The 288,358-nt window shown below is 42.7% G+C and overlaps 3 protein-coding genes and 2 long non-coding RNA genes across 10 annotated transcripts; 2 read left to right on the plus strand and 3 right to left on the minus strand.

The window, feature by feature from the left end:
- Positions 1-42,074: 42,074 nt before the first annotated feature.
- LOC135448310 (uncharacterized) lies at positions 42,075-45,182 on the minus strand. The gene is made up of 3 exons (XR_010440421.1): positions 45,018-45,182; positions 44,623-44,785; positions 42,075-44,477 (listed from the first exon to the last, which is right to left on the minus strand). It is a non-coding gene; the product is annotated as an uncharacterized LOC135448310 (long non-coding RNA).
- A 129-nt stretch (positions 45,183-45,311) lies between these two features.
- Positions 45,312-50,944, plus strand: IRF2BPL (interferon regulatory factor 2 binding protein like). The gene has a single exon (XM_064714427.1). The coding sequence runs from the start codon at positions 46,006-46,008 to the stop codon at positions 48,217-48,219; it is 2,214 nt and encodes a 737-aa protein (XP_064570497.1). The 5' UTR covers positions 45,312-46,005; the 3' UTR covers positions 48,220-50,944.
- Positions 50,945-70,410: 19,466 nt separating this feature from the next.
- On the plus strand, positions 70,411-180,178 carry ANGEL1 (angel homolog 1). 6 transcript variants are annotated; one of them, XM_064714457.1, is made up of 13 exons: positions 70,411-70,445; positions 163,618-163,812; positions 164,756-164,862; positions 166,019-166,152; positions 168,499-169,098; positions 169,612-169,838; positions 170,407-170,476; positions 170,870-171,303; positions 171,976-172,102; positions 172,958-173,068; positions 174,242-174,311; positions 174,728-174,885; positions 175,723-180,178. In XM_064714457.1, exons 5-13 carry the CDS (start codon positions 168,732-168,734, stop codon positions 175,890-175,892), a joined length of 1,734 nt encoding a protein of 577 aa, XP_064570527.1. In that variant the 5' UTR covers positions 70,411-70,445; positions 163,618-163,812; positions 164,756-164,862; positions 166,019-166,152; positions 168,499-168,731; the 3' UTR covers positions 175,893-180,178. The 6 variants fall into 6 exon arrangements, with proteins under 6 accessions (XP_064570527.1, XP_064570528.1, XP_064570526.1 ...); XM_064714458.1 differs by lacking the exon at positions 70,411-70,445 and adding an exon at positions 124,883-124,921; XM_064714456.1 differs by lacking the exon at positions 70,411-70,445 and adding an exon at positions 148,477-148,602.
- On the minus strand, positions 106,052-110,025 carry LOC135448424 (uncharacterized). The gene is made up of 3 exons (XR_010440441.1): positions 109,164-110,025; positions 108,115-108,178; positions 106,052-106,784 (listed from the first exon to the last, which is right to left on the minus strand). It is a non-coding gene; the product is annotated as an uncharacterized LOC135448424 (long non-coding RNA).
- Positions 180,179-180,691: 513 nt separating the features above from the next.
- VASH1 (vasohibin 1) lies at positions 180,692-197,239 on the minus strand. Its single transcript, XM_064714460.1, has 7 exons — positions 196,806-197,239; positions 191,855-191,943; positions 190,719-190,775; positions 189,631-189,705; positions 188,263-188,644; positions 187,738-187,850; positions 180,692-187,146 (listed from the first exon to the last, which is right to left on the minus strand). Exons 1-7 carry the CDS (start codon positions 197,064-197,066, stop codon positions 187,074-187,076), a joined length of 1,050 nt encoding a protein of 349 aa, XP_064570530.1. The 5' UTR covers positions 197,067-197,239; the 3' UTR covers positions 180,692-187,073.
- Positions 197,240-288,358: the final 91,119 nt, after the last annotated feature.

The following is a 288,358-nucleotide window of genomic DNA, read 5'->3' on the forward strand; positions in this document are numbered from 1 at the left end:
AATACCAACTTTTTTTCTTTTTGTGATTATACAGATAATGCATCTCTGGTAACATTGTGCATTTTCTGAAAGAAGAAAAGATGGTGATTACATTTTCTGTTTGTTCCGTTTTGCATTTGTTTTTCCTCTTCAGACACAGCTCAGTAGTGAATGACCCTGTGTGATAAGTAAGAGAAATTCAGTATGCAGTTTTGGTGCTACAAAAGGGCCCACTGGCAATTTCAATGCATATTTCCCAAGTCCTCAGAAAGGTCATTGAGGGTCTCCATTACATGCAGTCTAGAGCCTGCTACAATTTTCTCATACAATTTAATCTGCTGCCTGGATGGCCTCCAGTGTACAAGCAACTGACAATCTACAGTCTTTGGAATTGATTTCCTGGAATTGTGGAATGCCTACTTGGCCTCCAGATGACAGATGTGTGCTGAAGCTCTCAATGCTGCTGCTCTACAGAGATGAGAGAAAATTTGCCTCATTTCAACATTTTCTGTAAGCTTTTAAATCTTCTTTTAGTGATTTTAGGGATGAAGGTGTCACTAAGATACAAGTGTCATTCTGAGTGGGCATCATTAATAAAAATCCTTTGCTTTCTGTAGCATTTATCATATAGGGACCTTTTTGGGCTTATAAATAGACTCTAAGACAAACACTGTATGAATTTGCTAATTTTTGACATAGTCATTTTGCACTTGGGGAACCAAAAATTAAAGGCCAGATAAATGAGTTGCCAAAGTTCACATACCAGGGCGCTGTCACCATCAGAAAAAGTTTTTAATCTTAGAGTTTACTTCAATTAATGTGGATTCATGCTATAACCCTCTTGTCTTCTCTAGGATAGTACCTGTACTTTATTTAAAGTACATGTTCTTCTTAATAAACACAATGTCTGCATAAGTAGGAGACTGAGAAAATAACTTGAGATTTCTAATCTCTTTTCCAGTTTTAAGACCAAATATTCTTCCTATTTTTCTTCTGTATATAAATGCTCCTAAATCTGGAGTATAGGTGCCATTCTCTTTCTTTTATAGTATATGGAAGCAAACTCCACAAGTCAGACTCAGAGTCAGCAGAAAAAATCCCAAATGGTGAATGAGCATTGGGAAAATTTGGGGTTTTCATTGAATAAAACTAATATAAACAGTTCCATGAGAATGGGTGTTTTTCCTTTGATGACTGGCTACGCAGTCAGTCTGAAACCTGAGTGATCTGTTCACCTTTCAAATCTGGAAATGGTTCTTCACACATAGAATTTGGGAACAGAAAATAGAAAAGCTGGGATTCTTAATGTGAAACTCCTACTCAACTAACACAGTAATGGATTGTTAAAATGGCTCATTTGATGGAAATATGAGGGCACACATGGTGGCTTGTCCAGAAAGAGGAAACATACACCTGAGGAAAAAGCAGGGAGATTTCCATTGCCATCCCAAGCTAGAAATACCTGTTGTATAAGGCTTGAATTCAGTTTTTGATTTTGTGGCATAGCACTTTTTTGGGGTGTTTTTTGCTTTCTTTGAGAAACTAGCCAAATGCTGTAGGGCATGAAACTTCATAAAAACAGGGCAAAAAAGTGTATGTAGACTTCAACTGGAAAGGAATATAACAGCTTACAGTAAGAGAGCAAGTAAATTAATAAATAAATAAATACATGTTTATATATTGTGTCAGCCCTGATACAGAAAGCAGAAAAGTAGAGGAAGCAACTAGAGATGTTAGAATAGCAGCTTTGTGCTAAATAGGATGTGGATGAGAACATGAGAGTGAAAGAGAACTTGTGTGAGCATGAAATTAAAGTATCCATGATCCTTTTGAAGGAAAGGAGGGAGAACAGCAAAGTAGAAGAAAAAGGATTTCAAGAAAGCAGACTTAGCAAACTCAGGATACTGGGAGATCACATGTCAGGGAAGAGAAATGTAAAGGAATATAGGAATTAAGCACTTCCTGACAGAAAGCATACTCTTTGGAATTTAATGATCCTGATGCAAGGAAAGAATAGCAAGTATATAGCAAGAAGTCATCTGGTTAAATCATATACATTGACCTCAAACATGTGAGTCATACAGGAAATGAAAATTATGTGAGATTACTAGGATTAATATAAAGGAATGCATAAGTATGTGGGGACATAAATAAAAAGAAAAAGGCCCTGAAGAAATTATAATTAGGAGGAGCAAGAAACCTTTTACAGATGCTCCACTGAAAAACATCTGTTTTTATTAGGGACATCACACTTTATTACTGTGGAGTTTCTATTTGAATTCTGTGAGGAATAAGAGAAAGATGGAGAAACCATTCCATACTAAACTGAGAGAGAAAACTAGTAATATCTCAGATCAATTAAATGCCTTTTTTGTTTCCATATTCACTACAGAAGTCTGCTGTAATCGTGTGGCTAATATAATTATTATGAAAAACTAAGGACCATGATCTTACAGACTAATAAAATTGACTCTCTGTTATTTAGAGCACTGGCCAGAACTATTTAAAGCTGTCAGCAGGCATCTCTGATAACATAGGAGATGCTTGCTAAAGCTCAAAGAGATTGACAAAGGAAAAATGTAGTTCTTAAAGGATAAAAAAGAAGCCATGGAATTTTTCATCAGCCACTTTGACTGCAATTCCTAAAAAATGCTAGAACAAATAAAATGGACAAATAATAAAATGAATTATATGTAAACATCTGGAAGATAGCAAAGAAATGGCTGACATACAGAATGGATCTGTTGAGAGCAGCCCTCATCAAACCAATCTGTTTTCCTTGTGCTTTGGGCCAATAGATCTGTGAACAGAAGGGCAATAATAAATGTTTTGTATCTTGACCCCAGCAGGTTTTCTGACCATCTTTACATAGCATATATATGCCACATTTTCCTGAGCAAAGCAGGAAAACTTGATTTATGAGGAAATTTGAAGAACTGATGGTGTTTATTCTGTGAGAAAAGTCTGAGGTGAAACATGTCTTTAGATAGGACTTCTAAGCTACCCCAGAAAGGAGAATAATTTTTCTCCATGTTCAGCATAGACAGGACAAGAAATAAGAGTTTTAAAATGCAGCCAGAGAAATTCAGGTTAGATATTGGGAGGAATAAGTAGAAATAATGAAGCACAGGCATATTTTGTGAAGAGATGATGTCAAATTTCCGTTGCTGGGGTTTGTTATAGTCACATTACCTGTGCTCAGAAATGTTACTGATACTTTTGCCCTGCATCAGGACAGTAAATAGATGAGATGAGCTTTCAAGGTATTTTCCAGTAGCATCTTATGTCAAAATTTGCCATTCTCCAACTTTTGCTGTCTGAATCTTGTGCCTGTGTCAAACACTTTTTAGACAACAGTGATGGCAACCAAGCACTTTTCAGCATTCACTTCAATAACATTTTGTGAAAGGGAAAGAGGTATTCTGATTTTTGTAATACAACTGTCAGAAAGAGCTTCTCTGTATCCCTGTAAAGTTGGGGGCAGAAACTATTAGGCTTATGTGCAGTTGATATTAAACCAAAAATAGCTTACACATTTTCAGTGAAAAGTCACCCACCAACTATAAGCCATCTTCATTTTTCCTTTTCCAATATTTTTTCTGCACAAGCATTTCAAAAAACTGTATTACAAGCTTCAAATTGGCTTGTAATTTAGTTAGAAATTTTTGGCTTCACCTAACAAAATTCTGAAAGTCATACCTGTAGTTCAGGTAAAAATTGTGATAAAATATTATCTCACCAAAGGTCATCACAAGGCCTTAGCACTGCTCTATTTACAAAAGAGGAACTTAGAGCCTTATTGTTATTGCCCAGTAACATGGTAAGTCACAGAACATTGTATGAACTGTTTAATAAAAAACAACTTTCAGATCTACAGTGACTTGAAAAACATCAGCATTCTTAAAAAAGAAAGAACCAAATAATATACTTTTTCAGAAGTTAGGCCTTGTTTTACTTTTATTATTGTCTCCATTTTTGCTCATTAAATATTTGTGAAATAAATATTATAAAGCAAAACAAATTATTTGTACTGAAGATAGTTATGGAGCTGGAAGCCTTATGAGTGGAATTTATTATATTCTTAGCCACAGGAGAACAGAGATAGAGCTAAATGTTAGGTATAGTGAAGGAGAAAATTGGCAAGAGGATCATGTAATCAAGGATGGGTTGGATCTGCTAGAAATGAATGGAAGATTATTGGAATATGTATCCCAATATAACCAGTTAGATGGTGCCCAGGCCAGTTCTGACCTTCGCTGCTGGGCCACAGGCAGCACTGTGGTGTTTTACCCCAGAGATACCTTGGCTGGCGGCAGAGTGCAGCGGGGCACAAGACAGGACTCCGTTCTCCTCAGGAGAGAGCTTCTGGCGATGGTAGAGAGAAAGGGAATGGATTCTGCTAGAAGGTAGCCAGATGTTTATTCCAAGAGTACAGAGGTCTCTGCACTGGGCCACTGCTGGTAACAGAATAGAGGCCGCATGGTCTCATTAACATTTTAAGCTCAGGACAGGGGAAGGGGAGGGGACAGGTGAGTCACCAACCAGGTGAAGGGGCAGGGTCTCAAGAGACTAGGGACACCTATCACACGACGCCTTGCTGGTATGTTAGCCTGATTGACAGGGCACACTCAGCGAGGGGCGAGGGGGAAGGGAGAAGGTAAAACAGGATATTGCAACACACCACAACAGAAGATAAATCAATGAAGATCATGATTAGCAGATCTTGTTTCCATTCTTTAGAGTGTTATTTTTTTTTTTTTTTTAGTAAATGGGATCTTTTTTTATTAATACAACAAATAGTTATTAGAAGTAATTATAACTAAAATTCCATTTCTTTTAACCTGGTTTGAGAAAGGGAATACTAAAAGATTTGGTGGGAAAAACTGATTGGAAAGACTGAAGTTATGAAAACAGCTCATTTTTCTGAAGTAAAATGTAAGCATTGTCAAGAGTTGTTAAATCTCAAGATAAAAAGAATTCACACTTATTTCAAAAATGAAAATTAGTTTCTTCAGAGTTTCTACATCAAATGAATGAAGCGTTGTCTGTTGAAGTGGAAGAGAAAACATGGGTTTGATGATCTTCCAAGTGAGACATCTTCGGTGTCATTGAAAGTTAGCCACAATGAAAATGTAATTCCCTACCCTAGGTCTTCCTGCAGCTCTTCAGCTGCAAATTCCTTTCAGAGCATTCTCAGTTCATCTTTGAAAACCACAGTATGACAGATCAATTGGTGACTGCACCTTAAAAAAAAAAAAGAAGAAAAGAAAGAATTAAGTCAAAGTCTTGAACTTGTTAGAAAGTTGCAATCTTCTTTTCTTCTAAAAACATCATCTTCAGCGTAGCACAAAATGAGCAATTTGAAAGTGATTGAAGCACTTTGCCCTGAATGCTCTCATTCAGACAGATTTAAATTTATGGTTTCATATTAGATACTACAAGTGAAGAGACAGAGGAGAAAAATTAAAGGAACAACTAAAAGAATCAACTTTGACATTAAGGCAGATGGTTCATTGCACATGAGAAATGATCCAATAATGGATACAAGTATCCATAGAGAAAAAGGGGTTCCTACTTAATGCTATTGATTTTGTGTCTGAAAAGAAAAGCAAAGAATACTGTGTCCAATACAGGTTGGTACAGATGTTGCCTACTAGTTCAAAGGAAAACCAGAGGAGGGATTTTTTCATTTGTTCTAATGATGGAAATCAGGAGAATAAAGCTATTTACATTAAAAATCACTTTAAACATTTCTATGATAGGTGTTCAGTATACATTGACAGTACAGTTCTGAAATAATGGAACATTTCACACCATCATATGACATATTTTGGGAGTTCAAAGATTTTCCTGCAACCATCTATCTCATATTTGTTTGATTAAAAGAAGAGGATTGATGCTGCACCTTCTCAACAACATTCAGAGGAACTCTGTGCAAAATTTTAGACCTGATTTTAATTTACAGAAAGATGACTTGCATAGCAAAGAGTGACCTAAAAACACCTCTGAGTCCATTTTGCAGCATCCAAGCATTACTATGTAATTTTTTGGTCAAAGGAGATCAGATCTAAAAGCTCTCTCTACTTTGATAAGAAATAACACAGGCTTTCAAATTTGTGTTGAGCCCAAAGTGAGGTCAAAACACAACAGACTTTACTGTTAGTTGTTGTTTTTTTTTTTTAATAGACATGTTACATTTACAAAAGCTATTACAATGTGGGTGTGGCAGATAGAAAATGGACATGCAAGTCTACAACCATGGTCACAGGGAAGAAAAATGGCACATCTAATTAACAGCTAGAACCACACAGGGAGAAAAAAATATTCTTTGATTATTTCTAGATTTTTTGTTATTAGAAATGTTATTTAGTCAGCATCATTGATTATTCATACAGTTGCCTGTTTTTTTGTCTAAATTAGGAAAAAGTTGCAGAAATGTGGAATGTAGACTCTAAGCCTACTTTTCTTCCTTCTTTTAAGACTAACAGGCTTTGTACATGACATGTATGGGAAGAAGTGATGCCACAATTTATGTCAAAAGACTGAAATTTGGGAGATGAATCACAGTGAATAGATACTCATAATCTGACAGATGTCAGTTTTGCAAAATACATACAGTTCTGTTCAGCAAGCTCAGTATGTGTCTGGTGATTCAGATTTATTTGGTTGAACAGTTAATCTCTGAAAAACAGTTTTTCAGGATTCTGGAATGGCTTGTCAAAATCCAGCTGCCAAATACCCTGAGCATGCTCTGCCTCTACTCATCTTCCTTCCTCCTGCTGAATCTCCTTTGTAAAGGGAGAAGAAATGGTCCATTTCCAAAAACTCTCTGAACAGATTAACATGGACCATGACTTTTCCAGACACTGTTATTCTGGGGTACCAGATGGAAAACTGGTAAAACCTTTTTCCTTGCATTTTAAAGCTGCTTCCACCTGCTAAGAGTGGGAATAGAGTAGATAAGACCAGCTGCCTGACTTAAAACAGAATGAGCTAGAAAGCATAGTCATGGGTCAGGTAGAGGTACAGTATTTGTCAGGACATAAGAAGCACAGCACCAGCTGGGCTTGGTAAACAGAAGAGGAGGGAAGGAAGTTCTTTAATGAGCAGAACATGTAATTAAACCTGAGTTTTGGTGTTATTTTGCTATCATAAAATATATCAGATATCTACTGGCAAAGTGCGTCTTACTCGCTTCTAAAGCTCTGACCTATATTGCAATTATACTGGGGGTTTTATTAGTGCAGTCTGACTCTGACAGCAACATGTACTAAGAATTTAAAGATTAGAACCCTATTATTACAGGATAGCAACATAGGTCCACATGATGGAATTTGCATTCACCCCTAATTAATTATTTATTCCATGACACTGGGAGAGCAATAAGGTTATGCTTGCATTCTAGGAGGTAAGCAGGCTGTCCCAAGTAATTATAGATCTGTTACCCTGGCATCAATCAATGCCAATACAATAGAAAGTTATTACAATTTTTTAAAAAAAGAATTAAATAATAGAAATATGATGAATGCCAGTCAAAGTTGATGTACAGAATATCAGTCTAGTCAGCCTGTTTGACATTTATATGTTTACTAATTTAAAAAGAAAATATATATAGATTCTTAAAAGGCAGCTGAACTGTGACTAACAAAAAACCTAATTGAAGAATGAACCTTATACAGTGTTAACAAAGCACATGCAGCTCTGGTTGAAGGACTTGGAAGACAAAAAAGCAGTTGTTAATTGAGAGTTGTTAATGTTAATCATGGACAGAGTTTACCTTGCACAAGATTGACATGTGTTATTAGTAGGCTGGTGCATGGCTAATGATAATCCTTATTTTCCCCATTGTTTTAACAAATAAATGGTACTAAGGGCATTTGGTAACATTTGCAGATAATATAAAAATAGGAGAAATAGTAAATAGTGAATGATGCCAGGGAAATCTTGGACTGGTTGAGTAAGTTATGGCCATTCAAAGGAAGTTGTATTGTAACCCTGACAAAAGCAAGATCATGTCTTTATGAGCAGAAAACATGCTGTCTGTTCATCTATAGGAAGAGGAGTTGTTTCCTAGAAAAGAGATTCTGAAAAAGATTTCAAGGTCACAGTGGACAAATGAGTCAACATGGGTTCCTACTGTAACGATTTGGCAAAAATAGGTGAATTGAATTGGAAATGAACCACTTGAGAAGTCATTTAAATTTTGCATATGAAATTGGTGCTGGAATCCTGACTAAATATGAGACTTGCATTTTAAAGAGAATGGTGAGCATTTTGAGCAGATAGACAGCCACAGAAGTAATTGTGGAGAATTACTTTGTAGTTTGAAAACTGAAGAGCCCAGTCTGCCTATTTCATTTTTTTAAGAGAAGGGAGAGAGAAATTGTTCAGAAGTGATTTGATTAAAATGTATAAATACTTGCCTGTAGAGAAAATCTCACATTCTAAAGAGCTATTCATTTCAGGGAAGAAAGGCATAGTACAGTAGCACTCTTTGCTTTTGGACCTGGATCCAAATAAATCCACATTTGGAAGAAAACTCAAAGTTTTTTTAACAGAGATGGACTGAACTACAGAGGAAGATGGAGATTCTTCAACCTCTAAGATGAAGACGTGAAAGTTTCTCTTAAAAAATATGAATAACCTTCAGACCAGAACAGGACTGAGGGTTATTTTCTTGCTTTTGTGATAAATAAGTAAGTAGCCTTAGTATGAGATAAAATTTAATTGACTGTGATACGCTAGAGATCTCACTAAAGGATTTTAAAAGCCTTTTCTGACCTATGACTTTAGAGAAAAAAAAGCATTTTACTAACAAAAATATGTCAAAAGAATTTTAAAGTTCTTAGTCATGCATTCAGAAGAGGCAAAACAGAATGTAGGCTTCCTGAACAAATTTTCTCCAAACTGTTATGAAATAGTTCAATTACATGTTCTTAGATGTTCAAAGTCATGTGGAAAACTGATAATGTGTAAAAAGGCACTGCCTGGATAGAGCAGTGGAATAGAACCGTGGAAATACTATGTGGTCATGCAATTATAAACTTATTCTAAGGAATGTACACGAACAAAACTACTGCTGTTATTTACAAGCTCGTATCTGTAACACCTGTGACCCTTTAATGGAACAGTGAGGTTGAAGGCAATGAGAAAGAGGCCAGGGCAGTTAAACAGGAAGAAAGTATCCTGAAGGCAGGTCTCTCTGAGATGGCTAGAGAGTGCTTTAAAAGTATTGTGGAAGAAAAATCCCTCTTTTAGGGTCTGTTTCTGCATTCAAAAGAATTATTTAGACCCAGTTCCTCTTTTCCTGTGTTCTGTTTTAGATTAATTTGGGAGAAATCTTAAAGTGTATTTTGTTTAACCAATTGTCAGATTGATCGTTTCCTTGTTTGTCTAAGCATACTAAGTGGGCTGAGCAGAGCTTGATGGGAGTCTGGAGATGCTGGAATGAAAGAAAAGAGATGCCATTTCTCTGAATTTTGTACATGGCTCTCCAGTCTCAAGGATGATGGAAAACTGTGACTGAAGAGCTGTGAGAGTTCTACATTTCTACATTTTATTTTTGAACGCTGAAAATGCAGATAGAAGAAATGTCATAACTCTCTGAATAAAAAGAGAATAAGAACTTAATTTTAGTGATTTTTTTCCCTGTTCTTAGATGCATATAATGGCATAGGGATGGCTTTATTCTGATATATGCTGCCTCAGGAAGAATTTAAATGGTTTTTTTCTCATGGAATAGTAATAGTAAAAGGAAAGTGATACAAAATAAGAAGCAAATGTAACAAACCAGTGAATTCATGAGGTCTTCTGTTTACAGTCTATAAACTTGCATTTTATATGTGGTATACATGTTTTGATAAGATTTCATGGCATAAAACTTTGATGTTCATTTCCCTTTGCAACATCTTTCTCCTCATCCTCCTTTCATGAAATAAGAAATGAAACCAATGTAATAACTTTTTATTCACACTACATGAAAAAATTGCAAAATCTTGGTGCCTCTAGTAGGAAACAGTGGTGGGAATTATATCTTCTTGTGAATGTTTCCCTGATTTCAGTGGAACTCTTGTAATATCACTGAGCCAAATTAGGTTCACGGAGTTTCCTTTATATTCTTTTATACTATGTTGAACCATTTCTTATATCACATTAACCATAGTGCTAATATAAGACATGTACTTCTGTTGTTTTGGTGACCTACTATATTTAAATATAAAAAGAGGTTTTATAAGGTGCAATTGTGGTCTTCATGATTTGAGAATTAAATGGAGAACAAAGGTAATTACATTCAGAGGATAAGGATGTATATTCAATGGGAATAACCATAGGGTAATAGAAATTACTATTGCCAGTGTGTAAGAATATAGAAAATTTAGACTTCTTACCTGAGAAAACAGGAAACCTGTATTATGTGCCAGAAAGAACTGGCACTTGAAATTGCAACTCCACTGGCACGGATTTTGAATTAATCTTTCAATTCTAGGGTGGTACAATGGGATTGGCATATATCAAAATCTGTTTGTTTTTAAAAAGAGAGGAAAAAGCTACAGATTGTTGTTTTAACCTTCATGGTGTGCAAGGTCTTAGAAAATGTTTGAAAGGAAGGAACAATCAAGATCATGGAAGTAGAGGTAAATAGAGAATGGGATAAAATATGAGGTGGTTTTAGCAAAAGTAGATCATGTCAGACAAACCTCATCTTTCTCTGACAGGATAAGAGTTTTCTTCAAAAACTGTGGTGTAGTGGACCCAATATATTTGGCTTTAAGCAAAACACTTGAAACTGTGTTAATGGAAATCTTTATTTAAGCAGAAGAGGACACAATTTGGAATAAAAAAACTATCTGAAGATTTACAGTGAGGTTTTTTGAAAGAGAGGTTGCAAAAATACAGAGGATTGATTTATGGTATTTTTCAAAATTCATCTTGTGGCTGATTCTCTTTACTCATTTCACATTAATGATCCTAATTTAAAACCCAGTTTATGCTCATGAAATTTGCCGATAATGGCAAGTTAGAAGGTGTTAATAATATTGAGGAGAATCTGCCTATGAGATAGGAAAAATGACATGACAGTCAGCAGGAATCATCACAAAGAGAAAAAAAGTTAATACTGCAAAGTCATGCATTTTGGACTTCTGCTGTGAGCTGGAGGCTCATTGGTCAGCAGGCATGCAAGAAGTTAAACCTCTGTGTTTAATAAGGTAAATGCTGGTAGTGTTCTTCAGCCATGAAGAAGGCCTTGTACATGTCAAGCCTAGATTTCTCCTTGGATATTGGAAAATAGTGATACAATTAAGAAAAAATACTGTTACATCTCATCTGGATTACTGGTATCAGACTGATTTTCTGTACTGGAAAAAAAAGTGAATTTTAACTGGAACGAACCCAGGAAAGGTCTTTAAGGACCTTTAATGGAATGGTAAAAAAGTCTGTTGAGAGGAGATTACAAGAACATGGCTTGGTTTGGCTGACCAAGAGGAAGATTCAAAGAGGATATGATTACTTTCTAGAAATACATTTGGGGGCAAATAGCAAGTAGGGAGAAGAACAATTAAAGTTAAAATATAAGATCAGATGGATATGAATTAATCAATAATGCATTTAGATAGGAAGTTGAAAGAAGTTCTCAAGCCATCAGAAAAATGAACTTCTGGAACTGTCTCCTGGACACAGTAATGGGTGCAAGGAGTTTTAATGGCTTACAAGGTGAAGCTTTGTAAATTTAGAGCAGGCTAGAGATGGTCATGAAGTTCAAAAGCAAAGCTTATGAAATGAGGCTTTGTGCATTTGGTTTTCTGTCATTCTTTTGAGAGCACTAAAGGAAGGTTTGCTCTCCATGTACAGCTGTGTCAGGAAGTGTTTAGTGCCACAAGCTTTGCTGTAAAATTATTAAGTAAAAGAGAATAAAGCCAGAAAAGCTGGCAATGAGATACAAAGGCAGAGGCAAAAGGAAAAGCTAAGTACTGGCATGGTTTCTGTCCTGTGGATATCAGGCATATCCAGGAAAGCACAGCAACTGCCTGTTCAAGCCCAGGTTTCAGTATGGGCTCCAAGGGCTTCTGTGGCTCATATTTGCAAGGACAGAGGATTGAGCCCACCCATATCCACTTATAGATAAGGTTCTTTATCTCTTGCTGGATCATGAGCTTTCAGTAGTAATTGTATTTAATTGTTGTATTTAATTAATATGTCACATGCTTCTGAGTTTCCACTCATTGCCTGAGGAAGAGGAGAAAAATATGACGTTTTCTTCACTTCTTTCTGTGGAAGGGGCTAGCAGTGGGCCTGTTAGCTAAAGAAGTAAGAAGAAGCTGATAAGGAGCTCTCTCCAAGGCTGTAACCAAAGAGACCGAGAGAAGAAAGATAAGAACACCTTGCAGTTGGATGAAGTATTTTTAGAAAGTTAGCTGAAGTCACTATAACTTTTTACCAATAGCATTATGTTAACTTATTGTAGCCAATAGCTAAAGTAGAAGAAGCATAAACAATTAGAACATGTATAAAAGTCAGCCAGGTTCAAGAATAAAGAGTTGCCAACTGAGACTGCTTGTAGTCTCTGCTTTGTGTCGTGACCGCCTCGACAGTGACATCTTTCTGGTAGTGGAATTTCATTTTTGAAATATTTTTCACTCTCCCAACTTTCTCTGATGAGATTGGCCATGAAATGAGCTTTGATTGGATTCTAGTTTTGCTGCACTGATTTCAAGTCAGAATCAAATTTGTTTTAGTGGTCAAGCTGGCAAGGATCTTCTTGAGGGAGCAGAATGGAGTGGAGGGTGCCTTTCCTTGTATGAAGAGTGTTTCACTTTAGTGTCATTTGAGTTCAACCTAACAAAACTCCTGTCATTATAGGGGCCTCAGAAGTGACTTCTGGAAGATGGAAACTGTGCCCGTTCTTGTGCCTGTAGTGTACTTCTCCATTCGGTGTTCCAGGATTGAACTGACACATGATATTGATATGATTCAAAATACTGTTTTATTGATGAAGTATAAAACCAAGTTCTTGTTTGATTTTATTACAGTTTGGTTGCATCTTTCTCAAGAATTGAATTTCTAACTACAGCTTTTTGATGAGTTACCAGCTGACTGACTGCATTCCCTCTAAAGTTTGAACTAGGCATGATAAACTTCATCACTCCCTGAACTGCTGTTTGGTACTGCTGGGTGCTTTTCTGCATTTGAGAGTTTGGATGCATTTAAATTATGGGACAGATAAATTTATAATCCTTATCATGCGGTCTTGCAGAGAGCAGTTTCTAAGACACATTGTGATGAGACATTAACATTTATCATCTTAGATTTTTATTAAATTATTATGACTTTACTATAAAATATGTTATCACGTATAAAAACATGTCCTGACTTAGAAGGGGTTGTAATGATTAAAATCCAAACCAGACAAATAGTAAAGGAAAACATTAAGTGAAGTAGTTCACATGGTAATTTAAGACAGAAGAGTATTTTTATCTCCAGAAAAGAAAAATGCAGCCCAAGTACCAGGTGCAAGGAAAAATTTAAAGGATAGATGAGCAATTCTAATGGGACAAAAATATTACCTTCTACCACTTTCTAGCTTTTACAGAGTTCTTGAAGTAACTGAACTACTAATATGATATTCAGTCTATTTTAAAAAATCTGAAATAAGTTACCACAATATTCCAAACATTTGCATAGAGGTAAATATTGTACCTCTTTATAAATGCTGCTGTGAAGGATACAGAATTTGCAATCTAGATGCAATTAAACCAATTTATTTATCAGAGATTTTATTTTCAGATAGCCACACTAGACATTGGTATTCAGAAGAAACCTTTCTTATGGAAGAAAGAAATTTGTGAAATTAAAAGTTATTTTTAAAAAAATTCTTGAGGGTAGGTTCTTGACATTTTGACCTTTCTCAGGTGGCAGATGCATTCCTGGTGTTTGTTGTTCCAGGACACAGATATTGCCTTCATGCCATTAAAAACTGTTAATGGGATATGGTGTTGAACACCTTTCCCTAAGGGATCCAGAATATGTTGTATTCAGGGATACAGTTCTTAGCTTAAGAACTTTATCTTTCAAGCCTCTCCATTTAAACCAAAAAAGATAGGATTCTAAAAAAGATAGGATGCATGTGTGTCCAATACAGTGTTTTTCATGGAATCTTTCAAAGGACAAATTCTCTTATAAAGTAAGACTATAACAAGCCATAGGGAGGCCATAGCCACCTCCTTGGCTTATAGGTTTAATTTTTAGTTTCTTGCTCCCTTCCCTGAGAGGAATGTACTACTTCTGCCCTCTACCCCTGATTTGCTATTTTATAGACTCCCCTACTAAGAAGAGAAAGAGCTCTTCTTTCTGGTAGTCTAACAAGTCACGGCTGTTGGTTCAAGCAGCATGAAGGAGCTACTTTCCTGTTCTCACACAGTGGGAGAATTTAAATGCAAAGTGAACCAGGAAGGGGTTTATGTGTGTTACCCCTGACACTGAACTGTTAAGGGGTTTCCAGTGGCAGAAGTTTTGATTTTGTCAGAAGAAATGAAGGAAAGTAACTCCTGTAATAGGAGCAAAGAAAGGAAGAGAAGGTGCTCCAGCAGTCTGTTGGATCTGTTGATCTGTTTAGTCAACAATCTCAGGGACAAAAGCTTCTTGCATCTAGACTGACTGCATCATTCATCTATAGCAATGTGCCACTTAACCTGGCCTGGCCAAGATACCATCAACTGGTGTCTTTTGAGGTACTGATGAAGGAAGTGCCAAATAATCAGTTACTGCTACCTTATCATCTCTAGGAAGCATTTTCTTTGGACTAAATAAGAGTCCAGGAAAATTACTGCTTTGTGTAAGGGAAGTCAAAGTTCAAAGACAACTTTAGGTCACCAAGTTTCTGAAATGGATAGATCCCATCTTGCTGTTGTAAACCCCTCAGAGTTGAGGGCCTAGCTTTTGAAACTCCACTTAATAAAAATCATGTTTAAGCAAGAGAAAACCTTTGAAGCCATTGTGGATCATTCAGGAAGCTCTGGAGTTCACTTTCTGACTTCAATTTTCTTCCAGGCATTCTGCAGCATGGGCTATTGGTGCTAAGATTCTACTCATCTATCACCCATTCCTCTGGCAGGAAACCTTGTCAGTGCATACCTGTCAGTGCATAGAAATCCTTGCAAGTATATTTATAGTCAGGTATACTTCACAGCAAGTGATCTATTAAAACCTTTTCATTTTTCCTTAGATGCAGAAAATGGGGGAAAGAGTTTTGCCATGGGGAAAAAAAGAACCAAAGCAAGGTCTTTATTTTGTCCACCAGGTGTGTACTGTTAAGTTTAATCATTCTGTTTAAAGCTTTAAAAGGTGGTATTAAGTTTGCACTCTAGAAAACAAAAAAGTGGACAAGTAGAAAGAATTATATAGGTGGAATTGACATGCTGGCATCAGATGCCTTGTTTTGGTTTGTTCATTGGTTTACTTTATCAATTTAAAAAATGTGGATCCGTGGGAAAAAAAATAGCAGAGCGGGTGAGTGTGACTTTCATTTGTGTCACAGCACACAGAGTAATTTTTGGAAAATGTCAGGTTCAGCATTCTTCTTAGACAGACTTTTCCTAGTTTTGATTTGTTTAAGGCACCACGTTCTGGTCACGGGTTCACAGAGCATTGTGCAAATTGAGGATTGTTGTGGCTGCCTGCATCAAACCTTCTTTAGACAAAGCAAAATATAAGGAAGATAGGAAAGACCAGAAAAAAATTTATGAGAGAACAAGGCACACTACTTTGGGGAAGAAAATGTTAACAGGAATCTTAGTTCATATTCTAAACAAAGAATCATTGAAAATCTTGTTCATAAAAGATTCATCTAATTGTGGTGGCACAGATATCCAGTACTGTCTCTTCACTCAACCATTTGTGTAGCTTTTTCAAAGACAAATTTTAAAAAGCCTTAAAGGAGAGATAATAGATATTAAACTGGGTGGGAGAAGATGGGCAGGAATGCATAGCAATTCCAATGATGAAATTTGTTCCTTTCCCTGTCTCCTGAGTTGTTCAGTCTAACAACCTTCCGGTCTACAAACCTAAAAATGTTGCCAAATAGCTGCAGAAAAATAATTTCCAGAGAAGGGTGGCATCTGATTTATTTCCTGTATCCTATCCTGTCTTGTTGTGGTTTTGGCTGCAAGATTGCAAGTCTAAAACTGAGTGAAGTGTCATCAGCCCCTAGAGACAGTGTCCAAACAATTGAACATGTTTGGAGGAAAGGTTTATTCTTTGGCTCTCTCATACTTGTAGCTGCCAATTATTGAGTAGTTATGGCCAGACAGACTCACTGTGGTTAATGGCTGGCTCTCTGGTTCAGAAGTATCTGGAATTTTTCAATGAAATCCAGGGAAGTGTCCAAACATTTCCTCAATGTTCTTTTGATATTTTGTGCTGCTGATGGCCTTTAGACATGATGGTTTCTTTCAGAAGATGTTTCTGATTCATATCTCAGAGACTGGGCTAGGATAAGAACTTAAATAGAGAAATGAGAATTCCTTTTCTGTTCGTGTGAGAAACTGGGTTCACTGAGATCTCTTCAGCCCAAGGCAGGCAACTTTTAGGAAGAGTTGAAAGACATTGAGTTCACAGCCTGTTTTCAGGGCTTGAATGAGACTTGGCTGTTGCAGGAAATCTTTCCAGTTCTGGGATTAACAGCAGTTAGCAGTCCTCTTTTAAAAACTGGCTACTTTCAAAGACAGCAAGAATCTGTCAGACCAAATCAAGAGAGAATGCAAAATACAAACCCCTTCTGCCATTCTCTCTCTTCTTGCCCCTTCTAAAATAAATCAAAATTGCTCCTGATATCCAAAGTTAAAGACAAAGTTGAATTTAGATATATTTGTGTTTATGATTATGAGTGAGAGATCTAAAGCCAGAGAGGAGATGGTTTTATTTCTCTCCGAATGATTCTTTTTCTTGGCTTTTCTTTAAGTCATTTGTTTTGAAAGGTTCAAAAGAGTAAGGGTTCTGACTAGAAACAGAACCAAAGTCTTGTCCCCTTCTGCTTCTGGTATCTTTTTCATGAAACCCTTGAGATTAGCTCAGTTGATTAGAACATGGTACTAATAATGCCAGGGTTGTGGGTTTGATCCCTGTATGGGCCTTTCCTGTAAAAGTTGCATTCAATTATCCTCATCTTTTCCAATTCAGAATATTCTGTGATGATGCCTTTATCTGTGAAGAAACCCCATGAAGAGTTAGACATGACCATTGTGAAAATGTCAATCATAGAAGACATTGCCAGGAGAAAGAGTTTCAATAATTCCTGTATTCTTTTCCTAAACGTGCACACATACTATAAATATATATATGTATATATACACACTGGATTTAAATTTCTGCAATTAGGACAAATACCTCAGTAGAGGGAAATTCTGCATGCTTTACTAGAGAACAGTAATGCACCTTTTCAATATTGAGCATGAATTTGGGTCTCTAGGCTTCTGAATCATCTCCACCTATTTCTCAGTAAGATGAGAAAGTACATCATGTTCTCAGTGGGCTGTGACCATTGCCTTTTGAGCTGCAATCCTTCAGATCTTCATTACTCCTTAGACTATCATTAAATGTTTGGCAATGGTTTTATCTTATCTTTGTTGTTAATGTCTGTAGGTAGAAATCTAGAGGACTTGCTTATTAGAAATCATTTTTACAGTAGGGCAGTTCATGCCTTCTGGGAAACATTACTTTCAGAATCTCCGTCAAAAAAGGGGGCTTTCTTTTGCCCCCTTTCAGATTCTCTCTTTGACAGAGGCCACTTGGAGTCTCAAAAGTTTACATGTGCTTAGACAGCTTCTAAAATTTAGTATAGACAGAAGATCAAGCTATGTCCACAACAGAATATACAGGTTACATTATTTTGTTAATTTTATACTGAAGAATCATATGCCCTTTGGATATGATCTATATGAGAGAAAGAGAGTTTGAAGTACAAAATAAGCATTTGAAGTTTAGACTTGATGCATTTTCCATCAATACATCAAAGACTGGATCCAGTACTGACCAAATATACTTTGATGAATGTGTTCTTCTTTTAGCCTGTTCCAAAAGTCATGATTGGTTTCCAATCAAAAAAACCCAAGCAACTCTTAAATAATAGAATCATAGAACACCAAGTTGGAAGGGCACCTTGAGGATCATCTGGCCCAACCTTTTTTGGCAAAAGGGCGGTCTAGACAAAATGGCCCAGGACTCTGTTTAGCTAAATCTTAAACTGTCCAACACTGGCAAATCCACAACTTCCCTGGGGAGACTATTCCAATGGGTGATTGTTCAATTGTGAAAACTTTCCTCTTGTATCGTAGAGAAATCTCCCCAGGATTAACTTGTACCCATTAACCCTCATCTTTTCCATGGAACCCCTTGAAAAAAAGGAGTCTCCGTCTTCTTTGCCCTGTAAATACTGGCACATGATGATAAAGTCTCCTCTCAGCCTTCTTTTCTCGTGCTGAACAAACCCAGCTCTCTTAGAGTTTCCTCACACAGAAGGCTTCCCAGCCCTTTGTTCATCTTTGTAGCCCTTCTCTGGACCCTCTCCAGCCTGTCCACATCTTTATTTTGAATAGCAGGAACCAAAATTAAACCAGTGTTCCAGGTGTGTCCTGACAAACACTGAGTGGAGTGGGATAAGGAATGACTTCTTTATCTCTGCTGCTGATGCCCTTTTTGATGCAACCCAGCATCCTGTTGGCTTTCTTTGCTGTAGCAGCACACTCTTCTTTCAGATTGAGCTTCTCGTCCACCAGGACTCTGAGACCCCTTTGACAGAGCTGTTCCCCAGCCCAGTAGATACCAGCCTGTGCTGCACTCCTGGATTATGTTTCCCAAGTGCAAGACCTTGCACTTGTCCTTGCTGAACTTTCTAAGGTTCTTGTTAACCCACTTTTCCAGCCCATCCAGATCTTCCTGCAGGGTTGGCTCTCCACTTCCCCAATCAGTTTGGTATCATTGGCAAACTTTGGCAGAGTACTCTTGATCCCAGCTTTCAGATGCCTTATGGAGATATTAAACAGTGTTTGGTCTAATATCAATCCCAGGGGAACCCACGTGTGACAGGTTGCTGGTTTGAAAAGGAGCTAATCACCACCAGCCTCTGGGTGTTGCCTGTTGGCCAGTTCCCCACCCACCAACAGGATCACACCAGTTTCTCTGTGAGGAGGCTGTGGGAAACCATTTCAAAAGCCTTGAAAAATCCAGATAGACAATGTCCATTGCTCACCCCACAACAGCCAAACAGGTTACCTTGTCATTGAAGGTGATCAGGGTTGTCAAGTATGACTTGCCCTTGGTGAACCCGTGCTGGCTTTTCCCAATCACATGTTTCATCTGACTTGTGATATCCCCCATGATAATTTCTTTCATAACTTTCCCAGGGACTGAAGTGAGACTGATGGGGGTATAACTTCCTGAATCCTCCTTTAAGCCCTTCCTGTAGATGAGGGTGACATTAGCCTTCTTCCAATCTTCTGGCATGTCCCGTGGTCTTCATGACTTCTCAAAGATTTGGAGAACAGCCTTGCAATGATACCAGCCAGCTCTCTTACCCTGGGGTGATTATTGGCAGGGCCTATTAATTTGTGGGGATCAAGAACGTGTAATAGCTGACATACCAACTCTTTCTTTACTCATGGTAAGTTTGTGTTTGCATCAACCTGAATTTTTGTTCCTAAGACATGCACCCCAATGGTGCTGGTAAAGACAGATGTGAATAAAGCATTGAGGAACCTCTTCCTTTTTAGTGTTGTTGCTGACAGATTTACCTCTCCTGTTTAACAATGGGCCAATATCTTCCATCTGTTTCTGATTGTTGTTTACATACCTGAAGACCACTGTCTTGTGTTTTTTGACATTTCTGGGCAATTTCAATTTGAGCTAAGGTTTTGCTTTTCTAACAGCATCTCTGCACACGCTGGAAATGATTTTGTAGTTCTCAATGGCTGTTTTCTTTTCCGTCTCTTGATATGCTTATCTTTTGGTTTTGAGCAGACCAAGAAGCTCTCAGATAAGCCAAGGAAGGTATTGCTCTCCCTACTTCCCCTACTTTAAAGGGTAATGAACTGTTTTTAAACTTCCATGTTTCTCAGGAGAAAAATGCCAACATAGAGAAAACTTTGCAATCAGTACTCTATGGCCTACCATTTACATTAAGCAGCTCCCATTTCTGTCAGCCAGGCTACAGTGCTCCTTTGTGCACCAGAAAGATCTTACAGCACCAGTTTCATGGTAAAATGTGTTCATTCTCACAGAGTTTTTCTCTTTAAGGAAAAAAAATTGAGGTCATCCAATCCTGAGCTTTAGGAATCAAACATCATCAGAATAGGCTTATCCAGATGGTATCTCTCATTCCAGGGCAGTTCACTTACCAGATTGGTGCCCAGAAGAGCCCCTAGAAATTGTGACATCCACAGCATCTTTCCACTGCAAAGGTGGGAGGACGTTTCTACCATAGCTCTGGTTTGCCAACAGCTCATCAAATGAGATTTGTGTCATCTGGATGTGTGGTAAACATGCACATTAACAGAGCTCTTCCACATTTATTGCTGGAAGGAAAAAAATGTCATCTTCTTTTACTTCAATAGAATACTTGAACCCCAAGCTGCTTCTGCTTGCAAAATAGAGCTTATTTTCCAGGTTCAAGAGACAGACACAACTGAAACAAAATGTAAATAACCAAAATCTCTCACTCCTTCTAAGATTCAGAGCAAGGAAGCAAACTCAGTCTTCCATAACCAAGCTATGAGAAGAACCAGGATTTGACAACAGTGCCTTACCTCCCTGGTTGTGTTCTCCACTCAGCTCAACAATCAGCTTTAACTTTGCTTAGTCTGAGCTTCTTTGCACAGAAATTGCACAGGAAACTCCTGGCTGCCTGATGTTTTCAGTCTTTTCATTGGATGTCTGCTGGTTTAGAGTAGGAAGGGATACTATAGAGCACAGGAGTTATACCTTCACTAATCATGAAACTCACAGGCAAAGCTTCAGACTAAGTTATTAAGGCTATTAAAATCACAGATATGAGGTAATACTTTTATGAATTAGATGCAGATTAAAATGCAGAACTGTTGGATTTTCCACATGACAAAAGGTTAATAGTGGGGAGCCACAAGGTACGATACTAACTACTGCTATTGCATGTAATATATTGAACAGTTACTTATAAAGGGGGAGTGAACAATGAGATGGCAGATACTGCAGATTAAATGAAAGCATATCAGTATCTGGAATTCATACCCAGCTCTCCTAAGAAATCTCCCTGATCCATTGCATTTTTTATCACAGCAGATTCTTTTAGTCCTTTTCACTGTATTCATGAATGTAACTTGCACAATACAACATCCCAGCAACCTTATGCTTCCCATTCTGCTGAGTGAGGTTTATAGCTTTTCATTTTCATTTTCAGCCTTGGGCTGACTTGTGAGACTGAATCCATGTCCCAGGCTGCAGACTGGAAGCACTTCATTAGTATGCAGGGCAGGTACTGAGGGAGGCTGTCTCTATGCGACAGCTCTCAATCCACTCCTCTGATTACTATGGCTCATAGAAAACAGAATGCAAGTGAAATGGGAAAAAAAAGTGAAAGAAAAAAATCACTGCATTTTCAGATATTAAAAAATGGTATAAAATATCTGGTAATATCGAGTAAGAGAATGTATCTGGTTCTATATTAGCTGCCAGTCATTCCTCTGTTTAATTTAAAATCAAGTGTCTGTTAAAGATGGTCACAAGGGAAGAAGCCAAACCTCAGACATAAATTACCTGTTGAGTTTATTATGGACCCTTCTAAGGGAGAGCTTATGGCTCTAATATGAAAAGCATTGTAGCACCAAGTAAAAAACCACTCTTGATAATTTTTGTGTTTTCTTGTTGGGGAGATGGCTTCCTGTCAAGATAGCAAAGCTAAGCCCATTGTAAATGTCTGCATTTGCTCACAGGGGAAAGAACAAAGAAGTTGGGGGAAGGTATTATTATGATTTACCTGGGTTTTTTTAGGCTGCATAGGAAACTATGGGAAAAAATACTACCTTTGGCTGTTGTCATTCATCCTGGTGATACAAAAATATTTCATAAATAATCAGATCCTCTCCCCTTTTTCCAGTTACATATATCCCAGGTGGCTGCTTATTCATGGCTAAAATACTGCCACTTCTGGGTAGGAGTATTGCAGCTGTCTAACAATGATTTTTTATACTCTACAATAGTTTCAGGACTGAAAACTACAAAAAGCATCATAACTAATTTTTCTTCAAGTGAGATTGTATGGTGTAACCACCTTTTTTATGGTAGTTACCTTACCTTGTGCTAGAGCTCTTGTCTTACCCTCTAAGCCAGTGGTTTGCTTTAGAAAGTCCAATGCCATCTTCTTCCTCCCTGAGAACCTACCCTAACAGTTAACTAACTGGTTGAGGTAGGGACAGTGCTTTTCTTCCTGTTGGCCCTAAGCCTTTGTGCTGAAAGGAGCACAAGATTTATGGTTCCAGGGAAATGGCAGACAAGAAGGGGCAGGACTCACTAACCTGGTACTCTGAGTTCTCACCTTTAAGATGCAACCCTGGGTTCAAGAGCATTTCACATTTCACTCTCATTATGCATTGTTGTGCTGCTCACCACTAATCCTTTTTGAGATTCTGATTGGGGCATTTAATTTTCTGCTGGCACAGTACAGAAAGCTAAGGTACCTAATCCTTGAGGGTCAGGCAAATAAAATTAGTTGTTTCAATATGTACCTTATTTTGTTGTTGGAAGACAGTGGGTTATTTCAAAGAGTGCCTATTTTATCAGAAGAAGAACCCAGGTTTTGATTTTGGAAAATTTACTATGATAATCTGAACAGCTAGTCAGTTCAATAGCAAGATGAAAACAACATCAAAGAAATTATGGAGTCAAACTTCAGTGTGCAGTTCTGAAGGGTCAGGGTACTGAACCCTCTGCAAATAAGTGTAAGATTTATTTTAGCATTGACAAAACAATATCATTGTCTGTAAGTTATTAATCAGAAAAGACAGAGATATCTATGATGACATTGTAAAATGTATCAGCCTGAGGTGCAATGGCACAGAAAATTTAAGTTCAAATGACTAGTTTGGCAGTTACAAGCAGCTAAACCAAGGCCTCATAGCATCAAGTGTTAGGTAACTAACACTCTGTTTAACCAGATCCTGACAAAAGCAAAACTTTCCTAGTAAGATGTGAGACTGTAATGGGAGGATGCATATACATCAATACATGGGACTCAGAAAGCACAACTGATTAAAAACAACCCTGACAGAGATCAGCTTTGTTTCATTGCCAGTATTTAGGGAAATCAATAAACAAACTAAGCAGACTAGTTGTTGCAAAATAATATTTTAATAGGGGTTTGGATTCAGTATAATAGGATTTGTTAGCAAGGGAGTTCAAAATAGAAAAATTTATCTTGATCATCTCCTTTCAGCATTTTTAGTCACTACAAACTGTGACATTTCTGAAGACCTTTGTATGAAGCATAGTCTCATAACAAAACAATTTACTTATTTTGGTAGTTGGCTGGAAACAAACCCACATATGGCAAGTGTAAAATGGAATCATTTTATCTTGCTATTTCTATCAGTTTCTGTCTTCTGTAGTTCACTAGCATTTATGTAGAGCTGTTGATCATTAAGTGTTTTATTGTCAATTTATTCAGAGACATTAAAACAACTGAATTTTAAAAATAGATATAGTGGCAGCTCCTTTTTATATAAAAAGCTAATTGGAATCTCTGTTGCAGTATACAGTATTATTATCCATATTAGGTGAGATTTTCAAAAGTTCTAAATTTTGAACAAAATACAAAATAATTTGTGTTCTGTCCTAGATCAGAAGTTGTAATTTAATACAGTTACCATATATCCCCCACTAATTAGAAATATAATTACTTTTCTTGCTGTATTAACACTGGACTACTACATCACAAATGGATGATCTGCCAGTTAATGTGATAGTTGTTTGAAAAGGAAGATCTGGACATTTAATGGTATTTTTGAGTAGTACTAGGCTTAACCTGGGGCATTATAGTTTACCTGACCCAGGCAAGAGCACAGTTTATGAGACTGTGCTGAAGTTTGAGGTGCCCTATTCTATTTTGTGTGTATCTGGATACCATCAACCCCTGTTTCATGCTGATCTCCTCATCCCTCACCCATCTTTACAAATTACAAGCTTAATTTATGCCAAGGTTTTCTACTAAATGGGAAGCCAATAGATCTTGGGGCAGGAAAAACTCGCTTTGATTTATAGGCAAACAGTAAAGTTTCAACCTGTGCTAGACATTATCAAGGTTCAGGTCTCCAGAGATATCCTGACAAGCATCCTGGCCTTGCAAGTCCAGATGATTCCTTGCAAAACTTGGTGTTTTGCTGGTGGGCAATGAGAAGCAGGAATTGATGGGAGGAGAGGTAGCAAAATGTAAAGGTATTTCTGTCCCTTTTTGTCATGTTAATAAGTCTCTACATAACTTCCTCCCAAACCTTCTGCTATATTCTTATTAGTGCCCAAATCCTCAATTATTTGTTTGCTGAGGATAAATAGTTTATTGCTCTCTTTGGGCTTTTTGCAGAGTAATACGATAATTGTAAATGAATACTGCCCTACAGTAATGTGACCTCTTATGTTTTTCAGAATTTTGAGGTGCTGTCACTTTCTTTATGGTATGTTCTCCTCATCTTCCTGGGCTTTGTGTTTGTGCCAAAATAGGCATCTTGTGTAGAGGGAGAAACTCTCTACAGTGCCCAGAGGGACACTGCATTGACTGGAGAAAAGATTTTCTAGCATAGTAGGAAGGAGCTCCCACCAAATGGCCATAAACACAGTGACCGGAAAATCACACTAATTAGCTTTTGGCTTCCTTCTAGGGGCTGGCCCATGGACATTCCTGGGGAATAAGACATCACTCAGGAGAGGCTGAAGGGCTGGGTCATGAGGGAAATCACGGAGTGAAAATAGTGGCTACAAGAAATGGGGAAGAGAAATGACCACTGGTGGTGGCCATTTACTCACATATTAGAACTTTCTGAGCATGCTATGAGTTCTGTTGCAAAATTAATTCTGACTTGTCTCCCCATTAGGAAGCTAGACACACTGCCTGCTCTGGTGCTTTTAAGATGTTGCTAGGTAGGACTCTATTTGCAGCATCCATTCTGAATGGAAAGGCTCTCATGAGCCCCAGTGTAGAAGTTTTGGAGGACATGATAACCTTGATGAGTTGATCGAAAGCTCATTTATTCTCCACCCATCAGGAGTTTAGTGCTTGATGAAATACTCATGTTTGCCTCCCTGTCTGGTAGGACAGCATGACCAGGAGAGCAGAAGATAGATAGCACTGATCAAACTGTAATCAATATCCTAATGCAGAAAATACAGGAATCTCATCTTCAGTGCTTACATTGTGTCATGATGTCCTTGTATTCTTCCTTGTACTCAGCAAGGTTCTCTGGGTCAGGAAGTGTTTTCTGAACAACTTTGTTGAAGGCCCTCTGCACCAGGTACGCGTAGCTAATCCCTTGGCCCCTTTCCCTCTGAGCATACACTCTGGGTAACTGTCTTATGGTCTTCTATGGTTTTGCACCGCCTGGTTTTGGTAGCAGAGGGTGGGCCACAGAGGTGGCTTCTGTGAGAAGCTGCTAGAAGCTTCCACCTTGTGTGGTAGAGCCAATCCCTGATTGGGACATACCACTGGCCAAGGCTGAGTCACTTAGAGATGATGGTAATGCCTTTGTGATTATATATTTAAGAAGAAATCAAAACAAAAGTAGTGGCACAGTTTTGATTCCATCCAGACGTGGAGGTGGGAATATGTGAGGGAAACAGCATGGAAACACCAAGGTCAGTAAAGGAGGGGGAGGAGGTGCTCCAGGCTCAGGAGCAAAGATTCCCCTGCAGGCCGTGGTGCAGGCCATGGTGAAGCAGCTGTGCCCCTGCGCCCGTGGATCCACAGGGGATGCAGAGATCCACCCACAGCCCATGGGGGAGGTGCCCAGGTTGGAGCAGGTGGATGCCTAGGGACTGAGATCCAGTGGGAGACCCAGGGGAGAGAGAGGGTCCTTGTTTCCAGGCTGGAGCAGCCTGTCCTTAGAAGACTGCACCCCATGGAAGAGTAACCCATGCCACAGCAGTTTTGGGAGAACAGCTGCTCATGAGATTGGGCCCATGTCTGAAAAGTTCACAGAGAACTGTGTCCCATGGGAGGGACCCCACAGTCTCACAGGAGAATGACTTCACTCCTGAGTGGTGGAATCAAACCTTGAGTGACAAAGTAACCAAGACCCCCACCCCCTGTGTCCCTGCACTGTCGGTGGGAAGCAGGGAGGAGTTGCAGGAAGAAAAGGTGTTTTTAAGGGCTTGTTTTACTTCTCATTATCCTCCTCTGGTTTTGTTAGTAATAAACTCACTTTGTATCTCTAGGTTTAGCCTGTTTTGCCCTTGGAGTGTTTTGTCCTGGTCCTTATCTCCACTCATGAACTCTTTGTTAAATTCTTCTCTGTCCAGCTGTAACAGGGCAGGGTGAGTGAGCAGCTTTCATGGGTGCCTGGTGTTTGGCCAGTGTCAAACCATGACAGATCTCAGGACAACACCATTTGGGTATGGTGGACCTGAGCACATTTGAGCTGACCAGCTGACAGTTTTTCTGCCGCTGCAAAGCTGGTTGCAGGAGTCAGGGATGTCCAGGCTTTATGAACAGATCTCTGTGCTTATGGAGATGAAGATGAAGCATCATTGTGCTGGGCAGGCTCCAATTGTTTGCACAGAGTGACTCCTTATCTAAAGTGGTGGAGTCACTGTCCATCCTCTCTCTGTAGAATGTGAAGCAGTCCTCCACTGCATGCTTACCTTCTCCCATCCTCCATGTGCTGGAGACATGTGTATTTGATAGGCTCTGCTATAGGAGTAAGCTAGATGATAAGTAGCAGAGGTGTTCTGTTCTGAACAGAGCAGTTTCTCTTTGTCTAGGGTGAGGGAGAGTCCTGCAGCCCCAGACTCTAGTCATTGAGAGCCCTTGTGTCCCATCCTACTGCGTCCAAGTTAGTTCCTCAAAGTCTGATCCCATCCAAACCGATGGCAGCAGGAGCAGAAGATGCAGCAAGAGGCACCATGTGCATGTATCAAAGCTGCAAAGCAGAAGATGATGGACAGTGCTGGCTGAAGTCCTGTTTGCATACACACAGGCTGTGTGACACAGATGAGTGAGAGTGGAGCACATGCTGCAGGGACTGGTGCTACTGGGAGGCAGAGCCAGAGCACAGCTCTTGTGCTGTTACTTTATCTGCTTATTCAGTGTATGCTCAGAAAGTGTGGGCATGTCTTGCCTTCTCAAAAGGGCCTCAGATTGGAATTGTGTGTGCAGTCCCTATCACATGCCTGGGTATATAAAGTGACATGTCTAACAAAGGTGCAATGAGAATATGTGTTCCCCAGTGTAGCCATTGTTATGATAAAGGCTCATAATTGCAAGTGGTGAGAATGTATTACTGCATATATGTGTTTGCTTGTGAGAGACAAACTGTGTGGTATTCAGGGTCTACATTATTCAAAATATTTAAAGCCATAATAAGATATAGCAGTAGGAATTTGTGTGAATTGGGAAAAAAGAACACATGCAAAGGTTTTAGGATGTTATCTTGGCTGAATATACAGAATAGGTGACATTCATTTTTCTCCCCTGTCGTGTGCTAGAGATTTTCTGTCTGTAAAGGGAGGTCTTTTAAAGGAAGTCCTCCTTTATCATAGCCAAACTGATCATCCTGAATGCATAACATTGAAAACCACATATGTTTGTATGGCAAAAAAATACAAAAGCAAAAATTACAGCAAACTCTAAAGTAAAAGCACATATTTCACAAGTCTTAAATACTCTGCATTTTAATAGGAAAAAGAAGGAATTGGTGTAGAATGTTGTTGAAGCTATTAGAAAAATGTCACTAGTTCTTATTTTTTGAAGATATGCACATAGTTTCCTATTCCATAGTTTTATGAATCTTTTCATCTTTGAATACTTCTTACTTAGGCCCATATTCAGCAAAACATTTAAATACAGACATGAAGTTATTTACAGGCAGTCCAACTGCCCATGATTCGATTGAGTCATAGAGGAGCAAAATGATCACCAAAGACACTATTTATGGAAAAGACTTGGGAAACCATAACTTCCTGCATTACATAAACTTCCTGAGTCAAAAAACTAGAAACTGAGATAGGTTTGGCTCATGTTCTTCAGTATACGAGGTCTGCTAATGCACAGCAATTGGCACAGAAAGGCTGACTCAAATGAAGGCACCACAAGGGGCCATCATAGCTGCATCTCATGTAAGTGCAGGAGCTGGAGTGATGATGGAGTAGCCCTGGAAATAGGACCTGCACTGCTAAGGCTCCTGGCTGGTTGCAGCACAGACACAGCTTGGGACTGACTGGCTGTCATTATCTGAACAGCAAGTGTTGCTTTGGCTGGAAAAAGAGCTATCCATTTTCTGGAAAGTTCCCTTCCTACTGCTCTATGAGCTCTGTGGAGTTTTGCCAGCAGGAACTGTGCTGTGCAGACTGAGAAGTTCCTCCTCTTTTTCTTTTGTTTAAATGGAGTAGGAATTAAAGTAGATTCAAAATGGGTCAAACTGCAAAACTGTCAAATCCATATGAAACCTGCAACCTGGCAGTCAACTGGCCATAGCTGTAGCTACAGTAGATCCCATGGTGTGCTAATGGAAGTCAGGTTATTAATTCTTACTGTCTGGGACAAAATCCAACATTCTTAATTTTCTGCTTCCTTTAAGCTCTTTCCTGAACTTCCAGTAACAAGTTGAAGTAGCTTTCTTTATATCTTGAGCACTGTTGCTTGCATTATGCCCCAGGAAATGACCAACTTGTAGGAAGCCATGTGATTCAAATGTACATACCTGTGGGTAAGACCCCTCTGAGATCTTTCACAGTGCTAAAATACAACTGCTGTAGTTTTGCTCAAGAAAAGCAGAAGGAGCTGAAGAAGGTAAAAGCTGAAATTATATTAGCAAGTCTTCACAGAGTGGATAGAAAAGGTTACTGTGCAAGCAGAATTTTTTTCTGACTCAGCCTACAGAGTTGATCTAGCTCACAAAAAAACATGCATTACAACATTTTAAGAAGTACAGCAAAGCCCGTTTCTGCATTCTTGGGTGCTTCTGCTAAGTCCAAAGGGCAAACTTGCTTCAGCATCGTCCATTGTTTGTTTTGGAATCGCAAAGATTAAAGATGTCTATAAGTGTTGTTAATTCTCATGGTTATTGTTAAATATTTCCTTTTATTATCTGTATCATAGCAGCTTCAACTTACAAAAAAAAAAAAAAAAGGTGAGTTCTCAAGTGCACCCTCACTGTTTCCTGTCTCTGAGCACAGGAATGTGCTGTGCGTGAGGAGACTCCAGCTCACATGTCCCAGGAGAGCAGCCTGACCACCAGATTGCAGGCTGTTTTGGAGGCAGGCAGTCTCCACCCTTCCTATTGAAACTGTGCCATGCTGCAGAAAATAATTTCAGTTCATTGGTCCAGAGAAAGAGAAGGGGGGTCACAGGGAGTAGAGAAAGCGTAAGAGAAAGCATGACTGTTCTGGTTAAGGCACCCGTCTGACAGATAAAGCCTTAGATTCTCTTCCTGGCCTGCTTCTTAAATATTTCATATAAATAGTCACTGGCTAAAATGCAGAAACAGATGTTTTGAATACTGTTCTCAGAGGTGCCTAATTTTTCCCATGCTCTATATAGGAAATCTAGACACGGAACAAGAGGTTCTGAACTCCCCTCTGGGAACCCAGTACCTTTCTCTTTGGCACTGTGGAGTTGAAGTTCTGTGTAACTAATTCCCATACTGGACCTGATCCTCAGGGTATCACCTCAGAAGTCTGCTTCAGAGATTCACAGTCTCCATGATATTTCCCTTCCCCAGTGTATTTGGCACTGATGGTTCTTTTGTATCCCTTCTTACAAGTGCTCCATTATTCCTTTGGCTCTTCTGGATAGCTTTAAAATGAAAAGCGTCAAAAATCAGGTCAGACTTTATCTTTGACTAGGGTACATTTTTGTTTTGACCTGTTACAGAATGCAGCCTTTTTCCCATTACAGAAGCTTGACTATGCCTGTTTTCAGATAACAACCAAGATTTTAGTTTTTTTTCTAATAAAAAACATTTGTGATACAGTTTGGTATTTTGCATTTCCCCCAAACACTGCCTGGATTGGAATAAATACACACCTTTACAGCTGAAGTTTTGGATTATATTTGGAGAAAAACTGACTTTCCAAAATGTCTGAGGAAAATCACAGGAATCTTTCCCTGCTCCATCCATTCTCCACCCCCCTTTTTTAAACTAGAACATTCATGTAAGCAATGTGAGCAATATGATTGGCTTTTTGGGGATTCAGTTTCGACCTAAACTTCTACAATTTTGCAGTGATTTCCTTAAACGTGACTGATTTGGCATTCTGAAAGGGAGCACTAGGAAGGGATATATGTGCAGTTCTTCATGACCAGAAGTGTCTCATGGCATGAAGAACATTTGGAAATGGGCTATGGTGGTGACACATGACTTGCAGGACAGCAGTGAGGACAAGAAATGGCAGACTGATTTACAAATACCTAAGAAATAAGGTTTTATTTCTGATGAATCAAGGAATGGGTGATTTTTTTTAAAAGTATTTATAATTTGTATTGTGAGTCAATAGCATTGAATTGTATGTGTAGAGGTCAACCTCTTTCGGGTCTCTAAGTACCTTAACAGTCCTGTTTTTAACAGTGGAAAACCAGTGTGGGCTAGTTTTGTGAGTTATCCAATTTGTTGGTTTCATCTGCTTTCTGGTGGACAGATGTGTGTGTCTGGCATGTTTGTAGGCAAGAAGGGTTCTAGGTGAGATTAGTAAATGGGAACAGACAACAAGACCAAACTTCTCAACTTACAGAGATGTTTAATCGGAATTTCAATATAACACCAAAACTTTTGGACCTGGTTTTCTCAGGAAGCTTTGGCAAAGAGCATTCAATGCCCTTCAGAATCCCATGCCTTGATAAAGCAGCCTGAATGTGTGCTGCCAGGGTTATTCTTTGCTGGCCAGTGCTGTGAGGTGCCTCATCACACTTTGTTTGAATGTTTCTAATGGTGGTGACAGATGTTTCATTGAGTTGCAGAAAGTGAGCTTGGGCTGGTGCTTCAGGAAGCATTTTTGAGGTGGTGAGAAGAGCTACTAGCACAGGAAAAATTGGCTGTAGAAGAGTTTTCTGCAGTGCCAGAGCATTCTCTCTTTTGGCCAGGCCACAGCATCTCATCTGATCACTGGGCTTGCCAAGACACAGAGGAAAGAATTTGACTTCGGTGGTTCACAAATTACACAGGTGCCAGTATGTCCTTTCCAGTCCCTGTTCTGGAAGCAGCTCCTCCATCTCCAGTTACATATGAGCACTCTAACATGCTTTATTGCTTTCTCAGGCTGCAGCATATTTCCCAGGTTCGTTTGGATCATTTTCCTGGGTTGAACCCGGTTCCAAACATAATAGAATGCTGGCTTTATCCCCATTCAGCAATCAGCTTGAGAAGAAATTATAGGAATGGGCAGTGGAGGAAGACAGGCTGGGGCCTTGTTTTGGTTACAAGATCTAGGCAAACAACTGAGTATTTTTTTGAACATTTGTACAATAAAAAATATGACTAGGGAAAGGTAACTCACAACAGATGTGATTCCAGAGGTCTGAAATCCTGTCAGAGGGAAGGATGGAAGGAAGAAAAAAGAGAGATATGTTTCCAGGTGCATTTCAAAGCCTCCATTGTCACACATGGATGGTGAAACTCTAATTGGAGATTTAAAGATACCTGAGGTCAGGAAGAAATGACACCCAGAATATTTTTATGTTCCACTATATACAGGGAGGCAAGAGAAGCACTATTTGCAGCTGTACTAGGTAGACACAGTTCTGTGTTGTTTCATCCCAAAATATAAAAACAAATAATGATCTGAAGAAACACAGCCACTCTGGAGGAGGAGACAATAGCTGTTTCACTGCACAAGACATTAGCTCTATAAAACAGGACAGACACCAAAAACCTCCCTTTATCCTGCTTAAACACAAACACTCTAAGAATATAATATAGTCAACTAGCTTTGAATTTTAGAGATATACTAAATTCAATACTTCCAGATTTGTGGGAAATGTCCTGGGAATATTAAAAAGATCACATGTCCAACTGGTAATTTTATTTCTCATTTGAAGGGTTCCATGTCCAACAGCATGGGCACAACTTCACAATGAAGTGATGGATTTTAACCAGCCTTTCTGGATTCCACGTTTGCCTTGGTCTTTTATCAAAGGGCTCAGCAGAGTTTATGCTGCTTAGCTGGGAACCATAATAGTAGCAAATGAGGAAGATAGTGAAGGTTTATGCAGCTTTATATTTAATATGGGGAGTTTCTAGAAGGAGTCTGTAAGCAGGGACTGTTGCCCAGGCTCCAAGCTTTGGCCAAGCAGTTCTTGGCAGGCTTCAGAGAGGGTGGTGAAAATGCAGCTTTAAGCCATCCTTACATCATCCCAGGGCTGTCTCCCTGCCAGTGTGGTCCCTTGTGTAAACTGTAACACCAGCAGAGCTACTGAATTTTGCAGGAGCTACCACTGTACCAGATAAACTACTCTGGTAACTGGGAATCCATGAGAAATAGGCTTGGCCCAGCCATTTCTAAACTGTACACGTTTCAAGGGACTCGGGGAAGGGAGAGCCATTGCAGTCTCTGCAGTGGCTGCAAACCAGCTGAGGCTTTGTCATGTCTGCACTGGCTGATGTGCAAGCAGCTGGCTGAGCTGCCTCACAGACTCCATTGCAGTGATAATGTGGCAAAAACCAGCCTTCAGTGTCTGGAGGAGCTGGCCCTGCCTAAGCCTGTGTGTGCATATGCAGATGCATGCGATGTCACTGGATGTCCCCTGCTCCCTGCAAAGGTCACTTTGTCTGAGACTTTTCATTTGCTTCAGAATAAAGCAGCCTCGGGAATGTAATGAAGGAAATTAGGTCTGAAATTTGTTTCCTAACATCCATGAATTGCAGCACCAAGCTAGGGGAAAGCATTCAAATCCCTCTCTGCCCTCTTGGATAGAATTCTGTTTGTAGCTCTGTAATAATCAGCAGACATCAGTGTCTGCTACAACTGAGTATTTTTGGTACCTAATTGGCACTTAGATACTAATGTGATAGGAGCTTTAGAAATAGCTAAAGCAGATAAATATTGCTTCTTTCCCTGTGTGTATGTCTGTATCGCCTGTGTGAAGCTGTGTATTAATGTGAAAAATTCCCTGTTGATTTTAATGGAATGCATTTCTCTGTAGAGAATTTGCTTCTTTCAAAGCTGCAGTAATGTATAGAAGGGATGATTTTTTTGTGTGTGCTGTGAACATCTAGAACAAATTCCTGAACTATTATTTGTGCAGAAACTGTGAATGCTCCCAGCTTGCAAATGAAGTCAAACCCTTGTTAATGTTTACAGTAAAACAGCTGTTCTCAGCATTTCTCCCTGAGCCTCAGCTACTTTAGCTTTACCATACTCAGCCTTACATCATAGCAGCTGCAATAATAAGAGGCTGAAAGAGGTCAGAAGCAGCCAGTCCTGCTAAACCACACCTTTGTTTAAAAGAGATTTTGGATTGTAAAATATCTCAATTGCTAAATTTTTCAGCCTGACTGGACTCCATGCATGGGCTGGGTTTTCAAAGACCTAGCTCACCAAAAGCACATAGGCACTGCAGAGTAAAGCAGAACACAGGCTCTTTATACATTTTCCTGGGAAACTTTCTGTAGATCCAGACTGGGAAATGTTCCAAGGCTTCACAGAACTAAAGATAACAGTAATAAAAAATTGGACTGGAGCACACTGACTTTTAAATGAAATAGCTTAGCCTAGTACACTTGCATTGCAAAGCCTTCATAATTTGTGCAGCAAGACTACAAAAATAGTTGTCTTTATTTACCCAAATAAAAGTAAGATAACTACAGATTACTGAATTTTAACAATTAGCAGGTATGAAAACAAACAACATTCTAGGAAAAGAAAAAAGGCATCATCATGTAGGTTGCTTTCAAGACTATATTTTCTTTGTAAATATTTGTGATTGCTCAAATAATAAATGCTACTGGATATGTTTCATAAAAATAATTAGGTGTTAGCAGAATGTAAAATAGACCATTGACCTGTTCAGTCTTCTTTTCAGAAATGAAGAGCCACTATTTTTGTGGTAAGTGTGAAGTGTATGGTCTATTGAGTTTCTGCAGTGTCTACATTGTGGAAATACATGAATAAATAGGAATTTAAAGTGAATTTAAGAACATTTTAATATTAGATGCCCTCCATGTGATTTACTGAAACCTTTTCTGCTCAGTAGCAGAGATAGGCAGTTTTTAGCATGTAAAAGAAAGTGTGTTCATTGCTGCTTTATTGCATTATGTAGGAATTGGATAAAAAAGGTAATTTTATTTTACTGGCAATAAAAATTTGAAAATCAAAGTAAGAAGAAGGTAGGATTTTTACAGTTGAAAAATTCCAAATAAATTTATAGGTACAAGGGGTTATTTTAACAGCATTTTCACAGTTAAAATCAAGTGTGAACATTGCACTCACATGACAAATACCAGCTGTGACACCAACAGCAACCTTTACTAGTCTTGAGATTCACAGACTGATGTCACAGACTGTGAGATGATGTCACTGATGTCATAGATTATGGCAATAGGTTGGGATAAAGGGGCTGTCCCAGCTGGACTGCTGAGTTTAGCAGATTCTGCAGCATGTTGCCATCAAAAGGACTTAAATGCCAAATGTGCTTTACAGTACAAGAAAGAGAAGAAGTAAGCAAAGGTGGACACACAGAAGAATTTGTAACTTTCATTGATACAGGTACTTTTAGTTGATACTAGATACTTTTAATTCAGAGGGACTGCAAATTCCATTGATACATTGTAAAGACAGTGTAAGGTGGAAATGACTGTGTCAAAATTGTAATAAATTGGGCCATAGATTCAATAGTGACTAATAATGATGGTGAATTACTTGCCTTGAAATAATTCTTTGAAATTCTTAGGATTTCAGGTTGTAGTTGTATATGGTACTGACCAGCAAAATAGAATACGTACTTTCTTGAAGAGGCTAAATGTACAAGGGCTATGAAAGGTAATAACATGAGATGTAAGGTTCAAGCAAATTATTCAAAGTAACCATAGGTACAAATGGTAGTCTATGCTATTATCACAAAATCCTTTACTGCCTGGGGAAGAACACCAGCCCCCAAAAAAACAATTTTATGTACCTTCATACATATATATTATGTATAGATCTATAATATGTACATATATATATTTTGTATGCATAATTTAATGCCAAGTGCTTTTAAAATATGCACATATCAATGACATAAACCTTTTGTAAGTACACACCTGAGCTAAATATTACTTAGCAGTGTGCATTTTTCTTTGAGTTTCACTGGTGCATTCAGAACATGATCAGTTTGTTTCTTTTGGCATAAATTGTCACCTGAACCCCTGAATAAAAATATTGCTTCTACTCTGTCATATAGGGAGAATATATTCTGACTCTCACTCTAGGTACAAATGTGGTTGTCACATTTGAAAAGGCAACAGTTAAATACTTGTTTCTGCTGTCAGAAATGCAGCAGTTAAACCCTAAATAATCTATAGGATTAAGATCCAAGTACTCTACAAGAAATCTATATGCAGTGATCTTTCCACATTTCCTCTCTATCCTCTGTCATAGACTATGGAAGATAATTTAAAAAGAGCTCTAGTATGTACGCTCATTATTTCCATTTTCGGGTAAGTGCAGCAAACAACTTCACCCTAGCAGATTAGTAGCAAAATAGTACACATTCCTGTATGCTAAATGAATGAAAAAAAGCAGGATTGAGTCAGAATGGGGGCAGAGGGAGAGAGACAGGAGGATTTTTTAAAAGAGTTTTCTGAATAATCAGGAAATCCAGTGAGACAAACAGAATGTGTAGAGAACAAGCCAGAATTATCAAATTACCATGACAACCATAGGCAAGAACCCAGAGAGAATCAGGTAAAGATATTACAGTAGAATTACAATTAACTTCACATTTATTAATTTTTTAAAAAATAATAATCCCAAGCAATCAGGAAGAAATATTTCTTTTGGCCTAGCTCATTGTGGTGCAAAGGCTTGTGAAATACAGCCTTTTTTGTAATTTTGAAATTGTTTTGTAAATGTATACAAGTAACTTTTATCTTGATTTGAATATGCTGATTGTTTTAACCATCAGAATCTAATGTCAGATATAAAACTCAAAATTGCATATGCTTTTATTTGCCTGAAAATAAAAGCTAAAAGAGAATTCAGAAAAGGTAGAGGGGGTGTGTGGGTATGTGTGTGTACACACACTTATAGTGTGTATTTCTCTGTTACTCCTTAAAAATTCTCTCGTGTATGTTTTTCAATGACTACTCTCTTCATTCAAATCTTTGATAACACACAACCAAAAAGCTTTAAAACTGAATGCAGTAAAAAAAGAAATAAAACCAAAGTGGAGTGAAAGTCAAATAAGTAAGAGTGGTGATGTTTATTTAAAAATGCTACAGGTTAACCAGCAGGGAGTTAACCAGGTTATCTGTTACATATGGCTTGGCATTCTGTTTTAATATTTCATTTCATGTATCACTGTTCACATATATTGGAAAGATAGAAGTATGCAGTTCTGAAAGGCAGAGATCCATGTTTAGAGACAGAAGGGAGGATTTGTTCACATGGGGGGTAGTTGACTTTTTTCCCCAGGTTTGAACAAAGCTCTCAGACTGTCAACACTTGAGTATGCAAACAAAATTCCCCCAGTGCTTTTTCTTTCCTAGTGTTTTGTGCCACTGTCTGAACGCACATTGCATTTTACATGTGCCTGTGAACATAGATGTGTGCCCATCTTGATCTTTTGAAATGCTGCCCTGAAGTTTGCTGCGTGGTCAGGGGAGCAGTGATGCACTCCATTGTTCCCTGCTATGATGTCATGCTCAGACTTCGCCTTGCTTCAACAGAATTCAGTTTACTGCTCTGCAGCAAAATGTCTTTAGGGAAGACAGATCTATTGCTGTAGCAGAGATGGAAAGAAACAATGTGAAAAACAACAAAAAAAAAAGGCAATACAGGGGAATGAGTATAAATTCTGACTAAAATATTTGCTGCCTATATTTTTCTCTACATCTTTATAGAAGTAGATATGCACACTCATCTATATACACATTCAAACTGTGCATGGCTCAAAGGTGTGCTTATTTTAATCTTGGGAACTAGGACAAGCTGAGATTCACTCTCAGGACTTGCATCATCACTAAGATTGCTCTTAAACATGCAGTCTTATATCACACTGTTCATTCTTTTTATTCAAACTAACCACACGTGGAGTGCACATAATGGGTCTAATCCTGCTAGCTGTCCACTGATGTTAATGAGAGCTAAAGACATCGGGCATGCTACAACATCCAGTGGCAAATTAATTCTTTTCCACAGCATCTGAAAACTCTGTGTGGGGATAGTAAGGGGAAGAAAGAGGATGGTTTTTTAATTATGTTGGGAGATCCTGAGCTAGAAGAGAAATCTAAAGGGACTGAGTGGGGAGAAGGAGGTCTTTCCTTCTCAATTCCTCCCTCCCTCCCGGCCTTCAAAAAAAAAAAAAAAACGCAAAAAAAAAAAAAAAAATCAAAAAACCCTGGGGCCAGTCCTTCCTGAATAGGGACAGTTGGCAGGTATGTGTTAATCTTGTTCCCAGCAGTTCGGAGGAGCCACGCACAGAGGCTCACCCTGTCCTTTCAAATCAGTGCTTCCTCTCCTTCAAGAGTTAAACTTCTCTAGAACATTTATTTCGCGATCTCAGAGAGAAGAAAAAAAAAAAAAAAACAAAAAAACAAAAACCCACACACACGAAAAAAACCCAACCCAACAGAAAAAACCCCAAAACCCAAAAAACCCCCAAACCCAAACCTGCAGAGCTGAGAGGCTGCAGATCACAAGGCCATTCTGATAGCCTCCTGTCCCCATGGCAACAGCAACGGCATTTATCAGTTCCTTATGAGAGCAGGCACAGCAAATCTGCATTGCACATGGCAGCCTTCCAGCCTTTCAAATGAAAGAGCACTTTGAACTGCTGCCAAGTGTGGAAGGAGCAGAGCTGTCAGGACTGCTTAATGCTGGCAGTTTGTACTTGGGAGCCTTTCAGTTCCCAGAATCCTTCAGCATGGCAGCCTGCCAGGTACTTAGCGGAAGCTAAAAACTAACCCCCAGACCATTCACTGCAGTGCACTCAAAATTTTCCACATGTACCATGTCACAAGTGCAGACTGTACAATGAAAGCAAACGCCTTCTGCTTGGGATTCTAATTTTATTAATAATCTAGGAAAAAGCAATCCGAGATTAACTGGCTGACAGCACTATGGTATAGCCACTGTTTATAATTCGGGGGGTGTATGTCAAATGTGTATTTCATCCCTTAGAAATAGAATGAGCTCAGACAACAGGGGCTGCACAGCCCTAAATCTACATGCACTACCTGAATATGGGAAGATTGGTGTTAGCAGAAGGGAGAGGATGGTTATTTACAGTGAAGTGATTTTTAGCAGTCATTATCAAATGCATAGCAGTGAGATGTGAAACAGTAAAACAAGACACTATTGCTGGCTGGTAACTATTTTTTGCCCTTACCCTCTGCATTTTGATGACATTGTGAGCATCTCGGAAATTGGCTGATGAGTGTAGCAGAGATACATGGCTCTTGGTGCGTTTCCTTTCAGTGGAGAGTTTTCATGTGAACTTTTTATTGTTTTGCATTACCCAAAGCACAAGGGCTTCTACTGGCAGAGGAAACAAATTGGCACAGTTCTGCTTTTTTTTTTTTTTTTTTTTTTTAATCTGCACTGAGATCAAGGGCAAGGGCTTCATTTTCCAGCACTAGTCATAAGCCTTTAGCACAAATAGAATGAAAATTGTCTGTCGCTCAGGCAGTTGGACAGGGTTCAGGAAAACTATGTCTGGCACTAATTCCAAAGGGAGGAAGGTTTGGTTCAATCCAGCATCATTAATTTCAGTAAACTGTTTTCACTAGTCTATATCCCACTGTTCAAGAGCTGTTTATTATCTTCTACTAAATAATGTTTTTTGGAGAACAGAGTAATGAAAAATATCTGATATTACTTACATACATATTACTTATATACACATGTACACTCTCACATGTATGTATACACATAAATATAGATATGGTATATGAGGCTGTATTCTCTCTCTTTTTTTTTTTTTACTTTTCTATTTTTCTAAACAATTGCTTGTTTCTTACCTTGCCTTCTCATTACAAAACACATTTATAATGCCAAATATAAAATAGTAAAAATAGCCCAGAAGGCAAAAGAGAGAGAGAGAGAGAGGGAGAGAGATTAAAAACCCTGGAGCAAAGACAATCTGCACAAATTTGTGAGTTTCACCAAAAAAACCAAGGAAATGTAGAGCCTCTTTTTCACCTTGCAGCTATCTTTGGCTGCTGCTTGAAGATTTGACTTAATTCACCCAGGCAGTAGTGTCTAAAAGTAATACACCAAGACAGTTAATTTTGGCACTTAGTCTCCCTTAGGAATTTTACCAACAGTCTTTGAAAAGAAAGTAAATGATCTTTTTTTTCCTCTTGGTTTCTCCCCATGGCTCATCTTGATATGTGCTAATAAAAGAAACTGCCCTCACCCCCCCTTCTGTTCTCACCATTATCCTCTGTCCATATCATCCTTCTTTCAATAACAATATTAATCAGCATTTGTAACATGGTCTTGGAGAAAAAGTGGGTTTGGTCTTTTCAGATGGCCTAGTTAGAGAGGAAAAGGAGGTTATGCCAAGTGAAATAACTTAAAATAGTGTCAGAGTCTTTCTTTCTTTCTTTCTTTCTTTCTTTCTTTCTTTCTTTCTTTCTTTCTTTCTTTCTTTCTTTCTTTCTTTCTTTCTTTCTTTTTTCTTTTTCTTTCTTTCTTTCCACTTCTTTTTCTTTTCTTTTCTTTTCTTTTCTTTTCTTTTCTTTTCTTTTCTTTTCTTTTCTTTTCTTTTCTTTTCTTTTCTTTTCTTTTCTTTTCTTTTCTTTTCCTTTCTTTTCCTTTCTTTTCCTTTCTTCCCCCCTTTCCCACCTCCCTCATTTTTTGGAAAACACAGTAAAGTTCTGTTCAGTTCTCAAGTGTTATTAATCACTGGTGGAGGCCAAAAGCAGGGATATTTTTCTTGGCAGCACGTTTTGATAAACAATCTGTGTATGGGGTGAAGGGAGGGAGGAGCCTGTCTTGCTGGTAACTAAGTTAATGTTTGGCAGATTCTTAACTGTCACGAAAGTGCAAGTGGCTCTCAGTGGGAATAGCCTTAAAAATGTACCGATCCAGTTGATTCATTGTTGTTGATTGTTTACTACGTCCACAGGATGTAAGATGAAAACAGTCCAGGAAAAAGTAAAAATAACAACAGCGGAGGCCCCAGCTCTGCATATCCCAGCCTAAAACGCACTGCCCAATCGCCGGTCCCTTGCAGAGTGAGCAGAATTAATTATAGGTGTCTTATTTTGCACTGTAAGATTTGGCAAAGGTTAATGTGTGGAAATCTAGGCTCCCAGGCAGGTTTTCAAACCCTAAAGACAGCTGTAGGAAAATCGGTGTGGGGTGGGTGTCAGCGAGGGGACCCCCTTGCCCCCCCAGTGCTTCCCAGGCAGAGGCGAGAGGCCGTGTCGGGGACCGGGGCTGCCCGGGGGCGCGGCCCGGCTGCGGGCAGGGCAGCCCCCGCCCCGCTGTGCCCCCGGCTCCCTGCTCCAGCACCGAAGGGGAAATGGCACCGGGAAAAGCACAGGAAACGAGAGGCAACCTCCGTTAAGAAATATGTCTTAAGAGTTCCTAGGTGGGAACGCAATAAACTCTGTATGTCAGCAAGGCTCACTACCTGAAAAATGGTAGGAAAAAACCAGAATTATAATGAGATGAGAACTGAAATGATAAACAGAAACATGTAACTACTCCTATTCTTTGTAACTGAGTGTTTTGACACTTCCTGGCAGCTTCTAGTAGAAGACAATGTTGTTTAACTTTTAATTTGACAAAATTATGCAACTTCTTCCTGAAGTGTTTGTGTTTTGATTTGCTGAACACACTCTCTTTACCACCAAGTGCTCTGTTCACTGCTAATCTCTGCATTGTTTTGAAGCCAGTCATTTGATTGTGACGGATTTTATTTGCTATTCTGAGGTAAATCCATGTAAATTACACTTTCTGGAGTGCACTACCCTTCTCGTTCTTGTATTTTTTTCCAGCTGTAGCTGCTGTTTGGATCAGTAAAGAAAGAGCCATTTCTGTGAGTGCCTGCAGAAGAGCCAGCTGCTCTCACGGCTGCAGTGATCAGTGCCAAAACTTTGTAAAGCGAACAGGAAAGAGTTAACCATATTCCCAGGCTGTAAGCATTTAGAGCCAGACCAGACTATTCATTCCCAAGCTGCTGAGATCATGGGCTCCTAATTATTATCTCTTGCAAACTTTGGGGCTGTCCTATATTCTGCATAATTAACAGTGCACAGCTGATCGATAATCCACAGCACTCCTCTCTCATCCAGATCCACAGTAACCGCCGTGTTTTGGGAGCTCATGTCTGGGAGTGGCACGGAGTAGTGCCTAGGGTGCAGCCAGGCCACCTGGGTTTTGTCCCTTTGTCCTTTATGGTGTGTTGTACCCTCTGCTTTCCATACCTGCTGGTGGATCTAGCAAAGCTCCTGCCCGCTGTATTTTGTATGATCATTTTGATTCCTTCATTTAAATCAATGCTTCACGTGCTGTTTTATTGTTACATGACCCATATGTGCATGTGTGTACTTTCAAATAAAGATGGTAATAGGAATAAAGGAAAAGGGATTATCTGATGGCAGTATTTATCCTAGGACTGAAAGGAAGGAATTAGTAGATTTCACTTCTGATTGTGAAAATTATAGTCCTTGTCCCTTGGGACTACTGGCAGGTCATAAACTTTGGGCAATCTCTGCAGAATCCCTAATGCCACATCACAGTGCTGACTTGTATTCCTGCACAGAAAACAGTAGCTGGGTAGCAATTGTTCTCAGCCACAGGTCCATTCCTCCTTGCACTCCCCTTCATCTCCCTAAACAATCTACTGTTTGGGGTTCTTACGCTATTTTTTGTTTGCTCACTTCTTTCTTTCAGTTAGCCAGATTAGACACCTGAATGGATTAATTGTTTGGGGCTTCTTATTTGCTTCCTCCAAAAGTAATATTAATTCCTGGATTATTTCAGAGCTAAATAAACACCAGGCATGTTTAGTATAAATCCAGCAAGACCAATCTGGATTGCTCCTGTCTCATCACTCGCATGGCAAAGAGAAAAGGCAGGAGGTGAGGGAGAAAGCTTGCTGCTACCCTCGCAAGGACAGTGCTGCCATAGATGGGAAGATTGTTACATTGCTACTGTTCAATCTATTTTTCCGTACCCAGATTAGATTGATACTGACAAGTCGTTCCCTGTGAAGGTGCCACAGCGTGGCATTTATTTGCATTTACATTGCAGCTCTCTTCATCAATCAGCTTTGCAGAGATCACTGCTGCTGCTGGCCATATTGTTGCTGTGCTGACACTTCATCCTTAAGTGCTGCTTGCGTAACGGTACAGTGCGTGCCCATGACCAAAGTTTAAATCAAAGTTTAATCATTATGGAAAGACAAACATATTTCTGCAACTGTGTATCCTGCAAGTAAGAGGAAAGGCAGTTTGGTCGGGTCACAGATGCTAATCTCTCTCTTTTTCTATTCACAAACTATAAAGGGAGTTGACAGCACCTGTAAATGGTTTTCTAAGGCTAGATCATATCTAAGGTGATTATTATTTACACCCACTATAAAGACTGCTCTTATGAGCCAAGAAGTCTGTTCCTGTGAGGTGAGTTTACCAAAAAAGGGGTTTCTTGCAGGAGGATTCAGTGGGTCGAGGATCCAGGGTGAGGGGTAGTGCAAGCACATGGAGTGCCTTGTCATGGTTGGATTTGTGTAACCCAGGGACTGAAATACAGTCAGGATATGTTGCAGTTCTGCATTCTTAGACATGCGGGATGAAGGGAAAGCTTCAGGTCTCTCAACCAGAGATTTTAAAGCAGAGGCTGACCTTTTATCACAGCCCAGTTCTGCTCCTCATATGAAGATCAACGCGAGGCAGTAAAAGGATAGGAAAGGAACTGACATTCCAGTATGAATCAGAGGGAACACATGCTTATTTGGTGAAGGAAAGACATATTAATGTAGAAATCCTGCAGCCATCACTAAATCACTGTGGCTGGAAGCAAAGACTTTTACTTTGACCAGCTTTCATCTGCCATACTTCTGTGAAGCTTTTGTAATGTCCACAGCTTAGGTGTGAAATTTTTAAGTGTGAAATCTACTCCCCTTTAGCGCATCTTCTTCAGCCAATTTATGTACAGGAGACTCACATAATTCAAAGACATTTCTATCTCTACTTACTACTTCTACAAGCTTCCCCTGAAAAAGAGTCACTTTGTCACAATTGATTTTCTAACTGTATTTTATCTGGTCCTACCATTTCTGTAACTTCAATCAATGTGTGCATTTCATTAAGCCTTCCCTATAAAATAATTCCACACACATATAATCAAATTCATTTGCCAGCTTTAAAGACTAGACCCGGACACATAAAAAATGCTTTAGACAACTAAAAATGAAAATGACACATATTGGTGATATGAAATGAAATATTTAAAGGGACGGGTTTTTGTCATGTGAGTTCCAAAACGTTATTAATCGAATAGAAGGTGTCTATCTCCGTCGGGGCTGCATGTTTGCTGAGCGTGCCGGTGTAAGGGAGCCGTGGCACCCCGCCATAGAAACACTAAGTTCTTTTAAAACACAGAGAGAAACCTGCAATGGACGGGGATTTCGGCGTTTGTAGCAACAAAGGAATCAGGAAGAGGTACTGAAAGAAAGAAATCCACCCAACACAGCCCAGCTGGGAGAGGTTCCGCGTTCGCCGAGCGTGCGGCCGCTTCCCCCCCGCCCTCCGCCCTCCCCCGCTGCGCGCTGTCTCCGCGGGCACCGTGCGCCCGGCTGCGCCCAGTGACGCGATGCCGGCGGCCGCCCGCGCCGGGTCCCGGCCGAAGCGCGTCCCCGCAGTGACACTTTATTATTCTTTGGACGCAGGCAGCGATGTCGATGTTTGCAAAAACAGCCGCCGACTGCAACGAGAGCAAAAGCGGGTTCTGCAGAGCCCCTCCTGGCCAGCACGGGCACCGGCGTGGCCGCGGGGCCGGGCGGGGAGCGGGCAACTTCGGGGATCGCGGGCGGGAGAAGGAAAGCTTCGGGGGGGTTTATTTTGTTTTCCTCCCAGCGAAATGAATTCTTGGCTTATTTGCATGAACCGAGGTTGTATTAAGTAATTTGCCTGTTAACAGTGTTATGCAAATGTTAGCTAGCTATTTAAAGGGGGAAATAGAAGAAAAAAAAAAAAAAAGCCGTGTGTTCTCACAACACCGGGGAAATCCTATGTCCCTTTGCATTAGCGAGATGAGATCATAGCGATTACTCACCTGCCTGGCCTCTCCTACACCCTTGAGCAATGCACAGCACTATCTTTCCCAGCCCAGCCTTAAACACTTGGCAAACATGGCTGTTTTAAACAAATCAAAAGTGGAAGAGCTTCTGATGCAGTCACAGGCTTACAAAAACTGTGTCATTCTGTCACTGGGATCACTGAAAGAGAAACACGAAATCGGATATTAAGGCGGGATCCCCCATTTGCCTCAGCAGCCGGAGCGCACGGGAATCCCACCGACAGTCGCGGTGGCAGAAAGCCGCGCAGCCGTCACGAAAGCAAAGCGGGGCGAACCGCGGGTTTACAAAATCCCGAAAGCGAGACATCTGAACTTAGAAAGCGCAGTCAGGGAAAAAAACCAACCAAGCAAACAAAAAAAAAAAAACCCACCACCCACCACCACGACGACTGTGCATGCGCGCCCTGGCCGCGGAGCCGCGGCGGGGGGCCGGCAGCGCGGCCGGGAGGAGGGTGAGGGCGCGATCTGGCGTTCAAGTTTCCAAACATAGCCGGCAGCGCAGGCTGCCCGCGCCCCGCCGCGCTCCAGCTGCGGCCGCGCCGGGGAGGGCGCGGGCAGCGCGCCGGGCATGCGCGCCCCGCGCAACAAGTGGGCTCCGTGCCGGCGGCCGGGGGGAGGGGAGCGGGGCGCTCGGCGGTGACGCGGGGCCCCGCCCGGGTGCAGCCGAGCCGGGAGCACGGCGCGGAGAAGGGGAGGGGCGTCGCGGCGCGGGGGGAGCGCGGCGCGGCGGAGGGGGCGCGCAGCCACACGCGGCGGCGCGCAGCACCCCGCGCTCGGACTGCGAGTAGCGGCGAGGATGTGAGTGAGGAGCAGGCGGCGCCGCTCGCCACGCTGCTGCCGCCGCCGCTGCTGCCCCCGGACTGCCGCAGCTCCGCCAGCGCTCAGGGAAGCCGCCGCTGCCGGGACCGAACAGCTCCGTGCGGGTGCCCCTGTCTTGCTCACGGCGGTGGATTAGCACGTACCGAACTGCAAGCTCACGAGGCAGCCGTGGCGGGTGGAAGGTGACCCCCCCCATCTTCCTCCGTGCACCTCCGCCTCCTCCCGGAGGAGGAGCAGCAGCAAGCGGAGAGCTAGAGAGCGCAGGGAAACAGAAGCGGCTAGAAAGCGACCCCCACCCAGCCAGCCCCCCGGAGGAGCAGTGGAATCGTTTCCCACCCCACCGGGGCAGCAGCGGCAGGACCAGGTAGAAGAAGCCATCTCTGGCAGCAGGAGCGAACTAAAAGCAGACGATCCCCCTTGCTGAAACGGGCAACAGGATCAGGTACGGAGAGCCACCCCCCGCCCCTGCAGCCCGGGGGGGAAGACTGAGCCAGCCCCTACCCCGGTGGCAGCGGCAGCAGCTCCCCAGCCAGCAGCACCATGTCCGCCGCGCAGGTGTCCTCGTCGCGGAGGCAGTCATGCTATCTATGCGATCTGCCCCGCATGCCCTGGGCCATGATCTGGGACTTCACGGAGCCCGTCTGCCGGGGCTGCGTTAATTATGAGGGCGCCGACCGCATCGAGTTCGTGATCGAGACGGCCCGGCAGTTGAAGCGGGCGCACGGCTGCTTCCAGGACGGTCGCTCCCCGGGCCCCCCGCCGCCGGTCGGCGTAAAGGCAGTGACGCTCTCCGCCAAAGAAGCGGCGGCGGCGGCGGCCCAGCAGCAGCTCAACCATGTGGATGCCACTTCCAAGGCGGCCTCAGCGGGGCTGACCCAGTCCAGCCTGGACCGCTACGGGCTCAGCGCCGCCGCGGCGGAGCAGCGCAGCCGCTTCGAGTACCCGCCGCCGCCGGGCAGCCTGGGCAGCAGCCATGGCGCCCGCCTGCCCAACGGACTGGGGGGGCCCAATGGCTTCCCCAAGCAGCCTGAGGACGGGCCACCGGAGCTGAACCGGCAAAGCCCCAACTCCTCCTCCTCCTCTTCCTCCTCCCGTCGCGGGGCGCACGGGGGACTCGTGTCTGGCCTGCCCCCGGGGGCCGCCGGCGCTCAGATGAATGTGCCCCCCAACCTGCTGCCGCAGACGCTGCTGAACGGCCCCGCTGCCTCCGGCGTGGCGCTGCCTCCGCCGCACGGGGGCCTGAGCGGCCGCGGCGGCGGGGGTCCCCCCGCTCCCTCCGCCTCTTCCCAAGGGGGCACCTGCGGCGGTGGTGCCGGGGGAGGCGGTGGCTCGTCCTCCGAGGCCTGCGGCAAGCGGCCGGGCTCGGTTTCCAGCAGTGACCAAGAGCGGGAGCTGAAGGAGAAGCAGCGCAACGCGGAGGCGCTGGCCGAGCTCAGCGAGAGTTTGCGGAATCGGGCCGAGGAGTGGGCCAGCAAGCCCAAGATCGTGAGGGACACGCTGCTCACTTTGGCCGGCTGCACCCCCTACGAGGTGCGCTTCAAGAAGGATCACGCCCTGCTGGGCCGCGTCTTTGCCTTCGACGCTGTCTCCAAGCCGGGCATGGACTATGAGCTGAAGCTCTTCATCGAGTACCCTAGCGGCTCCGGCACCGTCTTCTCCAGCGCCTCCGGCGTGGCCAAGCAGATGTACCAGGACTGTATGAAGGACTTCGGTCGCGGCCTCTCCTCGGGCTTCAAATACCTGGAATACGAGAAGAAGCACGGCTCTGGCGACTGGCGGCTCCTGGGAGACCTGCTGCCCGAGTCTGTGCGCTTCTTCAAGGAGCTGGTGGGCGCCGACATGCTGCCGCAGCCCTACCTGGACGCCAGCTGCCCCATGCTGCCCACGGCGCTGGTGAGTCTCCCGCGGCCGGGGGCCGGGGCCGGCGGGGCGCAGGGCACGGCCGCAGCCTCTAGGGGACCTGGCGGTGGCGGCGGCGGTGGCGGCGGCGGGGCGATGCGCAAGAGGAAAGCTTCTCCTGAACCCTCGGATTCGGCCGAGGGGGCTCTGAAGCTCAGCGACGAGCAGCAGCGTCAGCAGTGGATGGCCAGCCAGAGCGAAGCGCTCAAGCTCACCATGTCGGCCGGGGGCTTCGGGGCGGTGCACGGCGGTGGCCCCCCGCCACCGCCGCCCCTCGGGCCTCACTCCAACCGGACCACGCCACCCGAGTCCGCCCCCCAGAACGGACAGTCCCCCATGGCCGCGCTCATGTCGGTGGCCGACACGCTGGGCAATGCCCACTCGCCCAAGGACGGCAGCTCGGTGCACTCCACTACGTCCACCCGCAGGAACAGCAGCAGCCCCGTGTCGCCGGCCTCGGTGCCGGGCCAGCGCCGTCTGGCCTCCCGCAACGGGGACATGAACCTGCAAGTGGCCCCTCCTCCCCCCAGCACCCACCCCGCCATGGACCAAGTGCACCCCCAAAACATTCCGGACTCCCCCATGGCCAACAGCGGGCCCCTGTGCTGCACCATTTGCCACGAACGCTTGGAGGACACCCACTTTGTTCAGTGCCCCTCTGTGCCCAGCCACAAGTTCTGCTTCCCTTGTTCCAGAGAGAGCATCAAGGCCCAAGGGGCGACTGGTGAAGTCTACTGCCCCAGTGGAGAGAAATGCCCCCTAGTCGGTTCCAATGTGCCTTGGGCATTTATGCAGGGCGAGATCGCGACCATTTTAGCTGGGGACGTTAAAGTGAAAAAGGAGAGAGACCCTTGAGTAAGAAATCCAATCCCTTCAGACTCCTGAAGATGTAGAATTGTGAATATAACAAACTGCAAAAGTTAGTCTTATGTATAGACATTATTTTCGTCGTATGTTTCTATATTTTGAAACAAAGGTATGTACTCTTCTTCATTTGAAGGATAGAGCTGGTTTTTGTTAAACAGAATATAATATTGTTTGGTTACTACATAATACCTGTTCTCATTTCTTTGGCAGTGTGTTGGCTAGGTACAAAGTTAATAGCCCTTAGCGATTACCTGCTGCTGGTGTGTATTTTTGTAAATGTATGCACTTCTCTGAAAGAAGAAGAAAAACACAAAAGACAAAAAAAATTTTTTTTTGCCAAGGCCAGTGTTGATGCCTAAAAAATTGCTACAAAAATGGTGACAGCTTATGTTTTACAAGCCCTGAGTGTTAGTCTTTCACCTTTTTTTTTTCGTTTTTGGTTTTTTGTTGCAAAACGGTGGGGTGGCTGTGGGGGGAGGGTGTTTTTTTGTTGCAAGTTTGTAAGGAAAATGTTTCCGTTTGTTTCTATTGATCTGAACGTTTTTTAATCTTCATGTGTTTTTTGTTTTTGCTTTTATTGATGCACGGATGCTTTTGAACAGTAGAGCAAAATGCTGTACATGAGAAACATGCTCTGTTTGTCCTTTATACATTTCTGTAGTTAACAGAACACTGTAATGTGCCTTGGAGCTTAGTAAATTGTAATAAATTCAATTGATATTAATACTTCTTGAGTAGCAAGTTTTATTTTTCTCTAAGCTTAGGCAGTATGTGCAAGCCGTGTTGGCTTTTTAAAGGTCTCCATTATACCAAGAGTCTGCAGTTCGTTGTGATAATCGTGGCACTTGTATGCACATTTTCACTTATATGTAGTAAGATGATGATGATGTTGATGGTGTTATCAAACTTACTTAAATCTTGGCACTGTGCCTATTTACATTTCACCTTTAATGTTGCAGTAACGGTTGCTGACTAAGCATTTTCTATTTACTGTTCCTGCATCTCATTTCCTCCTCCCTTCTCCTCCCCCCCACTGGCTCTCCAGCTGCAAGCTCTTTGCGATACAGGATGCATGCATTGCCTGTGCAATTTAGTAAGGCTTGAGATTTAAAATGAAGCCTTATTTTCACTAAAAAAAAAAACAAAAACAAAACCAAAAAACAAACAAAAACCCAGCATCCCATAGTTAATAATTTAGTTGATTTTAAGAGTGGTTGTCAAAGTTTGACATTAGCCCCAAACTCATGGTAAGGCAGGACTGTAGTGGAACAGAATACAGAAAGGGTAGCATGAAATAACAGCTTCTACAGTTGGTGTTGCAGCTGGCGAGTTGCTACCCCATTTAGGCATTGGCTTTTCGTAACTTGAATTGATGAGCAGTTCAGGGGCTTTGTTGTGTTTTCAGGCAAGGAAGCTTCCTTTAAGCACTGAAGTGAATGCTTTCTTTTTGGCAATGATTATATGTGATTCTTTGTATAATTAACAATTCTGTGTGACATTGGCATTTTCTGGAGATAGGGGAGCAGTGTAATACCTGTTAAGTGATCAACAGGCAAAGTAAATACACAGGCCTCATGCTAGCTAGAAAATGCAAACAAACCTACTTGAACTTTGTCCTTTCCAGTGAGGCAAATGGAGGAAAGAGGGGGAAACCTGAAAAAACCCAGCAGCACTGCAGAAATCCTTTGCAGTTTGACCAGCAGAATATAGGGCTGTTCCAAATGCAACAGTATCATAGGTTATGCGCTCTTAGTTTATTGAATAGTAAGGATCCCCACCTGCCAAAGCCCCATAGTTGTATAAAGGAAAGTCTGGATGGCATTTGGCATCTGCTTGGTCTAAATATATACTTGACTTGTATTCCTGGTGGGAAGGATGGTAGAAACCTTGAGACTATATTCTTAGTGTGCCTACAGATCTTTGCAGTCTTGTATAGATACACTCTGGCTGTTTCATGTGTGTGGGGAGGGGGTGGGGTTTGTTGTGCTCTGAGATTTAGTATTTGGCATCACTATATCTGTGATTTCATACAATGACTTTGTGTGTGTATATATATTTTAATTTTTTTTCTGCCAAGTGATATATCAGTGCTTAAAAATCTCCAAACATATTGTTCTCATGTAATGGATCAAAGAAGTAATGCAGAAAAAGAATGTTTTGAGTTAATTGCTGGATACAACTTACATGTTTTTTAGAGTATAGATTTGTACTGGTCCTATTTTCAGTTATTTCTAAGCATGCAATTCTCACACAGCAGTTTATTTTTAAATCATGAAATAGGGAGACTAACATTGTAAGCTCATGACTGGCAGAGAAAAAAATTGTACACATGGTTGAAATTCAAGTTTAAACTTAAGGAGAAGTAATCATATGAGAATTGTAACTGCTATTAAAAGAGAACTACTACTGGCTATTCAACATTTAATTGTATCACAGAAGTATGAATACCCTGATTTATATAAACAGAGCTACTCCTGTAATCTTGAAATCATTCATCAGTAGTTATAGCTAGAAAGAGACCCATTTGGTGGATTTTTAAAATTTCAGATCATTTTTGAAAAGCTCTTATTTTTTGAAACATAAGCCCACTTATGAGACTAATCGGTTTGATTTTAGCAGGCAAAGGAAAGGTAAGGTGCAGTAAACATTGGTGGAAAATAAGCTTGAAGTGAATTGTAATACTGCAGTTAATTAAAGTTAACCATAGCTACAGGGTGTTTGTTGTATGGAGGTTTTTTGTAACCATGTGACCTTTTCTTTTACTCTGGCTCATTAAGCAGCCAGTCTGGGCATATTAGCCAGCATTTCTTTGAACCCACTCCATAGGTTTTTATCTTTCTGAAGATGTCCACAGCTGACAAACAAGTTGTAACCTTTTTTTGAGGAGGAAAGGGGAGCTGTCGAGTGAGTCTCATGTACAGAGATTCAGCTTATTTCTGTATTTTACAGTAATGCTCCCATCCCCCATACCTGCCAGTTATTTAAGGTACAGCCCAATGTTTGCTTGAATAAATGGTGTAAGTTAATTTATTTGTCCAGATGGTCATTTATTGTGCTTTCATTCCTTCTTGTAATGGGGAAGTATTTAAATGGTTTATTTTCCCAGGGAGGGTTGTTGTGTTTTGCTTTTTGGGTTGTTTTTTTTGTTTTTTTTTTTTTCCCCAGTTAGATGCTTCTTGACATTTCTTTTAATAGCCTTGTAGCCTATTTTCTTAGAAATGGGTTAGAACATGTGTGTCACTGGATGTTTGTTTTTTAAGCATTGGCAGCTGTGTGTGAGTTGGAGATAGATGTGTTTATGCAGTGAAGAGCTGCTATGTCCATTTGGGGGGAATACTACACAGTTCCAACAGGAACTAGAGTTTACCAATGGTAACTGGTGTAATTTAATACAAACTTTGTTATCTTTTTTATTTGCTTAGCAATGTTGTGCATATGAGCATGCTCACCTCCCTGAACTAGTCAGGACTAACATTGTTTTGAAACTGCAATCTCTTCAAATAGGCTGGCTGCCAGCACAGCTTTGCAGGGTTGCAGCAGTCACTGGAAAAAGGGTTGTCTGCTTCTTTATGTGTCTTGTGAGCTGAGATTTTCTTCCCCTCAAGGGAAAGGGCTTTGTCTTCAGAGCTCTCAAGTTCCCAGCTTACTATGCAGTAGTTGCCTTGCAGCTTCCCTTTTTCCTAAGTCTTGCCATTTTCTTTTTTTTTTCTTTTTTCTTTCTTTCTTTTTTTTTTTGTATGCAGTCATTCTCCATTCATTGTAGGATGGATTGTGTTGTGCATTAGCAACTTCTTTCTCTGCCAAAGTGACACATCCTGTAGATGTGCAGCAGAGTACTGAACTGTCACTGTAGTGCTGACTCTTGTAAGGCTATTCTTGAAGCAGAACAGCTTCCCCCTTGGCGTTCAGCCATCAGAATCCATTACAGCACGCATTTTCTACCCAAAACATATCTGTACCTCCAGAGCTGTCTTTACAACCATCCCCCAGAAGATGCAGAGGGCATGGTTATACCTTCCTGTATAGAAACATGCACTGCTGAGTTTATCTTCAAGGTGTCTGAAAGCCATGTAACCAAGCTTCTGTTGTTTCAGCCCCTGCCTTAAAACCTTTTCTGCAGTTTGGTAAGGGAAATGTCTCTGCTGATGGGTGATGTGAAAAGAATGGCATACAAGGTCTTTTCCCAGATGGGTGTCTCAGAAGAATTAGGCATGTGTGCACTGACTGAGGCTACCACAGGGCTCCTCTGATGAGCCAGACAAACAACTCTGTCTCCACGTGTTTGCCACAGGGCAGCCCAGCCCCACGCTGCCACCCCTGACTGGGAGGCTCTGCAGGAATCCAGTTCTTCTCCCTGGGAATTGACTTGCTTAACTCCATGAGAAGAAGCATGGGAGAGTACATGTCATTTCAAGTTTTTGACAGCAAACCCACTCTCCTTCAGCCATTCAGGGAACTGTAGGGTGAGCAGCAGAAGGGAGCAGGTAGACATGTGAATGGGAGGGGGAGGATGCTCACCAAAAGTCTGTCTGGCCAGAACAGTCTGTGACTGGTTGGACTGGCTGAGCTACTTGGGCTAGGTAGGTTCAAGATTCCAAGGTCTGACTGCTTGGTTGAATGCAATGAACCATGCTGGTACAAGTCTGCATTGCTGAGAGGGGACACAGCTACCCTGAAGTGTCCTCTCTCCCCCTTCACTGACACAGCCGCGCAGCCCTGCCCGTTGCCGGGTTGAGCCTGCATTCTCCTCGCTGCTGTGCGCTTTGCCTTCCCGAAGCGCCCTTGCAAGGTTTTTTGGAGGCGGTGGGAGCAGGGGTGGAGGTGAGGAAGGTCAAGCTTCTTAGGTTTCAGCTGATTTGGCATCCGCTCGCAGCCCTCCCCGCCCCACCCCCCTCCCCCGTAGCCCTGCTCGGCCATATGCACTCGGTGCTGCTTTTATGACCCTTTACAAAGAAACCTTTAAGATGTGAACTGCAAATTGCAAATTATTTTCAGGGAATTTCCCTTTCCTCTTTCCTACACGATCATCGTTAACAGTGAGAAGACTCTGGTTCTCTGTCGTCCCCAAAGACCCTACAGTGGAGAGCTGTGCCTTTCTCTCTGGCTGGCACTGCTCTCTCGGCAGTACTGGGTGTGCCAGGCCACCCGTTCGCCCAAGTCTGCTTCACTGGGGTATCTTTCTATTTCTTTTTCGGCCAGCGCAAAGGCCCTTTACTTTGTTTAGGGAGTGGAGGCTGAGCCTGGCAACTCCACCGCGGCGCGGAGCGGCTTGGCACTGCTGCTGCACGGCAGCTTAGGCAGGGACTGAACCGAACTGAATCAAACCGGGCTGGGCTGGGGAGGGTCGCCAGGGCATGCAGTTGCCGCTGGGTTGGGCCGACCTAGACAGCCATGTGATTGCCTGCCTGCCCGCCTCTGCGCAGGGGATGGGAACGGGGACATGAAACATGTCTGTGCAGCTTCAAGGAGCCGAGCAGAATTCCCCACTGTCATCATCCTCCTCCCCTCCCTCCCTGCAGGCTGCCAGAGAGGAGGGCTGATTACAGCTCCGCTATTGTTCAAGTAACCTACAAATGGATTTGCATGGAGGCAGGTTGGGAGGGGCAGAGGGTGGGATTTATTAGCAGCAGCTAAATTCGTCGGGATTACTATTAGACTGAGAGCTTCTCAATGGGAATGATCCCTGGGTGAGCGATGGGGTGGAGGGGAGGGACTGGAAAGCTCCTTTTCTGCAAATAGGTGAAGGGGTGGCTGGCTCCAGCCGAGTAGGAGAGGCAGGCAGGGCGCAGCTGGCTGGGGACGGCGCTTCACCTCGGTTTAAACTGTAACCCTCTATTCCAAGCACGCAGCTCCTGGCAGCGCCGCTCATACCAAAGCCTTGACTCAGGGTTATCTGCATGCTGGGTAATAAGCAGCGTCACCAGAGGAATGTGCAGAGAAAGCAGCCATGCTGCTGCAAGCCTCCACTCGCTCCTCAGGCAAACCACTGATTTAGCAGCCTGCTTCTGCTTCTGGGCTGCCGAACTGGCGAGGCGTAGGGGGCTTCTCCAGGGGGGACAGCCCCGAGTAGGGTTGAAGCCAAAACAGTGTTTTACCTTTCCTTAGGCAAGTGTTTTTTATGCAAAGCTGCCTGGGACTTTGCTAACCATATTTGAGAACTGTGCCTAGGAAAGGGCGAAGCTACTCCCCAAGTTACCACATTTATCCATTTTGCAGATGGGTAATCTCAAGTGTTTGAGCCAGGGTCACACAGCAAACTCCTATGAGAACGAGGGAGACCACAGCCATTGGTTACTGCCCCAAATGCCAATCTCCCTTCCTCTGGAATAAAAGCATGTTGTTACAACAACTGCACAGCTGAACTGAAAAGCGCTTGTGTGACACAGGTGTTTGGGAACAACAACGCTCAGTGCCAGGCCAGTTGCCTGTAGCGTGCATGCGCCCTTCACTCTGATAGCTCCAAGGCTGGAGGCTGTTGCTGCTCTTGCTGATGCAACATCCAGAGGGCTGGGGTGAAGAAGAGTGCATACCTGTGTGTCAGAGGTAGGAGCTCCCCTTTGGCTATGATGGAAAGCACACCACATCCAAATCAAAGACAGGACGGGGTTGCTTTGAATTGCTATATTCCGGATTATCTGAGGCAATCTTCCTCTTCACTGCACACATCATGGCAACAAGAGACAAGATCATAGTGGAGCTCAGGTTTTCATTCGAACGTGTCCAGACTGGCACACTGTTGGAGTAAGGACAATACACTTTTGTAGGCTTAATGTATGTAAGAGCTAGGGGCAAAATTAGGGAGGGAGTGGGAATCCTGAATATCTGGTCTGCTACTGGAAAATATAGGCCACTGACTTGTAGATGTTGAAAGTTTATTTGATCTAGCTTGATATGCTAGACATTTTCTCTTAGAACTCACTCAATGTCTATAACTGATTTCTGTAAAATAAAAAGACAAGGTATAAAACATCTGAGATTAAAACAACTGAAAGGGCTCTTGTGTTCCTGCAGCAGTAAATTTTGAAGTATTTTTTATTACTTGCTCAAGTATTGTTGATGCTCTTGACTCCCTGTGACATGTAAAGATAATTCCTCCGTGAAGAATTCAGACTGCATTGATAAGAAAGGCCAGTTGGCACATTTATTTTATCCCATCTCCTGCAATTAAAGATTATACTGTGTATCTTATCAAAAAGATGCAGCCTTTCAAAAGCTGTACCTTGCTAAGTGTATATACTCATTTTTGGCAAACATTTGCTGTGGTTTTGAGTGATTCTCTGACTCCAACACCCAGCTCATCACCCTCCCATCCAGGAGTCAACTTTTCTGTTAATCCAACTGAACTCATTCAGCTGTGCTCACTGCACCATTTCTGCTGGACGGGAGGCAGTAAGAGGTGTGGGCATCAAGGACAGTATCAGTTGAGTGATCTGTGGATATCTAGTCACATTCTGCTAACAATTAGTCAGCAGCCTTGATAGAATGTCTAGTGGCTTGTGTGACAGTTAAATACGAGGAAGCAATGCAGAAATTCTCATTCTCTTTTGTACCTGTCTTTCCTCATGCTAGAACTGATGACAGCATTTCTTGAGAACTGCACTGCACATGCTTAATACAAAGAGCAGCTCCTTTCAGGTTTTTGCATGATTAGTTGCAGGTCTCTGCATAGATCTTCCGTGTTCTGATAGCTGGATTTTTACAGTACATATTTTGCAAGTTACAGCTTGAAGCTTCCTCCTTGCAGAAGGTTCTGTCATTTGAAGGAACCCCACCCTGCTCTCCCTTGAAGATGTGCAATCCTAGGCTGTGTTTGAGCATGCCTGGGAAGGCAGGTGCAGCCTGGCTGGATCCTCAACATTGCCTGGAAATAAACACTGCTTAAGCAAATTGTACTAAAAAGAACATTCAAGATTCAGGTAATAATCGGGACAGGTTTTGCTCTGTAGTCTCTATTCTGTGCTTTTCCCATCCCCTCTCCCTCTGAGTTATAGCCCAGAATATATGACACGATCGGGTTGCTATGGAAATAATTTACAACATGAACTATATAACAATGAAAGTTCTTAATAGCTCCTCTATTGAAAACAACAACATCAGGTTAAAGTCACTTTAAAACCTCCCAGAATTCCCTTCTGTTGTTGTAAATGAGGACTGAGGTAAAAGAAAAGATTTATTTTCTAATATTTGAAGGAAAATAATCCTTCCAGCACAGAACATGTAAATACAGTTGTATTCTTCCACACTTGACCAGCACATACGTAGCTGTCAGATGTGTCCTCCAGCTCAGAAAAGATGGAAGATGCTTAAAGCCAGTAAAATTCTTCAAACCTTAGAAGCAAGGGATCAGATTAGAGCACGGTTGTTTCCCTGCTTGAAGCAGGCCCTTTGTGCTCTTATCTTGGTCTGAGTCTGTGGGAACTGTAGGCTGTCACCTGCTCCAAACCATTTCCTCCTCAGATGAGCTTTGTAGAGTTGCCTGATTCCTTCCCAGCACTCTGAGAGTCACCATATTTATATTACTTACTGCAGGCATTTAAGGCACCAGTCCCTGGCAGCACACACATCCTTACTCAGGGTCTTGTCCAAACTCAGTTGTACAGTTTGACGGGGACCCACCCCATTACCACACAGATTTCTCAATGATGTTCTGTTTCAGGGCTGTAATGTCTGTGTACTGATACGCCAACTTTCTTTAATGCCTAAAGATGTCTGGGTCCGCATAGCTCTTTTACCAATCTGCTTAAGGCTTTTTGGCTGTTGTTCCCTAAGGAATCCTGGCCATGTAGTTACCAGACTTCTCTTGGTTTTTCATTTAGTTCACAGTGGAGTTCCCACACAATTTAAGACCATTTATTCTCAATTCAACATTATAGCACTCACCACTCCGGTGTTTCTCTAACTGCCCTGTTGAACAGCTCCATGTCTCAAATGGCACACTTATCTGTATATGGTGGGCACATGCCTGTATATGCTCCAGTGAACAATCCCTTCCCTTGTGCAAGTTTGCATGTCAGCTGTGTATCATTGGAGTATCCCTGCTCTCAGAAGAACCTTCTGTAAGCTGGTGTAGGACTAATAATCCTCTTGTAGCAAAATGCTACAGTCTAACATGAATTCATTTCTTCCACACCACTTCCTCCGTCATGTTACTGACAGAGAAATTCTCAGGGTGGCAATCCATTTACTCTAGCAGCACACCCTGTGGAAGTAATTCCAAGGCCATTTTCATCTCTGGACAGGCAGGTAGTGATGTTCTCTGGGTATAAATGAGCACATTCCTCATTAATAGAATGCACGCCAGATGCCATGAGAGTATGCTTCTGGAGCCAGTCTCAGGCTGGCCAGAACTAGAGCCAAACAGCTCAACACTTCCTATGCTGTGTGGCCTTTCTTTGTTGAGGGAAGGTTTTCTGTAGCTCACTTTTAACCCTCTGCAGCAGCAGCAGCATTAGGCATCCAGAGATACAGGTGTGCATGTGTATTTGAGCTCCATCAGCCCTGAGCTAAGTTGGCCCAAACCACCTTCTGCCAGTCCTGCAGTACTGCCCAGGCCCCGTGCCAGCGTACATTGCAACAGCCTCTCCTGCTGAAGTGCAAGCTGCAGTTCCTGTTGCTTTTGTTGACTCTGCAGGAGGAGTGCCTGGTCTGCTATTGGCTTTTCACCAGCAGATAAATGACATTGCTGTCTTTCCCCCTCACAGCACAAGAGTCTATTGAGATATATCTACCTGTTGGTTTTGCCAATATCTTTTATGTACTTGCTCTGTTTTTCTGTTAGTGATACAGTCCATTTGTCTGTCAATGTGCTCCATGGTGCACAAACTTCTGGTTTACTTTCCCCAAGTATTTCTCTGTCTCAGGGTCCCAAGTCCATTCAGTCAGCAGTTTCTCCCCCTTTGTGCATATCTGCTTGCTGCAGCAAGGCAAACCACACAAATTCATCCATTTAATTTGCTCCCACTACTAAGTCCTTTCTGTAATTCCTCTGGCTTCTTCTCTGCTGGGTTTGATGATTTTACGTAATTGGTTTGCTTCAGGATCACGGGTCCTTAGGAGAGGCAGGTTACATTTAGCAATTTGTTTGTAGCAATGTTATTTGTGGTATAAGCATAGCAACTCCTACAAAACATTTTTTTTCTCTTTGGGAATTTATGAGGTTAAATTAGATTTGTGTGACAAACACAAATGATGAAAGGCCATGAGTCATTGTTCACTTGAAAGTGTGATAGATGTCAGGATTAGAATGAAGTGCACCTTATTTGGAGCAGAAGAACTACTGTTGTTTTTTACCTTCAGAGCTTGAAAAGTGTATCACAGAGTTCAGAAAATATTCTGAGTTGGAAAGGACTCACAAGGATCATCCAGTCCAGCTCTTAAGTGAATGGCTCATACAGGGATCAATTCCACAACCTCAGTGCTATTAGCACTGTAATCTAACCAACTGAGCTATCACTTACAGATACACTTCCATTCTTGGCCTGCAGGACTTCCCAGTGACTCTTACAAATTAGTGAGCTTACAGAGGTGGTGCTGAATTGCCTTTGTATATATTTCCTTCTAGAAATGGAATTGCTGAGTGTTGAAAGGGAAGGTTGTTGTCAGGAAAGAGCAAGAAATAGAAAGGTACCACTTTTGGAGCATGTGTCAAGATGATCTGGAGGCCCTCAACCTGAAATAGAGGAAAAAGGAAGAATAAGTGTCAGTGGCAAAGGCAAGAAAGGAAAATTATACAAACTCTGTCCTTCTGCAGGTAGGGATGAGAAGGAAAGGGAGATATGCAGAGTTTTCTGGATTTAAATGCTTGAGAGATGCTCTGAAGCTGTTGTGATAGACAGACAAATAAAAGCCAAATGATTGCATAGTTATGAGCAGCAAAACTTTGCAGAGCAGCCAAGGCACTGGAAATTAAATTAATTATAGTTGACCAATAGGTTGTGAGGTGAAGAGTCCCTCATTACCAATTTGTCAATGAATAAGAAACAAAGAAGTTTCTGAAATGAGAAGCAATAGATTATGAGAAACAAGGTTGTCGCAAGATGATGGTTCTTAAATGTGGATCTTGTCAAATACTTTGGTGGTTGTTATTGTTATATTCTTGTGTTAGCCAAAGATGTGCAACAGTTTTTAGAAGAGAAAGACATGGTTGTCTTAGAAATACTTGTGATTTAAATACTAAAGGAGAAGAACCAAGAGGGGATGTTGAAATGTTTGAAAATGCTATTTGAGCATAAAAGAATCAAACCAGTAGGACTTGGCACACTGCTGATAGGTGAATGATCCAGGCAGTAGCAGGTTATGTTTATGGCATATGCAGCCATGCATGCTGTGAGGAAATAATTTTCCTAAGTGTATTGCCTGGTTTTATTAAAGGTACCCCAGTGTTTGTGGGGAAGGTCTGATTGCCACTTATTGGAAGCTGTCTGTAAAATGGGCATCTGATCAGAAAGCAAATGCCAGGATGCATGAGGAATGAAATGCTGGATGCTCTGTGGAGCTTCATACAGCCATGATAGGAACCAAGATCTGCCCTTACCTGAAAGAGTATTGGTGACCCCCATCTTAAAAATGATAATGAACCGCTTGAGGGGCTTTGGAGATAAGCCCATGAGAACAGTTAGAGACATGCAAAAATGTCTCTGCACTACAGCAGAAGTGCAGTTATTGTTTGTTTATTCTACAGCTAAAGCCCCTTAGTATGCATAAGACTTTGCAGACAAATAGGACAGGTCTGTGCCTGAGGAGTTTGCCTTCTGAGCAAGACAGAGCACAGCAAAAGGAAGCAAACCAAAAGAAGTGTGTTGGTACATGTGCAGAGCAGGGAGGCAGTAGGAGGCAGAAAGAGCCACCAGAGAGGAGAGGTCAGGGTCAAAGGTATCACCAGAGCCCTCCCAAGGTAGGCACTTACCTTCCAGTAAGGCAGGCCCCTCTAGTGTTGCTGTGGTGAGGAAAAGTTTCTTGTTTCATCCATGAGGTGTGACCTGTCTGCTTACAACTGCAGTACTGTAGGAAATACCCTCCAGACTCCACGAATGATTTTCACTGACTTATTTTTCTACATATTCAGATGCTTTCACAGCAGCTCCATATTTGTGCGCGTGGAAAAGCAGCTGCATTGCACAAACGGCAAAAATTTCAATTTGAATTCAAAAGCAAATTTTAGTGGACTTGTGTTGCTATGCTTTAATATTCATGCACTCAAGATTTATTCATACAAATGAATTTTAAGTTGAATTCTAAACATGAAAAAGGTAGTATTGCACATTTTGTTATAAACTTTTTGCTAGGTTACCAAACATGATACAAAATCGGTATAATTTGAGATGTGTAATTAGCCAGCATATCAGTAGACCTAAAAATGTTCATCAAATAATCATTTTGAGTGATGAAAATCTTGACTATTTTCTAATCCAGTTGCAGCTAATTTCAGAAGAGAAGAAAATAATATTAATAGAATATGCTTTTTGTTGCATATTATTTGCTCAGTTCTAGCATTATGTATGCAAATCAGGTAATTTTGTACCTAATTGCCTGATTTGCATGCATAAATGTAGGTTGCACATGTGCAAATGATTTAATTCAAATTTAGTATATGCCTAATATGTAAAGTGGCTGAAAACTTGAATCTATGTATCTGAATAACTCAGAATTTTCACTTAAATAAAAACCAAAGTTTGCCACCACCTTTGGAGGTCAGACAAAATAGATGGCCTTCTTTGGATGATTCTGCAGGTGCAGCAACCCTGGAGTTGTAAATTTTTCTAGAGAAACGAGGAATTATGTGAATGCCGAGTGAGAGAAGTAAATAAAAATATTCCTGTTGCTTTAAATGCTATAAGAAAATCACAGAAAAATGTGACACTTGCCAAGTAGAAGAAGACAGGATCACTCAAAAGAAAATGTGGCTTTCGAAGTCTTGGATGATTTATCAGACAATTAAACCTAAGATGAAAAGTGTGAAAATACAATACTAAAACCTAAGTGCATTAAAATCTCTTTCAGGTAGTGTCATGGCTATGAAAGGAATTAAGCTGACAGTTCTTGTAAGAATGAAATTCTGTGACTTTAGGAGAAGGAGGTCCATGGGCAAAGGATAGAAAAGCCTCATTTGTTCTGCCATACCATGCATTTCACCTCTGATCTGGAAGATAAAGAAGATCCAAACTTGGAAGATTTGCAGAAAAAAAAACCTCCAGGCTCAAGAGCGTGTTTTGTTACGAGTCCTTCTGAGGAGCTCCCAGTACTGGGATCGGATGCGTTGTCACCAGCAGTTTTCATAATGATGTGGAAGAGCAGGAAGTGTCCCTGAGGAGGGGAACTAAAATTACCAACAGCATTTTTTACTGTGGCATCAGCTGTAGTCTAATACAGTGGTAGGCTGTTTTCTCCCTATTACTCAGAGCTCCTCTGCAAGCTCAATTTGCATACACATGGGTGACAGCTATTGCTAAAATAAGCATGTAGAAAAATTGGAAGCAATTTAAAGGCACATATGGACTCACAGTTCCAAATTCTCATTCACACTAGTAAGAAGTGCAAGCAGGGTCAAAACAGGTATGATATATGCTTCTTCCAATGCTCCTTCATGCTGGCAAGAACTCTAAAAAATTATGGGTGTAGATTAGAATTTGGCACAAAATTCTTTTCTGTCTTCCAAGGGCTGGTCTATCCTAGCCCTGCTGACATGAGTATGGTTCAGATTATTTCTGACCAGTGTAGTTTTGCTAATAAATTTCTAGTGTCAATGTGTTTAGAATGGCAAAGACATACCTTTCTTGGAAGAGGTTATTTCACTTGAGAGAAGGAGACAAGATGGAGCACATCAGGCTTTCTGTAGGAATACACAGCAGCAAGCATGGAGGGGAAGGTAAGGAAGGTTGCCAAGCACTTTAGCACGGTGTGTCTGGAAGCTTGTGCTCTGGGTGTGAAGCCATGTGAGAGCTGGGGCCGCAGCTCTTTTAGTCTCCTCACCTAGTGAGCCTGCTCCATGCACAAAAGCATGGCTCACCTGTAGAAGCATATTTGTGGTGCCTTCACAGATCACCTACCCCAGAAAAGTGTTCCTTAATGCAGACTTGACTTTGAGCTCATTTTGGTTTTGCTCCTGGGCATACAAAATGGTTTTGATTTAAATGAGAATCAAACTCACCTTTTCCTCCTGTTCTATCAGTGGGAGAGAAAACACTGCTTGACTAGTTGTCTTACCTCTTTGTTTGTGTGATAACCTCATCAGTTATCATACAAACATTCAGAGATCTGTACAAAAAAAATAAACCCAAACCCTGGGCTGTATTCCCAGTTCACTCTCTGAGTGTTTAGCTAAAGCAGAACTTCTGTTGGAGATGTGCTCTGTTGTTTAACTAAAGACTGTTATTTCTACTTATTATCATTTCATCATAGAGTAAAAAGACACTATCTATTTTCCAATTTTTCAGTATGAGTGAAAAACACTGCCTGATAGCCTTGGAGATTGAAGGTTTCTTGTTTTTTCACAGAATGGATATACCTTGGGTCGTATTAACTTCCTTCTCTCAACAGCTTCTTGTTCCTCCTCAGTTTAGTGTTCAGGACTGATTCCATTCTTGATCTCTATTCTGAGTCTCACTTTGTGTGTTTTCTGCAGTTGAGGCAATTGCTGCCTGTTGCAATGCAGGATTTTGGGGTGGGCATCAGTCCTGTGAAACTGAGCTGAAACTGCAACTCTGTCTCAGCAGCACAGAGCGTACAGAACAGGCACCACATTGCCATGGCCACAGGGAAGGGAAGGGAAGGGAAGGGAAGGGAAGGGAAGGGAAGGGAAGGGAAGGGAAGGGAAGGGAAGGGAAGGGAAGGGAAGGGAAGGGAAGGGAAGGGAAGGGAAGGGAAGGGAAGGGAAGGGAAGGGAAGGGAAGGAAGGGAAGGGAAGGGAAGGGAAGGGAAGGGAAGGGAAGGGAAGGGAAGGGAAGGGAAGGGAAGGGAAGGGAGTCAGCACATAACATACCTGGTTGCCTGAACCATCTTTTTTCACAAAACAGGGCACCCATGAAGGGCATGACACTGTAAATACACTAGGACAGGACAAACTCATACCAGAATCCCAGAAGGAGAAGAGCATTTGCACTTGCACTGTTCACCTTGTTGTTGCCTGGGAGATTACTGTAGTGTCTTGACTCAGATCTTATGTTGCTTCATAACAATTTTTTTCAAAGAGTTATAGCTTTTTCCTGGTTGCCTTTTCGCCCTCTTTTTTTGTAATCCCTGCTTGGCAGCTGAAGTGGTCTAACATTTTATGTAACTGGTAGCAGAAATTATTGCCAAGGAGTGAATTGTTTTTAGAGAACATCCCTCCCCTTGGGTTAAATATAGGTTGCAGCATTCCAGTATAATGAAAAGATTGGAAAACATTTACACACTGGAGTACTTTCTGCTTTGTAGTAACAGAGTAAGACATTCACAGTTGTGAATATCATACCTGAAAAGACAAGTTTAGTCAGCCTCTACCTTTACTGTATTTCATCCATACCCTCAAATGTTTCCCATTTAAACCAAATTCTCTTGCCCTTGTGTTTTATTACCTTGCAGCATGCTGTTGGCTACAGCATACTGGTTTATTATCTTACCATGTGCATTGTGGCACTTGCATTAGTTTTGTACTGCAAAATTGCATAGGATGCTGGACCAAGAATGTCCAATCCTTTTGATTACAAAATATGAAAGCAAATCTGGAGAGGTCTTACTGCTACAAAAATTAGATCTGTATTGTGTTGTTGTCGTCAAAGATATTTGGTTTCAAACACATTTATAGTTGCCATAAACTCTGCTTTGTAAGCTGAAATCATCTGTACCACTATTATTAAAATCTTCAAATTCAGCAAATGGTTAAAATTCAGACTGGAAAATAAAGCCTGAGAAACATTTAGCCTTGCTAATTCGAATACCATCTCCATATCTTTTCTACATATACACATGTATGCACATGCATTCCCAATCTTGCATATACATTTACAAGCTCTCACATTCCCTAGCTCAGACACACATTTACAGGCACTCTCACACAGAGAATGTATTCTGCAGTATAGCTGGTACACAGGGTATTTTTGAAGACAGAACAAGATGACTGTAAATTGACACTTCCACCCACTAATGAAAAAAGCCAAGAAAACCTCAGCAGAGAATGAGTTTTATAATTAATGCTGAACAATTTTCATTGACAAAGCAAAAAGAAGCAAGTGGATGGCTGATTTAAATGTTGAATGATTAATGCACAGAGAGGCGGCTGAGGAAAAAGACAAATTCAGGAGCAACTATGGAAATTTATGTATGAGAGAGTCAGCACCATATTCTGATCTCAGTTACACAGTCGTAAATCTGTTATCTTAATGGAAGTATTCAGCTTTTATATTTGCATAGCATAAGTGAAAATAGAATTTAACCCAGAATGTGTTTTCGATGGTGTATTTGCATGACTGAAAGGGGAGAGATGCGTATGTTTGCATGCGATAAACTGCAAATACACGAGACTTTTTGTATCTCTTGGTAAGAAATGTAGAGAATGAATATGTGTGTGATTGTGTACGTGTGTGCCAGTTGTGGGGCTGTCTGACAGTGCGTGGGAGGGTGAGAACAGTGTTTGTTCCTAGACTCCGTGGTTGAGTGAAAATGGCTCCTGGAAATGCCGTTTCAGATTAGAGAGCTACGGCTGGAGAGGTGGATATTTCATTATCTTCTTTGTGAGGTGTTTTGGAGTTGGTAATGTGAAAGCAGAGCTATATATAATCCAGTCACACATGTGGTGTCCTCGAGATTTATAGTGCCTGCTAATGCCAGAATCTTTGGGGTGTTTCACTGTGCTAAGCAAAATGCCTCAAAGACCAAGGCAATGCAGACCCTACCTGATTTTTCTCATGTACCAAGAAAAAAGAAATTCTTCTTCCTTCAAGATGCCCAATTTTATTCCTATATTTGTGCGTAATGCCCATCACAATTCAGAGTGAGTGCTGTCTCTTGTCCTTGCCTTGTGGACTGGGGCCAATCCCCACCTGCCTTGGGTGTGTGTGTGCTGGAAGAGGAGGGTGTGGAGGTCACAGGCAGTAGTTTGCTGTGTGCAAGCATCTGAGATGCAGAGGCTGTATTTTTAGCTGCTCCAGATTCTCTCCTGGCTGGGATATGATGCTGAGGAGTTTATTGCTGTAAGGATGTGCCTAGAATACCAGGCAGCCTCAGAAATTTACTGTGCCGCAGAGCCCTGACTCAGTGCTCCTCTGTGACTTTCCTGTGTTGCTTCTGCACTGGAAAGAGAAGAAATGGTTCCTTGTGTTCCTGGCTACTGCTGGCACTAGAGGGACAGCTGCTGTGATTTTCTGAGAAGCCCTGTCACAGGGAATGACAGCAGCTCTGGGTCTGGCTAAACTGTGGTTTGCTTGGTGAAGCTGCTTTCAGATTTCTTCACAAATATTACTCTACATTTTTGTCTGAACAGTAAGAATAATCACATTCTGCCTTTGATTTGTGATTTTCCCAAACATGACTATAATGCCTCTGCAAGTAGTTTTTTTGCAGCTGTGCACACTAAATGCTTCCAAAATATTAGGGACATTTCACAGGTAGTTTCTGTACAGGGCATTTCAGGGGAGAATGTGGAGACATGGCCATGGGTGGATTTCTGCACACCTGGCTATGAGGGAGGTGGACAGCCAGCCAGAGGGGTGAGAATCTGCTAGGGATACTCCCCGTGGTGTATCCTGTAGGAAATGAAATTACACTCATGGTGCTTCTGTCCCACTGGTGAAGATGCACCTGCAGGTTTGAAATGGTGGTTTCAACTCAAAACCCTCTTTAATTGTGAGATCCAGTACATTTACCAAGTTAAATTATATATATGAAACATCAGCAACTGACTTCTTGAAAATCTAAATTTTGAGAAGCCCAGCTTGTGACTTACAAGTCCAGTGAAACAGCATAAACGCTTGATGAAGAAAATTTATTTGTACCATCAGATTTTTAGAAACAAGTAGGAGATACCCCAAAGAGCCTGGGCAGGATACCCCAGAGTCTGTCTCTTTGAGAAACACGGTAAGACCCCGTGTATTCGCCTGGGGTTTGGCTGTATTATATTCTGCAAGAAGTGGGCTTTCCTCCATTTTCCAACCTAAACGATTCTATGAATCTATGATCGCTGCCCGAAGGAGACTGGAAATAAGGAGCTGACACCCGTCTGCTCTTGCTGGATCCCGAGCTCTGCTGGAGGCTCCCTGCTGCCCTCTTGTTGCTGGAAATGACACTGGAAATACGCGCCCTGTTTTCGCGTTGTGATGGGAGCTTGACTAATATCCTCACATTTGGGGGAAAATCGCAGACCTCGCATAGGAATGTCTGTCTCATTGCTGTGGCATCCGGAATAACAAATACGGCAATCGCAGCTACAGCGCCCAGCGCTTCTCTGAACTGCCGCGCACTCGGAAGCACAAACACGACTGAGGGGCAAGCTCAAGAGAGGATTGTAGGCAGCGGCAATATATCCTTTCAATTTCTTAGTCTTGCAAAATACAGATGAGCTTTCAGCCATACAAACTTTCCCATCATGCTTGCTTTTCCCACATGCTTGCTTTTCTGATGTGCTTAGGGCATCGTGACTACTGCTTTAGTAAATAATAGAGACTGAGACTAAAGTCACTGAGAGGTTTTGAAGCAGCCCCCCTGAATGCCACACACTCAAGGCTTGAAGCAGCTCTCTATGGCCGTGGGAGATTCTGTATTTTAATTTTGTATTATTAATTCTTTACCTTCCTTAGATCACTAGCACTCTGACATTGTTGTCATTCACATCGCATTAATGAAATTTGTTTGAAATAATTTTTGTGGCTCGCAGCTCAGTTCCTGCTTGGTTTGCTGGTTGATTTCTCTTTTGAAAAAAAAAAAAATCAAATTTGATTCTAAATTGCTCCTTGTTTGCAAAGACCAGTGGCTATGAATGGAATACAGAGAATGAACTCTACTCTGTCCAGGCATGAATGGTAGCCAGGTCAGGGCTGAGCCACATTGGTGGGAGGCAGTGATGTGGGAAGGTTGCCCTGCCATTATCTATTCTGTAGTCAAGCAGTGGATTTAATTCTTAGAGGATCTCAAGCCTATAATAAAATCGCAATGGGAACAAAAAACCCTGACCCAGAAGACAGTGGCATGTTCTACTTGTCTTCCATAGTTGTGGGTGTAAGTGTGGCTGTGGATCAAGGGAGCTGTGTGACAATTTTGTGGAGCCTGTGTATCAGAAGAAACCCATCCCCCTGTGTTCTGCTGGAATCACTGTGAGGTATATATTTATACTGCTAGTGAAAAACAGAAGGAAAAATGAGAGTGTCTCTAACACATGTAATCTGCAGAAAAATACACATTTGCATGTTGATTTTAAGCAAGTAATCTTTGCTGTTAAGAGAATAGCAGAGTGCATGCTTTTTTCCCCTTGCATGCTGTTTTCTATGTTCCATGAACATGTACTGAAAACCTGGCATTTTTCTTGAGTTGGCACTGCTGGATGACCTCATACACCTATTTGTCATCTCAGCAGTTTCAGCTTCACTGTTCTTCCTTAGATTCATTAAGAAAATATTTAGCATCAGAAGAAAGGAAGCACCCTGTGGCCTGCTGTGCTCCCTACAGCCAGGCGAATAAAAACAGAGCCCCAGAGCACTTTCTGAGGGTGCAAGGGCGACTCCAGAGCACTTCTGTTCCCTTGGAAACAGGAGAAATGGGTCACATGTACAAAAAGTGACCCAGCCCTAGTCATGATGACCTTCTGCATTTGAGGATGTTTGATAGGGTCTTTGCGAGGTGATTGACTTTAGAAAAATCTTGTTTTGTAAAAAATCATCGGTTTTAGATTGGGAGGCTGAGATGAAAATCTGCTTTCCCTTTAATTTGGGGTTCATTGGGGTTTCCCCCTACAAGTCTCTTTTTAGTCACATGTGCACTGTGTTGTCAGAAAAGCTGCTGGGGATGGCTGAACCTTTTTGTTCTAATGTAGTATGTGCCTGATTTTTCACTGAAGAAAACAAAATGGAAGCTATTATCTGAAGGCAGCTTTCATCGTAGCAGCGAGGCAGGGAGCAGCTCAAGTATAATAAGACAAAATGTGAGACAAATGTTGCCTCCTCCGAGCCAGCATCTGACCTCGACAGTGAGCGCCTTCCGCTAAGCTGGCTGTTTACAGCCCCCGCTCCGGCATCCATCTTGAGGTTTGTGGGATGTTGTTTTTGTTCCCATCCCTCCATCTGATCGGGCACAAGCAACATATATTCCTCTGCCTTCACCCCGACCCTGAGGTATGCTGACATCTTGATTTCATCCCCTCCTCCACCTCTTGCAGCCCAGCAAGTAAGCTGGGAGAACAATTTACTGAGAACCAGCAGGCCTGGAGCCAGGGAGTCACCCTGCTGCTGTGGGGGGAAGGCTACATTTGGGAAGTGAGATTTTTCCTGTATTGCCGAGGCCTGGGTGTGCAGCACCATCTCCACTTGGCCCTGCAAAGCAGAATAACTCAGCAGCATGAGCTCGCCTTCTTTTTCTCTCCTCTGCTTCCCCTCCCAGGGAAAAAGCCACCAAGTGCGACAGCACGAGCTGATTCAGGCAACGGGTGTTCTGTCCCTTCAGCAAATGGGGCTGGGAGGAGTGATGGAGGAGGGGTTGCAGACCGTGCTGCTGACCTGCTGAATTATGACTTTAATGCAGTCACTTTAATAACTTGCTGTAGCTCCAACCACCAGATGCAATTTATGGCAAAGCAGGCGCCCAGGCATTTTTCTTTCTATGAAGACTAAGCAGATCTCTGATTACCACCCCCTCCCCCCAAACCATTACCTTCCCCCGCTTGCTCTGCTAATGGAAAAATGTTATGTATCTATGTGCTTTTTTCCCCCAAGCCCTGTTTGCAGGAAATGGTGGAGAATGAGAAACTAACACAAGCGTGCACACATGCTTTTGCAGGAAAGATTGCTTTAACTCCATTCTTTAACCACGCAAAATTCCTCCTGCTAGCAGAATTGCCAGTTCTTTTTCTAAAACCTTACAACCTCAGCCAGATGCAAAGCAAATTCCAGGGTTGATTTGTAGGGAAAAAGAAAGACCCCTCCCTCCATCTGACCAAAATAATCTGAAGTCTGAGTGATTTCACTGCACAATACAAAGCCTGCAGCCCTTTAGATCTCCCTTCTGTAAAGAAAGCTTAAATACAAGCCACAAACAAACAAAAAAGATGAACCTGGGTATGATGAATGGGCGAACTGAACGCAAGATTTAATTGTGTATTTAATGTTTGTATACAATAGATGGGTACATTGAGAAAGCAACGTACAGCTAGGCAGCAGATTCCCTGCCAGTTCTCCTGTTTTAAAGACCCATTCATTTTCCATCTAAGGGATGAATTCTTCCTCCCACTCTCTTCTACTCTCTCTTTTTCTGTGATTTGCAAGATCATTTGCTACATATATTATGAATTACTGTTTATCTTAGTCCAGTCTGCAAAGCAATTTCCCAAATAAATTTCAATGGATCAATAAATTCAGATTCTGTTTTCTCTTCCAAATTGAAGGAAAGAAAAATAGAAAGACTAAGTAAATGTTTTCTTTTTAGCTAAATGGAAAAAAAAATCTGAATTAAACACATAATGCCTATTTCTAATTCTTAGGAGTCACTCAGAAGCCCTATGATTCAACTGGTTTGTATCTTACTTTTGATTTTCCTTTCCATTCCTGAAAAAAGAGTGTACTTGGAACTGCAACCCTGAAAAATTGTGTGTACTGCTTTGAACCCACTGAAAGAGTGTCCATACAAGGACTAGCAGATAAGTCCTTTGTGACTGTTAAATATTTATCAGCAGGGCAAATTCCTCCTAGGTTACAGCAAGTACAGTTTGGAATGACCTGTCTCTACGCTTTCAGAAATGAGCAGCAGATTCCTGCAAAACATCCATCTCCTCATTCAGCTAGGATAATGTTTTCTTCTCAAGCTTTGAGATAGCTTGATTAATATGTAGCATATACGGCAAATTTCTTAGGAAAAAAGTGGTAACATATGGGAGCATTCAAGTTCCAGAAAGAAGAGTATAAATTGGATGTTTCCATATGAGTTCTGTCTGATGTGTCTGTCTATCTGTGTTTACAGTGACCTGCCCTGATTGTACCAAGATTGCATTACTGTCTCCAGTACTGCAAGATGTACCTGCAAGCACACACTCAGCCACACAGGTATTTCTTCTAGGTGTGATGAGTTGTCTTTGAGCAACTGAATCTATCTCTGCTTACTACAGACGCAGCCAAAACCAGATTCCAGACTTTCTGAAGGTTAGAGTTAGGTGGAATGAATCTTTGCTCAAGCATTCAACCACAGTGCCTTGGCTTGTGCCGTTAGCTTCCTGAATTCCCAGATGACTTCCCACCACAGCTTAGCCAGGCCTGGAACTGCTTATTTTCTCAGAAGGGATGAGGTGAAATGCAGTTAGTTCAGCAAAGCCAGTGGCATTTCCAAATTATATGTAAAAGTATGTATTTGTAGTCTTGTTTTTCAAATGTTGTCTTAAATATGCTTAATTCTTAACAGGCTCAAAATACTCTCTTCAGTTGTGATGATTTTTTAAAATCCTGTTCAAATGTTTATCGCGCCATAAGGAAAACCGCCCATGCAGCGGTCAGTAAGTCAGTAGTACGTGCACAGAATGAAAGCAGACGCCTTCGTGCGGTCTTGCTGCTGCCGGGGCAGTGCCCAGCCCAGGTACTGCTCCAGCGGGAGCTCGGCGCCTCTGAGGCCCCGGAGAGCCCGTTCTGACTCCGGCCGAGGGGGCCGTGCCCGGGCCGTGCTGCCGATCGGCCCAGGGCGGCTCTGCAAGGGCTGAGGCAGAGGCGAGAAATTCGGAGAGCAGCCGTGAAGTTGTGAGGAGGTTGTTAATGGCGGCGCGTGTGGCTGCAGGTACGCGGTGACACTGGAGCTCATTCTGGAGACTCCTCTGATTCGGCTATGTTTTTCTTTTTTGAACCTGGCCTTTGATTAAAAATGCCTCGCTTCCAGCTCACATTGCCTTTTAAATGGCTCTGTAAAGCCCTCTCGCGGTTCCCAGCTCACATCAGAAGCAGGGCTGGAAGTGTTTCTCTGCAGAATAAACATACGGGCTGTAAATCCTGTGATTCAGAAGATCGCCTGCAGTATTCCTCTCCGCTGTTGCCATAGGTAACCGGGCTCTGCAAAACACCATTTACCCTGGAATGCAAGGAGACTCGGAGCTCAGCAAGGGCACTGCGGTTAACCCTTTCCTAGCAGAAAAAAAAAATCCCGCTGGTGATCCCAGCCGAAACTCCTTTCTCATGTGTGTAAATTCCCACACAATAAACCCGCACCACGTACATTGAGGCAAATGACCTGCCCAGCGCGGCCCCAAGCATGTGCACACGCACTGTGCGGGAATGGCGGGTCCCTTCTCCGCCAGGCAGGCCTGGCAGGGCGCTCCGGGACTGCTGACTCACCGGGGCTGTGCGGGCACAGCCTCGGCCGGGAGCCCGCGGGACGGCTTAAACTGGCACCGCATGACGGAACTGAAAGGCAACTGGATAAGGCTGGCAGTCCAAATCCAAGGTTTGTGGAGTGGTACTTGTCAACGTATTTAAGACAGGAGCTTATGAAGGAAGACCTAGAGTTCATACCACAGAATTTTGTGGGGTTTTTTGGTAGCTAGCAGGGGATCCCTAATGTTTACAAGGTTTTGCCATTGTCATCTAATGGAGACTTATCAAGTCAGACGATGACTGCAAGTTTAACACTTCCTTTGTGCCTCACACTTCTTTGCAGTCCAGGCACTTTAAACATCTCCTCATGGTCTTCTACTCCATTGCCTCAGGCAGTGAATGTGGACAATCAATAGTTATCTGCAGCTTAGGAAGACAGGGACAGAAAGTGGCCCTCACTTTTTTCCTCCTCTAATTCTGACCTACCTGGGGGCTAATGTGGATTCCAGCAGAAGAGGAGCTAAGTGAGGTACTATGTCTGAACGGTGTTTTTTTGCCACAGCCACAGCAGCAATGCTGCCTAGAGAGCAGGTAGCAGCATATGCTCTGCCTTTGCCTTTTTTTCCCACATGAAGCTGAGGATTATGTGTGTGTGAAAAGTAAATTCCTAGCCCTGTGTTCAAGCAGGGGTTAATTTATACTGCAGAGAAGCTGCAGGTGAGACTGAAGACTTGTCTCATTTTTCAGTTTCACAAACCCTGATACAAGAGCCTAAATATGTTTTGTTACAAACCACTGCTGTCTTCTTTTTCATACTCCCCTCTGCAGTTCAATGCATGCACAGATACACATCACCAAATTGTTTTTTTTTTTTATGACACGGTATTGCTGCAGGGTCATTTACATACAGGTAAAAATGCAAAATTCGTGCTCTGAAGTGTTAACAATGTTGGTTACTTTTACATCAAAAGTCTGATAGGAATGCAAAGAAATCAGGAAATGTGGATAAGGCTGAAATTACATTCATAAAAGATCATGAAGTGGTTGGAAATCACAGCCCATGCACGGACAAGCCTGTATTGAGACTGCTGTAATCCCTGGGCAGAGCAGGGGGGAGTGAAGGAGAGGTCAGTGTGCTTTGTGGGATTCTGTGGCATTACTGGGGCAAGGGGAGTTAGTCCTTCTCTGTTATTTGAACTGTGAGTGAGTATTTTTTTAAGAATTTTTATTTTATGTTGCTAGAATAAAAAGGAATAGGCAAGAGGAAATGACCCCAAATCATAAGGGGATTGCTGTCTGTGGAAAAGTGCAAACACAGAATGAAATTGTTTTCCTGCAAAATTCTTTTTTTCATGGCTTGTTTCCATGCCACCACGGAGAAGAATGGTGAAGAAAATTATATACAAGGAAAGGTACTTTTAAAGATTCCCAAGAGCTACTGATTGGGTGTTGCTGTTTCACATTCTCCAAATTGCTGCTACATCAGTCTGGATGGTGGAGATAAAACTGTAAGAGAGCTGAAAAGCTATGGAGCAATGTGTGGAAGCACAGTGATAGATATGTGTGCGCTCTTTTTTGATTTATAGGATTTATTTGCATACTCCTTTGGCATTGCCAGAGCCTCTCTGCAGACCTAACACTTGATCCCCTGTTATGCTGAGTCCCCTGGGAGCTGTTGACATTGTGGGGTACCTGCTGAGGCGTCAGGGACAGGTTGTGTGGGTGGAGAAATGGGAGCATGAGATCAGAAACAGGAGTGTCTGTGGGGCACAGCCAAGTGATAACTGGACTAGTTGAGCCTCTCCTAAAGGTCTGAAAACCACTGGAAGCACTGAAGAAGCAGAGGTTGGAGCTTGTTCCTTTTCCTGATTTTATATGATTGCCTGAAGTCAAGGGTATTTAAATGCCAAGTTTTTATGTAGTTCCTAAATTTACTTAGGTTCGGGTGTTTACAGCAGGAGGTTTGTGTCCTTGTGCATCCTATCTGTGTACTTGAATGATGATAAATGCCAAGGCTTTCTTCGGGGGCTTGTGTTTTTCCACAGCCGAGGTGACACATTCCCATTAAGTTTAACCTTCTCCCCCAAGAGTTGATACAATTTATTTCTTTTGGAAGGGAAATATCAGAGCTGTAGCAGGCCCAAAGCAATTTTCTTTGAAGTGTGCCTTGGCTGCGACTGCGGATACAGTGACAAAGAGGAGATTGTGGCAGAACTGCCAGCTGGGCGCTCGGGCAGGAAAGGGTTACTGTCGGCACAGCTCTGTGTCTGGAGCTGCAGGCAAAACCCAGAGAGAGACAATGATGTCAGCACTACCTCCAGGCCCAGGGCCCCTTGCCTGACAATGTGGGCAATCCAACACATTCCCATCTGCCACAACAAGAGCATTCATGCTCCTATTTCCTGACCTCTTTGGATTAAAGCATGTGGAGTTAAATATACATCCAGCCCCGTGCTCCTGCACTTGCGTTGCACCAGAAATAGACTTATGGGAAAATGGCTGCAGCTTTTGCCACCCGACACACACCCACAACGTTGGGACCTGTCTCAACGTTGCCATCGAGAAAAGCACATGCTGGTCCGGTCGGGAGATTGTACAGTCATGTACACATAGCTAAAACACTGTTCGCTTTTGTGCCTGGAAGTGCTGCATGTAATCAGCACGCAGGCAGAAAGAGGTGGGGCGGGGGAAGGGCAGCTGAGATAGAAAATGAAGATTAGTCAGAGGCAGTGATTTCAGCGTTTTAGCCATCTGAAACTTGCTGAGGTTTTTAGCACCACATAAAAAGTTCTGACAGCAGAGAGAGACCTTGGCTGAGCGGGGTGTCTGCACTCCAGGCTGGTGCAAGAGGGAGAGCATGCGGCAGGATTTGTCTGCTGCCATGCCGGGCTGGCAGACACACGGAGTGCAGCTCTGACAAGGACAGCTTTTTGTTTGCTTAATACTGAAGCCATTCTGGTAGTGCAAAATTCTAGTAATTACAAGCATTTTATTGCTTTTATTCAGGATGTGTGTGCATGTGGGGTCTGTTGCATGCACATGGTATCATGTTGTTTCTTTCTCATGTCTGTGGGTGCTGTGTATCTGTGGCTTTATGCCCATATGTATCTGTGCATCTCCATATTTATCTGTCATTCTGTGTCTGCATTGCTCAGTCTTTTTCCTTTTAAGTGTTGGAGTTGCATTTATTTTCTGTGCACACATGAGTTTTCCTGTACTATACACTAAGGGGAAAAGAAATGTAGGGAGAGCTTGCATTTTGTTTATGTCTTTGTCAAGAAAATGCTTCACAATTGAAAAATATGAATGAAAAAGAAAATGAGACTATTTCTTTTCCTTTCTTTCTCTTTTGTCTACAGTCTTCTGTCTTATCTTCCCAGTCATGTATTTTCTTTTCCCTCCCTCTTCCCCCATCACACTGCAAACTCCTGTTCCCATAACAAATGTTTTAAATGTTATCTATCCTGCCTCTACAGTCAGCCCCTTTTTCATAGCATGTTTCTTGTACAGTAATCTTTTTTTTTTTTTTTTAAACAGCTCATAGCAGTCCTTAACACAGCAAATTCCTGTACGCAGTTTGGTTTGGTATCTCTCCGCTTCATATGGCCTCTGCTTATGGCACACAGGATCTCAGAGAGCACAACACAGGGAAGCAGAACAAAAATAAACTCTCCAAAATCTGTAGTTCCCCAATGGCTCAAAGAGATCTTGGAAGAAGGTTTAGCTGATAAAATCCTTAGAGGGTGGTTGGAGGGGTGAGGCCAAATGGTTAATGTAGGATGAAAACTGCAAACCCCTTAATTCTCTTAGTGTTTGGCTTAACTTTGCCTTGACACTGAAGAGATGGTGGTAAGTAAGGATGAGCTTGTATTAGAAATAGGATTCTCTCTTTCTGCCCAGCCTTGCCTGTGCCAGTTCCAGTATCACAGGGCATCAGTGCTACAAAATTCTCTATCAGTTTCTGCTGGTAGAAGTTTGGAACTGCCTCACTTCTCAATTAGTGTAATCAAAGCCAAGACCCTGGCATCTTTCCCAAGAGCTTTCTTCTCCCTGTGAAACAGAGAATACTGAAAACCAGTCAGAAAAAGTGGAGCCAGACTGCAGCAAGCATTGGATTTCACCGGTGGTATAATAAGGAAGCTGCCTGTAGTGTCAGCCACTCTAAAGGAGACATACAGACAAGTTAAAGTGGTAATATGCATAATGTCTGTCATCCAGATATTTCAGAGCATATAATAAGCTGTGATTAAATCATTAAACTAAAAACTTCAAAAGGGTCTGGCTGTGTAGACTGAGGATCTGAATGCAAGAAATCTCCAGTCTTCTTTCTGCCTTGGTACCTGGTTTGCCACTGCTCTAAGCTAGTCATTTCACACGGATCTTTAATTTTCCCATCAGTACCACCAGGAGTTAATAATACTTAAGCAGAGCAGTGCCTCTTAGAGAGTTGTTTTGAAGGAAATGGAGACTTACTGAAGGAGTCTTTGTGTGAATTTGCGTGCCAGTCTGAAGTTCTTCAGAAGCAAAGTGGAGGAAGCATGTTCAGCATGAGATCATCATAGAAATCATGAAGGTCTACAAGTACCAGGGGAAAGACCATGTTAAAAACAGGAGCTCTGCAGTTTTCAGGGACCCTAAATTAGGCTGTGGAACCTAGGAAGAGTTAGGTTTGCAGTTTGAACTGAGACACATGCATTGCTTATAATCCAGCCATGGTGCCTGATGGACCTCTGCTTTTGTTACTTAACTTCACAAAACTAAGTAAATAGATGAGAATAGAATGTCTATGTCCTGACACCCCATCTCTTGCCATGCGTATTTAGACCAGCCACCAAAAGTGTGAAGAATATCTCCTGAAGTTTCCCTGCTTTGATTAAGACCATTATTTTGTTCATGAGCTTTAATTTTTCCCTAGAAATCAAACAGTTTCTCTCTTTATGGCTACACATACATTTTATGTGTAGAATAAGCCAGATAAAAGCTACCTTGTGAGAAGTGCTCAGGAGCTGGTTTGGAGCAGAGTAGAGGAAAAGAGGAAGCCTGCAAGTCACATCCTCCTGACTGCCTTCCTCTTCATTGATGTGTGCAGTCACACTGCCCAAAGAACCTTTTGAGGAGTTTGAGAATGTATGGAGCAAGTGCTCCAATTTACTTATGATCAAGATAAACAAGGGCATCAGCTGAAGCAGAGCTCCTGAGGTGCTCTGTGTAATTCAGTGGCTGGCAGTAGTGACTGCTGCTTAGGAGATGGATTTATTAAGATTATTAGTAAGTGTTATTTGGAGGTGACTGAAATCGCTGGGTGGACTCCAGAGGATTAGCTTTCCAAAGATAGCAAATGCGAAACAAAAAAAAAAAGCAACCCCAAACAAACAAGTCACCAGTACCAGTTGTGTTTATTTAATAAAGTCTCTGCACAGGATTAGCTCACAAGCATTTGCTTGTTTTTGTGACTGGAGATATGGGGGATGGGAAGGAGGAACCATCTTAGCATGTAATTCCCCAAGTAAAAGCAAAGCTGCAGCAGAGCATCTGGCCTGGTTCACAGAGTAGGTGACAACACACTGTGAGCAGGGCAGGCAGAGGAGGAATCACCTCTTCCTGGATTGCACCGGATTTAGGCAGCCTAGTGTGCAGCAACTCTGATACAGAAATAACCTGTGTGAAGGAGGCTCTGCTCAGGAACTGCCATGTCCCTGTAGAAAGGGCACGAGAGCTTTAGGCAGGGCATCATGCTGATCTGAGCCCAAGAAGTGGCCTGTGGGAGACAGCAGCAATCAAAAATAGTCATTTTTTATAGTGAGACTGGAAGAGGCCTCAAAGTGCTTGTAGACATGAATTCACCAAACATCACCCCCACAAGCCTATCTCTCTGGAATAAAGGCTGGTGTTGCTCATCCCAGATGTCAAACTGGAGGCAGAGAGAGCTGTCCAAGCTCCCACAGAGATCAGGCCAGATGGGAACACAGGGAGGGCAGCAAGAGAGGAAGATGAAATTATGATAAAAATTCCATCCCTCAGAAAATACGGATGGGGGAAGGGGCTTAGGGACCAATTTAGCCCATGGTTTTATGTTGCTAATGTTGCTAGACAAGTCCCTCCAAAATGCTGATAGTTGGTGGTGTGGAACAAATGAGTCAGTTCTGCAGTGAAGCCTGGCTGTCCTGCTTCAGTACTGTCACCCAGAAGTGACACATGGGAGCTCCCTGCTGTCCCTTCAGCCTTCCCCAGCACTGCACTACCCGAGCATGATCGCCCAAAGGAGAAATATGCTGTTGCTTTTTTGTAATTCATCTAGGCCCCATTGGGATGTGGCAGGAGAGACTGAGGGATCTCTATTCAAGCCAAGGGAAAGGTGACCAGTGCCCTTGCAATTCCCAGGGAAATGGCTTGTTTCCTTTCATGAGAAGCTGCTTACTTGTTTCCTAAATCCACAGGGGTTGCACTAGCTCCTCTTCCCTCCTTCAGAGAAGTCCCTTATACAAAGATAGGCCTGGTTTGCTATTGCCTGTGCTTCTCAAGACTTTCCTAGATACCACGGCAACAGCAGCAGAACTGGATTTTGTAAATCTTTAATTTATACAGTCAGAGTAGAATGGGACCTATGAATACAATTCAGCAATTTATTCCTCAAGGGTGGGGGTTGGGGCTGGGAGGATGGGGATGGGGGTGGGGGGCTTTGCACTACTTAATGTTCTTGGCATAAGCTATCACAAGTGGAAATAGGAGGAGGGAAATGCTGCAGCTCACTGAAGTGGAAGAAAAAGGGTGGGAACCCAGTGATGCAGTTTTATACTGAGGGGACAAAATTGTCTGGTAACCTGTGTGCTTAATCCCATGCTGTGATTGAAGGATATGTCAGCAGTAACTAAAATAGAAGCACAGGGCGAGGTATAGAGACTTGGCTTCAAACTACCCAGCTTTTACAGATGTCTTCAATGCTAAAACTTGTGTTACTGAAATCATTAATTCCTGCTTCAGAAAAGGTAGAGAGTGTTGGACTAGTAGGCAGAGGAAAAAGGAAGAAAAAGGAAGAAAAAGGGAAAAGGGGAAACAGAAACTGACTGTAGCATTTCAGGATCATGTTTTCATCTCTTTCTATTTGGCTTCACATTTTTTTATAGAAATCATAATTTTCACTTGAGAAGCTGATGGGTGAAGAAACTATTTTCTCTCATAGATAAAAGTACCTCCATTAAAATAAAAAGGGCAGGATTTTCCTTTTCTATGAGTTTTTCACACATTGGAGAAACATCCTCATTCTCAGGAAAGGAAAGAAAAGCTAACATTTATTTGGAAAACACTTTGCAGTAAGAATAAAAGATAGTACAGGCCTAGTCCACACTAACTCTTGATTTACAAAGAAGTCCAAAGAGATTTTTGCTTTCACATTGTGAAGCTGGTCAAGAGGTACAGGTTGCAGTGTGGTGCTGGTGAATAAATGGGGCTCTAGTATAGGTCCTAGACTGCTAGAGGGTCTCACTTCTCCAGACAGAGAGAAGTACTGAGGCACATTTTACTGCCAGGCTTTGTGAACCCATCCACGGTAAAGGGTCTTTGTGCCTGTGACTGATTTGCAATATCTAAAAAAAAAAAATCAAACCCATTTAGTAAGACTCATTTGCTTGCTCTAATTTACATCAGAGAACGCAGCACATTATGACTGGTGACACCAAGGATGGTTTAAGATCACCTCTGTCCTTGAACTCAATACATACATAGAGTACAGCCAAGAAAAAGGATCTGTCTCTTTCTGTGATAAATACCCAGTTTTATGGGACTGTGGCCATGAGTCCAATTTAACATTATGAAGTAATTTTCTGTGACAATTCAGGTCCCAACTTCATCACTCTCATCACTCTCATCTTTCTCTCTACTTGATATATTTTAGTATTTGGTATTATGCCTAATATGGAGAGATTCCAATGAATTAGATGAGGCATTTAATAAAGGTGATGTCTGGACAGTGAGAAGTTTTTTATCTATGAAAAGTCTTCCAGTGATTGTTGGAATATTCTATTTTAAAATCAGTTTGGCTTAGAAGGGCCACATTTGTATGATTTGTCCTCAATAGAAATTAGAGCCTCTCAGTATTTCTACATTGTGGAATGATTATTTTTTTGAGTTATTCATTATAGTCTTCTGAACCTCCCAGGAGTCCATGAGCTCTTTATGAGCCATATGAAAGGATGCAGACTCACTAGCATAGCAGAGAAATTCCCAGGAGGAGAGAGATTTGTAACTAAACTGAGATGGACAGAAAGAGATGGGAAAAGTAAAATTCAGAAAGCCTGGAATAAAAGCAAATTCTTTAACAGCTTACAATGATCTAGACTCCTGCAACTCAGGAACAGAGCAGGCTATACTGAGGATGTTTAGGAAAAAACCCACAGGACTAAACTGCAAAGATTTGTTTCATATCTGGTTTGGCAGCCAGAGAAAGATAGAAGAAGGTTTGTTTTCTAAGGCTTTCTCAAAACAGTGACCCTGAAAAAAACATGCCTGTTACCCTCAGAGGACCTACTCATCTTACTGACATGCAGAATACTCTACAAAAGAAGAATAATTTCTTTTAAGTACAATAAACAGGGCATACAGGTCAAAGTGAAAACCAGCAAATCTGGTATTTCTAAGAATTCACAAACAAAAGAATTTAAAGAAAATGCAGACAGAAGTTGCACATACTATAAATGCCTAAGTCTCTTAATAAACACTTTTGGGATTCCCAGACTGCTAAAGAAATTCTTGCATAGCAAAACCCTTTCTCACAAAGAGACAATTAGATAAATGCCACCTGCTGATTGCAAAACTGGCTGAAACTTACTGGGATCCACACATCTTACATATTCCAGCTTATTTTCCTACCTGGAAACAAAGTCTGGTAGAGCTGCATATTAAATGGAATGTGACAGAACTAAAGCTAGCTAAATAATGGAAACATATTTGTGAATATTTTTTCAGTGAAAATATTGCCAAAATTCTCAATATTATTGATAATGAATTATTTAATCACTTCCAGACGAAACTCCCAACAGAATCCCTGTCTGTACTGTTCTGCCAACAAGTCTTACGCATTCACAGCACTCCCTCCGCAGTGACTGCAGAAATGCCACACTCCAGGAGAGGATTTGAGTCTGCTGCTATCAGCTGAGTCAATGTTTCACAGTGCTGACAGAACTACTCAGTCAGGGATGGACTGGGTGGACAGTCAGGCCTATGGGCAGGGCTGGGCTTGTGGGTATGCTCAGGACAGGGGTACACAGGGCTATGCCCAAACAGGAGCCTCATGTACAAATACAAGGTGCATACGAGACGCCTGTTTAGCGTGTGGTAGTGTTTCTCCCTCACATAGGTTTATGTGCTTTAAAAGCTGTGGGACAAATACATGTTCATGGCCACTGTGTGTTAGGGTAGATGTGCCTTGGGCTGTCCTACCTGTGCCCTGTGGGGCACTGATCTCCATGAACAGTCTGGGGTAAAGGGAATTCCATAGGACTTTGTTTTCTGTCTCCTCCTCTACTTTGTCTCTCACTTTCCAGTAAGCTTTTCTGCAAACAGTTCCTTACACAGCCAGGATATGGGATGGCCCTCATGCACGGCTGTTCAGAACTGCACACTGCTGCATGGAGTGGCTGCAGGTGTCTGTCCTGCCTGCAGCATCAGCCCAAGGATGCCTCTGCCTCTTCCTGTGTCATCTGCACTTCACCAGCAGCAGTTTCTCCCTTTGGCCTGAGGACTTTTGCCTGGGCTTATGCCCAGATCTGTTGTTCAAGCCACGGGCAGAGGAAACACTCAGTGAAGTCTCGCATGTTTCAGGCTGTTTTAGGCACGTTTGTTTCAGATGGCCCAGTTCGTTGATCTCACTTGTTTTCAACTCATGCAAGGCACAGAATTCAGGTCAGCTCTTTCCTCACTCTCCTCTCTGTCCTGCCCTGCTGGAGTACATGCTATTTCCAGATGAGGTCACACATTCCCCCCTTTCCTTGTCCTACCACTCTCGAGCCTGTTCTTTCCATTAGGGTTTAATGAGAGGCCCACTAGCCGTGGCAATCCCAGCCCTCCAGTCACTGCTGCAGCCAAGGTCAAGCCCGGGGCAAGAATTGTCCACAAATACAGACACCAGAGTGAAGGGAAGGAAAGAACAATAAGAGCCATTTACTTCCCAATGCACTTAAGCGCTTGAGAGAAACTGCCCCCCCAGATTGCTGAGTCAGCAGCGGCTGACAAATTAGTCAACAGGATGACTGGGCCTCAGCTCCTGGCAATTAGCATGGACAAAGCTTTGTGTGTGCCTCTGTGTTTTCCTATTAGCTGCGGCTTGCACGCCTGTGAAGGGAGGAGGGACCGGGGAAGGAAATGGCTCGCCTTGACTTCACAAACACATGGAATTTGCGTTCCCAAGGTTGCACAGCATTCATTTGGCTTCCTGTTTCAGCATCTTTTCAGGCTGTAGTCATTAAGAATAAAGTATGCTGAGAGCCTCTTAAGAGGGAGGTGCATCAACACAGCTGGAGGAAGGGTGAGCCCTGAATTGTGGTAGCAGAGGCACTACAAATTGTGAGGGGTTCAGTTTAACCCGTCAGTGTGGCTAACAAAACCAGTACTGTAAGGGTCAAGGAGTGTTGGTGAGGGCCGGGCAGAAGAGCTTACTGTTGAGAACAGCATTGCCAATATATTCAGTATGAGAGTAAGAAAGGTGTCACAGATCCAGAGTGAGAGGCTTTGGCAGAGCTCAGGGTGATGAAATGATAGAGACAGAAGGGGATAAGGACTGGACTAAAAGAGGATTCTGTAGGTCAGAAGTTCAGTGTCTTGTCAAAGCGATTTGGGAAGCCAGGGGCTAAAAGGTGGAGCTGCAGGTCAGGATTAAGCTGAACATAGGAGCTGAGTTCTGTCACCATTTGGCAGAGGTCACTGCCTCCAAAGCAGGCTGCAGCGGTCATGGCCCATGCTGTGAACAATGAAATTTCCTGGATTCAGCTCTGGTGGAACTACAAACACACTTTGTTGTTAAAATCCTCTGCATCTCCTCTTGTCTTCCACCTCTGAGGCGAGGTCACCAGTGCTCTCAGACAGAGTGTGAGTTGCAAGTCCTCGGAGGACCCAAGATGAAAGGTCAAGTCCATCTGTTTTTTTAGCCTCACCTTCATTCATTGCATATCCATGTCCTTGGTAAGACAGACCCTTGGTAGGCCATGTTATCATCCTCATTTACGATACTGGTCAGAGTGATTTAGCCAAAGTTCAGTGGTGACCCCAGCTGTGAAAGGACTTGCTGTGACCCGTGAAGGTTTAGTGGGCTTTGTTCTGGGTGCTCTGAGACCCATCTCTCTGCTTACAGGCTTTCACAATAGCTGAGCTCAACTGAGAGCTGCAAAAGCATTCAAGCTATCATTCCTCCTATATGTGAGAATGGGGGTGAGAGACAATGTATTCCAGGCATCACTGCATGCTCCTTTGCTAAGCATAAGTGGAATCCCTGGACTTCAAATCCTGCTGCTGAGAGCCTAGCAACAAGTGAATGTATCTACGTAAGCTTTTAAGGAAGGACTAGGTTAGTGGAGGTGAAAGTAGGTCAGAATGTTTTATTTTCTGAGTTTGTTGGATTTCTTTCTAGGAACAGTAATGCTCTGCCTCTGTAAGTCGCCTCTGTATCAAGAGACTATCAGTGCCATATCCATTTACACACCTTTATGCCACACTAAACCTGAGACAGGTAATTCCTTTCTGTTGACAGACAACAGAAGCCACAGTAGTCTCACACTACTTCACCTTTACCAAAGGAGAGGAGTATGCACCAAGGTGCTTCCTGCAGAGCAGCTGACACTCAGCAGCTTGCTGTTCCTATGGTGACCTCTGTCTTTGACCCCTGTGATTTTCTGCTTGGCTTTAGGCTGATTTGGGGCAGATTTTTACTGATCTCTTAACTGCTGAACAGTGTTTTCTGAAAATACTAGTTGGCATCTATCTGTATTATTAGGTGCCTAAATAGCTTTTGAATCTGGGTGTCCCTTCCTCATGCTTCGATTCTTCATCCCTTAAAAAGGTCTAACTGTAGTTTGAGCTTGGGTCAGGGTTGTACATCTGTAAATGAATGTGGCTGTGGAGGAGCTGTGGCCATCTGGGTGCTCCTGTTCTCCTCTCAAGGAATGTAGCTGGGGCCTTCCTTCTGCTCATCCTGTCATGGCAGGGGTTACACAGCACTTTGATTATGCTGCTGTGCCTGAGCTTCAGAACTGTAACCTATGGATTTTCTCATCCTGTCAGCCAGGACAGGCAGTTACAAGGGGTAAACCCATTTCATCCAGAATTCAAACCACTACAGATGCATGAAAATAGTGAGTCCTCATTGCTTGTCTTTGGACTTCTGCAGTACCAAGAAACTCCGTGAGTCTTGCACCATATAGAAAAACCCACGGCTATCTATTCTATGTAACACACATAATTTACCATATATGCATCCCATAAGGAACCATGGACAAAGATCAGTCGAATTGTCTCTCTGTTAACCTTCCTTGTGAGTGTCAGAAAGTGGTTTATCTCTTTATCACAAGAGGGAAAGTTCACGGTAGCTTTGCTGCAAATTCAGGCCCTCAGTTTTAGTTCCATAATTTACAGCACTTAGCTTTCCATAATTCTGTGTTATGCCAAAGACAGTTGCTTAAAAAATCCAGACTTGTTCATGTGAGGTGCATGTGCAACTGCAGTAAGATCCATGCTGACTGCAGCATTTACAAGAACATCTGAAGGGGTATCATAATGAAAATATGTTAGTGACAAGCTAGGGCCTACGTGTTATAGCAAAGATTCAAGGGTGTCTAAGGTACTGTAACTTTCAGAGTCAGCCACTCATTGCAGTGAATTTCATTCCAAATGAGCTATGCTTCCTGCAGCAAACAACCCAGTGCAGGAGTGCAGGTGTATTTTAGTAACATGGAGTTACAACAGATTGTTACTAACAGTAATTCCCAGATTGCCATTTCTTTCCTGAAGCACATTCCTAAAACAGCTACTTTTGGGAAAGTGCCAGCAAATAACACTCCCTGTCTGACTGATACCCACTTTCTCGCCTCTGCTCTTTAATGTGGGTATTTTTTATGATGGAAGGCACTCAGTTAATGTTGGAGTCTAAAAGGTACATGCAGGACAGGGCACGTTTCTTTAACATGGTCTTGACATTATTCCTCCTGCCCTCCTGGAAGTAACGTGCCTGAGGAATGCAATGGCCTCTTTTCTGACCTGGCAAGCAATGCCATTTGTAGCGTTGACACTTGTCCCAGTGGGACTTGGGCTGGGATTTTTCCATCCTTCCCTTGCCCAGTTCATTTTGTCCAGCGTGCCAAAACGGTGTCAAATGGCACTTTTGCAATTATCAATCTAGACTGGGCTGGACCTGGTGACATGGAGGTGAAAGGATCTGGAGTGTGTTTTCCTGTCCTGCTAAACTAGCCAGTATCTCCTTGTGCTTATTCAGCAGGTTAACTTTGATAATGGCAGTATGAATATTTTGCTGCCATTTAGCTAATAGCTACATTTCCTGTTGCAAAATCATGTAAAGGGAAATAAGGGAAAAAGAACTGCTGTGGCAGAAGACAAAGGCCCTATTCAGTGGCTGGTTTAAGGTGTGCTCATGCTGTAGGCTGATTGCTTTTTAGCAGCAGGTCTGACAAAATGTTGACCATATATCCCTGAAAAGTGATATTTGATTTTTGCAAACCAAATGCTTGAGATTATCATTTCACCATTTCTTAGGTCTCAGATACCACATGCAGATCAGATCCAGCCTAAAAAGAATTAAAGGACTATAGCATCTAAATAAGATATTATCAATACCCCCCATAATATCGGTGGTAAAAATAATTAAGTCTTTCTACTTCTCTTGTGTGTTCCATCTGAGGGTCTCAAAGCATTTTACAAGCATTAATTAATTAAACTTTCATCTTCTCCCTGAGGCTTTTTCTGTGCTGGAGGTGGTTCAGTCCAGTTGGGTAGATGTGGCTGTTGAAATCACAGCTGATTCTCAAATCACTGGTTAAAAACTCCCTCTGGAAATCTTCAGTTCTTACAGCTGCTGCCCTTTCATCCTGCAGCTGTGCTTCCCCATCTTAGTTAGGTGTACGATTTCTCTTCATCTGGCCCATGAATGCTCAGATCTGCAGGTCCCATCTTCTAGCTCTGCCTTGTTTGAGCAGGTGATGCCATTGGCATGATCCCTAGGAGCTAAACTGACCTGCCACTAGCCCCAGAATTACTGCAGAAGTATTTAAGTAGCTTAAAGACACTTTGAGTTCTGTAATCCTCCCTCCCACTTAGACCGGGGGATCTGGACTAGAAAGAAATTAAAAGAGAAGGGATAAAGATCACTAAGCACAAATATTTGAAATTAACTCTTTAGGTAAGCATTTAAATTTGAAATATGCCAAGTGTTTACAGATAAAATACAGAAATTGGTTATCCCATTGTTGAAATGCAGTCATTCTTAGGGCTGAACATGACAATTATTTAACAGTACAGAGTCACTTTGAGCACTTCCATCATCTCTTATGGAAGGAATTAGATTACATCCAGCTGAAACTGAACAGAAGTAGAAGATAGAACTGCCCAAACTGGGACACAGTAATTGGGAATTACTGGGATTCTGGTCCCATCTGAAAGGAAATACATCAGAGCACCTATCAGAGAATAATAGTTACAGCTATAATTAATATATTATATTACTTGGCTTTAAAAAAAGTTATAATAAAAATAGTAATAGTAATTAGCAACTATGCAAAGTATGGAGAAAGCCATTGGGGTTTGGTTGGCAAGAAACTGTTGAAATACTTTTGCATTGGTGTTTATGTAACATCTTTTGTCTGGGGATCCCAACCAAATCACCAAATGCAGCAATAAAAACCTCCTGGATATGGCAAGCTGTATGTTTTTCTGTTAACAACATAATTTTGAAAATCATCTGTAGCATTTCTAATCAGAAATATGTGAAGTATTTGATTTCATTAATTTGAGTTCAATATTGTGCATTCCTCACCTAGAAACCAAAAAGACTGGCACATTATAAATATACTGGCATATAGAATTGTAGGGAGAATGACTAATTTAATAATGTGTACTGTGTATTACATGTTTCTTCCTGAGCAATGAAGGTGCTTTACAAAGGCTGGTGGCAATAGAGAATATTTTCAGTTAATTGGAAATGCATACTTTGTTCCCAAGATACACAATTATCCATTCATTGAATTCTACACTTTTCTTGTGTTTAGTGTGCTTTAGTGCCCATGTTTTACAGGTAAAATAATAGAAGGGATACATTAAACCCTTCACAGTCAGTGGCAAGGCAGGAACAAATTAAAGTCTCTTGATCCTCTCTCTCAACATTGAAAGCATTGTTTCTCTCTCAGTTTCACTGGGCAAGCAACGCAGGACTGGAAGAAAGGGTTTTCAAGGATGACCTTCTGGGTCATCCTCTCCTGTCCCCTGCCATCAGGGGCAACATGTTCTATTGTGGCTTTTGTGACTGTGACAAAGAAAGAATGAGTCACACTTCTCTGCTGGACACCAGACCGCTCATTGATACAGTCCAGGTTGCCTTTCTGAGAAAAGGCAATGATGGTATCTTAAGGCAGCTTGCAGTGGGAAAAGGCTGGTCTGGTTTGTTTTCGGGGATTAGAGGAGAATGGCAGCCTTCCAGTGTCAGGTGCTGGGAACTTAAAGGTGCTGCTGAGTAGGGGTTTTCTCCCAGACTCAGCTTCAGCTCTGCACTTCCCTAGCCATGTCAAGCAATACCTTAAAGCTAGAAGGCTACTTTCACAACACAAAAGACAATGATGTCAGGAAGCATCTTGTAAGAGCATCCTGCAGACTACTTTTTAAACCAATGTCTGAGATTAGTTAGGTTGGTCACAGGATTGGAAGGCAGGATTAGATAATTCCATTCATCCCCTCATTCCCCACAGGATAGTATTCATGGCAAATGTTAGATGGATTGTTCCTAGGGCTTTGTGACAAGTGCCTCTTAGGTCCTTCAGGCCTGTACACTGTAAGAGTTTACCATCTCCCTCACCCCGACTCTTGGGCTGTTTTATCCCTTTTTTGTGCTCTCCATGAGCTAGTCCTGCTTGAAGAGGTAACTAGCTGGGTTATGTGTTTGCAGGTCCCTGGATGTATTTAGTTCAGTTTCCCCCACCTTTATGTTATATTAGTGAATGTGCACAGGTGTCAGCAGGGCCCTTGCAGAAGAGTTCAGGGAACACAGTGGGAATGTCCTCAGTCTGAGAGTTGGGAAGTCTCAGCTTGGCTGAACTTCATGTTTTCCTTGGACTGTACAGTGCTTTGCAGGCTGATGACAAATGGGAAGTAGCCAGTTCTGTAGCCAATTTTATTATTTCTCATTTTATTGTCAAAGGGAGGGAAATTCACAAAATTTGTGAGGATCTTGCCCACTTTCCCTCTCCACTGCAGAGCTGCTCATTTATTTTTGTTTTATACTGTAAATAGTTAGAAAAGGAAAGCTCCACAGGCCTTGGAGTTAATCCCAGGGTGTAGCACTGTACATGACAAATCTGTGTGGTCATGCTTCTCATCACTATTGCTGCAGCATCCATACCTGGCTGGTATAATTTGGTTCCTGTCTTTAGTTCTCTCTCAAATTTCAAAGCATGAGAGGAGCAGAAGTTGGATGGCAGGGACAGACAAGAAGATGGTGTAGAAGATAGAAAGAATGGGGAAGCACATGAGTGACAGCAGAACGGTCACAGGAACACTGATGAAGCTGGGGAAAGAATAAACAATCATAAACCACTCTCCTATGGAATCTGGTTCACAAGTCATTATATACGGATATTTCTCATCTGTCAGCTTGCAGCTGTGAAATCTGCTGGCAAGGTGTGCATCACTTTCTTTAGTAGGACAGGCATTTGAAAAAACATCCAGCCTTCTAGTAGTCCTACATCTCTTGTGCATAAGCTCAGGCTGTAAGAAGACTGGAGAGGGAAATCAGACATTGAAATCTGAGTTTGGTTCAATTCACTGCACTGGAAGGAAGGCTGATGATGTCCTCATTTGCTGAATACTTTATATACAGTCTGATATACTGAATAGGCAGGGATCTGAAAGAAGGGAAAAGAGAGTTAAAGACTGGATTGCTGCACGTGCATTTCTTACCTCTGCTGGCCTCTGCTATCTCTACACTTGTATGTAGTTTTTAAAAATACAATGTGTAGTGTGTTTAAATTAGTAGTACTACTTTCTCCAGACACATTAGAAACACTTGCCTCTGCTTTGTGTTTCTTAGCCCTTAATTCTCATGCAAGCTGGTGAAACTTCCTCATGCAAGTCATGGGTTAGGACAATCAAAACCTTTTTAGTTCTTAGTTAGATCTCACCAAACACCAGATGTTATGTCATGGGGTTTTATAATCTTCTTTGCTTCGTCCCTATGAAGCCATTCTGAATCAGACGTGGATGGGTACCTGAGGGGGAGTCACCGTGTTCAAAGTGGAGGCTGTGGAGAGCTGTGTCTCTGAAGAGAATTTCTTGTCTGATATACTTGACTGGAGGGGATAATCTGGCACTAACTTCTCCTTCTCCCACCTCCTGGTTGGAGAGTCGATGGGAACTAATAGGTATTTTCCTGCTTAACATCTGTGGTTCACGAAATTTTCTGTGGCTGACGTGGTGCCAAGAGACAGAGGGGTTATTTTGGGGCACAATCCTTTTAATTTATTTTGTTTTCCTCTTTCTATAGCAGTGTAGCAATCACGGTCCTGGCAGCAGGCACGCCCTGAGGGAAGGGAGAGGAGCCGCTTCTGAAGACAGTCAGAATTCTTCATGGCTGCTTGTCCTCTCTTTGACTGCGGCATCAGCTGGGGGCAGGGGGAGGAGAAGTGCCTCAGGCTCATTCAGAGTTGACCCATGGTTATTTTTAGCTCCTTAATGTTCTTTCCAAGCCCCCTGCCCCTCCCCTTCCTCCCCCCAGTTCATTTCTCTCCTCTTGGCAAACGGCACTTTGTGAGCTACTCAGTCACAGGTTAAAAAGCACTGAAAAAAGTCAAAGGGCAGGCAACGGAGGTACTCCTCCGAGAGAGGCACTTGAAAGGTCAGGAAATGCCTGAGCCGTGGGTAGGAGCCCCTCCTAGCCTGGCTCTGCTTAATAAGCAGTCTTGCCAGCCCAGGCACACAGGGTGATGGGGCTCAGATCTGAAAAACCATATGAAGGAGGGAAGAGGCGACAGTAAAGGAAGAGTAGGAAGAGAGATGAGATAAAATAGAGTTGTTGTAAACAAAGGGGACTAATTGAGGCGAAGGACAATAGCACTGTTTGAGCATGAAAGAGGAACGAAGAGCAATTTTACTTCCCTCCCTTTGGAAGCTTGGAGGATCTCTAGCCAAAGGGTGATGGGCCTCCTCATCCCCAGCGGAGTCCCTAAATATCCCTAAAAGCCAGACCTCCAGAGGCGTGAGGAGAGGACATGTAGGCAGCTCCACCTGAAGGACACACCTTTTACCTTGCCATTAGATGGGACTTGCCAGTGAACGATGAACAGCTGACAAGAAGAAGGTGCTGGGTCCTGGAGAAAGTCAGACCTTTGCCTTTAGGAGGAGAATGAGACAGTCGTTGTGGAGAGGCTTTCCCTGTGCTTTGCAGGGCTGTTGGCAGCCCACCCTTGCTCCTGGCTGGTAAAGCAACAGATGAGGTCTGAAGTTGGGCCCAAATCCTAGGACCTTGGTCAAATCAGGCGTGCAGAATCTAAGACACCTGCACCAGGTGAGGTAGAAAGCAATGCAATAGAGGAGGTTTTCATCCTGAGGTGCTTGTCTCAGCATGGGCCACTCTGATGTCTCACAGTATCTTCTGCCTGCGTTGTTTTGTCTGGTTTGTTTCTGTGTTGTTTTGTCTGTCCATCCATCATGGTGCAGGATTTGAGCTTTCCAAGCAATGTAGGGTTTTTTCTCACTGTGTCCCAGGAGGCAGGATTATAGTGTACAATACTCTTTACTCAAAAGCTGGGGAATGGCTCCTGCAAAAGGCAGGGCACGCCCCTTCCCAGGCAAGCCCTCAGGTTGAGAATGAAAAATCCGCTCCCTTTCCCCATCTCTCGGTGGGGACCTGGAAAGGAGCAGCTGGGTGGCTCAGCTGGCTACTGCAGTCGGGTCCAGTGTCATGAGGATGCCAGGGCAGAAATAACCTGCTCAAAATAACATGGTTCCCCCCTGCACCATTTCCCCTGCTGCCCCCATGTAGCCCACTCTTTACAAGTAGCTTCTTCTTAGTTTTCCAAAGTCCCAGCTGTGTGTCCTTATCTCAGGCAGGGAAGCAGGTTGCCTGGATACAGTCCCTCTGCTGAGCAGTGCAGTCCCCTGGAAATCAGTCTGCAATCCTTCCCCTCCTCTTCCCCAGCATTGCTTCACTTTGTGGAAGATGGATTTGGGTCTCTGGAGGACTTCTGGATGCAAAAAAAAGGCAGGGTGGGAAACAAAGCATCAAAAATGTCAGCATTCCCTCTTCACCCCAAAGAAACAGTCAGATGAAGGGATTGCAGAGAAAGGCAGGGCAAGGAAACTGTTCCACCCATTGTTGGAGGCCAGGATGAAGCTGGTCCTAACCCAAAAAAAGAGGATCCCACCCGTGAGCTGAGCCAAGAAGCCACTCATAAATTGCATCACTAGCAACAGAGGCTAGGTCTGATTGATATAGTCCAGCAAGAGCGAACCCAACTGAGCATACCCAGATGTCAGGATAATCATTGCTCTGAAAATGAGGTTGCACAGAATGGGGCAGGTTTTGGAGGGGATAAAACAATTTTCCTTTGTCTTGGTGTGTGAAGGGATAAAACAATTCCCATTCCTCTTGGTGTGTCTTTCTTCACAGTTTCGCAATTGCAGAGCTTCATTGGCAGCAGACAGCTTCCTTTGGCTGATGTTGCTAGAAAAATCTGCTAATGTGGAAAAGCACTGTGATGTACTTACAGGCATCTAAACTGTAAAGACCACAAAAAATGTTCACTTGTTTCAAAAGCCTTTAACCAGGAAGAATATGAGAAAGATGAAAGAGCATTTACTATCAATATCAGAAAAAAAACTAATTCAAGAAAGTCCTTTTTGCTTGCTTTATTCCCTAATTTTCTTAATGCAAAAAGCCACACCTGCTTCATTTCTAGATAAGAAATATAAATCCTTACAAAGGATAATTTCTCAGCAACATTACAAAGTCTCCATATAGCATGAGTCTGTAATTGAAAAATACTGTATTACTGCAATAATCCTTGTACTCAAACCATCTGTCATCAATGGTCTGTCTCCACCTTCCCCATAATCCTCTGACATGGGCCTGTTTCAGAGAAAGGTAACAGTATAACTGGAGTTAACTGGTTGATACCAGAAGGAAAGCTCATGCTCCACAGGTCCAGTAAAGTAAGTGGCTTTTGTAGCAGGCACTAAAATGCAACAGATGAGATGTAAAATACAAATATATTTCAGGACCATAAGGAGGAAAACCCCCTAAACTAAGCCTCTTTTATGCGGTTTGGCCTGTCAGAAGCACTCAGCCTGTTTGTCACTGCAGGCAGGGCATCAGCAGAAGTGTCTCTGCTGACTATGGCACTGCAGGATCTCAGTGGGAGGTAGGTATCTCTCAGTTACACTGGTCTTACTGAGGGCTCAAAGGAACCAAAGGAACCTTTCACATTCCCCAAGAAAAGCAATGGCCACCCACTGCAGCTTGGCAAGCACTGGTAATTCCCAGTGAGAAAATCTATTCAGCTGGCAGTCATCTGCATTCAACAGCAGTTTCAGTTTCCTAGTGCACTGAGAGTACATCCCTGATGCAGTGCTTTAGAGTGCACTGAGCATGACGTAAATCACAGATGACAGTAGTGATTTCTGCTCTGAGGGGAATGACTGCAACCCTTTAGCCATATTAAGATAGAAAAATGCAGTCTTGGACACTGGCATGTATGGCAATCTAAAATCATTCTGACTTTGATACCTTCCCTGTGGGGTGAACTGTGAAAACTGGTTCTTTCTTGGTTGCTTTCTTCAACCCATCACCAGCACCTCAGACATCTCCTGATGTAGTGTTGGAGACTTGCAGTCAGGCAGCTGCAGGTTAAGTCATTCAGCTGCATCATATATGCAAGTACAAAAAGACTGACCACAAAGCTGGGATTCATCCCTGTATACAGAATGGCACAACGCGTGCCTTCTTGCTGGCCCTTTATTAATCCCATATGAATTTCAAGTAATGAAAGTAGCAAAATAGAACTACATAACACCCAGCAAGTGCCCTGAAGCAACTAGTATGCTGCTAGAATAGGTGTGGAACCTTCTCAGGGCAAATTTCCTGAGAGCAGGGCAGGGAAAGGAGAAAGAGATCAATCTCTGGCAGCAGCAACGATGATAAGGATCTGTAGATGGGGGGGGGGGTTTCTTTCTTTAATCTCAGAAATTAGAATTAATCAGTGCATAACAGCACAATACTGATGAGACTTTTTAACAATGGTGGCTCCTCTGCTCTGTTTTCTTTGCATCAGACACACTAAATCAAGAGACCAGATATGGATGTCACTGGGAATTGGGGTGTATCTGAGGAGGGAAGAAGGAAAAAGAGAGAGATAGAAGCTCAGATTACCGGTTTTTTACTTTTTATTTTCTCATTCCCATTTCAAAGAGAAAAAGAGAAAGACACACACAGAGAAAGAGAGCGTGAATCATTTAGCATGAATTTTGCTTGAGTGAGGACTGACATAAGTGTGTGAAATAGGAAGGCAATGTATGAATAATGCAGAACAAGACTGTGCAGACAGAAGACTGTTACTGTGTCCCTGTTTACAGCTACTGAAAGCACAATCAAATAGATACAGAAAGAGTTCAAAAAGCCTGCACGGTCATCTCCTGATCAAAAGGTGTTAAAATACATTGTGGGCCACAAAATTCCACTTCTCAATAACTGCTCTGAATTTGCCCATCTGCTCATACCAAAACAAAGAGAAGTTGGTGCTGCTTTCAGTTAAAACTGCAATGACTTCCCTGCAGGTTAGGCTTGCTCTAAGTTATGCCCAAGCTGCACTGGCTGCTCTGGTAGACAAAGGCAGAAACATGGGGGAGAACATAGGCTGAGTACCTCTCTCATGCAGTCTTTACCAGGCACTCCTGGGAGAAGGGTTTGTAGAACCACAGAAAACAGGTATTTTTATGAAGGTGACCCCTGAAAGAATTCACATGTGTCTTTCTGCTTATTTACAGTTGGTACATGCAAGAAACTGAACTCATTTTTTATTCCTTTTATGGGAGAAAGTATGGTAAGGAACTAGCACACTCTCCCAGGATGCTTGGGACAGCTGGTTTGCATTTGTGGTCCTGCCACTGGCTGGTTTTGGCGAAAGAGCATCATTTCTGTGCCACTGGTGAAGCACTTTGAATTCTTCTAACAAAAAGCAGCATGTAAGAGCTGGATATTAATTCAGATTCTTCTAACAAGCCCATCATCGTACCGTGTGGTCTCTTATGTTCTGTAATTAAGGCACACTTCTGCCCTAAGGAGGATATTCTTATTCCTTCCCTTGCTTTATTCCAGTTCTGGATGGAATTCACAATAATTTCTGAGGTAGCCTGTTGGATCCCATCCACATGGCTGGCCTTTTTCCAAATCACATTCCAGGAGTTCATCTGAGTAGTCATGGGAGACTCTGCCTGTATTGTGTGCCTTTAGAATTCAGTAGCATCAGAACTCACACATCCATTTATAACTGCTGAAGATTTCTCAGAAAGCTTTAAGAAAAAAGGGTGGCATACTGAAAAACTCTCTCTCTCTCTCTGATTTATCATTGTATCAGACTAGGAAGAGATATAACATTGCACAGGTTTCTAGAAGTGACTGGAGGATGTTTATATTTTTTGGCAATATTGAGAAGCTTACCTGGAGGTTTAAGGAAGGGTGCCTTAAAGAAAGACCCCAGAGAGAAACAGAAGGAAGGCAGGGGGCAAAGCCAGGACATCAGGGCATAAGGGAAGGGAGATTCAGAAACACTGGTGTTATATTTTGGATTTAAAAGAAAAAAAAAAGGGAAGTGGTAGTGCCTTTGAGGACAAGAGAATAAAGTAGCATGAGAGCCTTGGAAGAGGAGGACACACTATGGATTTTAGCCTGTTTGTAACAGAAATACTACGTGCAAATAGGCATTCTCACATTCTGTCTACCTAGTTAACCCAGTATCATTTTATAAAAAGGCAGACTGTGAGAAGTCCTTTTGCACAGGGACACACACACTTATAAGTATGGCACTACAAGCAGCTGGGATGGAGAAGCAGTGATGCTGATGCAATGCAGTGATGAAAATAAGCATTCCTGCTACTTCAGGGATAGAAAAGGCACATCCCATCTGCCTCCTGGAAATCTGCTGCACCCTTTCACCAGCCAAAAGAAGCAGCTAGCTAGAGTCAAATCCAGTTTGCTTTTGGTTCCTCACCTCATGCTTGCCCATTTCCTCTTTTTGCCTGGTAAAAAGGAGAGGTCAGCAGGATTGCCATGTTTTCAATACTCTGTATTTTTATGGTAATATTACAGTGCTGTCTATTTGCTTTTTATCTTTTCACCTTGAAATGGGAGCTGCAGGTGCTTGTATGCTGTGCAGCTATTGCACATAATGAAAAGTGACAGGGCAGTTCAATCTCTGGGGTCCTTTCAGTCCACAGGCTTCCTGCTGGGAAATCCAACAAGGTGGGCACTTGGGTTGATATTTTTTACTAAGTTGTTCTGACATATCTCCTCTGGGAATTGTACTGATTCCCCCTAACTCATATCATGCAAGCCCCCTGGCTGCATCAACTAGCATTTATTTCTGGTCACTCACTGCTAATCTGAGCTTCTATCAAATCAGTAGCCTAAATTTGAAAGGCTCCCTGCTGTGGTGGCCACAAGAGTCCTGTGGTGTTAGATGCTTAATAGGTGATTAAAGGACAAGTCACACTCTTTTCAGCTGTGCTTTGAGGTGTTTTGAGGGAGGATGATATGAAGGGTGGTGATTAGTGTCTTTTGGAGACAAAGGCAAGAAACCTGGAGCAGCCTGAAGTAGGAGCTCTAATATGCAGTGAGATCAGCTTTTTCTGCAGACTCTGCGATGCAGCAGAGAAAAATCATGCCAGTAACAGGTCTGATGTAAAAGTAGGTTAGGTTCTTGTGCATCTTCCCTTTTCTTCATGGCCATATACCCACTAAAGCTTGCTTCACTGTGCTCTGAGGAGCTGTAAAGAAGCACTTCCTTCTCAGACATTCAGATAGCCTGCCACAATGTTGTCATCCTGGAATTCATCATACCCCTTTCTCTGCTTCTACAATTAATGTACAGTTCATATTAGCTCCCTATTAAGCATGATAAGGAACAGAGAATCCAGCTTTTGTTAATTAGGGTGCCCACCAAATCCTACCTCTGCATAAATGAAGAACTGCCTTTAGAGAGAGTGTCTTTAGAGAAATATATATTACACTGAATCCAGAGGCTTCCACACACTCTAGTACAAATTGAATCTTTGTCTTTCATAAAAGGGAAAGCATAAACAGATTTCTAAGTCAGAAGCTCTACTGTACAGAGTCAACACTGCCACTGTATTGAATGTGCCCTTGTCTTCCCAGTCCTATTGTTGAGCATGTGAAATGCATGTGTGTCTGTGTTAGGTGGTGAACCATAGGGTGTCCAGTCCTTATACATATATATATATGAAGGCCATACTGAATTATCTCCTCACACATGGAGAGACATATTCTGTCAATTTGCTCTAAAAGCAGATGAACCTTATTTAGTCCAACATAGTCCACCTTTAATGAAGGTTGAGATATTGATCTCCCTGGTAAATCAAGGTGAGATCTATAGATCCCTCCCAATAAATGATGGTGGATTTATTGATTCTTTTCTTCCCACCCCCTGGAAGTGAAAGCAAGACATATTAGTTCCTCCCCATTAAATGGAAGTGAGCTGTATTAAGGCCACCCCCATAAATACAGGGTGGGCTATGCTGACTTAGACCTTAACCACATAAATGGAGGTGAAATGTATTGATTCCATCTTCTGTAATTGAAGGAGTGCTGTATTATGGTGCTCCTTCCAACATAAAAGATGGAAAAACATATTGATTCAATCACACTAGAGTGAAAGGTGAGTTTTGCTGAAAATCCCCAAAATGAGGAAGGAAAGCCATGCAAAATTTAGCACCTTATTCAGAAATGTCTTTTGACCAGTTATTTTCACATGAAGGCTTTTACTGTACTCAGATGGCAGCGGTGTTACTGCTTAAAAGCTCTGGGCACAAATGAAGTGAAAAGGAATCATGTTTTCACTGAAGGGATGTAATGCCTAAGTAGAGACTCCTGAGTTCCAGTCCCTGTGCTCTTGTAGACCACCTGATTTAGGCAAGTTTCTTGGCTCTTATGTGTCTTGTTTATCCAGTAAGGCTAATGATCTTCCTCTGACATTAGACAGTAGAATAAATGTGTTCATGACTGTCTACAATGTTCTGTTGGTTAATGGGACCAAGTAAGTTCTGGAGACAACAGTAGGAGTTGATGAAGCATTATAGGGCAAAAATGTTTAAAAATAAGGTGTACTGTATAAGCCCTGTGCCCTAAGAGAAGCTAGGCCTGTACACTGCAGATAAACAATTAGCAGCAGCTGCCTGGACCCTGTGGTAATTTTTGCTCTTTTATTATTCCTGCTCTTTCCTACTCCTTTTTATTAACAGCACTGTTTTTAAATTGCTTTGGCTGATGAGAAAGATACCAAAGTTACCCCACCTCAAAGCCATGCACTAATTCAGGAATTCAGTCTTTTGGACTGTGAATATTGCAAGTGAGGCAGCCAGGACAGTGCCCATCTGGAAAGCAAAACATTCTCATTCAACTGCACCCCTCCAAGGAGAATCATGTTCAGCCCAGCAGCATGACAAAGCCCAAGACAGCACAGGGACAGCTGCTGATGGTGTAAAAGAAAGGTGCCAACTCCTTGCTTCCCCAAGGAAATGCACATTTTCCCCACAGTACTCCATTGCACAGCTGTTGTCTTTTGTTAACCTGTTCCGAACATCAAAATCCTTAGGGAAGCTGCAGAAGACAAGTGAGGAGGACAGAACCAGCAGAGCCTTGCAGAGAGACTTGCCTATGCCTTTCTTCACAATTTGTCCCAACAGTAGCAACAAGATAAAAAAAAGAGAAAAACACAGAAGACAAATAACAAAGTGAATGCAGGCACATGTAGATGACACTAGGAAATTAAAGCCAAAGCCCTTACATATGCCACACAATAAATCCTATCATTGTCACCCTTTTGTCTAGTGTCACAGAAGAGAAATACACCTCTGGCACTGTGTCTTGTGATGAGCAGGCAGAGCTATGGTGCCCTGTGGTGTTGCCATGCATCTACAGGGCACTTCCCACCTCACCTCTGGGGGGCTACACATGCAGAGAGGGGGACATGAGTTGGATTTGTGGTATTATTTTGCAAATCTATCACATATCTAAGAGGGTCACAGGCATCCTAACAGTAGTCATATCTAAGATACAATCATGAGTAATGCAAGCTTTGATCTGTTCTTTAGAATTAAATAGTAAGGTATATTTTATCATGTATTTATTAACACATAATAATTTAGGACCTTACAGAAAGTAATATGTGGTAGCTTTTACATGAATTAGCTATTCCTGGAATATCTTGTGTTCTTCCCATGTGGGTATTTCCAAGCGTACTGCTTTGCCTAGAACAGACTTTGAAAATGCCAGTCAAGTGCCAGCCTCCCCCTAAGCCTTTCAATGGAAAAGCCCAATTTCTTTGCAATTCTCTCATATTGCCAGCTGTCTAAAACCCTCTGTGAGAGGATTTAAATTGGATTTTGTGCTGATTTTATACAGTTGTCTTATGTCTTCCCCATGTGTGGTGAAAGAGATTTGTTCCATACAGCATTGGGGATGCAAATATCATTCCTGTTTCAATGCATCGTTTGAATGGAGGACCAGACAGTTGCCATGGCAACTGCACATCTGAGCCAGCTGTAGTTGCCATGGAAACAGAAACGATGTGAGCCAGAAAAAGTAGTCCCAGAGGACAAAGCATTTTAAAACACACACAAAAATTCCCTTAAACGAAAATAAAATCTTGCTGTGAGATTCTAGGATCTCGGAAACAAGGGGCAAACCAGAGGGGAATGCCAACATCCTCTCATCATCTTGATGCACCCCTTTTTTTTGTTTTTCCTTTTTTTTCCTTTTTTTTTTGGTGAGAGGCAAGGGAGAAGTCATTGAAAATGATCCAGTGACTGCTAGAGAGGAGGTGAAAGTGAATTCCACCATACCTTTGGCCTGGTCTGCTGGTCCTTTGGGAATCTGAATGCGTGCATTTTTTTTTGGTAGCTCTGTGCCACCGAGGCACAAATCAGTACTCCTGTCAGGTATCTGTCTTGTTCACAGCAGGCTCTCCTTCTATAAACCTAACCATGTTTCATACAAGTACTTCCAAATAATGACATCATATCTCTGCAGAATCTCTAGTCCCTGAAGGAAGCATGGTTTTTATCATTAAATAGGGGGCAAGACACCCCCTTGAGATGTCCAAGGCCTAAGTCTGGGACCCTCAAGCAATGGCTGGATGCCTGGCAGCACTGCAGTGTGCTCTGGCCTTCAGGGGTGGACCAGTGTGTTTGATAAGTATTAAAGACAGTAATCCACAACACCCTACATCTCATCAAAGAGTTTTGTTATTGTTTATCTGTAACTCTTTTTTAGCTTTAATGTTACAGCTAATCAGAGGGAATGATTAAAATGAGAAATGAATAATGCTGTAGAAGAGACTAAGGCAAGCAGCTTCAGCATTCACACAGATGTGTGGGTCTGAGGTCTTCTGAGAATGTAATAGAGGCAGACACAAGGGCTGACACTGGGACTGGGCTAAGAGAACAGAGCAGATGGAGAGAGAAGATGACAAGAGTAGACTGAGTAATAAGGAAAGGGGAGGGAGGAGAGCCTCAAATTGGGAAATGATAGGGATGAGAGAGGAGGCTGGAGCCACAGGTGGTAACATAAAATGCACTGAGAGGTGAGTAGGACAGCAGGTGACGTTTGAGAGAGATGGAAGCAGGCAGAGATGAGGAAACAGAGTGGAGCAGGATGGGAGACCACAGGATAGGAGGGTGAGCAAGCTGAAGGCAATGCAGTTGGCACAGCAGCATGGCACAGGACAAGGATAGAGATGAAGCCTGGCTCAGTACGTACAGGAGCAAGGAAAAGCAAAGAGAAACAGGAGATGTGGAGGCCAGGTAGGGCACAAAATGGTTTGCAGGGTAACAGACTCAGTTGGTTTTCTTAATATTGCTGTAGTTCAGCATATTTCCCTGGCTTTTCTAGAATCACTGCATATGTAAATACTTTTGTTAGCTGGTTCACTCATCACACAGTGCTGAAGGCAGCTCAATGTGGTGTTGTACTTGAATTTTTCAAGTATTTCTTTCCTTGCTCTATACAGCTAATGTTATAAAATCTTTCAAGGTGCAAACTTTGATTATTTTCCTACCAAAAGCAGTTTATTATCTCAGGTGCCTTTGAATTGTTTTCTGCCTTTCTGCCTTTTTATTTTGTGATCTCAGTTCCTGCCTCTTCATTTCAGTCCCACTACTCTCTTTCTGTCTATAATAAAGAGAGAGATGGGTGCCACAATCTGCACACACCTGTAATTTCCATTGAAGCTAAGGGAATCTGCATGCATGTAACAAACGGGACTGGAGGACTTGGCTACGGATTTCTGTTTAAAGGGATAATAAACTGCTCACGTTTACTGAGAAGGAGAAAGAAAAAAGTCTTTATTCAAAATGTAAATATCTTCCTGCTGAGGAGCAAACCCAAAAGTCAGCCTTCAGGATATAAATATTTATGCCTTTTGCATAAACAGCAGATGTAACATTTCCAATTAACTGTCGATCTTTCCATTTCTCTGGCTGCTGCTGCTTTCTCTCACAGTATCAGAATGAACAGTTTGCTTGATTTGCCTGAGCTCAGAACTGTCACAAATTTCCACAGTCAGTAAGATGAAATTGTTCCTGAAAATGTTTGCTTATCAGAGCCTAACAATTTCCCTGTATTTTTTATCCCTGGTGTTCCGTCTAAGATTAATTCTATACTGCTGAAAGATGTGAGATTCACAGCCCAGGTAAGACAACAGAGAAGGAGCAGAAGCAGGCATTGGTGAGAGAATAGACTCAGTCATTGCAGTGCAATCCAGTTCAGACCTTGAAGCCTGCCTGGAATGAGAGGTGTCTGACCCATTTGGCCACTGGCCCTTCTACCAAGGCTGCCAGCTTGGGGCTGGGCACTATCAAGTGTAAGAGCTTTTATGATGTAGCCACCTGTTAGTGAAGAACTGCCTCCATCAATTCTTCTGTGTCAGCTTTCTCAGGTATCTGACACTTAATCCTGCTAAGGGCAGCTTCCCTCCTTCACGACTTCTTTCCCTCTGGGAGAAAGTGTGAACTGTGTAAGTAAGAAAATGAACCCTACTAGTGCTGGTAAACATCAGTTTTCATTGGCATCATGCCTACAAAGCAGAAGATTTTGCTGGAGCACTGGAAGGGAGGGTATGAACAAAATGCAACAGCAGAGAAGCAGTAGCAGTTAAAAGCAAGATGGAACGGCAGGTGCAAAGGGAGCAAAAAGCACTTGTCTGGAAGGATGTCAGAAAAGGGGGATCCCTCAGTTCTTTTCTGCTGAGGATTCTTTTGCATGTTCTCCTGTCCTCTGACCTGTCCCTCAACACCACAAAATTTAGCTCGGTATCATTCAATGTCCTGGGAATCCAAAAATTGGTTGAGCATTGCTGCAGATCTGGAGCTGCTGTTCAGCTGATCCAGCTTTCACTGGGAGCTTGAGTGAAGAGCTCTTGGCCTTGCTCCTTCTAGGGAAATCTCTGGCCAGGGAGCTGCACAGCTGGCCTGGGACAGGGCTTTGTGCTGTGGCTGGGGTTAGCATGGAGGTAGGTCAGCCTGAATCTTCACCTTCCTTGGGAGCTGCATCCTGCTGGCTGGCAGCTCTGGTGGGTGCTGTTGCCATGGCAACTGGCTCTGCTTTAAAACCATCCATGTGGCAGTGCAGGGATGGAGGCACCTGCAATCCTGCCTGCTTAGGGGTGCACCCTCCTCACACACTTCTGTTACCTGCTGCCTGCTTTTCTCCAGGTTCCCAGCACTCTGAGCTGCATTTTTGTCCACTCCTTTGGCTCTGTCACATCCTCCCCGGTTCAGGATTTTCACTGGTGTAAACAGCTGGCCTCTTGCATAGCATGAGAAATCATCAAATGCTAACCCATAAGAGATAGTCCAAATTCAATAGTAACTGGAATTTAAATTGCTTAATACACACAATTTTCACACTGTTCTGTGCTGTGCCAAAAAAGCATATGTGGAACTTCCTGTCTGTATTCAAGTACAGTCTTTACTCAAGCATCTGTAACCAGTGATAATGTTATCAGCAATATAAACCCCCAAATTATCACCAACATTTGCTTCAGATGACCTAACTGAAGTGCATTTTGACTACACTTAGAAGCTAACTTTGCTTGGCGCACTCAGTGCAAATACTTGCACATGTAGGATTCCATCACCAGTGGAGCAAGTGCACTGACATAGCTGAAGTTATTACCAGCTGCATGCTGCCTTCCTCTTCTTCATATCCACCTCTCTGTGTAACCAGTTACATCTCAAATAAACTTGAGGGAGCATCAGCAAAATGTCCAGGCTTTGCCTTCCCACTGGGAACAGGAGTCAGGGTAGCACCAATGTTGACTGACTCCTCTGTCATGGCCTGTGCTTACTGGGACTCACACTATTCCTCCTGCCTCAGGAGCTGCATGGGCACAAGGTGGCCCTAGCAACTTAAAGTGGATCAGTGTGTATTAACAATTTAGAATGGAGCAATCCTGAAGAGACTGAAAGTCAGTTTTCTTAAACCACAAGCTGTTTTTTCAGTTCAGCTCCCCTGACTGTGGCTGACTGTCTGGTATTTCTCTTGAGTTTTCACTGATGGCTGAAGAGTCTCTCTAGTTTAATGGCATCCATTAATCATACAACAATGCATCTCTGCAGCACAAGAGCTTAGAATTCAAGTTACAGTACTGATGAGCATTGGCCCAGCTTCTCAGGTTGAGGGTGCTCTAAGGTCAAGTCAGAGACTTCAGGCTCTGTTCACATTTTGGGTGTAATGTAGGACACCCAGGATGTAGACAGCTGCTTGTTCAGGCACAAGAACAGACTTTCAGCTGAGCATGCTGAGTGCTGCAGGTCACAAGTCACTCTTGGGGCTCAGGGAAAGAGAATAAAGCCACTGTCACACTTTGTGGATTTGACGGCTACAATGACCCTCCCAAGAATTGTCCCAGTCTGTATCAGTTGAAGCAGGTCCTTACAAAGACCAGGGCCTCAGTCTCTTATGTCCACTGGCTGCTCTTCTAAAAGCAGATGATCATCTTATGCACTCTTTTTGTTTTCCCTAGAACAGTCTGTCAGGTTCCTACCAAGGTATCCAGTTTTTCCAGTACTCAAAGACCCAAAGTCAGCACTGTCTTCTCTCAGATGCCTTGTGGATGCTGTGATGATCTGCTGGTACAGTGAGAAGCAGCTTTCCAGACTATCCTCCCCCTCCTAGCTGGACACAAAAGCAATTGAAGAGCCTGTGGCTTGAGTTCGCAGGAATGAACTAAAAATGGCCTTCAGGGGATTCCTTAATCAGCTTTTCCTATCTCTTGTGTTGCCAAGATGGCATTCAAAGTAAAATGTCATGGCCTGATGACAGCACAAGGATCACCAGTCAGACAGCTCTGTGCTAGACACTCCTGGGTTTGCTGCATGGTCCTTGTTTCAAGGCCTTTCCATGCACCCCACTCCTTTTGCAGTCTGTGTCAGGCATAATGACTCAGCAAATACGTATGCTTCTTGTTGGCAGGTAGTGCAGGCATTTGCAATGTTGAATATTATATGTCCTTTTATTTATCTTGCCCTAGTGCAAATTTGACTACAGACTGTTCCATTGTCACTACAATATTTTGTTCAACCTCCCCGCTTCCTTCAAGAGAGGAAACAGCCTGCAGGTGCTGCAAACACTTTTTGTTCCTTTATGACTAGAAGAAACTACTCTATTCCTCTAAGGCTTTTAAGTCTGACTTGATCCTGGCTCACCCACCTGCCTGCTTTCTCTGGAGAGCTGGCAGGTGAATATTTTCAGTAATTTACTTTAGAGCTGTTCTATCATTCTGCTATTTATTTCTGCCATAAATTATGCCCAGAGGTTAGGATGCTCTTATTTTCCCACTCACAAAGGAACCAAAGGAAAATATTCTGCGGGGCACAGAGGCATCTTTGTGTGGTTTGTAAATATTTCCAGAGGCAGATAAACTGGGGAATGAAAAGAGCTGTAGTCTCTACCTTGCAAGCATCGCCTGAATTAACCTGCATCTTCTAGGTTATGCAACAGGGAGCAGTTGTGCTCATCCAGCCCCCTCTTCCCACTGTGATTTACATCCAGTGTCTGTGAGATACACCAGCTGCTGCTTCAAAGCATATAAAAGAAATAATAAAAAAAAAGCCTTGAGAGATTATACTTATAGCTTACTCCTCATGCAGTGGTTTGACTCATTAAAATCAGTGGAGCAATTTTCAGTGACTTCTCTGGGATTGGATCAAGCTCTAAAAGCACAAGCCTTGAGAACTGGACTGCAGCCAACTAACTTAAGGGAAGCAGAATTCCAACCGAGTTTTCATTTTTAATTCAGAAGCTAAATAAAATTGAACATCAGTGCATTTAGATGAGCTAGCTCCAAGAAAAATCCAGGGAAATGAAGGAAGTGATATTTCTTGTGTGTTTGCCTCTTCTTAGCTATACCCTAAGGGGCTGGTTGCTCTACAAAGCCGTATCAGTTACCCAGCAATGGACTACTGCTGTTATTATTGCTATATGCCTATGTGCTCATTGTACAGAAGTCCAGCAAGCTGGAAAACAGACAAGCATAGAAAAAGAGATGACCCTTGCTGTCCAGAGCATCTCAGAGTCTAGATTTACCATTTTATGCTCAGTTTGCTGATGAGTGTTGCACCACAAAAAGGGGCATTTTTTTTTCCTGCTGAAGTCATTTATGTTCCTAGTGCCCCAAGAAGGTGATAGGGAGGTTTAAACTTCTTGCTTTGACAGAAAAGATGAAACATCTTTCTGTCAAAAGTCCTGGTTTTGCCACTCAAATTCCACTATGTTTGGATGGAAAACACCTGCAGAAGTTTATTCAGCATGAGGATGAGCTTAGTTGTATCATACAGGCTTGTTTACAAAATGCAGCATTGCCTGCCTCAAGGCCAAATTTGTACCTTGTGCCAAGGCTCCCTGCCCTGCTCTAGGTAGCAGTGGAGAATTAGCCTACACCATCTCAGTATTGCATGAGTATGTGCTTTCCTCAGAAATATCTCTTTTTCTGCACCTTCCTTTTTTTTTAACTCAGCATGCCCTGATTTCCTGTCCTTTCCTTTGATACCTCTCTTTCGTTTTTGTCTTTTCTCATAGCATCACCTAGTCATCCTCTGCAGATAATTCCTCTGGAGAAGGGCAGAGATACAAAAATAATAGTTGTAAATCTCTCCCTGTAATTCACTTGGCTTGTGAGGTGCAAAAATATACCTAATTATTTAATTATTTGAGGGGCTACTGTGCTCCTCTGTGTTTAGATGAGCCATAATCATGTTACTCCAGACTTCAGGAAAGGAAGCTCAAGAAATGCCAGAAGAAAGGGTTGTCCCTGTTTCCAGCTTTCCCTGTCGAAACCTTTGCCAGTGTGAGATAAAAACCCCAGGATGAGCAAAGAAATGATAAAGGAGAAGAGAGGGAAAGCAACTCAGAAACTTGGGGGCAGTTCTGGCTCTGCTCCAGCAGCTGGTGCTCATCTTCGACAGGTACAGGGAGAAATCAGACTGAAGAGGGATCTCAAGCAAGCAAACAAACAAATCACCTAAATGAACAAGCTGGGTAATAAAGTAGAGCTGAGAATCAGTAGCTAACGAACACATCTCTGTCACTGCACCACTTTCTCCTGGCTACAAGGGGAGTCAATTACCCACCTTCCAACAAGTTATTGATCAAGCTGCTGCCATGTATTGAATTGGAGACCTGGCCATCCTGCGTGTGGCTCTTTGATTTTCTCTCCCTCTGTAGCAGCACGTGGATGGAAGCCAGATGAGCCAGCACAGGACTATCGATCAATCCACCTCCCCCCCCCCCTCCTCCTCCTCCGCCTCCTCTTCACCCTGGTTGCCGTGGCAACCACGGCTGCTGCAGCAGCAGCAGCACTGTTTACCTGGCCTATTTATTTTCCTTTTCAATATCCTTCCCTTCCCCCAACTGCTCTCACCTTGGCATGATATTGGCAAAGCACTCAGCAGTTGTAAAAGGGATGAATTTTTATGACTCTGAGGAGCACAATGCAGTTCTCGGTTCTACTTTATCATCCAGTTTGTTCATTTAGTTGATTTGTTTCTGAGGAATCATTGCCTATAAACAACAGATATCTCAGTCACCAACTAGGTCATGCTCCAGACATGGAGGAGGACCTGTCATTCCAAAAATACAGGTCTCCTTCATGTGGTTTAAGTGTGCCTGTACTAAGATGCACATTTTCTTCTTATATATTGCCCAGGAGTGCCAACAGGGAACTTATTCCAGGTATGCCATCATTTACAAGCTGTTAATCTCACAAGACTCGTGGAACAGTATATCAGGTGCACCAGCATTTCTTTCAGGTCCTCAGCCACATTTGTAAGCGGTGTTGAGGGTTCAGTGTCTTACAGGGACCAGCTGCTATGGAAGGAACAGTGACCAGAGTCATCTCCCAGTAGAAGGCCTTTGCAGAATGTTCACCATGGCTTCCAGCTGCATACAATGAGCAGTTCAGTTTCTGGCTCTTCCCAGTTCAACAGCACTTTCAATCATCCTTGCAATCTTCCCAAGTGGCAATGCAGTCTTGTCCCATCTCTTTTCTCACACTGCTTTCATTGCCTGAAACTGCCTTCCCATTCCTAGGCAGGATGACAGTCATGCTGCAAAGACCAAACAGTAGATAAATGAACAACATTCAAGAAGTAGCTCATTTTCCTCCTCCTGAATGTGTTATTTTTTGTGCTGAATCATCCATCTGCTGATTCTCAGTATAGGATCCTCTGCTGAAAAAGGCTTTGTGCAGGATATGAAATATAAGATATACAAACAAAAAATATTTCTTAGAATATAATACAGGTGTCCACCCTGTCTGAAAAGTCTTCCTGGCTTCCTTTTAATTGAAATTCTTCACCCAAGTCTCACATTCCTGATTCTTTCCACTGTAAAGCCATCAAACCCTCCCAGGAGACTCACAGTTTTCCTCATAATTCAGTATGATTGATACAGGATGTAAAAAATCAGTTGATGTTATCAAGAACATATTATCTCTCCTTGAAGCAAAACATTATAGGATAAACTGTGGAAATTGCTACTGCATGATATTAGGGAAGCAAATACTGTATTTTAAAGAAAAGAGAGACATCTGTAAGAAACAGAAAAGCATTTGGAATTGGGTGAAGGGAAGTTCCAGCCCCTAGTGCTAGGAGGCACAGAAGGACTGGGGTCAGTGAGAAGTCCTGCTTAATCCTTACTGCCACACTGGGAGTATTACAGAGCCATCATCCTTGCCTCTGAACAGTTTGGCTAATGTCACTCTGTCAGATACACGACCAAGTTCATCTAGCCTAGAGTGTCCCTTTATGCAGGAGCTCAGATCCATGATTGGCTGGGCCAGGGATTCATTGAGAATGAGCAAGTCTTGGACAGACTCTGCAAAATGAGCCTGGAATTGGGTGTTCAGCCACTACCCCATGTGAGGGCCCCACCTCACTGGGGGACAATTGCTTCAGAGCACCATGAGATAGAGGTACATGCTCGACTGGCTGGAGCAGTGGTCTGATGTGACACGGCAGGACTATGGTACTAATGCAAATTGTTAGTAGTTCTTAATTAATGGAATTGTTGTGCCTGTAAGGCACTTAACACTCTGTGGGAACAGAAAAGAGCCCAGACCCTGCCCTCAGGAGCAGAAGATCTAAAAAGGCAAGCACAGACCAATAGTGAAAGGAAAACAATTAATATAGAAGGAGTGTAATGAGAAGCAGCACAGGGTTTTGCAGTCACAATTTATGTCTGGTTTTGCAAAGAAAGGCTTGTGTGGTCACAAGATCTTTGGTGGGGGGAGAGTGTATGACATCATAGGTCTGTCCAGATGCATGTATGATTTTTGATACACTGGTCAACTGAAAGCAAATTGGATGGGTGGGAAGCTGGTTCAGATACACTTAATTTCACTGAAACAAAAAACCAAGAGAAGACCCTTCTCCTCACCTTGGAAGTAGGTTGCAACAGGACTATTTTCTCAGACTTCAGAAAATTCACACAGGCTGCAGCTCTTAAAAACACATGGAAGAAAGAGCCTTTAACTGGTGTTTGGAATCAATAGAACACAAAACTGTAGGAGATCAGACTACCTTAGCTGCAGAAAGCTGACCTGAGTAGAGATTGCTGCAAAAGGTGGAGCAGAGTGGTATTAGAGAACGGCATGAAAGGGTGTGAGGAGACTGACAGGGCTAGCAAAAGCTCACAGTTAGTGAAGGAGACAGGGAGAAGCATACTGGAAAAGATGAATGCGCAGTCTTGCACAGGTGACTTTCATTGTAACAAGTTCCTTAAACTCAGTTAAGTAGGAAGTAGTAGACAGATTCAAGCCACATGACAGTGTGCTGCAGAGATGACCTTTCTAGCTCCATTTGCTGTGTACTGCAGAGAGGAGAGGTGCACATCTGATCTGGGATATGAATGCTATTGTAATAAAGATGAGAGATGCAGGGCCCTTGATACAATGGCTATAGGAACAAAGATCTTGTGAACACTGGGTGTGAATAAAAATTAGTTTGTCCACAAATTGGATGGGTGAAGTACGAGAGAGACAGGAACTACAACAGGGCTGGCTGTGGAGTCTACCAGAAGAAAATCAGTGAGCAGCAAGAGCAAGAAAGATTAGGATTTAATTTTTATCCAGCATTTTAATTAATGGCAAGATGTGCAAGAGGGAGCATGCATTCAGGATACCAAATGACAGTCTGACCCAGCCCAGCCTGTCTTTTACACAAAACGCTGGCGTTTCACTAAGCACACGCTGCTGCGCTGTTTCATCAGACACGCCGCTCTGGGGTGCATCATATGATATGGCAGCCGCTCAGGCAGGCGGGGAGCAGCGCAGCCTGTAATTTCCTGGTCATATGTAACTGGGTGGGGAAGCGCCTGATCCTTGGGGTGAGTAATGCTGGAATCACACCATGAGGCACCCTGCTCTTTGCTGTTCTGGCAGACATTCCCCATGGCATCCGAATGCACTTACGCTCTGCTACACTTACACACCCTCCTGTAACCTGTTTCGCTGCGCACACCCGCTCACTTTCCCACGTTCCCAGCCTTTTGCCGGCGGTCGCCGCTATGAGGACTGGGGATCCGAGGACGGCACGCCGGCTTTCCCCCTGCCGCGGGTGTGCAGCAGGTCGGTCCCCGCCGCCCTCACAACGCAGGGCCCTCGCTGCAGCGATTATCTGGGAAACGCTCCGAGCTGCCGAGGGAAGGGGAGCGGCCTCTCCCGGCAGCTCTGCCGGCCTGCGCGGGACCGGGGGCACCGCCTCGCTCCTCCCCGCCTTCCTGCAATGGCGGCAGCCGCAGCCTCCCCGCCGGGCTGCCCGCCCAGCAGGCCCCGGCCCTGCCACGACTCTCTCCAGGCGGAGAGTACTTGTTGTTTGGGTTTTTTTTTTTTAAGTATTTTTACTCTTTTTTTTCCCCTTTCCTTATTTTTTCCTCCTTTTCGTGCTCCGAGACATTTTCCTACGTGCATTTTTCTCCAGTCGAGCTAATTTACGAGCTGGGTTTGGCGAGGGCGGGAGTTGCCGACCCCAGCGCGGGGAGGGCGGCCCGGGGCAGGGGGGCTCCCGCTGGGCTCCCCAGCCGGGGGAGCGCACGTCTCCCCGCCCGACATGAGCTGTAATTTCCGGCAGACATTTGAGGGCTGCGACATCTGCACCAAGGCGCGGCAGCTCCCATCAGCCCCAATGGCCGGGAGCGGGGCGGCCCCTCCTGCCTCCTCCCCAGCCATTTGTGTTTTACTCATTTCCTGCTCCCAGTAATGAGGCCGGCGATGCCGGGGTGGCGGCGGTGCCGCTGAGAATGCAGATTGTTAAACACACACATACACACACACGCACATGGATGTTTTTGTTTCAGGATGAATTTTTAGTGCTCGCGAAAGGGAGGGACTAAGCGGAGCTCGCTGGAGCCTGGCACAGGACCAGCAAGCTTCCCGGCAGCCCTCTGCCAAAAGAATCCAGACGTCCAGTTCCCCGCCCGGCTCCTGTGGCCCCTTCTTGTCCGCTCTCTTCCCCCTCGGCTCCTCAGGGGCCCCTTTCCCGGGGACAGCACTGCCCGGGGACCCCTTGCTCACCCACACCTGAGTCCCTTCACTGCCCCAGCATAGGGTTCCTCCCGCTGTGCAAACACGCTGCAATCCTGACCCCTGACTCCTTAATCCCAATTTTTTTCTCGGTCGTCTCTGGAATTACTGCAGGAGGGTGGACGGACGCTGTGAGATTCAAATCCTCAGAGTAGAAAACAACTAGAGGCCAAATAGATTCATTGCACTAGTGACTTGAACTAGGTGAAATGTCGACAGAATTACTCAACACCACAGCCTCAAACTCTCGGTACAGAAAATAAACAAACCTTCTAGTGATGTTTTGTATAGTCTCCAGCCCAGCCCCAACCCACTCATCTGTTTCATTCCCCAAGGGACCAAAGGGACGTGGGTCTCCTGGCATGTGACTATCTTCCCCTACACATCTGCCACGAATGAACTCTGCCATTTGTCTCCTGTTACAGTGTACTAACAGGATTCTGCGGGTTTTGTTCAGTTTTCTTCTGTTTTGATTTGGTGTTGTTTTTGTTTTTGTTTTGTTTTTTTTTTTTCTTTAATTTGTCGTTAAAGTAAAAAGAGAACAAAAAAACTTTCTTGGCTGCAGCTATCAGCTAATTTTTGGTTGCTTTCGAATGCCAAGGCCAGCAGGATCCAGGAATTCATCTACTGGTGCCAGCAAGAAAGCACTGACCCAAACAAGGGAGCCAGAACTTGGGCTGCAGTCCTTGCCAGGGATCAGCAAGAGGCCAGAGAGCCCATGCTGCTGAGTCATCACCGCTCCAGCTGCTACAAGCCTTTTCTGGGGACGCGGCTGTTGCTAAGATTCCTGGGAGCTGACTGATTGCTCCTTCTATAGTCATGTAACACACACACACACACACGCACACACGTCAAGGAGCAAGGAGCAGCAGCTGGGGCGAGCACACAGCCTGCTGGCCGTGCGCGGCCAGGCTCGGTGCCTGTGCCGGACTTCGTGCCCCGCGGGAGCCGCTGCGCCGCTGCTCGGGGCTCCTTCTGCAGGCACACAGCTACCTCGTTCCCTGGAAGCTCCGTTCATGGAGGCATTTCAAAATTCAAACAGTCCAGGCGGTGATTCTGTACAAAGTTTTCTTTCTGTTTGTACACGTACGTTTCACCGTGTTCCCCCCCCCGCCCCCGCATTTAGAGGTAGGGACATGCTTAAAATCTGTGCAGTGCATTCCTTGCAGGGTCACTCTTTGGGCATCCTCGTCATGCAGTAAATAAATACGTTCAGTCAGCAGGCAAGTAAAGTGAGCACTTTCCAGTTCTAGGGCCCACAACTGAAACTGGTGATATTTCTTATTAAGCTCTGTGAGGTTTCATAGTATTCTGCAGTTTCACACACTCCACAGGAAGGGAATGCTTGTTCATGAGCATACTGCATTTTCCTTCTGCCAATTTAATATATTTTAATTTTTTTTCTCCTGTCTTTTATCTGCCTGAGGTACTTGCCTCCCTCAGATGCTGCAGTTACCCTTGTTTCCTGATCCACATTTGACACTCAACATCCTATATGTACTCAGGCTTTCAAATCTCATGCTGTATAATCACATTTAGGTTGTTAAAGCCTAAGGGTGTAGGACCTGTCTTCTCTCTCTGACATTAGACACATCACTGATTTCAAAGGAATAACTAATCATACTAACATTTAATAGTAAAACTAATGATTCCAGAGCCCAGTCTCCTTCCTTCTCTGTTGAGTGTTTGTTGAGGTGCCAAACTGAGAATTACAAATTGCCAAATGAGGATGCAGAGCACTTGAGTTTTGTGGTCACTTTTTTTTTCCAGTAGCACCTTGGAGTCCTAGCTATGGTCCAAGATCACTATATACCATGATACTAAAAAATGGGTCTCTGCCCCAAAGTGTTCACAGTCTAATAATAAAAAAGAGACCAACAGTGGGCAGAGATAGACAGGGAAATTAATTTGTTTTGGCCAGCATGGCAGGAGGTGTTTTTCACAAACAAGTAAACCAACTGAATTTTAGGGCAGTTTCAGGTCAGGAAGGAGAAATTTTCTGAGATCCTTAAAAAGACAGTTTTCAACTCCTTTTTGCAGGGAGAAGATAGGCACCTATGACTGTTTCCAAGAAGGAGCTTTAACTATTGCATAAGGTCAGTAGCACATTTGAATCTACCTCTGACCAAATCAACACCAAGGTGGTCCCTCAGCTTATGAAGTTTGTTTATGGAGACAAGTGTAAGGTGTAGCCAAATGCAGACATGGGTAAACTTACCTAATAAGTGTTTTGAGAAAGATAAGGAATCATATACATACCAATACAGAAACAATTAAAGTCTAAATTGCTGAAAGTGGATGCAGGCTATCTCCATCACAGCAAATGCAAGAAACGCCTGAAGCACACAACAAAACTGCTAGGAAAAAAGTGCTTGGGGACTGGAAGAAGACACTCAATGTTGACTATAAAGGAACAGTTTAAATGGGATTAGATACAATTTTTCTAGCTTTAATTTATACAGTGGTTTAGGTATTGTAGAAGACAGAGGGGAAGAAAGCACTACACACACACAAAGTTTCTAATTACTTGCATATGCAGACTCAGAAGCTGCTTTTGGCTTGTGGCCTGACAGTATGTCTGCATGGGTGGTGAAAGACATGTATGATGAAGCTCATCTTTCCACTCCATGCAGTCACAGGCATGCTGTGCTTGAAAAATTCTGCAGTTACAACATCTGAATCACTCTTTTTGTTAGCCAAGAGTGGTTTTATGCCCCTAGAGTGACTAGCCCTTCAGAGTACAGGGAAGTCTCTTGGGCATTGCTTTTAGAAGCTCACCACCAACAACACAGTGAGAGAGTACACTCTGACCTAAGATGCTACACAACATCCCCCATTCTCCAATTTGGGGCATTTTGATATCATAAGAACCCTTAGATCTGTTGTAAAGAATCAGCCACCACTTATATTTGAGACACATGTCTGCTGTAGCTGGGATGGATGGCAAGGGATGTCCAGGAGCAGCTTAAGCTGCAGATGACAGGAAATGTTAACACTGGCTTTGAATAAGAGGTCCAGCTCCACTCCATTCTGAGTCATGCTGTTGTTCAGCCAGTCCTCTCAATACCATCTCTGGAGCAATCAGATCTTCCAAGCTACTGATTGGTGTTGAATCTCCACATTCAAACAAGATAGTAAAGTGGCCCATGAAGAAATGCTCCTGTGCACCTATCTGTCACTGAAATCTAGGACAGGCCTCAGCAGAGGTTCAGGTTTGGTTGTCATATAGAGGGTGCTGGCAGCTGTGTATTCATTCTCCTGGGCTAGCCTGCAGTGCTGGCTTCTAGCTCCAGCTAGCCTCTGCAAGACTTTCTTTCTCCAGACACTAGTGATAATTACAGAGACTCTGAAATTGTTCCTTTCTGATTATAAAAATGTTTGTTCGTATGATATGGACACGGATTGCTGTTTCTTCTGCCTTCAAAGAAGTCATGTGAAGAGCCCCAGAAGGCTTCAGCCTTCCCCCACTACTTTCTACATCAATTCTAGGTCTTTATGTTTATTCTCAAGGCTGCCTGTGAAACTGTTCAAGAATATGTTAGAAAAGCCTCTTTCTTTGCATGTTGTTAGCACTGTTCCTCTGAACCTTAGGATAATGAAAGACAAGGCATTCTGTAAGCAGGGTCATGGCTTTACAGATCACTCTGCTTGAAGATACAAATCTCCTTTCTCTGGCTTTACTGAAGACAGATCTAAAAACAGCAGAGAAAAGACAAGAAGGTGAAAGAAAAAAGAGATGAAAAGAAAGCACGATTGAAAAGAGCTAAAACAGTGAGAGAGAGGGAGTGAGGAAAGAAGCAGCTTGAAAATACAATTAAATCAGTTACAATGAAGAAAAAGGTTTTACCATTCCTGAGACGTGGGAAAGAAAATCAGCCCAGTGGGATGCCATGCATTGTTCTGCTCTTAGATACTCTAGAGAGAGAGTTTATGAGCATATGGAGAAAGGAATTCCATGCAGTACAAAGAGAGATGCCTATATAGGTGATGTGTCTGTTTATACAGCTTAGGCCAGTCTAGCTCTGTACAGTACATTAACAAAGTCCTATACCAAGGGCTTTGCAGCTGTTTTCTAATGTCATCCATGAGAGCATTTGACTTGATGGCAGCAGGGATCCATGTGGCATTTCACCCCAAATCATAATCTTTTTATGGCATGTAAGTTTTATATTTTCTGGTATTTCTATCCTGAAGCTTTAAAATTACTGTAGTAATACACTCATCTGAAGGTCACCAACACTAAACAAGTCCAATATCTACAGATACTGAGCAATCTCAGGACCACTGTGAGTTTATATCAATGTCAGTGGAAGGAGTCTGTCATGGGGAGAGAAATCCCCACTCCCTTGTGCATGCTTTTGAAGGCCCACAAACCTTTAGTCCAAGAGACTCAATAGAATTGTAATAGGATTGTAATTCATGCAAGTGTCATGCTTTGGTGTCAGTGTCATAAAGGTTTAAAAAAGTGTAGTTAATCATTAATTGGTTTGTAATACTAAAACACATCAATTACAATTAAAACATAAAAATCTAAATAAAACACACATATCTACTATTATTTTATAGCGCAAATCTTTAATGATATCTCAGTCACTGTTACATTCCGTTCTTGAGCTTTCTTCTGACACAGAGCAAGCCCGATAGTGCTGTTTGTAGCACTTCAGCCTTACCAACAGACAAATACTTCCCTAGATTTTCTTTGTATAAACTACCAGCAGGTTTTATTCCATCTATGGTAGAACCATCTCTTTCTGTTTCTGCTATTCTATATTACAGTCCACCTAAAACTTCTTTCTCTTTTCCGTATTTAAAGTAGTTCACTTGCAAAATCAGGGTGCATCCCCATTTCCTAGAAAGGGTTCAACTGCAAAGTGCCTTGGTAGATTTTAGCATTAGCAAATTCTAGTTTTACAGACCACATTGCATTACATGTAGAGAAAATTTTGAGTATTGTTCTGGAGTAACTCACAGGGTTCAAGTAACAACAGGGCTCCAAGTCAGGAAAGTATTAATATGGGATTCACAGTGGGTCATGAGATACTGGTTGATCAAATTACTATTAAGCAGAGTACTTAATCACTTTCTCAGCATTAATACTTGTGTGAAAAGGTTAAAGAGAATTAATAGAGAGCCAGGAAGCAGCCATCTTAAAAAGGGGTAAAGGCATACTTTGACATTGTAAGCAAGTCAGCTAGCTTCAATATCTGAAAGAACACTGGAATAAGTTATCAAATAATCAATTCATAAGCACCTAAAGGATATCCAGGTAATCTAGAATAACTTGGCTTCAGTTGTTAAGAACAAATAATGTCGAAACAATCAAAATCCCTTTTTGACAGAGTAACTGCCTAACAGTGAATGGCAAAATAATAGTTATTTATATCTGGATTTCAGTAAGGATTTCAATGTCTTATCTAACCTTCTTAGGACAGAAATGTGAGGTAAACTAAATCATCATTAAATTGAAGCACAATTTGTGGCAATACACTTTGAAGGAGAAGTTCTCAGTAAGCTGTTTGCTATCAAAGGGGTGGCTAGGATTTTAAAAGAAGCCCCCAGGTCTGTGCTGGTCCTACTCAAAGATCAGAATTTGTAAGTTTATGGTAAATGAAGAAATGGCCAAAACCTAGTTCAGTAAAAGTATCCTTTTTTTTTCTGTCATAGATTAAACAGAGTTCAGTGAATACTTAAGATAGACTGCCATAGAACAAGAGCAATCTTTGAGAGCCCTTATGGTTCTACATATCTTTACTTTCTATTTACTTGACTGTATGACTGAAATGAGAATTTTCTGATTCATTTTTTTTAATAAGCTGATTTCCTTTCCAGACCTTTGTATCAGTGTAAGAAATGTCTTGCTGGGTCAGATTATTGATTCACCTTGGTGAGTTTTCTGATTCCAGCAGTGCCAGCTGGAGACTGTATTTGGGGAAAGCATGAGTATTCAATCAAAAAGAGATATTACACAAATCAGCATTGCCCTTATAACCAAATCTGCTTCCTTGTGAGCCAGATTGGGGGAGGGGGGGTGGAGAATAATACTAAGGCAATTATCCTTCTACTTGCTGTTAGGATATCTCATTTTGGAAATTTTGGAAGCACAGGGACAGTGGTTTTTTGTGCAGTTGTTCTTCAGGCTGTTGTTCCTGGAGTAATGAGACTCTGTACTTTCAAGCTTTGTTACATGGACACAACCTCATGACAGCAGATAAAAGATGGAAGAATTTACACTTTAACAATTTCAGAAAGCAGTCATAGAAAATGAACAGCGATATTAGAATTTGAAATTGTCTTGTTCCAGTCCTTGACTTTTGTTGCAGTGAATGCTTAGCACTGGCTAGCGGTTAGTTAGTTACCCTGTGCTCTGTGCCTCTGCTTCCTTTAAAATCTGGAAAGTGGTATCTGTCTCCTTCATGGGATATTGTCATTATGAATATAAGATTATGAGATACTCAGATACTGAGGAATAGGCTCTATTTAACAGTCTGATCTAGAGATATATAAAATACAGAGGGTTTCAAGAAGTGGCTGGAATATCTTTTTAAAGGGGAAAAAAAAATCCATCTGAGGAGGTTATGAGAGCATTAGGAAAATGAGCAAAATGTGAGCATGACCATTACAAAATAAGAATGTGGAAACATCAGAAGAAAGACTAAAAGGAAGCTTTAAGCAGGACATTTTCACAGATGTGGTTATACAGGAATCACATGGGAGTGGGAGAATTCTGCCTAGAGCTGGAAGACCCAGTGTGGACAAACATGTCTTTTCTCCTTTCAAATTCCAAAGTCATCATTGGCTGGTTGTGTGGCTCTGAGTAGGTCATTCTGTGTATGAGGCACCATCGTCTCCACTGGTGACACAGGGGTAATGGACCATGACGGGGAGATGAGAGATTACAGATGGGGAGATTACACTAACTGATGTCTGAAACATTGTAAGCTCTTCATGGGGGTGCTCTAGAAGAAGATCAAAAATACCACGATTTGTTAGTCACAATATTGACTAGAAACATTTGGAAGATCATGAACTGCTGTTATTTTAAAACTAGAATGGATGTTGTCAGTGCTGGAAGACAGAGAAGTGACACAGGTACAGTTTTTCCAGTGCAGGAGTATATCACTCATCTGATCCCTGCAGTGCTGGCGAGCAGTATCTGGTATCCTCTTTCTTAAGAATCAGTTGTCAGGTCTAGCTGTGCCTCAACCAGTCCTGGACCACCCAAGGATGAATAGGCTTTTCAGCCTTCCTCCTTTGAGAGGAAGAAGTGCCAGGTGTGATGTGGCTTTTGGAAGGTAGAACCATGTGAACCACTCTGAGAACAGGTAGTACAATTCCCCTACTTGCAAGGGGCCACTACTCGTGGTGTCTGTCTTGTGGGCAGCATTGGAACAGGCAGCACGTGCAGGAAAGCATGGAGAGACATTGCAGAGCACCTGCAGTGTCCAATCAGCCTTTTTCCAGGTGATTCATTCTCCTCTCTTTACTCTGACTAACCAAAACATGCCTTCAGCTGCTGTTTCAAGAGACAAACCATGGCTATCTGGCACCTCTATAAACCATCTCAGTGAATTAAAAGAACCAGAGTGCATTGTAAAGACCTTTAAGCTACCTGCTTGTTTCCAGGTAATTGAGAGGCTGCCCTTCTGGTAACCAAGTTGTTGGTCTGGATTCCAAGCATCTTTCCTCTGTCTTCTATCACTGTCTTCTAACACTATTGCTTCTTTGTCCCCTTCATTCCTTTTGTAGCTGTCTCACATTTAATATTGAAACTCAGCATTCCTTGGGCAGGGCCCATTCTTTTCTTCTCTGTTTGCACACTGGCTAACACAGAGAGGTACTGGTCCTTGACCAGAACTACTGGGCACTATGCTAATGATTCTAATGGCAGTGTTTAATAATGCTTTGATCTCTGGGCTTGCCGAGGCAGTCAGCTGCTGTAATTGTGTTCCACCCTAGGGCTGAGTATGTAGTCAGCTTGCTCTTTTTGGCTATATCTGTTGATTTGATCTTGGTGCCCCATTCTTATGTTCACCCTGTCTTCAGACTGGCAGACTGGAGTCTCCTAAAGTGGTTTTGGGGGCAATTAGCCGGGCTGCCTTTGGATCCACTCCTTTCACTGGGAATAGCTTGTTTTCCCTTGTATGCTCTACTGCTAGGGTTATCTTCCTCTGTGTTCACACCAGCTCCCAAATAAGGTATTTTTTTTTTTTAATTTCCCTGTTGTGCTGATGTCTTGTCATGATACAGCAGTGGTTTTTTTTGCACCAATGAATGTTATTCACAGGTTACTTGTTATTTCCAGGTCCTTATATCCAAACACAACTTCTGTTGGTTGACTGGGAATTTCATGTGGAGAAATCAGAAGCAATAAATATCTGAATGACTAGACTGAACATCTCAGCTGATCCAAGGAAGAAATCTGAGAGGCTAAAATGGCATGGATTTGTGTTTCATGTCAGAAATCATACATGCTTGTGCATTTTTTTATTTTTGAGGGGATAGACAACCAGTTGCACGTGTAGTTCTGGAAATGACAGTGGACACCCCTGTGCAGCTGTGAGGGAGGCTTGTCCCTTGAGGGACAGAGGGAAACTTCTCAGCAAATGGCTTCCCTAGAGCATAATGCTTCTCCACTTAGTACTTAAATTGCCCTAAAAAGAGAAGTGAAGAAAATTTGTATTTCCATCCCCCTTTTTAAAAAAGTCATTCTAAGGCCATTGCTAGTTCCTTGCCAATTGAAGAGGTTTCCATTTGACAATCCTTCCAGGTATCTGAACTGTATCCTGCTGATATCAGCTGTGCTGGCAAAGTCTGAGTGGTGTCACTGGTACAAGCCAGCTAACATGTAGATATGTGAGGCCCTAAAGAGAGGTTAGATAGGTGTGGCCTCTTCTCCCCAGCAAGACCTCCAACACCTTTTCCAGGAGTGGAGTGGTGCCATCTGCATGGCAGGTTTCTGCAGCTGTGGTACCAGTTAGATCCCTATATAACAGTGTGCCATCGGAAGGCAGAGTGGGAGGAGGCAAGAGTCTGGAAAAATGGGAACTGCAACCCTCTTGCCTTTATTCCAGACTCTCTCCAAGCTGCCCAGAACAGCCGCAGTACTGCACAGGTCTCACACCTACAGGGGAAACTAAACTCGTGAGTCACTCCAGGAGGGCTGGACTAATGCAGCAGAGTTTGGAAACTTCATCCCTTCATCAAAGCCACAGAAGTCCAGGGAAGGCCTAGACTGGCAGGATTAGAAATACAAGGGTGTTAGAGATCACAGCAGGAGACTTAACCCAAATTTGGTGGCCTGCCTGAACAAATATGACAGAGAGCTGAGGAATATGATATTTGTGCTTGTGTGAGAACCAGCTCAGTGGAATAGTAATTATCATCTGCTGAAATGGCCAGAGCAGGATGGAAAGTCAGGACAGATCTTTTCTAGTTGGAAAATGGGACCTATCAAAAAATGATTGATTGTTTCTCAGGACTTGCCAAGTCTTCCAGGTTATTCAACATCCCTCCAGTTGCAGTAGTGGAGAGGACAAAACCACTCTTGCAGTTAACCTCTGTTCATACTGGAGATCTAGAGCAGATAATATCTTACACAAGGCTTCAATTTTCTTGTGAGGTCTTTTGGGGCATTTACAAGCAAAGCCAGGTTCTATTTTACTTGGGGAAAATGTTTCATGCAGTGAAGAGAATCAAAGATTTCCTTTCTGAGTTCTCATACTCCCATTCCCTCCTCTTGGCACAGCAATCAATACCTCTAGCAATGGATTCAGCCTTGCAGATGAACTGTGGGAAGAGAGCCGAGGTCCAAAAATCTCACTGTGCCAGATCCTTGCTGGCTGGATTCCTTAAGTCTACAAAAGAAGGAAGATCAACATAAAACATCTGAAAAGCAGAACTTGGAACAGTCAGCTTCTTCTGAATACTAAATTCCCAAGGGTTTCTTTTCCAAACAAGATGGGGCAGTTTAGGGAAGAGCCAGAAACTTTCAGTTCCATTTTATTAGTGTGTTAGCAAGAATCACCCATTAGCTCATTCTCATCTTGCTGCTTCACTTAATGGATTTCAGATACATTCTCATATCTACCCTGAGACTAACACTGATCCCTTCTGATCCCTAACCTGTCCTCCAAATCTATTCCTTGCAGCTAGGAAAAGACAGGTGTCTTCCTACACTCTTGGAAGAGATCAAGGATCCAAGTGCATTTAAGTGCTGGTATGCAAATGTTATTAAAGGACAGAATAAACCCTGATGCAGGCTTATACCATTGTGCATAAAGCTGTTTGTTCTTGTGCTGTATTGATGTTTCATTCCCATTTTCTTTTGTTTAATGAAAGGTTTGCAGTCCTTCCCTTTTTGTAAAGGGACTGCAGTATTTATTATGAACATTGAGATTTCCTGGTCGGAGGAGAGTTAATAAGCACATAGTAAACAAGCAAGAACGTGTGTAAACAAAAAAATACTGGTAATTCTTTATTCACTTCAACCAGAGTCCCAAGTCTCTGAAATCTTGGCAACTCCCAAACTCAGAGTTCTTTCCTCCACCGGGATGAGACATTAGCTAGTGTATCAAGCAATTACATAGGGTATTTTTTTCTGCAGAGCTGTGACATCATGCTTGGCAGCTCCCCAAGGCACCAGATCCAATTACCTGAGTCACCAGCAAAGGGAAATTGCCAAGAGGCTGTCACTGAATTCAGCTCTGGTGAATGCAAGAGCAGAAAAAGCAAGTGAAATGGCTGACAGCAGACAGGGGGAGGGAGGGGGGAGGGAAGGGAGCAGCAGCAGTTTCTCATCAGAGACGTGGAAGGAGAAATGGATAAGGAAAGGATGAAAAAAAATCCGGGGAGAAGGAGCTAAGAAAGAGCCGTAGGATAAACTCTGTAAGGGGAATTTCCAAGCGTTCCCTCTGTCCTACATAAGGGATGATTGGAGACACTAGATTGACACAGGTCAAATGCTCTTGGAAGAGTTTTTTGGAATGTAATTTAAAAATTAATCTTCACTGTCAATGGAACTGATGCCCTTTTCTTTTGTGATCCCATCTGGAATGTTCTTTTTCAATTTGCTGCATTTTCCAGCTTTCTGCTAAAGCTGTTTTCAAGGACTGAGAAACGGACCTCATTGGTGCTTGCTGTTCCCTGCCCTGGGTTATGTTTCCTTTGAAGCTGCAATATCTTCCTTGCCTGGAGGAGTTTGCAAGGAGTACAAGGTTCCTCTGAATCTGGCACGTGGTGCCTTGTTTTCATAACGAATCCTCTGGAGGCTTCTGTTAATTACTTCACCAGAATTCTTATATATAGCATCAAAATGAAATTCCCCTAACACAGAGAAGAAATGTAGGCCTCTGTTGCCTAAGGAGCCAGCACTGAAGTGGTGACTTTAACATGCACAAAAGCATACTGATGGATATCAAAGCCCTGGCATAAATAGGTTCCCTACACAGATCACATTTGCAAATAGGGAGGTGCTCACAGGGAGAATTCCACCTGCATGCAGCATAACCAGCTACAGCCAGGGAAGGAGGTTCTATGTGCTGGGCACAGGCAGTGCAGGCATACAGCATTAGTCAGGAACAGCAGCACACAGAGACGTACCTGGTAAGATGAAGAAAGAAAGTCCGTAAGCCACAGAAACACACACTGCTCACAAGCGCAGCTTGAAGCACTGTGCACACACAAAAGCTATTAAGATGTAGATGCAGCCTCATTAATCTGGGCTGTTTTACAAACCTTATTCCCCAGCTTTAGTAGGGGATTTAGGTGATAAATGAGGCCATTTTGAAATCTGGCAAAATGCCGCCTTCCTCAGAGCATACTACAGAATAAAATTCTTATATAATGTGTAAAGTGTGAGGGGGAGGGGGCATCTCCAGGAAGGAGCACATGTCTGGGCGTGTGTTTGCATGTAAACTATTAGCTTTATCTCCACTGCAGTGCATTTGTGCAAGTATCCTGTGTGTCTGTCTTGTGTGTGGGGGTATGGATATACTGCTGAGGCTCTGTAAACTCATTTGCACATTGGATAGGAAGAAAAGGGACCTCTGAGTGTGGATCTCATATCTGCCCCCATCCCCAGGTTGGAAAACTTGCCATGGCTGACCTTCAGGGTCTACTACAAAGGTTATGGGTTAAGCAGGAATAAGGACCTTAATTTATCATGGGTGGGTTGGGGAGTTGTCTAGCAATAAAGATGTCTTGTCAGCATCATGACCTTTGCTTTGTGTTTGTGAACTTTTGCTATGGGTACCCTAGGGGCTTGGGAGAAACGAAGGATATGAACAGAGATATGTGGGTATATGTATGGTATGACTATCGTGTTCATTAATTGTGGAACCTTGTGTGAAAAATATTTACATACATCTTTTCCTTTCCCCTTCTGCATTGATATCAGAGTTACAGACACTCTGTAATTTATCAATTAGTCTTTATTGGACTGCTCTGGCAGTGCAGACCTTCAAACAGCTTTCAATGGGTGCTGCTGATGGAATCTTCTGTAAATGAATGATGCTTCATCTCCTGTTGACTCACTGCTTACAACTCCCTAGTTTGTACAGTAGCCCATGTAATCTCTACATCTTTGCAACACCCACTTGGGTAGGAGACTGCACATACACAAGTAGCCTGTGTTCTGACTGGGCACCAGTACAGGCTCACTGCTCAGCTGGCTGCTAACAGTGTGCTGCAGTTAGATTTTGCCCCCATTCCAGAACTCTGTAGAGACACAAATTTGAGTTGCCATACTTGATCCAGCCATTCATTTTCTTGAAACTTTTTGCATGAGGTTTTTCCTGGGATTTAATTGCCTGAGGGTTCTGTGAATTGGATTGCAATTAATCACAGTGTTAAAAGGATAACAAGGAGAGAGGTGTGTAGGCAGCACACTCACATAGGCTTTCTTTCCTTGAAAGGTAGTCTAAAGAAAAATATTTACTTCTTTCACCAAATAGAATTTACTTGGCTTAAGAGTTAAGTTAGGCAAGATTCAGACCTGTAACACCAGCAGTGATTGAGTTTGATATCTCCCTGCAGGTATAAAAAAAAAAAAAGAAAAAAAAAAAGAAAAAAAAAAGACATCTTTATCTTGTTGGAAAGCTATTTTCAAGGAATTATGGTGGGGGAAAGAGTTGATTAGATTTATTCTTTAAGATTAGTTTCCCCCAGTTTCAGCTAATAATTTCCATGTCTGAAATAACTGACCTATATAATAGCATAGTCTGTCTTTTAGGAGGTTTTTCTGGGCATACTCTTCTAACTGGATTTGTAGAATGTATTTGCAGAACATAGAGGCACACCCAAGCTAGCTTTCCTTGGGTTAACTCAGGTTAACCCACTGCATGTGATCAGCCTCAACAAATACCCCATGCCCAGGAATTCCTGCTGCTTCTGCTGCAGCCCATCTCTCCGTGCTTCCCCTTTCCTCCTCCTCATGTGCACCAGGTTAAAATGAGTCCTCTTGCATTTCTGGGCAGAGATGTGTTTGCTGGGCTGCAGGTGCCGTTCTGCAGCTGCCGGGGCAGCTCCGCGCAGGGCGGGCACACGCGTTGAGCACACGCGGTGGCGGGGCCGGCGCCGGGCCAGGCACGCCGCGCCTTGCGCGCCCGCAGAGGCTGCGCGGGCCTCTCACGGTGCCTGGTGGGGCCCAGGGCACGGCCCTCCATCTGTGCGTGCCTGCCCCCAGTGCGCAGGCACGGACCTGCCACCTGCCTGTGCCTGAGGTGCCTGTTTGCTGGGGACCGTCAGGAGTATTGGCAGAGCTCTGGTGGCATCACGAGGCTGGCGCCTGTTCCAAATATCCTTGTTCTTCCCTTTTTCCTCGTGCAGAACTTTTTGATGGAAAAGAGGAGCATCCCCAAAGGTAGTTCAAGTGCACAGATCTGTGCACTTGAACTACTCTGTGATTTATGTGCTGCTTACTCTATGGGCTTAATCCCTGGGTGTATCAACACTCCAATCCCAGAAGGGACTGTGGTACAGTACAGAGATGTCGAAGGAAGGGGACCAGGTGGTTCATCACAGGTTCTTCAGGTCCAGTCTGGTCCTGGTACAATTTATTGAAGAAAGTATCAAACACTTATACAGCAAATAATAAGCTTATGAATATTCTGTAAGCCAAGCAATCTATTGGTTAAACTATACCATGAACTCTTCCTCATTCTTTAGGGGTTACATCTCTCTTTTCTCATGTCTCTTTCACTATTTGTTATCATACTACAGCTAGGCCCAAGGACACGCTATCTAGCAGGTGCAGGACTTGGAATTAGCCACAGCTTTGTAATTTTCCATTCTCTAGCAGCTAAATTCCCAACACAGAGACCCTACAGCTCCTCTAACATCCTGGCTTGGGTGCTGGGAGCAGTCTGGCTGCAGTGGCACTGAGCTTGATTCACAAAGATTTGCTGTGTTTGCTTTGTCATGTAGAGTTTGGTTTTGTTTTGAATCAGACTGTTCATCACAAATCTCTTCATTTGAATTCAGTGTCACTTTTGTAATGGCATCTGGATCCTGAATAGGTCCTTGAGGTGCTGCTACTGCAACAATAATGCCAATAATAATAATAACTGCAACTGGAGGATCACAAGTGCAGCACAAAGTAGTTGCTTCTAGCCTTCAGATGGATCAATACTCTGACCTTCAAAGTCAAGGCATATTTATCTACTGAAGGTATTTTTCATATTTATTTGGAATTTTAATGTGGTTTTATATTTTCCCTCTGCTACTTCAGCAATTTGTTTGTGGTACCAGAGTATCTTTGTGGCTCAGCAACTAGAGGCATTCAAAATACCCTCTGGAAAAGCTTTCAGAAAACTTCACACTCTTTCTAAAATGGCTGCTCTGTAGCACAGATATCTTAGAAGGATAAATGGTGATAGGTGGTTAGAGATTTGTCTGCAGTGACCTGAATGATTCATTGACAACAAGGGTGTGTGAGCAAGTGCAAAGTAAGCTCTGCAGTTTGGCCTGTTTGTAAGCTTGCCATTGAACCAAGGAGCACTGCACTGTCTCCCTGTGCCCAAATCTCATTTGCAGAAGCCCCAGAGTGTGGCTGCTTTATCCTCCCTGGCCCAGATGTCAGTCGTGATGGTGAGTGTCACATAAGCAGGATCCTGTCTGGGATGCATTTTGAGCAGCTGGACTAAGCTTCAGTTGGTCATGACAGTATGTCATGATCTGTGTCCCATGGTTGCCTGATCTGCAGAGGATGTTGGCATGTCACCTCTGTCTGTTACTTCAGCTCAAGAAGCTTCAGAGATTCTCTCTCTGTATTTTGGAGACAGGCACTCTAGTCCTGAGGGGGAGACAGAATGGCTGTTGTAGGTGCTTGCAGATATTCCTTTTTATATGTGACATTTTAAGCATAGATAATGTATGGTGCAATGCAACCTGTATGTGCATAAATGGAGTCTGCTTTCAAGCTTCAGTGGTCACAGCAGCCTGCACTCAGCCTTTCCTTACAACAGTGCTGGTCCCTGGCTCTGGCCAGAGTGCAGCACATTCCACTGAGGAGTGAGATTTCACAGCTGAACCCCCCAGAGTGGCCCTATTCTCCAGCCTCCTGTTGCACAATAAGGGATGGGGTGTCTAACCCAAGCTACAGCTCTCCTGCTGCTGGCAGGGAGTGGAAATGGCAGCAGCATGATTTCTAATGAAAGTGCCCCATGACCTCTTCTGTCCAAAGCAGGACGCTGCCCCCAGGGCCCCCCTGCCATCCACATCTCTGGGCTGGCAGGGAAGCTTTTTGTGGTGGGTTTGTGGCCCTCAAAGTACTTGGATTTTCCATATTGCATACACAGCCTGCTTTCTCCTTGCTTTCTCCTTTTAGAGCATGCAAAAGCTGTGCCAGGAGCCGGGTCTGCAGTGTTCCGAGGAACACAGCATGCATGGCTGCACGTGTGGCAGTGGGGTGAAGGGCAACAGGATGGGAATGGAGCAGAGGGTAGAGAACACCCTTTCTGTCATGCAAAATCTGTCCTCCTTCCTCCTCCCCCCATCCTCCCCTCTTCCCTTATATTTTTGTATCTCCACATCTGTGCAAAATTTCAGGCACTTGAGGCTCCCAAGAGATAGCATCATTTTTGTGTTAAGGATGCTTATTGAATTTGACAAATGATGATTTATGACAGGGCAACCCGCATGGGGCGCAGTGAGGAGTCTCAGTGCCTCGTCACAGACTGGGATTCTGTTTCATTCCCGTCTCAGCTCCTCTTTTGCCTCTCATTGGAGCTTAGAGCAGATCAAACTCGACAGATGCTGGGAATGTATTGCTTAGCCGAGAGAATGAGTTCGAGAGGGAGCATGACACAAACAAAGAGAGGAGAGTGAGAAACTGATCTTCCCATGTCTCTCCCTTTAACCCATGATCACACCTCCAAGACCTTGTAGGACACTCAATAAATAAATTAACTTGTAACTGCTATGGTAGCCTGGGTTTGATTCCAACTTCACTGAATATTCTGCATGTCATGACAGCCTAAATTTGGTTTGCAGGCTGCATTTGCTGTCTTGTGGGTCAGCTGAAGGCTGGATCCTCTGGATGCAGCTCACTCAGATTTGCAGCAGATTCTGCTACTGTCTCCTTTGGCCATTCCAGTTCCACTGTGCACCTTTGACTTCCACCATCCTCTCTGTTCTGGTTGTGGAGCCCACATACAGCTCTGCCTCTGCACTTCAGTCTTTGCTGCAGATGCAGAGAAAGTTGAGCCAGACCAGGTCTGGTAGGACTCAGAAAGGGAGGCTCTGTGTTGCAGTGTGTGACTGTGGCCTTGCTGCTTCCAGATCTGCTTCAGGTCTCTGAGCAGCTTTGCCACTTCTGCCAAATGTAGATCCCAACCTGATAAACCTGGCCCAGGTAGAACCAGTGGGGTTGTTTCAGGACCCTGCTGCTGGGGCTGTGATGGCTGGGAACCATGGTGCAAAGACGCATAAGAGAATTCACACAAATCCTGCTGGATTCACCAGGGCTGGCCTAGTACCTGTCTGTCCAGAGCTGGACTCCCTTGGAGCCAAGCAGGTGTCTTTCCACTGTGTTCTGAGCACAGTGAAACTCACTTAGTTCAGGCACTATGGAGATGCAGAAAGGCAGCTCATGTCTGGCACTGTGCCCAAGCTAATAAACCCTCCCAAATCCAGAGTGCTGGGAGGTGCAATGTGGAGACACTTGAGCGGTCCTGTTGGGAAGCAGCCCAGGTCCAGCAGGGTTGATGCTGAGCCAGAGCTAATAATCCCTGCTGGACTTAGGCTGAGCTTGTGCAGAATGACTGGGTGTCCCTGCATTCCATTTCCAGCCATCCCATGGGCCCCACGTTAACGGGTCTTTCAGCTGTCTGAGGTGTATCCCAGCCCCCTTACTTATCTTGGGTCATGGAAACGTGACAGTAATGTCTCAGGGGCAGACCACGCATGCACCAATCCCCTCAGTTATGGCAGTCTGTGAGAGGTAGCTGGGTTGGAAGGTCTGGAGGGAGACACTCCTCTGCTGGCAGCATGGTGAGGGGGAGGCTGGGCAGCACATGGCTGCTCCAGATGGAAGCCATTAACCAGGAATGTCTGTGATGTGGTCTGGAGCAGTGTAAACAAGGGCCATGAATTATCCTGCACCTTGTAAGCAGGGCTGGAAAAGATCCCCTGCCATCCTCTCCTTCCCTCCCTCTTCTATCTCCCGACTTCCTTTTATCTCCTCTCCCTTAATTCCCCATATTGCTGTAGACATTTCTTTATTTCCATGTGTGGTTAAGTAAGGCTGTGCTTTCTTCAGTCCTTCTGCTTTTAACCCATGCTATTATTCCTGAGAGGAGGGGAAAGGCTAGAGCTGGAGAGGGGCCAAGGTCTCATGAACCACCTCTGAGCTAAATCAGCCCTTGGATGAGTGAACACAGCTCACTGGCACGCTGGGCACATTCACTGCTTCAGACACTCCTGCCAGCAGCAATACCCTCCTGGTCACCCTCCCAGAGACTCTGACTGCTCCCTCAGCCTCCATTGTTGAGGGGGCTGACTCCTAAGAAAGGGGAACATCATCAGCTTACTCAAGGTCTAAACCAACTCAATATTCTGTCACAGAGCCTAAAACATAGTTTACAACAGCACTAGTGAAGAATCCTGTCTTTCCCAGGCTCCAGAGTAGTGTCTTCCAGGTCATCTAAATACAGAGATCAGCAGAAAGCATAGAGGAGAGAGGCTGGGTAGAAATGTCCTTTATCTGATAGGTTCTGGTGGACTGGCTAAACTGACCATACTGGATGCTCCTCCCTGTTAACAGCAGCTTCTCCAGAAAGCAAATTCGAAAAAGGTTTATGTTTATACACTTCAGCAATCCCAACTAGAAGCTCTATAAACTACAAATGTTAAGATCTCTTTGCTTACCATTGAAACGTAGCTATTTCTGGCATGGAAGGAGGAAGTTATTTAACAGAGCACAGCAATGCTGTGCAACACTTGAAGTAGCAGGATGCTGCATCCAACCATCTATGATATGGAAAATTTAGGAAGCAAAATTACATTGGTCAAATTGAAATAGCAATTAACACATGGTTCTTCAATAGAGCCATGTATTATTTTAGGTCCAGAAAAGGAATTCCAGTTTTTAAAACCAGATGAGCCTTCTGACTATATCATGTGCCCAAGACAGCACCGGTTTGTGGGGTCACTTCTTACCGCCTCCTGAACTCTCCATGCTCCATTGTGTAGCATATATTTCCCTTGGACTGATATAAAAAGGTATCCACTCAGACACCTCTGTGTCTGAACCCTGATGGGAACACTCTCCTGAGTTAGATTGTTTCAGAGCAAACATCCTGAGCGTCTGCGTTGCTAACTCTGGCAAATTATTGATTTGTTCCTCTTTAGCCACCCAAATGCAGAGTATCTCCATGGGGGAATGATCTCCAATGCTTCTGGACAAAGGCATTATAACCCCCACCAGGCCCTGCTGCTAGGGAGGATGTCATCTCTCCAGGACAAAGGATGGGTTTTGGTGGGCCCCCTGCAGCGACACACGTCCCAGGAAGCTCCTCAGCTTGGTGGCAAAATGGTTTTTGACAGAATCTAATATGGATGGCAGTACCTCAGAAAGCAGATGTCAGGAGGAATAAGCCCTGGCCAGCTGGACTGCTGCATGATTTAGACAGCAGCCTAATGTCTATTCCTCACCACCTCCAGGAGGGTGTCTCTGCTAATAGGGCTTCTTCCTATCAGCAGCCCTTCTCAGTTTCTTGAACAGCAATGAAGCACAACTGGTTTGGGAAGAAAAATGTAGATGAGAGTGGGCAGAACTCCAGACCTTTTCCAGTGTTCTTGTGAGCACATCCAGCAGGTCTCATCTATTTCTGTGTCATGGGACAACCCAGAACTCAATTCTTCTAGCAATCCCATGGCCTAATCTTTATTAGTGAGGTTACTCTGTACATTTTGTGGATCCTTGTCCTACTGCCCACTTCAGAGCCAAACAGAGTAATGTTGTTATAATTCAAGTAATTTCTGTGAGTTCAGTTAGGATTGTACCATTTTACACCAGAAATGAAAGTGGCCCATTTATAAGATCTGGGCTGTAAAACAGTCTGGATAATCTCTGATCACTAGCAGCATCTGCCTGGGAAAAAAATGGTAATCAGATATGGTAAATACAGTTTACACAAGAGGTAGAAGTTTCATATTTTTGAGATTACATCCCTGGTTCAGTGAAATTTCTTTCCCTATAGAATGCAATGTACTCATGGCCAGATGGATTATCTGCTATTCTCATTGTCCTCTGAGATATCATCAACTGGACACTGTTAAGACTGGCCTCCATAACAGGTATTCCCAGCTGATCAGTTTTGGTCATGTTTTCAGAGATTTTAAGGACAGAACAGATCATCTTCTCTGTTTTTTTAATGCAAGTCCTGATTTTAATTCAGCTGGGGAACACACTATTCATTTTCACTTTCAAACATAATAAGGGTAAAGTATGTCTTTGCACAGTCCTTGTATTTATAGCTGGAGAAATCCTAATTGGTCTCATTTCGTGTGTCTCCTGGGAACCAACAGAGGATCATTTCCTTTACTGTGAGCAGATATAAGTTCTAAGTGATTCAAAAGATGGAGTTTTCACTGCTTTCCTGGAAAAAAAAATCTCTATCTGCAAAACGATCTTGCTTATTTTCTCCACTGTTTCTAGTATTATCTCTATAAACACAATAATTCAAATCTCTGGAAACATTTTCATCTCAAAAGAGACTACCAGCTTTCTCTGTGCACGGCCTCTCAGGGATTTGTGCAGCATTTCCTTGACTCCAAATTCACTTAAACGCCACTTTGACTTCTTTTTCAGGTGCAAAATCCACAAATTCTTAGATCCTGCACTTTCTCATTTTCTTGGCCACCTCGGGCAAGTCCTACCTGCCATCCAGGCTTGAGCCCTCTGCTCCAGGGCATGCTCAGCAGTGAGTGCCTTGCTAAAGCCCCAGCTCCTGGGCGTCTCTACAGCCGGGAAGCTGCTGCCGCCCATTGCGTGCATCAGTGCCAGAGATACTGTCTCCATGGCAACTGAGAGCTTTTTGTTTTTCTGATGAACAGTTTCAAAGAATAGAAAAAGCACATCTGGAGTTGCCATATCAGCTGCTCCCTGCCCCCCTGCCTGCCAGAGTCAACAGGAGACAATACCTCAGTTTTAGCAGACCTGCGCTGAACATCCCAGGATGACAGGAATCCCAGGAGACAGAATGAAAGCAAATGAGGTGTACAAGAGAGAGGACTGTAGTGGAGTGTATTATTGATTTAAGGATGGCTTTGGGTTGGTTACCTTACTGTTTTCATGTTAGGGGCTTTACATGGGAGTAGCTCAATCACACCAGCCTGCTGTGTATTTTCTACCTGCTATGGGTTGCTGAACATTTGAGCAGAACTAATTTTTGTGTTCCTCATTTTTAAAGGCAGAGTTTCTAAGTGCCCTTAGTTCAGCTGTACTTTGCTTATGGGATAGAGAATTATTATGTAATATTTTTGGGTCAGCACTTCAAAAAGGTTCTTTAGAATTGTCATTATTTTCACTTTCCATGTGTAGTTCTTGAAAAAAGTGTTTTGCTGCTGTTGTCTGCTGTGCAAGAAAGCCTCTTTTTTACAAACAGAAGACATTTCTTAATGGCTTATGGGTTATCAGACAGGAAAGCCTTTACTGCCATGGGACCATACGTAGCCCACTACACGCGGTTTCTTTAACTTCTTCAACTCCTTATTGATCATTCTTCAGGTAATGTTTGCTCTGTTCTCAGGAAGGAGATCAGGTGATCCTGTTCCTTCCCTGCCTCACACCAGCCTTTCTTAAATACAGCAGTTCTAGCAGACAATTTAACAAAGAGGTGATGCTGGCTGGCTGTGTCTGGCACAGGAAAAGGCAGAGGAATCGGGCTCCCTGCCATCAACCTCTAACTTCAGCAGGCGGGATGTGGGAAAAAGCAAAACCCAACCCCAGCCAAATAAAGCTGGCCTGCAAAAGACCTTCATTCCTGAAGAATTTTTGAATTAAATACTGGCTACAGCCGGCCAGATTCCACGGAAAATGACTATGTCAACTGGTTTTAAATAACAGTCTTTCATGTATGTGCTTTTTATGTTGCTTCCCATTGTCTGTTGATTTCCCCATAGACACCGAGAAATTAAATCTTTTGCTCAACACATCTTTGTTCCTTCTTACTTTGCAAACAAAGATTTTTGAGTCTGACTAGAAACAAGATGGCTGTCTGTGCATTGCTTGCCATCCGCTCCCTGAGTGGCCGTTGGGAGGAGGTGACAGCTACCTCTGTGCATCTGACAAAATCAGTGCCTCCTTTGGGCTTTCTGCACACCTATGACTCATTCCTGTGGCAATCTCTGTTACTCTTCCTATTATTTTAGTAGTGCTGTGGGAGTCCTTCTGTACTCTTTAGAGAACAAGCCAGTCCTGACTACACTGGGCTTCCTTTGTAAACAGGCAATTCATTTCCAAACCTTCTCCTAAGAGTGCCAGATCCAGAGTGCAACAGTAGTCGCAGATTGCAGAATTATTTCTGTAAGTTACCTACCCCCAGTGTTGAGCCAGGAAATGAGCATTAGTCCCTCCTGGGGACATAGTGCCCTTATTACACTGTATGAGAAGAAGTCTGATTTCTTTATGAAAAAAAAATGGAACAACTAAAGCTGCCTGAATCCCTCTCTCTGGAAGAAAGTCTGACAGAGACTTGGAAATGGCAGCTACAGTATTCCTTGAAATTACTGAAAGCAAATGGTAATGAGGACCAGCTGGAAAGAATGAAATCTTCCACATGGCTATATGTGCCATCTGTATTGGCTCAAATTGTATGGCTATGGCCTGAAAATAAAGAAAGATCCCTTACAAGCACCCTTATGTTCCATACCATTGCTACAGTATGGATTTTTTAAATGCCCCACAGAGTGCCCTGAGATAGGACACAAGGCTGTCTTCCCACAGCATGAGCCTGCTGATGTTGATATTACTACAGCACCTAAGAATTAGTGACTTTCTTATGCCAGAGCAGACTTCTTGTCATCAGGGTCAGCAGCACATGATTCAAACATTTGTGTAATACTGCAGGTCTTGAACACAGTTGTCTTCCATCTGCATCTGCTTTAAAATATAACATTAAGTAAACATAATGTCCTCTGGCTTTTGAATGGCAAGGCCCAGCATTGTACTGAAAGATCTTCCGGGCAAATCTGAAGCCTCCCTTTAAACCTGGCCAGCTTTGCCTGGGCCTCCTCTGCCTGGAGAAAGGGCCTCAGTCATGATCTGCCATTTGATCTGCTGATTCATTTCAGCATTTTGGACTTGAGGGAGCAGTCAAGGACAAAGAGCAAGGAAGCGTTCACTGCAGGGCCTCTAGTGCCATAATCTGGCAGGGGCTGACTTTTCAAATGTTTTCTAATCTCTGAATTTCTATTTTTTTTTTTTCTAAAACTGATTGATACCTAGACTGTTCCCTGGGGTTTGTAGTAAAGTCATCCATAACTACCATATCATACAAGATGACTAGGGCCTCTTCTTAGTGATTTCTTATTGTAAATAAAATGTGCTCCTGGCACATTTTCTACTGGAAAGTAGAAAGTGCCTGTATAGCACCAAGCAGTATCATACAGAGATGCTCAAAATTAGTAAGAGACCTAATTTGGGTCAGGAAATAAATGTATCTGTGTGCAGTGCATACATTTAAAATAGAGGCTAAGGAGCCCAGCTGGGCTATGTTAACATGACTGTATTGCTTTGGGTACTAGGGTTGACTTGAACCTCTCTTAATGGCACCACGTGATGGACACCCCACAGACACTTCAGTTTATATTTCTAGCTGCCTGCATCTCTCTGGTGGTTTAAAGTGCTTCTGATGCAGAAGAAGGATTCCCTACTGAGTCACCCCTTTCTCCTTCATGTTTTCACAACTCTGGTCCCATGTGAAGACACCAGGGGCTGACAGAGGCTCTTTAGCAGCAGCACCCCAGTGAATCACTGCTATGGAAACAGCCAGGAATTCTGTGTATGACATCTGGGGAGCTTCCAAAGAGGTATCTCCAACTATATTCAGCCCAGGCCATGCACATATCTGTAAGGTTTCCACTATCTTCTGCCCAAGGTGCTGTGTATGTGATGAGAGAAGGCCTAACCAGTTGCAAATTAATAATAGCCAAAATGTAACTGTCAGCATGAAAATATATATGTACACATAAAAAAAATTAACTGCTAGTGAAAGAATGTAAAAAATGGAGAGTGTCAGTAAAATATTTTGGCATTTCAGTGGTATAAATACCCAGACTCCCTAAACACTTTCAATGCATAATCCAGATTTACTGCCTTTTCGTGATGGCTGAAGTGGTAGATTCTTTAAAACTTGCAATGACTGACCATAAGAATGAATCATACAAATCCAAAGTTTCAATTTTATGGTCTGCATGAACACTTTTCACCATGTGCTTTAGAGATTTACTGAGGTCCTCAGTGTTTGAAATGTTTTTGTGAAGAAAATTAAAATGTCAGTTTAAAATGTGAAAATGACCAAAAAATTCTCATTGGTTTTTGAAGGTCAGAGGAAAAAAAAATCTGTTTGTTTGCATCTAAAATAAAAGCCCTCCCTCAAAGGAAAATAATTTTTCATCTTCTCTCCTAACTTTATAGTTGATTTAACTTGATGAGGGTTACCAGGCCAAGAACTTTAGACAAGGGAGATGAAAAATATCAAAGCTTCATTCAGCCAGGAAAATGCAAGTAGTGACAGGACAAACTTCCCCTGTGTGCTCTTCCCCAGCGAACACGTTGGTGCTTTCATTCACACAATTCTCAGCTTCCTAGACTACTGCATAAAATTACCTGGTAATTGGATGGAAACCCTCTACCTCAATTCAAGAGATCACAACAGCTCTCACAGAGCATAACAGTCATCACCTTTCAGTACCAAGAAGACCTGAACTGGTGACTTACACAGAAACCACATCTATATCCTTCTAGTGCAAGGAACCATATTTCAGACTTGACTCAGCTCATCACCTCCCACCCTCATAGCCTCAGATTCATGCTGAGACTGACTGCAGAATGATGAAAATAGCAAGACAAGGCATTTCATGTTCTATTTCTGATCTGTAAAGAAAAGCAAAGAATGAGAAATGTCAGGAGTAAAGCCAGCCTTAGGAGATAACCTCTTTCCAGACAAAAGAGATTTGAAAGCACAACCATCTTTATTTTAATGCCTTTCTGAATAAAACCTCTGAATCTCTTGATGCATAGGCCACCACTAATGTGATCAAATCATACTCACACTGTCTGTGGGTTTCTAAAGTACCTATCACTGCCACAGCTAGGTGACAGATTACAAGAATTAGAAGAGACATCGCTGCAGTTCCATTTATACCGTATTCTCCTGTCCCCCCTAAGGCATTTTAAGATGGATTCTCTGCTCTCTGCTAAATTTGCTTTGCACTGGTTATAGAGCATAGAGAGAACTCAAACAGGCAGGAGATTCCCACAGGAAAACTCCCTCTGTACGAGAGGTCTGTGCCAGTTGTATAGCTGTGTCTTCTCCACTGCCTGTCCGTCTACTCTCAGCAGGAGCAGGATGAAACAAAATGCTATATTGCAACAGATCTTTCTCTGGTATAAAGTCCATTATCTTGTTTGCACTGGTGGTGTAAACTGGAGAATGTGATTTATTGTTACAGCTTCCAGTTGGATAAGACAGCTAAGATTTGGACATCTGCCTCTCCAGCATGCATTAATCAAGGGTCAAGGTCTCTCATATTCTGTTTTGCAGGAGAGCAATGGGGAAAGATACCCACTGTCTGTTTGGCAAATGACTTCACAGAAAAGGATTCCTGCATGCAGACCATGTATTGGTCTCAGCCTGAGGTCAGGCTGAGCTGTTACTTCACTGGAGAACATGACAAGATGTTCTCATGGCTTAAGGTTTTCTGGCTCAGGAGATCTTTTTGCCTTTGAGGATGGTAAAATAAAATTTAAGGGCTTCCCTACCTCAACTGCTCACAGGAAAACCAATCATTATTATTTTTCTTCTTTTCTCTTGCCTAGGTTTTCACACAAACAAATCACAGATACTTTTCCCTGCCTGTTGTTCGTAATCTCCTCCTGTCCCCATAAACCTCTCTAAACCAAGCCAGCCAGCCTACTCATTGGAGAGGGGTTAGTTTCAGTTTTCAGTGTTACCTGGATTTATAATCTGCCTGCTTTGTAGAATCACCATGGAATCATAGAATTGTTTTGGGTTGGAAGGCACCTACCTTAAAAATCATCTAATTCCAATCCCCCTTTATTAACCAATAAATTCATTAATTTATTTTGCTTTTCACTGCTATGGGCAGTGACGCCTTCCACTAGACCAGGTTGTTCTAACCTGTCCTTGAACTCTGCCAGGGATTGGGCATCCACATCTTCTCTGGGCACCCTGTTCCCTTGCCTCACTACTCTCTTTGTAAAAAGTTTCTTCCTTATAGGCAATCTAAACCTACCCTCTTGCACTTTAAAACTGTTGTCGCTTGTCTTGTCACTACATTACTTTGTAAAAAGTTCCCCTCCATTCTTCTTGGTGGCCCTTTCAGGTACTGGAAGGCACTATGAAGGTGCAGTTGAAATTTTTCAGGTTTTATTAGTCTTCTAATAGTTTTTTCCCACCTTGCTCCTACTGGGCCCTGCAGCTGTTTAGCCAGAACTCATCCTGTACTTACTGCAGCCCAGAATGCCTCAGGACATTCCTTCTGGGTTTCCCAAGTCCAGCTCCTTTCCTTGCACAGCCAGCCACTTTGTGCAATCAGCTGACGAAATGTGTTTAGCTGCTGCTTAAAACCAGCTTGACTTTTGGCCTTCCTAAACCCTTTAATTGGCCTTCACAGAGCATCAGTGTGTTCAGCATTAGAAACCTGACAATCCCTAGCCTAAATGGCTACTTCATACCCATTTGTTCTTGTGCCAGCATTGTCCTTTATCTTTAAATAGCTTTTTTCTCCTCCCCATGTGTTCATCCCCTGAAGTATTTATTTATAGATTGCAATTATATACCCCTTCACTAGGCTAAACAAGCCAGGCTCCTTAGCTAATTAAGATCTGGTGAATGATGCAAGGCCAAGCATCATGGATGCCCAAAATTTGCCTCAGTTAGGGCTACATTAAGATTGCCAGGAGCCAAAAAGGACACACCTAATTTTTACCAGGGTTGGTTCTAGCTGCCCTCCTACTTAATGGCAAGTTTCTTAGTTCAACTTGTGACCAAGCCTTCAATAGTCAGTCCTCCATTTTATCTGTAAAGTAAGGCAGATGTGGGCTACCTTTGATGAACCCTGCTCCATCCTTCTTGACATGTCCGAGTGGCTGGGTAATCCACACTACCTTAATCACATTGGGGGTTATTTTTAAAGTAGAATTAAGAAGTGAAAAATAAATGAACCTCAGTTGCTTGCTTGTTCTAAACATGTCCAGACAAACACAGGAAATGTGTGAGAGGCAACAGTACTGCATCAGCTCTGGGAGATGGGCTGGAGGAGTTAACAGGGCTTTTCCATCTCTATACTGCAGGACTGTTGTAATTCATCATTTCTATAGCTCCATAAATTATACGGCACTTTGCAAGCACAGAGGCAGTTCTTGCTTCCCTGAAGTGGCATGACTCTCAGGACAGGGTGCCTGGCTGAAGTGTGCTCTTCCCCAGAAAGGCTTCCACTGTGAATACCATGCCTACAGGACTATGGGACAATACTGCCCCATTGTCCCATCAGGAGTGGGAGTAAAAAAGCTGGGGAAGGCAGAGAGTTTTTTTCCTAACTCCCCCGTATCACAGCTGGATTTCTCGTCTCTCCGTGGCCTGTTTTAGCATTGCCCGGATGGAGAATAGGCTTCTTGGGGCTTTGATGCAGTCTGGCTGTCCTCCAGCAATATCCACACTACTCCCTCCCCTCCCATATGCTCTCCATTAACATCCTCCTGTCTGCTGAATAAGGAAAGAATAATTCTCCCAGCCCCAGCCAGAGCCCCTGAGCCAGGGGAGTTCATCAGTCAGACTGGTTTCTCCTGAACCCAGAATAGGCCTCGTTAATGGGCCAGGAGGGGATTTTTTTTTGCCTTTCAGCTTGTGGCTGCCCTGAGCCAGAAGTAGAGTCAAGTTACTGTGTCCGGGAATCTCAGCTATTCCAAGAGTAGGAGCAAGTGAGCTGCTGACTCAGGAGGTTTCCTAGTGTTTTCAAGCAGGGCTCAGTCCTGTCAAAGCAAACTGAACTGTTGGCCTTGCCTTCCTCTAGCCCCAGGACAGGCATTAACAAAAGTCACAGTTGACTGGAACAGGCTGGGGAATTGATCTGGAGCTGTGGATCATACTTTTTCCTGGCATGAACACAGGTCCTTGCAAAGACTCATATTAGTCCTTTACCCTTTTTTACCCCTCTCCTTGGGGGCTGTTTGGTATAGTACAGATATCCACAAGCTATGAGACAGTTTAGCTTTATTGGCATCATTTTCTAAAAGAGAAGATAAAATCAGAGGCAGAAACAGACTTATGAGCCAAAATGTTTAATTGCAAATCAGTGTTAAAGGGTCAAGAATCCCTGCCACCCTCAGCCATGCTGTCACCCAGGACCTTGCTTCTATGTTATTCAAGGATGCAGGAGGATCCCTCCTGTGTGGCTAAATTGTCCTTTGGTCTTCCCAGAGCCTGGAATGGAGTCACAGGCTGTGTCTGGAACAAGCAATTAGAAGTCATGCTGAGTTCAGTATTCCTGTCCTCGTTTCAAGTCTGCCTACGTGCTCTTATCTCTTCTAAAGAAACCAGTTTCTAGAGGTTAGCAGAGAAGGCAAGTCTACTACAGCAGTCCCCTGCATTCACCCCTCCTGAAGCTGTGCACACTCCTTTGCACAGGCTGAAGTAATTGAAGAGCATATGCTCCCAAGTTTGCACCCCTCCATCTCCTGGCGCTTCTGTGACTCCAGCCAGCCTGTTATAACCTGTCCCCTCTCAAGCCCTGCAAAGTTCTGTCAGCAGAGAGTCTCACTGTGTTCTTCGAGGTCATGTTAGTCTTTACTTCACTGCCTCTGACTGTGGGCTGCATTTTCTTACTGTCCTATTCCCTTCTTCAAACTCACTTCACCAATAAAAAACCAGCCTAGTATGTAAGAGGCAGTTGGGTGGAAGCTGGTATTTATAAAACAGAAGGTTTCTTCTGTCTGCAGCTATTGGCATGTCTATCCCAGACACATGCCCTGAGACTAGGATCTGATACAGGGACAAAGAAAGATAAGAGCTTCTCTTACTTGCCTTCAGTCTTGAGGATACAAAGGTCCCCAGTTTGAACAGCTAAGGAGCTCTTGGCTTATGGCCTAAATGCCACCTGTTTCTGCAGTACAGCCAGATGGATAGGATGCCTCTCTTGGCTAGCATCTGACAGAGATTTCCCCATGTAAGGAGAATTTTCAGCTACCTTTTTGAAGGACTTACTATCCTTTTAGAGGTGCCCAACACCCCAACAGTGACAAGCTGCAGACTAAGGCTCTGGCCCACTTACCTTTGGCATGCTGTTTGTTTTAGGGCAGGAGCTCTGGCAGAGGTTCACAGATGGTGCCTGGGACTTGTGATGGGTACAGGGAAGCAACCAGGGAGGAAAAGCATGCTCCAGGACATTTTGTTTTCTAAAAAAATGACAAGTGCTGATTTTTCTCCATAATTTAACACACCATTTGGATTAGGATAGGAGTCCTATCTACAGAATTTGTCCATTGAATAATGACCAAAAGAAATCTAGGTGTCTTCCTCCAAAATCTTTGCATCAGAGGGGACTGAATTGTTTCATGTCAGCTAACCAGGGTATGATCAGGTATGTAGGACTGGAATACCGTAAAAATGAACTGCAGAAAGCAATACCTGCAAAAACAGATTTTATTTTGCCTGCTTGCTACCTATGAGTGATCCCTGTAAAAAAAGGCAGGACAAACCTGCTCTGATAAATATGACCAGATGAAATAACTTATTTCATAGTCTGTCATCTAGCTCAGTGAGTCACATGTGGTATCTCTAGAAAGTTGGTAACACCCTAGAAATCTGTAACTTAATACATATTTAACTGAGGTCTTGTTTCATATTTAATAGCAACTCCAACTGGGCTTGCATAACAATCTAGAGAAGGGTGGGGACTGCCAACATAGTCTTGAATAGAGCACTAATAACCCTTTAATATCCATGATGCCTAAGAAAAAATCAGCAGAGCGTTTGTGTTTGTAGCTAAGGCTTATTTGCACAGTGATAGAAATGTGATTACCAAGACACTCAGCTACAGTTGTATTGCTAAATAGTTGGAATCCGGGCTGAGAGCAAAGGATGGACACAAAGTGGTGGTAGGGATACCCTGAGCACTATGGCTTCCATGTGAGGGCAACATTCAGAAGCTGTGAGCTCCAAATAACCAGCTCAGAGACAAAGACTGTCTTGAGGGTTTCAGGATAAACACAGCTAAGCTATGAGGATGCTTTATCTTCTCAGAGAGAGAGAGAGAGAGAGACCAAATGCTGCAGTGTTTCAGGCAGCCAGAGCAGCATTTGCTGTGTAATGTGAAGTATTTAAGCACACATGGGCTCCATGGTGTTTCCTGCCAATCTGCACAGTATCAGTGTGGTGTCTTGTAGTGCCAGGAGCTGGATTAAGGAGAGGAGTTCCCCAGTGGGCATAACCTAATTGCTGTCCTACCTGGGGCACATGGCTGAAAGGCTATGGGGAAACCCTGAAATGTCACACTGTCCCTTTCAATAAAATAAATGTATCTGCCCCTTCTCTGTCTTCTAGAGAGTACTATACCTTCTTCTCTGGCTATACACCTGAGGAACACATAAATACTCTCCAAGTTCCCCAGCTGTCCTTGGGTCTGCAGACCAGGGGCTGTGACAGAGTAGTACAGCATCAGTACTACTATCAGATACAGTAAGGACTGTATCCTGTGGATATGGACTGCCCTTCCCTCTGCATGGCTTCTCCCCCATGTACAGAGGTGAATCCTGGTGAGGCACTCATCCAGCTGCTTCAGGTGATGTCTGTGTGTCCACTTGAGTCTCCCCTGGAAAATCACATGCCTTCTTAAGGGCTGTTCACATCCATCCATATTCATACACATGTAAACAGCATGATAGCACATTAACACAGTTATGACCTATGATAATGGCAGTGAAACATGAAAGCTTCTTTCCTCATCCTTGTTTTTCTGGTTCGAAAGATCAGGGTGTGACTCCCTGAGTGGAGGAAAGAGGGGTAGGTTCTTCTGTCAGTTTAGTGGCCCTGCTCCAGCAGTGGCAAGGCAGCTGCACTGCAACTGCTTGTATGCAACTCCAGAACTTCAGGTCACTTCTGACTCGAGGAGGCATTTATTGTCACTGGTAATTGTTACTTCCTTACACAAAGCAAACAAAAATTCCTGCTGCACCAGCACAATCACCTGCTGTGGTTTGCCCAGGGAGAAAGGGGTGGGCAGTAGGGCCCAGCTGATGCAAGAGAGTGCTCTGTGCTACTCCATGCTGCTTTGTGCCTTTTGGGTGGTTAGGGACAAGCAAAATGTTTCAGACAGTATCTTAGCCAGTTTTTCTCTGTCATATGTGTATACCCCACACTAATCACGGTACTGTCTGAGATAAACTGAAGTGCTTATAGGTATGTGACCTGAAATGCACACGAGAGGGACATACATGTGTCCCTTCCCTCCCAGGCCAGCTGGGAGGGTGGATGGAAGGGGCTGGGAGTGGTGAGGGGGAATGACACACTGAAGATGACGGGGATCCAGTGCCCCAAGCGTTTTGCAAATGGCTTCCTTTCGTCTGAGCACAATGAGCTGGTGAAGCGAAAGGAGACAAATGCCGTTTGCAGAAGAGCAGGCATTTTTTTCTCCTTATTGCAGGCAGGACCAGCTGCGTTCCAAACCCGTGACTGCAGCAGCCATGACCCCTCCGAAAGGAAATCTGAGCCCTCGAGCAGTTGTCCCTGGGGAGGGCCGGGCTCTCACGTTTCTCTGTTTTGTTTTGGAGCCTGGGATAAGTAGTGGGCTTGCTTTTTCCCTTCGTTTCTTTTCTTACTTTCTTTTTCTTTTCTTTTTTTTTTTTTTCTCTGAATGTATTTCCACAGCCTCAAGGAAGGAATTTAAAAAAGAAAAAGGAAAAAAAAAAGAAAGAAAGAACGAAAGAAAGAAAGAAAAAATGTTCTGGCATGGGAACAAGTATGTTTCAAATTACAGAAAGGATGTGAAAGGTTCAAGAATTTGAGCCCTGACTCCGCCTGTGTCTGTCTCCACCCCCCACCTCCCACCCCCATCCCCCCAGAGGGCAGCTGGCATTGTGGCTCCTGCGCTGCGCCGCACAATGCGGAGTGGGCGGGTGTGTCCCGCCGGGCGCTGCGGGCACCGGGCACCGGGCACGGGCTGCCCTCGGCGGCGCAGCGCCCACACCCTGCCCGCCCCGCCTCGCCGGCTGCTGCCTGCCTGCCTGCCTTCCCCAGGCTTTCAACCAGCCTTTCCCAGCTCGCAGTTTTGAGCTCGGGTTTTTTGTCTCCTAGAGTGTCCATGTGCGCGTGTGGTTTAGCTACATCCCAGGAACGTGCCAAGGTCCCACTTCTGAGGGCGGAGCGCCCTCTGCTCGCTGGGGAGGGGGGAAAGCAGGCACAGGCGCAGCTCTAAGGCGAATCAGCAAGTGTCCTGCTGCTGCCGAGGCGCAGCCGCTGGCCCGCAGGAGCCCGTGCAGGGACACGTCCGTGCCCCCGCGGTGACTCGAGGCAGGGCCGCTCGCCGCTCTGCAGCGCCCGGGCTCCAACTGCGCTCGCTACTCGAGCTCTCAGCGGCCGTAGCCCGTGTGCTGGCTCCCACTGCAGAGCCACAAAAAGATGGGGTGGGGAGAAACCACTGGCAAAGAAGACGGCTGAAATGGCTTGGTCTTCCCTCGCAGGGGAAGATCATGGTTAGATCTAGTCTCAGCCCCTTATGGAGGATCATATCCTGAAGACCTTCTCCGTTATATGACCACTTTATCCTGTGTCCCCAGATGGAAACACAGACCACCATGGAATGCACATACTATGTTTCCTAAAAGAGGGATTCTGTGAATAAGGTTACATGGCAGAACATTCTTTTCTTGTCCTCCTGTAACATGATCGGGTATCCCCTTCCCATAAGGCTGTGAAAGCTGGCATATTTGTCCCTTGAGAATTGCGCAGCTAATTGCATGTCAGTGAGGGTTTTCATGAAACGTCTGGAAGAGAGAGGGCTACCAGAGCAATCTGTCAGGTCTGTAGCATGTATCTGACTGCCATCGCAGCAGCTTACAAGAAAGAGGGTGGTGAGGCATGGACTATGGCTTGATTGAATTTTCTGTTGTGCCAAATTCAGAATGAAATCTTTTTGGTTGAGCTTTCTGGGTTAAGAAACTATGGAAGAGCATCAGTATTGTTGACAGATAAGGACTCACCCTCTTAAGAAGAACAACTATAACATAAATCTTCAGGAGCTGAAATGTCTATTATGATCTTGACCTTTACCAGTGTCTTGTAAAAACCATTAGCAGCAGTCAATTAACTTGAATCTGCTGCTTCATGCTGAAAAATTAAATTTTGTCCTTGCAAATTTTCACTCCATCATCTCTTCAGATTCTGTGACTTTACTGTAACAGTTGAGGGGCCTGAAGCATCTTAGTTGCACTGACCAGTACCTTGTACATGGCATGCTCCCAGTCCTATGATGCTTGATTTTGTGCATGGCTGCAAGACACCCTTTTGAACAGGGCACATGTCCACTGATACACACTGAACACTCCCTATGTGGATGGGAGGCTACTGGAACAAAGAACTATTGATCCAAGTTTAAAAGAGGAAGACTGGGATCAGTGTACCCGGCAGCCTGTGAGTTTTCTACTTTGCAACTAAAAGCCAAAAACCCTTAGGCCAGTTCAGCTAGACAGATCAAAGGTCTTCACTGTGAGCAAGCTGAGATAGTTTGTCATAAAAGATTAGTCTTTATACTTACTCTGAGATTTCCAAAGATTCTAATTAGTGATGTTGTCCTAAGCATTGTGATGGTGCCTAGGAAATTAGTCTGAATTGGATCTCTTTCTGCTGGATGGGATTCATTACAAAAAGATTGTTTTCCTTGCAAGATAGCCAAAGGTTCATCTAAACTAGCTAACACATTAAATACCCTGGTGTGCATGTTGTGTTTTCAAAACATATTACTTAAACAGTATTATTTTCTTTCTAATATTGAAGAGCTCTGACAGTGTCACTTGGCTGTGTCACTCTCAGAAGCTATGGAAGATATGCAGAGTTTAGCCAGCTTTTTACACTGTCTAATTTTGTGCTGGCAGGCTGAATTCCTGAGGTATGTTAGATGAGTCTCAGAGCTGCCTTAATTTATGCTAGCAAACCATTTCCTTCTGCGCCATTTCACAGGTGCAGGATCAGCAGAGCAATTCATGTTCCATTCCCTGACTGCCCCTGCTCAGTGTCTTACCAGAATTTATCCCTGAATTCCCAGCAAGGGGACAAATGCTGCCACCAAGCTTAAAAAAGCTTTATTGATCTGAGAATGCTCAGAGATCTGTACAATACAAACTGCAACTACATCCCTCTACCACACTGCTTGCATGTGACCAAAATCTTCACTCTCAATTTTAGTTGCATCAGGCCACATAGTAGGACAGAAGGTTGCATCTAGTTCCTTCCCAGAGGTTCAATCTCTTGATTTTGTGTTTGGCAAAATAAATAATTTTTATTTATCAAGCCCTTCTGGAATGAAAATGTGGTCTCAAACTCTTCAGCTGAAAGGAACCATCCAATCTCCCTGCAGATTTTTCCTGGTATAAAGGTACAATCTAGCTGCCACATTGGTGTTGCTCTGGAGTTTAAGTGGACACTCAGATAAATAAAAGTGACACCTGCTGCAGGCCAGTTCCCATCTCTATTTGATTATGTTGTTTTCTTACAGAAGATTTTTGTTGGCTGTAGCTAATCTAGAAACTTGAGTGTGATTATTGAACAAATCAGTTTAGTTGGGCATCTGATTCTGTGCAAACCTAAGTGGAATAGTAATGTGTGACTAATACACAATAGCACTTTGCATAAGAGAAAGATCCATGTGTAACATATGCAAGCCCAAGACACTGTGGGAAGAAAACACCAAAGATATTGAACAGAGGATGTATGTGCTACGCCTCTACTCCAAAGTTCACTCTTTTCCTATACAACAAACAGTGCTGTAAGGACAGTGAAGCAGGACCTTCACTCTCTGACATCAGGTACCGTGAGATCCCATTGTTCTCTCTTCCTTGTTCTCCACTCTGGAAGCACATGAAAAACTTCTTATTCCTGATCCAGCTTAAATGACCTTAGATCAGCTGCCTGCTGATAAGCCAGGAGGCTTATTTCAAAGGAAAATCTGGGATGCTACAAATCTTGTTTTCTTTTATGTAACAATAATTGTGTGTCATGCACAAAAAAAACCCAAAACACTTTTTTTTTGGTGCGAATAAAAAATCATTGGATGTTCACAACTCTCAGGCCTTAATTCTGAGTCTGCATATGTTGGTATTTCATGTTATGCCTCTTAGGTTGAAAAAAAAGGATTAAAAAACGGATTTCTTGGGACTGAGGGGGAGAGAGAGGCACAGATATTTTTCACCGCCGTAGCCAGGGAATGGTGAACAGTTGGTCAACAGACTTGGAGCCACTGAAGAACATCCTTGGACATGACCTGTTTCAAACAACAGCCCCAGAAAGGCAGACTATCTACACTCAGGTCTGTGAATCAGCTGCAGTAACTTCAGTGGGTCCAAGAGATACTAAGACAGTCCTGCAGCAGTGACACATCACACATGTGGGCCAACAAGCAATAACAGAGTTGCCACACCTGTATGGACCAGTTGTCAAGTATCTTCAGTCCCTCAACCACAACCCCACTGAGTCCAGCACAAAATGTGCCACAGCCACTGCTGACCCACCGGCCTGTGGAGCAGGGTGCTGGAGGAACATGGAACAACAGCCACACTCCTGCTGGCAGCTCCTCACAGCACAGCAGCACTGAGGTACCTGGGGGAAGAACAGCTCTGGTAAGACCTCACCTGCATCCAGGTCTGGGCTCCACAGCACGGGGAGGATGTGGACCTGTTGGAATGAGTCCAAACGAAGGCCACCAAGTTAATTAGTGGGATGAAGCACCTTTCCTTTGAGAGAACATTAAAAGAATTGGGACTGCTAAGCTTGGAAAAGATAGGGCATTAGGGTGACCCAATTGGGGCCTTCCAATACCTGAAGGGAACCTACTGGAGACATTTCGTAGGATTATGTAGTGACGGGACAAGGGGAAATTATGTCAAACAGAGAGAGAATAGGTTCAGATTAGAAATCAGTAAAAAATTCTTTGCTGTGAGGGTGGTGAGACACTGGAATAGGTTGCCCAGAGCAGTTGTGCATGCCCCATCCATGGAAGTGTTTAAGGCCAGGTTGAATGCAGCTCTCAGCAACGTGATCTAGTGGAAGATGTGCCTGTCAGCGGCGGGGGATTGGAAGTAGATGATGTTTCAGCTCGTTTCCCACCCAGGCCTTTCCATGATTCCACGAGAACGGGCTCCGGGCGAGGCCTCCGTGCCGCGCTGTGCCGGGCCCGCCGGCGGCACGGCCGGGGCTGTGCTGACACCTGGCGGCCGGCGCGGGCACTGCACAGCCCGGGGCCCGAGCGCGGCGTGCGGGGCCTGCTGGGGCTGAGGGCTCGGACGGCCCCGGGAACGGCACCGGCCGCTCCCGCCCTCCCCGAGCCCCAGTGCAGGGTTGGTGTGCGCTCCTGTGTTCCTTAGGCGTGGGATAGAGTTAATTTTCTTCCAAGGGGCTGTTCTTTGGATTTGTCTTGGACGCAGGGTTGATAATAGAGAGATGTTTTTGTTATTGCTGGGCAGGGCTTGCACAGAGCCAAGACCTCTTCTGCTTTCCGTACTGCCACACTGGTGAGGAAGCTGGGGGGAGACTCAGCGGGGACAGATGACACCAACCGATCAAAGGGATATTCTAGACCACGTGGCATCATGTTCAGTATAGAAAGTGGGGGAAGCAGGAGGAGGGAAGGGATGTTTGGAGTGAAGGAGTTTGTCTTCCCAAGTTGCTGTTCCAGCCGATGGGGCCCTGCTGTCCTGGCTATGCTGAACACCTGCCTGCCATGGGAAGCAGTGAATCTATTCCTTGTTTTGCTTTGCTTACATGTGTGGCATTTGGTTTCCCTATTAAACTGTCTTTATTTCAACCCCTAAGCTTTCTAGCTTTTTACCCTTCCAGTTCTCTCCCTGACTGCACTAGTGGGGGAGTGAGCATGTTGCTGCTTGGGGCTTGATTGCAGTCTGGGGTCCATGCCAACCCTAACCACAACAGCTTCTATGAAAATGTACCTCAGTGTTTAGCAGTAGTCAAGAATCAGTAATGATTTTTCAGGAATGATTAGGAAAAGAACAGAAAACCCCCTAGTCTTACACCCCTGCATGTGCAAACTGGCCAGCATTTCAAATGCTGCTCTGATTCTTCATCTCAAACCCCCACAAATTCCATAGGTGAAGGTGGCACTGACTGCAATTGCAAGGCAATTCTGGAAGAGTCACCAGAGGAGGAAGAGGCATCAGGGGACACAGACCTGCTGGGGTAATGAGCTAAAGCCTTCTGAAGGTGAATACTGAGCAGATACCACCAATGTCATCATGCCAACATCATCTTGACCTCTGATTAGGCACTGGAGCCACTCAAACTCTATCAAAGGTTTCAAAATATTTCAAAGATTTTTTTTTCTACGTGGGAATTCCATTGGGAAAGAGAGACTTGTCAGATTACAACTAGCTTCTTTCCACCAAAAGCTGATCTTCCCAAAGTGGCCAACATTTCCCAGTTTGTCAAGATTTTTGTTGTAAAGTCTGTGTTGGCAGTTGGTCACATGGCAAAATGTAGTTCCTGTACAAATTAACATTTTCTAGATTCTATTTTAAAATAAGTATTAATGTACGCAAGGCTTTAATTACTTCTTAAGAACTGTAAAATGTATTTTTTTATTGTTGGTTTAAAAAAGGTATGGTGTCTAAGCCAATTTGTATGTCTCCCATCTTTCTAACATATTTTTTCCAGGGAGACATTAAAGAAAATTTCTATCACCCATAACTTTTCAAGAAACACCAGCTGTAGTTTCTCATGAATTTATTTTTTTTTCTCTTGCAAAGGTCCCTGTGTCAGTTCTGCTAAGGTGGCAGGGGATGACTGGTGGCCCTTACCTCAATGTTTGTCCATGTGCTTTACCTCAAAAGGAGATAATAACAATATATGAGTGTTTTTATTTCCCAATTCCCACTTTTTGCCTTTATCTTTGTAATTAAGTTCATCACTGTCAGCATACAGAGCAAGACAGATTTGGTAACCAGGTTCAAAGGACCAATCCGTCCTTAATGGAAAAAGACCAAACTGTATAGGAACCTGCTGTGTAATGGAACATTGACTTCATTTTTACATTCAATAACTTAGACTATCACAGGTCCTCAGTGTTGGGCCTCCCCAAGCTCAGTGCCACTCTGAGCTTTCTTTCAGTGGTTCTCATGCAATCTTGCATTGCCTGACCTGCTTCCTTGCTTCATTTTTATGTCTCTTCCCTTTCTTCCTCCTCTGTTTCCCCTTCCACAGGCTTCTATGCTGTCTCCTGGTCTTTTAAGTGACTGACTGAAAAGAAGTGAATGAGTATTATTCTAGTAAAGTGAACCTTCTCTGTCAGATATCTTCAAGCTGCTGAGAGGATCTTGAGGAGACAGCCTGAGGTAGGAACAGTAAGGACAGCAAAGATCACAACTCTTCTGGCTCTTCTGCAAGGTGAATATTACAATTTCATACATGCTACAGTGCTAAAAATGCATCAAGAAGCTAGATAAGGGGTATATGTATATATCCATATCTATTTTCCCTTATTTCAACTCTGCCATGTTAAGGACACCAGGTGAAGTCTTTTCTGGCCACCGGGTTTCAACAGTTTTATCTGCTTTACCACAGTTCTGTAAGTTGTGCCTGAAGTACTGGGGATCCTATGTAACCTCTGAATGAAGGTTAACCAGGCTAAAGCACATCTAGCACCTGAGCATGGATGCTTTTAGTGTGGTACTGCTATTTGTTAAGGAATAAAGACTGGACCCAACAAATTAATTTGCTTCTCTTTGAAAACATTAGGAGGCTAAGAGCAAAACTGACCCATTGCTTCTAGCTTTAAAACTAGACTGCAGCATATATGTGCTGAGGGATGGGAATATTTGGGCATGACTAACAGGGCTTTCAGCTGATGAGTCACGTGTCAGAACTGACTGAAAGTCTAGGAGGACTTTTGGGTCCGATGACAAGCAGTTTAGCCTGCAGCAACTGACAACCTCTTGGGAGTTTGCTGCTGAATGCTCAGCTCTCAGAACTTGGACATGATTGCTACAGGCACTGAGGAAGTGCACTTTCAAGAGAATGATAAGTTCTGTAGTGTGAAGGTGGATTTCCAGGGAAAAGTAGGTCTCCTAAGAAGAGAAATCAGAGAGAAGGAAAAAAACCAAGAGTCCCTGAGGATGGAAGAAAAGTTCTGACAGCACAGATATGCTGTCTTTGCAAATCTTTGGCTGCAGGGGGGATAGTGTTGAGCTGATGCTTCTCATCATAGATTTAGGATGAATGAAAATGCCATTCAGCCCTGAGATTCCCGCGAGATTCTCATGGCAAGTTTATCAAATTGGAAAATATGACTTGTAGTTTGATTCAACAGAACTTCTAAGCATTCAGGGTGTTTTTTTCATTTACCTTTTATTTGCATAAGTAGTGGACTGGCCAAAAACATATGTCCCTTCACATCCTAAGATGAATAAGGTTATGTTTATTTGGTGTCAAGCTGAATTAAAGAAAAAAAGGCAAACTAGGAGTCATTCACCTGTAATGCACAGCTGCTGTCTGATTCCAGTCAAGATTGTGCACTAGTTCACCAGTTTGGACTCAGTTCAGTGGGATGCTTTGTTGGTAAGAGGGGAAGTGCTAGGAAACCTGGCTAATTTTAAGCAGAAAAATTCTCCATATCAGAGTGGGGCCTGGCTGTGTTCTAATAGGTGAGCAGATAGCCTGGTGCATGGAGGAAGAGAGACAGAAAAAATACAGAATGGTGGTGAGGAGGCAATTTAAGCATTTAAAAAAAGATGATGATGATGATTATTATTATTATCTTCTTCTTATTATTATTCTTCTTCTTCTTGTTTTTGCAAAAGATCATCATGTCTGGCTGACCATTGCTGCTGATCCCAAGCACCACAGTGGTTTTGGCAGGAAGACAACTGTATACTCAATTGTACAGCTGAGGGTTTAGATGCCTATTTTTCACTTGCCTGTAGCAGTAAGACATAAGAATCTATCAATATCCTGTGTATCCTCTACAAACAGTGGCTGTCTGTGATATTCTGAAGTTGGTCCATTATCATTGATGCTATCTACACTATTTATTGGGTGTCATGGCATTTCTGTTGGTGTCATTCTAGGCTCAGCATTTGCTATGAGTGAATTTTGCCTTTTATCCTTAACAATCCCAGAATAGTCTGAGTTGGAAGGGACCCAGAAGCATGCTGATGTCACCAGCAAAGCTGGCTGCTGGCTGTGCTGCAGCAGAGAGATTTCCCTAGAGCAGTACCCTACCAGAAGAGATTCTGGCCATGCTTTCAGAGGCACACTTGCATCATGGCTTTCCAGAAGGCTGCCACAGGAATCTTTATATTTCCATCCTTATCAATATTCCCAAAGAAGTTGTCAGAGTTGTAGGTTGTGCTCTTTCAAAGAGTTCTATTGGAAGCAGAGATGAAACACGGGCATGACCATGAAACAGCCACTGATACCTGCCTCCAGCTCTCCTCTTATTCTTCCATCACCCAGCTTTTATTCAGCCCATCACTGAGAGATATGAGTTCTCAACTTCTTGTGCAGTTAGACTTTTGTCAGAACAAAGGACTTTTGTTCAGGTTAATTCCATTCTTCTCAGTTACATCTCCTTCTCCCCCTACCTTGAAACAAGACTCAGTAGTAAACCTGGCTTTTTTTCCTTATAATTGCATATGCTTATTTGGTCCTCATCCCAGCAGCCACTGCTTGGCTAGGCTGTCTAATCAAGACAGTTCTGTCCCCCAGATCTTTGATCACTTTAGTTACTCTTCTCTGAATTCTGCTTCCGTTTGAATGAGGGTACCTGAATACCTGAATGGCTATTAAAAGCTGCAAAGCATAGTAGTGCAAGTGTCACTAGCTGTGAAGCACAGCAGCATTGTTTGATGTGAGCTAACAGCGCAAGCCTTTGCTTAAGTTCATCTGAAGCCTTATCCACAGCTAATTCTCACCCAATTAGCTGAAAATCTGCACAGCAGTTAAGAAACACAGTGAAGCTGGTAGTGCAAAAGTGTTATTTAGCTCAGCAAGCATCAATTGCTTGTGTTGGCTTCCAGAAAGGAGGACAGCACCATCTCCTGCTATCCATGGAAACTGCAGACATTGAAAAGCTGAGCAATATCTATTTCAGATGGAAAATACCTTGTTCTTGTAATGCCATATCCTACTTTTATGAAGCACATTAATTTTGATGCTAAAGCAAAACTGTCAGAGAAGTGTTTTATGAAAGTCAGCTGCTGGGATAGGCTTGTGATGAGGATGGACACTCATTTGGATCATACCTGAAATCAATCAATTTGTTTTACGCAGCAAGCAAGTATCACATTCTTTTTTTTCCCCTCAGTGCTCTAAGATCCCGAGGAAATACCTTCTCCAGAAAATCAAAGGCTTTGCTTAGTCAGTCTATGTTCTGAGATGTGTGAAAATTGTGATTCTCTTTGTGTATTTACTTTTCTGAAGGAATTTGGCTGTATTTCTCACTTGAAGGAAAACTTACCCCTCTGAACCTCCATCCCTCCAAGTGTCCACAGCATGTGTACTGTGTACAGGAGCTAAGAACACAATTCAGTAGCTTGCCTGAATCACTTCCATGGGATTTGGATGCTGTTGGGGATCTTGGTGATACAGCCTTTGACCTTACTGTAGATGACATCTAGTTCAGGATGCATTTGACCCATCAAATCCTGCAACTTGGTGAAAGTTTCATTCATCAACTCATTGTGCTACATAGGGCAAGGAAAGTGCAGTCAGTGTGGACACTCAGAGAACAACAAAGCCTATCTTGTGTTCATAAATACATTAGCCATCCTTTCCTAAGGATGGTGCCTTCTGCTATCTCTGCTCTTCACTTTCAGGAAATTCCTGGAGATCCAACTGTAAAATAAGTGTTCATCTTTCTCTTTTTCCATGTTTGAGACAGAAAACGATCTACTAATTTGTGTAGAAATTAGCTTAGTGCAAGATAGGTGTTCATTAGTAAATGTCTTTACCAAAGACTTCTTATTTTTGGCTATTCAAGTGATTCATGTTCATCCCTGAGACAGTCCTAGACAGGTCTCCTCTCCATTCTATTAAGACACAGACTGCAAGTTGAACAGTTTATGGCCACAATGTGCTATAGAGTTCTGAAAAATAAAAATCAGAATCACCCAAGACCTTAAAGGATTAATATCTCCAGCAATGGAGCTTTATAGCCCACAAGAAAGATGATCCTCTCTGGGAAGGGGTCGGGTGTCTTCAGATGAACAGAACCTTTGGGAAAGCTCTTTGTTTCATTGTGTAATCCTGAGAAGTTCCAGTCAGCAGAAGAAGGCCTGACATTTGTTTTTTCCTAAGAATTTCAAACAGCTCAGCATTTCAGAGTTCATGTTGCAAGTTTTATGTTTTAACATATACTGAATGGGCAGTAGCACAGTGTCCTGATTCAGGGGTTTGGAATGTTAGAAAGTAACCTGTCAATGCAAATATTATTGATGCCACTGTAAATTATTCCTCTAAATTTTACTTTGGATTGATTGAGCTCTTAAAGACATGACTATGATTTTGTTCATACCCATGATGACAGGGGAATTGTTCATGTATTATGTTAGTTATATACTTAATTGTTGAAAGTGTCAAGGCAGCTCAGGAAATTTATGAAAGCTTTTGTTTCTGTCATTGTGAAAGGTTAAAGCACTGTATTTTCCCCTAAAGTTTATTTATAGTTTGCCAATGCATTCTTTCAACTTCTTTTTGGAAACTTGAGACCCACTGTTCTGCAGATCCATCTACGAGCTAATCATCTGCTGTGCAATAAGCTCTTGACTGTTACTACTCAAATCCAGTCTTGAACCAGTCAGGGTGCAGCTGGTTATTAGCTTTCATTCAGCACCAAGGGTTTGATGGATGTGGGGTGGCTCTCTGATGAAGCCATTCAGACATCCTGGCACTATGGACAGCAGCAGAGTGACCTACTCCTGGGAATGCAGAGCAGGAAAGCTTGAGCTGATTTTGAGGCTGCTGGCTCTCTCCAGGGCTGACAACCCATTTTGAAGCCATTTGGCATGGCTTAAGCGCATGCCAAGGCTGGGGAACTGCCAGTGCAGCCTCAGGAGCAGCACCATGTCTGGCCTAACAAACAGTGCTGGGGTCAGGCAGCACCTGGAGGGAGCCAGCTTGGGCATTTCTGCATGTTTGACACTGTCAGTCCTGTCCAGAAAAACAACACACAGGCAGCTGAAAGGCACCAGTAGTTTCCAGTGTACTGTGGTGCTGAAGATGAGCATGTGCTGGCTGCTTTGATTAATGATTCCTGAAAATGTTTGATTGTCAGTATGTGCAAGTTGGAACTCTTTATAGAGTAGATTATAGAAAGAATGTAGAGAACAGTCATGCTTAGAAATCTTGTCAGAAGGATTTAACTGTTGTTAAAAATGTGCCTTTGTATGCTGCACCATTGCTTGTACCGTCAAATCCATGCAAAGGTTTCTGGATGTACTTATTCCAAATTCCTCTTATTGACACACTAATTATTCATTCTTTAGAAGTCAAGATAAGCATGCATCACTGAGAAGAGGGGCAGAAAAGGCTTTTATTTATGTTTTCCCTTAAGCTTCCTGTAAAGGACTAACACTTTAATAATTTCTCAAAGATTTAAGACAATGCAAGGTCTTTGGCACTGTATATTTACAATTACTCAGAATTGAAATGCGAGACTCCCTTCCTAAGTATCCCCCCCACATCACAGGTGGAATGAAATCTGTCAGATAGATTAGATGTTTACCTACAAGTATTTGATTGGGATACTGAAATGTCATTGTAAATTTATGCCATTGACTCTTTCACTTGTGAAATGCCAGGTAATTTAGATTTTTGCAAGAGTGAGGTGAAGAGAACAACTGTTAACCCTAAAAAGCAGATTCATAATGAGATGTAGGTTCAAGATCAATTCCTTGCCTCAAAGTTTCTGAAGTGTTTCCTTTTAAATAAATGCATTTCAATAATCTCTTTTAATTTCTCAGAATTTGGCTAAAATTTATTATTATTTCAAATTTTGTTAATTGTTTAGGTTATTAGTAATAAAACTAGCAGGAGCATGTCTATTGCAATGCAGTCCTTTGCATCCATACAGTTTTAGTTTTCCTTTGCAGAATGAGGCCTGATTTCTTGCAGACTTGGAAAATAATTCTCTTTGATCTTAATTTCTGCAGGAAAAAATCTTTACCCTAGAGGAATGCTTGTTCTTCAGATTATCTCTGCTGAAAGCTCTTGATACTCTCAAGAAAGACTATGGATGAATATTACTTATTCTGCTTATTTTTAGTTTCTTTCATTAACATAGTAACAAAGAAACACACGCAAATATAACTTAGGTACAATCCATTACATGAGTGCCCGTCAGCTTTATTTTTAGCTTGTTTCAAGTGTTTACGTTCCAAGTCCCAAATCTAATTTTTGTGAAAACTCTCCTTTAATCACGGTGCTCCCAAATGTGGATGGAGAGCCCTGAGGGCGCTGACACCTTCTGTAACTCCTGCCATGAAGAACCAGTGCATGGATGGGAAGGCCAGGACTGGACTAGAATATACCCAGGTGTCTACCCCATGCTGGTCTGCAATGTAACCTCTGCTCTCACTCAGGACCTTAGGAGCATTTCGCAGTCTCCTATTTTCGAAACAACAGAGGCAGCACATGAAGTTACAATAATATGTGTCATGCTCCCACCTTCCTACAGAGTATACTAAGATTTGGTCTCTTTGGTTTCTTTTTCCTTCCTACCAGCCTTTTAATGTTTTATTTGCATTTTTTAAAATAGGACTGCTTTACTTTCAATGCCTTGAAGCATCCATCTTCTATTCCCCAGACACAGTGATGGAGTATCAAAGTACTTCACAGTATCTAGCATCTTAGGCTGCCCTGGAGAAAGGCAGCTCAGGGGATGAACAGAATTTGTCCTCCAGTGGTAATTCACTCTTTGTTCTAGTTCTGCTGTTAGAAAATGGAAGTGAGTGAAATGTGGTAAAACTACAAGCACCTCTCCAGAGCTAGACTAAATCCAGATTCTGCATGGCTTCTGGAAGAGTTGTCAAATACTAGCTTTTTTTTATTAATGACTGTGCATAAATGAAAGATACAGCAAGTGGCAAAAAAGTCTCTGAAAGGGGCAGTTCTGTGATCCACCCACTTCCTAAAAATGCATAGTGTATGGTCCTAGAGTCTTGAATTTGGAGGGAGATCTGTTCTTTCTGATGGTTGTGACTAGTGCAGTGGCATCTTCTGTGGTCAGGGGATTACTGGCCATCTGTAAAAGAAGAGACATAGATCTAGACATGGTGAGAATGAAGATATCATGTTTAGCAGAAGGCATGCTGTAACCTCAAGGATGACCCTTTCTTCCCATTCTTCAGCAGGCATGTGGAAAACAGTGGTCCCTTTGAATGGGTTTTTCTGTTTTCTCATCATATCTTGTCTCTGTCCCACGAAAGTCTGCAAGCTTCCAAGTCAAGGGGAGTTACCTTCTTAGTTTCTTTCTGTCTTCTAATGTGAAATTCCATGTATCAGGTCCATATATCCATCTGTCATGTAGAGGGATGTGATGTGCATCATATTCAGTCTTGTGATGGGAGGAGGCTGAGGCAATGGGCTGCTTTTGAATGGGTACTTGCTTTAGGGCCCCTCTGGATGGGATTGTGCCCCTTGGGACATTTCCCATTCACTTGGCTCCTCTTGGTAGCACAGCAGATCAGAGCTCAGGCTGGTTGTCTGCCTGCTACAAGGTCTGGCTGTCTGGCATTACACTGGTGTGTGCCTCTCTGAGTGCATGAACAGCATCTCTCCCCCACCTTGGGCCTCCTGTGCAGTCCCCATTCTCACAATTAGAAAGAGAAGTTTCTTTATTAATGTTGGCCAGCAGAAGACATGTTCTTGTTTAGGTCCTTTGTGCTATCAGCTCCTAAGACAATCTGGATGGCTACAGAGAGAGAGAGGAATGCCTCTGGGTGAGCTAGTGACTTTACCTCAAGCCAGGTTAAGAGCAAGGCACACAGACACGTTTATTTACATAATCTGAAACAGCAGGCCCAAAGACTGGGGTGGTTGCAGTGATTTACAAAGACAGGGTGTCCAGAGACAGGCCTACATTAACAGCTTTAAAGATGCCTCTCAACCACCATAGTGTCATTTGCGGGCTCTCGGGATGGTGATGCTAGATCTAGCTGAGAATGCAGCTTGTAAACATTCTGTAAGCAAGCTGGCTTTTCTGAGCTGAATTCCTAGAGTCTGATCTTGGATTGAGAAGGTGTGCTAGCTCTCAATTCTCACCTCTGGAGAAATCTTAGCTGCTTATTCAGTTTTGCCTTTTCAGGGATTATTGACCCCTGTCTTACTAGAAGACAGTTTTGGCTTTCTTTTGCCAGGGCTTGGTAATACTCCTCAATTTTATGTAGTGCTGTGGCATTGCCCTGCGTAGCAAAGACAGTTTATCCTGTGCTTGAATAAATTCTTAGCAAATCATTTACATTGTGAAGGAGAAAGGTAGAGAGAGGGAGGATTTCTTATATTAATAGACACTGCCTGGGTTTTGTGAAAAATGTCCAGATTCTCCTTGCCACATCTAAAATATCAAGACTCACTCTACTTATATTTGATTATCAGAGGAGAGGAATTCAGCTTCACATGATAGCTGTGCCCAGCTGTACGAGTGCCAGTGCCAATTCACATGCATCACACACCTCAAGGTGTAAGTTCTACTTAGAGCAGGGTATGTGTGAATTCATTTATGTCTGCTGTGGCACTGGGAGGGATAGGACTTGCTGCCAACACTTGCTTCGCATTCTCGGAGAATTTCTCATCCAGATTTTCCATGTATGGAAGGTTGGATGGAGGCAGATGGTGAATTTAGCTGACTTAAAAATATTCCTTTTAGAAACAAAACAGAAAGAAACAGATTCTGCAGTAATCTCTGCTGCTCCTGCTTCAAGTGACCTGAAGGAGAAGAGATGTAAAACCTTGAATTTTGGGGAGGCATTTTTCTGGACTAGGAAGGTCAAAAGTTTTAGTACCAATCTCTGTGTTGCCTGCAGGCTTTTTCAAGGCAGGAGCACATTGCCTTGCCCTCGCTTCAATTGTAATTGTACCATATTTTAAATATATGGACTTTTATTAGAAAGGGATAACATATCAGTGGAAATACTGAGCCAGGAGAAGGAAGGCGTTCATGAAATGGAAGGCATTGCATTATTGAGATGCTCAAGGAACACTGGATGCTCACACCACATGCTTGTGGCCATCATGGTAGCAGGTGTGTGGAACATACTGAGGGAAGAAGGGCATTCAGATATTCATGCAAGTCTTTCACAGTGTAGTAACAGCATCTGAGATTATTGAAATACTAATTGGTTTTTTGCTTTTCCTCTGAAGGACTACTAGCACACTCAGGTTCTCACTCTGAACAGACAGATTAGGCAGCTTCATTTTATTCCTTTCTAGTCTGTGTCTCTTGTTGCTTACTGTGCAATGGCTAAAACCATTATGTTTGGGCTACTTATGAAAAACTGAAGTAGCTCCTGAACTTTGCAATCAAAACAAACAATGGCTCAAATCCTCTGGGATTTTAGTAATTTTCTGCTTTATAAGCCCTGAGGGACTTCTCTTTCAGCTCCTTCCTCTCTGACAGACTGCTCTGTTACTGTGGTTTCTCATGCTGCAGGTGTGTTCCCATACACGACTCATAGTTGCTAGAGTCACCTGTGGGGATGAGGGTGAGCCTGTGAGCCAGCCAGAAAGCTCTGGATCTGGATGCCCTGTTTTTTGTACTATCCACCAGGTCTTTATGAACACAACTTTATGAAGTTGTGTTCTCTTACACTACTGAAGGTTCTGAAGGTTTGTTTTTCAGCTATTCTGAAAAAATGCTGATGCAGTTCATCCAACACTGTGTCCTCTCAGCCTCTCTTATTTCTGAACGAAGCACTTAGCAGAATTATGCCAGGAAATCATGTGGGCATTGCCAAGTGAAATCATGCCAAGCGAGGGCTGCAAATGACCTTGGATTTCAGGTAACTCACTATTCATGCCTCAGCATAGTATGGTGCAGTCTCCTCTCCAAAGCTGTTTATTGGGGAAGAAAAGTATGTTAACAATGCACTGATCTCTCCTTTGGTGCTGTGCTGGGGTCTGCAGAAAGATGTGCTTTTAGGTAGAACCTCCAGTCCATCACAGTCCCTATCTGGCTGTAAGAAGTTGTGGTGGGTTGACCTTGGCTGTACGTCAGGTGCTCACCAAGCCTGTCACTCCCCTCCTCTGCAGAACGGGGCAGAAAGTAAGATAGAAAAAGCCATTTTGAATCAAGATAAAGGCAGTTTATTTAGGCAAAAGAAAAGGTCACACACTAAAGCAAAGGAAAATAAAATATTTATTCTCTATTTCCCATCACTTCCCAGAAAGTCAGGCTTTAGTACACATGGTGTTATAGAGTGGTGCATACACATGGTGGTCCAGAAGACAAACATTATAATAATAAATGTGCTGCAGATTCCCATCCTCCCTTCCCTTTACTCCCTGCCTTTCTCTTAGCTCTTATTGCTGAGGAGATGTCATATAGTATGGAATATCCCTTTGGTGAGATTGGATCAGTTGTCCTAGCTATGTTCCCTCCTAAGGTCTTGCTTACCACCAGCCAAGTGGTGAAGAGGGGGGTGTTGGAGAGACACTGATTGATGCTTTGGGAGCCAAAATTTTCCTGTGTTTATCAACACCTTTCTAGCTACCAATACAAATCAAAGAACTATGAGGGCTGCTATGGGGATAATTAACTCCACCTCAGCCAAACCTGACAGGGAAGTTTGTCACTTTACTACTTTGCTCTGTGGAGTGGAATTACCCAAAGATGTGGGAGATGCTCCAGAAATTAACTAAGTTCCTCTTGAGGGACTGGTTTTCAGAGATGCTGGAAATTGAGCAGGTCAAATATTTAATCAATTAAGTCCAGCTTTCCACTGTTAATCTGGGTTCCCATCAGAGACATAGCTGAGAGATTGATTTTACCCATAGTCTGAGTAGTATTTTCAGGGTGAGAGACTGGAATGAAACACATGTTACTTCACTTCTACTGCCATCAGTGTTTGTGTGCACACAACCCCCAAGAGCTGAAAAACATTGAGGTAGGACAAATTAACCAAAAGCAAACTGGCAATGGCTTTAGCTCCTGATGTGTCTAGGTGCTTAATAGAGATGTTCTGGAAGAAAAGAAGGGAGTATAAGAAGGATGGGTCCAATGACTGTATTGGTTTTACTGTCTTCTTAGTGCCCAGGATACCAAGGGAGTAATATAAGACGAGCAACATAAGAAATGTTGGCCAGACAGTAATTAATGTGTAGGTTATAGGTGTATTTAACCCTGTATGCTTCCTAACACAAATAAAGCCATAGAGTCATCAGTTTCACATAGATCTTTTTCTTCAGTGAGCCAAGAGGCATTTTGCCAAGACTATTTTCTTTCAGTGTAACACAGATCCCATGGCCTAACAAAATGCATTTTGTATATCCCAGTTTCAAACTGAAGGAACATTTCCACCAGTTCATATCTGAACATTTAGCATTATTCTCTTAATCTATTTAGAAAAGTTTCTCTGTGTCATGTTGGAGAATGAAATTTTCTGACAAATACATGTTTTCTGTTGGCCAAGCATAAACTGGAATGACTTAGTTATGGTAATTACTGTCACATCTGCTAATGAAGATAACAGTTCCAGACTCACCAGACTGCCACTACATGCACACTTCTGCTTTTCAGAAGCTTGTACATTATAAAAGTATTGCAGCAGAAAATATCATGACTTTCAGAATTTGAACATTTTTGCCTGGGAACAACAGTTGTTTGGATAAAATTGATTATCTTTCAGAAGATTGAACTTGATGAGCAATAATTTTGACTACAAATTATGTCTGATCAGGTACAGTTCTTGAAGGGACGAATTCTCTCACAACATCTCTCCTGTGCATATAGGTCCTTCTACCAAAATGCAGCTGTCTTCAAACTCTAATTGTGTAATGGTTGTGTTGGACTGGGAAGACAGAAAGGTAAACAAAGACATACAGGAGTCCCCCCAGCCTGTCTGTGGCCCTGTAGGGGTTAGAAGCACTGAGGGCTTGTGTTCCATGGCAGAGCATCAGTTGCTTTTGGAGGTAACTCCATTAAAGGACATCAGTTGCTACACAAAACTTTCATGTGCAGAGGAGGAGAGACATTAGGGATGCCCAGGATTCCTATGTTTTTACTCCCACACTGTGTACTCATTGATGACTTCCAGGCCTGAGAGAGGCCTAAAATTCCTATTGCTCTTGAGAACACTGGCCCCACCATTACTGGCTACTCACCACCATAGCACTAACAATGTCTTTGACACTTTTAGGTCCTAGAACATGGTGGTTCAGATTTATGTAAGGCTTAGCCAGATTTTGAATCAAGTGTGAGGCACGCACCTCTTCCATCAGCCTGTGTGCTTCCAAGCATATGGGCTCTGTGCCTGTAATGTCAGCAAAGGCCTTCTCAGGATCTACAGAGAAAAAGTATATTGATGACTGGTGCATTGTGTGCCCATCTCTATTAAATAAATTAAGCTACTTAATAAAATTAAGTAACACTATGCAACAACAGCACAGTTTTACTCCTTATGCATTATCATCCCCTGGTTCTCCCTATGCCTTTATCCCAGACTTTCAGGAGTAAATGTATCCTCCTTTCATATCCACTTGTCATTCACTGACTGGCTGCAGCTTCTCACCAGTCTGCAACGTGACTGAATTTTTTTTTTTTTGGTGTAACTGAGAACTTTTGACATCAGGTAAAAACTTTTTTTTTTCCCCTTAATTTAAGCATGCAGCTGATATTGCCAGCAGAGGTAGGGCAGCTCAGAACATTCTGGCATACAACCAGCAGAAAGAATGCCAGCATTTTCATCTTGGTGTTGTTGACACAGCTGCAGTGAGACATATCAGTGCAGCTGGAGGCTGTATTTCCGCAAAAACCTGTCATTTGGAATTCCTTCATCAAACCCCATATTTGGAGATCATATTTCTTCATGCTGTTATATGCATTCAGTAGTCTAACCTCAAGACAAATTCCCCTCTCAACAAAGTCATTTTCCAGTTCAGTCTGTAGCCTTCAACAAGATTGTCTTTGTTCTTGTGTTATTATGTTTTTTGACTTTCCTTCCATTTATAACACGTTAGAAAGTTCTCTTCCTAAATCATGGATAAATCCTACTGTTACAAAAATGACTGTGAGGCTTGTTTTATCAGATGACTGACTTCACAAGGCAGAAAATAGAGGACAGCCACCAGAAAAGACTAGAAGGGTTGTGGCAAACCCCTGGTGTGCAGACCACAAGTGCTACAGTGTTTCATCAGGAGTGCACAAACAGGGATGCAGTCCCATTGCTGGTTTCAGCTAGCTTTTCCTGCTGCTCTATTAACAACTAGAGGAGACAATAGGGAACAAATAAATATCCCTGGTGTGTAGAAAGTAGTTGAAGAAAGATGTTTAATGTCAAAGGGAAAGCTCTTAAATGGAAATGCCCATTCTCCCCCCCTGCCTTTATCAATAGCCAGATTACATGTGGCCGTTAGAATTCTGGCAGGATCATGTCCTTGGCCTCCTTTTTGGATACTTACCAGTTGGTAGGTACAATTCTGACAGTATGGAAAGGCTAGTGAGTGCAGATGGTCAGAAACCATTCAGTTTCAACTCCTAGGTCAGTGTCAGGAGCTTGCATTGCCTTCTCTGCTGAGGCACCAGCCAGCAAGACAGACTCCTGAGGCCCACTCATTTTGGACATTTCATTCTAGTCTGCCATGAAGCAGATTCCGTTTGGCAATGCAAGCCTAGCAGAGATGTGACTCCCTGGATGTGACAGATCTTCCATTTGTCTGACTGAAGCCCCTCTTCAACATGCTGTGGATGTACTCCTGCATCCCTGCTTCGTGCCCAGCACTCCCTGTGCACTACATGCATGTGGTGTGGCCCCAATGTGGGGAAGGGCTAACTCTGGGGCTAAGCTTTCCTCAGGTTCTTCAGGCCATGTGCAGGGAACTCACAGTTCTCCCACATTAGGTTCTTATTCCTTCACAAGCTACCTTTCTCCCCTTTCTCAATTTCTAAGCCCACCATGCAAAGCAATTTTTTATCTTCGTCCCATTTCCCCACAAACATGCAAGCCAAAACCATACCAGCTGCTCCTACCTCTCTTGAACTGACTGACAACTCCCCAGGCACAGGGGCTGACTCTGTGATCAGACTCTGGGAATGCTTTGCAGTATACTTGTCTTGCATGGCAGAAGAAAAAGCATTTGAATGCCATTGTATATTGGGATTGAGTGTAAGCAGACTCACTGGAAGTGATACAGCTTCTCTTGTCCACAATTCATAGTTTATTTTATAGTTATAGAGAAAGAGAATTTGGAAAATTCCCTTTTAAGGGGACTAAATGCATGAAAAAATTATGAAGTGTTATTTTGCCAAAATAATTTCTGGCTAATAGTTTAATACATATTTGTTTTTCTTCCATGAATCTTCCTTTTCAGTCCCTGTCAGTGCTTTTACTACCTTTTCCCCTTACTCTCTATTGCCCTTTAGAGCTCCAGGCTATGAACCTGTAATTTTGTACCCTTCCTGGGTGTCACCTAGCACTGATGTGGAATGTGGAGCAGTTTAGCTATTTATTCAGATCTATAAGGGGAAAAGACTGGCCAGCTGGCACCCACATCACCACACTTCAACCAGCTCTGCAGCTGCATCTCCTTTATTAAGACCCTTTCCTTCTGCCAGATTTTATTTGTCAGATGATGGGTTTACTTGCATTACTCTAGTGTGAGAAAGACAAAAGGAAGGGTAAAAATAGGCTTAAATCCCATGTAAAAAAGTCATGAGACAAGTCATGTGCCCAGTACATTAGTCAGTCCCACAGTGTGTGGACTGAGCCTTCTGAGGTAGATTTAGAAATAATTTTGGCACTTCATAAATTGCATTATGAGCTATTTAAATATAGAAAAAACAAGCCTAGAAGAGTTGTCCCCCATGCCTTACAGTAATTGCATTCAGAAACAATTGCATACCTAACAACAAAGGAAAATAAGAAATTAACATGTAATGACTAAATGACAGGCCAAAGGAGGTTTAGAACTTTGAGGGGAACTGTAATGCTGTTAGGAAGTCAGGCCAAAGAGCTGTGAGCAGCCCTGGCACCTGACTCTGCTGTGTACAAGCAAGGCCTGAGAGCAGCAAGTTCAGAAAACCCTGCTGCCCCCATGCCCTGCCTGTCCTGGGCAATGAAGAGCTCAGACAAGATCTGGTCTCAAAAGATGCTGAGCTCTGACATCTCTTAGAGGCAGTAGGGGCAGCTCGGTGGAATGTCCTGGAAGCTGGTACTGCCAAGTCCTCTAATGATTCATTTTGCTTTTTCCAAGTGCTCCCAGATGGCAGCTCCCACCTCTGGCCACTGGTACTCTGGATCCCTGTTTGCCACCCTTGTTCTCATTGCTGCCTGGCCTCAAGAGAGAAGCCTTCCCAACTGGTGATCAGCTTGGTGCAACCACAGTCCCTCTTAGCTGCTGCTGATTTTCCTTTGGCCATTTCTGAGAATTTCTGGAGTGAGTTTGCTAGTAAGTAAGCCCTGCACCTGCATCCTTCTCAGATTCATTCTCAGTGTCACCACTAGTGAGTCACAGGTTCATCAGCTTTTTCTCTTCTGTAAATGAAGAGTTCACAGCCAGCTCCTAGATCCTAGGTGTATGTTTCTCACACCTACACAGTAAAAGCACAGCTGCTTTGTGTTAAAACATCTCCAGGAGGAATGATGCCACTTGTAAGACCTGAGTTCTTGATTTATGCTGCTTATAAACAAACAGGAGAATCCTATGTGCTGTTTGCAGGGGCTGTCCCGGTGTTGTGAGAAAGCCCTGCAGAGCCTGTGGTTGCCCTGTGCTGCCACATCACCCTTATGTGACCTCACCTGCACCTTCTGAATCCTAAGGGTGACATTCAGTACCAGAAACCCCATCATTCTGGGATCCAGTCAGCTCACAATAACTGAGAATAGCTATGGTTTTGGCTGTGGACCTTCCCCCTTTCCCCCTAGATGTATGAAAAAGTCACGCAAAGCCATTGCTAAGTGTTCTTGTCTCCTTTAAGTTCATGTTCCAGTTTGTACAATTTCATGATGAAGTTAGACTGTGGCAGTTATAGTGTTAAATGAGATGAAGATAGGAATGTATTCACCTTTTTAGTCTGGAACAGATTCAGACTTTTCTACTGCCAAATTCCCAGTATGTTCAGTAATAAAGTGTGGCTTGTAAACATGTCAGCAGTTAATGGGGCCTTGAATCAAGTACTCACTCATTCCACCAACTACTGTTGGTGCCAAAAGTGGTTCAGTGCTTATTATTTTACATCTTTTTTACTGAGGACTTTTTGACTTTTCCTAAGGTGCTAAAACCTGTAACAGAAGAGGCTTTCTGATAAAGCTTGAGCAGAAATAATTTATAGACTTAGAAATATTTTTACTTCCCAAATAATAGGATAATTTTTGTGGCTTTATTCCCTTAGGTTCTACAAAGATCTCTCAAACTGTCCAGTCATTAGAGACCGTGGAAGGATTACATTTGGATAAAAACCAAAATACCACAAAATCCAGTGGAAGGCTTGACCCTGAAGTAGGTGACCATTGTCAGCTTTGTTTGTATTGCCAAAATTTGAAAATATTTTTCTAGTGTAGGCCAAACAACTGTGGCTATTTGGCCACAGCTGCTTGCTTGTTTGTAGCACCAGCTAACATTCTTCTCTGATTTCAGTCTGAGTATTCTGATGTGGGTTGGGTTCTGAAGATCTTTTCTTAGATCTTTCCTTTCAAGGAACAGGCTGGTTTTAAATGACCCAGTCATGAGCTCCTAATGTTGCAGATCCTTCCTCTGGAGAACATCCTACATTCTCTGACTAGAAACCAATGATGGATTGGTTACTGCAACAGGAGATGGGAGACCACAGTCTAGTGCTTTGCCAGAGACATCTGTGGGATTTGAGACAAGTCCCTGCTTCGATGGTCTATGGTGTTCTGTAAATGGAAATTTGAAAAAGAGTGGTAGGATTATTATTTATATACATTATAACATCATCTCAGATCCTAGCTGTGGACACTCATTGTGCTAATTGCTAATGGGAGAAATGGGTCTCAATGTCTTCACAAAGAACTCCAGCTGAAAGAACCAATCAAGTTCTGAAAGAATGGCTGGGGGGATTTTACAAGAAATGGATGTTAATGTCTTCGAAATGGGCCATAATGTCTTAATGAATATTAAGCTGCATTTTTTGAAGTAGCTAGATAATCTGAGTCTCTAAACTTTAAGGCAATATGTAGTAGGTGGTTTGGGAAGTCTTTACCTTCCTAGTGCCTCAGCTAATGGGGAAAGGAAGAGGGCAACCTGCAGTCAGGAGTTTAGGAGAAAAGGAGGCTGTGTCCTCCAAAAATTTGAGAGAGACCCCATGGAAGTAGGGCCAAATGGACTTGTATGGCCAAGTATGGCCAAAGTTGCAAGATTCCTCTGTCTTTTTTGTGAACACTGGCTTTTCACAGTGTGATTTTCTGCACATCAGTAAGTGTTTAATTTAATTATGACCCATGAGATGGCAGCTGGTCACCATGAAGGGGGCAGTTTGGCAGCATTCATCAGTGCAAAAGGCAGGGATAATATGAATCTTGACTTCATTGCAGGTACTCAGAGTTTGGAAGAAGGCTACTGAGATTATAAATCAGAAATGTGTATTTGGTCTTAAAAAGCTGTAGTGTGCTCAGCTCAATCTGTTTGCCTTCAGGTGTTGAAAACGTGATTGTGGAGTGAAGCACAAACGTTCTGGACTTCAACCAGGACTTCGCTTTTCATATACAACTGCCTGGTTTCAGCACGTGATGGATCTCAACTTGCAAATGGCAGAGTACTCATAGCCAGGTGAGGACTGATTTTGCCAGCTTCTGATGACCTCTCAGCAGCACCAAGTGAGGGCACACTCCTGCTCTGCTGTCTTCCCCATCGCCACTGCCGCCTAGAGGTTGTGCTTTGCAAAACCTTAGCAATTATCAGTGCTGTTCGAAAAGCCTGTGCAACATCTGGAGCAAAAGGTGGCTTCCCAGGGGACAAGAAATCATGGAAATTTTCCTGTTTGTATTTCTGGAGAACAGGGGGTGAAAATTTTTGTTTGAAACCACAAATTTCAGGGTGGCGGAGCCATAAAGCAACTTTCACTCAGCCCAGGGTCACAGCTTCTGACCCCTCAGGCACAGCACGGCTGCCGGGCCCCTCCGCAGGCTGCGCTCCTGCCCCACCCCGGCCGGGGCCGTCCCACCACGGGCCGCGGCCTCCCGGGAGCGGGCGGCCCTGGAGCGGCGCCCGGGGAGGCCCAGGCCCGAGCCGGTGCGAGCCCCGGGGCCGGACGCGGTGAGTGCCCGGGCACGCCGGGCGCCGGCGAGCCCGCGCCGTGAGGCCGTAGCTGAGGCGGGGCCGGCGCGGCGGCGGGGCCGGGCTGGGGGCGGTGGAGGCCGGGCCGGGCGGCATGATCGGCACCGTGCTCTGCTACGTGCTGCTGCCGGCGGCGCGGCTCCTCCAGGCCCTCCGAGGTAACCCGGCCCCGGGCGGGCGGCGGCGGGGGCAGGGGGAGCTGCCGGGGGTGGCCCGGAGGGGCGGGGATGTCTCTCGCCGTCCCCCGCCCCGGCTTGAGGGGGGGTGCGGCCCGGCGGCCGGGGCCGGCGCAGCTGCCCCGGAGCTCCCCAGGCCCCGGCCCTAGGCAGATGGGGCGTGGGGCTGCCGGGCCGGGGCTGCTGGCCCCGGGCAGCGCGGGGAGCTGCGTGCGTGGAGAGAACAGCTGCCGGCTGTTGTGCTGCAGAGGCAGAGTGCGCTTTGCGCAGGGGCTCCAGCTCCTGCCGCCAACCTGCTCTCCAGGCTGGGGGAGATACTTGGAGATGGGCAGCTCAGAGATCTGTGATCCCCCAAGGACCTGCGGGTGACTTCGTGGATGGACTTATGTTTTGTGTGCATCGCTATTTCACTTAGTTTCCCTAGATCCTGCTGCTACTTTACAATCCCTGATTACTGAGCTCATGTAAATCCACCTTCCAGCCTGAACCTGGCCCTGGGCCTGTAGCAAATACTGGACTGGCACGCTGTCTTTTGTCATAGTGAGCAGCGAGCTGACTTCTCTCAAATTCAGCTCCTATTGTGTATTAACAGGCTTTTGCAGGCACTCATCGTGCCTGGTCAGGGGCGTGTGGAAACATTACCTTGGTGTGTTGGTGTTTCTGACATTAATGAACTTAATTACAAACCGACAGAGAGGAGTATGGTTCTTAAAGCTCCATTTCTGACACATACAGAAAACTTTGACACAAAAGATATAGTAAAACTATACATGAATGTTGCTGACTCCTCTATGTTACTGCTCTGGCTGACTGACAGGGATGCAGAGAAAAAAGTGATTTGTAATCAATAGTAATTGCTAGTTAACAGTAGAGACAAGTGTCTGTGCAGAATTCATAGCGAAGCGTAAATGCCGTCTCTTGTTTAGATGCAAGTGAACAGAATCTCTGTCTTTTTCTACTTTACTGCAGAAATATTACTGTGTTCAATGTTACATTAAAAACAGTTTAAAATGGTTTTATTTTTTTGCCACATGTCAGTCATCAGGTGATCTGTAATTCTTATCAGAATTTCTTCTGTGCATATACTCTCTCTAATGAGGCATATGTTGGTCCCTATGTGTCTTCATTTTTCATCTCTTAGTAACAGAATGGTTTTTCTTCTACAATGCATTCTTGTGATGTATTTTACTCTTTCAGCTGACTGCTATTTCTTGCTCAGTCCCTGGAAAGAAACTTGCTCCAAAAGATGGTCTCCAAGACCTTAGCTTCTTAGCCCATGCACGATCAACTAACTTTTAGAGACTGCCTTTACATAAGTTGCTGAGAGCTGATATTTCCACAAGGCCTTTCAGCTTGGCTGACTCTCTGTGCTGCTGCATGAGTTAGAATTGCATTCTCTAGATTTGATAAAGCCATTGCTATTGTTTGCAGTTTCAGTGACTTGGACTAATATGACTGGATTTGGACTGTGGCTTAGCATTCTGGAGGAGGCAGGGGAAGTTATTTAGACTGTAACTGTTTTCCCTCAGAGAAATAATTTATTTGGGTTACTATACTGAATTGTTGTATTGCACAGAGTTACAGCAAATGCGTTGGAATAAGAAAATAATGAGTAAGAAAGCATTTCTGGCTGTTTGATTTCGATTTTGTTTTTAAATGACAGATGCTTTCTTTACCTATCGAAAGAATGTGCTTCTGGCGAAGAGCCCGTCCACCCAGATAGAAGGTGTCTTTGCTGCAGCCAGAGGAAGATCAGTTCCAGAAGAGCAAGAAGCCCTTCTCCAGCAGTGGCTGGAGGAAGGAGCAGGGAATTTGCCAGCCAGTGAGAGTGTTCCAACAGTGAGGAAAGTATCAGTTACACTCACTAGTGACTGGTTAGAAGGTTCAGAGCTATTGATGACCAGCCTCAGTGACCTGAATACATCTCCGGAACTCACCCAGTGTGCTGATCAGCAGCACTTGGAGCTAAATGCCTTGGCTTCTTCAGAACTGCAAGATCATGCAGTGGCTGAACTGGCCAGATTACCATCAGAGGAAACAGTGACTGTAGCAGGCAGTGCCCCGTGGGCAGCTGTGGTCCCACAGACAGATCACCAGACAGCTGGCTGTGCTGGTATCAACGTGGAGGTGCTGAATGATGACCCAGCTGTGCTGGCCTGGAGTTTAGCATGTGATGCAGAGGCAGTGCCACCAGTGCTCCCAGCCCAGCCCATTCAGGAAGCGGTGCCGTTTTATCCTGTCTCATTGGAGGTGCCCTACCATGGTCAGTGATGGCTCTGAGTCTAATGTTTAGTTTGGGTTTGGCATTTGTATGAATGTGGTCAGGTTATCGTGTTTGGGCTTGCTGTCAGCAAGACATTGATTGCCCCTGCAGAGTTGACAGGATCTGCTAGTGAAAACTGTAAAGTGAGTTTTTGCTGAGGAGGGGCTGGTCACAGCTAGTGGTTTCTGTGCTGTGAGACTGTCTAGTCTGAATATCAATATATGGTCCTTACTGTTTTCAAATGATGGCTTTGCACTCTAGGAAGCACTGAAAAGTGGGTCTGGTGTTTCAGTATGCTTGACTCTGGTCATGTGTTATGCATCCCTACAGACAACTATCCATAGATATACAGAAAGAACACCTGAAAACCAGAGTGGGTGTGGGTTTGCTCAGAGGCTAGAGTGCCCTAGCTTGGGGAATGAGAATGGCTGTTCTCTGGGTCCCAGGGGAGCCAAAGTATCAGCAAGGTACCTAGTGCGGCTGTAACTTTGCTTTTTTGTCTCTTGCATATAGAGATCTTATGGAGAGACTGGGAGGATCTTTCTGTCCAGCCCTGTGTCTTAGAGCAGGTCTCAGAAAACACTCCCCTGTTTGAATTTCGAGTCATGTCTTACAACATCCTTGCCCAGGACCTGGTGGAGCAGGGCCTTGATCTCTATGTACACTGTCATCCAGACATCCTGAACTGGAGCTACCGCCTTCCAAACCTTTTACAGGAGATCCAGCATTGGGATCCTGATGTAAGTATGACTAAGCCCTCTCTACATCAGTGTCACCAGAATTCGAATTCCTTGTTTGATCTAACAGTATTAAGAAAAGAAAAAGATGGGGGCAAGTCCTAGGAAGATGCTGCCTGCTTGGTAACTGGACACTGATTGGTCTGAGAGTGTGGACTTTCACAGACCATGTTTTTGGTGTCTGTCTTGCTTTGGTTGTAGAAACTAGTCATACTTAGATAGCAGGGCTTAACTTTTATAAACACCAGAAGTAGAGGAAGAAAGACCTGTCTTCTAAGGCAGTACAGGAGGAGAAGTCTGCATAGAAGAGGACTCCATGAATTTCTTATTCTTTGAGTCCTCTTTGTGGGATGAAGGATCTTTTATCTCATTGCTGGAAAACTGAATGATGTGCTACTGTGACCCAGAAAGTTAGTGCTTTTCATCTGGAAAGTACGGGACAGAGTTGCAGTGATGACATTTCTGTTTGGAGGGTTGGTGTGTGAATGCACTTTTCCACTTTCTTCCTTCCCCAAAACAAGGTGACTAGCGAATACTTGTGGAGCAAGTGAGGTCTCTGCCTTCCTTCCAGGTTCTGTGTCTCCAGGAGGTGCAAGAGAACCATTACTGGGAGCAACTGGAACCAACATTCAAGGAGATGGGTATGTCCTGCTTTTGTGGGTCTGTACATTCAGCTCATGGGACTGGCCAAGCAGTGCTTCCTGCTTAACATCTTCAAAGTGCTCAGTTTCAAGAGACCTCTTCCTGTTTGCAGGTGGCTGCTGGCCCTACTTCTTAACTGTCTGCCTAGACCTTTATCCTTTCTTTTGCAATTGATGTCTCTGAGTTGAAAGATAAGAATAACAAAACAGAGGGCCCTAGAAGGACAAGGAGCGAGGAAATACTTCCAATAATTAATAATGAAGGGTGGTTATTGGAAAAGAATTGGGTATATTTGCTGTACCCCAATGTAGTAGGAACCTTTTCTATACAGACTTGCTGAGCCTGAGGTAGTGACTGGATAAACCTTTTAACAGGTGCTGGTTTCTTTTCAGGCTTTGCTTGTTTCTATAAACGGAGAACCGGAACGAAGACAGATGGATGTGCAGTGTGCTATAAGCGCAGCAGGTTCCAGCTGATCAGTCTCAGCCCCATAGAATACTTCCGGCCTGGCCTGGACATCCTCAACCGGGATAATGTGGGCTTGGTGCTGCTGCTGCAGCCGGTGCTCCCAGAAGGTCTAGGTCTGAATGCAGTCAGTCCTCTGTGTGTGGCCAACACTCATGTGTTGTTCAATCCCCGTCGAGGAGATATCAAACTGGCCCAGGTGGCATTGCTGCTAGCAGAGATTGACAAAATTGCAAGAACTACTGAAGGCAGCTACTATCCTGTCATCTTGTGTGGAGACCTGAACTCTGTACCTGATTCTCCACTCTACAAATTCATCCGGAATGGTGAACTTTCCTACCATGGGATGCCAGCCTGGAAGGTAGTTGCCAGCCAGAATTGGGATTGGATAGCTCTTTATTGTCCGCTGCTAGAGAAATGCATGGCTGCATTCTTCCTCTTGTGAGGAAATAGTCTTAATACTGAATAAAATGATTCAGCAGTCTTCCCCAGTGTCTCCAGCGCTGCAGGGGAAAGAAGCAGACAAGTGCGTGCATGTTGTTTCCATCACTGCTCTTCTGGTTTCTCTTGGGGCACACTTGTGATAATAGATCACTTAATATCAAATCTTTTTTTTCCTTTCCTATGGAATTTTTGTGCCTGTGTGACTGGAAGTGCCAGGAAATGCAACTCCACCAAGACTTACTGAAATTTTTTGTGGACGTTTGTTCTAAAAAAAGTTCGAAGTGGGTCTCTCGTGATTGTCTTACTGTGTGTCTGTGATCAGATATATGATTGTCATTCAAGCTAAATCATCACTTCAATAAGATACCTGTAAAGTATCTTGTCAGGTGACTTTTAGCTAATTATATCTGTCCCCTACAGCTGAAGGTTTACTATGGCTTTACCATACTCTGAGTAGCTTAGCTTATGCCTTTCTAAGAGGGCATTCTCCTGTCTTGCTCCTGGCAAGTGTATATATGTACATTGTCTATAGCTTGTGCATCTGCTCTCTGTCACTGATGTTTGCTCTCCTTTCCTGGCCTTCTTGCAGGTGTCTGGTCAGGAAGACTTTTCCCAGCAATTGTATTCACGGAAGCTGCTGGCCCCACTGTGGCCAAGCTCACTGGGTGTAACAGACAAGTGCCAGTATGTCACCCTGTGCCAGCCAAAGAAACCTGGTGAGCTCCAGTATTCACTGACAATATGAATTTGCTGAGGATGGGCAGCTTGTGGGCCTTGCTGTCTCTCTGAGTAGCTTGGGCATGTGCTGCATGAGGAGCTTGACAAAGATTCTCTCCTTCTACTTTGTATATGAGTTAAATACATTTTTTTCCAGAACCTATTGGATTTCTGCCATTTTCTTTCTCTAGTGAGGAGCAGAATGTTCCTCTACCAGTAACACTTGCTCTATGTCTCTTTCATATTCCCAGACTTACACTTTTGTGCAGTTGTAAACTATGTTCAGCAGGCATTGCTTTAATCTCTGGGTGTTTGGGGTGTGGTTTTGGATAGTATTTGCAAACCACTGTAAAGAAATCATTCCTAAGATCCAGTTACAATCGTGTCTCTTCTCTGCATCCATTAAGAGGACTAAAAAAAAATGGAGCCCACACAAAATAGCTTTTGTTAAAATCTTGAATGTAGAACTTGTATTCACCCTGGATCTCCAGAAATGTTTTTCTCAGCAGGCATTTCCTGGAGTTGCACTAACTGATCTGCTTGAAAGTCCCTTGAACTTTTGGTGTCTCGGAGAGGACATTCTTACTTTGTGCTGACAATGACTGTTGCATCTGAGGGATAGGAATAGATGTGCTCTGTTCTTCTACTTTTACACATCTGTTCTACATGTAGGTTATCGGGTGATAACCTGATACCATTCTAGTCTCATGGTATCAGAGTGCTTGGGAACAAAAGCCTCTCTCAAACTAAAGAGCTCTAAGAGGCCCAAAGGTCTGAAGTACAGGTGGTCACACCCTGGAGGTGTGACTTTGCTGCAGTTACTTTCTTCTTTTAATTGGTGCTTTTCTCTGCAGGGAGACGCGAATACAGCCGGGACTTCCTGCTGCAGTTCCGCTTTTGCGATGCTGCCTGTGAGCGACCGCCGCAGCTGGTCCTCCTGGAAGGTGTGACAGATGCTAAACCAGGTATTAACGGCAGACTTTGCAACTTGTCACTCTCCTGGCTCAGTGGAGCCTCTCTTCTGAGGACAGACTGAGAGAGTTTGGACTGGAGAAGAGAAGGCTCCACTGAGGCCTCATTGTGGCCTTCCAGTACTAAAAGTGGGCTTATAAAAAATGAAGGAGAGTGACTATTTACACAAGCATATAGTGATGGGACAAGGGGAATGGTTTTAAACTTCCTAAAATTCTTTACATAGAGGGTAGGAAGGCATTGGGTCAGGTTGCCCTGAGAAGTTGTGGATGCCGCACCCCTGGAAAATGTTCAGGGCCAGGTTGTATGGGGCCCTGAGCAGCCTGATATAGTGGGTGACATTCTTGCCCATGGGATGGAGGGATGGAACTAGATGGTCTTTAAGATCTCTTCCAGCCCAGGCCATTTTGTAACTGTACGATTCTATGATTTCAAGGTAAACATGAGGTGGAGGTAATGCCTGGTGAGGAAAGGGAAAGGCAGAAGGGTGCCTTCTGTGACCATGATTAGATTTCATGAGAGCTCAGAGAAGTACACTTTCCTCCCTCATACACACTGACTGTGTTGTTTGAGATGCATTGATATTCAGCTTCTTGAAGCTCTTTCTTCTAAACTTCTTTTAAGCTGAAACAGATATGTATATTTCTTTTTTCTGCTTCAAGACTTTGGTGGCAGAGAACAACCTGAAGACTGTAATGATACACGGTGGTCCCAGTATAGATGTCTGTGGAAGCTGGTACCCAGTAGACATTCCTGCACCTCTGGGCCTTGTGGCATGGCTGGTTCTGCTTTCTCCTTTTCTTTTCTGCCTTTCTAGACACCGTTTGAGTAAGCTGTAGGCTAAGACAAGCAAACTTTCTTTTGAGAGCAAATGTTGAAATACCCTGGACTTTGGTAATATTGAATGCTTTAAGGACATGTCCTCAGCAGGACAGAAGATGAGTTCTCAGTTGTTTGCACTGATCTGCTCTAGAGATGCTCCTGTTAGTCTTACAGCTTGTGTTTTTTTTGGATATTTTCCTTTATGATATTCATGACTTGAAGCTATCTGCTCTTCTTGGGCAAGAAGATTCGTTTGGTTTCAGGAGAAGCTTCTCAGACTTGGGATGAGCAGCCTGTTCTGGGATCTGTGTAGGTCTGGCTGGAATCTCTTTGCTCCTTTGCAGACCGCCCTGCACACTGGCCCAAGCCTGCTGCCATGGTGAAAGACCCTGATCCTCAGCCATTCGTCCCAAGGTAATTTGGTGCACCTTCAATGGCCACAGTCTTCAAACTCAGCCTTGTTTTCCTGAAAATCTGGCTGAAGGAAAGACTGAAGTAAATGTGAGAGTGAAAGAGGGTAAGGAGGGCTATCTGGAAGAGCTAGGTCCACCCAGGATTGTCCCAGCAGCAGGATGCTGTTCTGTCAGCATTATGTTGGTGAGATTGAGAATGAAGGGCATAGGCATATACAGGACTGGGTATTGAAGGCAAAGGAAATTCAGAGTCTGTCTTACTTTGGTGTAAGTGGAGCGAATAGTTCTGAAAGATTTTATGTGCGCATAAAGTAGGAGTAGTTCAGACAGTTGCATCAGCAAGGGAACATTCAGCTATGACTGCAGTACCAAAAAGGCATAATTCTCTTTCCTTTCTTGGTGGCTGTTTGTGTGCAGGTGTTCAGGTGTTATCCAGCATGGCCTCAACCTGACCTCTGTCTACAGCCACTTCTTGCCACAGAGGGGACGCCCAGAGGTCACAACAATGCCCATGGGGCTTGGAGCCACTGTTGATTACATTTTCTACTCAGCAGAGCCTGTGGAGAACAAGGCGGGTGAGTGTGGCAGTGCAGGGCTTATCCCTGTGACATTGGAAGAGGACTGTGAGACAGGCCAGATGGGCAGTGCATTTCTTTAGCTGGTGGATCTACAGGATCTGTCTTTGAAATAATACACAAGGTGGAAGTAACATTTGCTCATGTACCATGAGAAGACACTGTTTATCTTTGCTGTGAAAAAAATGAGGCTGCTTACGTTCATGTAGACTTCTGAGGAAGCTAGAACAGAATAGATTCTTTTCCTCTGTATAAGTATCTTACCTGTGCTCCTGCTAACAGGCAGTGCTGGGTCCTGAGTTCAAGGCTTGGACTTCTGGTCACTCTGAGACCACATGCTTGCTGTTCTTGGAAGGAGATGACTTCAGTTCTTTTCCAGTGGCACCTTCTCTCTGCTGCCTGAAACAGGAGTTCTGTTCATGAACGACTGCATGTAAATGCATCCAGGAACTCTCTTGGAGCTGATTTGGGTCATGTCAGAATCAAGTTTGGGGAACCGGTTAGGAATGAAGAGATTAATTCCTCCTCAGGGGAGAATCTGAAGCTATTGCTAGGCCACAGTTCAAGAAAGGAACTTCTCATGTAAGCAACTACCTGGTGAATTTAGTGTATTCTTGCTTTCTATGCCTGCAAGTATATGAAACCATGAACAGCAGTATTGTAGGGTGCACCCTGCTTTCACATCTAGGCTCAAGGGTGCATGTAGTGTTTGTGCAGGCAGTCTTCATTTATCAGGGAAAGAACAGGAGAGGATTGACAAGCATCCCTCTGTGAGTGTGTAGAGTTAATCTGTGGTGCCAGTCTCTGGTTGATGTTTCTTCCCATTTTCTTTGTCAGGTCGCAGGCTGTACAAGGATGGAGCCCTGAAGCTGCTTGGCCGTCTTTCTCTTCTCTCTGAAGATGTCCTCTTGATGGCAAATGGCTTACCAAATCCTTTCTGTTCATCTGATCATCTCTGCCTGCTGGCTAGCTTTGGCTTGGAGATCTCCAGCCTCAGAGAGAGTTAGTGTTGGTTCCCTTTCCCTAAAGAAAAGTTGTTCTGAATACAGCAGTCGAGACTCTGGATTGCACAACCTGCTTGCAAGAAAACCCTTTTCCTTGTCATGCCCTAAAAGTCCTTTTCTCCCCTCACACCCTCACTAAACGCAGGGATGGGGGAGTTGGAGCACTTTTTGCATTGGTATTTTCTGCATCTCTTCAAACCTGAGCTGTGTTCCCAGTGGGCTGATAGGTGTATTCAGGCATTGACATCTCTTTAAGAGATCCTTGTTCCACTGCCTTGGTTAGCAGGTGTTTTTGTGCTGCAGAAACCAACATAATGCCCATGGTTATTTGTCCCTGTGTAAGATTTTCAAGGAGCTGGAAAAGAGACAGGCAATGCTATCTGCTTTTGGTTAGTTTAATTGCTACCAAGGAGCATGGACTGTATATGCCAATACTCTTTTACACCAAAACAAGTTCTTTTCATTCTTTTAATTTCTCAGTAATAGTTCAGTACTTTCAGGGCTAGTTGTTGTGTTGCCTTTTAGATTGGATCTGCTAACTGCTTAGAAATGTCTTTTACTTAATGATCTGTAAGGGCTGGCTTGCTGACAGAAGTGTTTGTGTGGTGTAACAGTTTCTACAAGAAATTGCTTGCTGTGACTAATGGACCAGGGAATGGGATTGCCAGGAATGGAACCAGGGGTTCTACAGAGCCACTCACAGCAGCTCTAGAGCTGCAGCAAAAGCCTAGAAGCCTTGGGGAAGGCTTCCTTCCTTTCTAGCAGTCTCAGAATGGTACCTAATATGTCATTTTTAGCAAAAATATTTAGGACCCTCACAGTGAATATCTTGTGGAAAAAATTACCCTGTAAGGCGTGATTACCCCAGAACGCTATAACTCTGGTTGTCCCAAAAGAGAGATGAAGATGGAAAGCATGTGAGAGTCAGCAGAGCCATCATATGGAAGAGCTGGTTTTGTCACTTGCCCTGTTCTTTGTGCACTCCCTATTGCAGTCAGCCTGCCCAGGGGTCAATAGCCAACCTTCAGTATCCATCTCCTGTGCCAGACTGAGGTCCATACTGCATCCTTCTGCACCCAGCCATGTTTAGGTGTAGATAGAACCCTTATGATCAACTCCTGACTCTTGACATGTGTTGGGGGGACGGGGAGGGCTGTGTAACTTGGACCCAGACTGCAGTCACTTGGATCCCAGTGTACCTTTGGTGTCCTGCTTTTTGTCCAGTACAAAAGCTGTACCTGTTCCTAGCGTAAATTCCCCAGTTCAACCTGACATTTGGTGCTCAGTTTTTCCCTAAGAGATGAAACCAGTCTTGGCAGAAACCAATATTGGCAGAAACATGAATCCTCTGTTCACAAACAAGGCAGGAAATCCGGTCCCACCTCAGGTTTTTGCAGGAAAGTACAGGAGACTTAAAACATTGTTTGTTCTTCATGCTCTGTATTGAGGGACTTTGATATTTTAAATGTTACTTTCCTGATTGAAAAATAAAATACTGTAATCTAAGAAAATACCACAGAGTAACTATGGCACCTTGTATTTCTGGCTGCTGAACCTCTGAAGACTTTCTGGACAAGGTTTTGCTGGCTACAAGGTGAAAGAGGGCAAATTGGAAAGGGTGAGCTGAGAGCTTTGTTTTCTATCTGGCTCAAAAAGGTTGCTAGAAGGCAGCCTGGTTGCATATGACTCCCTCCTGCTGTTAACATTTTAATAGGAACCTTAGAAGACACTAAAGGTTTAACAGCAACCAACTAAAAGCACCACAAAAAATTTTGTGACACATATTGTTGGCACTTAGAACTTTAGCTATCCCGAGTCTGAGGTCGGTTGGTGAGGAGGGGTGTGTGTGTGTGTATGTATGAAAGCTGCCCATAAGAGAGCCAGACTCAGCTCCAGCTCTCTTGAGACCCATAAGGTGGGCACCATGCACCAGCAGATGAACTGGTTGTGCCTGCACTGCCTGAAGCACCCTGTCAGTCCTGTGATACAACTCAGGTGGAGGATCTGTGTTCCAGTATCACAGGTGCTCTTTCCATTTTATATAAACCAAAACCTTGTCTTGTGGGCAAATTGCGTGGAAGCATCTCAGGGAGCTTTGAAGGTTCCAGCTATATTTTGCTGGAAAATCTAATGTTGCACAGGTCAAACTAATGCTTTCTCTTTCCATGCATGAAATAATGTGGTATGCACTTGGAATTGTTAAGTTTTTGAACACTGGATATCGAGTCATGCAGAGAAACCCCAGGACAATGCCTACAAGTCCCCTTATTCTTCTTTCTGGAGGTTATAGTGTTCCCAGGGTGACTTGCAGCTCTCAAAGCCCTGGCTTACTCATGCTTTGTTGGGCACTCATAGCTGAAACTGTGGCAGAAATGCAGGACCATGGCTAGTGACTGTATAGAGACACAAAGGCAGAGTTGAAAACTTGATCTGTGTTTATTTTGACCACTGTCACAGGAGCTCTGGTATGGACTCTTATGAAGGTGGTCTGTTTCAGGAAAATAAAACCCCCTGTGTTCTAGAGCAATTTGGAGTTAATATCAAATGGATCTAGAGACCTGTGAGTATCCCTTGACTGTGTGGGATTATAGGAGAGGTTTGGAGGTGGGATTGGTAGAAAGTTCCTAACTGTAAAATTGCAACCAGCATATAGTTGTTGGGAGAAAAATAATGTGTTTTGTGATGCTTAAAGGATAGCACCCACACATACAATCAGAGCCTGTGGTAATGAGCATTGTAATGGGATGCAGAACTGAGATTCCAGATGTAGCTCTTAAAACTGTTTCTGGACCTAAATGCATGATGAGTTTTCATTAACACAACTTTCTGGTGAATTACAGAGGGATCTGTAAATGGTTATGAAAGTAGAGCAGCAGTATCTGCAATGCTCAGAAAGGGAAGGTGTCACAGAGGTGATTACCAGCTACATGACCTTAGTAGTGATGTAGAGTTCAGGGAGACTGGTGCTTAGGGGAAGTGATGCCAGAGACTGCTGGCAGTGTGTGTACATTCCCTCTTAGCAGCCTCCTAAGCTGCAGGAGCATGCAGCTGTTGAGACAATCAAGTATTTGGCCAAGTATCTTTACTAAAAAACAGTTTAATTTGCACCACAGCTGCTAGGCTGTATTTAGTTAATCTATTTAGATAGAAGTTGGACTTCCTTCATTTTCTCAGTTTTAAGTTCATTGCTCCAGGAGGATGCCCTTCATAATCAGTTTTCCCAATTACATGAGATGGGAGGAGTGGTAAACAATATAATTGCTCTATCTTCTTTCCTCTTTGTAATAAATGAAACTTGGCTGCTGTTTGAGGTCTTCTTTCTCCATGCCTTTTTCTTATGAGCTATCTCTCCAGCAGCTGTTTTCCCATGACTACTCTATCCAGTTATCTTTCTGAGTTACTGATGTTTATTTTTTCTGCAGCTGTATTTCTTCAGTTAAAAGTTATGGGTGCAATTCTCTAGGGCTAAGTGTTATTATAAATGCAACATATACATGGTGTCAAGATGTAAGATAGTGGGTTTCCTCACATCTGAAAAATTAAGTGGGAGGATTGGGAGTTCTGGAACCAACACATAGATGGGAGTAACACTTGTTATATAAAACAACAAAACTGGAGTTTCAGATTTATTGTTAGTGCTCTGTACGCCACCTGCTTTGTGGAGGCAGAGCTCTGAAATATACTTGACCTTGGTTTGCCTGCTCTGAGGAGTCTCCAGGAGGTCGGAAGTTCAGCATCTCAGCGGATCAAGGTATGATCCTGCTCCTAACGATGTGTTGGTGATGGTGTTGGCAAACAGTCTGCAAAGCAGGGTGTTGCTGCAGTCCAATAACTGCTCCCAATGCCACCACCTCAGTATTGAACATTAGTGGATGTACTGTTTAGATATTTGCAGACATATCCATGGGTCATCCAAATGAACCCTTTTGTTGCTTACCTCAAGGGGGAGCACACAAGCCTCAGTGGGATACCTTCTCCTTTCAGGCTTCCTGTTGTGCAGACTAATTGAATTGCTGGCTGTGACCTGCTTCTTACCAGACTGTAGCTGCCTGGCCTGTAGTGCTTCCTGTAGCACTGTCATGTTGAAATGCACAAGCTGATTTGAATATTCTCCATTGTGTTTCTAACTATGATACTGAGTTTCTGAAGGGAACTCACCTGTTACAACCATAACCAGGATGACAGGTTAAACAGCTGGCATGCCTCTAACTCCTTTTGTCAGCTGTAAATGTTTGGCATCACCTGTCAAGGCAAGTTGACCTCCTGCTTCCACTGAAAATGTCATTCTAGTCTTGAAGATATTTTTCTTTTTATTTATTTAAAAAATTATTTATTTTCTTTCAGATTTAGACTGTACATTCTGTACTCTTGTATAATAGCTGGAATTTTTTTTATAACTTTGATAAGACAAACACAGCAGCTTTCAAGGTCCAAGTCTGGCAGATGGGAGGACTAAGCTAGACACTGTCTTATGCTACAACAAAAGATGTATTTGTTCCATCCAGTCTTTAATTTCTATACACCAGAAAAAGAACAAAAAAAACCCCCCACCAAACCAAAGACCAAAAACCCACCAAAAAACAAAACCCCAAAAAACCCTTGGCTTCAAACCTTAGCAATTTTATTCAGTTTTTTGTTATTTTCTTTCTGGATGCAAAGCCTTATATTTATTCTATATATTTAGTTGTTGGCCAGTGCCTGGAGCTGCTCTTGAACTGGGAGTAGATGAATGCAGTATTTATTCTATAGTTATTTCTCTCCTCCTTTCCTCCCTTAAAAGGAGGTTAGAGAGAAGATAGCACTCCCTCTTTGCCAAAATAAAAATATAATCCAGGAAAACAAACCTGGTTAACTTAATTCTGTAATGGCCTGCTATCCACAGCATGTCATATGCCTTTGCCTGTCATAATCCTGCAGTTGCTGCATGAATGGTGCTCTGAAGGCTCAGTCTCACTCTCTCATGAATGAATTTCTGTGTGCTTTTAGACATGTGAGAACCTTAAATCTTGGGCCTCTCAGTGTAAAAACTGACAGGGTGTGGTTTTTTTGTTTCTTGGGGTTTGTAATTTATTTTCTGCTTCAACATATTATTTATCCTTCCCACAATGAAGATTTTCCACTTAAGGTCCAAGCAGCATAATCTCTAACTTACTTGAAAACTAAAACTGCAGGGACAACCAGTCACAGGGGAAAAGCCTGATGTAAGAGGGAGCAGAAAGTCTGTGGCTGCTTCACTGTTCTCACTCCACCCTGATCTATACATCCATAGGGGATATGGGAGTTACCTGATTTAAACCAAAATCTGTAAGGCATGGAGCAGAGAGTGTTTTCAAGCAAGCATCCGAAGTAGATGCTTAGAACTGTGCATTTGCTTTCCCTCAGGGCAGAAGCAGTTCATATAATTAACTTGGCTAAGATGTACTATTGCATGTGCCTTTCTCTTTGGAATAACAGGTCAGAGAATGCTTATTCCTTTCCTATACACACTGTAGGCTTGCCTACATACTGGCCCTGGTCCCAGCTCTTACTCATTTCCCTAGAGAGAAGGGGTATGTTATGCCTGAAAGATGATAGCCTGAATAAAGTTGGATCCCCTTGCTGGGGATCCTTGCACTGAATCTTGCAGCTGACTGTCCTTTATTAACCCAGCATTTGTCTTGAGCAGTCCTGGTGAGGTCATTAGTCTGGAAAGTCACTAAGCAGACTTTGAGGAGAATTGCTTTTCAGGCCAGGAAAGGAGACTGAATTGCACATAGACAAGTTGAGCAGTGCAAGAAGAGGTTTATATTAACCCTTATGGTATTGTTTGGTAGTGTATTGTAAGAGTGAAATTTTTCATGCTGCCTGCACTGATTTTTTTTTCCATCCAGCCTGACTGATGGCAGTTCAAGAGGGAAAACTTGAATTTCTTTGCTAAACAGCCACATACATACTTACTCTGGCAACTGCCTCTGTGTGCACAGACATACTCACCTATTCAGATGATTAAAGGAGGATGAGGGTTCTTCCATGTCCACTAGTGTACCAAGTAAAGGACATCTCTACATAATTTGCCTGATACCATCACTCAAGGCTTTGACTTTCTGCTGACATGTAATGGGAAGGTTTAAAGCAAAAAGAAGGACAGTACAGACAACTTGTTTTCTCTGCACAAGCTGAGAGCAGTACAGAGGGAATTTTATTGTCTAAGTGTCAAAGGAAGCTGGAAGAAGTATCAACATGAAGGCCATGGGAAGTGCAGTAAAAACCTAAATCTAAATAAAAATTCTGTGTTGGCTACATAAGAACACAGAACCACACTGATTAATTACAAAAAGACACACATGATACTGTTCTTAAAGAAAGAAACTTTCAATTTCTTAGTTCTGAGCTGTACCAGTGATAAAGATGTAAATGGTTTTGCAGCACCCTATCAGTGCTGGAGTGGAATACTGGTGTGCATGGAAGGGGACCGCTCTGGTCCCACTAGCACCATCTCAACCCTGACCTGGAGGGAAACTCTGCTCTGCAGAGATTATGGGGGATTCAGGAGCCTTCTGAGCCTAAACTGCGTTGCTCTGGAGCAGAAAGGGCCAGGGCACCACTGAAGGAGAGTGGCTGTGATACAAGTAAACACCTGCTCAGAAGACACACAAAAATATTAAATTCCTTAAGGAGTTCAGCTTGGCTGTAGAGGGGCCATCTCCACCTTTCTCTGGGAGAGTAAACATCAAGCCAGAATAGCACTTGCTTTGTTAAGTAAAGTTATAAATCCATAATGCAGGTCTAAATGTTGTCAGGACTACAGTGCAAGGCCACTGGGATGTGTGGTGTTATTTCAGCCAGACTTGCACACACAATACACCTGGGACACCCCCTGCCTATACCTACAGTTTGATCATCAGGACCACTTGAAATACTTCACTCAGAAGAAGCAGGTAGCTAGAGCAACCACCTGAAGTGACTAGCCAGAGCCACTGGAGCAAGGTCAAGCCAGTCTAATCCAGACTCTTGCCCTTTGGCTAACAGGAGCTTTCTTCTGTTCATTATGGTTTCTTAAACTCTGAAATTTTAAGGACAGTCATATTCCAGTCTATACCACACCACACCACACATGAATCTGCCTTAGGGGGCAGGCACCTGATTAAGGCTTTCACCTGAAATACTTAAAAGAAAATTCATCCTGTTAAGCAGATTTGAAAACAGCAACACAACTATTATGTGAACAGAAACTATGTTTCAACTACAGTTCTGAATTCATTTATTCTGATAGATCCAAGGAAACGGTACTGACCCATACCCTGGCCCATAGGTAAAATAGTAACTGAAAAAAAGCACTCCACTCCCACCTAAAACACTTGCTAACACACACCAATTTCCTAAAGACTCCTTTAGCTTCTACCAGTAAAAAAAAGAAAAGTTAGTATGTCACAGACTGATAGACACCCAACCCTGCTCTTTAATATACAAAGTTTGTATCAGAGTGATGCTGTAGCAGAAAGTTTTGCTCAATTAATGAATCTGTCCATTAAAAAAATTGCAGTTGGCCAGGTATCAAGGGACTTGTCTACATAAAAGCATAAAGAGGGGCTCTTATTTCAAGGTTTGCATTACATTTAGAATAGTTTTGCCAGTAATAGGTCAGCATTTGTTGAAGTCTTTCAAAGCTCACCTCAGCTTCACATACAATGCAGGCAGTGTCTATCCATTCCTAGTGTACAAACACAGTTCCTTTCCACAGAGCTCACAGGACTTGTACTGCAGAACAGATATCATGTGAAACCTACTGAACAGTGAAATTTAGATCACAGAGCTACATGAGCGACTCTATTAATAGTTAACATTAAAAAATTAATAGGACTCCTTGAGATCCATCTTCCTTGTTCTGCAGGCACTAAAGGAGTATGACTTACATTATCATTCCTTCTGTGTAGCTCTAAAGCCTGCAGAAGTGAAAAAGACTCTCATCACCAGCCTTTCTTCCTTATGGTTAAAGGCAGACAGACCAGAAACCAGACCAAGTAGGTGGGGGAGGAAAGAAGTCGAAGTGCCAAACTTTGTCTTGCACTGTACCCTCAGCTTCCTTACAGCATAAAGCTAGATTGCATTAATTCTCTCTGTCATGGAAGGATGTAGTTTGGTTTGTTAGGAAGGAAGTAAAGCTTTGTATTGAAGTGATTCATCCTGTTACAAAGATGGGGGGAGCAAGAGCAAGAAGGGGAGAACTCAATGGTCCTTTTCCAGTTTCTTGTACCATCTCCTGAGCTGGAGATACAGAAACAGTAAGGAGCAGGAATTCTACACAGAGAAACACAGTAAAAGGCCTGAAATGGTAACCCTGTCTGCTCCTGTATCCATCTTGAGAAGTTAATCAACATTAGATACAAGCAAAGAATGAAATACTTCGTAACATATATAATTGTGCAACTAGATCTTGAAAGAGGATGTTCTTGTCTAGCTGCAGCTGAGGACTAAGAGACCTTGAACTCTACCTGTCATTCATATCTTAAACATCCATTTCCTTTGCTTTTTCTAAGCTAATAGCTTTTTCTAAGCTATTGGCCTCAGTTACATCCTGCAGGAAAGCTCTTAATTACAAAGTCAAACAAAGCATTTTGTTTTAAGCCATTCTGCCTTGGTGATCTAATGCTGCTGAACACCCCTGTTGCCCTGCTCTCAAGAAAGCATCATTAACTTGCAGCTGACCCCTCACTTGTCGCATCTGTTGCAGTCTTCCTCTCACCCCCACATTTCCCCTGTCTAAAAAAGCTCAATGTTCTCTGTATTAAACGACTAGTTACTCTCAAGAGCTCTCCAGTTATTCTGAATTAACTAACCAATTGAAGAAACAAAGTCATAGTTAAGATGCATTCTAGGCATCTTTTATAATTGTCTTTAAATTCTGGATTTCATCCACTTTATAATAAAACCTGACAGTCAGTTTCCCCTTGCTGACTGCTGCTTGTATTTATCATATGATTCACAGTGGCATCTGAACTTTCAGTCCGCTGCATAGTAAACATTATGCAAAGGCAGTTTGTGGCTTCCAAGTGGCCCATGTTATTTACAGGTAGCTTTTGACATATTTAGTGTCTGGATGCTAACAATGATGTTAGCTGTAAAGGCTGCATCATTGTTAGCATCCAGACACTAAACATGTTAATTTACAGCCACACAAAAATGACCAGAGGACACGTTCAAATGGGTGCTTGGCTCCTGCTGCAGTTAACTTCAGTTGTTGCATGTAGCTGGAATAAAAGGGAGTGGACAGGTGTTGCACTGTACTGTGGAAACTGGCATCCTCTTCTGGATTAACCTTGTCTTGGCTCAGCAGCTAGTTCTGCCTCCTTCTTACAGATTTTCCTCTTGGTTGTACAGCACAAAAGTACAGACTACAAAGGGAGCTTGGAAGGACTGACTGCAGTGGTATGGATACGTCTTGCAAGTTACATCACAGTTAAGGATGGACAATTAGGAACCTGTAAGGTCTGAGTTAAATCGCTTGTGGGTGGTGCTTCGAGGATTAACTGCTTTAACTAGGCAGAAGAGCTGATTTGTTTGGGGTTAAGAATCCATTCTCTGCCACCAAAATAGCTCTACTTATTATGAGGATGTGGCACAGGAATACTGTAACAAAAAAACTAGTAGAGCTAAGCTCCATCATGTTTCTAACAAACAAAGGAAAGAATAAGCTCAGATCTAACAAAATTAAATATGTGGTATTTCAGAAAGTGTAGCTCCTTGTCAGTGCTGTGATAAAACAAGACTGTTTCTCTCCAGGATACTCCCACTCCCAAGCTCAGTTTATGCATCCCCCAGATCCATGCATCCAAATCACTTTAAGACCATGCTGTTCTGACTTCTGGAAATCCCACTGTTCCCGTGGCCTAGGCCTCAGACAGAGAGATCCTGACAATACTCCAGATTTCTGACAAGCATTACACTGCTGAATCAGTAGTACAACACTCTCCCAAAAGAAGCATAGGAAGTAAGGCCACAAGTGGCAGAAAGGCCCAGCCCAGCCCTTTGGGAAAGGTTACCGTAAGTGGTGCTATTGCATACTGCAGCTATCCAAAGAGCCGGAACACAAGCACAGCTCTGGCACTGGGGTGGGAAACTGCTTTCAGGAGGCTCCAAGGTGAGCTGTCAGGAAAGCAGCTGCAATTTCCTTGAGTAGACCTTCTCACAAACAGGTGTATGCAACTCTGGCACTAACACAACAGGGAGGAAGGAGCAAGAGCCTTGTGGAAAGGAAAAAATGGTTGTAAAATCTGTTCACATTATTACATCCTTCTTTAACTTTTTACACTTAAAACTCGTACCTCAGTGACTGAAGCGCCTGCCACAAGCTTTCTGAGTAGCAGCCACCAGAAGTTAGTAGAGAGAAGGCTGATGAACAGATGATGTGAAGTTCAGGTTCTCCACCAGCCCCCACTTGCCCCATCTCCATTGCTAGAACAATTGAGCTCTCTAAGCCTGTTTTCATGTAGCAGTGGTATAGGCATATCCTGATCCACTCAACCACCAAAGGGCCTACAGCAACAGTTCACTAGCATTCCACCGTCTACCCCTCAGAGACAATGAAATACTTTGAAATAGGCAGGACTAAACATACAAGATGTGTTTTTTCTGGATAAGAAGACTTTGTATGGTCAATAAATCAGGCTGAGCAAATTCAGACCTACTCTCACAAGAGCAATGATAAACAAAGTGTTCATAATGACAAAACCAGGAGTTTTTGTACAAGATGCAGGGGCCATCCTGTTCCAGCATCACTTCTCCCTCAGCCCTGCAGGCCTTGCAGGGGTTGAAAACTGCACACAGGGAAGAAGTACTGTTGACAAGATGCTCCATCTACTTGCTGTCAAGGTAAAGATAGCAAGTCCACTGACCTCACTCACTTAATATTCTTCCTGAAGTGAACTCCCACTAATGTACATATTTTTTTCTTTTTTCCCTTTTTTTTTTTAAAAATACTTAAGTGAATTAAGATGGTCACCTCTCCCAGAAACAGGCAGGCGAATCCTCTGGGACCCATGGGATCCAGCTCTGGGACTGGCCCACTAGTAAGCACCTGGGAAAATCAGCAGTCTCTTTTGCTCCCACTCCCCTGTTCCATTTGTCAGAATCACTGCAGGTGGATCCAGGTCCCAACTGTGGCCAGCAAGAAGTCCGTGGAGGCAGGCACACAAGGCACAGCTCTCTTCATACCCGGATCTGGTACCCATTGAGGTCTGGCATGGCTTTGGAATCGGCAGGCTTCTTCTCACCAGATGGCCTGTGAGCAAAGAAGGTAACAGCTCTTCAGAAACTGTTTTCTGTCAGGTGATGCTGCACATAGAGATGGCAGCACAGGAAAAGGTACAGAGCTTCATACTGATCCTGCACTACTGAGGACAGGATTATTCTGCAGCCTCCAGTAATTCTCCCAATGATCTCCACAGAACAGAATGCAAGTTAGGAAGTAGGAGGTCCACTCTGGAACCCCAGGTTATTATCAGGAAAACAATCTTGTTGACAGCAGAATAATTTTTGGAATCTCTTGAGGCAAAGGTCTGTGAGAGACACCAGAGCTCAGACCCATGCATAAGGTTAAAAGTCAGCTACCAGCATCACTGTCTGTTTGAGCTGCCTCCTCCTCCCTGCCAAAACAAGCAAGCAAAAACCCCAGCTGTCCCCTCAAATCCCTAAGCAATGATAAACTCACAGTGGTACTGACTAGGGAAGAATGCTACTGCAGGTCAGAGAAATATCCACTGTTCTAAAGAAACCCAGTAGGACATCAGAAGAATCCAAAACCAAATGGCAAGGTGGAGTCTGAGTAAAACAGATGGTCTAGATAGGTCTCCTGCCCAGCAGCCTCACTCACCGTCGGTCCCCACGGCTGTTTCGCCGATGGGGGCTGGCCTGACCTCTTTGTGGGGAGGAGACATCTTTCTTTCTGTCCTTGGTGGGAGATGGCGGTCCAGTTCCTTTCCCAATCTGCCAGAAAAATAAAATTAAGAGCTGTGTGAGCTCTTAATGTGAGTAATAACAAAACCTACAAAACCTAACCATGATTTATTATATGTGTAAAAAAAAAAGACAAAAAGGCAAGGCAAGTGCATCAAAAATGCAAAAGCCAGAAAAAACAAGTTACAGTGACAGCTATGGCTCCAAGGACTGTATACAGTCCAACCTAATCACAACTGCAGCACTGCACAAGCATCCGTTAGGGGACCAGCCTGTATAAAGTGGGTGGTGTTCAGTAAGAAAGAGGCCCCAGCCTCCAATTCACTTTCTACTCCACACATCTAGAAGTAGAAAGTTTTCTGTCACTGCATTCCCCCAGTACACCAAGCAGCCAGGCAAGGCAGTGGATGTAGCAGTGAGTTACTCCATCCTTGCTGCTTACCTTCAGCCTCATATCACGGGCATGTCTCTCGAGCTCTTTGCGAAAGTCTTCCCGCGTTAGCTTGTCCAGATCCAGGATGGAGCGCTTCCACTCAATCTGCTCCACACTGTGTGGGTCATGGGACACACAGTGGCCCAGCTTCACCTTTTTCAGCGTGTGCCAGCAGCGGCGATAGGCCTCCTCAAAGTCAAAGATGAGTTCGCTCAGTGTGCGGAAGACAGGTGCTTTGTACATCAGCTCCTCGCGGCGGCTGATGCCCAGTGCCCCGTAGCGGCCGCCAAAGTTCACCCCCAGCACGATGTGTCGGAAGTAGTTCCCTGAGAAGTGCGTTTTGAAGCTGATGGGGAAACGGTCCAGTGTGGTCATGTTGTTGGTGAGGTAACTGACAGCAGCCATTATTCAGGAAATAACTGGTGGTAACAGTTTCCTGACAAGACACATCCTACCTGCTCCAGACCCTCCCAGCCTGCTTAGCAGATTCCCCATTGATTCAGGCATCACAAAGACAGGATTTGTTCTCCAGGTCAAGAGCCCAGCTCATTGCAAGCTGCCCTACTTTCATCTGGGTTATGGATAAAACAGACTTGGCCTCTTCAAGGAGAGAGTCAATAAAGAGAAGTTAATTTTGATGCAGTTCTGTGATGCAGAAGTTGCAATGCTAGCACCTTAAGTGTACTGTATTCCATAGCTCCCAAACTGTTAATACTGCAGCATTATTCCTCGGTGTGTTTTAATCTGTAATCTGGACTAGCTACTGTTTCATACACCTTCATGATAAAAACTCACCAACCTCTGCTTTTGAACCATTCTTTCACCATCTCTGCCCCTCCAGGTGCATGAAGAACGTACAGCCCAAGTACCACAAACTAGATCTGGAAGATAGCTAGGAAAGATGTGTACTTAAAGATAATACACATCTAGATCTAATAAAGGTATTGCCTAAGCTAGTAAGTGACATACACCATAATTAGAAGTTGGGGAGGATCCATAAGTTATTTTAATGCAGAACACATACAGGCAGTAAGGGAACAATGCTATCCACAAAGGATTTCCTGACCTAACTCTAGCTAGTGTTTTTGCTCCTCTTTAGATCCTCTTTTATCTTTTATAATCTTATATGGCTGACCAGAGCATCACCACCCTTCTTGGTGAAGGAGGAGCAACTCCAAAGTTGTTCTGATACTTTAGAGAATTGCTTGGTTTTGGATTTCATTGGTGGTCTTTTGTGAGAGAAGGGGAGGAAAAAAAAAAAAGGAATGTGGGGCTTGGTGTCAATATTATCACCATCCTCAAAGCATCACAAGCAAGAGAGCAGAGGCAAAAACACAAGGATGGGCAGACATGCACAACTCCAAGAGGAAAGGATACATTCCCAGGATCACAGCTTCCAGGCATTTTATTGGCAGGGCCTCTTTGGTCATTTCTTTGGCCAGGTCCATCAGCCTGCAGAGTAGGACAAGGGAAAGATGAGGACAGTTAGGGCTTGTGCTATGCACTGTGGCCAGTTCAGCCCTTTTGTACTATAGGTGGGTTTCCAGGAGAGAGGGTGGTCCACAGAGGATAGGAAACAGAACAAAGTATCTTCTTAAAGAAGATATTAAATCCAAACCAGGTCTCTGCCACATGCTGTTGTTACTTCCAGGGAATTCACTTCAGTGAGTTGCAGCAAAACTACTTACTGACCAAGCTGGGTTCTCAGGGAGACCACAGCACCAATGTCTCCACAAGTAAAAGCCTCAAAGTGTTTGCCACACGAGGCTTAAGGACAATAAGGCCTTCTTCTCTGGCATTAACCCTAGTCTCTATTCAGTGAGTACCATGGAGGAGACATGGTACTGATTACAAAACAAGGCATTTAAACCCACATAAATCTATGGACTAGACCAATAGTAAGTCAGTCTTGGGAGACTCTCCATATGCTCTTCAAGAGAGTCAATGAACATCAGGTGCTTATTGCCAGGAATTTCTGGGGCACAGCAGTTCCCAAAATCTTCAATGAGGAGAATACCCTTTCTCATTCCAAGTATGAATCACCAAAAGCTTAGTGAGCCTACATTCTGCAAAAGCATTCACAGGAGCTATGAAATCAGACCTGCAAAGATACTTGGCTTTAACAAAGCTTTTGTAGAGCAGGACCTAATTTCAGAATCCCCCAGAAGTTCATATAGTTACATTCCAATTAGAAGCAGGCAGAATATGCACATTTTTGCAATACATTATTTTTGGCCTACTCGATTTACTGATTCATGACAAAAAACTCTATTCTTGAGGAAGACCAGACACAGCTATGCCCCAGGCAACAGACAATAAAGTTACCCTAAGCAGGATGCAGCTGCAGTAATGAAAGCCCTAAGTGCCTCTAGACCTTGGGCAGGGGATGGAGAAAAAGCAGTGTGTATAGCAGGGCTCCAACGACAAAGAAAGGATTAAATGCTCTAGAGACTGCCAGCACTTACCCAGTCAGAGGTCTGCTCTTCTTAATCTCAAAGAATTGTGTCCCAGTGTGATTGTACCTGGAAGCAAGAAGTTAAGGGCTTGGCAGCTCGGAAAGTAGAGTTTGAAGAAAACTTGTCTGAAAGACGTTCATGTTAATTACTATTCTCACAGCAGAGTCATGATCCCACAAATGTAGCAGCAACACAAGAAAATCCCTACCTCACTTTTCTGCATTTCCCCCACTTACACATCCTCCTTATGTATTTCCTTGTCAATTCTTCTCTTCCTCATACCCACACACAGGTTTCCACTCCAATTCCCAAAGGTTTATGCTGACAGCACATGCTCTGCTCAGCTTTCCCGGTACCAGGGCAGAACAGTTTGATAAATCTCTTCCTGCTCCAATCTGCACATAATACATGGAGCAATGAAACATTCATGGTACCTTATTCTAAGATTAACTGGGATCCAATCCAGAGCACAACCACCCTGGATGGGTGAGAGATGCCAAAAGGTCAGCCTTCTTACCTTGAATTAGGGCCGAAGCCAGAGATAGATCTGTATCTCATCAGTGAGATTAGACTGTTTGCATGGCATATACCTGCTCTCCAGCACAACAGAAATGGAGAAATCTCATTCTCAGAACACAGCCAGCTCTGCATATAAAGGGGCAACATATCACAGATACATAAAATCAGGGTGGCTGAGTGTTGTTTAGACAGAGAAGAGTGATTGAGTAGGATGACCTGAGAAGGTTTGCCCATCACCACAGCTCACCCACACCTTAACAATGAGGTGATGCAGTTTGCAGTACATCTGGCACTTGGCTGTCAGGATCTCAGATATGTGCGTTTTTAATGAAATACCACTGTAAAGCCACTGACCTAGAAGAGTGGGTAGTGGGGAAAGGCCTTTGACAACATGCTTATTTGTTACATGCAGTGAACCAGAAGGTAACTTGGGCAAAAAAAGAAAAGAAATGGAGCAGCAAAAGAAAACCTTATCCCAAGTCCAGCTTCCTGTTTTCAGGGAACAAGTTTCAGTTCTCCTCCAGTTACAACAGGAGGAGCCTTTTTGTTTGTCACAGGGAAAGAAAGTCCTCTTGCTCTTTCTTCTGGGTTATCACCCCAGTGAGCAAGCTAACAGCAAAGGATACTGAAGCTCCCTGATGTAGCGCTGCACAGCTTCCAGGCGCTCAGGGATGGGGGTGGACGGCTGGAACACAGGCACACTTGGTATGGGAATCTGAAATGAGGAGCAGAATATAAATCACTTCTTCCAAACCTCTCCAGCTTCTTGCTGAACTCAGTGGTGCATAGCTATAGGGAGCATGTTCCTCTGAAACCAGACCCTTTTTGCTGCCCAAAGTAACCACACAAGAAACATTCCTCTATTTCCACAAGGGAAATTGGGAAGGGATTCAGAATGAGGCATCACCACAGAGCTGCAAGAGAAACTATGTGAAAAGGTCTTAAATTTATGCAATGTTACATTGGACAAAATAGATAGAATTGACTGACAAGGCAAGATACAAGACAGGAAAGCAATCATCTAAGGGAGCGTGGTCTCATTTGAGTACTGAAACTGAAAGGCACAAAACAAAAATAAAAGAAAGAGGCAAAACAGGACAATGAGTTTTCCAATATCACCAGAGGGTGGAACAGTCCTGCAAGCAAGGGTAGAAAGGTCCTTCACTGCTTCCTGGCAATTCAGATGAGTTGGCACTGACTAGGACACAGGCTTGACAGCATGACTCCCTGCCCTGCAGTGTCTGGTGTTTTGAATTACATGGTCAGAGAATGACTTCTGGATGTTCACCTTTCAGACTGCTGTCCCATTCTGAGGCCTCAGCCTTATGGGTCCAGTCAGATTTTCCTCATAATTTTCACCACTTGCTCTGCATGGGATAGCCACAGTCTTGTCAGCAGCTGAGAAAATCTCATTGCCAGAACACAGCCTTTCTAAGGAAAGAGAAGGAACCTGTTCCACAGGACAAATAAAAAGAAGACACAAGTTTGGGATGACTGATAGGCTTGGAGAAGCAGCCCAATATTTTCTCTCTGAAAGACAGCTCATGCCTTGTATGCACCTTGCTAATATCAGACTGAATCTTTTCTCAGTTTTAACATTTCAGTTCCTCCTCAGACTTCCCCCAGAGCTGGCCCATCCACAGCTATGAAAGAGTGAGTCAGAGCTAGTTCTTCCTTTGAGCCTTCCACTCTGCTGTGCACAACTGCCTCTGCTGGACATGGTTTCATAGCCAGTGGTACTGCTTAGTGCACCCTTCACATGTATTTCTGTGGCCACTCATTTCCATACACCTCCTTCTTCTCTCCTGTGTGTTGGTACAAGTGACTGGTGAACCAGGTCAGGCACCTGGAGCAGCTGAAAGCTGAGCCAGCAAGCATGGGTAGCTTTCAGCCAGATCAGTTCCCTTTCCTGGCTGGCCACATGGTTGCACTCTGCTTGTGCTCCCCCACGATACAAGGACCAGAGACCTCTAAACCTTGAGGTGCTGCCTCTCCCATCACACAGAGGCACCAGCTGCCTCACTCACAGGGGGCAGCACAGGCACAGTGGGAGCAGATGTGAAACTGGGTTTGTTCAGCTGCAGCAGGAGCAGGGAAGGCTCCAGAGAGTGGCACAGGAATGGAGCCATCTCTGGTAGTGCATGAGCTGAGTCAGTTTGGATGCTGTGAGCTGACACACTGAGTCATAGGAAATAATTTCCAGGCAGAAACAACGAAAGAGGTAACAATCAGGGCAGGCTGACTATTTAATTTTGCTTTTTTTTTCTTCAGCATGGAGACTTTAATGCTTCTCAGTGGAGACAGACATTAAGTGCATGTTGACAGCAGAGACTAATGATTCTGGGTAGTTCCTCCTCCCTTTACTAGTACAGACCCCCCAATCTCTTTTCCTCAAAGGACTGCACAACACTGAGACAGCATAATGGCAATCAGTTCAGCAGGGGACTAGTTAATGTGGAAGAGCCTCCTGCACCTCAAGTAATTAAACTGATGAAAGTACACTGTGCTCTCTCTCAGATCTGGGCCTGCAGCCCAGACTGGGCTACAGTTTCTTTTTGCATCAGGTCTATAGCATTTTAATAGGACAATAGAAGCAGAAGTAGAGGAATAAGTTCTCCATCCCTCAATTCCACACTGACAGGAAAAGAGATCCTTATACTTTTTTCTTCCCCAGCATCATCCAGGGCATATCTCCAAAGAGCTATAAATATTAGTTAGCTTTCACAGTGCTTCAGAAAGCAGAGAGAATTTATTTATAACAGAAAAAATAGGCAATCAGATCTATTTTGACTTCCCTTTAGCTATTATGAAAGCTGAAGAGAGCCCAGATTTCCCAAAGTAGATAACCTCTGCCAGGCTTAGCAGACCAAATGAACACACCCTTGGTTGCTCATCACTTGTGTGGAGTAGCTGCATCACCCCACTCCTAGATTCATGCACCCTGGCAGGCTGTCTATATGCAAGGGATTGGCACTCTGCTTTTAGAAAGGGGATTCTAAGAACAACCAAGATTTTCATATACAAGTGTGCCATGCTGTATGTGAGGAAAGGCACATGGGAGCGAGGCTCAGGCAAAGCTCCACCCTTATCGGTATCACAGAGGTGCTCTTCTGGCCAGCCTAGTTTAGCAACAGTTTCTTTTATGGTACTCATGTGTATCCAAGCTCCTCCCTGCTCTTCCTTCTGCAAATAACACAGGAGCAGTATCAGCCTTGGTTGAGAGCCTGACTGAAAAAAACAGATTATTTTTTCTGGCTCTCTTGTTCTGAATCCATTAGATGCAACTCTTCCTGTCTTTGCCCTCATAACCATCTCATTTAAAATCCATGATTTCTTTATGAGCCAAGCACACATCACTTTGTACTTCCAGCTTGGACCCATTAGATGGCTTCAGCAGCTTGAAGCAAGGCAATACCCCACCCTGTTGCTGGAAAGAACACAACCTACAGGAGAGTGGCATTGACCCCAAGTCTACTGGAAGGAGATAGAGACTATAGGAGCTCTCTGAGCTCTCAGACTCCAGTGAGAGACACAGCCCCTGAAGCTGATCTGTAAACATGTGTCTAATCACAGCCTCCTCCAGTCATTTTATAGTATTTTAGTTTATTGACAGCTTTTTTTGAGAGCTGTTTCCCCCAGCAACCAATGCTGGCTATGATCCATGGCCAAAATTTTGGAATAGGTAAGTCACCCTGCCATTCCCAACACTTAAAAAGGACTATTCACCCTCCAGCACATAGAGAGAACCTGGCTACCTGGCTTTTCAAAAGAGCGAGCCTTGCAGAGTACACTTACTGCCCTGATTCTCATCTGTTGCACCAGCCTTTCAAAGAAACTTGATGGCACGGAGACAAGTAGCGATAAGCACCCCTCAAAGAAAGAAACACATCCCGAGAAGGAGCTAAGGAAACAGAGCTCATCCATCCTTGTGGTTTCCTGAATTCCAGTATCCTCCCAGCTATATGTGCTGAGTGAGCTTGGGAATGGCATCTCAGGTGGCAGAGTGCTGAATACAGTTTACAGATCCATTTCCCCGGGGTGCTAGCAGATGCAAAAAACGCCTCAACAACCCAAAACCCAACAATCCTCAAAACAAAACAGCCCAAATTTGCCTCTTATCACAAGACCTCAGACCACTGGTGTCCCCTAACTGCAACCCTCTTGGATGAAGACTCTAAAGTGAGAACAGGGGAACTTCTTCACATAAGACCAAAACAAGGGACTGAACACTGTATTTCCCCACCCATCATTCACTGGAGTCTTGTTTGTCGCCTTCTTTTTCCATTTCCTTCACCATTTTTGACTAAATCAATCCTTATGGTCAGGAAACTAGGTAGTGTGTGTTCTGACTGATCTGAAACATGTTTTCAGCCTTCACCTAGGCTCAGGACAAAGTCACAGGAAAGGAAGGAAACCTGAAAAGGAAGGAAAAGTCTAATGGAGTTAGAATAGGGACTGTAATCAGGACTCAGGATTTGCTCCAGCTGCTGCCACTGATGCCTCTGACTCTTCACTGCACAAAGGATGTTGCATCACATGCTTCTCCAGAATTCCTCATGGAAAGCAGTATGGATTGTCTGTGTAGTATATAATAGCATGTTCTTCCATACTTCAACTTACCTTGCCAAGGAGGTAAGTCCTTGCTAAAAAAGCCTGAGATGAAAAAGCATCATCTTTTTGTATCCGAATTTCCCCTATTAGAGTGATGGGAATACTCTTATAACCTGCCAATGAAGTGACACACCAAATGTTTGCAGTGTCTTTTGTTCACAGTATGCCAATAAAAGGGAGAGATTTTTCTCCAGCTGAGATGCAATACAGATAGCAACAATCACAAGAATTCACACTGAAATGTTTCAGTATGGTACAAGGCTCAGTGAAATGGTCAGTGGTTCCTCTTTTCAGAGTTCTCTGCAACAAGGCCAGGAGCATGCTTGGAAATCATACCTAACCCTATACCAACAATAAGCTCTGCAAGCGTTTGCTAACTCCTCTTAAAACGCTTGGCATCAAAAGTCTTTTCTGACAGACACAGTTCTGTTCCAGAATGCCTTTTGGGGTGGGAAACTGTACCCAAACCAAATTTCTTCATGTGCAAAGTCTCACCTCCGTCTGTCTCAATCCCCCACCTCCGGTATTTGGGCTCTTCTAAATTTAACTCTCCTCATCTTTTCATCATTTATCCAGTCTTTCTCTTTAGCCACTGCCCATTCCCCCCATTTGCCCTGCGGGCTGCTCACACATTAGCTACCTGAAGTCCGTTTTCCAGCAAGGCCGCAGAAGAAGAGGGTGCTGCTGGCGCACCAGACAGGGCAGAGCCCCGCAGATGCCCTCTCGCACTCCAAGTTAAAGTGTGGCTTTGCTTCCAGCAAGAGCAGTCCCGGGGCCCGTTTTTCCCGGGGCCCGCTCCCGAGCCGGGGCTCCCGGCCTCCTAGGGGGACAGGCGGGCGCCTCCTCCCAGCGGGATGCCGCCGTTTCCCCCTTCCCTCTGTCCGCCCGGCAGGGACGCTCCGCTCCGGGCGCTTCCGCTGGGACCCCGCGCCGCAGCAGCCCCGGGGTGGGGTGGGGGGGTCTCACCTTGGGCAGGTCGGCGGCGCCCCGGATCCTCTGCGCCACCCGCTCCCCCTCGGGGTGGATCCTGCCCACATGCCGCCACATCCGCTCCCAGGTGGGCTCATCCACGGGCAGCCCGCCGCGGTTGACGAAGAAGGGGACGCCGCCGTCGCGAAGATCCTCCTCGCCTTCCTCCTCCTGCTGCTCCTCGTCCCGCGGTGCCGCCGCCTCGCCGGACGGGGGCTGCCTGGCCGCCGCGGCCCCGTCGTCCCCCGGCATCGGCATCGCCGCGCCCGCACTCAGCGCCTGCCGCCCGCTGCCGGGCCGCCGGGGGCCGCGCCCCGCATGGCCGGCGCTCCGGGCACGGGGCGTCACCGCCCCCGCCTCGCCCCCGGAGATATTAGAGCGGAGGGCTCGCCGCGAGAAGGGGAGAAAAAGCCGGGCGGGGCGGTGCCGGGTGCCGCATCAGGCCGCCGCCGCGGCGGGGGAGGCGCCGGCGGCCCGAGCGCCCGCGGCAGTGACGGCGGGCACCGCGCGGGGCGGGCCTGCCGCCGGGGCGCCCCCGCCGCGCCGCCTCCCGGGCGCTCTGCGGGGCGGGCAGGCACGGCCGCCTCCCGGGCGGGGGCTGCATGCGGGGGAACAAAGCCCCGCGCAGGGCGGGGCCGGGCCGGGCGGGGCCGGGCGCCGCTCCCCTCCGCCCTGCTCCTCCCTGGGCCGGCTCTCAGCGTGCGCCCACCGCCGCGGCGGGACCCGGCTGCCGCTGGCGGGGCGCGGCCGGGCGAGCGGCGGTATCGCTGCCCGTGGGCGATAAGGCAGATAGGGGCGATAAGGGAGACGGCTGCGGCCGGGCGATAAGGAGGCGGGGCGGAGGGCGGGAGCGCGCCCGGGGGCTGGGGCGGGGCCGTGAAGCGGCTGCTGAGGGGTCGCCGTAAGGGGCAGCGGCGGCCACGCCGGGGTCTGCGCTCGGGCTGCGGGGCGTGAGGGACGGGCGGGGCTGAGCCGGGCCGGGCCGGGGCTGGGCTGGGCTGGGCTGGGCTGGGCGGCCCCGCAGGCCATAAAACACTGCTAGGAGCCAGGGGCAGGTGTCCGTGTTGATGTAGCTGGGAGGAACGGAAGAGCTGAGATGAGTTTTCCAGGTAGGGACCAGTGGGGGGTGGAGAGCGTATTCTGATGCTCCTGTAGCACAAAGCAATGGTGAAGGATGGGCTCTTGTGGAACCGCGCCGCTTATCTAAGGGTGTGCTACAAATAGCCAGTCCCCCTCAAGAGAGGGGCCCACCGGGCCTCTTCTGCCTGGCAAAAGGCAAAATACACCGTACCTAAGGTCTGGAGATGCACCACTGAGTGTTTTGCTCTGCTTCATCTTCTGGTTTTGTTTGAGCTCTTTTGTAGTACTGAGGGATGTGAACTTTCATGGGAGGTTCTCCACATGCTGCAGGAGATTTTTGAACATGTTCTCCACTGTGTACATGCTGCAATGGTTGTGTCCTCGTCTATAAGAGCCAGGTTGTGTCTCTACCGCTGGCTGTGTTTTCTCACCACCCTGTGGCATTTATCTATGTTGAAAGCTCTAACATAAAAGCATTCTGTAATTTAAGCACCAAGTACAAGAAATGTGTACAAATGACCGGGTCAGCTGCTGAGGTACCCTCTGAAGGACATCTCAGAATACTTGCATTTAGCACTCCAAACAAAAGGCTGTGGTTCAGCATCAGTGTGGGGAAATACACGCCGGTTGCCATGGAATTTGATGTGCCCTGAGAACAGGCTATAGCATTTACAGAGCTGGGTAGAGGATTTCAGAGAGAGATTCCACTTCTTCTGTGGTGCTCTGTAGGCTGTTGCTCACATGAGATCCTTTCTGAGGGCACAATACTTGAACACAGTTTTTTGTTGAACTCAACATTGCCCAAAATGCTGAAAGGTTAATTTTTTTTAAAGGAAAATTAGGCTAAATGTGTATCCCTGCTTCTGCCTTCCAAACAAATCACCAGCATCACTTCATAGAGCCTTCATTAACTTCCGTAATACTTAAACATATAAGTAACTGAATAAGAATTTCTTTTGAATGGGGACCTTAAGCACTGGAGATTTATCACCTCTGTAAAGTTTTTATTGATTTTATTGCCTTTGCCTTCTACTTGTGAGAAGTTGATGGTTGGTTGAAATTGCCCCCTTATATCTAAAGAAGCAGCAAAACCCATGACAGGAATCACTGCACAGCCCCTGAATGGACACATTTTGCAAGAACAGTTCATAACCTCCCATGTCCTCAGTCCCTCTAGAGACACGGGATTGGGAGTGTGCCAGTCATGCAGTGGCAGAGCCCCACTGGGGGCATAATCTGCATTTTGCTTAAGGGGCAGGTGTATTTCCAGTAACAGCACAGAGGAAAGGACAGGGAGCAAGGAGTTTAAATGCTTCTTTTAGAGCTGTGTTGCCTCCCCTGGCTGAAATGAGGCACAGCCGTCCATAGAGGCAAGGATGTTTGTTTTGATTTGGAGCTCCAGTGCTAATCCAGGGCTGGTACTTCATATGACCTTCTGTAGCTCAGCTTTTCTACCTGTTAGAGGGAAATGCTAATAACCCTGACTTGCAGCCAGAGATTTTGTAAAGATTAGTTGGCATTTTTGGCACATTAACTACTATTCTTTCTTAAAAGTAAAAATAGTTGTAGTAGAAGTGAAATACAATTCTTGTATGTTTCATGTCTTAAAATAAATTCTCAAATCTCAACTGGAGGAAATGTAGCTGATAAGTATCAACAGTCCTCAAAATAAGCTTATCAAGGGATTTTTGCTTGTATTGGATAATTATAAGGCAGCATCCCTCCATTCTGGCCATCACTCAAATAATTGGTCTGTAGCAGGAGATCTGTATTTAGTGTAGTACCATGGCACTAAGCTTTGCCCAGCTGAAAAAGGATAGAGCGGAACCATGCCAAGAGAGCCAATGCCTGCAGTGGGAACTGGACACAACTGAGGTGACAGCAGAGGACAGAGACTTCACTTCCCCTTCTGCACAGCTTTTGCTTCCCTGCCTTGGGGGGCTGCTGCCTGCAGTGCGGGGTGTGTAATGTGCATTAAACACTGCCTTTCATTTCTGGCAGCATGCTGGCTAGGATGATGAGGGACCAGAAGGCATGCAATTTCTGTTTAGTAGCAGCATAAATTGTTTATTTACCTGTGCTCTGTAGAGGAAGACTGTGTAAATGCTCTGAGAATTGTTTAAATGGGTGAAACTTTGTTAAGGCAGAGTTAAGTTTTGCTGTCAGTGAAAAAATAAAAAAACATTGATAAAGGATTGAAATAAAGGCAGAAATTATTGGACTATATAAGTTATTTTTTAAGATATAAAATATTTGATAAAAGTATGCAAGTGGCATACAAACCATTTGAGAAATAAATTCTTTTGTCTGTTCTTCTCTGTGGTGGGAATTTTGTCTCTATTAGAGAGGATCTGATATTAGTTTCTGGGAACATGGACTATATGGATAGTGAATTATAGTGTTCCCTTTGTTTTATAACATCTCCTACATTTTGTTAACATTGAATTATTTTTACTTCTGACAATCATTTGTTCTTATGGTGTAATTTTGGGTTTGGGTTTTGTGATTTTTTTTTTTTTGGTCTTCAAACACAGTGTCTTCGTGATCTTGCATAAGGCCAATTAAAATACTTATCAGAGATTTCTTCCTAATGGCAGTTTTAGGCCACTGTTTAGTTACATTTTCTTAGTGTGAGCTGGAACATTGCAATGATCTTAAGGGCTTTTCCCAAAGTATATGATTCAAGGGAACACTGAATGTTGCTTCGAGCATGAGTAGGGCTTGTGCAGTCTTTATCCAACTTGGTCTAACTTTTCCTGATCTAAGGTTCTCTGTGGCACTAACATCCTCCTTCTGTAACTGTTTCAGACTGGGTTCCCTTGTCTGTATTCCTGAAAGAGCTCTGTGAAAAACCTCATGTCGCAAATCAGCATATTTCTGAATTTATTTCCCAGAGTACTTAGTTTTGAGACGATTTCCTTCCGCCACTTCCTTCCTTCCGCCACTTCCTTCTGCCACTTCCTTCCTTCCTTTTCAGTTGAAGATAGAGGTTTGAAACTCATTGTCTAAATGGTGTTTATTGATGTGTTTTCTTCCCCTGTGTTTAGTTTTCTCCAACTCCCAGTACTCCCTTTAGCCTATTGACAGGAATGTCTTTATGAGCAGTGCAGTTCTGTGCTGTGCAGAAGCCCCTGCTGAGCTCACTGTGCTGCTGAGCCGTTTGCATGTGCTGCCACAGACCTTTGCCCTGAGCAGGAGTTCTACCTTTGCCCCTGAAGTTGTTCTTGCCTTGCTCTAATCAGGACTACCTATGCAGATAACAGCAAAGCTTTTTTTTTTGATACAGCACGTGTAATATTTAGTCTGTCTGGGAGATCAACTGGCATAGCAGTGCCAGAATAGCCCTGTTTTGTTGGCAGCTAGGAATGACTTCAACAGAGACTGATATAGTGACTCCACACATTTTCCTCTTCAGGTGCAGTCATTCTGATTTCTTTTCATGCGTAGATCATACCTAAGAGGAGACTTAGATCCAGTCAAGCTTTAAAATGCCAGCAAATATTTATGAGACTTCTGTATTTGTCGTAGAATCATAGAATGGTTTGGGTTTATGGAAGGGACCATAAGGATCATTTAGTTCAATTTCCCTGCCGTGGACAGGGGCACCTTCCACTGGATCAGGTTGTTCAGACACCCATCCAGCCTGGTCTTGAACACGGATGGGGCGTCCACAACCTGTCTGGGCAATCTGTTTCAGTGCCTCACCACTCTCACAGGAAAGAGTTTTTTCCCAATATCTGATCTAAACCTACCCCCTATCAGTTTGAAACCATTCCCCTTATCCAGTCACTACAAGCATTTGTAAAAAAGTCTTCTCCAGATCTCTTGTAGTCACCCTAGCTTTGCATACTGAAAGTGGGTCTACAGGAAAGACCACAGACTGATATGATTGCACATTAAACTTTACTGAAAGGAATATGACTATAAATATAACAGCTATAAATATAACAGCTATAAAGTACTTTACTTAGCTGGGAAGGAAAAGGGTTTTTTTTTTCTGAAGGGACTGTGGAATTGCAAAAAATTGTACCTGTTTTAAAGTTCATTAAAACAGGTACAGTGAGCTTCTCCAGTGAGCTTTTGAATAAAGGTAGAATTTTATAATAAAATTCCTAATTTCCTTTTGTCTGTCTGATATTTTCTAGAGATGGAGAGGAAATGGGCTCCTATCCCACAAAATATTTTTCCAGCTCTACACTGGTACAGAACAGACACTTCTGAAAGATTTAACTGGAAACAGAATAATGAATAAACCAACAGACAGGGTATTTATTTTTTTATTTTTGAAAGAACCGCTTTCAAATCCCAACAATGCTTTGTGTGAAATAGAAATCTAAATGTAACATTCCTCAGCTCCAAACTAATGTGCTGAGCTTGGTCTAGCATGTGAGCCTTTCCTTCAGGGGTTACAGTGGCCATTCAGTTGCACATGAAAAAGACACCACTTCTGTACTAGCTAGGTCAGGAACTTATGTGGAGCCATAGGTTTAATTCCCCATGCCAAGTCTCGTGCATGCAGTTTGAACTTCTGTCTAATCATTAATGCTGCAAATTGTCAGTACATTGTAGAATTGGTGCTGACATTTTTTATCATTTTCCAAATCAAATTGATCCTGATCAGTTTTCTCTCCACAGCTTGGTCCTTAGTGTCTCCAGTTCTAACGTTATCATTTAGTAGTAACAGATTTCTAATTTTTTTCCCCCTGATGCCCAAGATAAAATCATTGCAGGAAAGCAACTTTCAAGTGCTGCATGGGTTTGAGAGTTCTGCATGCATTCCCTCCTCTCTGGTACTCAGTTCTGTCTGCACTTCCCTAGTTTTCTTGTTTGTATGCCTGCAGCATATTTGCAAAACATGGAAGGGCTACTCTTCTCACTCTTCAAATGGAGAAAGGAGATAAAGAAGCAGCAAGTGCTTTTATTGTTGGTGAAAAGACACCTGGGCAGGATGTGTGATCACTGATGTCATGAGCCAGTCAAGCACCTCCATGCAGTGACACCTTAATGTACCAGTACTGACTGGTTCATACAGGTTCAGCAGTGCTGTGCCTGTGTGTTTCCTGGCTTGGGAATCTGCAGCTCAGAGCACTCTGCATTGTTCTCTGCTGTGAACTGTAAACATGTCCTGAATGGCTTGTCCATGATCCTGCAGGAAGACAGTGGCAGACCAGGGACATAATGTGAGTTTTCTCCTAAGCAGCAAGCCAACCTTCTTTATTTTGGTTTCTAGGCTACATAAATTGTAAGTGAATGAAAATTCTGTGCATGTGGAGAGATTTCAATATTTTTTTGGAAGTAGGTTAATTCCTATAGCATGGTAGGTTTGGGGGACTGGAGAGGACTGATTGCAAAAGGATTAGCTATGCTAAAGAAATAGTTTATTTTCACTGTTGGAAATGCTTTATTGATGTTAGAGTAGAAATGCATAGATCAGTAGAACTATACTGATCTGCTCTGTTATGTCATAAACTGAAAAGAAGATAGCAATTTGTTAATATTCTAATACATTGAAGAATGTATTAGAAGAGTATGAATAAAAAGTTTCATGAAAAAAAGGGTCTGCCACTATTACAAAATGGCACGTTGTTTTCATCAGTGGTAATCTCCTGGCTCTTGGTTTCCCCTCCTTCCCTCTTCCTGTTTCACAGTCTTCTCATATCTTCCCTGGTTTGCTGAAACTTGCTAATTTAATAATTACACTTTCACATTCAGTTTTGCATTACATTTTTTTAGGCGTCATATGAAATGTTCTTAATGCCCCACAGTGACATCTGTTTATCCAGGGGAGAGAATTTATCATTGCAGGTTTTGCAGGTAGGGCTGGGGTTTCATGAAAGTAAAGGTATACTACAAAGAGCTGAATTCATTTTTTAAACTGGCTGTAAACTAAAAAGATATCTTTTCCAAGGGAGTATCTTATAAGGTATGTGGAGAGAGATAGCAGGTATGTTTAGATACTATTTCTACTCTGCTTCACTAGGAAGAAATTCTTTATGATGAGCTGTGGCTGCCCCCTTCACAAAAGTGTTTAAAGAAAGCCAGGCTGGAAGGGGCTCTGAGCAGCCTGTTCTGGTGGAAGGTGTCCCTGCCCATGGCAGGAGGCTGGAACTGGATGATCTCTGATGTCTATTCTTGCTCAAACCATTTTAAGATTCTATCATTAGGAATATACTGCAGGGGTCAAGGCTCACACTCTGGAAATATAGTGAACTTTGCAGAAGCCTAAGAGGTGATTCTTTCCACCCAAGTTGTTCACTTTGTTGCTGTTTGAATTGGAAATAAATTGAACGGTTAATAAGTCTGTGCCCGTAACTGTGGTGATCTTTTTACCCTCTCCACCTGAAAGTGGTGCTGAATCTGTCTGAGCTTCAAAACCTCTTGACCTATGTGTATTTGAAAGCTACTTCAGGCTTACAAAGAAACTGTGTTTGGGAAACTTTGTGCGCTATGGGACATGTTCTGTTTTTCTCCAAAGCGATTCTTCAGCTTTTTTTTTTGTTTGCCTTTTTTTTTTTAATTTTAAATTTTTTTTGACGTTTTATTTCCCTTGGGAGTAAGTTACCGAGGTGGTAGGCACGCGAGAGAAATGGGTTGAGTGACATCTAGTGGTTAGGAATGAAAATGTGTAGCATCAAGTGTTTTTCCTGCAGGACAATGAAAAGTAAAGCAATTCCTAAAACTGGATTGGGATTAATTTAGAATCTAGAAAACCTGAAATTTAGAGAACATTTCCAATAAATGCAGCTTCTTGTTTCTGCCGCTGTCAGCAGTAACTTTCCTGCATGTTGTCTGATGCTAAGGAATGGCTTTGATGTCTGGTGCCAGGGCCTTGTTACTTTCAACCCATTCTAGTGTCTTCTCATGTCTCTTTCCCATTTCATTGCTTGTTTGCTTTTAGGAATATTTTTACATGACCCTCCTTTGCCACAATCAGAATGACTTTAGGATCATACAGTTTTCTCATTATTAAATTTTTTTAGGCCATTGGAGAAAAGTGATCTCATTAATAGTGCAGTTGTGAGAAGCTGATCTTGGTAAAGATCTGCTGTTTTGTACTGCTGAGAACCCAATTGTCTTATTTGTTACTCCCAGTTTCAGAAGAGTTGACACTGTCCACCGTTCACTTCCACTGGGAAGGACTGTAGTCCAGTTCTCTGCTATCTCAGACAACCTTGTCAAATTGATTCTGTCTAAGGGTACAGAGTGGATTATACCTTTATGATGCCTGGTGGAGGAAATGGATGATTTTAATAGTTTATTTCCTCTTGTAATTTCCAACAATTTCTTTTCTAGGCAACTGGACCAGTGTAACTCATCTTGCTATCAAATAAATACTTATGAACAAATTCCAGCTGGCCAGTTGCCATTGAAATGGGAGCTAGATAAAATCTCTATCACTGTAGGGCAGTGCTTGTCTTCTTGCATTACACAACACTATGCTTTCCAGTTATATTTGGAATGCTGAGAAATGAGCTAGTGTATGGTCATATTTTTTAGATTTCAATGATGAAAATGTTGTGCCTTCCTACTTGCCTTGCAGGCTTCAGAGAAAATGGAAACAGATTTTTCCTCAAACTTGAGAAAGGAGTGGGCTCCACTAAAATTATATCCATCTTTCTTATGGCTTCCTGGGAAGTCACAAGCATATTCAGAAATCCACCCACCCACCTGCTGTAGTATGAAGCTGGGTAAGTTGTTTAGTCAAGTTTAGACTAGTGCCCACTGCATATGTTATGGAAAATTCTGGGAAAAGAGGTGGCATTTCATACATAAGAGGAGCAGTAGCTATTGTCAATCCATCTGGTGTCATGACTCTTTGATTGGGCCTTGCATACATCCACACAACTCTGGCCAGCTCAATTTCCTCTCAGCACTTCAGGGGTGTAGAAATGGAGAGAGGGAGATAAAGGACATGTGGCACATGTGCTGTGTGTGTTAGTAACATATCCGTCACAGCTGTGGGAGCTGAAAGGAAAAGGAAGGAAGCAGGTGAAATCTGTTGTGCTCAGAGGAAGCCAGCATGTGTTTGAGTGCTAGCAAATGACAGATTTTTTTCTTTAAAATTCTCTGCTCTCATATTGTGAGGGTGGGACAGGCATGCCATTATTAGATACCACCTTTATGAAGCTGTAATTTGAGCTTACTTGTTTGGTTGCAAGTTTTGGGGAGAAATTCATACTGTAACAGGGACAAAGCCTGGTGCCATCCCTGAGTTCCTCTGGAGCAGGGAATAATATGGACAGGAGCTGCATGTAAGGAAAAACAACAAGGGAATTTTTGCAAAACTTCAGTAGTTATAGCTACCAGGATATAACAGAAACAATTTTGAATTTAGCTTCAATGCTCTTTGGGCAGGAGCAATTCTTCAATGTGTATGCCCATTGCATTATAACTTCTGCACAGGTTTCTAAAGTGCATGTGGTCTGACAGAGATTCCAGGGGAAGCCATGCCAGCTGTGAGTCTGGGCTCTTAGGCCTAAAGTGGCAATGACTTTCTCCAGTCATGGCTTCATGCATAAAAGTGTAAGAAGTACCTTATTTTGTCAAACCTAAGGCCCACCTAGACAGGTATCTTTGCCTTGGACAGTAACAGCAGGCAATACTGCATGGAGCTAGGACATGATCCTGGCCATTAATTTGTGCATTCCTCTTGTTCTCCCTCAGCATCCACAGTCACTGGATTAAAATCTCTGGGAGGTACACCTGTGGCCATTCCCTTACCTATTTTGGAATGGCTGTCCATAAAAATTCTCTTTTTGTAGCCTGCTTGTCTCCTAGTCCCATATGATCAAAATTTCACTACAGTTGTGTTTGCAAAATATTTTTATTTGTCTGAAACCTATCTTGCATGCAGTTTGAGTGAGTGCCCATACTTGCAGTATTACAAGGTTTGATAGCTAACAATCTGCTCTCACTTCCTCAACTACCTTCATGATTTTGCAATTCTCAGTTGTATCCTCCTCAGCCTGCATGTCTTCAAATTAGGGAGAGAAATCTCTCCTCATAATGCAGCTGCTCCATCCCCTAAATTCCTGCTGTACAATTTATGTGCTCGATGAAACACGAGTGCTTAAATGTGGATACAATTCAGTCTCTCAGTTGCTGCGTGTCCCAGCTGTCTGTCACAAGGCAGAGCTGGCTGCCCAGTTAAAACAGCCAGAGTGATCACAGCATAACTCTTTTTTGAGCACCTTCTATCTGACCTTTTTTAAAGCTGTAGCAAGCAAATTCCAAGAACACTTGTGGGATGAATAGCAGCAGCTTTCTCTGTTTGTAGGTGGAGCCTGGCAAATTCACGGCCATCCCTATGGATGTTCAGCTTTTCCTTGGCCTGAAACCAACTGTTACAAAGGGCCAGATCCTCACTAGTTGCTTGTGGAGTTTCTGGTCATTTGGGTTATGGTGCTGGCCAGACAGCCATTTGTGCTTTTTGTGGTGATTCCTGCTGGTCTCAGTGCTGAACAAGTAACTTGTGCTTCTTGGTGCTTAGTACACTTGCTGTATGTGATGGGATATCCACAGTGAGAATGTCGTCAGCTGCAGGGCAGATACATGTAGCAGCCAGACTCAGAGGCACTTGCACTGATTTCATCCAGGACATTGATGCCCTCTGTCCTGAGAAGTGGACCTTTGGAGGAAGTTGGTGCTGCAGGCAGCGTCTATCAGTTCACTGGTCCCTGGAAAGGGTTGAAGTTACCTTCCAGTGGTGTGGTTATGATAAAACTGGTTATTTTATGTTATCATTCTTGACTTCTAGCAGTTTATTTTATATTAAGATGTCTTGGTTTATTGAAAACAACACAAATATTTTTCAATCAATCAGTTTTAATAAATGGATGAGTTATTTCTTTGTGTGGTCTTTCCTGAGTTGCTCTTCTTGGGAACCCGTGCAGAGGAAAGGTCTGTTTCTCAGTTTTAGATCTTGTAACTGATTTGACTGAATAGCAAAGGGAAGGCCAAAATGTTAAATTTTATTATATCAGTGGGAATCAAAGTGCAAAAGAAAAGATAGCTAAGGCTAACACTTAGTAATTGGTATAACTGTGACTAGTCTGGTATACAGAAGACTGCAAATGGAAATTTGCTGTATTTTTTCACTTTTAGAAAAGCAAAGATTTAAAGAATGGAATGAGAGCAAGTATTGTGTTTAGGTTTTAATATAAATCACTGAATGTGTCCACCTGCTCTCATGTTATCACTGATTTTGCCATATTCATGTGTGAACAGTGTGAGCTACAATGTCTTGCATCGCAGTGACCCTAATTGTGTAAGGCATGGGACACATCCTCTCTGTGAGGTTCTGTAAGCACAGTGCTGTGCAACCTGCAGCACATTTTCTAGATATATTCTGAATTGGAGTGTTTTCCTGTTTATTTATATGAATAATACATCCCAGAGTCCATCTCCCATGTCTCTAGCTGCTACATTCTCCCTGCCAAGAATGTAACCTTGTTCAGCCTTTGCACCAAGTGGTGTCCTGGAAGCTTTGTAGGTCAAGCTAAGAAATGACCACATACCAGAATAAACTCTCACAGAAAACTAGCAAAGAATAAACACATACACAGTTGGTTTGCCCCTGATCTCATGTCTTTTGTTCTCAAAACACCTTCTATATCTTAGAATATAAAACTGTCACTATCAACTGTAGACTCAGCTTAGTTATTATAATGAATGATAATTTCCCTTCTCACAAACTCTCACTATTTCACACTAGCAATTATCTCTCTCTTTTCCTGAACAGAGAAAGACCAGCTGCTTTTTCTCTTGGATGCTTTACCAATGCCTGTCAAAGTCAATGCAGAGTTCTTGTACTCAGCTGTACTGAGAGGATTTTTGATCCTGCAGGGTTGTTTTTGGTTTTTTTTCAGTTCTCATGTTTCATCTAATAAGAGCTACTATGTTGGTGAACAAACTCAGAATAATTTGCAGCTACAGCAATGTTAATGCTGTAAGGAATAAAAGTGACTCAGTTGCTTTTGTGATGAAGGGCAATTGCTCCCTCTGCTGTGCAATTCTCCTGCCAGAAGCTCTGCACTTGCAATAGTAATTCAACTTTGCTTTTCCTGTGACACAGTTGTGTTGCTGGGTGCTGGTACCTTGTGCATAGTAGAAACCCCTTCAGCCTGCTGGCCTTACTGCCTTTGATGCTGCCTGGGGCATGTTTGGCTCTCTGGACTGCAAGTGAGTGTTGTCAGTTCACGTGCAGCCTCCCAGCCACCAGCACCCTCAATTCCTTTTCTTTGTCAGCCATTCTCAATTCCTTCATCCCCCAGTCTGTGTTAATGCTGGGGGTTGCCTCAGCTCAGGTGTAGCACCTTGCACTTGGTTTCATGAAGTTCCCATGGACCTACTTGTTGAGTTTGTCCAGGTCCCTCTGGATGGCAGTCTGTCCCCCTGGCGTGTCACCTGTACCACTCAGCATTGTTCTTGCACTCCAACTTGCTGAAGGTGCACTCAATGCCACTGTCTGTGTCACTGATGAAGATAAAAAACTGTGCTTATCCCTGTCATCTGGACACCACTTGTCACTGATCTCTGTCTGGACATTGAGCCATTGTCCACTTCAGCCAATTCCTCATCTGCCAAACAGTCCATCCATCAAACCCATATCTCTCCAATTTAGAGAGAAGGGTGTTGTGAGGGACTGTGTCAAAGGCCTTACAAATGTCCCAATAACAACCATAGCTCTTCCCTTGTCCACTGATGTTGTCCCTTCATCACAGAAGGCCACTGGGGCTCACGTGTCTTCTTGTTGACAGATTTCCAGTTTCCACTGCAGGCTGGGGCCGCTCCTCACAGGTGTAAAGGCAAAGCATATTTATCATGATGTTCTACTTGGCTTATGATCATAATGGGATCTGGAATGGGAGAGGGTATTGGTGCTGTTTTTTGATTTGTTTTAACTACAGCAATGCTTGTCTTTGAAGTTAATGCCTTAAAAATCACAATGTAACACAGCCTCACTGGAATATATTCTTCCACAAGCCACAGCTGGTTACTTTGAAAGTTTTAGAGCAGGCTCTTCTCATATGCACAGGATGTAGGACTACCTAATTCTTATGCCTTTCCCTTGGTATCCATCTTTGGTCTCTGCTCACAGTAGCACAGACAGCAAGATGAATTCTTCATGTGCCTCTATTCAGGCTGACTGTTCCAGAGTTGATTCTGCTCTGGGATTGCACATTCAGTGACTGTGAGGTAGTGTAGAAGACAAGTTATCAGGCTAGACTGGCCTTTGGTATGACCCAGAACAGTTCTTGTATCTTTTATCTCTGTTCTCTCTGTTGGGTGAACTTTGCCAAATACCTTGTAGGTCAGCTGAAGGCTAGCCAAAGGTATGGCCAAAGAAGAGAAATGTTTCATTTCAGGACCCATCTCAATGAACATTTTCTTTGTAGTCACCAGACATTTTTTTTTTTTTATTTTCATTGACATGGCCATAACCTTTGGATCTGGCTTTTACAGGTATGAAAAGTTTGCCCAGAGGTAGGTTGTATCTGTGACAAGTAAAGATCCACTCTCTGTTTTTATTCACCTCCCCTGTTGTATTGCTGTATTTTTACATTCTATGGACTGAAAATTAAACAAATACTGAATTGAGTCCACTGATAATAAAAAATTATCTCACAAAGACAGGCACTGAGGATATCTGTATTTGAATAAGTGATTAGCAAGAAGACCTGTGATATCAGGCCAAGGAGACACTTAACTTGTAGGTGGCTTGAGTTTTCTGCATTTTTGCTTAGTATAGTGCTGTGTTTGCTGGAAATGTAAAAAATGAAGATGAAGAAAAATTTAAAGATCAGGTAGTGAAAACTATGTTGTTTTCTTTTAGATTTAGAGGGGTAAAATAACGTCAAAGTAGCTGAAGAGATATTTCTACCCAATTTGCAATCTACAGTCTGATATAAAAATTCCTTTATTATTGTATCTACTTCTTCTGTTTCTGAATTACCTTCAAGAGTGCAGTGAGTTCAGAACTGACATAAACTTAGCTAGATGTCAATGTTATTTGGATGTTTCTTATTCTGACACTCTGGGAGTACAAGGTTGTGATGGCTTAAAAAGTTGAATCTGGAATATTGCTGAATGGTTATATACATGTAAAAATATATGGGAAGGTGTCAGCCAGAGCACACAAATGCATGGAATCCACAGCCATTGATCAAAGTTATGTTGAAATAGTGTGTTTGAGTGCTTGCCCACCATCACACTTAACTTTTCCTGTGTTTCACTGTGTGCTCATTTCCTCCTGTCCTGTCACTGGGTGCCACTGAAAAGAATCTGGTTCTGTCTTCTTTCCTCTTTCTGAATAGGCATTTTTGCAAAATTTTAAAATTCTCCTTGCATCTTCTTTTCTCCAGGTTAAACAATTTCACCTCTCTCAACTTCTCCTTGTATGATAGGGGTTTCAGACCCTAAATAATCTTTGTGGCTCTCATGTTGGGCTTGCTACACTATATTCATGTCTCTTGTTCTGGGAAGCTCAGTCCTGGACACAGCACTCCAGGTAGGATCTCAGCAGTGCTAAGCAGAATGGAAGGAACACCTTCCTCAATCTGCTGGCAATGCTTATCCAGTCCTGGAGGCTATTTGCCTTCTTTGCCACAAGGGCACATTGCTGGCTCATGTTCAGTATCTCTAGATCCCTTTCTTCAGAGCATCTTTCCAGCTACTCAGCCCCATCTTGCACTGGTGTGTGGGGTTGTTTCACCCTTGATACAGGATTTGGCATTTTGCTCTGTTAATTTTCATGACCTATTGACCAGGGTTCTTCTGATGGCAGCACTTATCTCTGGTGCCTCAACCACTCCTCCCAGTTTTGTATCATCCCATTAGCCAGGCCATTAATGAAGATGTAAAATACTTCTGTCCCCAGTATCAACCCCTGATGTACACTATTAGTGACTGGCCTCCAGCCATTGATCACAACCCTTTGAACCCCTTGACAGTTCAGTAAGTTTTCACTCCACCTTACAACACATTTATCCAGCCCATGCTTCGTCACCTTCTGAGGAATTTCACAGAGTTAGCTAACAATTGCCAAGTATGAATAGGAAATTGAATCTGTTCTTCGAAGATATATAACATTTTTATTGTCTAGACAGCAGCAAAGTGTTTCTGCTGAATTTATTTGATTTTCAAGTAACAGAGAAATTCACAACTCCTGCTTTGTTATTTTTTCATGGCTGTGAGCAGTGTCAGGTTAATTTTGTTGCAAAGAGTGAATTGATCACTATTCACTGCATAGATGATTCAGGGAAAGTGTGAATTCAGTTATATAAATGATTTAGTTATATGTATTGCGTGTAGAAAGCTGTGTGAACAATATTAATCAAATCAACTCTGTGAGGATTTCCCTCAACTTTAAAAATAGTTTTATTTTCAACAATTGTCCTTTTGTCAGGTCAGATCATGAGTGAGCTGATGTGAATGAACTCATATTACTGTATCACATGGAGGGCAGAGAGTTTTGCATGAGCTCTCTGTACAGAATAATAGCAGAAAGAGAATTAGTGCCCTTTCTGAGAGCACTTGTTTGATATCCTAATCTCTTGTGTGGGGGGAATCAAGAGCTGTTTCTAGGACCCATCCAACTGAGCCACAGCTAGATCTCAAAAAACCAGCTCCTCCAAACTGTGTGAGGTCTCCACACACTTTGGTGCTTTCCAAGTGAATTTTTCACCGTCACAAAGATTGCTGCTTGCTGTTTTAAAGTGTTACTTCTGATTCTCAAACTTGGGAGTGAGAATCTGTTCCTGTTTAGGTGTTGGATGATATGATTGAAACACTTTTGTCCCCAAATGGAAAAGAAAGGTCAAAACCTTTCAAAGTACTTCTTGCAGGAGGCTGATGCAATGCAGTTGGCTCTGAGATAAGCCTTATGCTAAGAGATTCTGATTTTGGAAAAGGACTGTGCTTGAATATTGCAACCCTGGACAGTCTTTGTTTTTAAGACCAATGTGATTTCAGGCATTAGTTGCTGTCAGATATAGTGAGAACTTAGTGGACCTGTGTTGGGATCTATAAAATTAGAGAGTTTTGAGAAAATGGTAGAAAAGACAGGCCTCAGACAGTAGATCTGGGAACATTGCTAATGCAGCAGAAACATTACATTTCCCTGGCGTTCTATTTGAATCAGCGAGCTGTTCACACCTCGTCTTCTCCATTGTCATAACAATGTTCTGAGACTGATGTTTGAAATAAACAGCTCACGACACCAGTTCAAGTGTCCCGTCCCTGTTTGCAGTTGTATATAAATTGCCGATGGCAGACGTGATCTGTGAAGGCCTGCAGCGAGCAGCTGCATTGTGAGCTCTGCCAACAGGCTGAGGTGCACAGGCAGGAGGAATCCAGAAGCAGTGCTGCTGTTCCAGCTGCCACCAGGTGCTGCTCTGCAGGCAGCCTTTCTTGCTCTCTTCCTGCCTCTCACCCAGGCTGGGTAGAGGAGCCAGCCACTAGAGACTGGTGCTTGCAGTGCTCAAGGCTAGGCTTGGGTTTAGACCAGGCTCCACATGTCTTGTGGGTCAGTACAATTGCTCCCCGGGATAATTCTGTGTTTCTCCCCTAGAGAACTCAGCCTGGCAACCCTTCAGTAGGCCCTGACCTGACCACCTCTAGCACCCACTGGTTTAAGCACCTCTACCCAGTTTCCCTTTTACCACACATCTCGGCTTTCTCTGTGGATATGTAGGGCCTGCCTATGTACACAATGCTTGGTACTAATGGAGAAGACAATGAAAAAGTTATTGGAAGTGCTTGAGTGGATGCTGATCTATTCTTGTGATTGCCTCACCCCTCCAAAAAGGCAGGCAAATACTGAGAGTAGCTCTGGATTACTAATATAAAAACTGAACTGTACTTGCCTCTTCAGTGTACTTTTGTTGGTTTTGAAACCACTTTCTAGTGGAAGATTCTCTGCCCATGGCAAAGAGGGTGGAGTAGATGATTTTAAGGGCCCTTCCAACCCAAACCATTCTACGATTCCTGAAACTGTGTGGTTGTGAATTGGTTGACTGAAAGATCTCATTAGAAATAGTGAATTTAATGTGGAATGGTCCCACAAAGCAAAAATGGAGCTTCTTGGCAAGAAATTTATTCCAACATTGCATTATTTTTGGCTGGAGAATGGAAGCAACGTTATATGTATTACAAAACACAGGTAAGGAAGTCACTGTATATAGGTTCCAGATCAAGACTATTCATATGGATTATTCAGTGGGTTGTTTTATTTGAATATAATTGGGTAACAAAGGACAGGGGTGAGATATCAAATGTTTGGAGACAGTTCACTAAGGTGGAATTTATCTTCATGTCTGCTTGATTTTGATTATTTCCTCTTCTGTAAAAAAATATTAGTGTAGTCTTGTGAATAAGGGCGATGGGACTCCTATTAATTGACTTCTGCATGTTTTTATTCCTTTATGAACTACATTATAAACCTATTTTATTGTCTAAACTATTTTCATTAGAGTTGTGACCGTTTTCATTATGGGAAACAGTGGATTAAGAGAAAATGGTGAGATTATAATGACAGGTCTGAAGCCAAAGAGGGAATTGTTCATTGAAACTACTGGTACTGAAGGTTTCTATCACTTCTGACCACTTGTGACCAGGAATTGGTTTGTGAGAAGTTACAGAGAGAGCAATACTGAAGAAAATAAGGGAATTTGGGAAGATTAATAGGTTAGTTGTCAAAGAAGAGCTGAGAAATATGCAGCCTCAACTTTGTAGTCCTCCATAATAAAGAAAAAAGAAAAGTATTTTTCCAGAAAAAAGCATTAGCAGATGTATCCCGATTCTGCCATCAATATCAAACAATTTTTCTTTGTGTATCAGTTTCTGCTTTGCAAAATGAGGATAAAGGTATTGGGCAGTGGTTTGAGATCTGTACCAGTAAGTGCAGGCTAACACAGCACTACTCTCCTTTAGTGCTGGATGCTCACCATGGTGCAGGACTAACAAGCTGCTGCCTAAATGGTTGTAGGACATAGGAGCATATGACAAAAACACTGACATTTCTGATTTTGCATAAATTTATGTGATTTTTTTCTGTTTCCTTTTATATTTCTTTCCCATGGGAGAAAATCAGGCAATTATTTTTTCTAGTGCTGCTACAATAAGCTACAAAGCTGATTCTGATGAAAAAATAGACTATGATCTCTTGAAGATTGATCAAAGCAGATGATTTTGAACTTGGTTTTAATCTATTATTTAAACAATATGGTAAATAAAAAAATCACTTGAGTAACTTCACATTTGTTTTACCTTTCATCAACAGATGAAAATAGTGTTAGAAAATATGGGGGAATAGACTGGAAGGGCTAGGACTTAGTTTGCCATGGTTTTTGGTAGTGATAGATGCCACTCTCTTCTCTCTGGCTCTTAGATGTGACTGGAAACAGGAATATTAGTTTCTTTCTTTTTCAATTCCCGGGTGAATTTCAACTGTCATTGAGTTAATGCATCTGATGAAAATTGTCTTTTTTCACTTTCCAGCTACCAATAGCAAAACTAATTAAGGCATAATTTTTTTGCACAATGAGAGCTGGAAGTACTGGAACAATAAAAACACAAGGTTGTGTTCTGTGGTGAAGACTGGAAATATGCTTGTCACGAATAACTATAGTTTATAGAAATGAAAGACTGTTATGTAAATTCATATTTGTCAGAGCTGCAAAATGGAGACTAAGCACCAGCTCTGCTGCCAGTTCATACAGACCTTTGATTATGAAAGGCTGAGTTCTGTAGAGCACACCAGTGCACAAGAGACAGGCTGGTTGGAGAAAAAAACTCAAGACTTTTATTCCCTGCAAAGGCAGTTCATTCAAAGAGGTGTTCAGACTGCTGGGAATATCAATTTCACCCTAGGCATGCTTTTACTGTGTGCTTCACAATAGGGCATAGTTTTAGCAGTCCTCTGAAAATTTTAAATCTGCATGAAACATGGCACAAGCTTGCAACGATGGTAGGATGGCTTTCAGGAGATCAAAGAGCAGCTTTTAATATTCAAATGATGTGACTGTGTATCCAATAAAAAAAAAAAACTCATAAAATCATTAACCTTAAATTTTAATGGAAAAAGCAAAACCTGTTAGTTCTCCAGACCCTTACAGTGAAATTTCAATTGACTTTGAGGCAAGGATTTTGCTCAGTAATAAAACTGTTAACTGATTCAGTTGCTACAGTAATTACTTGTTTATGTTTTGCTGAAAGGTGATCTAGCAAAGCGGAACATGTCTCTGCAATTCTCAGAATGATGCCTATGAAGAGCCATGTATGGGTAAATTTAAAATTTGAAAGAAAAAATACACTGTTTTATTAGCTAAAGATTTAATTTTCCGTTTGCTATTACAGCATTAATTTAAGCACCTTACCATTACTGAAAATATTCATGATTTGCAAAGCTGTGTAAGACAGAAGAAAAGCTAATTTTTCTATTAGCTGTGTCTCACTTATTCACTTCACCGTCATGTGAATTAATCCAACATTAGGCACCAAAGCATCATATGTAACTACTGGGGGATGTTATTTGCCTCATATTGCTCACCTACTGTAATCTTAAATGAAAAAGCCTAATAGAATCCAGCTCATGAGACAACCCTTCACTGACAAAATGTCAGTGTTAATTCAGGATCTTCCCCTTGATTGAACAAGTCACTGTAGGAAACTGAGTGGAAATAAAATTTGCTGTGGACCCCATAGTGAGGAAATGCTTCCCTGGATGAATAATTCTGGTGTTCATGAGCTCAAAGATGTGTGTGGCAGATGTGTGAGGAGAGAAACAAGGTGTCTAAGTACACAAGGTTCACCTCATAAAGGGAGTTCTCACACAACGATGGGTTGTGTTAGCTTCTGTGATGGCTTCAGCTGATCCCTCTCCTGGCCCTTCCTTGAATTCACTTCCTCCTTGAATAAAAATTATCAAGTGCATACATAGTAAAGAAAAGGGGTAAAATGTTCTAAATTGATTTTATTAGCTAAAGTCTTCATAACCTATTTGAGAGGTAAAGGTCTAAAATATTGTACTCATAAGAAGTGCTTTTCCGACATTCATAACTGAATTCAAGTTCTTCATCTTCCAGGATAAAACTTTGAGTGTGCTATTACAAGAAATACAGAATGAGCACAAGAAGAAAATTGTTGACACCAAAATCACAGATATGCTCACTCACCTTTGTTCCAGACCAAGCATTATCCCCAGAGAAATAATTTCTCTCTTGTCTTCTTTTACAAATTAAGTCCATACACAAAGCATTCTTTGTTGATGCTCTTACTCTATTAACTTCTCATTTGTAAGTTTGTGGTCCTCAAGACAGATCAGAGTATTGGTGTTGTGTGTGTCCTTGTGACTCAAAAGACCTTCAGCTCTGTGGGGTTTAACCTGTTTTACCTAAGGGAGGCATGGCTGCAGTCGTGTACCAGGTTTTTCCTGTATTTTTCCCACATGATTGTGTTTTGACACTACAGACAGGTCCATGATGAGCTATGGAGGATGGGAATTTGGTGACTAATGACTTTTAATTCCTTCTGCTGTTGTGTGGGTCTGTAAAAAGAGAAAATCTTAGCAGAGCATGTTGTTCAGTAGCAAGGTAAGGTTTGGATAGGGTGATAGGTTCCTTCCAAGTCTTGTGGTACCTGTCTATCTGAGTTAAATGACACCTAACCTTGGTCAGGCCTGGAAGGACACTTTTTGTTCAAAAAAAGAAAAAAATGTACACGGTGATAAGACCATTTCCTTTCTCACAGTGTCTCCTTTAATGTCAGGCCTGAAATATGAAGTCATTAGGGGATATTAAAACAGTGCTGACAAACTAATTAACAAAAGACATTACGCCGGATGGGCTCAATTTATCCTTTTTAATGGTTCTTATAAATGGGTGCCGCCAATTAAAATTAATAAAGATTTACCAGCGATTGCCCAGCATACACTGTTAAAGAGCTTCACTGAAGGTCGCCTTAAAGTCAGCCTTGTCAAAGCTGCAAGTTCAGCTCCCAACACCAAGCCATGCTGAGCTACTCTCAGTTATGTTTTCCCAGGCAGTTTCTCTCTCTTTGTGTTTGGCTGAAGTTTATACACTTCTGTCTCTGCCTGTCTAAAATCTCATCCATCTGCCTGTTGACTCTATTAAAAAATATCCCCCCATGCACTATTAGATTTGTCACAGTTTCACAAAGGAGAATCTCAACAGTCAGTATAATGAGAACTTTGTTCTTTCCAAATCTGTCTGTTATGATGAAATCCTTGACTAACAGCTTTCATTTTAAACCACTCTCTATTTTCTTGCTGTCAAATTAAGGTACAACAGTGTCCTTGCTTAGGGGAAGAGTATGGATGATTGAGAATGCCCTGTGTGGCTATAGCTTTGTTCAGTCTAGACCAGACTGAATTCTGCCAGGCCATGCTCTTATGGCTTCCAGCATTTCTCCATGTGTTGGTGAAAAGATATTAAAAGTATGAATTATGAATGCATCAAGGGAGAAGGCTGCTATTACCCCAGTGACTGAAACTTGGTGGCAAATAATAATTTCTTTGCAATCTGTCCACCATTGGAAAACAACTAGGAGACTAGCCATGGCGCCACGAGCTCATCTCTGAGGTTCTGCCCTCCATTTCCATTTTGTAAGGCAGTGGGGCAGGCAAACTGGCTGAATGCCACCCTTTTTTCACCCTTGACAGAAATGCTGCCAGAAAGACTGCTGTAAGTGGATAGATGGAGATGCAGCTGTAGCTTGTTCTGGGCTATGTTGGCAGGTCTGTGGTGATCTCTGTGTCATGGGAATGTATCAGCTGTAATGGGCAGGATACAGACTGTGGGAGAAGGTGGAATTTCTGCCTAAGAACTGAATTTTCTGGCACAATCTATTGGTGTCGCTGCTATTAAGGATTCCCAGAAGGCAGCACTAAGGGCCCGCTGCTGTTGTCTTCTCATGCATATTTAGGTCTAGATTATCAGTGTGAGATGGCAAGACGTTGATGCTTTTGTAGAATAGCAATAGCAAACAGTTCCAGATGCATTGCTTTTCAATTCCTGGGTAGCAACTGCTGTATGATGGAAGGAGGACCCCAGAAATGGTATCCTCTGTTTTGTTCTTTGTAAAAACATTGATGAAGTGCAGTAAATTAACAGTTAAAAACAGAGAAAAAGGAAGGAGACCCATGGGAGCAATGCTAAACATAGTGTTACATGAGCTAGAGAAACAGCTCAACTGATTTTGTGGGACACCACCTCAGATTGCCACAGCCAAGTGACCCCGCTGGGTAAGTTGATGAAGGTTCAGGGAAGTGAAAAAGATTAAACCTCTGAGCACTTCAAGAGATCTGAAACTTCATGTTGGTGTATAACTGTCTCACTGGAGTTGGTTTTGTACTTTTGCCACCTCATTCCCCCATTTTGAGTATGCTAAGCACATGCAGGAAATCTATATATTATATTCCAGGAGTGAACATATCCTCCTTGTGAAGCTTAAAGGACATGATAACAGAGAAAAGATTTGCAGATTTTCTGAGCAGGACAAGAGGGAGTGTGTACGAAGGAGAGGAAGGAGAAAGAGGAGAAATAAAACCTAAAGAGGAACTGGAAAGAAAGTTAAACTGAATCATTGTTACTGAGTAGTCTTTCAAATTGCTCTTAACCCTTGTCTGATATTTTAGTAACTCGTCTAGATGAACACTTATAAATCCTTTTCTCACTTACAAGCAGTATTCTTTGGCAGAAAGGTACATGATTTTTTCCAATTGGGAGTATGACACATGGAGACTAAGGGTCAAACTTTGGATTTTGGAAGCAAATTCTCTGCTCTATTGAAACAAATCAACTGCAAAATTATAGGATTAGAAATGTGAGTTCATCCAAGGTTTTTCAGAAATGACTTGTGGGTTCAACCTGTCTCAATTTCTGTATTTATTTCTCTTCTATTTGCAGTGTGAAAAGACATCAGACTCAGTTCTGGAGCACAGACAGGGTACAGTGGTACAGCAGTGGATGGAAACTCTAAAGCCGTTTATTCTAAGTGGAGAAGGGCTAAATCTGTTACCAAGCTTCCTGTAGAGCATCTACGGCTAAATCTGATGATTTCAAACCACACCTCATTACAGAGCTCTCAGAATTCCTCATAAGTGAATCCCTAAAAGCCCCAGTAGATGCAACAGCTATGGGACCAGTTGCCCAACACAATTTCTCTGTTGGTTTGTCTAGTGAGTCCATATTTCAGTTGATGACAAGAAGGTATTTGCACACCACTTCAGCATTGATTTTAGTAGTGTGCAGAGTCTGTACTTTTCCTATTCCACTTGTTTAAAATCTCCTTTTCTGTAATGTTCACATATCCTTGAAACAAGAATTTTGTTGAATACAGTTACTACCTTGTGTCCTGTTACACTTAGTGTGACAGGACTATAAATTGTTTACTGTCTCATGGTAAAATTTTGGCACAGATATTTATGGCAGAGCTCCTAATCTTTGTAAAACTCCTTAAATGTCTTTTCCTGTGCTATATTAAAATAAGCATGGTGCTTTAAGCTTCTGATGCCTAAAAATGGTGCTTAGAACAAAGATTGTCTTCAGATAATTAATATTTCCTCTTAATTTACTTTCTTCTATTTTTGATGCATATGTAAGTGAGAGCTTTGTAGTGTCCCTGTAAGCTGTTCCATGTTTGCTATTCACTTTTCATGTTAATCTGGAGAAGGGAAAATGAAGAAAGACAGTCTTTAGCATCTACTAATTTCAGAAATATTCACCTAAAGGCATGAATTGTATTTTGTGTGTTAAGACTTCACTTACCCAATCCTGTCCTGCAGCAGAGGATGTTACATTTTTTTCTAGCTTTGTACTACTCAATCTTCTTTAATTTCCAGTTGCTTTGCAGGTTTGCTTGAGCTAGATCTCCACTAAAATAACAAGTTAAACAGGGCAGAAAAAACAACAGGTGAGAACTCAAAGTGAAGAGCAGCAGAGCATTGTGATTTCGAAAAGTCTAAATAGCAGGAAAGAAAATGGAATGTGAGAGATTTCACTGTGTTGTCAAGTTTTGTTCCTACAAACAGTGGCTATTCTGGAGTTTCCTGACTTCATCTCCCGCAGTGTGTAGAGCTGGGGGGATATGGTGATAAATGGTGGCAGATCTCTCAGTACTCCTTTGGATCTTTGCATCCTCATGGGCCATGTCACCTAAACTCCTTGGCATCTTGGAATCTTCTCGTGCAGTGAACATACAAAAACCTCCTGCTATTCAGGAACAGCCATGTATAAGCTTCAGTCTTCTCTGGCTTGAAAGTTTGCTTGTGTACATTTGGGTATGAGCTCTCACCCTCCCATGTGCAGTGACTGCCAGCCAGACTCTGTCAGGGTGTGTTAGAGGGGAATATTGGGGTATATGTGCTGCAGCCTGGTTCCAGGCTGCTAAGGTTTTCAGTTTCCTCAAACAACCCTGCACTGAGGGATCACGAGCTTTTGCCTGCGCTCTTGATGTACAGCACATTAATCGTGCCCTCCCTAATTCCTGCTTCAAGATAAATCTCTTGCGCTCCCATTATTGGGCTAATTGCTGTGGATTATATGGCAGTCAGTTGCTCTTTGGCAGGGAAAGATTAATGGAGGACACTTCCTTTGTTTTGATTTCATTTGCTAATTGCTGTATGGAGAAGTGGTTATGTTAATTCATCTCTCCCCCTGTTAGATAGCAGGGTTTTGTTTAGCATGTGCTGGGAGAGGAATAGTTGCCAGGAATCCTAAACGTTTCTTTGTCTTGCTCTGTGGATTTGGGACAGTTTTAGCAATTCATAGAGAGAGTGCTCATATGTTTATGTGCTTTTTTCTATGTTTCCAGGCATAGGATGTGCTAATTACAGGTGCACAAAATAAGGAATAAAGAGTTTTCTGCATTTTTGGTAGGGGCTGAATCGTCTGGTTGGTCTCTTTGTACCTCTGTCAGACTCATGGCAGAAAGTCAGGACCCCACTGAAAAACCTGGGCCTTTTAATTGAGCATGTATGTCACCATTCTGGCCCCTGGACAAGAGGCAGAGCCTGTGAGCAGCTAAGCACCTGGGAACTGAGTGTTGTTACTAGCTTTGTTTTTATTAGGTAATTTAAAAAAACAACTGTCACCAAGTGTGCAGTTTTCTCAGCTTTAGATGCAGAGGTCTGAGAGAACTGGACAGATAATTAAGCCATTCACACTTGTTAACCAGAAAGGAGTCCAAGGCAGTCACTAGTGAATGAAAATTGCTGCCATCTGTTGCTTGTTCTTTGGCCTTTGCAAAGTGTCTGGATGTCACTCTTTCCTTCTGAGACAGATGTTTCCCACTGCACATCTGCAGTCCAGCATTTGTGCTAACTGCCACCCTCACCGCAGCAGAGATGCCTCAGAACAGAGATTTTATTTGAGTAACAACTGAAAGGTGTAGTTGAGAAGAATCTGCCCAGTGCCTTCTATAATTTAATTGCTCTATGAATAAATGAGACCCCCTCAGTCTCCAGAGTTATCAGCTTGACAGTTTTTACTAGAATAAAATTCTTTTGATCCAGTGGCTGCAGCTATTAATTTAGGGATCCAGATATAAAGGCTTTATTGTAGAAGACTATCAGTCTTTTTACCAAGAAACCTCTCAGCCAGTCCTCTTAGTTTGTGGAAGATGAGCAAGCTAGCCATCTTTAGATCTGGATGTTTCAAAGACCTTCAAATTGAGCACAATAAAATCAACCATGGATAGTGACAGAAATAATTGTGCTGAACTATTTATGTTTCTGATTGTTCATGGCAAAATGGAGGGAGAGGATTTAGTTATCTTTGGATTTATAAACTCTAATTATTATTATTATTAAAATTCCAGTGGAAACCTATCTGTCTTCACTTTATTAGACTATAGAGCATACTTACCTGCTCCAGACTGTTCATTATTTTTCTATTGCTATGAAAACATTCTCTTTTCTGTGCTGGTGTCGAGCAGGCAGAAGGAAGCATTTTGGAGCCTCTCACAATTTTGTTGCTCCATTGTTATTGCTATTGTTTCAAGGTAGGCTCCCTGCATTCTATCACTGGAAATTTCTGCTGTGCCTGCATTACTTTTTGCATCCTTTTTAATCTTCTCCCCATTGCTGTGAGCTTAGCCTACAGAGGATCTTGGCTGAGCAGTAAAATTCCACTTCCTATAATGTCCATACTTCAAATAACCATGCAATGTCATATCTGATCTTGGATATTGCTGGATTACAAGTTAGGATTCTTCAGCACTTCTTTGATCTTCTTCAAAAAAATCATACTTTTTTTGTTCAGACTACATCCTGTATGCAAACTGTCAAAATTGCTTTGTGTAGGTCTTCAAATTGTATTTCAGGTCTCCCAGGAGGATTCTGATTTCAAGAATTTGCCAGAAGGTTTTAAGACACTGCCCTGTTTCGTTGCCTCAGGAGATGGCTGGGCAGGCTAAGCTCTGCTCTGTTATTAATAGTTCCATTTGGAGCACTTGGAACTTCTCCCATGTCAGGTTGACAAACTTCAGCCTCAAGTGGGTTTCTTGGTATAAGGTAGTCATGGTCTGGAGTGTGAGAAGTGATTTTCTCTTCACTTTCATGAAGAGAAATCTCTTCACAGCTACGGAGAGCATTAGAATTTACCACTCATAATGTAGCTGGGAAAACTGCTTTATTTTGCCATATATATCACTGCTATAATGTTTCTGTAATTGTGAGCGAGGGTGGGGGAAACATGAAACATTTTTAGAAATGAGTTTGAGATAGGCTGTGACTAGGAGTGTTTTACAGTGGGTGCCTGAGAGAAGGCCCAATATGAACTAAGTAATGTGGAAATGATTCCAAGACACTTAATGTATTTTGCAATTCATAGTACTTATTATCTATGGCTCTCAAAGCAATTTCAAGAAAGGTTAATGCTGTGAGAAGCCTTTAACACAGGGGCAGCTGTTTTGCATGGAATAAACTCACAGAATAACAGAATATTGAACAGGGTGAGCTGACTGAGAAATGCAGAGAGGAAAGTTGGTTAGGAAAAAGATGAGGCTCAGCTCCTCAGATGATTAAATAAGCTGCACTGCACATGGTACTCATTTGCTCCAAATAAACTGATTTTGCTCCAGGAGTCCTAGCTCTTGGTTAATGTCTAAACTGGCTATTGCTCCCTACAGTGAACCATCAATGAAACAGTTGCAAGGCTAGATAGGAGAGACACAGTTCAATGGCAGGGAACAATAGCATCAGCACACCAGGACCTCTTCAACCTAAAGGATGCAACAGTCAGAGGCCTGTGAAGACCCTTATGGCCCTAAGAACAACAGACAGCATTGCCATCATGGCATTGAAGTCATGAAGCCTAAAGGTAAAGTAGCTAGTGCTCCCTTGAAAAAGCAAAGAAAAAAATGTACTACAGTGACCTAGCACTTAGCTAGAAGTGGCCTTCGCCTTGCACGTATGTGTGCATCTGATGATTTAACTGTGTTTATACATTTTTTAGTGCACTGCTGGAAACCTGAGCTTGCAACACAGGTTGCTGCTGGGAATATGGTCTGGCATACAGCAGTCATCTGGAAAGGAGTTCTTGATGAAACATCATTAGCAGCGAATTCACCAGGAGAGCAGAAACGATTTCCATAGACCACAGAATGAAAACCAATCATGCTAGGTATTGGTCCCAGTTCCTGATAAACTTGAAAGCTGTGTAAAGGGAAGGAGTTTAGGCCATTTAGTCACATGTCTCTACTACTTTGCCAGCTGTTTTTAGTTCTAGTAATAACCGATTCCTCAGGGTGACTTTCCTGATTTCCTAATCTTTTAATTAGCCAGACCTGATAACAAGGAGGTGACCTCTATAGACAGGGCAATGGAAATCATACTGAATCCCAAACAGAGGGGAGACTTACACTGTTTTAGAGTTGAAAACTGTTATTATTTAAGGTATTGTTCATTGTTCAGAATGTGGCATTTCTCCTATGAAATAAAACAGGCAGAGGGCACAAGCATGCAGCTTTGAAAGACACCTAAGGTATTATTAATGTATGTGCTGCAGGAACAGATACTGATAACCCCATGCATGCCCACACTACACAGACATTTTATTTGTGTCCTGTGTAGAAGAAATATCATCTGTAGCAATGGAGGGATGGGGCTTTTTGACGAAGTCTGCTAACTGCACTGGACATTTGGACTTCCTCTGCCTTACTTCCCTTCCTGCTTCTGTGCTAAAATTTGCCTATTCACTTCACGTAGAGTATGACTCCCAGTGTTTGTTGAGAAGTCACTGGAATCTAAGCATATGCTTTTGATGAAGCTGATGTGGATTACCTAAAAAAGGAAATCTGCCTCTGCCATAATGCTCTACACTGTTTCATCTTCCAAGCCAGCTTCCACAGGAAGTGAGCTGCTGGACATCCTCCTTCCCAAGTCAAAGAACCCAGAGAAATTGGTACCTGCTCTCTGATGTGCCGGTCACACTCTTGTGGATCCTTGTAAACTAGCAACCTTGTAAAGCAGGAGCCAGCTAATATTCTCTCGGTAAAGAAGGCAGTGGGGAATACACTGTTATGTACCTATCAATATGTAAGAGAACATAACAGAAAGGGATGTACTTTCCATGCTTTTCTGTTTCCTCTTTGAAAATAAAAAGAAAAACCTGGGCAAGGAAATGTAGAAATTATCATCATGGTATGTTGCTGCCTCTAAAGTATGTGATGGGCGTTTCAGGCAGTTTTCTCTTCACTGAGAAAAGACTGGCTGATTTACTTCTCCAGCAGTGCTGCTACAGCTATGGCTTTGCTCAACATGGCTGTAAATATCTGTTGTACAGCTGTGATGTACCACATCTCACCAGCTGCTGCCATGGGGGGAGCCCATTTCCCAGGCTCAGTGGTGTCTGTGCCTTATTAGGCTGGAAGTGCAGGATGCATGGGAAGCCCTTCATGTTATGGTACTTTGCCTTCTAAGGAGGGTTGGCATTGAGCAGGCAGGAGGCAGACAGGGAACTCAGTGGTGAGTCTTTCATGGCAGGATGTGAAGGATACCAGGTTATCTTGGAGTCTTGAAATAGATCTGTGGAGCTTTTGTTTTGCTGCCATTCCTGTGTTTTAAACAATTGTTAAAGCTGTGCTTCCTGCTTGTTTTTAGAGCAGCAAGCTAATTGGGTTGTACACATCCAGTGAGGTGGAAATGTGTGAGTGTAAGTTATTCTTTTGATTTACTTACTCATGCAGAGGAGGTGGAGATGAGGCATGACCACATGGATCCAGTCACTACAGAAGCACAAAACAGATTGACCCTTACCCTAAGGCTGTTATAGTTTATACGCAACTGAGTTGATTCTTAGGACAAAATGGTGATTTGTCACAAAGTATTTGAAATACTTGAAGATTCTTCCAGCTCTGTAAAATATATGAAATTATCAATGAACACTATAATGCCCAGTTGTGCAAATCCTTGGGTGATTACTAGGGCCTGATTGTGAGAAATTATTTATACCATGGTAGTTAAGGGAGCATAAGCAAAGTAGTTCCATTATTTCCCATAATTTCAGAAGGAAAGCCATTAAAAAATTAAATTTGTTGCAAAATGAAATTTAAAATGCAGAATGCAGCAAGACAGTATCCTTAATAGAGACCAGAAGGGTCATATCCATTGATTTTTATTTTTCTGCATGGGATGTTGCCATCTGAGAATATTGTCATGTCCCAAGCTGAATTCTGAAATAGGGAGTTTGCAAGTTCATTTAATCAGTCTGTAATTATTGATTTGGTTCAGAGGGGAATGTATGGTCAGTGAAATGACAGGCTGGCTGTACTTTCTATTCTCCTCCCAGAACCTAAGGGAAGACCATGGTAGCCCAAGATTATTGCCAGTATCTGTCTGGCTGTTTACAATGACTGCCCTATCTTCAATGATTCCTGCATTGCAATAAGGAACAAAAAAAGATTTATTGTTCTCATGCATGTTCTGTTCACTTGCTTGAAACCTCAGAAAGAAATTTCCTCCAACACAGCAGCTGGCAGGTGTCCAAAATGGATTATAACCAGAACCACTACCCCAAGAGAGTATCTGCTCTTTCTGGGAAACAGAAAATGCACATCAATCAGAAAAGCACACACAAAAGGCAGGCCATAAAGTGTTAGTAGACCTGACCACAGATGAAGCTTTCTGGCCTTGATACAAATATAACTTTGTCATGCAAAATCAGTTCTTGAGCTCCCAGCTCGTCATAACCAACAAATTCATCTTGGGTAGATGCACCTCTTCTAGCTTGTGCAACAGGATAAACCCTACTGTTCCTAAACTGTCTATGGCTCATTTCCTTGACTGATCCTCTTCCTGTCATCAGTTCATTGGAATGTGGTTACAGAAATGAAAATATGTGGACTGAAAAAAATGTAGTGCCGACACAGTGAGAAGAAGTACCAAGTTATCTGTAAATGAGTCAACATAATCCTACAGACCTGTCAAATTAAGGCTGGATGGATCAGTGAGCCTGAGAGAGGAGAGTACAAAGGAACATAAAATGCCCAACAGAAATCTGCTCACACACATTTTAAGCCAAAAATGAAGAAAGAGGTTCTGAAACATGTGAAAAGATGAGGCTGGTAAACAAATAGAATTGAGGTAAGGAGTGGGAGGGAAATATACCTACTCATACTGTAAGGAAGTTACAAGGGAAGGGAAGAGTAGATTCTTCAGTAGAATGGAAGGATTATATTATCTGAGGGTATCACTACATTTTTTTCAAGTCACAAGGACAAAGCATCAAAGAGACAAAGACTTCCTAAAGACTAACAGTGTGAGATCAGCCTACACAAAAGACAGGAAAGAGTTCCCAACAATCAAGGTAACTGCTGATAAAGTAGCACAGACAAATATATTTAGGTTTGATTTGAGCATCAGCTAGTGCTTGCACATAGATAACATGGACAATGGGATCTCTAGGTGAAGAATCTGGGGTCTGCAGTAAAAGTGAATGGCTCCAGTGAGGGATTCTAAGTGTCTGTTTTTACAGAGCACTCATCTTCAAATGGTTTTGATCTGCCATACCTATCAATAAAAAAAAAATTGAGCATGTTCCACAAAGCCTGGGCCCTTGGAGTTAGCTCCTGAATCTGCTAAGCTCTGAAGGAGTTGCCTGATTTTCTTAGCTGATGCACACCCCTTTCTTCAGATGGGATGAAACCCAGGGTGGACCACGCTCTGCTGGAGACATCATAAGGCCAAGGGAGACACTAGGGAAGAAAAGTAAACTAGTAAGATTGATGTCTCCAGAGAAAATTCAGCTTTCAGTGCTTAGACACCCACTGCTCTGAGTCCCCTGCCATTGTTTGGGTGGATGTTTGCTGGGAAGCGTTTTCACTGTTCTTGGAGTCTATGGAAGAAAGAAAATTATTTATTCTAACAGATAACGGTTTGGACACAAAAATAACCATTTCCATCTGGCTATAAATGAGGTACCAAACCTTTCATTAGAACACTTCTTTTTGATCTAGAATACTAAGTCATTCAACCTGCTGGCTATTAAAAGCTTGACAGTTTAAGATACAGAATCAAGACATTTCTGGAAGCTGGAATTTTCTCTCTATAGACTGTTCTAATTTTAGACGTGTATAATTTGTGATTTTTCAGTACGATTTGAAAAATGCAGTTCTTCATGATTTTTTTCTCTGTTTTATAAAATTAATATATTTTTGAGTTATGTGATGGTATATTTAATGTTTGATGATAATGTGATTTCATTTTACTGCCAGCTGTCTGAAAGACACACCTAAGTGACTTAAATGACTCCTTTTTTTAGCAATATGGGAGATCAGCCTGTCAGGTAGCAGAAGTTTAATTTCCAGTGTGTTTACATGCATAGACAAACCCCTTTTTTCTTGTTTTGCCTGAGTGCCAGGGATCAGGAAGAATGTTAGTACCTAGCAAGACTTCTCAGTTGTCTGGAGTAAAGAAAGAAATGGCCTCTGCAATTGTTCTTCTTAATTGACTTCTGTTTTCCTGCGTAGAAGTTTAAAAATCCATGGCAAATCAAGAGTTTTCTCACTGTTGAGCAACATGTAATTCCAGGAAGATTAATGTAATCCATCAGATCCATTCTTTTGTTCTTTGGATTAGCAAATTTAGCTAAAATCTAATTTCTTAGTCCAATTTTATGGTTACTCCAGGAGTTTGCAAGGTTATATGGATTCAACATTCAATAAGATTGAAGACTTAAACTGAGGAACAGGAAATAAGATCTTAAGTCTCTTTTAATCTTGTTGTGTAATTTTACATTTTGAATTTCTGTGGAAATACTGATTTTATTTTGGTGTTCGCCATTGAACATACATGCTGGTATACTCTGTGTGATAGTTCCCCTGACCAAGAGGATAGATTATACCTATACCAGTGTGAGTCAAGCAATAGTGCAATTTAATGTGTACCCTTTTGGGATCCTAATTTTTGCATTTTATTATACTAAAAAAATAATGGGTTCATTTTTTATCAGAAGATTGAGTCAAGATCTAATCGAATTAAAATTAGAATTCAATTACAATGCACAAATAACTTTAAATGTTTTATTTTTGTTACCTATCCAGACTGTTGGTGGTAGTTTCACTTAAAACTTTAGAAAATATTTTTTACTGAAAACTGAGCATTAAAACTCTGTCTACACTTAGGGAATTGAACAGGTTGTTTCTGTTTGTTCATGTCTTTTGCTATTTTAAACTAGCTTAATTTCCACTCTCACATGTTATTTTTCTTAATATTTTGTAAAAGAAAAAGAAACTTTCCTGGCTTTTCAGCTCCCAGTTGATTTTTCAGCTTTCAGTGAACAAGTTTTTGAACTGAACTAGTTGAATAAACAAAGACATTTCCCTGTACTAAGAAAAAAGCTGTCAAAATAAGATTCCTGTCTTTTAATAAGCCACGAATCTAGAAGTTTGGACAGTGGGTTATGTGGATTTAGTGGTTTGGTTTAAAGTGTCAACTGAGAACCTGTACTACTTGCTCTTTTCAAGTTGATTTTTTAACAGGTTATTTGAGAAAAACTCCAAAGGGAATATAGTTCTGCACTTCAGATACTTTGGTTTACAGTCCAACAGAAGTTTAAATTACCTATATTTGTAATATTTCCTGCATGTCCATGACAGCAGCAGTGGCTGATAAAGGAGCAGATACTGAGTAGGTTACATGCATACCTATTACACTGAAAACAGTGTAATAGGTATGCATGTAACCTACTCATGTAACTCCCACTACTGCTGGAAGATAGGTGCTCATAATTTCATTATATTCTTTCTGCCTACAGGTGAGTGTGCTTTCTTCCAAGCCAATTCTGGTTGGTTTTTTCCCCTCTTCATTGTGGAGCATGCAAGTAGATTAAGGAAGCCCACTACATACCGAAAGTCTTGGTTTGGCCAAAAATTAGATTAGAATTAGGGTGAAGATATTTAGGTACTGAATGGTACAAATCCTGACTTGTAAAACCAGCCCTAGACTGACCATTCCAGTGTCTCTTCAGCTATTCTATGAAGATGAATCGTGTTCATTCAAAGAGAGGCCATGTTCAGGTTTTCTTAAAATGCAGCCTGCATCATTCTTTGCTTTTTGTCACCTGTAAGGCCATCCTCTTGCATTGCTGTAATACTGCTAGCTGAATTTAGTTTTATTTTCTCTCTCTTTATAAATTTCTACTGCCAAACAGTTGACAGCAGGATGCAGCCGTGAGTATTGTGGAGTAATCCCAGGAGATGAATGGCTGTCCCTCTGTTTCACACTGGAATGTCTGTACTCCTGTATGTGGGGTACCTGCTTGGACTGTGAACCCCCTCTTCCTTCCTTCTGGGCTCCACTTTTGTCCAGGGAGCCTTCCTGCTTTCAGGCTGAGTGCCCCCGGTGAGGATGTAACATTGGTTTTGTTTGTTTTTTTTTCCCCCACAGCTCCCTTTGAATTCTCTCATTTAATGCCTGGAGCTCTTTTCAGTCAGCTGTTCAGTCAGTAAAATTTACGACTACATACTGCTGTCCCTGAAGTTTTTCCGTAGGTGTGTTTAAAGTGTGATTTGAAGGAAATCAGGGTGGTGACTCTTGCTCTTTTTATGATGAATAATTGTCTCTCATTCACAAAAAACCAATAACAACAAGAAAACAAAAAACGTGTTCCCTGCCCTCTCTCCGTACTCCCAGAAAAAAAGCCTGCATCCCTTGCTAGGTTTCCTACGGGAGGGCTCTTTGGAGAGGTCGAAAACAGGGAGCTTTCACCATCCTTCATACTAGAGTTGTTGAAGCCTTTTTATCCCAGCCAACAAAAACTCTTTACTGCGTTTTTCAGTGCTGCTTAGAAGCAGGGCAAAGTTAGAGCCGTGTGCTTCCGCTGCCGAGGAGAAGCGGGAAGGAGCTGAGCCCCGCTCCAAGGCTCCTCGGAGCGAGGGCGCGGAGCTCCCGCGGGCTCGGGGCTGCCGCTCGGCCTCTGCCCACGGGGCGGCGCCAGAGCACCGCGCTTGGCGCGCTGGGGCCGCGGAGCCCCCGGAGAGCCGCGGCAGGCCCGGGCTTCCCTGGGCGCTCAGTGCTCAGTGGAGCCCGCTCTCCCTGCCGAGGGGCGGCCTGGGGCCGAGCCTGGCTCCCTGTGCGCTCGGTGGAGCCCTGCTCTCCCCGCGGCCTGGGGGCAGAGCCGGGGCTCCCTGTGCGCTCGGTGGAGCCCTGCTCTCCCCGCGGCCTGGGGGCAGAGCCGGGGCTCCCTGTGCGCTCGGTGGAGCCCTGCTCTCCCCACTGAGGGGCGGTCTGGGGGCAGAGCCGGGGTTCCCTGTGCCCTCAGTGGAGCCCCGCTCTCCTCGCTGAGGCGCGGCCCGGGGGCAGCGCTGGAGGAGAGGACACACACCATCAGGGAGCGGCTGATGGCCCGGCTGCTGGGCTTTTGCGGCTCCCTGGCGCGGCGGTTCCGGGGCTGCCCTGCTCCGCTCCCTGCTCCACTCCCTGCGGCGTCGCAGCCGTCGAACCCGGGGTAAGGGAATGCTACGAGCTCCGTCTGCAGCCCTGCATTTGTTACCCGGCGGCTGGGCAGAGAAAAGCCGAATAGGATAGCGTGTCTGCCCTGGGAGGCTTGTTGCGTTGCCCCGCACAGTACTCGGGTGCTGCCTTCAGCCACCCCCATCTCTCAGGGTACCAACCACCTGCCGATGTCTTCTGCATTGTGTTTCGATGCCACATTTAAAAATTACTCAGAAATCTGGAAAAGCTTTCCAAAGTAATATCTTTAAACAATCTTCCTTTTCATCTGAGATTGACAGACACTTAGTGAAGACCAGTCCAGGGTCCCAAGGGTGTGAAACAACAGTGCAACCATTTCATGTTGATTATGGCACAGACTCTTAGAAATATACATGATATGAGTCTGGCCCAGGTTACTCCTGTAGCTCTCTGGGAAGACAGCTGGGAGAGCCTGATTTTGCATGATGTCTGAATAGATAGAGCATATGAATGTTGGCTGCTTTGGGGACCACTGCACACTGGAAAGTACAGTGGACATCTTTGAAAATCACTGTTTTATGGTTTCCCTCCATTAAATGTTGCTGTTTTGCTAAACAGAGATGTAGGGAAGCTCTAGTGTGCCTGTTGCTATCAAGTTTAGTGTACAGCAGCTAGCTTGATGGTGAGGCACGAGGAGGTGCTGGTGGGTGGTCATGTAGGGCAAGGTGGCAAGGGAATCTTTGATTATAATTTGGTCCTGTGTGTAACTGCGGTAGAGAACTGATCAGACGTCTGCATCTGAGGGAGGTTGAATAGAAGACAAGCTAACAAAAAATGCATTAATAAAAGGTCTTTCTATTGCATGAAGAGTGTTGGTGCTCAGGCTCCGCAAGTCACAAGCCCCCAAGTTCTGTCTCCAGTGGCACTGCCCAGATGGTGCAGCTCAGAACATGGATGTTCCTGCTGGTGCTGGCAAACAGGCTGAGCTCAGAGCCGGCTTTAGCCCAGTGTATTCTTTAGCTTCTCAGACCTAACTGAGTTGCTCTGTGGATCGTGAGGGAGTGTGGGAGCGCCTGGGAACAAACATATCCCTGGGCACCAGTGGAGAGTGTAAAAAAATAGATGGCATGTTAGTGAGAAAGCAGCTCAGCAGCTGTGGTGTTGAGGAGCGTGTACTCATACTTGCTTGCATAGTGGTTGATAGCTCAAGCAAGGTTGTGAGTGGCTTCCTGTAAGTTGTCCAAGCACCACTGCTCTCTGTCTGTCTTGCTTTCTGTCTCAGTGGAAGGTTTTGTTCCTCAGTCCTTGCTGTATAGCCATTTAGATGGTCATGGAAATGCTGAGTGTTCAGATGCAGCAGAGCAGTAGAATTCCTTCATCTCTTGATGTAAATGCCAAAAGCTGCAGAGACTATAGCAGTGAGGAGTGGGAAGAACAGTCTGGGGCTTCAAGCTTCTTACAGGAGCTACCTGATGACACCAGTCTATATAGTTTTGAGGCCCTCCAGGAAACTGAGAAACATGCTGAGAGCTTGAATTCCAGAGTATAGATCTCTATTCAGGGGATAAATATTGCAGAAAACTCTTTTGCTGTCTGGTGCATGAACCCTGATATCCGGCAATCCTGTAGTATCTTTCTCAGAGCACCCCAAAGTACTTAGCTATGTTTTTAAATGCTTCACTGTCCTATTAGTTGGTCCAGAGTTTAAAGTCCTGACTGACTGATGGGGGCCCCAAGGCATAGAACTAGGTTACAGGATTGTTGCAAGGTCATACTAGTTTATTAGCTCCCATTTGCTGGCTTAAAACTTTAAAGGTTTTATAAAGCTTCAGAGCTTAAATCCCCTTTCAATTCTCTGTCTCTGTGATTTTTGCCTTTATTTTTTTAAATGTAAACCTATTAAATCTCCTATGGGCAGCCTTTTCTGTTTGTAGATCACATAATCTAACTCATGGTGGGAGGAGGCTTCCAAAGCTGTACATGCTAGACAAAAATCCTGCTGAGTTCTGTGTATTTATTTAACCTCTGCAGAACCTGACACACACACCTGTCTGAAAGGAACAGTGTGCTTGTGAACCATGTGAGGATCCATTGGCACTTCTGGTCCATTCGTTAACACAAGTGAGTGTTAAACAACATTAAAAATGAGAAAATAATTTTAAATAAGCAAGTTGTGGGTGTTAGGAAATCTCTGAATTACTGACACTAGCTTTTGCTCCATTTGGGTATTTCTTTACTGTGTCAAGGACTGTAAGATCACCTGGAGAGGATTCACCCTGGATATGGAATGGAAGACAGCTAGGGAAGCTGCAAATTCCTATTAGTGCTGTTTGGTGGTGCCTTTGGGAAAGACAGTATCACCACATATCTCTTCTCTTGCACTTCTCCCTTTCCCAGCCATGCTGTGAGTGCATCATGCCCTGCCTTTGTATGCCAGAAGTCAAAAAAGAACAAGGGAGTAATGGGAAATCTGATATGGAAGTCAGTTGCTAAAGAATAGGAATATAATTAATGCCAGTCGACATAGTTTTATGGAAACTAGGTCTTGTCAAACAAACTTGATCTCAATAATGTAATCTCAAAGAATGGATTGTTAAAGGCAATTGTATAGATGTGAGGTACTTATACTTTCATAAAGCATTTGGCTTAGTACTGCATGATAGTCTGGCTAAAATTTTAGTATTACACGATATCAGTGAAGTGCCTGTTAAATGGATTAGGAACTGGTTAGTGGAGAGAGCTCAAAGGCATCATTTGTGGGAAGTATCACTGAATGAGAGAGTGTCCAGGGGATTTGGCAAGAACTGATATCAAGTTCAGTGCTATTCAACAGGTTTGTCTATGATTTGGAAGTAACTATCAACCCTAGCTGAGTGTTAAGTTTTGCAATGTCACAAGATAGGGTGATAAATAATGAGAAAAACTATAATATAAAGTGATTAGCATCACAAGGAGAGTTAATTCTACCAAAATGTGTATTAGCAGTCATGTTCAAAGTAATACACTTGAGAGCAAGTATCTTTCAGTCCTCCATTCTGTAGCTTTATATTAAAAAAAAAAAATTGCATTCCTTTGAGTTGACCACAGATCAGGAAGTGGGAGTGCTCTGTAACCTCTGTGTATGGCACTGGCAGACTGCTAGTAGAATGTCGCATATACCTCAGTTTGTAGTTTTTAAAGCAAAGTAGAAAAACTTAAGAGATCAAAGCAGAGGAACCAAGATGATTTGGAATGAGAAAATAGATCTCAGCTAGTTTCAAAAAAATTGAGAATGGTGGTGCAGAAATACCTTAATGGAGGAAAAATGCCAGGTGCACTTTTATCCCCCCCACCCCCCATGATTTGAGGACCCTTTCAGGACAACAGGAACCAACATCTGGAACCTAAAACAGTTTGTATTAAAATTGCTAGAGAAATTTATATTAAAATAAGGTACATTTCTTTCAATAGAAGAGTGAGCAAATATTGGAAAGACTTAAAGGATGCTTTTTGTTTTGCATATCCTTAGCATCTCTCCAGTGCCTTAACGAAAGAGACATTTTAACTCATTCAGATCAAAGTGTAATTTTGTGATCTGAAATGTACAGGAAGGCATCCACATGGACTTCACTCCCTTAAGTATGAATCCATGAAATGAACACAGTGTTAAAGTTTCCTGTTGGCTAAGCATCATCTTTGTGTTTGCGTCATATGAGGTCATAGGCAGCACTGCAGTGTTTCACTGTGCCCATATTCAAAAAGAACAAACCACGTGACCAGGTGATGTATTCTGGATACATACACACACACTCTATATCCGTATAGAACTTGCAAAAATCCATTTTTCTTCCATCTTGTGCTCCCAAGCCACGAGTGAGTAAAAGCCTTCTGTTGCTAACAGCTTAGGCTGCATTTCCAACCTGCTGCCTTCAGTCATCTTGCCAAGTCAGGTAGCCTGCTGTGTTCCAGTCTTGTTTTCTGGACCCTTCACCTACACCTAGAGCTCCCGACTGTTCTGAAGACTTTGTTTGGTCCCTACTGCTCTATTTTCCTCTTCCTCAACCTAGAGTTCGGGTAGGTTGTTTCTGGCCTTCTCTACTGGTGGGCATCAATGTGGGGAGCTGTGAAAAACTAAAAAGGTGCTAAGGAAGTCTCAGTAGGTCCAAGTAAGGAAATGCTCTGTTGTGTCCCCTTTCTTTGCACCTATGAGTCTGCAGATCTAGGGGAGAGGCAATATTGGAAATACTCAGAGGCCTTGGACAAAAGATTAATAAGCAAAGATGGGAAAAGGCACACAAAGATATGAGATAGAGGAAGCAGAAAGAACCATATGAGGAGGCTGACAGGAGGTCTTTCTAATATATTTTTTTTATTAGAAAGTCTCAGGAGAATGAGAAAAAATGCAGCCAAAGCTGCAGTTTTGATCACCCAGAGGCTTATGTGTCCCTCTCATGAAAGAAGTGCAACACCATCCTGTTTCTTTCTCATAATGGACATGGCCATGTGTTCTTTCTTCCTGTTTTGTGTTTCCAGTGGAGCTGGGTTTGCTGAGTTCAGGTAACAGCTGATCCTGTTGTAAATACTGATGCTGTGTTCCTGGCAGTAGCCCTGTGTTCCCACATTGGCTGTGGCCAGGTTTAGTGACCCTTGCAACAGCTGTGTGCCCTTTACCCTTGCCTTCATTCTCTGTAATGGCACTACCACTGATTTGATAGCATTCATGTTTAAGCCTCTCTCAGATCATTCTGCTTCCATTGGCCTTCTTTTATCTTAATTTGGCTGGAAGAAATAGCAGCTTTTCTTGTTTTTTGCTAATGAACCTGCCTAGAGCAACTGTGCAGGTGGCAAGGAAAGCGATGTGTCTGTGGCACAGAGCAAAGCCTGCCAGTGTCTCTGTAGACCAAGACTTTTTCTCAGGTATGTTTCATGTTCTCAAATCCAATTACTTATTTTGTGAGTCACATTTTTTTCTGTTCCATGTGTAGTTAAATCAGCACTCTGTAAAGCTTTGTCAGAGGAAGAGAAAAATATTTGGCTTGTAGGATAGACAGTATTGAGCTGGTCAGGATTCTTATGTGGGATACTGCAAATATTTACTGCAGCAAATCTGAGCTGGACTTTTCCACAGGCTAGTGCAGCTGCAGGACTGAGCCCTTGCCAAAGAAGCACTTACTAATTCACACAGAATGAAAAAGTTCCAATAGGAGAGACTGTTCTCAGAAGGAGAAGTTGCACTATTCAAAGTATTTAGCTAAAGGAGGAGCTAAAGTCAAGTTTCAGGTCCAGAAAAGTAGACCAGGAACTCAAGCCCAAATCCCTTATATCTGATGTAGGTCTCCTTCTACATGCAGGCTTCTGTGCTGCCTAATGCAAATTTGGGGAGCCAAAACTTGTCAATTCAACAAACTGAGTATCTCCCAACAAAGCTGGTTATGCCAAAGACACAAGGAAAAGACCTACACAGCCCATAAGCAGTTCTGTGGATGAGATGCTTGGGCAACTATCTAATTATCTCTCTCAACATCTCCCTCTCCAGAGGGAGATGTTAATAGAGATAATTAGATAGTTGCCCAAGCATGGGCAGACTTGTGGCAACTGCTTAACCCATGTCTCTCTTTTGAGTTCTTGCAACTGTCTTTTGTATTTGGGCTGCAGCATGTGGCAAATGAACTTTATGATTCCAACTTTATTTGGAATCATAGGGAAGATTGGGAGGTTTAAATCATTCTCTATGCAGTCTATGCCTGCAAAATACCATATTCCCTTTCCTTTGCCAATAGGAATGGAGCTGTGTTTTGATGTGTGGTGCTTTTATGTGCAGACAACTTTGGGATTTTAGCACATAATGAAACAAATCCTACCATTACATTTGCTCTACTTTTCCTGTTTTCAGTGCTGTTTTGGAGCAGTTTCTAGGATTGGTTATTTCAGATATATAGCTGCTGCTTCTTTGTGCCCAGTTGGACTGGGGCTACTAATCAGTGCTATCAAAAGACATCTGAGTAGGTCTTTAATTCACCACCTTACCCTTCCTAGAATTGTTGTTGTGCTTGCTTGTAACTGGAAAGATGTGTTCTCTCCAGACCCTTGGTATTGCGTCATGTAAGTGCAAGGTCACTTCTACAGCACTGGTTTTCATCCAGCTCCACTACTGCTTGTAAAGCATTCTCTGAAAACTGCTTGGCCTTTGGAATGAGACAGTCTCAGCCTAGTGCCAGTGGACATCTGGAGCAGAGTCACGGCTGGCATTGAGCAGCCCCCTTGACAGTAGTCTTGGCAAAGAAGTCAGGAGTTGAACAGACCATTAGATAATTAGAATCTACTCCAGTGCCTTGCAATTAGAGATGCTAAAGAAATGGATGCAGAAGGTCCTGTTGTACTCATAGAAGTAGTAAGTCCATAAGTATAAGTAAGTCCATAATAAGTAAGGAGTAATAGTGGCTCTGAAAATGTTTTGTTTTCTCTGACACAAACCCCAGTGTGTATGGCATGCTTTTGCAGAGTTTCCTGACCAACTGCTATCTCTCCTAGGGGACTTGCAAAGCCAGGAGGTTTTTAGAAGACAGGCCTGGATCTTTCTGTGGCTTGTTTACCATCCATATGATGGTTAAATGTTTCAGTTGTAGAGTTTTCTATTGCTAGTTGAGGAATCAGAGAGAGTGTAGTTCTAAAGTGTAAGCTGAACTTTAAGATATCTTTTCTCTCTTCTCCAGGTTGAGCACAAAAGTCTGAAAATCTGACATTGAAGTTGTTGTTCTTCTAAGGAAACAAAGGGAATGGGAATTGATCATAGCATCTGTTTTCAACCTTTTTTGTTTTGCTAGTACTTCTAGTAAGAAATCTCAACCTTTTCCATTTCCCCTCTGCCCTCTCGCTCTCCTGTAAAAGTGAGCAAGATTCATAGCTGGGCCTACACACTTAGAGAAGTTTGAAACTAACACTGAAATTGAAGCTGGATTTTCTGTAAATATTCCTCTTAGCAAAGACATTCCTAAATCAGAGGTGTTTGTGTCTATTTTTTGCAGGTCCTCAGATAAAGTGTGATGAAGTATAAAGTCACTAGTCAGCAACAGCCTGTCTGAATGGCCTTTAATGCGGCCTTGGTGCAGAGTGTTTTAAGACTTTGTCTTCAAAATCAGAGCCTTTGCCTGTGCTGTGTTAGCACCATTTCATAGCCAGAATCTGTATGAAGAAACTAAGCACCTTATTACTGTCTGGTAATATGCAGAGGGAGACCTGACTTAACAGGCCCAAAATTTATTTGGAATCAAGGGTCAGGACACTCATGTTAATTATGATGTTGACCTGTTTCAGCAGTAGTTTGTAGTGCACTTTTCTCTCTGCATCAGTCCTGTGCTACATTTATTTCCTTTACTGATGGTTTTGACTGATACAGAAACTGCTAACGGATTTCTGTAGGGAAGACTTCACACTCCAGATAGAATCACCTCCCAAAATGAATATCACTTTTGATGTTACAGTGACCTGTGACAGAGACATTATTTTTACTTAAATTTGTGGCTTATAACAGGGGAGTTAAACAGATTTCAGGACTGTAGTTCAAACAGGTATGCATGTAGAATATTTTTCTCACATGAATCTTGCTGATTCCCTTCATTCTTAATTTTCTCTGCTGTTTGTCACATATCATTTCAAGAGCTAGCTCCATCTCTGACTGCAGCTATTCGTTATCAGTTCCTTTGCCTTTACCACTTCCATTTGTAATTTAAACACCCTAATTTAATAGGTTTGTCTCATTATTTTGATTAATCATATTAACTCATATTAATTAAGAGATGGATTTAGGTAATGACAGAGGTTAATGGAGTCAGTTTTCACTTTCCCCTGGTTTTTCAGGGAAGGGGGGACTTTGGTAGGAAGAGAAAATAGAGAGACTAGAAAGAGTGAAAAAGAGAAACTGTTAGGGGGGAAATCTCAGTTAGCAATCAGAAATTCCCTGCTAATTGAATGTCTGATTTTATTAATGATGAAATTTATAAAGGTCCTTAAGAAAAGAAAAGAATTTAGCCAGTTCAGCAGTTAAGTGTGAATATTAACTAACTCCAAGATAAAAGTTAAAATATCCATTTTCTTTTCTTTTCTCTAGTTCTTTAAATAAAAAGCTCTCTTTGACACTTCATCCCATTAGAGCTCTAGCTTCCTTTGCCATCCATTGCTAAATGTCTGGAGACTATGCAGAGAATGTAATGTCCTGTATGATTTAAGAAATGCTGACCCTGGAGGGCAGGAAGTTAATACATGGATCACCTTAATGCTTATTTTTCTTGATGCTTTGTTAAGTGGGAGGAGGTTTCCAGCTCTGCCCCACACTCTGTCTCTGCTCTGTCACTCTTGTTTCCCTGAGGCTCGAGAAAACACCAACCCCGAGCAGAGTGTCAGATCCAGACTGAACTTTGTGTTGGAGCTGTGGGCTGCATTTCCATCTTCACAAAGGCATGGGGAATCCTTTGCTTGGCCTAGACCTCCATGGCAGGGTCTCATGGTTATTATTCCTGGGCGTGTGCAGACTGTTCCTAATTTGTCTCTTTCCTGTTTACACCAACACTATATAGGCACAGAATTCCATTTGGGGAGAGGAACTCTTAGCCCTACTGCCATTGTGCAAATAACAGCATGAGGGCAAGTCAGTGGAAAGGTCTTTCGTGCTGTCCTCCATGACACTTCAACTGACCTGCTTCAGTCAATGTTTGAACAGAAAGTCATTTTGGAGCTGGAGTCAGTTGGTAGTGAAGTGTGGGGTAGCTGTGCAAGGCGCCAGAGAAAGCAGTGAACATTTTCCCTTACCAGGGAAGACATTTCCATGACAATAGTAACATTCCAATAGTAATATTTTTGTAAGAATGGTAACAAGTTGTACAAAATTTAGAGACTTAACCATACAGGAACAAAATCTGTTATGCAAACCCTAAATTAATAAACACAAGTAAGCATTTTGTGCAATTTGTCACAAATCTGACACAAAAAAAATTAGAAGAAAAAAGTTGTTTTGTGAACCAACTGTTACCAAAAATATTTTAACAAAGTTGACACCTTTGTATACACTCTTCCAGCAAATGTTGCTGTTGAAATGTGGTACCCATAGGTCACTTGTGCAAGGTAGCCAGTAAAGTTTGTAAGACCAGGTTCTGGTCTGAAGCGCAGTGCACTGTCAGCCCAACGATTATAGGGCAATAAATTACAAGGCAAAACACCAGGAACATGGTGACCATTTCCTGTGAAGTGTTTGGGGAAATACCCTTTCAGTGAGACCAATTGTGTCATTTATGTTACCTTGGTAGAATATGCTGTCTGTGGAAGGACACACAGTACCTCTTGAGAATCCAGACTGTCCATCTGTGGGACAGTCCTTGCTCTCAGCTACTTTAAAGTTTGCAACACAGACAATGTCGTATGAGTTTTTAATTTCATCCAGCTGAAGTGCTAATACCTAACCTGACTGCCACTCAGAAAAAAATTAATATTTATTCCAGAAGTTGATTTTCTGGTGATCTCTCAGTAAAATTGCGGAAATCTAAAGTAGAATTTTTCCATAATCAGTATTTCAGAGTGGATGAATGTGATACAATTTTGCTCAAAATGCACTAGAGAAGTTGAAATCTGATAGACTAAAGACTGATTGACCTTTTTTGTGACTTTGATGAGAACATCAAGAATCAATTTTGCTTTATGTATGGTATTCCAGAAAATGTAAAAAATATACTATATTTCAAGATTATTGGCAACTCAGAAATGTTGACTGTTTCTATGAAGGTAGGGAACACTATAAAATTAACATTCTATTTGTTGTAATTTTGTTTCATCTTTGCTTAATATAAGCATAAATCAACTAAGGAGTGACTTCTGTGCAAAATGGCAGGTGTCCTGAACAGTGGAGACACACGAGTTTGAAAGATCCAGTTCGTATTCCCAGTTCAGTATCTTTTGGCTTGCATATAGAGATATAAGCCTGTAGGACTTGTATTTCAAAAGCACGAGGTTCAGAAGAGAGAGAATACTGGGTATGTACCATTAAGGGAATTCAGAAATAGATGACTGGGAGCATCTGAATGCAGCCTGACATTATGAAATGACCCAGCAAAATTTCACTAAATTGGGAATTAGAACAATATAACTGGCAGCATGTTTTTGTTCAGAGAGCTAAGGTCTTGTTCAAGCAGGGAAAGCCTCTCAGGCAGACTTTGTCTCTGTGGAGTCTTCCTTTGTGGTTACTGACCCATCACAGCTTCTTCTCTACCTGGGAGTATTTCTAAAACTCCAGTCCCCGAAATCCTGCTTTCCCTTGAAGAATTCTTACTTTATTAAAGCCTGCAAAGCTTTTATCTCTTCAGAAAAGCTTGAAACAGTAGAATATTAATGACTCAGAAAATGTAAAAGCCTGACAGAAAAATATAATACTTGTATATGGATGTGTGTGTATATGTGTGTATACATATATGTAACAGTCAACAGTACCTTGTGGTGTTTTAAGACATTTAGGAGATTATTTTGGAAACCAAATCATACTTGAAGTCTTTAATTTAGCAAAACAGTCAATGATCTCAGTGAAGGTTCAGATGGACAGGACATCAGGAACAATATTTTCATTGTGGAATTGGAAGGAAATACTCCTTTTTTGAGACTCCTAATGGATACTATTTGAATTAATAAGTGTCTAAAGGGCATGTTTGAAAAAAAAAGCTTGACTTTAAAGGTTAGAATTTTTTTTCCCACTCTATCATTATAGTTTGATTTAGAGATTTTTTTTAATTACAGTAGACATACAACCAGAGATTTGCATACTGAGAAAAAGTATTAAATAGGCAAAAGCAGATTGTACTGTTGGACTCTGACTACAAATAAAGATTAGAAAAAAAAATAGCACAGAAAAATTCTATAAATAGGATATTTTTCACCTAAATAAACCCTGTGGTAGTTTAATCCTGACTTTTTTTGTGTTGAATTTACACCAGATGAAAGTCAGTGGAGTTGCTGCACAGTGTACAGTAGCACAAGGTTAGAACCAAGTGCTGTATCATAAAATATTACATGTAAGTGTATACATGCTTCTTTGTGGGTGCACTGTATCTCTGTGTCTATGCATATTCAAGAGTATATATTTCACAGCTGCTGTCTGCATAATTCACTTCCAAACCCAGCATGCGTTCATTTTCATAACTTTTTGTTCTATTACAATATTAATGGGACTATCAATGGGAAAGGACAAGAGAAGCATTTTTAATGTTTATCTGACAGTTGCAAATTTCACTTGAGGTTGTTTACTGGGATCTGATTGTTGGCAAAGAGGAGTAGGAAAGGCAGCAAGATGAATGGGATCACAGGAAGAAGAGATGTATTTATGGGTCCTCTTAGCACCATCTAAGAGTAATAAAAAGTCCTGTTTTACCCCTCCTTTACCCAGTCTTCAGTTTAAAACACCAAAAAGTGAGGGATTGTTTTAATTAATTCAATTTAATCCAGGTGGCCTGTTCAAAGTGAAACACATTGCATTTAAATATGTGAAAAATCGGTGTATATGTATATTCTTATCCAATATCTTTTCCCCAGTGGGAAAAATGCCTGCAAATAAGAGAAAGTTAATGGACTTGTGGGTGAATCTGCAATGTGATGTCAAACTGCATACCAAATTACTGTCAGAGCTTGTCTTTCTTCACCTTCAGTTCTTGGACTATCCTAAGTGAGACTTATTTTTTTATAAAGTGAGAAACATTTTCCCAATTTTGCTCTGTAGTTTTATGAACTGGGGCATTGCACATCCAAATATTTTGCTCTGCAAAAAACATTACCTCATAAAAAAAAAAAGGCAAAAAAATAGCCTCCAAAACAACAAAACCAACAAACAATCTTGGGATTTCATTTGTATCTTAGTTTATGTTTTAAACTGTTTGAGTTTTTCAACTAGAAGTTCAGAGCACCCGACTTTCCATGAGCCAATGTTTAAGTACAGAATCAAATCTTTATAGACTATGGGTAGCAGAAAAATGGCAGTGTGGTAGCCTAAGGGTATTGTGTTCTGCTCTGGTCACCTCTGTCACAGACTACTGCAGAAACAGAAGAATTTCAGAGCTAGGTAAAGAGCAGGCTGAATTGTTTGGAAAAAAAAAAGCTGCTTATCTGTAGTGATAATGTGAGGGAAGAGTTTAATTTTTCACACAAAATGAAATAAATTTTAACTAGTTATGTAGATTTGAAATGCTAAATTTTCATTTCCAGAAATCACAACTTGTGTGGTTCTCTTGCTGTTCTTCTCATTAGGCTGGGCTTTTTTGGTGGTCTCTGTCTCCTTTGATGCACCTTGACTGCTCCACTAAGAAACTTTTGTGAGGACTCAGGCCACTACTACAGAGCACTGTGGGAGATTTTTTCAAATAAAATGTATGAAGTTTCTACAGTAAGCAGAAACTTTCCCCAAAATTGTAATTATGTCAAAGGTAATTAATTTGGAGGAAAGCTTGCAAGAACTTTAATTTGTTAGTGTATAAAATAATAATTGTCATAGTACATAGTACATGAATTCTTACTGTGCTTTATCAGTGGGGAAAAAATAAATTTGGGAGGGGACAGATGCAATACCCTTGAGAGGGAAATCAAACAGCTGTACAAATTGGGGTAGTGGATGACTTCTGCCATTTGCAGTCTTTTGGCAAAGCAGTTCTCAGACAGAGTTAGACTGCTTTGTCCTGCACTGAAAGTACTGTGGTAGAAATAGGTGTGTCACAGGTAGTATATGGGAAATACAGCCTTGATGGGCAATGAGGGAATTTGACAATGAACCAGTTCACCAAAACAGTGACCTTTCCAAGATGCTGTTGTGAGCTTGCCTGATCCGTGAGCATTTGGGCTGGATTGTTTTGGTAGGGAGTTCCTTTTCTGGCCTGTGGTCCTGGCCTTCCTGGATCTCTCTCTTTCCCATTCTGTGAGCTGGGGAGAGCCATGGAGGCAGACAGTCTATAGTCATGCACACAGTTCAGCTGCTTGGAAAACTGTCATGTGGGAAAAAGGGGGGAGGTGGGAACGTGCTTCGCTGCTGCTTGTGACAGGAATCCCAGGGAGACACAGAGACATCAGTGGAGTCTACACATCACTGCCCGTTAACTCCACTCACTGTTTATCAACTACCAGCACTAATCTCTGTTCAGTGTTATGTTTGGGTTAATTACTGTTAGGTTCCTTTCAGTAGTTAGGTTAATTACAGTTGTGTATTCCCTGTTGTCACTACCCCCAAAAGAGAGTCTGATCCTGGCTCGGTTTCCTGCCTGCAAAGTCCAAATTCAAACTGGGACTAAGGTGGTCTGGGGCAGTGCTTTGTTGAAAAGCCAATGGAGCATCAGCCACGTTGTAGGTGTCTTTACCAAAGGCTTCCCCAGCACTTTAAAATCAATCTAGATTTAGTGTGTCCCTGTGCAGAGATCCTTCCATGCACTGTACACAACAGGCAGTGCACTTACCCCTGTGATCCATGTGCAGCTCTCTTTACAGTGCCACTGGTCCCTGCTTACCTTGAGAGCCAAAGCCTCCTTATTTGGAAGATCTACAGGAAAAGAAGAGTCCTACCCTTTAGTTTAATAGTGAAATTGTTGGTATAGTATCCAAACATATGTTAACTGGCTGCTGGGGCCAAACCCACTGTAATTTCTCCCCAGTTTGCTGCCAACTGGTCTCTGGACTCCAGTTCTTTGTAGCAAGATGGCCTCAGAAATCTACCACCATAAAGGTGGCATCAGCAGTGCCTTTATTCTGTCGTGCAAATGTCTACATCTTCAGTCCCAGTCTATGAATCTTTCTAACCTGATTCTTCTGGTAAGAAACTAGAGTGTTTTTTGGTCATAGACACAGTCCTCTGCACAGGGGACAGTCTCATCTATTGGTCTAACCATTAAACTGAAAGTCCCTGTCTAAAGACACAAGGCCCTCTTCAGTGCAGTCAAGTCACTTGACTTCACTGTCCCAGCTTTTTCCTTTGAGGAAAGGAAGTCAGCTTCTTCTTGCAGGGCAAGGGCTGAGGAGTGCAGCTGACAGACTGGCAAATGAGCCTACTGGAATGGAGTAGGCTCATTTCTTCCTTGTGGTTGTACCTGATCCTTTTTTTAGGGCTCCTGTGGTAAAAAGTACAATCCGAGGACAGACACTTCTCACAGCAAAGGTGGCAAATATTTGGTAGCCTCTGGAAAAAGCTCTGCAGGAGTGCTTTCAAAAGGTGCCTTTATGAAATAAGATAATACATAGGGGAAATGGAGAACAGTTACATGCTAAATTCTACTGTACGAGAAGAGGGCAGAGCTCCACAATCCTGACAGGAGGTTGGTTTAAAGTAGATGAACTTCTGTGCTTGGCTGCTGGAGGCTGTGGCACCTGAGAGCACTAGGATGTTTAAAGAGGAACTAAGCAAATTTGTGGATAACAGACTAATTAAATTGGTGCCAAAGAGAACTTGGGGAGGTACTGCTGAATGTTACAGTTCTGAAGGAAGAAAGGAGCTGCAAAGATGGAATTAGAAGAGATGGTACATGGCTCTGCTCAGCTTGCTTTGTTTTGGAGTGTTGTGTATGACAGAAAACCGATGTGACAGGACTAAACGTGAGGTGATCTGTGGACAGAATTACCAGAAGAGCCTGTGATCCCAGTGCCCTACATGGGTTTTATGTGAAAGTAGATACCTCTGCTGGCTCTGAGGCGGGTGTAGCACTTGGTGAATTGTTTCCTCAGGGTGATATTGACTGACATTATTATTTATGTGCTTTAATTTTCCTTAACATATCCCAGGCTGGCTGGTGGATGAAACTGAATGGACACCAACAACATAAGCCCATGAAAAAACATCTTCAGCAGTGCTATGTGTGCACCAAGGCTGGAGCTTGTTCTGTGGCTCAGGATGTTGACACAGTCTGTGTGCTTGCTGCCTCTTCTTATTCCTCTGAAGCCACTTCAGCAATGAGCACTGATGTACAGTAGGCTCTGCTGGAGCATGCTGGCAGCAGTGATTCTCAGCTGGGTGACATGATCACAGATGGTACCTGTTCATGCTTCATGCTTATCCTAGAAGCTTGTTTCCCAGGATCATCCCAAAATGTTGAGAACAACTATGTTGTTAATGCAGAAATATTATTACAATGCCTTTGAAGCTGTGATGCTGCAAGTCATGTTCCATGTGCTTATGTGAAGCTCTGCTTTAAGACACTTGATTCCATTTCCAGGTCATATCCTGAAGCAGCAAAGGTGTTTGCTGTATTTATTCTCTGTTTCCAAAGGAATGTCTTGCAGCTGTACACAGCTCCTCTCAGAATAACCTTTCATAGGACACAATGGGGAAATTTGGGAGTTATGTTTAATATATTTATAGTTACATTTACTCATATTCTTAAAGTGCTTTGCAGGCATTTACAGTGCATTTTCAGATCCTGCTCCTAAAATAAGAAAGTGTTATGTCTAACTTGAGGGAAGGAGAGTAAAAGTAGAAGAAAGTAAAGGCTTTTGCTCAGGATTACCTAGTGACTGCAGATAGTCACTAGGCATTGACATCTGAAGTCTGGTGCTTTTATTTGTGCCTCAGAATTTGGCTAAATTGCTGATGGCTTGGGGAATCACTAAATAGTAACTTTGCTATGCTTGGTAGTAATAAACATACTCTCATCTGTACTTCTTGGGAGGATGGCACAGGAGTGTGCATGATGGGAAGGTTGTACAGACTGGCGAATAAGTCTCTAGGTTTCACTGGGTGCTGGGTACATGAAGATGAGAAGAAGAAAGCACTCTGAAGTATCAAGTTGAATTTAGCAGTAGAATTTTTTCTCACTGGATGTTGTAGGTGACCAAAATTCTAAATGATATTAGGTATTCAAGTCCATTGATGGGTAATAAATGGAATGGTTTTAATACAGCCTTTGGCTTTATTAGCTCCCTAAAGGACTGGGTACTAGAAGAGTATGTAGACACTTTCCCAAACACCTGGCACCAGCTGTTGGTGAGACAGGATATTTGGTGTGATGGACCTTTAGTCTGTCTGCTCTTATGAACTTCACAACACACACTTTGCTATGACAATCAATATAAGCTGTAGTCTTGAGGATGATGGATAGTTAGTAATGTTAAAACCTATGACAAGGTCCTACAGCAACTCTTCCACTTCAATATTCCTTGCTCTGTCCTTGCAACACTCTATGCAAAAGGCCAGTTCTCCACTCTAAGAAGTTGATAAGTATCAGGTAGCATAGATCTTGCTATCAGAGCTGGTGGTAGGGACTTGCTCAATCTGTGATTGCATAAGTCAGACTGATCTCCTGCTGTGCTGTGCTCATGAAATTGCAGTGTTTCAGAAGCAGTTTGAGATCCTTTTGTGTTGATACACAAGCTAATGTTAAATGTTGTTGTTCTAGACTTTTACAAATATGTTAATTATATTCTGTGTTCTTTAAGTGCTGTTACAGCCATACTGTTCACTTTCTGTCCTGAATTTTGCTGCCTGTGTTGTGAAGCAGCCTGACATATATCTGGTTTACAGGTGCCACTGTTTTCAAGCAAAGTGAAATTATTCCAAGCTCTTTTTGAAATGAAACACTACATGTGCCTAGTACATAATAAGTCTTTTTTCAAATGCCAATTGAGCAACAAAGCTGATGCCATCTCAGTGTTTTGTATATGTTTGAGAAGTCATATGGCCAGTATTAAGAAAAGCATGTATCCTGCATCAAACGTGTAAGACATAAATGAAGCAACAGGGGACAAAGCTTCTCAGACCCCTTCCTTATTTTCAAAGGTGTTAAATAAGTTTAAATTTGAAATCTGGTGTTCATTTGTGGGCTAGGCTTGTAACATTCACGTTTGTTTCTGTGACTTACATGGCTGGGAAAGGAAGAAATTTTGGAGCATAGTGAAGTTTTTTCAGCAATCACGCACCTCTGTGTCTGCTTGGGAAGAATGTAAATGTGGCTGTGTTTCCCCATGATTGTCCAGAAGATAGCCTCTTCGGCATTCCACCGGACGGCCACCTGTCCGCCCGTAATAAATGATGGCTATAAAGGGAAGTGATTGCAGCTACGATACAGCCAGAGGCATTTGTTTATATTCTTATAATATGTATCAGATTGAATAGAAATTATCACAATTGACAAATGGAGAGTGAAAATAGTTGGTGGGTATGAGGAAGCTCAGTAAGAGCTGGGCCAGCTGCAAACTTTCTCCAGTGAAGGCTGTCACCAGAAAGCAGGTGTCAAGCCAGCTAGTGATGAATGGTGAAGCTGGAGGCTTGCTTGTGTTAATGATCCACATATCTTTGTATAGCAGCTCACAGTCAGTAAAGCCTTTTGTTGCTACTCAGAAAGGCTCCTGATGGGTAAAGGCTGTCATTTTGGCATGGAGTAATTCAGTAAATGGGAGGCAAAGCAGAGGAGTATTCTTGAGCATTTCTCCAGAAGAGTAGTACTGACATGCAGTGTTTCCCCTCATAGTTTAAGTGTTGGGAAGACCAGATGGCTGAACCCAAGCAGAGCACACCTGGCTGGATGCAGAAATGCTATTATATGTTACTATAACGATAATACTGTTGTGTGAACAGGGGAAAGGGATATTCCTCAGAACATTTTCAGATCAATAAATTGCCTTACATGACTGCTTTCCTGGATGGCTGCTACTATTTCTCCCTCTTGTCTCTATGTAGATATAACTCTTCCTTCTCCAGATCAAGAAACTCAGTATGTCCAAGTGAGAAGTCTAAGAATTTACTAGTGGCCTGGAGAGAGAAAGTGCATTCAATCTGAAAACAGACTGAATGTTTTAAGCTCCCAGTAGCATCTGATCTTTTTTGCCAAGTCTTTGGAGGGATACTGAAACTAAAGAAAAATCTTGGACTAGAGATCAAAAAATGTCATGCCTTAACCCCAGCTGGCAGTGAAACACCATCCATATGCTCCCTTATTTCCCATAACAGGATGAGGGGAGAATCAGAAGAGTAAGAATGAGAAAACTCGTGGGCTGCGATAAAGACAGTTTAATAGGTCAAGAAAAAGCCATGCGCACAAGGAAAGCAAAACAAAGAATTCATTCACCACTTCCCATGGTCAGGCAGGTGTTCAGCCATCTCCAGGAAAGCAGAGCTCCATCCTGTGTAATGATTACTTTGGAAGGCAAATACTATAATTCTGAACATCCCCCCTCCTCCTTCTTCTCCCTCCCCCCTTATATGTTGAACATGATGCCAATATGATGTGTGACGTCCCTTTGATCCGTTGAGGTCAGCTGTCCTAGCTGTGTCTAACTCCTTCTGCATGCCCAGACTTCTTGCTGGTGGGGTGATGTGAGGAGAAACTATCTGAACCAAAACTGCATAAGAAACAATGTCTCAAGACAAGTAACAGCACCTGTGGTGCTTGACATAAATATAAAACAAGAGTGGACAAATATCTAGAATATATGCAGCTGGTAGAAGCAGTGAATATATGCCCTCTATATGCCCTCTATGATTTGCAGGAGAGCTTTTTGGATTCTACATATGAAGATATATTCCTGCAGATACCTGTAATGATGTGCCATATTCTTATTGCCTGTAGGAAGCTTTGGAGGTGGGGTTGTTGAAAGAGATGAAGTAGGAGTGGCTGTGGAAGAAAAGTGCAGGTGGGAGTGCTGCAGAACAAGTCAGTTCCATTCTTTGTGCTTTTTTTCCATTTTTGTATGAAGGAAAAAAGATAGCATCACCATCTATCTTGAGTAGAGAGAAACCCTATGGAACAGGCAACAAGGTCTAGAAGAACTTAATGTCTTCTTACCCTTCTGTTGGTCTCTGAAGATGTTCCATATGGGCCAAGTCTATTTGTGAGTCTGTGGGATACAGAGCTGACTTGACAGAAAGCTCCTCAAGAGAGAGGCTCATCACATAGCTACTGTCAGGAGTAGGAATAGACTGGGTTATAAGGTGCCTTGTGCTCTTCTTCTGTTTACTAAAGTATGCCTGGTGCCTGGTAAGGGAGGCTACCCCCTAATTCTTGGAGTCTTTCCCTAAAGCTGTCTTTTCAGTTTGGTAGAAAATGTATGTCCCAAATATGAGAACTCATTACTCCTGCTGGATGATAAGTTCAGCGAGTGCTGCCAGTCAACCCTATGCAAGGACTTTGAACTTGGAAAGGAATGTTCTCTCTCTTAATTTTCTGTCCAGATACTGAATACTACTAGGGAAAGGGTTATACATGAGCTGGGTGATTGAAAACAACATTACAGAAAGTGAAACATTTGAAAGAAACTCCAGTTTTTTCCTCATGCATTAGCTCTGCTGACAGCTGTTACCTTAGGTTTCCCCAACAACACAGGAAGCTGTTGGATACAAATAAACTCTTTCTTTTATTATGCTGCTTACAGGTAGAAGATGAATGGTTATTTGTCTGGTGTCAAATGGGACACTAAACTGATCTGACTGCAGACCCATTGGCTTTGGCTTGCTTCCTTGTATTAAATTTTTTTTCACACTTCCTGTTTGTGCAGTGAGAAGGCTCCTCTCAGGGACCTGGCTTAGATAGAGTTCACTGCTCTACACATTGCCGTCTGCTCTTGCTAGGACAGAATGTTCTTTGCATAAACTCATAAATCACAGAATGCCTGATGTGATCAATACATCCCTTCCATATTGAAATTTTGCTAATCAGCTTCTCCGAGAAAGTAGGAGGCTAAACTTGGTACATATACACTTCAAATCCTGTTATGTCTATCAGTATGCTGTTTCAGGGGATTTTGGCACAGATGCTGGCACTGTAAAGTCTCTAAACAGTAATTATGATGTCTTTCTGCTTATGAACCATTGTTCAACAGTAGGACATTATTTTTATCCTTATGTTTAGAATGATGTATTTATTTTAAGTTTAATGTCACAGCTGTGGGCTTGTATTCTTAGTTCTGCCATCAACTCCTGTGCTCTGGAGAAATCACTATTGGTCTCTGTCCTGTACTTTTGATGGGACAGCAATACTTCTGAAACCAGTCCAAAGTCTTTAGGCAAGATGAACCACCCAAAGAATGTTTTGTGAATAAACTGCTTGGCTGAAAGGTAAAGCAGAAACTTAAAAATCCCTTTGTTGATTTCTTAATATCTTATTGTTTAAAAAAATAAAAAATCAACTCTCCTTATAAATCTTTCAGCAGAATAATTTTGACACTTATTTTAAACCTGAAAATCCTTAAAATAGGAAAAAAGCTGTTTATTGCCTTAGCTTTACTATACTTTTCTTTTCTTTGTGTGTTACATTGACAAATTCGTGTCATCTTTTAATACGGAGAAGTACAAAATGGTGTTTTAAAGGTGAATCTAAGGCAGTCTGAATTTATTCACTCAGACCTGGTACTGAGGTGATAATAAAGTACTTATAACTTTGCTTAGATAAGTGCCACTTTGTTGAGGTAACAGAAGTAAGGTCTGTGCAGTTTTAACAATTAAATTAGCTATTGGAAGTAATTAGGTGTTGCCTCCTAAATATATTTGTTAGCAGGTGTGGACATGCCTAGACTTGTGACGTGTGATTGGGTGAAAGATATGTCTTAAAAAAAACCCCAAAACATTGAATACCAAAATCACGTAGCAAAACCATCAATTCCTCCTCACCTTTGGAGGTTCACTTCCAGATGTTTGATGGAACATTATAGATCTGAAGGGCAGTGCTGTTGCACTCATCTAACTGGCACTTCAGTAATAACTTAATTTGCTGCCGCTTCAGCATAGCTGTGCTTACCCACTTCGGAGTTTAACTGAGTATTATCCTTCATGTTCTTACTCCGCTGTCTTCTTGTAGCTGAAGTTGAAAGTGTCTACTTTCTACTGTCATATTCTTTTGGGAACACTGACTTTCATTCAGAGATACACTTGAGCTACAGAAACATTTAAAATTAAATAGAAAGAGATAACAGGCAGGCAATGACAGCATATCTCACCAGTATAGTGCTAAATTAATTAAACACTGTGAACTCATTAGTAAAGTTATGGAAGATACAGGAGGCCATAATATATATTGATTACATAGCTGCCACCTGGATATTTTCCTAGCTGCAAAGGCTTTTCCCCTAACACAAACTGCTGTGGGTTGGCTGTGAGTTTTCTTTTTCCAATCAGGACTTTTGTGCATAGAATAATGGCCAAACACAAGTTTGAAAAGTCCTCTCTGTTTCATCAACATGGATGTATGAAAAAAAACCCAGTGGAGAATGAGAGGAAGTGAAACGGATTAAATTAGTCTGTAGAGGATACTGTCAGTGGAGGTAAAAATGAGTGTAAGCTGATAAAAGCTGTTGTAGTGCTAATGAGAAGCAATGGGCTGAGCATGGCTGCTCAGTGTGCTTCCTAGAGAGGAATGTCTTTACTCTGCTGTTGGTTGGGAAACTTTCCATCTTTGTCCTCTCTATTCACATTGACAAAATCCATGGGAACTTTGGCAGTATGAAGCAGCTGTAAATGTTTCAACAAGAATTCATGTCACTTGGTATCCTGTTTGATGGTGACACTACTGCATACTTTGAGAAGAACAGTGGCATTTGGAAATCTAGCATTTGGGCTTCCTGAGCCAAAAGTTTCCTATTAACTGCCGTGATGAACTACATTCAGGAGAGCAAGAAGGAGAGCTGTGTAACTTAGATCTTCTTTGCTACTTGAAATATATTCAGAAGTGAAACCAAAATACCTTTAGTCAAGTATAGAGGTTGTTGTAGGGCAACAGTGCCCTGGATATTTTAATGTACTCAAAAGAGCAAAGTTCATCTTTAAAATAAATGGGAAGAAGTTAAATGAAACCCTGTGACTGGGAAGAAGGTAGGACTGGAAAATACAATCTGTATGGAACATTATTTCAGTCCAGAAGAGGTTGTGTTTCTTTGGTGTAGGATATGAATCACACACACTCACACACGCTCCCAACTGTGTACTTATTCTCAAATTTCAATCTAGATGGTGACCTCTGCATTTTGTTCTGTTGCATCCCAGACATCCTGCATGCAGGTGAGTACTCTTCCCATACAGAACTGAGGGCACTTCTCTCTTAAGTAAGTCTGAGTTGCCCCTACCTGGGCTGCTGAATAGGAGCAGGAGGTATAGCATCTCTGATCCTCCTTTTGTAACAGTTTTGCCCCCTGTGACGATGTGTCCCATGGCAGTATGTGTCAGCATATCCTTGGTGCATGATTTGCTCTGGAGATGAGTTTTAACAGTGATAATTACCTTCCCTGTTGTTTTCCAATAAGGAACCACCACATGCTTTACATGGGTTAATGAATTGAGTACTCCATGTGACATCAGTCTCTCTCATTATGTTTGTTCCAGGGGAATGAAGTAAACTAAGCATTATGATGTGAATTGACAACAACTTGTAGCCTAATGCAGACCACACAGCTCTTTCCACTAAATGAAAGGGCACATTCACTCCGATCTGGATAGCTTTTGGGTTCTGACTTGCAGCCACTAGCTCATGACATTAGGCAATGCTTCCTCTTCTCCTTGTCTCTTTCTTTTTCACTTTGGCTCTTCCATCTGCTCACCTGAACAAAATCCAAGAGAAGAGAGTTAACAACAAATAATATGGGGTGGGAATCTTTCCACTGCACCCTCTCCCCACCCCCTCATCCTGTCCATACAAGATTGATAATGAAACCGATACCTTTCACCAGCGTAATTTTCATATTTAATGAGCGTGACTCAGAAACTATTACATTAATTAGTCAAATTCCACAAACCGTTAATGGTGCACGTGGTAATTAATATTGTATTCAATTAAAAGATGACCTGTTTCAGGTGCCTTCCCCTGGTTTGGGGGGCTCTTTGCAGGCAGCGTATGTTCCAATGCCTGAGGCCAAGCCTTTCATTTTGTTCCAGTGGTGGGCAAGGGAGGTATTTTTTTCCTATTTAGATTTTGGTTTTTTTTCTCCATGAACATATGCTCGTTTCTCCCCCAAGCCCCCGCCCCTCCATCTCCAAACGTGCTGCTCTCACTATACAGACAACCTGCTTGCTGTGATTTATGGGTTAGCGCAGCGCGGGGCTCACAGACTGGAAAATTTCCAGTTTACACAAGAATTCCCTGAAAAATGAGCTTGGTTAATTTATTTCTTTCATTAACGAGTTTGAACTGTGAGATAATCTTTCTGAAACCCTCTATCCTCGCCTTCACAAACACTGAGAAGCAAATAGGGTCCCTGTTCTGCTTTCGCAGGGCTCAAAATTGCACCCCACCTAGCTGTGGACAAGTATGTGTGGTCGAAACTTATTTTTGAAACTTATTTAAAGAGGAGAGGGGTTTTTTTCACCTGAAAGTGTGGAGGTCCTAAGTCCTAATGTTCATGCTGCAGTTCTGCTCATCTGAATTAACTCACTTCTGTATCCTGCCTGTGGAGTTGCTGCTCATTGGTTCTGTGGGAGGAGGGTGCAGGCTCTAAGATAAGCCCCCTCTTGTTCAGCTGTGGTTCACTGGCTGCCTAAAATCCACAGGCTTTATCCAGTAGTTTCCTGTGCTGTTTCCTCCTGTTCAGTATGAGGTGAGGAGTTGTGCACGGGTCCAGTCCTGATGCTTCTGTCTGCTGATGTCATCTGAGGACCACTGGTTACAGCTGGGGTTGTTTCTTCATATCAGTTTGGGCCATTCCATTGGAATCATTAGCAACAGCATTGATTGTCTGTGGTATGCTACGACTACTACAACCACCATTCTACCATAATAATAATAATTAATTAGTTTATTTATTTTTTGTTGTGTGTGTTGTTTGTTTGGGCTTTGTTTTAGCTTTTTCATTTTTCCTCTGTTGTCCTGGTCACAGTTATGGTATGTTTCCATAATACTTCTACTCCATGTTGAATGGCTTGGAGTCGTATAGCTAAATCCTTCCAAGATCTTGCTTGAGGTCTCTCTGATTTTCCTGTCTTCTGATGTAAGAAGGATGTGGACTTACTGGAGCAAGTCCAGACGAGGGCCATAAAGTTGATGAGAGGACTGGTGCCTATGAAGATAGGCTGAGAAATGTGGGGCAGTTCAGCCTGGAGAAGAGCAGGTTATATGGAGACCTCACAGCAAACTTCCAAAGAGTTCCAAACTCTTCATCAGGAACTGCAGTGGTATAGACTTGAAGGAGGGAAGATTAGATATTGGAAGAAATTCTTTACTGTTAAGGCAAGGAGACATTGGAAGAGAGTGCTATTGGAGGCTGTGGATGCCTCAGTGACAGCAGTGTTCAAGGCCAGGTTGGATAAGGCCTTGAGCCACCTGATCTAGTGATGTCCCTGACCAGGCAGGGAGTGGTGGGGCCTCGATGATCTTTACAGCCCATTAAAATAGTTTAACATTCTGTGATTTTGTAATATCCAACAGGACAAAAATAAATACTGCTCTAACATTGCTCACTTAAGTCGAATTATGAGGAACCAGTGTCAGCAGTAAAAGCAACCTTGGCTAAGGCTGGTTCCAAGGAAAAAGCTGTGGAGGCAGCCACGTTGTGGCAATTTTGTGTTCCCCGTGGGATGCCATTTTCAGCTGCAGTGCGCCTGGAGCTCTGGGCTTTGTGGTTTTCAAAACCCTAACCCTAGGTGCAACCCTAACCCTAACCCTAGGCAGGTTTTCACAATCTTGGGCTAAGGCTAGTTCCAGGTAAAAAGCTGTGGAGGAAGCCACGTTGTGGCAGTTTTGTGTTCCCTGTGGGATGACATTTGCAGCTGCAGTGCTCCTCCTGGAGCTCTGGGCTTTGTGATTTTCAAAACCCTAACCCTAGGCTCAACCTTAGCTGCAGGCAGAGCAGTTGAAGAGCCCTGACCTAAGTGTCTCAGAAAAATTGTGTATGTAGATGAATAATAAAATGTCATTTGTTTTAAAATCACCCTTTTTGATCTCTAACAATTTGGTATCTTGTTTAACCTGTGGGCTTTCTCCTGAATCAGTGCTCTGTAAAGAAATCTCGTGGTTTCTGTTGTATTTTTTTTAGTGTAAAGAAAAATATGTGTAAATTTCTGCAGAATGGAAGGTAAAAATATGCTAATATTGAAAATATGCTGTTTTGTCATAGACTTTGAATGAGAAATGCATGAAACATCACTGGGATTGTTTTCTAAATAAGTTTCATTATCTTTTTAGATAGTTTTAAACAGCCCACTTTTAAACAAATTAATGCTGATGCTTTGTAAACACATATTATTGTCCTTTAAATCAATAGAATTTACAAGTTTTTGGACTTTTGAAACAGTATGTCCTGAATTTGTGGGCTCCTTTATATTTCCACTGAGCCTCCTGACCATGGGTTTGATTCCTGTGAAAGTCTCTTGCGATTCTTTTGTGAATATTTTTAGGAATCCAGGTACTCTGCAGCTTAGCCTGAGAGCTTAGTATGGATGATGCAGGTATGCCAATATTTGATTTCAGTGCCTTGTAGGGCAGGAAGAATGTTGTCTTCTCTTCCTTGACAGGAATTATTATTTACTTTATTAAATACCTTTAAAATTACCAGCTGAGTAAAGTATCACAAACTCTTCTAACCTGTATATGCTTCCTTGTGAAGGGCAGGTTATATAGTGACCATTTTGTCCATAGAGCCTTCAATGCTTTGTGTTGAACAGAGAGATCTTTGATGTGGAAGTTTAGCTTAAATTTCTTCCTTAGATTACTGTGCTAGACCATATGATTAGAGGAAAACAAGTGAATTTTCTCTTATTTTCAAGGGCTGGAGTTTTCCACTGAGCAACTGGTGATATTGTTTAAGAAAAGTGGGGGCAGGGCAAAGTTGAGCACATATTGAAGCTGGGTTTCTGTCTGTCCTCTAGAGACTGAAGTCAGTGGGGTAGCATGTGAAGTCCCCTTGGTGAACAACACAGTTGCTGAATGTCTGCCAGTTGTTCTCCTCCCATCATTAGGTAGGAAGCTCATTGTGCCTAAATGAAGGAAAATCTAATTGTTTTGGGTTTTTTGTGGGGGGGGATAGACATATAAATGCACATATTTCATAACAGGAAAAGCATAAGATTTCTCTAAGTCTTGCTGACAGTGCTTTAGTCTCAGTCTGAGGGTAAGCTCTAAGATAGGAGGGTAAAAATTCTTTGATCATGTATTAAAGTGTGGAAGGTAACACAGCTGGACTGAGGAGAAACTGTGGGGTGGGTATTGCTTGATAAACTTGGGATGAAAGAGCCTTTTGCGTTTGGGTTTCTTATCCTTCTCATTTAAAAGGAAACAAAAATGTGAGTAGGAATATAATTCTTCTGCCTCTGATTCCTAGGACAGTCCCATCCTTTAACATAATTTGCAAATGAGAACAGATTCAAGTAATACTAGTTGATAATCTCTAAAAAAAATCAGAGAAAGAAAATGTGATTCAGTTTTTTGCTTGAGAAAAAGACATTTCTAGATCAAATTACATTAGAACAATAGATAGCTGCTTCTTTTCTTTCATTGTAGAAATACCTTTATTTGATTTCCAAAAATACTGCCATGAAGAACTGAGCATATTACTTGCTAAGTAACTAATTTGGAGAATAGATGAAAACAAATAACTTGGATGTACCTACATTTTATTTTTTAGATTTTTCCTCAGTTAGTGAACCACAAGTAATTGGACTCAATATATTTATAAAAATGAAATGTCATCCTAGAACATGGTTCCACCCCGAGGCAGTTGTCTGCTTTATCTGCTTGCAAACATGATGCTGTGTTTTTAGCAGCTCTATCACAGATACCTTGCAGGGGATCTTTGTATGGCCCATGCACAGTTCGCAGCCTTCAACTGTCGTAATTCAGAAGGGCAACAGGGTTTTAAATATTATTCGTATCTGAGTTTTACCCTTCTTAAATCTCTTTGCCTTGACATTTCTTTTTGCTTCAGACTAATTTTCTCTTGTAAATGGCTGTTCTTGTTCCTACATCCATTGAGGTGTAGCTGGCCTGGGGCTGCTAATTTGTGGCTTTCTCATTCAACAAGTTCTTCAGGGACCTCACTGGTTCTGTCTGTGGGGAAAAGAGCATTTTTCACCTCCACTGTAATATGCTGTAGTTGAGCTTCTGGAGGAGTTCCATTGACATAATCAGTTCTGTAAACCTGCCTATAATACATCCAAAGTGACAGGCATGTAAATATAGATATCACTGCCAAAATCTGGTAATGCAAAAACCAAAAGGATGCTCTGAGAGCATAATGTTTCTGTTACTAGTTAGCTACTTTTTGTGGAACAAATCTGCAATTGAAGAACACAGATGAAGAACTTACTGGCAGTCTTCTCCCCTATCTTTTCAGTTCCATCTCCAGCTGTTTGTTCTCTTGATGCTAATACAGCAGAGTCCATGTATAATTTCTGTGGCTCACAGTCCTTTGTCTGATATCTACTAAATCTTCTAGCCCTGAGCCCAGAGGCTTCTCATTCATATTTTTTTTCCCCTAGAGACTGAATGAGTAGCTCCTTGGCTGATGCCCAGTTTGTAGCTACCTGGAAGTCTCCTGTTTTGGGAGTACTTGCTTTTTAACATATTTACATATCTTATTTCGTATGTAATGTAGACAAGGACACTGTCTTGGCATTTACCAAGAGTCCTGCAGGCCAGGTTCTGACCTAATGGAACATGCATGGATGCCCTACCTGTGAGCATTTATGTACACCATCATGACAGGTTTCACTTGTTAGAATAGTTACCCTTTCTCTCTGTTCCGGCTGAGGCTCCCCTGCCTTCATTATCTCTGTCGGTATTGATCACCAAAATTGTCAAGACAATAGTAGCCGTGATCCAAAGCACATGATTCTCTTAGTTCAAAGGAAAAGATGTCTGGGAAAATGTTGTTTTTTATTTTCTTTTTCTTGTTTACAAAAAAGGTACATAAAGGCAAACAAACAGGATTTTTTGTACTGGTATGCCTGTATAAATCCCAGCCTGAGCCAAAGTTGTCTCTCACCTTCCTCCTGAAGCTGTCTCTCTTTGCTTCCATGACTACTTTCATCTGCTACTATAAATATGTCCACAAATATAGGTGGTTGCTGTTACATTTCATTTCTCTGGGCAATCTAAGCAAGAAATGACTCAGATTCCAAGGATTATCCTTTCTAGCCCCTCATCTTGGATGGAACATCTAAGCAAGGCAAATGTAGTGGCATGCAGGATTAGGCTTGGAGTTTGCAAGGAGCCTCAAGTACAACATAAATGATCTGAAACTTTCTAAGAACCATTTTGAAACCCTAAAGATGAGAATCTTCACATTACTCCTACTTGCTCAATGGTAGCTGGGTTAGAGGGCATAAGATTTGGCTAGCTGGACATGGATACCTTTCAGAAAGCAGGAGACACTGCATTTTCCTGATCACAATGCTGAGAGCTGCTTGTGAGGATGGCAGTACCCATGCATGAGGAAAGCAGCTGTGAACTCTGCGCATCTGTGTCTCTGTGTATATCTTGTGTACGTGTGTCTCCATTTCCAGCACAGGAGAGAATCCAACAATATTTCACCCAAATGAGAAATGTTATTCTGCAGATTAAAGCCACGCAGTGCCTGGTTTTGTCTTTATTTATGCCTTTCTATTTCCTTCTTTGCTGACATGGGTGCACATGCCGGGAAGCACTGAAGGACATAATTGGCGTTGTGAAAAATTATTGGGAAGCCAGGACATTCCCTTGCAGTGATCCCCCCCTTCTCTTTCCCATCTGTCACCATCTAATGTGACAAAGTTTTTATCGGGCATTGAGGCAGAGGAGATTAAAAGTAAATACTGCAATCAGGAAGCAGCTGGGGGGAAAATGTAACACATTTCACACTAAGCTGAACAGCTCATCAACTTAGCCTTGTATATCTACGGTGGATGAGAGAGAGGGAGGGAGGGCTGCAGGAGTATGGTGTGGTTCAACATGCTTCTCCACACTGGGAGTCTGAAAACAAACAGGACTTGTGCTTTCTGACACTTACTTGCTTTGAGAAGGAAAAACCTCAGGAGCCCTGTAGCTCTCCATTTGCTCTTGCAACAAGCTCCTGTAAAACACAGTTTTCTCAGTCCTCAGTTCATGTATTTTTGAACTCCCTTCCTGCTTTAGTGATGATCTGGGTGCTATCATATCCTGTTCAGATAGGAGGCTTTACCAGGCATCTGTCTCTGGCTGTTGTGGGCATCCAGATGCCATGCCATCTCTGGGGAGGAAAAGTTTGTTGGCTGAATGGGAGATACCACAGGGAGATGCAATAATGTTTCGTACTCATGAAACTGGACACTGAGATATTTAGTATGCACTGTGCTGGACACTGTTCTATTCTGTCCAAATGGATCTGCCTGCAAAGGCCAAGGAACTGAAAGCTTTGTATCATATTGCTTTATTCTTATTTGTGCATATAAAACTTAAGGTTGTTCTCCAGTCATATTTTCTTTTTACAAGACTTTTGGAAGTATTTGTTTTCATTCCCAAAAATGTTGTCTCCTTCATTTTTTGCTGTGATGATATCACATGAGCTTAGTGCTGTTGAACCTAAATAGACTGGTGCACATGGAGGACTGTGACAATCTTCTTATCCCTAGGATAAAAAAAGCTTTGGAAAGTGTTGCAGGCTTCCCTAGTATCCCTGCCCCTGTGAATGTGTCACCTGCTATGGAAGGTCGGGATCGTCCTACTTCAGGAGAATCTCAGTCTCCAGCATGTGTTTGGTCCTTGGTTTTATAGCTGAGTGCCAATAAAATCTAATCTCCGTCATTTTGGCTGTCATTTCTTGTAAGGCATTTTTTCTTCAATTTTACTGGGAAATCCCTGTTTAATTAATTTTATGTGATATCCTTAATTTACAATTACTTTATAATTTTTATGTCACTTGCTCTTCAGTGTTGATGAGATGATCCTGTCATTGTTGACAAGTTTTCTAAGGGTAAAAAAACCCCCTAAAATCTTTACAGCTACTTGCTGAACAGTTAGATTGAACATGGTGTCTCCTAACATGGAGGTCCTTTTGCTGTACTTGGTAATCTTTCAGGATTCCTAAAACTCTAAAACTATAGACAGCCTTGGCTCAGAGGTAAGTTATTGTAGCTTTTGTAGTTTATTTCTAGTTTTTTAGTGGAGGTCTTTAGTTTCTGAACATTCCTAGTGCAGCTGTGATGGGGAGCCTCCTGTTTTGGCCTTATGTGACCTTTTGGTGCCCTGCTCTGGTAGTGTCATTCTGGGGCTGTCCAGAAAAACTTGACCAGGTTGTAGAACGTGTGCCAGCATTAAATATTTTGTCCGTATAATAACGCTTTCATTATTGGCTAAGAAACCCTTTTATCTCTGCAGTGTGAAGGTAATGATGTAAGGATGTCAAACTAAGAAGCTTGACATGATCTAACAACATGCACTTGCACCCCAGAAAGCCAAACGTAACCTGGGCTGCATCAAAGGCAGTGTGCCCAGTACTCTTCTACTCTGCTCTCCTGGAACCCTACTGGGAGTCCTGCATCCAGCTCTGGGGTCCTCTGCACAAGAAAGATGCAGACTGCTTAGAGAGGGCCCAGAGGAGGACCACAAAGAGGTTGAAAAGGAAGGAGCACCTCTCCTATGAAAATGGGCTGAGAGAGTTGGGGTTGTTCAGTCTGGAGAAGAGAAAGCTGTGGGGAGACCTTAGAGCAGCCTTCCAGTACCTACAGGCGGCTACCAGAAAGCTCAAGAGGGACTTTTTACAAGGGGATGTACTGATAGAACAAGGGAGAAGGGCTTTAAAGTGAAAGAGGGCAGGTTTAGATTGGATATTAGAAAGCAAATCTCTGCTGTGAGGGTGGTGACCCACTGAAACAGGTTGAGCAGAGAAATTGTGGATACCCCATCCCTGGAAGTGTTCATAGTCAGGTTGGACGGGGCTCTGAGCAAGCTGGTCTAGTGGAAAGTGTCCCTGCCCAAGGCAGGGAGTTGAAACTAGATGATCTTTAATATCCCTTCCAATCCAAACCATTCCATGATTCTATGATTTACAGGAAGGCAAAGGGCCATTATTATACTTTCTTCAGTATCTGCATTATAAAATGTAGGTAACTTACTGAGATTTTTTTTTTTTCTGTAACTCATATGAGACCAATAACTTCTTGCTAGTGTTTGGCCGCTAAATTCTCATAGTGCTGTCTGTAACAAGCCCTCATTAGGGACTACTCATATACTCTTCTATTGATGCAAATATATGCTTTATCTTAGGTCAGTGGGCCTTGATCTGGTCTTCTATGTCATTGTTTTTCCAAACATCTGAAGGGCACTGTCATCTTACAGACCACAACTGGAAGCTTTGCTCTTTATAGTCTTTCCTCTCATACTGGCATCAAAGCCAGAAGGAGAAAAAGGAGCCACTGTCATGCAGAACATAAGATACAGGGGAATTAAAATGAGGAGGGAGGAGCTCGGGCAAAAGTGCTGGATGGGCAGAGGAATGTGTGTAGGAAAGATAAGACTGGACCATGAAACCATCTAAGGATGGAAGCCTTCTGTACCTGCACCCTCCTTAAAACCTCATTTGATGTCCAGAAGATTTTACATCTTTTGGTATTATGTAAGGTATTGGGCAAGCACCTAGGGCTGACCAAAATAGAGATGGGACATGCATAACTTGGGGACTGACAGCAGCTGCATTGGCCTTTACCTATCAAGAAACTGCTGGATAAATCCCCCTATGTTTTCCACCTGCCCCAGGAATACATGTTACATGGGACCTTTCAGGCCGATGCTGTCAGTTCTCTAGAAGGATTTTTTGCCCTGTCTTAACCTGTGCCATGTTTCTTTTTAGCTCTGGCACTAATAAAGGATATGGCAAACAGTCCATAATGTAATAAAGGAGGGAAAGATTTTTTTCTCTTTTTATTTTTGGCTGTACTTATTCTTGCAATATATCAGCTAATTCTGAGAGGCCAAGAAAAAAAAGACAATGGTCAACAACTGGAACTTTTATGTAATTCTCGGACTAGATTATTACCTTTTATATTCAAATATCTGTGAGCTATTTCTTTTTGGGTTTCAAGAGAACAAATTTTGGTTAAAATCCCTGAGGACCTGGGTCTCTCACCCACTTTGGATAATTTGGCATGACTTGGTCTTTGGTCAGATTAGAGCCAGCATTTGTTCTGCAGCCATTTCAGAAGTGATATGGTGGAGAAAAGGTAGGTACTCAGCTTACACCATGGCGAGGGTCATGTCTGCTAAGAGCCACTGTTGGCCTCACACTTTCACAGGCACCGTATTTATTAGAGAATCTCTGGGGGTTTTTTGTTTTTGTTTTGTTTTTGTTTTTAATGCACCTCACTTAATTCTCTGACAAAGTCATGGAGGTAGAGATGGTGTTGCTCCTTTAAAACTTTTAGACTGGGTGGAGAAAATATTTAAGTTGATTACCTGTCATCTCAGTCATGAGTTCCCGGCTTCACTCTGTATCTCTTAGGTTTGGAAATGTAAAGCCTAGATCCCAGATCTGGGATTCCCTTTTGGTGGGGAACAACAGCAGCTGATCAACCCAGGCACATACATGGTGCATTTCCTTTCCCACTCCAAGTTAAACAGAGGAGAAGGGAACTGGATGATTTGCTTCAAAACTTTAGTGCAGAGCATCATATTGTGCTCAGTATTTGCTCAAAATTGTTGCCAGGAAGTTTGCCTGAGTATTCCTCGTTTAATTTTTTTTGCAACCCTCAAGATGCACAAGGAACCTGTATTGATGGCTACTGGTGTTTCGTTGCTAGTAGTTTTCTGTTTAATAGTATTTTTTTAAACAGGAGGAACTGATGGTTTTTAGCAGCTACTCTCTGAGGGTGCAGTCCTGTGAGCAGGCAGACTCAACTCTGGGTCATGTCCTCTCCAAGGAATGCTTTACTGCAAGAAGCCTTATTAGAAGTAGTGCAGAAAGTAGTACTTTTCTAGGTTAGGTGGATGCTCTCCTGCTAAAGATTCTGCCTTTTGGATAAGACATAGAACTGAAGTTATGAACTCTTACATATTTTCATAAGTATTCCCTGAGTCTCTGCTGGGTGTATTGCTTGTGCTTTGTTTGGGCAGTACCAAGTACTGTGATGAAGTGCAAGTAACTCAATGGGATTTATACGAGCTTATGAAGCGGAGAATAAACCCCATAGTTTGCACAGTAAATCAATTTGTAAAGTGCTTTGGGATCTTTCTGGATGAAAGGCCCTATATAAATGTAAGCCATGACCATTCATCATTATTGAATATGAAATAGAGATATACACTCTATCAAGCTAGAAGCAATAGGTTTGGGCTCATGATTGCTCACAGGACCAAATCAGTCATCAGATCACGACATAATGCAGCTAGAATAAAAAAGAAAACCCACAGCAAATCATTTCAAGCAATGCAATTAATGGGCATCCAGTATAAATAGTGATCTCGGTCAGGAAGACTGGGCTTTTCCTGAGCAGTAGATTTGATGCCAGAGTGTTAGCAAAGGAAGGAAAGATTCCTTACCAGCAGTACACCATATAAACCTACAGCTAGATAAGAAAATGTATCTATGCTTTTCAGAATTGGCTTTCCATTTGGGAAATGAAACAGAAAATGGTTTTGTAAAGAAAGTGTTAGCTTTTGTTCCACAATATGCTACAGAGATGTTCATTTTTTGCATCAAGTTGTAGTCCAGGCACCTAGTGTTGTCACCCAAACTTGGTTGTCAGATGTAGCATCTGTGGCTCTGGCAATGCAACATGCACATCCGTGGCAGTGTATATAATCTGTTGCTACTGCTTATCCTTGAAGATACTGACTGCTGTCATGTGCACTGTTTTGTGACAATTAAGTCAAAATGTAGGCTGCTCCAGTCCTCTGCTTCAAGAGCCAAGCAAACTGAAGGCTTTCTTCACTTGTGCTGGAGTTCTTTCTGTCTGTGTATTTGCCTTCCGAGGCAAGACAGTACTTTGTATGAACTTCCTCCCCTCCTCTTTTTGGTTGTGGTGATGTGTCTGTCTCAGACTGCTGTGATGCCATGGATATAATGTACTCTCATTTGCTGTTTGTTTGTTACCTAAGAGAGATTGAGCTTTTATAAAATAGAAGGGAAGGAAGTGAAAACTGAAATAAGAAATATGAAGGATCCCATTTCATAAAATCTGTCTTACCACTGATCAGCTTATGAAGAATGGGAAATTCCCATCAGCTCTTCTACTGCCATGACCACCAAGCTGCAGCCTCAGGTTGCATATAGTCTATAGTGCCCTATATTGTTGCCTGCAGCTAACTTCATCTCTTGATTTCAGGCTTGCAGCTGACATGTTCTGAAATCACCAGATGGAGCAGATACAGTGTCTTAGACTACCCTTCTGTACCAGGGGTGCTGCTAACACAGTTCAATATCCCATCAGAAGTATTACTGTAGGGAAGACAAGTGGAAAATTCCTGCTCGTCCTCACTGCTCCATATTGTGGTGCCCTCTCTGGAGAGCTACAGTGTTTTCTATTGCTTTGACAAGATAGGCCATCTTTCTTCTCCTCTCTCTGTTCATTTAAACTCAGAGTGAGAAGATGAGGGGAATGCTGAAGTCCTGACCTTTCCTTCACCCCTCACTCCCCAGCCTTAGTTTACAACTAGATACTGTGAACCAGAGACCTTTCTTTTGCCCACAGGCAAGAGATTGTGGTTCAAAGATGTATCCGTTTTGTTTCCTTTGACTCTGCTAACAAACATTTGGACCTTGTTCTCTCTTTCCAGTGAGGCACAGGTGATGAGGTTGTCCTGCTACATCTGGTCCATGTGACCTCAGAGAAGGCAAAAGTTGCGATGTCTTATACAACCATTTCAGGGTCAGATACTGCACAAGGAAAAAAGTAAAGTAGGAGGTGGGGGAATACAATTTGTAAATTATTCCTAAATGTGCCCTAAATTGTCAGTTGCAAACAAATTCAGCTGCCCTTGTATCTGTTTTCTGTTCTGCACATGAGGTGTATTTTCTGACCTTGAATTACAAATCACATGTTGATTTTGTGGTGTTGCTAAGGCATATCAAAATGTGTGTGTAATTTTTGCAAGAAGTGTGGGTTTGAATCCATGTGTTTAGAGAGCAGCTCTGCAGTAAAGGACCTGGGGGGTCAGGTACACAAGTTGAAGATCAATCAGCAGTGTGACTGAGGTAGTGAAAGCTGAGTACATACTAGGCTGGATCAATGTGATTGTATCCAGCAACTCAAGGAGTGATTATTTCCCTCTTTTCGGCAATCACAGTACCTGTAGTCCTGTCTTCATTTTTGGGCTTCTTGGTATAGGTGAGATGTTGACAAAGAAGAACAAGCCCAACAATGACAAAGGTGGTTAGAGGACTGGAGTACATGATGTAAAATGAGAGACTGGAGGACTGAGTTTATTCAGCTAGGAAGAAAAAGCTAAAAGAGATCTAATTGTAGTTTTCAACTGCCTAATGGATGGTTAAAGACAGAGAGAGTCCCAGAGAAAAAATGAGGCAATGAATACAGCCTGCAATAGGGGAGTTACAGTAGCTCTAAGGAAAAAGTTCTTTGTAATGGGAGTGGTTGTCTTCTTCAGAAAAGACTCACAGTTCGCCCTGAGCAGTCTGATCTCAGTCTGAAGCTGGGCCTGCTTTGAGCACAGGTTGAGATCCGAAGACCTGTAGGGTTCCTTTCCAATCCTAATTTTGTGATTCTAAGTGTGATTTATAAGACAACTGCACTAAATTATGCAGTAAGCCGAGTTGAAACATGGACTAAAACTAGTTCTTTGCATTAGCCAGAGAAGTGGATAAAGAGCTGAATTATGTACATGAGTTTTGGTTTTTTAGTCTTCTCTTGAACTGAATCAGAAAAATATCCTGAAGAAAAGGCTCCCTGAAGTCAAAACATGCTTTATTTGGTATTTTACAATGGGTTTTTCTTGATGGATGGTTGCATGTGTATGAGCTGCCCTCATACACCTAGCTAATGATGAGTTTCAGTAGCATTAATTAGAACCAGAGGGGACAAGTGTGCCCCTGTGAGTTTATTTGTGCTTGATAACTACCTTAGAGAACTGAGTAGCATAAATGAGAGATCATAATCAGAGATTGAAGTCCCTGCTCTGTAAAACACCCTACTGAACAGAGTATGCCATGAAAGTTAGGCTTGCATTCAGACGTTGTTTAATGTCTTCTTGATTGTTTTCATGCTGCTTTATTCTGTCAGAGGGAGTATCAGAGTACCATAATCTTTCTTCAGTTCTGCTGACTGAGAGAGCTTTTGAAAACAGAAATCCTGAAGGAGTTCCTCTAGTTAGTGCTAAGTTTCAGGTAGTATGAGAAATGCATTTTTACTCTCTTTGTGAATCTGTTTCCAAATGTTTTCTTATTTTTATTCATGCTTTGCTTACCATCTTTAAAATAGTCTGGATAGGACTTGGTCTTCTGCAAGCTGTGGCCACCAGTGTATCCTGTGTCTTGGCATATGCAAAGCAGGCATAGGGAAAAACTTTCCTAGGGAGCCTGTGCTGCAGTGAAAAACATTACCCATAGATATGATAGAAGTTCAATCCTTGGAAGTTTCCAAGACTCAGCTAGACAAAGGCACAGCTGACAAGTTCTAGTGGTAGACGTCTCACTTCAGGACTGGACTAGATCTCCCCCACAGCTTCTCTCCAAATGATTTGATGAGGTCACTGCATCATGATGATTCCTTCTCTCTCAAGACTCCTGTTCTCACAGGAAGAGCAGATATGTTCATAGGGTAGCCAGTTGTCTTGTATCAAACAATGCTGCAAGGACAGCTTGAGCTGAGACAGGTGGACTGTGCTGCACCTTGGGGCTGGCCTGGGTTTGCTGGAGAAGGTGTGATGTGAAGGTGTTTTAGGTGCTGTATCTGGTTTTTTCTGGGAAAATTATAGCTTGCTTCATCTCCACATCAGCTTCCCTCCATGTTCTCACTCTGTGTGTCAGAGTCATGGAGCCAGCAGCAGCCTTGGGAATTGCTAGAGAAATCAGTGTATGCTTCTCATAACCTTCCACAGCTCAGCCCTTTCTTCCACTTCACTCTGGAGTTTTTGGCCTCAAGCTTAGAACCACCCTGCAAAGATCAAACTGTAGTGGGGAGCACTAACCCATTCTCTCCTGGAGATCAAGAAGAATATGAAGGACCCATGGTTCATCCAGCCTAACAGACAATTGATGACACTTGTAGCACTCTCAAGCGCTGCTGCAAGATATAATATTTAATCGGACAACTAAGACCTGTTGGAGACAACTAACTAAACTGATAGATGACCTCTATGTCTGCTAGCAAAATCAGTGTTGGTTCCACTGCAACATTCTTGTCTGAGGGTGAGAGCAGTTCCTGATGTTTTGGCTGGTGAAGGTAGAGAACTGGTTTAAAGTGCAGTTTACCCTTTTCATGTATACAAGTGTTTGTGTCTATTTTCAAGACTTCATTGCTAGGTTTGTATGGATGAAAAAGTTTCACAAGTCATGGCCTGGATTATCAAAAATTAATTGTTAGGAAGAGCTTCACAGCAGTGGTGTATTACCAAGTCTGCAAATAGACATGTTCTCCTGCTTTTCTTGGGTTTGATAGACAAAACCATGGAGACTGGCTGACCTCACCTTGCTGGACCCAACAGTGAATATGAAACCAGTTACTGTATCACAGACCTATTCCATTGTTTTGCTTTTGTAGATTTCCACATTGTTACATTACAGAGCTGTCCCTCAGGTAGGATATGCCAACCCTTTCTGGGAGGAAGCGTGATGGCTTTGCAGGGCCAAGCACTCATGTGCAGTAGCTGTGCACTTGCTGGCTGTGTGCTTGCCCAGGTTTCACACTAGGATCTCTGGAGAAACATCCCAGAGTTCTCCATGTTGCACTAATCCGAAAATATCTTTTTAGAAATTAGTTTCTACTGCACCATGCAAGAACTTCCCAGACTCTCCTGAGGCTGTGTGCACAAGTGCTCTCTGTGTGCCTGTGCACTGAGTCCAAGTGTGCTTTTCCTTCAGCCCATCCCTGCCTATTGCTGAGCTGTGGGACAGCACATGTGCAAGTGGTCTTCTGCTTGTGACTGCATTGCTTATTGCAAGAATATTCAAAGGAAGGTGATGGAAATGTGATTGAGTGATTAAACTGAACAGTGCAGTGAGCACTGAAAGTTTGTCAGGCTTGTCATCTTCCTCTTTTTAGAAAATGGATTAATTCAAGCACTGGTGAGCCATGGAAAAAAAAACACAAACCCAAACTTGTGCAAATATTGACAAGATTATGTTTCAGGAAACACAGATGTTGAGACTTGGAGGTAGCAAAAGAGTCAGCCCTCAAAATTGTGCTGTGCATGGAGACTATGGAAATGTCAAATGCTGACATGAACAGGGGCTTCTTTAACATATTATGGCCACAGGATTTGCTTCAGGTTGTTCAAGGTGATCTTGTTGTGCTATGTGTGCTGGCATGGCAGACTGATGAAGAGATCAGTTTGTGCTGAAATACAGGACATGGTCACTAAATCAGTAACCTTAACTTCAAGTAATCTGTTCAAAATAGTCTGGAAAAAATCATTCCTTGTATGTACACATTCCACCCTCATCCCTCAGCTGGAAACCATCTTGTAACACATGTGAAGAGAAAAAGCATGACTTAGCACTTTGCACAGAATCCAAAGCTGTTCTGTGACACATCGTAAATTGTTATCTGTTGTTAAGTTATTGATCAGAACTCAGGACCTTTTCCATTTATACCACAGCTTTCTCAACATTGAAACAGAGATAAGTTTTATGCCCACTTTTTATTCCTTGGGCATGCCCCGATCAATCCTTAAAATGGAGTCATAGGACATTCCACACCTTAGTGGACCATGTGGCCTGTTCCAGGACTTCCTCTGACCCTGGGCTTTTGGAACTTTCTTCACTGTTATCTTCTTGCCTTTTTTCAGAAGCTCGCATGTTCTTGGTGTGGTGTGAGCTTTCAGCCTCATTAGCTGTAGAAGAGGTAGATATACCTGATCTGTTAACTTCTGCTCTGTCCTCGTGGGATCATATCTATTGCAGGTATTTCCAATTGAAAATTGTAATTACAGTTATACATGGGAGAGTCAAACCTATTGCAGTATAGGTCTACATGGATATTGCAGAACATCCTGTGTTAACCTTATTTCCAGGGACCCTTTGCAGTTGTGGAAGTTTTTTAAAATTTATGTTTCCATTATCAAATTCATCTGACTTTTAAAATAACTGGATTTTCCTGTAATGTTGTCACAAGAGGGCAGAATAGGGGTTTGTACATGCAGTAACATTTAGCACAACTGAACAAATTGCTGTGTATCAGCTGAGCTGTGGTAACAGCTGTGTGCACAACTAGCCTGCAGCAGACATGGAGTAATTCCACTTAACGCTGTCTTCTCCTAGGTTAAGTCAAATGACCTTGCATTTATCACATGCCAGAAGCATGCACATGCTCAATTATGAAGCTAGGATTATATGCCACAACTTCTTAAGGCTCAGTAACTTAATCCTCTATTTGAGCCCTAAAGGCTGTTTGTGTACCATGAATGGGTATCTTCCCTGTACCCCTAAAGCCAGACTGAACTGGCTGTAGCAGAGTCTGCTCTTTGGAAAGCACTGAAGAACCTGCAGCTCATTTCCTTACAAAAAGCTGGTTTTTGAAATCTAGGAGTGTGTGGGTAGCCCTGTCCCAACCAAAGGTACCTTCACCTAGTTACTGATAGTTTCCCTGTACTACTTCCATACCCATGGCTGAGTTATTTCTACCATTGCAACAATCTCAACTTAGGGGTGACTAAAGTTGTTGACTTCAATCTGTTTGGCAACTACAATAATCACACAGATCACTTTGAATTAATTCATTGGCAAATACATAATTTTAAAAAATTATAATATTATAATTATTATATATAATATAATAATATATATAGATAATAATTGTTGTGATTTTCTTTCCCATTGTTACTGAAATTTTAAAATACTTTTCATTTATAAAGAAACCACTCACATCTTTGGAAGTAATAAAACACTCAGTGAGAAGTACCTACTGAACTAGTCTGAATCACTCTGCTTTCTAGGTGAGAGCCATGAGGCTGTAGTCCAGAAGGGACCTAAAAACATGTTCTTTATGATGGCTGTCTTCACTAGCAGGTGGCACAACTATTACAGGTGCTGCATGTAGTGTTTTCCTGTTGATCTGCTTGAAACTACAAATGAAAGGAAAAATTAAAAAGAGACCAAGTTCAAAAAGGGACTTCACCCTTGAGCCATCCAGGTTCCTGAATGAACCTCATCATAACCAATCAAGTACATTCTTCCCAAATTAGCATCTCTTCTAGTTTGTGAAGCAGAACCTGTAAGACTCTTATATCAGTGTCTTCTACAGTACTACATACCGCTACATCTGCAATCACCCTTACTCAAGAAGCATCTCTAAGGAGATTACATTGCATGGTCCCACCTTGCAATGGAGAGGGCACTCAAAAAGAGGTGACTTGGTGGTGGAATTTGTAGTCTCTGGGAACAGTGCCATTGGACAGAAGAGGAATGTGTGAAGGATTTTACTCTCCTGTAGTAAATTAGGAGCTGGTCTTGAGAGCAAGTTGCTCTCTTTCAGGGCAAGTTTAGATGACCTCAGTCTGAATCATGGATATTGTTCCTCCTGTTTTCCCTTTTTCCCAGCTGCTGCTGAACACTTGAGATGGCACTGGCTTGCTATTTGTTCCTCATTGTGGGTACAGAGGAACCTGTGCTCTGTGTGCGAGCACGCATGTGTGTGTCTGGCTGCCTGTCATTACAGCACTAATGGAAATACTGCACGGATCACAACTCTCAATTAGCTCCTCGGGAGATTGCTGTGACAGCCAGTTACTGAACAGCAAGGCCTGAAGGAATGAATTAATTTGTAGTACACGGCAGTTAGAGTCAGAGTGTTAGCAATGGAATAAGACAGCAATAGACCCTGATTAGACTTTGGCTGCATGGTGCAAGAGACAGTTACCTGGGGCACTGTTACCTGTTAGCTTTCTTTTTTCTCTATCACTTCTCCTGGAGTTAGAAAAGATCTTGGACTATGAATGAATGAGTTTAGAGCTCTTAGTTCAGTTCTTGGAATCACTGTCTGCCTGAGGCTGTTTGGCAGCAGGCAATGGGCTTTCATTCAACACAGACAAGGGCATGCTGCTCTCCTCCTGGCCTGGAGCCAGGCCACAGCCACTAAGTGAGTGGTATTCAGGGGAGGCAACCCGATCTTTCTGTCCTCTTCAAACAACAGCTCTCTTCTTATTAGTTCAGATAATTGTGTATCACAGAGGGTGTCCTAAGCCTGCTGCACCAGGGAATGCTGGTGTCCTGCCTTTGCAGTAATACGTTTACACACAGACTTAGAAGAGCAAAATGTGCTTGATAAGGCAGTCTTGGCGATCTTTTTAGACAGTGTGAAGTTTCCAGGGCTTCTGCCCACAAACAGCCACATGTTCCCTGTACCCTCGTACCACACTGTTCAAATATTTGCAGTCTCTTATTCTGTTATTCACAAAGATAAGTATTAGCTTTTATCAATTATGCAATCACTTTTTCTTAAAACTTGATTTTAACATCTTTTATAGAGATGGCTTATTTCTGTGCAGAAAGAATGGTGTCCCACTGTGACAAATTCTTTCTTTACCCTTGATCAACCATTGAAGAGTCATGTGAAGCCAGTGTAGTTTTGCATGTGCTATTTGTTTTAGCTGGGTCAGATCTGACCCTCTGAACTGTGTGACATGCAGTGCTGGGAAGGAGTAAGGTGGAAATAAAGGAATGTTCAGAGAAAATTCCTTGTGGAATGTAAGAAATATTAAAAGAAAGTTTCTTACAAAATTGTGTTGCTCTGGTAGGCTAAATTCTTCATGTTCTAGAAAGAAAGATTTCTGAATGGAGAGGGAAAGAAAATAGTAAACTGACAATGCAACCCCTAAAGGCAGTTGTCCTCTGTTTATTGGAAAAGGACATGGAAGCAGCACCAGCCAAGTCTTTTTATACCATCCTGGTTTTTAGGCACAAGAAGAATCTTTTGTTTTGACTGACTTCCCAAGAATCATTCAGTCTGTGATCCCTGCACGGTCAACCAACAAATGGAGCAGTTAACATGACCTTTGTTAATAGAAGGCAGGAAATCGAGCCCAGGTTCCTCTCAGCACTGGTGTCCTTGTAGCTTGCAAGTCAGCAAAGTGGTTGTAAACGGGTTGGCAGCTCTGGCAGTGCTCCTCCCGTGGGCAGTATCGCATTGATGCGCTTTTCTTTTCCTTCATTTTGAGTACAAACAAAGTCCAAACAGTTGATCTTTTCCTCTGCAGCCTGTGGCGCTTCTTTGATCTTTGTGCGTGCTGTTAGTATGAAGCATGTCCCCGGCTGCACGTTCTGGCCAGTAAGTGGTGCTCCCCCCTTCCTTCCTGCAGCTCCATTCTTTGTGCAGAGCTGAGAGTGCTGTCATGCACTGCTGGTGCTTTCAGGTGTGTCTCACCCAGACGGTACGTCATGCTTTGGTGTAGTGTATGGATACAATAATGGTATTTCTTATTGGGACTCCTAATGGTGTGTTTTGAATGACACTTCTTGGAATTATCCTGTTGTCTTACATACTGCTACGGAGGCCCTTGGATAGATTCCTGTGATGCAGAGCACCAGGGGAGATGTGTCTCAGCTCAGCTGGGTTTATGTGTGCAGTGTTGAATGTGAAGAGAACATTTATGTGGTTGGCATGGCTATAAGGAGACTAGAAATACTGGGAAAATGAGACCTTGTGATTTGGTAGATTTTGGATCCACACACCCCAGTACTGTATTCTTGCCAGCTGAAGAAACATGTTTCTTTGCAAGGCTATTTGAATTGGCTACTTTATGGGATATGCCTTCTCCACTGGCCCTTCAAGATAGGATCTTTTCAGTGACTTATTCCACAATGAATTTGGATGAACTCGGTTGTGATTTTTCCACACTTGATCACTATTGTCCTGAGTTTTTTTCCTGGATATAAAATTTTAACTTTCTCACCTGGTACCTATGTTGAGTTTGTTTTTCTATGGAAAAATCATGACACCAGGACCAAGGTAGAAGTAGTTCATCCTTAAGTGGTGATACTGTTTTTGAAAATAGCAAATAGCTACCCAAATAGTTATGTTGCAGAGACAGGGAGTAAGATGTAGCTGAAGAACAGGGAAGAAGAAATGGGCTAAAAGAGAGAAGCAAAGAAGATGGGAGTACAGAAAGAGAGGAAAATTGATAAATAAAAAAAAGTGAAGTGACTAAAGCAAGAGAAGAGAGAGGGAGATTCTCTCCTGATTAGAATTCATGAACTCCATTCTTACATTAAGTCTATATATGACACCTGGCCTTTAATGTGAAGCTGCCTACGAGCATTAAAAATTAAAAGCAGAAGGTAGGATCCATCCATCTCGGGCAGTGCTGCTCCCCTCCTATCTGAGCTCTGCACAAAGCTATTACACATTGATAAATTATTTTGGGTAATAGCTGAGATATTACATTGTTTCTGAGTGAAGGTAAAATCTCTCCATGACATGGGCATTTATCAGGAGCGCATTTCATCCTATTTATTATGGCCGAGACGAGATCGCAGGCTGCGGGCAGAGCTGGCACGTCGTGCTGATCACCTCCCCCATCGCCTCCCTTCCCTCTGTCACTTAGATGATGGGATATTGATGGAGCTCATGACAAGTTAATTATTAACTAAAGATATGCAGTTCACCTTTGCCAGGGGAGGGGGCATAGAAGAGAGCAACAATAGTTCTTAAAAAAATAAATATATCCATTGTATCTTAGAATTCTTTTCTTTACCTTCCTCTCCCTTCTACCTGTGATATTTTACAATCCCCCAAATAAATCAGATATGTTATATAAATACCAGTATGGTCTAGAAGGCCAACAGAAATGGAAGAAGCTCAAAGAACTTTTAGTTTTCTTCAAAAAAATGTACACTAAACTTTTTATCCACTAACTTGGCACTGGAAATAACGAGGGAGAAATTTTTGTTGTCCACTGAGTAACAGTGATTTCTCTCACTCTTGAGAGGCCAGAAAGCAGAGGCATGGAGTTTTGCTTCTGTCCAATAAATGAATACATTCTTTATAAGGAAGAGATGTCTTGACACCATCTGAATATTTCAGCTGGTCCCTTCCACCGAGTGCCGGTTGTTCCCCTGGAGGCCGGCTGGTTGTGCAGGAAGGCAATGGCTGCAAAAGTAACCCCTGCTTGCACGCTCATCTGAGCTCCCAGCCTAAACAGGATGAGTTTGCCAGCACATGAAGGAGAGTTGCTCAGTTGGTTGGTTCTGATCCTGCAGTTTGTTGACTAGGTTGGAGCCAAGGCAGTAAAAAGCAGTGAGGTGCCAGAGGTAACCAGTACACCATTTTACATTCAGCTGCTTCTGGTTTGTCCATAAACTATCTCAATATTATGTTGTTCAGGTAGTTCTAGAAGAATGGAGCCATGGCTGTTATCCACCATGACAATGGTTATTTAGAAAACAATCACAAGGCAAAATAAAACAGTCTATCAAAGGAATCATTCCCTCCATATGGTCACTTGGCAAGGACTGTCTAGTAAGTTTTCACCACTTAAAAGCTGTTCAGGAGAAAATGTTTGTTTTTCAAAACCCAAGCTGCTCTAGATGCCAGCCTAAACTACAGGCACACCGAATTTCACACAGGTTAGATTTGAGCCATATAGCTCATTTAGGATCCATCTAATGCCCCTCCTTAAAGAAAGTATAAGATCATTACTTCTGCATTGGGAAAAAAGAAAAAGGTTATTTTTCTAGTTGTCCTCTTATGAGCTGTGGTAGGGGGTGCAAGATCACTACCTTTTGTGTCTGCAACAAACTGGGCTCTCCAGACTAAAATTGCACACACTTTCTTCATCCTGTTCTACTTGAAGTATTTCAAAATTGTGAAGTATTTGTGAAAGCTGCTGGTCTCTATTGTGTGAAACATATATGCCTGTGAAGCAGCACTGATCAGGGTGAGGGAAAGCCAACACCATTCTTTGCAATCTACCAGTTCTGTTCCCTTGATTATTGCCTTATACAGAAATTTCAGGAGCAGACATTTTGTTTTACTGATTTTTTGGCTTCTCCAATGAAATCTGAGATTTTGGTTCTGGGCTAATCCTGAAAGGAATCCTAATTCCTTTAAAAAAAAAAATTAATTACTTAAATAAGCATAATTTCCTATTCTACAGCTGTGAGGACTCTCTCTTTGAAAATACAGATTTCTAATCATTTGCCTCAACATGGCAAATTTTAAGTACATTTAAGCAGATTAATTTGGATTCTCAGGTGTAACTCCTCATCCATGAAACTATGTTAGATACACATGCAGTGAAATTGCTGCGTGTAAAAGCAAAACCTTCAGAGCCTTAATTTGCTTCATATATTTTGGCTTTTTGAAATCTCTGAAGATCTAGCTGCTTGCTATCAAAGAATGAGAAAGAGAGATGGGATTGGGCTCCCATGTACAGATAAAGAGAGTGCTGTCTGAAACATGGTGGGTAGATTAGCTCTCTGGTTTCCAAGTAAAAAACTGCCCATCACTGTAGTAAGGCTAATCTCCCTGTCCTTGTCTGGTCATAGTGATCAGTTTGCCCTCTACTTAATATAATAAGATATATAATAAAAATGTATTAACAACTGAGAACCACCCTCATCTCCCTTCCAAAACCCCTTGGGATCCTCCAAGGTTAGAGGATGTGCAGTACACTCACCTCAAAGTAAATTCATGGTCATTATCTTCACCTTTTATTGCACACCTTGTCCTTGTCTATTGCCTCTCTTGCAGCTGCATTTTACTCTGGGCTTCGGTCTCTAGTCCCAGTCTGTGCAATGTAGCTGTGTTGACACTGGTAAAATACTGATGGTGTAATACCTGGTGGTCTCATTTATCTTCCAAAGATATCTTTCTAGTGAGCTTTGTGAGAACCACATCAGGCTGTGAACGTGTAAATACGTGTTCATGGTCTCTGGGCTCATTTGCTGTGTGTAACTCCTCCAAAGGCAGAGGCTCCATCACTGTTTCCAAGCAACATGCCCACCTGCTGGTTTTGGTAATGACAAGGCTCATAGCTTTCCCCTAACTTTTTACTTTACCTAGACTTTTCTCCTAGACATCTCATAACTCAAGTTGTAATTTCTTATTCAAAGAATGCCTCTCACACTAACACAGGTAAGAGCAGGAGTTCAGAGCTCCCATATTGTTCATTAACACACAGCTCTGTATTAGTATCAATAAGGAGGTCATGGAGAAGGGTCTCTGCTTGAACTTGGAAATCAAGGCATTGAAAGCCCATACAAAGAAGCCTTGTATTGAGAGACAATGGTATGAATATATTTTTGTTGAGGTCCAAAAGTACCTATCCATAAAATTAGCATTTTCTAGCAAAAATATGGTGAGGCATGGCTGTATTACCTGCTGGCTCTCAAAATATAAGAGAAATTCTGAGTTAAGCTTTACTGACTTAGCTCAGTTTTGAATGTAACTCAGTGTGATTTAGCTGTAAGTGACAGATCTGTACCTAGGAGAGTGTGTTTGGCCTGGCAGTATGGGAAATGTCACAGGGCAGAGAGCAGCAGCAAATCAGACAGACCAAGACTCATCAGAAAGGGTTCCTTCCCAAGAGCTAGAATGGAATGTGCAGTTTAATCAGTGCTGTGTCCTGTTGTATGTGATAGAGGTTTCCCAGAGTGTGAGCTATTAGGCAGGCAGCCTGCTTGTTCCACAAGGCTTTATGGCTGTGCTGCCCCAGATGGGAGGTTATCCTTTGCTAAAGGTTCCTTCTCTTTTGTTGTCACTGATGCAAAATCAGCTGAGAAGGTGCAAGGACTCCATGCAGGTGGAAAGTTAAGGAACCACTGGACTATAAGGTCACATACACTGAGACTGTATATGTAGAAGTTGTGCAAGGGCTCAGCTAATGGTCTCCACACCAGCATAGGTCTAGATCTATCCTTGGACCTGCCTTACGTTTTTCAATTGTGCCAAGCTCCTGGCATTAATAGCAAATGAGGTGAAGATTGCACAAACTATTTGTGTTTGTAAATATTACTTTGTCATCTTTTCATTGCAGTGAATGTCCCCTTCTTCCTTTTATACTCTAGTTTAAACTAATGGGAATAACAACCCATCTCTTAGCTTTTCTTTTCCTGTTATTTATTCCTCAATATCCTCAGCAATTTGCACTTCATGTTTCTTATTCATGAGGGAAACCTAATTGATCTGTCTTTGGTGTCCTTTATACTGTTTCTTTCGTATTCCCTAAAATGACTGGCAAAACCACTTCATCCTTCAAATCTTTTCTTGTGATCCAATTCAATATTTTGATGCTTTTAGCAAAAGAACTGGTTCTAATGTCAGTAAGGAACTTGGTATTTATTAGTATGTATTTGTCTTACAATTTTATATTAAAAGCATATTTAAAAATTATTTTTTCTTAGAAGTCGTCTACTCTTGCTTCTGGTGAGTCTGTCACTGTATGCCACCTTCTTTCTGCCACCTGTTTCAGTCTGGCATGTTGTTCTGCAACTGAGTCTTCACATGGATTTAAGCAGTAAACTGAACAGTGAGACCTTGTGCTTGAGGTAGGTGCAGTGGCCTTGAGTGGTATGGTATACCATAAAATAAATCATTCCTACTAATTATGTGCTCCAGGCCAGAGCTGGTGCTGCCTTCCAAACATGGCAGGCACACAGTGAAATATGACGTAGCACTGTGCTCATTCCCTACACCTGCAAGCCTCGGGCACCCCCAAGCCCGCAGTCTTCTCCCTTCCATGGCATAAATGGAGGATCATGTTCCATATGCTCCCAGGTCAAACCCAGTTTAGGCAGCTTGGAGAAACACACAACTTAAAGAGTTAACCCTACAGTAATTGTGAGGGAGAGGGGGGAAGCAGTGTAATGGAGGGGTGAAGAGTTTCCATAAACCCATTGCCTCAGCTCAGAGAACCTGCTAAGGGGCAGTGGTCAGAGAGAAACAGAAGGAGAGAGAGAGATATCAAGTGTAGTAATCAGAATGAAAAATGGAGCTCCAGTTACTTTAAACAAGAGCTAATTTATCACGGGAACGAGTGGATAAGTAGCTGAGTTTCAGGCGTTCAGTAAGTTCCCCGTTCTGCTCCAAAAATTATTCCACCCCTGTCTCCATGCTCCCATAAATCATCCCCTTCTTCACTTCTGCTCCGATTACCAATTACTCCTGCCTGCGACACGCTTTCCCCTGCCCGACACAATCTGATGGGCCCCTGCCTTTTAATTTTACAAATGCTTTTTCCTTCTTGCTTCTCAGCTCCCTGTCCCTACTCCTCCCCTCCCCAGTTTCCCTCTGTATCTTTGTTTTCCCTTTCCCTTCTCATCTACTTTTTTTTTTTTTTAATTTGAAGAAAGGGAGGGCAGTAATGTTTTCTGGCACCTCCCCCCATGAGGTTGACTGAGCTGAAGGAGAGGAATAGAAATTAATTATTTTCCCAAACCTGAACTCTCTTTGGGTTTGTGAGTCTTCTCCCTAAGCACATGATGAATTCTAGATCCAGTACAGCTGTATCAAAGGTGAAAGACTTGTTCTTGAAAGGATATGCTACTTTTCATTGAATCTTTGAAGGAAAATATAGGGTTTTTTTCCTTTTTTCCCTTTTCTTTATTGTACACAGAACTTTTTGTAGAACAGAGATATTTTGTGAGCTGCACAGCTGCAGGCAGAAGAAGTTTAATTTATATTGTATTGTTCAATTTTTCTGTGTAGGCTTCACCACTGCTAATATTTACACTGGAGTACTTCTAGATAGCTGTCATACAAATGCAGGAGGACTGATCTGTACCAAAACCCTGATAATTTAGAAAAGTCTCACATAAGAAACTTTTGTTGGCTTCAATAACTCTATACATGAAATCAACTTAAACTAAAGTTGTACTAATTAGCAAATATCTACTTTAGGAGCTTGTGTTGAATTTATTGATATAGCTACACCTTTCTAATATAGAATCCTTTGATGCTGCTAATGAATGGTAATCTAGTGTATCATAAGTCTGGTGCATTGTTCAGATGCTGCATATGTATGCACTTGGATTCCATATATAAAAATCCTAGAAAGAGATTTCAAACATCAAAGAACTGGCTTATAATAATGTATTATTTTACTTCTGTACATTTTCTTTTCACAACATGAATTATTTCTGAATGCTTGCCCAGGCTGCAATTAGAGTGTTCGAAATCACAGTACGTCACATTTATGAGTTCAGCATAGATAGACTCAACAGTTCTGTTTGATTGTAGCAAAATAGTTTCTGGATGCTTCATTAATTGAGACTTAAATAGCCTGTGTTCAGGAGGGCTAACTTGCATGAATCTAGTAGATGCTGGCAGCTGCTATGTTGGAAGAGCCATCCCAACTGAAGGGAAATATTTATGCAGGCCATCAGTCTGGTCTAATGTGCACAGAGCTGTTATTTCCACCAGTAAGACATTCAATGAAATTGTCATGAGACTTACTGAATCTGCAAGGAGAAAATTCCCTTGCCCTGCTGAGAACGGGGCATGCAAAGTGACAGCTCTGCCTGCTCTGCTGCAGAGAAAGCGGCTGTCCAGAGCTGATTTTTGTGCAGGATAATGGATGGAGGAGATGGATTACCAAGCGATAAATCACAAAAAAAAATTGGCTGGTGCCAGAACCCATGAGCAAGAAAATAGCTGGCATGCTCTGCAGTGGGTATTACCGTCTCCATCTAAGGAGCCACAGCCTTTATGCACAAACAGTAACACAAAACAGGAATTATAGTGCAGCTTCTTGACATAAGACTTGTACAGCAAAACAAGAATGGCAAAGGGAATACATCAGTTCATGTTTATTGGACAGTTTATCTTTCTCTCTTCAGGTAAAGAGTTGAGGAAATCCTCTCTGTTCTCATTTTTCCCTTTTATTCTTATCTTGTCTTTATTCACATTCTTTAAAGCCCCAAGTGTTATTTTCTGACCAAGGATTCTTGCAGGAATCTTTCAATAAAGAAATAGAGGAGCTAACCAAGCATGACTCAAAGTCATTCCTATCCCACATGTTGCATATGTAGTCCCTCTGTCCTGTCAGGCAAAGAATGGCTGCTGGCATTCACTATATAACTCAGTAATCAATAATACTGCTCCACATCACCCTAAAGACCAGTGATACTCTGAGTTTAGTATACTCTGGCCTGGGAAATCCATGCATAAAAAAGAGTTACTTGGAGATGGTGGAAATTCAGCTTCATCGTACAGCATCTTCCTGCGATCCAAGAGACAATATTATGTTGTGTACTTTAAGTGCACCCAAAAAGTGTGCAGAGGTGCACTTTCTATGTGGAATCCTTTTCCTTTAAGAGCAATACAAAGTAATTTTTAATTCTTCTATTGACTGTGCACATGAAAACAGAGCCAAAAAGAGCACCATGCTTCTGATGCGCAGGGACAGTTGCTGGCTCCAGGTCAAGACTTGTCAGGATGAAGTGTGTTCTGTTCAGCTGTCTTTAATAACAATACTTTATTATCATTAAAAGCATAATGAAAAAGGTGTTGTTGATATTGTTTTATAAAAAGCTGTTTTTGCTGGAGAGAGAAGAATCACAGAATCACAGACTGGGTAAGGTTGGAAAGGACCACAGTGGGTCATTTGGTCCAACCTCCCTGCTCTTGCAGGGTCATCCTAGAGCACATGGCACAGGGTTGTATCCAGACATTTTTTAATATCTCCAGTGAGGGAGATTCCACAATCTCTCTGGATAACCTGTTCCAGTGCATAGTCACCCACACAGTAAAAAAATTGTCCTGCACATTTTCAGGTGGAATTTCCTATGCATCAGTTTCTGCCTGTTTCCTCTTGTCCTGTTCCTTGGTGCCACCAAGAAGAATCTAAGTCCATCCTCTTGGCACCCTCCCTTCAGATACTTACAGACCCCCTTTCAATCGTTTCTTCTCAAGGCCTTAAGATCCAGCTACCTCAGTCTTTCCTTGTAAAGAGAGATGCTTCTCTCTCTTAACTGTCTTTGTTGCCCTCCCCTGGATCTGGTCCATGTCTCTCTTGTACTGAGGAGCCCAGAACTGGACACAGCACTCCAGCTGTGGCCTCACCAGGTCTGAGCAGAGGGATGGGATCACCTCCCTCAACCTGCTGGCAATGCTCTTCCCAATGCACTCCAAGATATTTTCAGGTGTTTAATACTGGGCTAGCATCACAGTGGAAATTGTACTAAAGTAAATTGAATTATTCCTGACTTGGGAGTATTCTAGTGTGCATGGCCTGTGTAAGCATGAAGATGACACTGGTGATCCTGTTTTGATAGAACTGTGGCAGAAATTTGTTGGCAAAGAATCAGGAGGGAAAGATACACAAATGGTACTTGTGCAAGGTGTTTCCAACATGTCAAATTTCCTGAAAAGTGCAGCAAAAGTAGAGCTTATGCAGCTCTCTAGGAAGTGCTAGAAGTCACCAAAGGGTTAATGAGAGCAAGTCTTTGAAGTAATTTTTTCAGGACAATAGTCCTTCAAATGAATCTTTTCAGGACAGTTGTCCATGGACATGAAAACTTAAAAGTTTTCAATATAATGTCTAAAGACTTGGTGACTTGATACTTTTTTAGTAATTGTAGTCTGACACTGTTGTTTTTAGTAATGTAAAACATTTGACTGAATCTTGAAAAAGTCATCCATTACATGTGGAATTAGCCCATAAGGTGTTTCATGACTTGTAGAGCAAGTGAGATTTACTGTACTTGGGCACATGGATTAACATCTGACACACCAGCAGGCCCTCACCAGCATGTGTCACTGACTGTCTCTTTTTGACAAAGATCCTTGAAGCTTCACCGATATATTTTGAACATAATTTTAAGAGGTAGTTTGATAGTAGATTAATCTTTCAGCTGGCTCCTCCCAAGGACCTGGCATGTACTGAACGCTGACATGGCAGATCCACTACCTTGCTCTGCTCATTGTTGAAAACTCTGTGTGTGATTTAATGTTAAGAGTTTTCCCCAGAAATCCTTACTATTTCACAGCAGTCTCATCCTAGCGAAAAAGAGAGTGACCTTAGTTTGCCTTGAATCAAGCATTCTTATATTTATGTCTATTAGATGCTCTAACAGGTAGAGCACTGTTTTATGAAATTTGCCATGGAAAGAACTTTTAAAAGAGTTCTTTTTTGTTTTTTATGAAGATTTGGCTGCTAGAAATCTGTGTTTCCTTCCTACAGCTTGTGTTTTTCTAGGACAACACTGATGCGGTATCAAGGCAGTAAGCATGCAGGCTTTGTGGCCAAGCCAACAGTTGTGTTGAGTAATCTGAAACCCGGTAGAGCTACCTAAGACTGCAGTAAGAGACAGCTGGGCTTGCATGGACTGCCTCCCACCTCATCTCACCTTCCTTTGGATCTGATAGAGAGCTTTCCCAGGGTCCCCATCCCTTTTGTGTGACACCAAACACTCCCACTTCAAAATGCACTGACTCAGCTGGTTGAGAGCAAAAGCAAATCTGAGAGTTTCACTGGTAGAACACCATTCAATTTGAGGTGGAACAATTTTTTTGAAACCTAGATTTGATGTGAGGTCATAAATGTGCCTGAGGCTTTCTCTGCAGAGCAACTGTGGCAGAAGTAATAGCCATCACGCTTCTCCTGGCTTTCTGTTCTCAGTATAGAAAGTCACCTTCCAGTGAGAATACTTTGCTCAAAATCCTAGACAGAAGATTTGTCCCTCCCATCTCAGCTCCCATCAAGAAGGGGGTTGAGAACTTCCTATGAGTTCCATAGGTGACTGAATGTTTATGATATCATCACTGTGAGAATGAGCCCTTCCCATATTGAGAGATCTTCAGGCTAATACTACCTGCCACATCCATTTTGTCTTGAAAACAAATCTCACCGAGGAAGGTTATCATGGAGCTCTTTAACCGATCCCCTTTTATGTCCATCACAACAAAGGAAAACCAATTAGGCCTTACTGCCTGCTTGCCTAACCATCACTTAGGAAAGAAAGGAGCTGATTGGATTAGGGACACACTGGGATAGAGGAAAATGACTCTATTTCAGAATCCTTACCTAGAAAAAACACCCCTTTTATTTCTCTTGGTTTTCAGTGACATTTACACTGTAAAGGGACAGGACTTAGAACTTGATCTGCCTGAAGTATAGTTTGAATGACTCATCTAATGCATTCAGTCTCTTCCTACACCAAGACTTATCTGCCATTTTCTAATTATCTGACATTGAATTTTCCAAATAATACTGTATACTTATTAATTTTTGAATTATTTTCTGAATAATTTCTGAATAATTTTCAATGAATTTGGTGAAAGAAGCCCATTTTACTCCCCCAGAGGAAGAAATGGAGTTTATGTGTGCTATGAGGAGAGGAACACAGTTTCTACAAGCATACAGCAATATTCCTGCTTGCAAAAACTTTAATCAGAAGGACAGCAAGGTACAGAGAGACAAATGTATTTCAGAAGTAATATACCGTGAAAATTTTTCACTTAGCATTTTCTAGAAATTGGTATTTCTAATGACAACCACAGATGTAACACTGACCTGTCTGTAGTCTTAGAGCAGCAGAATTTAGCTCTGTTGTGAGCAGTGTTAACTCTCAAGTCTTCATTAACAGAGAGTACTGGGATATCACAGCCACAGATAACAGGGAAAATGGAAAGCACATTTCTGAAATCTGTCTTTGAATATGTTACCTTCTTGTTAGCAATTGTGTAGTTTTGGAAGCAAAAAGAAGCATTTGTGATATTTTAATTGCAGTTTGATCAAGTCAGGAGGAAAGGATGCAGGTTTCTGTTCCTTCCTTACCTATTGAATCTGTGACTTCCCAGACCAGACATGGAGGGAGGCAGGGGAACAGTTGCATTGTGCCTGCAGCTTTAGTCAGAGCCAGAAACATGCAGTAGAGCATTTCTTACTGACAAGGCACAAGGAATCAGAGTACAGCATGATTTTGTGAGACTTGATTGAGTTTACTCATGACAAGTAATGATAGCTTTATGAAAACAAGCACATCAGTTTTGAAGTCATTAGGCTTCAAGTACTCACACCTTTCCATATGAGTCTAACCACCATTTATTTATAGAAGTACAGGAGAGATAAATAGCTGTGTGTATACATTGCAGCATGCACTGGTGGTCAGAAGTTTTCAAGAGAAACCAGTCATGTGGTGCACCAGAGACCAGCTATGGCTATATGACCTTAGAGGTTCTACAGGCCTCATCTATTTCTTCTGGAGGAAAAGCCTCCAGGGTTTTTGGTAATAAGCTTTCAACTTCTGATTAGGAAAGATTTAGAGCTTGTGCAACTTTCAGTGAAGTAGCTGGTGCTTCCAGGTGCTCAGTGCTATTCTGATTTGAAGCTTGGCTAGACTTTGGGGAAGCCTAGCTCTTTTTATTTATGTGCTTATTAATGAGGATGTTCTGGGTGGAGATTTTTTATTCTTTTCTATAAACATGACTGGATTTTTATAAGAAGACATCTCCTGTAAACTAACAGATAAATGTTTCTTGTGGTCACTTCAAAATTTCCCCATGGTTCACAGTACAGAAATGTGCTGATTTGTAAACCAACAGCCTGCCTAATTCAGCTTGCTTTCTCAAGTCTCTCCTGCTGTGGGAGGGCATTTCTCAGGCTACCTATCAAACTGAGTTTTTATTATTGTTAAATGCCTTCATCCTTAAGTGCTAGAAATCTATCTCCTTTAATTCCAGACACTAATATCTCTGGAGAAATTCTTTTTTATATTAAGTCCAAACAAGAAAAGGCTAGATAAAAAAAGTTGAGAAACATGAAGAGTCTGGTTATGCAGCTGAAACCCCAAGAGTCTGTAAGAAAATATAACATTATGATAAAGAGACCACTGCACATCACCAGTGCTCACCTCAAAAAGGGGACAGAATTGCCTAATATTGTGCTGTAAACCATATACTATTAGCTGGCAATAGGGATTTTTCTTTAGCTTGCACAGTAGTTTTGTACACTTAAAGGAAAAGGACCTGCACAAGAGCAAAACAGAAGATGGGATAAAAAGCAAGGAGATAGCTGGCTTTGATAAGATAACTGGCTAGAGCTTGTTTATCATGAGCTCAGAAAATCTTTAGATAAGGTGGCACAAGGTGATTAGTGGAGGAATCATAGGGGTGACTGAGTGGGGGGACAGCAACAGGTGCTGCTGAAAGTCAAAATTAAGGAACTTTTCTCAGAACTGATCTTCTCTTCACCATTGGCCTTGGACGAATGATCAACATGGCCATGAGGAAAGGTCCAAAACCAAGAGGCATTTTCAGCATAGAGACGCTTCCAGTATAGAAATGGAGTTGTTGTGCAATAGTCCAAAAGCCTATTATGACCACTCCTGAAGCAGCACATGCAATTCCAGTCACCACCACCCCAGAGGGATGAGTACAAAGGGAACTGAGCAGAGAAAGGTACTGAGATGACCAATAATATGGAGAATGTGTTTTGCAGGATAATAAGAAATTTGCTAGTTCAGCCAGGCAAAATGAGGAAAGAGGGGATATGATTTCTATCAATACATCAAGCTGCAAAACCCTCAAGAGAGAGAACAGCTTTTTAAGCTTAAGGAAATGTTTGCATAAGAAAAAACGGGTATAAACTGGCTGAGAATAAATTAGCCTGGAAATTAAACAAAGGTTTCTAGCCAACAGAAAGGAAAGTGAGATTCTGTAAAAGACTTCCAAGGGAAAAGGAACAGAATAAATTTTAAGATAGAGCTTGTTCTTTAATGAAAGGTCTTCTGTAATGGAAGAGAGTAGTCTACATGACCAAGGAGTGTCTTTCAATCTGTACTCCCACTCCACTCCCCTTTCCTCATCCTACACTGTGCCACTTCTCTTCTTTGGTACCCTGAGCTCCACCTGCTCCTGCTCTGAAGGCACCATGGATCCCTTATCAAAATTCTGCACTGCAATCGGTTGTTTTTAATCCTCCCCGTATCTCCCTATTTTTTTTCCTTGCCAAGCTTGCTGGGCTGTAATGTTTCCCTTCGTGTAATCCATCACAGACACAATGTCGCTTGTGCAAATTAAAATGCACCTTGGAATAATAAAAAAGGGTGGGTTTTTTTTCTTCCTTCCCAGCAGCAGTTCCTCAACACAAACCATTTGTCTCTGGAAAGAAATTCAAGAATGTTAACCCTGTGTATGCTCCTATGGGGTACCCAGTACCTCCTGTGACAACAACACTTAAAGGAGACCTTGCAGTTGTGGACCTTCCAGATGTGAACCTTGCTGATAGCTGGAACTGTAACCCACTACTTTTCTAGTGAAAGCATTGGTGATAGGGTCCAGTGTAACAAATTAAAGATGCCCCATGTCAGGACAAAGAGATACAATCCAGGAAAACTACAGAGCAAACCTTGTGGTGCTTCACAGAACTAAAATTGGATATTGGACGTTGGGACCTTTAGAAGGAACCATTGGAAACTATTTGAGTGGCAAAAGAGTCACCAGGCTATCCCATACTGATGTACAGTTCTGGAAGCTTTAAGTGGCTCATGGATCAGGCACTGGTCACTTGCGATATAGAAATAAACTTACAATGAACCACTGCTGAATGAATTCCATCCTTGATGAGATGTGCATGTAAAAGGTTATGTCAAGGACAGG

Source organism: Zonotrichia leucophrys, chromosome 5 (genome assembly GCF_028769735.1).
Source record: "Zonotrichia leucophrys gambelii isolate GWCS_2022_RI chromosome 5, RI_Zleu_2.0, whole genome shotgun sequence".
Classification (NCBI taxonomy): domain Eukaryota; kingdom Metazoa; phylum Chordata; class Aves; order Passeriformes; family Passerellidae; genus Zonotrichia; species Zonotrichia leucophrys.

Excerpts from the sequence above, each read along its gene's own strand:
- IRF2BPL (XM_064714427.1), top strand. The coding sequence starts at position 46,006 with ATGTCCGCCGCGCAGGTGTCCTCGTCGCGGAGGCAGTCATGCTATCTA.
- VASH1 (XM_064714460.1), bottom strand. The coding sequence starts at position 197,066 with ATGCCGATGCCGGGGGACGACGGGGCCGCGGCGGCCAGGCAGCCCCCG. Across the intron at positions 191,944-196,805 it reads GCGCCGCCGACCTGCCCAAG|ATTCCCATACCAAGTGTGCC; the intron begins GTGAGACCCCCC and ends TCCTCATTTCAG. Across the intron at positions 187,147-187,737 it reads AACAGCCGTGGGGACCGACG|GCCATCTGGTGAGAAGAAGC; the intron begins GTGAGTGAGGCT and ends CTTTGCTCACAG.
- ANGEL1 (XM_064714454.1), top strand. The coding sequence starts at position 166,754 with ATGATCGGCACCGTGCTCTGCTACGTGCTGCTGCCGGCGGCGCGGCTC. Across the intron at positions 169,839-170,406 it reads TCCAGCATTGGGATCCTGAT|GTTCTGTGTCTCCAGGAGGT; the intron begins GTAAGTATGACT and ends CCTTCCTTCCAG. Across the intron at positions 174,312-174,727 it reads CCTCAGCCATTCGTCCCAAG|GTGTTCAGGTGTTATCCAGC; the intron begins GTAATTTGGTGC and ends GTTTGTGTGCAG.